The 288,358-nt window shown below is 35.1% G+C and overlaps 1 protein-coding gene, 1 non-coding gene and 2 pseudogenes across 2 annotated transcripts; 2 read left to right on the forward strand and 2 right to left on the reverse strand.

The window, feature by feature from the left end:
- The first annotated feature begins 307 nt into the window (after window positions 1–307).
- On the forward strand, window positions 308–439 carry LOC122897368 (annotated as a pseudogene).
- Window positions 440–2,223: 1,784 nt separating this feature from the next.
- LOC122898041 lies at window positions 2,224–2,330 on the forward strand. The gene has a single exon (XR_006382785.1). It is a non-coding gene; the product is annotated as a U6 spliceosomal RNA (small nuclear RNA).
- A 32,411-nt stretch (window positions 2,331–34,741) lies between these two features.
- Window positions 34,742–35,377, reverse strand: LOC122889094 (BH3-interacting domain death agonist-like; the record flags this gene model as incomplete). The annotated part of the gene is made up of 1 exon (XM_044224018.1): window positions 34,742–35,377. A coding segment is annotated over one exon (534 nt), but the record flags the coding sequence as incomplete, so codon positions are not given.
- Window positions 35,378–43,685: 8,308 nt separating this feature from the next.
- Window positions 43,686–224,522, reverse strand: LOC122889172 (annotated as a pseudogene).
- Window positions 224,523–288,358: the final 63,836 nt, after the last annotated feature.

Consider the following 288,358-nt stretch of genomic DNA (forward strand, 5'->3'; position numbering starts at 1 on the left):
AGAAGGAATAAGGGAAAAAAGGAAGAACTTCATCTTTTCTAATATGGTACGAGTTTGTAGTTTTTTTTTTTTTTTTGGTAAAGGACAAAATTCACATTATTGTCAAACTAATGATAGTCAACCATTGTATACCACACATTGATGCTGAAGAAAATTGATGCTCAGAGACTAATTTTTTTTCAAGTTCATGTAGTTTGTTATTTGTAGGTGCAGAATGAAAATCTTATGTCTTCTATAGATCCTAAGAATCTCAAGCAAATGTATGATTATAGATGCTAGGAAAAAGATATCTAGATATGGAAAAACTAGCTTTGCGCAGTGGCAGTATCGTAGCCAATGAGGTTTATCCGAGGCGCGATTATTGCTAATAGATATGGAAAAACTTGTTCTTCTCTTAGCTGCTTTGACATTTGAGTCTGCAGTTAGTGTCTAAATGGGCTCTACTTTAACCCTTTCATCCTTTCACTTGATGTTGGTTAAATATACTATGACTTGATTCAACCTGTTGTAAGTAGCCTTGATTTCTTCCTCCTTTATATTTTTTTTTTTTTACAGATTTCTTTATTTTTAGAGGAAAAGAGAGAGTGCATGTGGGGGAAGGGACAAAGGGAGAGAATCTCTAGCAGAGTCCCAGCTGAGCATGGATCCTGACATGGAACTCTATCCTAGGACCTTGAGATCTTGACCTGAGCCAAAACCAAAAGTTGGATGCCCAACCGACTGGGCTACTGAGGCACCCCTTTATCTTTAATTAGCGTTTTTTTTTTTTCCCCAATGCATATAATGCAGTGCTTCTCAAACTTTATTGAGCATATAAATTACCTGAGGTTTTAGTAAAATGGAGATTCAAATTTAGGTCTGGGAAGTGACTTGAAATTTTGTGATTTTGCTAAATTCTTAAGTGATGTTGATGTTATTCATCTGAACATCATTCTTAACCAAGTAGCAAGGCTTTGAAAAGCAAAATGATAAAGTTATTACTTTACTTTAAAGCCTGACTGGTCCTTCATTACTTGCAGATATTTGAGATTTGGAATAGTCCACCTTGAGGGAAGCTGCCTCCAAATAGTTTATTGGTTATTGAAAGTCTGTAATAAAAGAGCTTTATGTGTATATAGCACAAACTGAGAACAAAATCAGCCATTGGACTTTTATGATTCCCTTTACTCAGTGACAGTTAGGTTTTTGGCATACATCTAAAATTATGAAGTCAAGAAAAAGAACATGTTCCAAACATCATTTCTGGTGTTCTGGATTGTTTTACGTGAATAAACCCTAGGATTATGCCTTTGAATAATTATGCAGCTACAGCTGGGATTTAGTCAGTTAATAAGCATTCATTAAGCTCATCTACATGGGATGCATTGCCCTTATTGCTGCATAAGCAAAAAGAAACGAACAGTGGTGTCACTATCTCTGGCATGCCAAAATACAAAATACTCTGCTAATTTGACAAGGACCTGGGAATTTTATATTTATCTCCATATTTGGTAGCAAAATAATATCATTTAAATATTTTCTTTATTATAATGGTAATATGTGACTGAGGTAATGGTGGTGGTATGATTATAAATCTTACAACATGTCCTTCCCACACCTCCAAAAAAAAGAAAGAAAGAAAAATAAAACTATAAATACCCATGCTGTTTGGAGAAATACAAGAGGACATCCTTAATTCAACTTTCCTGTAAGTGAAAAAATAAATGGCACATTCCACTTAGGTGTTGGTTGTGCTCCATCACATGTATTTATGGAGATCAAGAAGAATTTGAGAAAGAGATCAACATTTTCAGAGTACTCAAATGTAATTGTGAACAAAGAATTTCATAAACAGCAAAATTGTTTCTATCAAGATTACATGAAATGATTCAATATGCAAGAGCTCAAAAAATATGCAAGAGCTCAAAGAGTTATGTGCCCATGATCCCTCTCTGAGGAATTGATTAGAAGATGAATTTCATCCAACCAAGAGACAATAGGGGCAGTTACAACAAAAGGAGTGACAGTAGACATTTTATATACTTAATTCTAGGTTGAAGACTAAAAGGAATGTATGGATGAGGGTGGAATAAAATACGTTATGTGATGAATGTCATTTGTGTCTGATAGTATCCTGCAACAAAGAAGTGAAATAGGGGAAAGAAAATAGGGGAAGAGAAAATTAACATATGTTTATTGATATTGGTACTAGCATTAGATATACCATTCAAACATACAATTATAGTGCTTACTTCAGCAGCACATGTGCTAAAATTGAAATGATAGAGGAAAGATTAGCATGGTCCATGTAAAGGGATGACATGCAAATCCATGAAGTGTTCCATATTAAAAAAAGTATACCATTATAAGTCAACAAAAAAGTTAGTAAAACATTAAATAAGAAAATAGAGACCTATTTTCATTCAAAGGTAACCAATAGAACAAAAGTTCAAACTCACCTAAGCATCAAAACAAATTTAGTGAATAAAATAGCAAAGAAACCTGTTATATAATTAATTATCAAATGTAATGAAGTGCATATAATAGCTATATCAGACTAATGTAATAACTGAGACCAATATGTCACACCAATAAATATGGATAGATCTAATTCATTTATTAAAAACATTTTTAATTTGCTTCACAAAGCAAGAAATGACTATATAGCTTATAACATCCACACTTAAATTTTTTTTTCCGAAAAAGTAAAAATGAAAAAATGCACAAATGTGTATCAAGCAAATGGTAACCATAATAAACCAAGAGTAGTTACGTTGATACCGAAGTGGATACAAAGTTAAAATTATTAAATGTGAAAATAAGGACATGATGTTTGGGTATAAGCCAATATTTATAATGGAAATATAAAAAGTATAAATAATAGTGAACCAATAATGCAGGGTTTTATAAAATAAAACTTAAAAAACAATGCAGGAAAACATAGAAACTCATTAATAACTGGAGTACCAAAAACCTTCTAGTTGAAATATACATGGAAAAATATACATGCAAAGATGGACATAAAATCAATTTAAAAAAATCTTTGGAAAAGAGTAAACCTAAAAGGGCCCCTTGTAATTAAAACAGCATGGTTTTGATGCATGAATTGACATGCTAACCAGGGAAATAGAGGTCCAGAATTACACTAGAAAATATGAAAGTTTAGTGTGAGATAAGGATAGCATCTCATATCTTTTGGGAAGCAAAGGCTTTATTAAATAACATTATTGGGATAATTGACTAGCCATTGACAAAGGATAAAATTAGATCCAAATCTCATACCATTATACAAGCATAAACATCAGAGTTCAATGCTCTAAATTTGAAAACATAAAACCATACAAGCCTTAGAAGAAAACGTAGGTGAAGCCCTCCTTAGTCTGTATGGAAATGCTTTCTAACTACAAGTAAAAATGTAGATACATAAAAGATTGACAAATTTTACTTAATAGAAATAAAATCCATGCCAAAAATGCCATTAAAGAGGTAAGAGAAAATAGATATTAAGAGGCTGAAAAAAATGAAGCTGCAAATTGGAAGGAAACATTTGCAGATAACATATTGAAAAATACTTTTTTTATCCAGATTATATAAGGAACTCTCAAATGTCAAAAGTAAGAAAACAAATGACCCAATTAAAAAGAATCAGGGGCTTGAGATACTTCATCAAATAGGATATACAGAAAGCAATTAGCATATGAAACAAGTTCAATAATACTCTGAGCTATTAGGGAAAAACAAATTAAAAACATAATGAGATCTATTCCACACCTATTAGAATGGTTAAAATAAAAAATGCTAGTAATACCCAGTGTGGGTGAGGGTGCAGAGCAAATGGGCCTTGCATAAATTGGTGGTGGGGATGAAAAATGGTACAGCTACTTTGGACGATGTTGTGGCAGTTTTGTATATAGCTAAACATACACTAATTGTATTTTTCAGAATTTCTGCTTACATGCATTTGGTCTAGAAAAATGAAAGCCTATGTTTACACAAACAACTTTGTACAAGTGTTTATAGCTGCTCTTTTCATAATCACCAAAACCTGCAAACAACACAGATGTTCTTCAGTGGGGGAATGGATCAATAAACCCTGGCACACCCATATAACAGGATACTAATCAGAAATAAAAATGAATAAACTTGATGTACATAAATAATTTTGATAAATTTTAAAGATAGTACACTGAATGATAGAAGCTAGCTTCAAATTGCTAAAAACTATATTTGCATTGATAGGACGTCCTCACAAAACCAAACTGCAGTTAAGGGAGAAGAGATCAGTGGTTGCTAGGGTTAGAGATAGGAGAGGTTGGGACCAAAGAGATAGCACAAAAAAAGAAAAAAATGTAACACCAGGGAGATTTGAGGCTGAATTGTATTATAGTAATGGTTATACAAATCTATACATATATTAAAATCAAAGAATTATACATGATCTCCCTGATATGAGGGAGTGGTGATGCAACATGGGGGCTTCAGTGGGTAGGAGAAGAATCCATGAAACAAGATGGGATAGGGAGGGAGACAAACCATAAGTGACTCTTAATCTCACGAAACAAACTGTGGGTTGCTGGGGGGAGGGGGGTTGGGAGAAGGGGGGTAGGGTTATGGACATTGGGGAGGGTATGTGCTTTGGGGTAAATTGGAAGGGGAGATGAACCATGAGAGACTATGGACTCTGAAAAACAGTCTGAGGGGTTTGAAGTGGCGAGGGGTGGGGTGGGAGGTTGGGGTACCAGGTGGTGGGTATTATAGAGGGCACAACTTGCATGGAGCACTGGGTGTGGTGAAAAAATAATGAATACTGTTTTTCTGAAAATAAATAAATTGGAAAAAAAAGAATTATACATGAAAAATCTTAATTAGTAAAATTAAATGTGTTAATATAGCAAATTAAATTAAAAATTAAAATGTGTATTAATACAAAAAAGTGGAAAAATACTTAAAAGTTTTGAAAAAAAATCTTCAGAAAGTAAAATGGAGTGAATTCCAAGGAATATATTGTTCAGTGAAAAAGGCAGTGTGTAAAAGAACATCTTCAATATAGCACTCTTTATAGAAAAAGAAAATTTTAAAACATTGACAATCATTTATTTGTGTGAGAAAAAGCACAAGAAGGATAAACCAGAAGCTAAGTAATTATTTCTTTCTGTGGGATGAACAATGGGATATACTGGAATGACGCTCTTTGTACAGTTTGGCCATTTGGAATAGTGTTACTATTTCATGTCCTCATAAGGTGCCTAACTGAAATCAACGATGGTAAAAGTTTTTAAATGGCATATATCATACTGAAAGTATAGAAGAATATAGTACATCTGAGAACTATTAAGGTATGTTCTCTGCTGCTTTAGTGAGCTCCTCTTTTCCCAGTAACTTATAGATGATTGCTTTCGTATCTGCAGAAGAGAAAACCTGTAATATTCTAAATAATGCCAGTAACAGCCCTTTTCTATACCAATCAAACAGCAATCTTAGAACTCTCCGCTCAGCCCTTTAAAGTTAATAAAGTACCCTGAAAATTTCTCTGCTCAGCCCTTTGAAGTTAATAAAGTACCCTGAAAATTGCTGGGCTAAGTGGTTGACTACCAAAGGAGAGAATACCAAATACTATAATTTATTTGTTTTAGTACAGATTTTATAGCCACATTCCTCACAATGTATCAGATATCATGCTTTGTAAGGAAAGGTATTATGCAACTTTTTGCTCTACACTGAAGCATTTACAAAAGAACATAAAAAAGAAATAAAATTTGATATGATATCTTTAAACTCAGAAAAAAAAACAATAATTAAAATACCTCTGGTATTTCTAGAGCACCTGGGTGGCTTAATCAGTTAAGTGTCTGACTCTTAGTTTCAGCTCAGGTCATGATCTCGGGGTCCTGGGACTGAGCCCAGCGTGGGGCTCCATTCTCACCGCTGATTCTCCTTGTCCCTGTTCTTCTGCCTCTCATTCTGTTCTCTCTCTTTCTGTCTCTCTTAAAGGAATAACTAAAATCTTTAGTTATTAAAGATTATTAATTAAAAAATATTTTAGTTAATTATTATTAAATATATTTAATATAATTATTAAATTATTATTAGTTAAAAAAAACTGGTATGTTTCAATGTGACTATTAACAATATTAATTGAATTATTTGTATAATTTTTCTATGTAGAGCTTATTTTTGTTTTTTATAATCAACTCTCTGGATAAACCTTATTCTCTAGTTCTTGCTCATTTTTATTCCTATTAAAAGATATCTAGTTAATAAAGCATAATACATTGTATCATCCAATGGAAATAAATGTTAAATTATGGAGATACTTTATTCAAACTTCCAAAGATTAGCCAAACAATTAATTATGTTAAATATAAAATTTATTCCTCCTCATGCCCCTTTCTAAGTGTAAGCATATCATTAAATTCTGAGGAATTTTCTCTGTCCTTACAGTTAAAGACCTGGAAGATATGCTATAAATAAATAAATAAATAAATAAATAACCAAAAAAGCCTCCTCAGCTATTGTTCTATTAAATTATAATTAAAAACGAGGTCCAAGGCTCTGAGATTTAAAAGCTTCTTAGAGAGAGGAAACAATAATTACAGAGTGAGGCAAATATAATTTTGGCATTTAATAAGAAGAATAAAAATAAAAATCAGAGCGATGTTTGACCCTTAGGACATGTTTAAGGGCTTTTAGTCATTAAAAAAACAAATGCTAGCAATGAAAAACAAACAAGGAAATGTTAACCGAGCATAAAAAAGTTAGGAAAATCTTCAACTGAAGAAATTTTAAATTGGATTTTTAAGACATCAAAGATTTGTGAGATTTTTTTTCATTCATCTTTCATACCTAATTTGGAAATGTATATCCAACATAGATTACATTAATCAGGGGACTTCTTTGTGTGAACATTAAGGTGTGTTGTCAGGTCATTAGCGTCTCAGGAGCTCTGGACCCAATAGGATCTTGGTCACAGCCTCACCTCCATATTAGAATGCCTTAAGTTGTTCCAGACTTCTTAAGCATTAGCTGTCATGCAAAATTAATTCTAACACTTTTTAACTCAAATTTCATGTATGTCTGCAACTTTGAATGACATTGTTATTTAAGGACACGTCTTTTCACCCCTACCATTTAACCTTGTGCTTTTTCTGGTTTTTGAGTTTCCTTCCATTCAGTCATAGTGCTGTAATTTATTCCCATTTTGAAATCTAATTGTTACATTTAATTTTTTTTAAAGATTTTTATTTATTTATTTGACAGAGAGAGATCTCAAGTAGGCAGAGAGGCAAGCAGAGAGAAAGAGGGGAGCAGGCTCCCAGCTGAGCAGAGAGCCTGATGCTGGGCTAGATCCCAGGACCCTGAGAACATGACCTGAGCCAAAGGCAGAGGATAAACCCACTGAGCCACCCAGGTGTCCTAATTGTAACATTTCTGAAGATATTTTTCTTTCTGATTTTTTTCATGCCTGCTTTTAATGCTTGCCCTTTTTTTGTGGCACAGTTAGTTGAAGTTCCTCTCCATTATATCTTTTCATTTATCTAAAAAGTATTTTGTAGTTTATTTTAAAAATGCATTGAATACTGTATTTGGTCTCTTCTGAACTCTCTTGAGTTTCAAAAGAGAATTAATCCATTTCAAGTAGAAGACACTAATTACTTTGTTTATCTAATGTGCAGATTCTATTTATATACACAAATGTAGGAGTCAATTACCATAATATTTTATTGAGTGCTATCCAGTTTATTAGAGTTATATGTTAGCTAATCCTTCTATATTATTTGGAGTTCTTCTATTCTGTATGCTCTTTTAGGGACTCTAAATACTTTCTTGAATTCAAGATACATTTTACACAAAAAGTTCCACTCAATAGCTGATTTAAAGAGATTCAGGTAAAATAAATGAATGGCTTAAATTATTTAAATTATAGGAATTTTTAAGATTGATCTCTGTAGTATGTGTTTCCTGCATGAGCTGCACAACGTCCAACACTGCCCACATTTACTTGTAAATTGTAGGTGATAATCACAGATTATCAGACTCATGTTTATGAGCACATAAAGGTTCTACAAATATCGGGGAGATTCAGTTTCATCATCTAGTTCCTGATTACTAAATAGAAAGTATTTAATACACTTTTGTTTAGAAAGTGATTAATATGTTTATTTTAGCTTCACGAAGTATCAAAACCAAAGAGATTTCTGCTTAATTTTTAAAGAAACCAGGATTTTCTCTCTAATTCATATAGCACATTGAAATTTTTTATATTCCTTCATGTATTCATTTATTCATTCAACAAACAGTAAATAGTCTTAAGTATTAAATCCTTTGTTAAACCCACCTTGATGTATTTCTGAACACTTTGCAAGAAAGATCCATGGTTTTGCATTTAGAGTATCAAACTTACACATTATTAACATAAAACAGCATAGTGCCCTTGAGCTTTAAGGGTTCTAAGCAGTGGGTAAAAATATCTTTAGTATGGTGAAGTTCTTCTGTTTGTTGTCAGTTCCACTGAGTACCACAGATTTGCAGGACCAAGTGTATCTACAGAATAAGGAGAGTTTGGTTAATTCTGTGGTGGATGGAAGGTTCCTGTGAGTTCTGAGTATCCTTAGGCTATCTGAGAAGATGCTTTGCCAACATTGTTTTCTGCTAGAATTCCTATTATATAGAATATGAGAGAGGCATATTAGTGTGACAAAACACATCTAGATATATTTATTTTATTAACAGTGGTTCATTTTGTCAAAATATCTGTTCAACAATTCATTCAATGGACACTGCCCTCATGAAGTAACAATTTAAGCATTTGTGCCAGACCAAAACTTACCTCACATGGAAGAGACATTTCCTATTTTCATCTATTTAGCATTCTTCTTCTTTCTGACTAAAAAAAATCCATGTGATTGGGTGGTCTGTATTTTTTCCTATCTTGTCCACATAAGAGATGCACCCACAATTCACTCCTGCTTAACCAGGATCATTACACATCTGCCTTGACTCAGGAATTGTTAACTCAGAGATGGAAACATAACCCAAAACTGGAAAATTAGTTTCCTCTCCAGGAATGTCATGACATTGTGAAGAAACATACACTTTTAACTCTTTTCTGCAGTCACTAGGTATTAGGAAAATGTGAACCAAGAACTGCAGTTAACAACCTTTGACGACATGTGGGAGAGACTACATGAAAAATCAAATTATCAGAGGAATAATAAACTAAGAGTCAAAGCAGGGTTCAGACCCATTGTTTATGACATTAAATCTAGCCATTTCTGAAGTTACAGAGTATATGTGGACTTCCTGTTGTGTCAACCAATAAATTCCCACATGAGATTAAACTAGTTTAGGTTAAACAAAATGGTTCACATATTTATCTAAGGTAATATTTTCTGATTACAACATTTACAACAACTTGTAAAAAAAATTCCAACAAGGAAGTATAACAGAAAAATATTGGGTCCTTAAAATAAGCAATGTTGTGTGTGTGTGTCTGTGTGTGTGAGTGGGCACATGCGGGCACAAGCATGTAAAAGACAGGGTGGGGCAGGGTGAGAGAGAGAGTTGGTATTCTGGAGCAATAAATTCACTCAGAATAGTTGAGGTTTTAAATTAAATAACAATTACAGAGTATTATTTATATAAAACATGTAACATTGTATATTACATACAGGATATTTTATATATATATGAGTATTGGAGATATATATATCAATAAAATGTAGCCATAATTAAAGTCAAGAATACCAAAGATTTAGTAAAAAAAAGAGCTAAGTGTCTTATTTTGGATATGAATTTTTTACTAATATAGATTTTTAGTGTTACTGTTGGATGTTGAAATTAAAATGCCTCCAAAATAACTGCTTTATTTTTTTGAAATGTACAGGGAAAATATGTTTTTCCTCAGGCAAGCTGTTTATTTTATATCAAAAAAAAATATAAAGGACTTCCATAAATGTTTACTTAAGAGGTCAGTAATTTAAACTTATAACATGATAGAAGGTAATGTGTTTACTAATCATAACACTGCAGGAATATTAATCAAATGTGAAGAAATAAAAAAATTTAGTGACAACCATATGGTATGTTGAGAACAAGTTTTCCAACTGTTGGTGGGAGGGGGACATTGCCTCTAAGAGAAACAACATAATTTAAAGTGAGAAGAATGTCCTACTACAGAAAGCAGTCTCTAATAACAAACAGCATCTAATGTAATTGCAGGAAAGAATTAAAAAATAATTAAAGAGGGGCGCCTGGGTGGCTCAGTGGATTAAAGCCTCTGCCTTCAGCTCAGGTCATGATCCCAGGGTCCTGGGATCGAGCCCCACATCCGGCTCTCTGCTCAGTGAGGAGCCTGCTTCCTCCTTTCTCCTCTCTCTCTGCCTGCCTCTCTGCCTACTTGTGATCTCTGTCTGTCAAATAAATAAATAAAATCTTTTAAAAAAATTAAAGATAAATGTACTCTGCACAGAGATATGAAGAATAATACATCATTTTAGTAAATGTCACTTAGAAAGCAGACATGGAAAACTACAAAACAGAATGAATAAGTGTTAGCAATTGAGAAAAAAAAATCACACAATATTCATACACATTTTGTAGAAACAGCACAAAATACTAGAAAGAAAACTAAGCCATCCAGATAAGGAATAACTGAAACTGCCATGTAACTATTTTTTTTAAATCTTTGAAGAATTAATAAAGGAAATCTAACAATTATATTTAATAGATAATTTTAAATGCAGGAAAATGCTGATCATTTTCAAGATTTAATGTTGAATAAAAATGCATTTGATATATATCACAGGACTGTGAAACTTCTGTCCTTTCCAGAGTACGATTTTATGTGGAGTGAATTATAATGAAGATAGTGTTATATTTCTAAGTATAAATATTGTATACTGTGTATCTCTATTTTGCCAGATTAATATTGCTAATTCTCTAAAAATACCTTGCAATATGACCTTTATATCATGTGATAATTACTATATGACTGTTGTGATAGAGAATCTACCTAATAGAATGATAAACAGAGAGAGGTATGCTCTGGTGTCTGGTAGAGACAAGGGATGGTGGTAAATATCATACAATGCAATGAACAGCCCCTTATTTTTTTTTTTTTAAGATTTTATTTATTTATTTGAGACAGAGAGAGTGAGAAAGAGAACACAGAAGCAGGGAAAGGGACAGAGAGAGAGGGAGAAGCAGGCTCCCCACTGAGCAGGGAGCCCAATGCAGGGCTTGATCCCAAGACCCTGAGATCGTGATCTGAGCTGAAGGCAGCTGCTTAACCAACTGAGCCACCCAGGCGCCCCAGTAAATAAAAAACTTAAAATAAAAAACTGTGTGGTCCAAAATGCCAAGGTTTAGAAATGTTACTATAGATGATGAAACAGACATTGAAAACTTATTTGCCTACGGTCATTAACAAGTAACAGCAAACTAATAGTTTATGGGAAAAGATTTGAATTGTGAATTTGAATTGTGAAAAAGTACTTTAAAATGTCGAAATTAATATTTATACTTCTTTTTCCTTTAACTCCTTTCATTTCTCTCTGAAATTGTAGTTCAATAAATAGTATTTTTAGTTATACCTAGAAAATTAATTCCTTCAATTTTCTTCTGAATTAGACTCCATAAATTATTTCTGTTTTGGTAATAGCAAATATTTGAAGACTCTTCTCTCCATGGCTTGATACAAGTAGTGTTTAAGCATAGCATGTGTTTTTAATTATGTTTCATGTGGCAGTACTGTCATCCCGATCTAAGAGTACATGATCTTTAGAAATACTTTAAATTAGGCCTACTATTACTTTTCTTACCTATTACTATTTTATTAATTTATATTTTGATATCTTCTGTACTAGGATTGCTTTTTTGATTTAATATCACAGTGTATTCACAGTGTATTTCACATAATTTGTGTTTGCAGATTTTTTTCTCCCACAGTAAACTAATAGTATATTAAGGACATGAGCCATCTGTCAAACCTTACATTTATTTCAAGTTTGTTAAATTCTGCAGAACTTACCTATATTTATTTTTCATTAGTAATTGTTACTCAGAATAAGTGCCAATATGTAGGTTCTGGATGAACCCCAATAGCTGGAGATTGATACTGAGTTCATGGGACTTGGCCCTGAACTGACTTTTGTCTGGAGGATTCAACACTGAGGGACAGACACAAATCGCTCTCCAGTGTAAAACAGTGTTAAATATTGGCTATACAATGAAAGGGCTCTGTCTACACTTGTCACATATTCCTACAAAATATTGGGACTTTATAAAGAAATGTTCAAATTGACATAATTTGAAATGGTGTGTTTAGTCAGATAGTAAGCCTGTGCTATAGTGGAGGAAAAATATTACCCTTTAAAGGAGATGGGGCAGGGGCGCCTGGGTGGCTCAGTGGGTTAAGCCGCTGCCTTCGGCTCAGGTCATGATCTCCGGGTCCTGGGATCGAGTCCCGCATCGGGCTCTCTGCTCGGCAGGGAGCCTGCTTCCCTCTCTCTCTCTGCCTGCCTCTCTGCCTACTTGTGATTTCTCTCTGTCAAATAAATAAATAAAATCTTTAAAAAAAAATAAAAATAAAAATAAAGGAGATGGGGCAGATGGCCTTCAGGGTACTGCCAGAAGGAACCACTCAATTGCATTAGGTAGAAGTGAATATGAATTGCAGTATATCAGGGAAAGGGATCTTAAACTGATAAAGTTCTGTTGCCTATGTTAAATTTCAAAAAATAGTCCTTATTTTTTGTTAGGATTGTATGAGTAATGGAAGTTTATTATATAATAAATTAAAATAATTACATTTGTTTATATATTCCTATCAAACATTTATTTACTTGCAAAAAATGGAGGGCAAACTGAATACATTAATTTAATCCTCATAATTCATGTATGATGATTATATCATAATTCATTACGATAGGAAGCTCTTTTGTTCACTCATTATTTCACAAAATACATTTCAATGGCTACATAATACTCACTGTAGTTCAGTTATATTAATGTACTATCATTATTTAAACTTAACTTCATTATTAGGTATTTACATTACTTCCAGTTATTTTCTCTTAAAGTTCTGTAAATATTTTTATTCAAAAGATTTTCTTCTCTTTTTTAAACTTACAGACGTTGGAATTCCTGGGTAAATATTTTTAAACTAATGTATAATTTCCCAGCATGAGAATTTAATAAGTATTTTCTGTTGATTTGCAAGTTTTTTTTTCATACATTTAGCTGTCATATTCATCTGACAATTATATTGAATATATATTTAATATATTCCTATTGGATATAAATTCAAAGTATGATATTTAATATATAATTGATATTCTCAGAAGCAATATTAAATAAAGAATTCTTCATCCACTGATCCAAATGAGACTTAAGTACAAAAGTCTAATAAATTCATACACCATTATCATGCTATTTAATTAATATAGTTTTTTAAAATCAGGTTTTTTGTTTGTTTGTTTTTAAAGATTTTTATTTATTTATTTGACAGACAGATCACAAGTAGGCAGAGAGGCAGGCAGAGAGAGAGGAGAAAGCAGGCTCCCCACCGAGCAGAGAGCCCTATGCGGGGCTTGACCCCAGGACCCTGGGATCATGACCCGAGTCGAAGGCAGAGGTTTTAACCCACTGAGCCACCCAGGTGCCCCTAAAATCAGGTTTTTATATCTTATAATACTTCTCCTTCCTTACTATCTTTATTTTTCAAAAATTTCTTCATAATTCTAACACAGTTTTGTGTCAAATGACAGATGGTTATCTTTATCATTTTCTTCTATAAATAGAAATTGTTTTTTTGTTGTTGTTGTTTTAATTTTTTTTTTTAAGATTTTATTTATTTATTTGACAGACAGAGATCACAAGTAGGCAGAGAAGTAGGCAGAGAGACAGGTGGAAGCAGGCTCCCTCCCGAGCAGAGCGCCCAATGCAGGGCTTGAGCCCACAACCCTGGGATCATGACCTGAGCTGAAGAAGGCAGAGGCTTTAACCCACTGAGCCTCCCAGGCGCCCCTAGAAATTGGGTTTTAATTGAGTTTGCCTTAATCTATAATCGAGGGAAATGTTTATTTTTACAGTGCTTTTCCCAGCTGGGAATATTTATTCAATGAATTATTCCTAATGTACCATGGTAAAGTTTTATATGATCCGTTACATAGGGTATGCATTTCTTACAATTATTTACCAGGTAACATTATTATGAATTTACTTTATGCTAGTCCTTGTTTTTAAATGTAACACATTTAATCATCAGTATAGCTCCTTGGTACGTATGTTATTACTATCTCATTTTACTGCTGTGAAAACAGAGACACTGAGAGAATTTTCAAATCATTTCAGGTCATGGAACTGTAGTGTGATGATATATATTTTTTAATAGAAGTGCTACCATATATGTCCCATATTATCTGTGATATCTATTTATAAATTTATTATATGTAAATGTATATATAAATATGTTCCAATGTTTTAGTTATTTGGAGTTTAATATGAGGAGATACATATACACATGCACACAGACACATTCACACAGAAACATGCTTTCAATTGATTGTTATGGGTATGTAAGAAAACTGTGTTGTTATCTTGTATACCACTGTTAACAGTTTAAATTGTGTCCTTAAAAATATATGTTATTCTAATGCCTAGAACCTGTGAATGGGACCTTATTTGGAAATAAGATCTTTGCAGATGTTTCACATAAGAGTTGCCTAAATATACTAATATCAAATGAAATTATTAGTGCTAATACAAGAATTGCATGGCTATATGGATTTCCTAGGGCTGTCACAGCAAATACCACAAACTTGGTGGCTTAAAATAAGGAAAGTGTGTTATATCAAGGTCCTGGAGGCTGAAAGTTCAAAGGGCTGGGTAGTCTGGGCCTCCGTTAAAACCTCTCAGGAAGGATCCTTTCTTGCCTTTAGCAGCTCTGATAGCCTCGGGGGTTCCTTGGCTTTTGGCCAACTCCAGTCTTCCTGTCTCTGTCTTCACAGGGCTGCCTTCCCTCTGTGCTGTGTTTCTATGTCTTCATGTGTCATTCTCTTCCCTGTGTCTGCTCTCTCTTCTTATAAGGGCACCAGTCATTGGATTAGGATCCCTAAGCTTCATCTTAACTTCATTACAGGTAAAATTTATTCTCTTTTAATATATGTGTCTGAGTATATTAACTAACACTTCAACTGCAACTTTTGATCATACAGTGATATACTTCCTCGGTCTTCACTATAATGAGACTCACTTAGGGTTGCACACGTTGCTTATTTGCTTTATTATTACTTTTAGAACTTGTTAAGAGAGTAGTGTCATATTACAGACCATACAAATTCTGATAATATTTTAAATTTGATCAGGGATATTTTAGTATCTATTGCAAAATGATAATAAGTTTTTCCTCTTTATATTAGATATGTTCATGTCTTTAATATCAACAGATTTTTATTGGCTATTATAATGCATAATTTTATTTACTAGATTTTATATATGCTTTCCACAACTTTATCCAATAATTGCCTTTTTTAAAAAATAGATTTTACTGTTCAGAATTATTTTAGCATTATAATAAATTGAGTAGATAATAGAGAGTTACCATATACCCTAAACTTATTTACTGTTAACATATTAGTATGGTGCCTTTGTTAAAATTAATGAGCTGATACTGATACCTAATTATTAAAGTCCATATTTCATTCAGATTTCCTTAGTTTTGACCTAACATCATTTTGTATTCTAAATTTCATCTAAGATACCAGATTGCATTTAGTTGTGTCTTTTTAAGCTCATCTTGGCTGTAACAATTTCTCAGTTTCCATATTTTTTATGACTGTGTCAATTTTGAGGAGTCGGTACTTTGTGGAATGCCCCTTCTTTGTGCTTTGTCTGTTTTTCTCATGAGACTGAGGTTACGAGTTTTTGGAAAAAAAGATCATAAAGTTCCATTCTTATTACATTATATCAAAGGTTCATGTTATCTGCATGACTTATTACTATTAATGAGAACTTTGATCATCTGATAGAAATAGTGTTTGTCAGATTTCTACACAATGAGTTTACTCCGTTTTCCTGCCTTTCCATCCCTTACACTTTGGAAGAAAGGCAAAATGTGCAGTATGGTCCACTCCGATGTAAAGTTCCACATGTTTTGAGAAATACCAAGTGTCATAAAGCCATCTTTAAAGTGTCAAAACAGAGTAGTTTCACCACACTAAATAATTATTTGTACTTTACCAGTTGAACTCACCCATCCTTCTTCTCCTTAGCCATTTATAATCACTGACCTTTGAATTAGTTTTATAATATAATTTTTCATATTGAAGAATGTCATGTAATTGAAATCATACAGTATGTAGGCTCTTTGGAAAAGCTTCTTTTGCTTAGCAATATACATTTAGGATTTATCCATATCTTATTTATTTTATTTTATTTTATTTATTTATTTGACAAAGAGAAATATCAAAGTAGGCAGTGGGTGGGGGAAGCAGGCTCCCTGCTGAGTAGGGAGCCTGATGCGGGGCTCGATACCAGGACCGTGAGATCATGACCCCAGCCGAAGGCAGAGGTTTAACCCACTGAGCCACCTAGGTGCACTATCCATATCTTCTTATGGATTGATAACATTTCATTTTATCATTGAATAATTTCCCTTCACCTGGTACATTCTGATTTCCACTAGCAAAGAAATAAGAGTTCCTGTTGCTCCACATCCTTACCAGCAATTTTATAGTCAAATTTGTGAATTTTAGCCATTCTAATAGGTGTGTAGTATTAATTTGCAATTCCCTAATCACATATGATATCACACACTTTTTCATATCTGTATTTGTCACTTGTTATATAACAATGCAGTTGTTATATACTGTAGTTAGATCTCTGCCACCTGCCCTACAAGATTTTTGCTGTGTCTTTGTTTTCTGCTTAGGAATATGATATGCCTACATTTCAGATTTTTTGCTATTTATCATTCTGTTGTTTTCTTAGCTTCATAAATCAGTGGTTTGGAGCCTGTCATTAATTGTGGAAAATTCTTAATCATTATTACTTCAAATATTTCTTCTGTTCCATTCTCTTTCTTCTTTTGATATCTCGATCACCATGTATGTTACATCTTCCGTCAAGTCCCACAGTTCTTAGATACTTTGCTCTGGTTTCTTTCTTTCTTTATTTCTTTTTTTTCTTTTGCATTTCAGTTTTTGAACTTTTCATGAACATATCTCCCACATCACTTATTTTTACCTCAGTCATGTCCAGTTTGCTGATAAGCCCATCAAAAGCATTCTTCATTTTTCTAAGTTTTTAAAAAAAATTTTTATTATTTTTATTATTAACATATAATGTATTATTTCCTTCAAGGGGACAGGTCTGTGATTCATCAGTCTTACGCAATACACAGCGCTCACCACAACACATACCTTCCCCAGTGTCCATCACCCAGCCACCCCATTCTGTTTATTTGTACCATTTCCATTTGATTTTTGTCTTAGAATTTTTAACTCTCTGTTAATTTTACCTGTCTAGTGTCTTGTCTCCTTTCCCACTACAGTCCCTAACATATTAGTTGTAATTATTTATAATTCCCTTTGTGGGGACATGTGGATGACTCAGTCCATTGAACATCTGATTCTTGGTTTTGGCCCAGGTCATAATCTCGGGGTTATAGATCAAACCCTACATCAAGCTCCACACTCAGCAGAAAGTCTGCTGGAGATTTTCTCTCTTCCTCTTCCTCTGCCCCTCTTCCTGTGTGCATATTTTCTCTCTCTCTATCCTAAATAAATAAATTAATCTTTAAAATTCTCTGTGTGGTACTTTCATACCATTATAATTCTAATGCTTGCTTTATTTCTTCAGACTGTAATTTTTCTTGCTTTATGATCTATCTTCTAATCTTTTCATTGACAGCCAAACATGATATGTCAGATAATAGACACTGAGGTAACTAAATCTTTAGTGGAAGAGTTTATGTTAATTTGCCTAGGAGTTAGGATAATGTTTAATGTTTTTGGTAGCTGTAAGGATCAGAAACTTCAAATAGTGTCCTTATTTTGGTTCCCCTGTTGTGTTTGGATTTCACTAAGAACTCCCCCTTAAATACTCTTTGTGACGTAGGGCCTTTTTAGCTGTGATCTGTTATTTTACTAGAAACATGTTGATGTGGTAATAAGGTGTACAGGAGGAGAAGCATATACTCCTAATGATAAAATTTCAGTCCCTTCATGTTCCTGTTTCTGGCATGACTTTAACAAGTCTTTCTTGGTTTCTTTTCCTTCTCTTAGGTGAGAGAGGAAGCCAGAGTGACTGAAGTTATAACAATGTTCTTCCTCTTAAGTATAAGGAAGTTGTGTTCTTTTCCCCTGGAGAGTCAGTCTTTTCTATGGAGAATACCTTGGTTGTATTTTAAAGTGGTGATTTTTTTCTTCCCCTTGCCAGAGCTATCAAGGGATTTTTCTCTGATCTTCAGTATGAGAACATCGTAGTGCTTCTAGAAGTGAAATCCATGTATGTATGGGGCCCTCCTTCAACTGGGCCCCCAGAAGTTTTTCACTCTCGCATTAGTTCACATTCAGCCACCAGCAGTTTGTCAAAATTAACATTTGAATGTTCCTTCTAGTATGGCTCCAGTGGCTTCTGCTCTGTGGAAGCTTATTTCATTTGTGATTATCTGAAACTTATCTCTCTAGATTTGGGGATGGAAGTTTCCCTGTGTGTTCATTTATCTGATTTATATAAGAAAGATGTTGGCAAGAGAAGTGGACAGGAGTGATGATCAAAGCTTTTACATACCAAACGTGAAAGTCACCTCCTCATAATTGCCTTTTAGGTATTTTGTTTTATACTCTTGACAGGTTTCTTTCTTTATTTGTTTTTCAGACAAATCTACATTTTAGTTTCATGAAAAGTTTTCCTCTCTTGTGTAATATGAAATTTATTTTAGTTTGGATTCTACCAGAGGCTGAGTCTGAGAAAGCATTTGTGTGCAAATAGTTTATTTGGGAGATGACTTCAGAAACCTTGGTGATGGAAAAGGATATTGAGATAGGAAATGGGGAAAAACAAAAACAAAAACAATAAAACATGCAGTCATGACTAGGTTAATAATCACAGTGGTCAATTGGGATTCAACCTCACCATGAGCAACTGTACGACATACTTCTGACTTTTCCCACCAAGAGACCAAGAGGTAGAATATTCATCCTCCAATTAGGATCCTTTATTGGCTTAGAATTGCTCCTAGGACCTTAAGACCTCTATTTTTTTTTTACCTCTTCCATCCATTAGTGAAAATATTTCAACAGCTATAGAACATCTATCTTCAGGCAGAAATGCAACATTATTATGTTTGTTTGAAATCAGGCAGATATTAAATCAGTGCTAGAATTCAGATATTTTCACTATCATTTCAAAATTGTTCCTTTATAACTTAGAGTATACTCTAAATGTGGAATTAAGAGGATCTGAGAATTAAAATGTTTAACTGTAAGTATTTTGTCACCTTACCTAGTTTCACCACACTGCTCTGTCATAGTCATATTCAACTTAAAAATAGTATTTTGAGTATTTACTAAAGAACTCAGGTAAATTCCAGGAATACTCAATTTATAATTTTTTTTCTTTTCTTACTTGAAGCTTCCATTATGCCACTCACTCTCCAACACCATGTTTTTGGCAGAAAATTCATAATCAAATTATGTCAAAGATTAAATATCAAAATATAATTAATATGAGATAGGCACTCATTTTCATCCCTTCATTTATTAAACAAATATTATTAATAAGCACTTACATATAAAACAGGTACTATTCTATAAAATGGGAAAAGAAAATTGAACAATAAAAAATAATAGCCATTATGAAGCTTATGTTCTGGGTTTGCTTCATTGCCCTTTTAGAATTCTGAAACTTCATCATAATTGTTTTAGATATCATTCTTAATTCATCATTCTGGACTTTGTGTGTGTGTGTGTGGACTTGGCTCTTTCTTCAACAAAGAGAGATTTCTGTGCATTTTTCTTAAACACATCTATTCTTATTTCAACTTTTTCATATATTTTCTCTTTTATAGCCTGTGGTTTAGGACAATGTTATACTACATCATCCTGTTTACTGTTTTAACTTTTCAAATCCAAGAAAACATCTGTAACTTTATACCCTGCTTTCCCTAAAAATGTAGTGAAGGTTGCACAACATTATAAATGTATTTAATACAGGGCACCTGGGTGCCTTAGTCATTTGAGCATGTGACTCAGTTTCAGCTCAGATCATGATCTCAGGGTCATGAGACTGAGCATTCCAGTGGGCTCTGGGCTCAACGTGAAAGTGGAATCTGCTTGGGATTCTCTCTCTCCCTCTTCTTCTGCCCTACCCCCTACCCCTCTTTCTCTCAAATAAATAAAATCTTTTTAAAAATGTATTTAATACCACTGAATTGAACTTATTAGAGTTTAAAATAATAAATTTTATCTTATGTATATTTTAATACAATAAAAAGTGAAAAAAAAAGTTGTCCTCATGCATACATCATTGTACATCTTGCATCATTGTACAAGAACTATATCTTGTATTTGCTGTGACTAGGTAGATAGAGGGATGAAAGTTGTATCTTTATTCTGTTATTCCATATTATGAGTGTTGTATGTCAATCAGTCATTATCTGTTGATAGATATTGAGACTGCTTCAGTATTTGCAAACAAGAAAAATTTTGTAACTTTTATTTCTGTGGTTTACATTCCTTAGAGTAGGTAAATGAGCTACTGTCTCATTCAAGTAATATAAGCCATTAAGTCACACTTGCATATTTTATACAGACTTGGAGCATGTGTATTACATCAAAATATTATAACTCTCAAGTGTTATCTAAGTTAAAAGTAAAATCAGTAAGGATGGGGTTAAGTCCGTAGAGTAGGCTATTATGTTTGAATTTGCAGAAGTAATTTATAGTACTTATAATCATGGCTATAAAATCTAGAATGAAGTGAGGCTTATGAAAATGAAGGACTAGCTAAGGTCTTTTTAAATGGAACAGGATGCCTTAGTAAGTGATGAGTTCCTTCTCCTTGGAAGTGTTCAATCAAAGTTTAACTGGACACCTGTCAAGAGTATTTTAGAAGGACTATTATATTATATTAGAGACTGAAATATCTGTCCTCCAAGATCTCATTCATTCCTAAGATTTTTTAAGTGTAACAGTTAATATAAAATTGGGAATACCTGTTAGTCATTAATTATTATAGATTTACATTTACATTAATTATTACAGATTTACACTTCTGTAGTTAGACAATGACTTTTTTTTAAACATATAACTGGTTTTTTAGAGAGAGAGAGAGAGTGACAGAGCATTAGTTGGGGGAGGGGTAGAGAGAGAGGGATAGAATCTTAACCAGGCTCCACACCCTGTGTTCAGTCCACTAGTGGGCTCGATCTCATGACCCTGAGATCATGACCTGAGCCGAAATCAAGAGTCAGATGTATAACCAACTGAATCCCCCAGGTGCCTCTAACATGATTACTGTATTGTAGTTATATAAATTTAGCAAGGCTTCATGTTCATAAAGTTTTCAAGACTTAATGCTGACTTTTACTAGGAAAAAACAAATTGCACAGAACTAACTCATAAATACGCAACCCACATATAGGCAAATATGACATTAAACTGAAATTATGGACTGTGACATGAGGCAGTTTCCCATACCACATCTTTGGCAGAAAGAATCAATAATCAAAGTATATTAAAGAATCAAATATCACAGTAAAACAAATATGTGAGTTTGGCACTTATTCTTTTATTCATTATTAAACAAACATAATAAGACCCTATATATAAAACAGGTAATCTTCTAATTAAATTCTGTGATTATAGTCTACCACTAATATTGGTGGGATTGTGGACAGAAATTTAACCTATCTAAACCTCAGATCCTTGTTGAGTGGAAGTAAAAATACCTACTTATTGAGTTCTTGAGAGAAGAAAAATAGATGTTTTGTGTAACCACTTAACTGAGTGCAATGATTATGTATTATAAGTAGCAGCTGATTTTTTTAATATAAATTTCATGTCCGGTGATGACTTCTGCACAGTAAAAAAAATCTCCTATTTCAAATACTGAAAGAACAAATTGAAATATGTAAGATACATATTCTGTATATGTACATATATTCTGGAAAGAGAATAAGATATTAAGTAAAAAAAAAATCCATGGAGAAAGCTAAGTAGACTATATAAATTTATAGCCTACCTTTTTATGGTGATATTTTAAAAAAATATATTTATTTATTTTGAGAGGAAGATCCCATTCAGAAGGGGCGGAAGGGGAAGGAGAGAGAATCCCACATCCCACACAGAGGGCTTGATCTCCTGCCCTGAGATCAGGATCTGAGCCCAAATCCAAAGTCGGGTGCTTAACCAACTGTGTTACCCAGGCGCCCCAAGGTGATAAAATTGATTTAAGAGTCTCCTTCAGACTTCCCAGTTCTTTTAACTATTATTTTTTTTAAGTAAGTCTCTCTTCCTTGTACCATGTTGTATGCAAAGTGGCCAACAAAAATAAAATTTGAAGGGACTAGTGACTTTACTGGCCCAGTATCATTACAATAAGAGATATTGAGGGAAACGTTCTTGAAAAAGGACAATATATCTAGTATTCTGTAGTTCTGGGCAATCATCATTTCTTCTAGTAGTACTGCTGCAGTACTTTGCCGTTTTCTTCACTCGCATCTATGAGATTTTCTACTCATATGTCTTTTGTTTACTTTTGCTTGTGCATATTTCACCACCCTCTCAAATCAAAGCTGCTTTCAGAGGCGGAATTAAAATATTTGAGCTTTTTTTTTTAAGTTTTCTGTTGGGAATAACACTTAATAGTAATCTGTTGGGAATGCCCAGTGGGTAATACTTTTTCCAGACAGAAAAGGATCAACTGTACTTTAATATTTGGGCACTGATTGATTCTGATAAAGACATGGGAAAGTGTTGGATAATACTGACAAGAATCTTAGAAACAATTTTAATAATAATTACCATTTGTTGACTCATTTTTAACTGCCAAAAACTACATTAAGAACCTTATATGTGTAATTCCATTAAAAACCTAAAAGTTCTAGGTTCTATGTACATTATATATGAGGCAAACAAATTAGGGTGTACAAATGGAAATTGCCTGGCCTTGTCTACAAAACTAGTAAGACTAATAACTGTGGTACAGATATATGTTTGTTTGACTAGAAAAGTCATGATTTTAAGAAAGTTTCAAGAGTAATTGAACTATGATGAAGTGAACATGGTAGGGGTTCTATGAGATACAGGGGAAATAAAAGAATATAAAAGTGCTGTTTGGATCACATACCAAAACTTTGTGCTGAACCAATTTTATTTTCTATCAAAATTGTATTCCAAGATTATTCTATAGGATTTATTTAGAATTCTAAATGAAAATTATCACTTGGCTTCCTACCTAGTCTGAGTTTGAATTCATTAACTCAATTATTTTTGTATGTATAATATTTACATATTGATGCTTTATTATATTAAGGTATAAACTAAGGAGCTTGATAATGAATACATTATTTTGATATTAGTACATACTGTTTTATATTTTCACAAATTATAAATTATTTTATATACAGTTTTCATTTATTGTAACCCTTTTTTATTAGTTTCACTCTAATTACCTTTATTTATACATAGGAATGGGGAATCTAGTTAGAATTAAAAAAGAACTGTCAAATAAATGTGCACATAAGTAGAAATTGATAATGATTTGAAGAAAGTAGGAAGAATGTTTATGACTATGTTTAATTTTTTAAATTTTTCTTTGATTAAAAGTTATGTAAAATTATAAAAAAAAGAGTTATATATTTCTTTTTGTATTCCAAACCCCACCTAACCTATATTAGAGTTCTATTGCTTTAATTCCACCAGCAACTGTGAAGTTTAGTAATTTATTCAATGTCTCTCAAAATTTTAGCTATATTTACCAAACAGGAATTCCTTCTCTTTCACTTTCATGTAAAAAGTCTTACTTGTGCTTTATTTTATGATAGCTCAGTAAACCACTGGCTTCCATTCCCACAGGTAACAAAATGAAATTTTCATAAAATCACGCTAATCATTCTAAAACCTTCGAAACATCATTTTATTAGCAGTTTTGATATCTGTGTCTAAATATGCAATATAACATTGACTCTTGGCCAGTTTTATTTCCTAATGTATACAAAGTGTTTAGGAGAGAATGTGAAAAAGAGTGTGTACTCAAGTAGTATTTGTTGAAGAAATGAATTTTCGTTTTATTTCCTTCTTTTATTCATTAATACACATTTTGAGTATTCATTTGTTAACCAGGTATTTTGTTAATCACAATGAATACAAAAGTGATTTAAACATATAAAATTTTGCAATAATATAGGTCCTTGCTTAGATAGCTTTACCCTGTTCTTTAGGATGGGATGGATGCATTATGGGCCTAAAGAGTTAAAAATGTTTAGTTTATAGTGACCAGCTTCACATTCCAATTGTTGAAATCACATGATATGCTTTTGAAGGAAGATAATTATTCCAAGTTACATGTTCCAAAAATAGAGTGCTCTTAAATCACAAAGTTATAAAACTGAGTTTAAAATTACTCAGTTTCTAAGTATTAAGATAGGTAAAGCTCATTAGATTTTTGATAGAATTTTATTCATCCACAATTTAAAAGTAAAAGTAACCCATCAGCCTGTAATGCTTCATGTACCAAAGGCTTGTAATTTATTGTGTTCCTGATCCCTCAAGGAAAGAAGAGGTTTTAATAGAAGCAATGTTAGGTTCAAGTCATTAATGTCATATATTATTTAGCTGCAACTATCATAATGGTATCCATGAACTTTCTTTGCTCATTATTTTTATGCTTGCTTTAACACAGAAAGAAGCCTGTACTCTTATCTGTCAGATACACAGAGCTATGCACTATTGGTCAGAGTGAATGCTTGACAAAGAGCTGTCAAGAACTCCTGAGACCCTTTTGCTGATTCATTGGGTGGCAGGTTCTAATAGAAGTTCTTCTCAAGAACAGACAGACTATCCCTGATTTCCAAGCAAAAAGAAAGATCAGTTATGTTGTAATACCTTCTGATCTCAAAATACTCAAGTGTGAATGCTGTGCCATTTACTTAGGACACTTTTCATTGTTCTATGCTGGTTCCAAACAGCTATGTTTAATAGAGATAAAAATAAATACAGCAGTCACTTCTATACTTCTTTTCCCCAGATGGTGAACACAATCATGAAACATGTGAAATTAAGAAAAAAAAGCATCTTCTTCCAAAAGGATGCAGTTATATCTCACTCAGCAATTTGCCACAGAATAAAGGTAAAAACAGTCATGTAAGGAATAAGCATTTTGAAATTGCCATTGAACTAGCAATATGATCATGGGTTAATAATGCCAAGCTCCCTGAAACTTTGTTTCACCTGTAAGCATAAGTGTTAAAATGATAAATAAGTTACATGAATACTAGAAAGATAAGACAAAAATAAATATGGATTGAGCATGGGAGAAACATTGTTAATTATTATTTTTATTAAAAATACATTATGGAACATCTGAGAAACAATGTGGAACAAGATCACCCATAATATCAGTATCTTAATCATGAAAGTCAGTGAAACAAACTTATTAACAGAATGATCCCTGAAGTCAGAACAACCTGGGTTTGATCCCAAATAGACTACAAGCTGTGTGATTTAAGGATAATATTTAATGTACAGGTTTGCTATGGAAAATAAAGGAGTAAATGTATATAATGTACTTTTGCTCACCACCTGCAATGTACTAAACTCAATAAAATAAATACAAGGTACTACTATTAAAATGTTTTTTCCTAGCAATATATGTAAAATTATCCAATCCCTTTTCTATATTTTATTTTTTATTTAAATTCCAGTTAGTTAATGTTCAGTGTAATATTAGTTTCAGCTGTACAATATAGTGATTCAACACTTGTCTACAACACAGTGCTCACCATGATGAGTGCACTTTTTTTTTTTTTTTTAAGATTTTATTCATCCATTTGATGGACAGAGATCACAAGTAGGCAGAGAGGAACACAGAGAGAGAGAGGAAGGGAAGCAGGCTCCCCGCCGAGCAGAGAGCCCGATGTGGGGCTTGATCCCAGGACCCTGGGATCATGACCCGAGCCAAAGGGAGAGGCTTTAACCCACTGAGCCACCCAGGCGCCCCATGAGTACACTTTTTGATCCCCATCACCTATTGATCCCATCCCCCCACACACCACCCCTCTAGTAACCATGTTTGTTCTCTATAGTTAAGAGTCTGTTTCTTAGTTTTTCCTTTCTCTTATTTCCATCCTTGCTCATTTGTTTTGTTTCTTCAATTCCACATATGAGTGGAATCATATGGTCTTTTCTATGTTTTAAAAATGTAAATCTACTAGTTATAAGTTTTTCATTTAAAAATTATTTTTCTTTCTTTTTTTTATTTTTAAAGATTTTTATTTATTTATTTAACAGAGAGAGATCACAAGCAGGCAGAGAGGCAGGCAGAGAGAGAGAGGAGGAAGCAGGCTCCCCGCTGAGCAGAGAGCCCGATGTGGGGCTCGATCCCAGGACCCTGGGATCATGACCTGAGCCGAAGGCAGAGGCTTTAACCCACTGAGCCACCCAGGCGCCCCCTTAAAAATTATTTTTCATTTTATCTATAAATTGTGCTGATTTTTATATTATTTGCTTCTCATTAAATCATTTATTCATCCTGTATGGGAAAAACAATTCCTGAGTATTATTTTTTGATATATTGCTAGAAGTTAGGAATAAATTAATAAACCAAATAGTGCCTCTGTACTCATGAGACTGACAGTGTGATAGAGAAGGCAGGCCTAGATACGAAATTCCTACAAACAACTATAATATTTCCAAGGGCCCTCAAGGAGAGTCACAGGGTGGTGTGAACCATTCTAATCATAATGTGATGTTTCCCCTGCAAAGTTATGGTGAACTGAGAGCTGACAGAAAAGTAGGTTAAAATTATCTAGGTTAAAAATGACAAAACAGAAGAGGAGCTAAGATAGTGACTTAGTATGAGGACCATAGGCTCATCTTCTGCCTTGAACACAGCTAGTTAACTGTCACATCATTCTGAATACCCAAGAAATCAGCCTGAGGACCAACAGAATGAACTGCACAACTGGAGGAAGAGAAGAGGCCACAAAGAGGAATGTAGGAGGTACAGGAACATGGTTTGGGGAAGAAGTAGATCACAGGCGCTTTGGAGGAGAGGGAGCTATGGTCCTAGAGAAAGGTGAGAGAAAGGAGCACACAGGGGGATGCACAAGGAGAACACTTACTGAAATCCATCAGCTGGGAAAATGAGAGGGGCTGATTTTGTGAGTCTCTGTAACCAACTAGGCTTAAAGACTAGTTTTATTTAATTAATTAATTAATTAATTAATTTTTAAAAAGATTTTATTTATTTAAGAGAGAGAGAGTTCACAATCAGAAGCAGGGAGAGGGCCATAAGGATAGGGAGAAGTGGGCTCTCCGCTGAGCAGGGACCCTGATGTGGGGCTCGATCCCAGGACCCTGAGATTATGACCTGTGCCAAAGGGAGATGCTTAACCAACTGAGCCACCCAGGCACCCCTAAAAACTAGTTTTAAAGGTCAGTGGCCTTAGCTGGGATAGAGGCCTAAGGTCCCTGCCCTATTCCTGAAGGAAAGGTAGATAAACAACCTAGGGGATGGAGACAGAGATCTGATGAATGCCTGGGGCACACAGGAGAAAGATAATTTGCTCTTCTTAGAGTGCAGTCTCTGAGAGGTAGTGTTCAAGAAGCCCCTCTCCTGGGATAAGGAAGCCCACCATTGGGTGCCATTTCCCCCACCTCTCAGCATAAACACAGAGCCACCTTCTGTAAGCAGTGCAGCACCAAGACTAGCTGTCTAATGTATTTATACCATGTCTCACACCCTAACAGTCTGCTGGTACTGCCTGTCTTGGTCAGGTTTGCCTCAGTCCCAGTGTGGTGGGCCCCTTCCCCAGTACATCAACAGAAACCCCTGTCCATACCATGACTCTTGGCCAGAGAGTTCTGCAGGGTTTCAGGCCTAGTGGAGATAACATCAGGTTCCATTTAGCAAGCACACATAGTAAAAGGTTGACACATTGTGGCCAAGGACCAAACACTGCCAACTGCAGACGAGCAGACTTCTGCAGACGACTGACCTGAGGAATATAACAACCAAAACACAATAGCAAGGCACACACAGAATATACCAGACACACTCCCTAAAGTACTAGACCCTGGACATTATATGACCTCTTCTGCATAATGCCATTACTCTAAACATAACAGGCTTTCTAATGTACAGAAGAAGACAGAGATAGGTGAAATGCCAGAACAGGGGAATTCATCCCAAATGAAAAAAAGATAAGGTCACAGCCAGATGTGAGTAATAGCTCTGATGGAGAATTTAAAGCAACAACCATAAGTTTACTTTCTGAGCTGGAGAAAAGAATGCAAGACTTCAGGAAAGCCATTACTTCAGAGATAAAAGAGTTAAAAAGCAGAAATGAAAAGTACAGTAAGTGAGATTCTAAACAGAATGCAGTGAACACAAGGATTAAAGAAGCAGATGAATGAACAAATGATATGGAAGATAAACTAATGGAAAATAATGAAGCTGATCAAAATAGAGAAAGAAAAATTATGGAACATGAGAATAAGCTAAGGGAACTCAGTGGCTCCATCAAATACATTTGTATTACAGGAGTCCCTGCAGAAGAAGGAGAGATAAAAGGTGGCAGAAAGTTTATGTGAGGAAATAATGGCTAGAAACTTCCCTAATTTGGGGAAGGAAACACTTCCAAATCTGGAAGGCACAGAAAACTCCAGTCAAAATCAACAAGAGCAGGCCAACACCAAGACATTTTGTAATTAATTGCAAAATATGGTGATAAAGAAAAATCCTACCAGCAACAAGGCAAAAAATATCCCTAATTTACAAAGAAAGACAGTAAGTCTAGTTACATATCTCTCATCAAAAACTTAGCAGGCCACAAAGAAGTGGCATGATATATTTAATGTGCTGAGTGAGAAAAATCTACAGCCAAAAATACTCTATCCAGCAAGCCTATCATTCAGAATAGAAGCAGAGATAAGGAGTTTCCCAGAAAAACTAAAATTAGGAAATTTGTGACCACTAAACCAGCCCTGCAATAAGTAGGTAAGAGGTCTCGTTGAGTGGGAAGGAAAGACCAGAAATGACAAAGACACGAAAGAATCTAAGAAAATCCACAGAAACAATGACAAACAAGTAAAATGTCAATAAATGCATATCTATCAATAATTACTCTGTAAGCAAGTGGACTAAAGACTCCAGTCAAAAGACATAGGTATCAGAATGGGTGAAAAACAAGAACCATCTATATGTTGCCTACAGGAGGTTCATTTTAGACCTAAAGAAACCTACAGATTAAAAGTGAGGGTACGGAGGATCACTTATCATGCAAATGGACATCAAAAGAATGCCAAAATAGCAATACAGGGTAGGTTTTAAACCATAGATATTAATAAGAGATGAAGAAAGGCACTTTATCATCCTAAAGGGGACAGTCCAACAAGAAGATATAATAATTTTAATTACTTTTGTACCCAACATAGGAGCACCCAACTATATAAAACAATGAATAAGAAATATAAAGGAACTCTTTAATAATAGTTCAGTAATTGCAGGGGACTTTAAAACTCCACTTAGATCAAGTGACAGATTATCTAAATGGAAAATCAACAAGGAAACAATGGCTTTGAAACGCACACTGGACCAAATGAACTTAACAGATATATTCAGAACATTCTATTCTATAAAGCAGCAGAATATATATTCTTTTCAAGGGCACATGGCACTTCTCCAGAATAGATGACATATTAGGTCACAATTCAGCCATCAACAAGTACAAAAAGATTGAGATCCTACCACGCGTATTTTCTGACCACAATTCTATGAAACTTGAAACCAAGCACAAGAAAAACTTTGGAAAGACCACAAATACATGCAGGTTAAGCAACATGCTACTAAACCATCAATGGGTCAACCAGGAAATAAAAGAAAAAATTTTAAAAAAAATACATGGAAACAAATGAAAATGAAAACATGATGATCAAAAACCTTTTGGATACAGCAAAAGTGGTCCTAAAGGGAAGTATATAGCAATACAGGCCTACATCAAGAAGCAAGAAACTTTTCAAATAAACAACCTAAACTTACACCTAAAGGAGCTAGAAAAAGACCAACAAGGTCTAAAGCCAACAGAATGAAGAAAATAATAAAAATTAGAGCAGAAATAAATGATATAGGAGCAACTACAACAACAACACACACACACACACACACACACACAAACCAGTAAAAAAAAATCAGTGAAATCAGGAGCTGGTTATTTGAAAAAATTAATTAAATTGATAAACCCTTAGCCAGACTTACCAAAAAGAAGAGAAAGGATCCAAATAAATAAAATCACAAATGAGAGAGGATAAATAACAACTAACAATACAGAAATGCAAACAATTAAAATATTATGAAAAACTATATGCCAACAAATTGGACAACCTGGAATGGAGAATTCATAGAAACATATAAACTACCAAAAGTGAAACAGGAAGAAATAGAAAACTTGAAAAGACTAATAACCAGCAAAGAAACTGCATCAGTAACTTAAAAAAAAATCCCAAGAAACAAAAGTCCAGGGCCAATTGGCCTCCTAGGTGAATTCTACCAAACATTTAAAGAAGAATTAATACCAGTTATTCTAGAGCTATTCCAAAAAGTAGAAATGAGAGGTAAACTTCCTCACTCTATGAAGCCAGCATTACCCTAAGAGCGATATCAGTCAAGGACTCCACTAAAAAGAACTATAGGCCAATGTCCTGGATGAAGATGGATGCAAAAATTCTCAACATAATACTAGAAAATCAAATCCAATAGTACATTAAAAGGATCATTCACCATGATCAAGTGGGATTTATTCCTGGGCTGCAAGGATGGCTCAATATTTGCAAATTAATCAACATTATGCACCACATTAATAAAAGAAAGGATAAGAACTATGATCCTCTCAATAGATGCAGAAAAAAGCATTTGACAAAGTAAACATCCATTCATGATAAAAATCCTCAAAAGAAACATACTTTATCATAATAAAAGCTGTATATGAAAAACACATAACTAATATCATCTTCATTGGGGAAAAACTGAGAACTTTTTCCCTCTGTGGTCAAGAACAAGATAAGAATGTCCACTCTCGCCACTTTTATTCAATACAGTACTGGAAGTCCTAGCCACAGCAATCAGACAGCAAAAAGAAATAAAAAGCATCCACATTAGCAAGGAAGGAGCAGAACTTTTACTCTTTGTAGATTACATCATATTCTATATAGAAAACCCAAAAGACTCCACCAAAAAATTGCTGAAACTGATACAAAAATTCAGTAAATATTCAGGATACAAAATCAATGTACAGAAATCTGTTGCAGTTTTATATACCAATAATTAAGCAGCAGAAAGAGGAGTCAAGGAAGCAGTCCCATTTACAATTGCACCAAAGTCCATAAGATACCTAGGAATAAACCTAACCAAAAAGGTGAAAAATCTGTACTCTGAAAACTATAACACACTGATAAAAGAAACTGAACAGGAGACAAAGAAATGGAAAAACATGCTCATATATTGGAAGAACAAATACTGTTAAAATGTCTATGTTATCCAAAGCGATCTACATATTTAATGCAGTCCATATCAAAATACCAACAACATTTTACACAGAGCTAGAACAAACAATCCAAAAATGTATATGGAATCATAAGACTCTGAGTAACCAAATCAATCTTGAAAAGCAAAGCTGGAGAAATCACAATTCTGGACTTCAAGGTATATTACAAAGCTGTAGTGATTGAGGCAATATGGTACTGGTACCAAAACAGACACATAAATGATTGGAACAGAATAGAAAACCCAGTAATGAACCCACAACTGTATGGTCACTTAATCTTTGACAAAACAGGGAAGAATATCCAATGGAAAAAAAAAAAGACAGTTTCTTCAACAAATGGTGTTGGGGATACTGGACAGCAACATGCAAAGAGTGAAACTCAACCACTTTCTTATACCATATACAAAAATAAATTCAAAATGGATTAAAGACCTAAATATGAGACAGGAAACCATCAAAATCATAGAGGAGAACACAGGAGGTAATCTCAGACACGGGCACTAGCAGTTTCTTACTAGATACGTACTTGAAGAGAAACAAAAGCAAAAATAAACTATTGGGGTTTCTTCTGAACAATGAAGGAAACAATCAAGAAAACTAAAAGGTAGGGGCACCTGGGTGGCTCAATTTGTTAGGCATCTGCCTTCTGCTCAGGCCATGATCCCAGGATCCTGGGATCAAGCCGTGTGTTGGGCTCCCTCATTGGCGGGGAGCTTGCTTCTCCCTTTACTCCCTGCTTGTGCTAGCTTGTGGTCTCTGTTACTATCTTTGCCTCTCTCTCAAATAGGCAAATATTTAAAACAAAAACAAAAACCACTAAAAGGCGACCTTTGGAATGGGAGAAAATGTCTGCAAATGTCATATCTGATAAAGGGTTAGTATCCAAAGTATATAAAGAAGTTATAAAACTCAATACCCTGAAAACAAATAATAAAGTTCAGAAATGGGCAGAAGACATGTCTAGACATTTTTCCAAAGAATACATACATATGGACAAAAGACACTTGTAAAGATTCTCAACATCTCATCATCAGGGAAATACAAATCAAAACCACAATGAAATATCACCTCACACCAGGAAGAATGGCTAAAATTAACAACACAGAAAACAACAAGTGTTGGAGAGGATTTAGAGAAAGGGGAACCCTCACACTCTGTTGGGAGTGCAAACTGTTTCAGTCACTCCTGAAAACAGTATGGAGGTTCCTCAAAAAGTTAAAAATAGAACTATTCTATGATCTAGAATATCTTTGATCTATGTGCTATCTATGATCTAGTGCTATCTTTCTGATAGCACTAGTAGGTATTCACCCAAAGGATGCAAAAATATAAATTTGAAAGAGATACTTGCATCCTGATGTCAATGGCAGCATTATCAAAAATAGCCAAATGATGAAAATAACCCAAATGTCCACTGATTGATGAATGGATAAAGAAAAGATGGTGTCTATATACAATGGAATATTGCATATCCATGAAAAAGGATGAAATTTTTGTAGCAACATGGATGGAGCTAGAGAGTATTATGCTAAGCAAAATAAGTCAGCCAGGGAAAGAAATACCATATGACTTTACTCATATGTAGAATTTTAGAAACAAAACAAAGGAACATGGGGGAAACCAGAGAGAAAACCCAAGAAATAGACTTTTAACTATCAAGAACAATCTTATGTTTACCAGAGGGGAATTTGTAAGGGGTTGAGTTAAATAAGTGCTGGGGATTAAGGATGACTTATGATGAGCAGAAGGTGTTGTTTGTATATAAGTGTTGAATTACTAAATCCTGTACCTGGAAAAAAAATTTAAAAAAGGTGAGTGAGAGACACAAACAAACTCAGCAAAAAGTCTCGTGTTAGAGAATATGATGATTATATTTGTTTCTTTGTTTAAATCCAAAGAATAAAGAGAATGGAGAAACAACTTCATCAAATTTTGGTTTGAAAAGGTCTTTTGGCTACAAATTCTGAATAACAGAATTGTAGGAGCTAAGATGTTAAAAGTCCAGTTTGGCAAGCTGTTGTAATAGTCCAAATAAGAAGTGATGTTTATATGAGTTTGTATGTAGTGGTCAACATGGGGGGAAAAGTATATAGATTTATATATATAGTATATAGGTTTGAGAAATATTTAGTAGATAACACTAACTAATGCAGTGGTGAATTGAAGATGGGAGAACTTAAGGGAGGAGACGAAAGAATGACACCAGATTTGGGTAAATTTATGGATGATGGTGCTATTTTCTCAGATAGGCAACACTCATAGTCAGTAGTTAGATCTGTTTACTTTCATCAGGTTGAGTTAGGAGATGTAATGAGACATACAAAAATTATCAAGTAGTATGGTTATTATAGTCCCGTACTGAAGAGTTCTGATTACTGCATTTTGTTCCATTGATCATAATGCTTTATTTTATTTGGAAGTACTTCATTGCTGGGCAGTTAAACTCCATTCAAGTTTTCATTAAAATAGCTAATGTTATGATGGACATTTTTGTGCCATTAGCTTTTTCCTTGTTTCAGGTTATTTTTAGTACAAATATACTAGAAATAGAAGTCCTGGGTCAGCTAGTATTAAAGCTTTTTTTACACTTAGTTAATATTGTCAACTGATTTTCCAAAATGCTGTTTTTATGCTGCCACTAATAAACTTAGATGTGCAAGTTTAATTTCACCTTTGTACTCATGACAAGTTCAATAAACCACACATCTACTCCATCATGAAGTCTCTGTTAAGGAAGAAAATAAACCTCTCCTTTTTTTTTTTTTTTTCTGTCTTACAATCTGTTCTTAAATTTAATTTTCAAGTGAAGAACAGTATAACTGAAATGAGATAAATGCACAATGTGTAGTGGATTTAGAAGATGGTATGAAACTCATTCAACAATGTGAAGTATTTCCATTCAAGTATGTTAATGTAAAGATGTCTAAATGGATCACAAGCTTAAAACATCTTTAAAATAGAAATAAATAGCTATTATCTCATGAGTATCTTCTCTAAGAAATTTGTTTAAGTGGCTATAGCTCCATCTCGGCTGGAGGCAGCTGCTTTGTTCTCATCATATCAAGTTTTAACCAGTCTTGCTTCAGCAGAGGTATCCACTCAGTCCATCTCATTTCTGAATAAGTTCCTCACGTAGGTGAACAGGTTCTGGTTAATAAAGTTCACTGTTGTGTGAAAGACTTCACGGAGCAAGGATGGTGTGTGATCGGCCACCTTTTTGGCCAAGAACATGGCCAATATCAGAATGGTCTTCTCATCTTCCATGTCTGTAGGGTAAGTCTGCATGACCCGCTCCAGCGCAGCAGTGAGGCACTGCCTTCTGTCTTCTTCCGACAGTCTCCTATTCACGAACTCTGTTGCCAGGTTATTCACCAGTCCTGGGTGGATGCTACGATCCATATTGTCCCCTGTTTTGGCAAGCTTCCTGGCAATATCCTGAATGATTTCCTCTTGACCCTGAGAAACTCTCTCCTCACTCACCAGGAAGTGGCTGCAGCGGTTGCCTTCTGTCTGCAGCCCATAGTCTTGCTCCTCCTGCAGGTGAGCTGGCATGGGTAGTTCCCGGCCCAGGACCTTCAGCTCTTGGTGGAAATTAGAGTCAGAGTAGCTTTGGAGGAAGACAAACACCACAAGTTAATATACCATATAATGCTAGCCTCCTGAGATTTTTAAGTGCTTCGTATTCCTTTTCTCAGATTGTGGGAGAGTAACAATATTTATGCTGTCAGAGTAAACTCTTCTGGCAGGTTGGCCTCATACTCTAGCTCCTACTAAGTAATGACATGAAAGCAAATGGACACAAAAATAATACTCTACTCAAAGTCTTAGGAACCATTTTACTTAATTATTAATTTTATTTGAAACAGTATTTCCCCTTTAAAAGTAATGCTTGATGAAATTAAACATTTAAATCATGGTAATTTATAAAGAATAATATGTATATAAAATATATGTGTACAAAATTTTATGCATCATATATGTGTGCATATAAAATTCTATGTATTAGAAGAGAAAATATGTGTCTGCATATATATATATTTTTTTTTCCTCCTGACGTATCATGTAGTCACACTCTCTTAAAGCAATAGTATTAACTAACTTTTTTTTTTTTTTACCCTTTTAATGTCTTTTATTTATTTTTGGCTATACAGTTTTATTAACACAAGAAAATCATACTATGTCTACTAATTGTTAGCCTGCTTTTTCATTTTAAATGATATTTAATACACAATATTTATGTATCATTTGTACATGAAAATTCCTTATTCTTTTTTTATTATGTTACATTAGTCACCATACAGTACCTCATTTGTTTTTGATGTAGTGTTCCATGATTCATTGTTTGTGTATAACACCTAGTGCTCCATGCAATACATGCCCTTCTTAATACCCATCACTGGGTTAACCCATCCCCCACTCTCCTCCCCTTTAAAACCCTCAGTTTGCTTCCTGGAGTCCCTAGTCTATCATGGTTCATTTCCCCCTCTGATTTTCCCACCTACATTTTTCCTTTCCTTCTCCTAATGTCCTCCATGCTATTCCTTATGTTCCACAAATAAGTGAAACCATATGATAATTGTCTTTCTCTGCTTGACTTATTTCACTCAGCATAATCTCCCCCAATTCCATCCATGTTGGTGCAAATGTTGGGTATTCATTCTTTCTGATGGCTGAGTAATATTCCATTTTATATATATGGACCACGTATTCTTTATCCATTTGTTTGTTGAAGGACATCTTGGCTCTTTCCACAGTTTGGCTATTGTGGACATTGCTGCTATGAAGATTGGAGTGCATGTGGCCCTTCTTTTCACTACAACTGTATCTCTGGGGTAAATACCCAGTAGTGCAATTGCTGGGTCATAGCATAGTTCTATTTTTAAATTTTGAGGAACCTCCACACTCTTTTCCAAAGTGGCTGTACCAACCTGCATTCCCACCAAGCGTGTAAGAGGGTTTCCCTTTTTCCACAACCTTTCCAACATTTGTTATTTCTTGCCTTAACAAGTTTTGCCATTCTAACTGGTGTAAGGTGGTATCTCAGTGTGGTTTTGATTTGAATTTCCCTGATGGCTAATGATGGTGAATATTTTTTCATATATCTGTTAGGCATTTGCATGTCTTCTTTGGAGAAGTGTCTGTTCATGTCTTTTGCCCATTTTTTGACTTGAGTATTTCTTTTTTGGGTGTTGAGTTTGAGAAGTTCTTTGTAGATCTTGGATACCAGCCCTTTATCTGTAGTGTCTTTTGCAAATATCTTCTCTCAGTCCATGGGTTGCCTCTTTGTTTAATTGACTGTTTCCTTTGCTTTGCTGAAGCTTTTTATCTTGATGAGGTCCCAAAAGTTCATTTTCACTTTTGTTTCCCTTGCCTTTAGAGATGTGTCTTGAAAGAAGTTGCTGTGGCCAATGTCGAAGAGATTACTGCCTATGTTATCCTCTAGCATTTTGATGGATTTCTGTGTCACACTGAGATCTTTCATCCATTTAGAATTTATCTTTGTGTATGGTAGAAAAGAATAGCCAAGTGTCATTCTTCTGTTTATAGCTGTCCAGTTTCCCCAGCACCATTTATTAAAGAGACTGTCTCTTTTCCACTGGATAGTTTTCCTTGTTTTGTTGAAGATAGTTGACCATAGAATTGAGGTTCTATATCTGGGCTATCTATTCTGTCCCATTGATCTGTTGTCTGTTTTGTGCCAGTACCATGCTGTCTTCGTGATCACAGCTTTGTAATATATCTTAAAAGCAGGCAACATGATACCCCCAGCTTTGCTTTTCTTTTTCAATATTTCCTTGGCAATTCAGGGTCTTTTCTGGTTCCATAAAAATTTTAAGATTGTTTGTTCCAACACTCTGAAAAATGCCATTGGTATTTTGATTGGGATGGAATTGAAAGTATAGGTTGCTCTGGGCAACATAGAGGTCTTAACAATGTGTATTCTTCCAGTCCATGAGCATGGAATGTTTTTCCATCTTTTTGTATCTTCTTAAGTTTCTTTCATAAGTGTTCTGTGGTTTCTAGAGTATAGATCCTTCACCTCTTTAATTAGGTTTATTCCAAGGTATCTTATGGTGTTTGGTGCTATTGTAAATGGAATCGATTCCCTAATTTTTCTTTCTATAGTTTCATTGTTAGTGTATAGGAAAGCAGCTGATATCTGTGCATTAATTTTCTATCCTGCCACATTACTGAAATGTTGTATGAGTGCTAGTAATTTGGAGGTGGAGTCTTTTGGGTTTTCCACATAAAGTATCATGTCATCTGTGAAGAGAGAGAGTTTTACTTTCTTCTTTGCCAATTTGAGTATCTTTTATTTCTTTTTATTTTCTAAGTGCTGTTGCTAGGACTTCCAGTACTATGTTGAACAGTAATGGTGAGAGTGGGCATTGTTGTCATGTTCCTGATCTTAAGGCAAAGGCTCTCAGCTTTTCCCCACTGAGAATGATATTTGCTATGGGCTTTTCATAGGTGGTTTTTATGAAATTGAGGAATGTTTCCCTCTATCCCTACACTCTGAAGAGTTTTAATCAGGAAAGGATGCTGTATTTTGTCAAATGCTTTTCTGCATCAATTGAGAGGACCATATGGCTCTTGTCTCTTCTCTTGTTAATGTGTTCTATCACACTGTTTGATTTGTGAATGTTGAACCACCCTTGAATCCCAGGGATAAATCCTACCTGATCATGATGAATATCCTTTTAATGTGCTGTTGTATACTATTAGCTAGGATCTTGTTGAGAATTTTGGCATCCATATTCAACAAAGATATTAGCCGGTAATTCTCCTTTTTGATGGGGTCTTTGCCTCATTTTGGGATCAAGGTAATACTGGCCTCGTAGAAAGAGTCTGGAAGTTTTCTTTCTTTTCTATTTTTTTTTAAAGATTTTATTTATTTATTTGAGAGACAGAGATCACAAGTAGGCAGAGAGGCAGGTAGAGAGAGAGGAAGGGAAGCAAGCTCCTTGCTGAGCCAACAGCCCAATATGGGGCTTGATCCAGGACCCCAGGATCACAACCTGAGCCAAAGGCAGAGGCTTTAACCCATTGAGCCACCCAGGCACCCCTCCATTTCTATTTTTTGAAACAGCTTCAGGAGAATAGGAATTATTTCTTCTTGGAATGTTTGGTACAATTCCCCAGAGAATTCATCAGGTCCTGGACTCTTGTTTTTTGGGAGGTTTTTGATCACTGCTTCAGTCTTGTTACTGGTTATTGGTCTATTCATGTTGTTGATTTCTTCCTGTTTCAGTCTTGGTAGTTTATAGGTTTCCAGGAATGCATCCATTTCTTCCAGGTTGCTTAATTTATTGGCATATACCTGTTGATAATAATTTCTGATAATTATTTCTATTTCCTTTTTGTTAGTCATGATCTCTCCCCTTTCAATCATAATTTTATTAATTCGGGTCTTTTCTCTTTTCTTTTGGATAAGTCTGATTAGTGGTTTAGTGATCTTATTAATTCTTTCAAAGAACCAGCTCCTAGTTTTGTTGCTCTGCTCTACTGTATTTCTGGATTCTAATTCATTATTCTCTGCTCTAATCTTTATTTCCCTTTTCTTGTGTGACTTAGGCTTTATTTTTTATTCTTTCTTCAGTTCTTTAAGTATATAGTTAATTTTTGTATTCTGGATTTTTCTGTTTTTTTGAGTGAGACTTGGATGGTTATGCTTTTCTTCCATAGGACCACCTTTTCAGTATCCCAGGGGTTTTGGACCAATGTGTTTCATTATCATTGGTTTCCATGAATTGTTTAAATTCTTCTCTAATTTCCTGGTTGGCCCAAACATTCTTAAGCAGGATGGTCTTTAGCTTCCAAGTGTTTGAATTTCTTCCAAATGTTTTCTTGTGGCTGAATTCTAGTTTCAAAGTATTGTGGTCTCAGATTATGCAGAGAATAATCTCAGTCTTTTGGTATCAGTTGAGACCTGATTTGTGGCCCAGTATGTCATCTATTCTGGAGAAAGTTCGATGTGCATTCAAGAAAAATGAGTTTTCTGTTGTTTTAGGGTGAAATGTTCTGTATTTATCTATGAGGTCAGTCTGGTCCAATGTGTCATTCAAAGCTCTTGTTTCTTTATTGGTTTTCTGTTTGGTGATATGTCTGTTGCTGAAAGTGAAGTGTTGAGGTCTTCTATTATTAATGTATTATTATCAATATGTTTCTTTATTTTGTTAACAGTTACCTTATGTAGTAGGTACTACATGGGAGTAGGGCTGCTCCCATATTGTGGGCATAGATATCTAAAATTGTTAGATCCTCTTATTCGATAGACCCTTTTAGCATGATATAGTGTCCTTCTGTATCTCTAACTACAGTCTTTAGCTTAAAATCTAATTTATCTGATATGAGAATTGCTACCCCAGCTTTCTTTTGAGGTATGTTGGCATGAAAGATGGTTCTCCATCCCTTCACTTTCAGTCTGGATGTATCTTTAGGTTCAAAATGAGTGAGTCTCTTGTAGAGAACATATATATGGGTCCTTTCTTTTTATCCAATCTGCAATACTGTATTTAGGCTGTTCGCGTTGAAAGTGATTATTGAAAGATCTCTCTTATTGTCATCATGTTGCCTGTGAAGTCCTTGTTTCTATAGATTATCTCTGGTAATTTGCTGTTCTGTATCACTCTTGGGGTCTTTCTCCTCTTATAGAAACCTCCCCCCTCCCTTAATATTTCTTTCAGGGCCAGCTTGGTGGTCACATATTCTTTCAGCTTCTGCTGATCTTGGAAGCTCCATGTCTTTCCCTCCATTTTGAATGACAGCCTTGCTGGATAATGTATCCTTGGCTGCATGTTCTTCTCATTTAGTACCTTGATATTGTCTTGCCAGCCCTTTCTGGCTTGTCAGATCTCTTTGGACAGGTCTGATATTATTCTGATGTTCTTCCCTTTGTAGATAAGAAATCTCTTCTCCCTTGCTACTTTCAAGACAGTTTCCTTGCATCTAAGATTTGCAAATTGTACTAATGTATTTCGTGGCATTGGTCTCTTCTCATTGATCTTAGGAGGGGTCCTCTCTGCCTCTTGGAAACAAATGCTTGTTTCCTTCCCCACATTAGGAAAGTTCTCAACTATAATTTGCTCAAATATATCTTCTAGATCTCTCTCTCTCTCTCTCTCTCTCTATTTCTCTCTCTCTCTCTCCATCCCCTCAGGGATCTCAATAATTCTGATATTGGAACATTTCATTGAGTCACTAATCTCTTTCAGTTTGATTCCTTGTTTTTTTTTTAAGATTTTATTTATTTATTTGACAAACAGAGATCACAAGTAGGCAGAGAGAGAGGAGTAAGCAGGCCCCTTGCTGAGTAGAGAGCCCGATGTGGGGCTCGACCCCAGAACCCTGGGATTATGACCTGAGCCAAAGGCAGAGGCTTTAACCCACTGAGCCACCCAGGCACCCCGGTTCCTTGGGTTTTAATTTGTTTTTCCCATGTTACCTCTGTTTCCTTTTTATCTATCTTCTTATCCTCTAGCTCATTAATTCATTCTTCTGCCTCTACCCTGGCAGTCAGAGTATCCAGTTTAGACTGAGGTTTATTCATAGCATTTTTTTTAAAGATTTTATTTATTTGTTTGTCAGAGACAGAGGGAGAGAGAGCGAGTGAGCACAGGCAGACAGAGAGGCAGGCAGAGGCAGAGGGAGAAGCACGCTCCCTGCCGAGCAAGGAGCCCGATGTGGGACTCGATCCCAGGACCCCGGGATCATGACCCGAGCCGAAGGCAGCTGCTTAACCAACTGAGCCACCCAGGCGTCCCTATTCATAGCATTTTTAAGTTTAGCCCTATTAGATCTCATTTCTGCCATTAGAGATTCTATATTGTTAATATTTTTCTGAAGCCTAGATATTGCCTTGATAATTGTTACTCTGAAGTCTATTTCTGACATCTTGGTTATATCTATATCCATTAGTTCTGTGGCAGAGGCCACAGTCTCTGGTTCTTTCCTTTGTTGGGGGTTCCTCCTCTTAATCATTCTGTTGAGGGATGGTTCAGGGAATGTACAGAGTCCAAATTATTGACCACAAGCAAGATGCACCTGTTTTATAGGGACCTTACAGTTGTCAGCCCCTTGTTCTTTCAGCCTGTCTTCTGGAGGAGGGGCCTGCCATGCTGTTACTCAGTCAACTTTGTTTGGGCGGAGTTGCCCTGCCCTGTGTGTAAGGGGGTTGGGCTCAGTGAGAACTGGTTTGGGAGGGGGTACTTTTGTTCACTCGTGGCTTTCCCTGGTGGCTTTCCACATCTCTTTCAAGAGTCAGAGCAGAAGTGACCATATCCAAACCTCTGTCTCAGGACAAAGAGATCACAGTCTACTCTCCACTAAGCTCTCCAGTCTACACTGTCTCCCATCTCTGTCATTGCTGCTTTTTTTTAAAAACCACAACATTCTGGTTGTGGTTTTTAAACAGCACTCCCAGCCCTCACTTCCAGGTTTGGGCACCTTGCTGCCTTTTGTGCTTCTAAAACCGCTAGCTGGCCCTGGTTCCCATGCATGCCCCTGCAGCTTCAGGTTTTAGGCTGGGAGGGTGCCCTAAAGTCCTTTCCCTGCTCCTACGGGTCTATCAGTCTGTGCCAGGTCCCCAGCACAGGACACTTTTACCCTCCTGTGTTATTTCACCTTCCCCGTACCAGGACTTATGGCGGCTCCCTCCCCCTTCTGTTTATCTTTTAATATCTGCCCATAGAATCATGGCTTCCTGCTTCATACCTCGAGACCATCCACTTGAGATACTATGTTTGTAGAGATCAAGGTACATCTTCTTACATCTCAGGCTGATTTTGAGGGTGTTCAGAGAGGTCGGGTAGATATCCAGCTCATTTCAGGGGACTGGTTGAAGTAGAGTCCCCTACTCTTCTGCCATCTTTTACCTCTCAAATTCCTATTCTTTTTAAATGAATGCTAAGTTTTCCCTTTGTTCCTACACTGTTGGTGGGAATGCAGGTTGGTGCAGTCACTCTGGAAAGCAGCATGGAGTTTCCTCAGAAAGTTGAAAATGGAGCTACCCTACGACCCAGCAGTTGCACTACTGGGTATTTACCCTAAAGATGTAATGATCCAAAGGGGCACATGCACCTGAATGTTTATAGCAGCAATGTCCACAGTAGCCAAACTATGGAAAGAACCTTGATGTCCATCAACAGATGAATGGATAAAGAAGATGTGATATATATATATATATATATATATATATATATATATATATATATACATACACACAATGGAATACTGTGCAGCCGTCAAAAGAAATGAAATTTCTTGCCATTTGTGATGATGTGCATGGAACTAGAGGGTATTATGCTGAGCGAAATAAGTCAATCAGAGAAAGACAATTATCATTATGATCTCCCTGATATTAAGAATTTGAGAGGCAGAGTTGAGGGATTGAGGAGTAGGGAAGGAAAAAAATGAAACAAGATGGGTTTAGGAAGGAGACAAACCATAAGAGACTTTTAATCTCACAAAACAAACTGAGGGTTGCTGGGGGAAGGAGGTAAGGAGAGGGTGGTTGGGTTATGGACCTTGGGGAGGGTACGTGCTATGGTGAGTGCTGTGAAGTGTGTAAGCCTGATGATTCACAGACCTGTACCCCTGAGACTAATATTACATTATATGTTAATAAAAAAAAAATTTCCCTTTGTTTAGATGTCCATAGTACTTTATGTCAGTTTCTGTCACTTGACATTTAGAGTGTTTTGTTTTGTTTTGTTTTGTTTTAATGATAGCTTGATCATCTTTTTTTTTTTTTTTAAGCAGGCATTTACATACCTCTTTAAATACATTTTAAGGTTAAGCTCACAAAAGTGAAATGGCTGAGTCAATTTGTCCACATTAAAATTTTGGTTATAGATTTATATGTAGCACTCTTATGAAGAAGTTCTATCAATTCTCATTTTATTCATTTACAGCTGATAATCAGTTTATTAAAAAGGTTGATTTAAGCATTTGCACTGGAGACTTCAATCTCGAGTCCTAGGTCAGTACTGATGGAAATAATCTGTTTAATAATCTTGGAAGGACTGTGAAAATCAGTGAGTTGTTTGTGGATCCTCTTTTGAGAATCATCACAAGTCTTAAAACTTTCACCACAAGTTTTTCTTGTAGTGATTCTGAGTCTTGGTAGGCATCTGAACTGTCCTTTCACTTTGAGTTTCTTTTCCTTTGTGCCTCTGATCAAGTAAGCACATACCTTCTCCACAGATTTTGTGTTGCATTTGTTTAGAGTAATAGAGTAATTCTTATTCAGTGAATCACAGCCTCTGGTACCACCGGTGTCTTCCCATGGTCTATCAAAGGAATGGCTATGGCACAGCTTCCTGACCAACTTGTTCCTCACCAAGAGCAGACAGTCATGAGTTAGGACTGGGAGCGAGGTATCCAGAGCTCCCCTGTGGCTAAGACTACATCTTCCTCAAAGAGTTAAATTCTCATTTTAAAGTTTGAGCATACATAGTGGTATGCTGATAAATGCTTAACAACTGGTTCTCTGGCTTAAAAACAAACTAACAGAAGAAACTGTCTTTCTTGATAGTGATTGACAAACTCCATGGTAAAAGTCCTCCAGCCAGTGTCAATATCAAACATGATGTTAGTGATGTCAGAGTTATGCAAAAATGAACAAAATCAGCTCTCACAGGTTGGGAAAGCTCTCTCTAGTATGCCACTGATTGTATTTCCTCATAGTCCCTTAACTGTGGGTGCTATCGAACATTTAAACATTTCTATATTTCATCATATTTTATAGATTAGGAGAGGCATATCTTTTTATTTTTATTTGCATTTATTTAATAATAAATGAATAGTTTTTGCAATAGTTGTTTTCCTGGTACCTGTGTGTTCATGTTCTACGCTTCATTTCCATAGGATTGTTCATCTCTCTATAACTGATTTGAACCTCTTCTTTCTATAGAAAGAAAAGCATTCTTTTTTTTAAGTTGTCAATATTTGTTTTATTTGTCATTTATCTTTTAACTTTTATTATGATTTTGTATTTGTGTGCTGCAGAGTTTTTAATTTTTATGAAATCAAATGTATTATGTTTTATCTTAGGATTCAGATTTGTGATAATTAGAAATGAATTAGAAAACATGGGTAAGTTAATGTATGTCTTTGGATGTCAAATTTCTTACCTGTAGGAGTTGATGGTTATATTTCTTTGTAGCTCAAATAGTATATAATCCTTTAAAACATTTTTACTTTGGTTTGTTTAACCTGGGTTATTTCTCTGAGAATCAAGTCTTAAAAAACTTCACTCAGCAAAATAATCCACTATTCACTAGCAGTTTACTTGAGGACAAACCTTCAGTTGTATTCTGTTCCTACTTCTTGCCGAATGTGTGGAAAATTTCCCAACCAAATGACTAGGTTCTTTCTTAAAATGAGAGCAGTCCCCATGTTGTGGTTCTAATGAGTGGGAGGTCTGTTTTAGTGGGAAATGAGTTCTTCCTCTTGGATATATTTTCTCATGTCCAGCAAGAATTTCTACTTATGAAATCTCACCACATAATCCTTCTGTGGTGTATTCTGTAACTTTTCCACTGTAACTTTCCTACATTTTTTTTCATAGAACAAAAGACAAGAAGATATAAACATAAGCAACTTTCAAATTGTGATTTCTTATCAGTTGTAGATGAGTCTTTTAAGTAATATAGATTTAAGACCTGTGTCTTCTCTTTATCTTCAAATTCATGCTCCATTTTTCTACCAGAATATCAGGATCAGAGGACCTTAGATGAAAGATACTGGACTAGATTACAACACATAAATAAGATACAGCTCTGTGTGTGTGTGTGTGTGTGTGTGTGTGTGTAATTTAGCTGCATTGTGTTTTCAGCCCAGAAACTGGTTGTATTTTAAAATACTGCTCATAATTTGAGGATTAAAATATATTTAGTATTTAAAACTATGGTCATTAGGATCCCAGACAAGTTCATAAATTTCTATTTAACAGATTAAGTATCTAAAGAAAAAAATATTAAAAGGAATGGTAGGGAACAGAATGTGGATCCTGGGAAATGAAGGAGCAGTGGTTGGAAGAGATTTTCCCTCTGCTCTCTTCTTTTGCTATTCTGATTATTGCTGCTCAAGGTTATCGAGGGCTGCAATTAGAGAAAATGTATGAAGAGATGTATTAACAGTGAGAAGAAATGGAGAAATATAAGTCTCGTCCTTTACATATTCATTTTACCTCAAAGCTCTGCATTGGTAACAGGCAGATGTAGTATTCCAAAATAGTTATGTATTTCTTTTTTTTTTTTCCTCCGGTCTCTTCTCTATTTCTCTGCTCATGTATTAGCTCATCAGATCCACATTTTGATGAACTGGCATTATAGCGAGGTAGGAAAGAAGAATCAGACTAGTGTAAATGTAATGGGTGTAGGGTCAGAAACTGCATCTGACAGGGAGGGGACCTATAGTAAATAGAATAAAGCTGAGAAATAAATGGAGATTCTGCAAAACAGAGGGGAGACAAAAGAAAAAGCTCTTTCTCTATAGTACATGAAAGCCAGGCTTTTTTTTTTTTTTTTAACCTTGTATTTTTACAATGGTTTCAGATTTATAGTAAAACTGAAAGGAAGGTACAGAGGTTTTCCATATGCCTCCTGCCCCTGCATGTGAATATTTTCCCTCATTATCAGCAATTCCTGTTAAAGCGGTACATTTATAACGAATGACAAACCAACAATGACCCATCATAATCACTTGAAGTCCAGATTTACCTTAGGGTTCTGTCCTGGGATTTTACATTCTATAGGTCCAGATGAATGTATAATGACATGTATCTGTCATTGTAGTATCATACAGAGTATTTTCACTGCCCTGAAAATCCTGTATGCTCCACCTATTCATCCTTCCCACTCCAATCTCTGGAAGCCATTGATCTTGTTACTGTTCACATAGTTTTGCTTTTCTAAGAATGACATATAGTTGGAATCATACAGTAGGTAGCCTTTTTAGGTTGGCTTTCTCACTTAGTTATGTACATCTAAGTTTCCTCCATGTCTTTGCATGGCTTTATAGTTCATTTCCTTTTAGTGCTAAATAAAATTTCACTTTCTAATGTACCACAGTTTATTTGTCCATTTGCCTATTGAAAGACATCTTGGTTGCTTCCAAGTTTTGGCAGTTATGAATAAAGATGCTGTGACTGTTGGCATGCAGGCTTTTTTGTGGACATGTTTCCAACTCCTTTGGGTAAATTCCAAGGAGTATAGTGCTGGATCATTTGGGAAAAACATGTTTAGTTTTATAAGAAACCATCAAACCTTCTAAGTGTCTGTACCTTTTTGCATTCCCAGCAACAATGAATGAAAGTTGTTCCACATACTTGTCAGCTTTTGGTGTTGTCAGTTTTCTGGATTTTGGCCATTCTAATAGCTCTGTAGCCAAAGACTTCAACATGTTCTAAAAATATGACTAACACTTCTAAATAACATTGATTAAGCAATAATAGTATTATTTATTAATTTATTTATTTTAGAGAGAGAGCACTTGTGCATGCATATGCAATGGAAGGGAATGGAGGGGCAGAGGAAGAAGGAGAGAGAATCTCAAGCAGATTCCTCACTGAGCAAGGAGCTGACAACAGGGCTGGATCTCATGACCCTGATATCATGATCTGAGCTGAAACAAAAGTCAGAAATCTGGGGCACCTGGGTGGCTCAGTGGGTTAAAGCCTCTGCCTTCGGCTCAGGTCAGGGTCTCAGCATCCTGGGACCGAGCCCCGCATTGGCTCTCTGCTCAGCAGGGAGCCTGCTTCCTCCTCTCTCTCTGCCTGCCTCTCTGACTGCTTGTGATTTCTCTGTCTCTGTCAAGTAAATAAATAAAATCTTTAAAAAAAAAAAAAAGTCAGACATCTAACCCACTGAGCTCTCCATGTTCCCCAGCAGCAGTAATAGCATTGATAAAACAAATGTGTACTTCTAATTTAACCCCCCGCCCTTTTTTTTTGGTCCTTAGTGGTAATATGTTACTGAATGGAGTAAAATTATAAAACTTAAAATATTAAAAGTTTAAACTGAAATTATATAGCTTCTTATAAAATTCAGGAATCTCCTTTAAAAAACTTCTTATAAGTCAATTATGTAGATGTTGATTGCCTAATTTTATCCATGAGAAACCTCCTCTGTAGGGGTCATTTGCTCAGTAGCAGCAAGGGAGCCAGTGAAGCAAGTGTTTGAGCTATGGCCTCTAGATAAATTATTTAGTTCCTACTAACAGGATCTTAGGCAAGACATTGGAGAAACTTCCTATTTCAGACTCCTTACCCCAAAAATGGACTAAATAGAGTATTTTAAGTATTGAACCAGCAAATGTATATTAAGTGATTAGGATATGCTGATACCTACCTAAATCTTGGTAGATTTTCATGATTATTAACTATATATAGGAAAATGACATTTATTGAACTAAAATGTTTCCACTTGAATGTTTCCTCTTAAGATTATCTAGTTTTGCTAATGAAGGACAGAAAGGAGACCTATGTAGTAGCTCATGATTATATCACTACCTTTCTCTTTTATTCCTTTTACAAATATAAAGTTTTTACCTTCAAGGTTCATTCCCAATCAGCTACATCCTTGATTTATATGCATATATTATCAAAGTAGAAGATGCTTCCGACCTGCTTCCCAGTACTGGAATATCTTGGGGGCCATTGGGTAAGTGTAATGAATACAGAGCACAGTGCAATAGATATGCCCAAAGTTAAACCCACAGTGCATAATCAAGTCTCTCCCAGTCCTTGCCTCCTTGTTCATTGTCTTTCCATCATTATAACAACTTCCTCTTAAAAAAAAAAAAGAGAGGGAACTTAGTAGTTCTATGTAATCTAAGAAAAATCATGAAGAATAAAATATTCATGCTTTTCAAGATAAGGCAATCTTATTTTCTTGATTTTTAGTTTCCTTACGTTGCTCATAGTTTTTCATATCATTATCTGCAATATGAGTTCATATCAGTTGATCAGACAGCACTTAAAATATCACCACTGGCTCAGGACTGCACCGTTAGTTAGTTAGTTAGTTAGTTCATACCAGTTGATCAGACAGCATTTAAAATATCACCACTGGCTCAGCACTGCAGTGTTAGTACAGGGGCAATGCTGGGAGGTAGAGATAGCTTTACAAACAGAAATAAACACCAATACATGAAATATATGGTGATTCAGATAGTTGTCAATCATAAATAGCAAATATGGAGAAGAAGAATAGCTCTAATGCTAACTGTACCAAGTATCTATAGGTGTCTTCACTGTGGTAAGATGAACCCAGAAGAGAGTGAGGCACTTGCAAGTGCCTTTATTCTCTTCTAGTAGGAGTAACAGCTTCTCTTTGTCACTGACCTAATTTGTGACTACATTTAGCAAGAATATAATCATGTATCTTCTGAATATCATTATGACCATTTTCTCATTGGCCACATCTTACTAACTGTATCTCTTAGCTTCCCTTAGAAATTCTTCAGGTAAACAGAGGAAATGTATAGAAAAATCCTGTAAGTGTATTCATTTGTCATTAGCTTACTAAATTTTACTTTAAAATTACAAATTAGAACCAAAAATTACAGCTTTCAGTTTTTAAAAATGAGTAGATTTCAAACACTGCCTAGTAAAATTTAAGACTGCTAACAGTGAACAACTGGTGTTTTTAGGTGATGGTTTATAAGAATCTGACATTATATATAATTGAAAGCTTTAACATGTTTTTTTAGGAATTATCAGAGCCACACATTTATTGGACTTTTTTACTATATGTGTTGTATTTTGTATTATATACATTGTATTTTATAGTATGTAGGCTGTTCTTTTTAAAAAAATTTTTAGTTGACTTTGTTTTGTAGGACAGGTTAGTGTTCACAGAAAAGAATGCAGGGATAGTACAGAGATTTCCCATCTACCCCCTCTTCGCACACATTCTCTTATCAATATCCCCTACCAGTGATGCATGTGTTACATCTGATACACCTATATTGACACATTATAGTCACCCCGGATCCATAGTTTACATTACAGTTCACTCTCAGTGTTGTATATTCTATGAGTTTGAAAAAAATATTATATGTATTTATAGCTATGGTATCATACAGAGTATTTCCGTTCCCTTAAAAATCGCCTATTTATCTGCTTATTTATCCTTTCCACCAATGAGCCCCTGGCAACCACTGATCTTTTTACTATATCTGTAGTTTTGTATTTTTCACAATGTCCTATTGTTGGAATAGGTAGTAGGTAGACACTCAGAACTTGTTTCTTTATGTAGGAATATTTAAGTTTCCTCTATGTTTTTTCTTAGCTGATAGCTCATTTCTTAGTGTTGAATACTATTTCATTGCTGAATGTGCCACAGTTTATTAATCCGCTCATCTACTAAAGAATATCTCGGTTCTTCCAAGTCTGGGCAATTATGAATAAAGATGCTTAAAACATTCGTTTTTAGGTTTTTGTGTAAACATTGGTTTTCAGCTGTTTTGGGTAAATAGGAAAGTGATTGTTGGGTTATATGATAAGAGTATGTTTTGTTTTGTGAGAAACCTGCCAAAGGTCTTCCAAAATGTACCATTTTGCTTTCCACCAACAATGAATGAATTTGTATTGTTCTACATCCTTGCCGGCATTTGTTATTGTCAGTGTTCTAGATTTGGGCTGTTTTGATAGATGTATAGTGGTAAGGATGTATTTTTAATTATTTATTTTTATTGTGGTAGAATGTACACAATATTACACTCACTATTTAACTATTTTAAGTGTACAGTGCATTCACATTCTTGTCTATCCATCACTACTATCTATCTCCAGAATTTCTCCATCATTCCAAACTGAAACTATGTATTCACCAAATAATAATTCTCTAATCCTCTCTTCCTAACCCCCGGCAGTGAGTCTTGAAGATATTATGCTAAATGAAATAACAGATGCAAAAGACAAATACTGTGTGATTCCATTTGTATGAGATATCTGAAAGAGTTAAATTTACATAGGCTGTTCTTATCCCCTTTTCACTGTAACGGAATTTAAGGGCTAAACTTGTATCATTACTTCTTTAAAGGAGACACCTTCATTCTATCCTTTGAATCCCTTCTTCTAGAAGTTGCTGTGCTTTGTGATGATGATGGCCCAAGCCTTTCTTTGGTTGCCTCAAAGATAGGCATAAAGAATCCATTCATTTTAAGTGCTTTACTGTTTTATCCCCCCTGTGGAAAAACTAATGGGATGTTCTAATAAACAACAGTAAAAGTATAAACATCACGAATAACAATGTCCAAATAATTAGACAGTGCTTCCACGTAAAAATCCTCAATTAATTAAGAGCAAGTCTGTATATAATTTCCTATTTTCTTCTTTAATTGAGGGTTTTGAATTTGAGTTCTGGGGCTGCCATAAAATTGTTCCCTCAGAGCTCTGACATCAAAGAGCATAACTGACTGAAGCCCAGGCTGTTGGGCTTCATCTGTCTCTATCTTTGATCTGAAACACTCTCCTCATGCTAATGACTAAACATACCATGGACACAGTAAGCCAGCTCATTTCTGGGAGGTACAGGACTCTTCTAATGGACAGTGTTGCCTTGAAGACTCCCCAATAGCCTTACAGAACGTGCTATACCTGTATTATAGTCTAAGACTCCCTCCCACAAATTTCTTTCCTTCCCTCTCTTTCACCAGGGTCAGTGTTACCTGCAGTGGGGATAGCTGTCCCAGCACCACCCCACTCCTTGCCCTTTTAATTCACTCTTGCTGGTATCTGCCCTAATAAATCTTTTTTGAGTGTTTTCTTTTTTTTTTTTCCATGTTGAAATCTGCTTCTCAGAAGACCTGAACTTACATAAGCCCTCATGAGACTTTCTCTCATTCCCTCACACACACAATGCTCATTTAGATAAAACAAATGTGTGGAAAGAGTAAAAATGAAAAAAAAAAGTTAATAAGATATTTCAGTGGAAATGAATAATATTTAACCTGAAATATTCTAGGAAATAGAGATACTGGTTATAAATTCATATTAATATTCTAGCGAATGCCTGTGTTTGTTGGAGATCATGTATATACTGGCAAGTTGTATTTTGAAAAGGTTTATTAACAGGTAGTTGATAATTTCATAGCAATCTTTATAAAACATGAAGGCACATTAAACAACTTGTCCTTGTCTTTGGGAAATGTGCACAAAGTTCGTAAATTTAAAAGGAAAACATTAAAAGTGTCCATAAAAATTGCAGCTTCCACCGTTCTATCTTTGTTCTGTCACTCCTGCTACCTTAACTAATCCACACTATTTTTCCAAATAAACTTTGGTTTCTTATCTGAGCCATGAACTGTGTGGAAAATGGAAGAGAAGCAAAAATTGACAAACCAGAGTAAAGTGATATCTTATCAGGAAGGTTTAAAATCACTCTACCTTCTGTTTCAATTACCAGTGACAAGCTAGGCATAAAACATGTCATAGGAAATGTCACTTGCTGGATTAATTTGTCTCACCTCTGTTGAAAAACAACAGTCCATATCGGGATTCTGATATTTGTTGCTTAGACAAAATGCAAATCACGTTGTCCTAGTCCAAGCATATTCATAATCCCCAAATAAAAATGTTAATGGGCAAGAAACTATGGCAATTTCCATGAAGTTAAAAAAAAAGGAGCAATTTTTGTAACGATCCAGTCACTTATTATTGTGTTAAATAAAGCACAGTATTATTCTAGAATAGAGGCTTCTAAAAAAGTATTGGAATTGCCCTCAGGTTATGGAAAATATGGCAATGATAGCTTAGAAAGTAGTTTCAAGCAAAAGAACTAAAATGAAGAAATGAGAAAGTCTAGAATTTGAGACATGTATCTAGAGAATCAAATAAATTTGGTTGGACTGGAGTGAAACTTCATAAAGAGTGTTTTTTGGAAATAATATTGAGAAAATACAGCTAAGTATGGCTCAAGGGAGATATTGAATGTCACAATAAAGAGTGTATTTCCTACTGTTTAGACCAATTTTTCCAAGGAGATAGAGACTGATGATGTCCAAAAACAGGGCAGTCTCATGTTTCTGAGAAGTCAAGAGGAAAAAAGACAGACATTGCACTCCCTGAATAATAGTGCCATTTATTATTTAACCATACCATACCAAGAATTGTTGTAAGTAATTTGCTTTCTTTCAGTGCATTTATTATCATATTAACTATATGAGTTAAATACTCTCATACATATTTTGCTTGTGAAGAACAACAGCTAAGTGGGATTAAGTAACATTTTTAGTCACTTGTTAAGTAGCAGGGTTTGGATTCAAAGACAGATCTGTAGGACCATGAAGACCATTTCTTAACCACTGCAGTGTTCCACAGAATTTGTGACTTTTCACATAATCTAAGTCAATTAAGGAGTTAAGAAGTAGGTAAATAGTAAAAAAATAAAGCAACTAGAAAAGAACCTCTTTTGAGAGGCTTTGGGGTTAATAAGGAAAAGCATGAAAGATTGAGAAAGTTTAATTTCATTGTTGTTTGCAGACTGGCGTATGTCTCTTAAGTCTGTCCAGCCTTGATATTTTTGCACATTTTGTCCATTTGGGTGTAATCCCTAACCCCTTGCCAATGTGCCTTCTTCACTCTTCTGTTTTTCTTTCTTTTTTTGTCAGTGCTAAGACTGTTCATTTCAAATAGCACTGAAACTTAATATGAGTCATTACCTTCCCCTTGACTCTTTTACGTTATTTTAGTTAACACTTAATAATATCTTTGTACCTTAAGCAGGCCATGCTTATCTTTTACAAGAAATGGAGGAATGGGATTTTATACTTTCATTATTCTACAATTTCAGGTAATGCAATTTGGGGCAAGATGCATTGTTTTTCTTCCTTTAAAATGGTATCTCAGTGAAATAGGAATGGGGTTTTTTTGGTACACGTTGCTATTGACTAAAAGCCCAAGATCTAATGTAAAATGCAGATTTTCAAAACTAAGAAGCAATAAAACTGAAAGAAAACATCTTCTGAAGCAGACGTATGAAAAGGAGGCAGTACTTGAGGAACGCACTGAGGCTAAAAAACATGGGCACTAAAATCGGTAATCTGTCATGGTTTCCTATTAGCAGTAAGTACTTACCTCAAGCCAGATATTACAGGCATAAAGTAGGTAAATTGACATCATTGCCTTGATGTAGTTGGGGGTTGCCTAGCTCATCTAGTTCTCCTAAAGCCCAGCAAAGAGAACCTCCAACAACCAGAAAAGGGAGATTCCTCTTCAGGAAGGACTGAGGCATTAACTGCTTTCATCTCTGCCCCTGTTCTCTGCCAAAGAATCTGGAACATAAAACAATGAAACATGTTTTGGAAAATGATTGGATTTTTTCAATAGAAAAGAGATTCAATAATTAAGGAAATATGATTTTTAAAAAATATATATTGTTTAGCACATGAAAATTGTTTTTACTGAACAGTCCAGTGTCATTGCTCCTGATAGGAGATTCTTTTCCAAGTGATGATGGAGACACCTCACTGTTGTCGGTGTCTTTGCCACCTTCACTATGTGATAAGAGAGAGCTGCCTGCTGTCTGTGACTTTGCCACCTTTAATACTTGGCTTCCAAGGTTGTCATGCTCCTCAGCATGAAGCTGCAAAAAGGAAAAGCGTGGGTAAAGATGTATGAAAGATTTTTGTGGGTATGGTCTAGAAGAGGTGTTTTTTTACTCTTCCAGTCTTTTGGCTAACTGCCACAAATAAGTGCAAAGGCTGCTTAAATGTGGCCAAAATAAAGGGAAGGGATTTGGTGATCAGCTGCCAGTATTTACCACAAAGGGGAGAAAAAAAACAAAAAACAAACAACAACAACAACAACAAAACCCACAAGACAATATTTTAAGGCTGTCAGCAATATTTTCTAATCTTTTTTTTTTTTATTAGCAAAAACGGTTTTTTAAATTAATAAAAAAAATTGAGCATTTTCCTTCTGGAAAAAGAAAACCCAATCACAAACTGTTATGGAGTAATTCAAGACAAACTGTTCTGCACAATAGCTTGAAATTTTATCTTTATTGTAGATTATTTGTGTTTCTTTGGTTTATTAGGATTTTGATTGGAGGTGGGCAAGAGCAGGAGAGTAGAAAATAATATTTCCCTCCATCATCGCAGCAATCTAGAGAAGATGAAGGCAGAAGTCGGGTTTGAAACATCACCATTGAGGGAGATAAACTGGTCCTTGCCATCTGACAGCAGGAGAATGGACAATAAGGCAAGAGAGAGCCAGAAAGACTCACCCTGTAAAGTCTTATCCTTTGTGGTATCCAGGAGAATTTATGGCCCCTGTCTGGTGCTAACGTTTTCTTTTCTGAGCTGTAATTTCTTCCTGCTATCTCCAAGCTTTCACTGAAGTTTGGTTAGAGTTACAGCTTGGACTAAGCGGAGTTTTGTAGAATTAAGGGAGAAATCTGCTCCTGTGTTTGGAGTGAAGAATTATGGGCAGACTGATGACAAGCTAAAGGAGCAAGTAACTAGGTGATTTTAGGGCCTAGAGAACAAAGCAGAGCCGTTTTGCTGGTGGCTAGACACTAGAACCCAAGAAGAAACTCAGCTTTCTCTAGCCGCACAGCACAGACTTTCTTAAAAATATCTTCTTTATGAAAACAGGCTTATTCTTTGGTGGTGGGATAACTAGGGTATATGAGAGTTAATATGTCATGGAATGTAAAATGTGATTGCAGCACTGTAATCAGAATTAATTTTTCCTGCAGGAACAGACAACACACTTCACAGCTCTGATTCTATTGATTCAAAGTAACAATGCCTAATTCATATTTTTTTCCTGGTAATATAAGATACATGAGTTTTCTCTGGAAACTCTAAAGTACTATACAAGTATGAGGGATAAGCATTCATGCTGAAAATCACAAATATTCCTACATATTAATATTTGTTGTCTAATAAAAAGGTCAGTTTTCTTTTTTATATTTTTCTCTGCATTCACTTAGATGGTTTCTCTATTTCTGCATCATGGAAATCAATAATAATGTTTCCATATTGAATGAAAGGACACATGGCCTGGAAATATTTTCTTTTTTTCTCAATTGGCTTAGATAAGAAAGAGTTTGCTTATCACTGCTATAGGGGAAAGAGTTCATCTCCACTAAATCGCCAGGCTAAATAGTGGAGATGTTAATCAGAATTGTACCCAGGCCGTTTTAAAGGTTAAAGTTTGCTCAAAGCCATGAAAATAATTTAAATTAAAAAATGGAACTTGCTCTTGCCATGTTGCTCTGTATACTTTGAAGACGAAAGCACAAAAACGTTCATTTAAAAACATTATTGAGTTATCGAAATGCAATGCAAAAATATGATATTTAGGTAGAAAAGGTCAGATTAAAAAACACAAGAGTCTCAAAAACTTGAAATGTCAAGATTCTGGGGAAAACTACAAAATAATTTTTAAGCTTACTATTTGATTCAGTGAAGTTATTTCTCGTGAAGTGAAAGGGAAATGCAGTGTAGCACAGTGATATGGCCCTTCATAAAAGGTATGAGTGATAATTTCTCTCTAGGGAATAATATTTACAGGCCTGGAAGTTGGAAGCCATGTTTAAAGGTATTACTTTTAAATAATAAATGTTACTGCTTTGGTAATAACGGATTTTCTCCCTAGTAATCTGGCATCTGTGGAATTTTAAATGCTAGGAGAACTATGAAAGTGTATGTAAATACACCTGTAACTTCTTAATATCTTTCTTTCTTCTTTTAAATCTTAAGTGAATTGTAGAAGGGATCATAAGTTCAGCAACATAAAAATGGAACAGAATAAGAGAAGTCCAAAAAAATAACTTTGCAAAAATCAAACATTCATCTCAGTTGTAGATAACTTTATTAGCAAATTAAGCCATTGATTCTTGCTGGAACTAATGGATAGACTTGATTTCTAAAACTTTATATTCTTCAGAAATTGTGAGGTTCTCTGTTCAGCTTTTGAATGATGCCTTGGCCCTTTTGCAATTTATAGTCTACTTCTATGCAGATTATAGGGTACCCAGGATTCAATACTTTGATTTATTTAGGGATTCTGGATAGCATCAAAATTCAGTGAAAAAGGAGACAGCAAATGAGAACAAAATTGTTACAAGAGGTTTTTTGGGCTCTTTTATTGGAAGGGGGTCCTTTCCCCCCTAAGATTTCCAGGAAGGGATAAAATTATTTGTGGGAAAGGAACATAGTTTGCACCAGGAGAGGGCTTTATCCCTTCTTACTTCCCTGGTATGATTTATAGAACATGAGACCAACCAAAAATACTGCCAGAAACTTTACAAAACTCCTTTCTTTGTGTTAAAATAAGGAAAAGCTTTAATATGCATTTGTCAGAAATTGGTATCTCAGGTTTAGTGCATAATCTGTATCATTTCCCAAAGAGTGACACAGATACTGTAGAGAAGCTGAAGAAACACTTGATGGCCTACAGGAAAATTGAGGAGAGAAAAATTAAATAGAAAGAAAACCCTATCTAAAGGAAGTAAAGTTGTTTTTGGTTTTGGTTTGGTTTGGTTTGGTTTTTTTCTGCTTCACAGTTTCTTCTAGAGCCATCAGTAGCCAAAGTTGCCTTAAACTAACAACTGATGTTTCTGGGCTTAGGAAATTTACTTTCTTTCCCTTTTACTTTTAGGAATACTAAGCAAACAAAAATCCAAAAATATTTGTTCAAGTGGAAGAATGATAGTACTGCAGACAGAGTTTGAGTATGAAATGCAATCGTCTTCTCTCCTTTTGAGAATATCACCATGTTTAAAATAGTGTGACTCTGGTGTTGTAGGGAGAGAAGTCTCATATTGGGCAACCTTTGGTTTAGAAATAGGGACTCAGTATGCTGGATTTTCCCTTCCTTCCAAGAAAGTAAAAAAAAATGTTTTCCTTTGCAGGAGTATTTTGTCACCACTTGAAACTGTCCCTTCCCATCTTGTTCACCAGCACCACCATCTCATTCTCCTGATAAATGCTCTTCTTGATTTTTAAAATCCTTATATTTCACTCCCCTCCTTTCAAAAGCTTTCCTTGGCTTTCCCTTCTGCAGCCTGGTTAGCAGGGCCTTCCTGAGTCTTCTCAGCTTTCCCAGTGGACTATGAACTACATAAACGTAACTATTATGTTTTTAAATTATGTATACTCCACACCAGAAATTGTGGCCAACATGCTAAATGTAGGAGCAAGATCGGATATATAAATAAAGGAATCAATGAATATGCTTTTGACTTTTTTCCCCTCACAGATTCCTTTTATTCTTCAAGACCTAGTTTTTTTTTTTTTTAAAGGTCAAGCAAAGCTTTATTTCATTTCGCACCAAGCATCGAGAATCAAACTGACCAGTCACAGCCATTTCTTGCAAAGAGGCGACCCCTCCCAGCCTCACAGATGTACTTTTATAGAGGTAGTTTAGCCAGGCTATACGCAGGTGGCCAATGAGATTGCAATACACAGAGAAAACTGCACCGTCATGCTAGGTCTGACACACACAGAAAAAAAACTGCTAGGTAACACACGGGTGGCCAATTAAATTTCAATTTACCCTAGAAGATATATGTGCGCCCCACTGATTGGATGTTCAAGACCTAGTTTTAATTTCCTTCATAGGCAATCTCCTCCTATGGCACTTTACACAGCTCTACCTTTGCTTGTTCTATCCCATAACGGTGTGAATTGACTGAATTCCCACTGAATTAGACTTCCTCATGCCCCACACCCAGCCCCAGGTGCCTAGTAGTAGCACATAGTTGGCGTTCCACATGTGCTTAAAAGAATGAGCATGGGTAGCACAAATGATAATTGTGCACCCAAAAGTTGTTTTTCAATTGATGCCTTATATACAATTTACTTAGAAATAAGAATTCACAACTAATGAGCTTAGGAGAGTGTTGTAGATGAGAAGAAGCTTTGCTTGGGGTGTGTTAAAATCTGGTGTGATGGTGCTTACCTAATTCTGTTTGTAATGCTCTAAATTTTGTGTTGTATCTTTTGAAATTATGGAATTAGGTGTACACCAAATTGGAATCATTACACATTTCTGGTGGAAAAAAAAAAAAAAAAAGCATCATCCTATGGTGATCCCTATAAGTCAAAGTCCAGTCAGGAAAACAGAAACCACAAGAAATAGTTCTAACAGAGGGAATATAAAACCCAGAATTAACCTCCATGGGAGAGTTGAGGGGCCAACAGGAGGTGTTGAGACAGCCTAGGAATTAGCAACAGAAGGAAGCCTCTATCATATTTAAACTGGGGGGAAGAAGGCAGGAGAGGTAGGTACTGAGTCCAGGAGTCAGGGTGGATCTGCACAGCCTAAACTTCAACTACAGGGTAAAGAGGGCCATTGGGGGACACACAGAGAGAGGGATTTCAACACTCTGACTTCCCTTCCTGTCCACCTCTTTCCTTCCTGCCAATGCCACCATTTGATCAGGTGACACAGAGCCTGATATAGACCAAAACCCTGTATCAATGGGCACAGCCAGGGAGAGTGAGGAGTGGATCCAAGTGAAAACAGGCCAAATTCAAGTGCATCCTCCTTATTTCTAGTGAAAAATGTAAAGCGTATATTATCAGTATTAAATCTCTCCTTTGGTAAGTTTTTTTTTTTTGGCATAACTTTTTCTACCATTTTACTTTTAATTTTTTTTATTCTTGTTTTAATATAGATTTTGCTAAACTATACATCACTGGAATTGTATATTTTATTCTTCCAAAATTTTTTTGTAACTAGGACATTTTTATTTTTTACAATATTTGAATGTATTTATATCATTACTTTTATGTACTTCCTGTATACTATGCATTTCTGTGCATTTGTTTTCTCTATTTCTGCCTTCTTTTACATTGAATAATTTTAACATGCTATAGTTTTCCTCAACTACATTGGTAGTTATATATTCTAGTCATTTATTGATTTTTATTTTATTTTTAAGAATTCTTTTTTTAGAATTACGTTTAATTTGTAAATGTACATTGCAATATTGGTTTCTGGAGTAGAATTCAGTGATTTATCAAGTACATATAACACACAGTGCTCATCACGAATATGATCTTTAATACCCATTCCCCATCTAGCCCATCCCCAACCCCCCTCTCTCCATCTACCATCAGTTTCTTCTCTATCATTTAGAGTCTCTTTATGGTTTGTTTCCCTCTCTTCTTTTTCTCTTTTCCCCCTTCCTTTATGTTCATCTGTTTTAAAAGTTCAGAATGTAAATGTTAATTTACTGTTTCAGCTTTGCCCCTTTTATAATGTTCAAAATCTAAAGTCATTTGTCCTTTAAGCCTCACCCCTAAAATACAAGGAACTTAATTTCAGTTGCAATCCCTTTTGATTTATATAGCTATTACAGATGTGAGTTTTACATTATATTTAATCCTATATGGTATTATTACTTTTGTTTAGTCAATATTTGTTTAGATGTGCCTACATATTCCCCAGTGCCTTTCTGCTCTTCATTGCTTTAGAAGTCTCCAACCAAGTTTCATTTTTTCTGAACATTCTATACAGTTTTTTATTCTTTTAATGAAATCTGTTGATGGCATGCCTGGATAGTTAAAAGTCTACATTTAATTCATATTTCTACACTTACTCATAAAAATGTTCTTTTCCTCAGGCACCTCCCCCCTCTCCCGCCCTGCTCACTCCCTACAATCATTTATAGTGGAGCAGAAACTAAAGTAATGATTACGGTCATATCTTGCAAAATACATCTCATAAATCATCTTTTTTTTTTTTCAACTTAGTGCTTTCTATTGATGATTGGTTTGTATTAGGCTTTATTTTCCCCCCATATGGGAGGTAAATAGGACCATTAAGAAAAAGGAATTTAGTAGCCCTTATAATTTCAAATCACCAGGGAGGAAAAAAGTGGTCCATCTCTATCATTATTTTGAGAGTACTCATTTGAGCCTTAGCTAGTGTGAAATCACAGAATAGAACATTTCACTTAAACACAGGATCTGCTGGGATTTTTACGTAACAACCCCCAGGACAGAATTGGAAGTCCACTTGAGTGAGCAGTTAAATACACTTAATCTTTCTAGGTAATTATAGTTGTTGCTATGACTGTGTCTGAAATAGGTTATAAGGGATAATTTGAGGATTCTGTGTATTATCATTTTATATACTTGTAATATAGTCTACCACTAACTGAATTATGCTTCACAGTTGTGCCTTTTATCTCTCCAGAGAACACATAACAACAAAGTCTGGAGAGGCAAGGCTACAAGATGATTTCAAGTATTAGAGCTCCTCTAATCTGGCAGATTTTACTTGGGAGATTGTGTCCATCTAATAAAAACAGTAAAAGAAAATGTACCCATTACCTTTTATTCTCCATCACCCATCACCTCCACTCCCCTTTAGTGTTTACAAAATGGAAGGGATAATTTGGTGAAAAGGATACTTTTCATCTTCAGGTAGTTTGGCTGGAGGAGCACAAAATCCATTCAAAGAAATTTTTTAAAAAATCAGATTACACTATGACATTGGGAGTTTAAAAACAAAGTGTTTATAAGGCAATATATTGGTTCTTAAAAGAGTGATAAAGATAATTTCTCTAAGTATAAATTGATATTTATTCACATACATTTTTAATGTTATTGAATTCATATAGATTTAGATACTATAAATACTGTAATATATTTAATTTACTTGTCAAAAGGTATTAAGATAAATAACATATAATAGTTACGTATTTTAAATTTCATACTTTTTATATGACAAATATATACTTTATTTATTTATGTATGTATTCTTATTTATTTATTTATTTTTATTGTATTATGCTAGTCACCATATGGTACATCATTAGTTTTTGATGTAGTGTTCCATAATTCATTGTTTGCATGTAACACCCAGTGCTCCATATAATCCATGCCCTCCTTAATACCCATCTAAATGTCAATACAAATTTTTATTTTTAATCTATATTTTGTGGTTTATTCAGTTCTTCAATAAATCATATGATCAAAAAGGTACATTTGGAAGAAAAGGATAAATTATGTACTACAAAGATGGCAACTGTAATCTTCCCTTTTCATGCTCTGACATGTGGCAGAAAGGGTTAGACATCTGATATATTTAATAAAGAAATGAATGTATTTTCATACCAATAATATGACACTTCTATCATCCTTTGACCTTCATTTTCCATCAATGTCAAAGTTAGCTTTAAGGGAATCTGGTAATAAAATGGCTTATAATTTACTGCTCCCTCAATTGTTTATGTGTATTTTTCTCTTTTGTAGTACCTTGATAGAGTTAGTGTGTCAGGGTCCATATCCAAGCAGTGACCTGAAATGCTCTTTAAAGATGTGACTGGGGATATCACGTTAGGTAGCAGTAAGAGTCTCACTAACTGTTGGGTCATATTTTTAGTTAGGTTGAAAATAGAGATCTGCCATGTGGAAGTACCCTAAATAGCCCTGTCAAGACTCATTTTGCTATGGTTTTAACTTTAGAGGCCACTTACCACTTAATACCTTCAAGTCATAGCTTCAAGTTCATTGGTATTATAACTGAAAAACTTTAAGTGATATCTTGCTATCTGATCTGTTGTACATCCCAACATTTCTTCAAACCCCTAAATAGCTTTATATTTTTCCCAAAATTATGTTTTCATATAGATTTTTAAATATCAATGCAAATATTGAGGCTAGGAAAACATAAAAATGTCAAAAATACATAATTTAGCTTTCTTTCTCAATTTATGTAACAATAGGAATAATAATTTTTCCTGTCCTTATTAGTTGCAAAATTGACTGATCATAAAACAGCAATTTTGAACCTTGTATATCCACTATATCAGATAAAGCTAAGTGCCTCACTCATAATTTTTACAGGGTGGATACATTTTTTTAATTCAGCAGGTATGCACTTTTGATGAAATGTGCAGAAAGCCTTGTATGAATTTTTAAAATGCTACTTTTCACTTAAAAATACTCCTTTTTACTTCTGTAGATTAATTTTTTTAGTAATTCTATTTCATTTATATATAAATATTTTCTTTAATACTGGTCATTTTACATTTGTGATAACTATTCATAATCACCCCCATTATCACTGTTCTCTCAAAAAAGTTAACTGAGTTTAGTGGAACAAGATTTTTCAGAATATTGGGGTTCTGCAAAATTTATGCCCTCTATATATTACTTCTATCATCATTCATAAATTGTGGTAGGTTCCAAACTAAACTCCCACCTTTCTGAAAATGTTACTGCTTTTGGCACATCCAAAAAAAATATTTCAAATTCATTAAAGGTTGTCCTTCAGGATACAATGTGATCTATTTGTCTCCCAGGCAAAATCTCCTTGTTTTTTCTACATAATGAATGTTCAGACATATGGTGGTCCTGTTCAGTGACAGCTATGTTAAATTTCAGCTTTTATCTGTCATTCACATATATATTTGTTGGGGTTTTGTGACCATATTTGTAAGTTTGTCAGAAAAGTGAGTGCAAATGAAGTTTACCTAAGATTATAGGAAAAAGGGATGCACAAGAATATTTTTATCTCAAATTTTGTTGCAGTAAGCTGTCATCAACATATGAGAAGCACATTTTTACATTTTCCTATCCCACTTTGTTTTCCTCCTTTAATATCTTTACCTCTGTCCAGATTTCCTTGTCAAGATGAAAAGAACATTTTGTAATATTTATAATGGGTGGCTAATTTGTCCAGTTTGAGATGACCAACAATCTTGAAGCAATTTCACAGAGAATAGGTGTTGTGGCAGTCAGAAATGACTTTAAGATCAGGATCACAAAAAGTGTCTCAGAGAATAGTTGTCCATTGGATAATATTAACCAATTTTCTAGAATACTCTTATGCTCTAAAAAGAAGTTAAACTTTTTAAAATAGGAATGAATATGTTAATTTTGTCTAAGTTATGTGGCAGCACAGATAAACTTCTCCCACATCTCAGTGGTTTACAACATCCAAAATTTATTTCTCCCTCAAGTAACATGCCCAGCATGTGTCATCTGTGGTCCTGCTCCCTGACTTCATGTCTTCACTTTGACACTTAGATGGGAGAAGAAGTTCTACCACCAGTCTTGTGGCAGAGGGAAAACATCATGTGAAGCACATGTCAGTTCTTTAAACTTGCACCCAGAAGGGGCACCTATCATTCCCTTTCATTTTTTCTCACTAAAGCAAACCACAGTCGTACCAACTGCCACAGAGAATATTCTTTTCTATATGGTTTTACAATTGTGAAATAATTTTATTTCAGTTATGTGATCAGAAATTTCTTAATAAAGCTTTACCATTTTCAGCAGAAAAACAATAATGTTAGTTCAAACCCAATGGTCTAGTAGAGAAATTTTAGATCATTTGACAATCAGACAATAAATATCTGATGAATGAATGAGTGCATAAATATCAAGCCAATTACATTTCTTCAGAATATCATGTAAAAAGGAAAAAATTCTGGTGGTTGTGCTCTGTGCTCCCTGCCTCCCTCCCTCCCTCCCTGTCTCCTTCCTTCCCTCCCTCTTGTTCTCACTCACACTCATGTCCTACTTTTTTTTCTCTTGTTCTCAATCTCACATTCATGTTCTACTTTTTTTTTAAGATTTTTTTTGTTTTATTTTTTTAATTTATTTTCAGCATAACAGTATTCATTATTTTTGCACCACACCCAGTGCTCCATGCAATCCATGCCCTCTCTAATACCCACCACCTGGTACCCCAACCTCCCACCCCCCACCCCACCCCTTCAAAACCCTCAGATTGTTTTTCAGAGTCCATAGTCTCTCATGGTTCACCTCCCCTTCCAATTTCCCCCAACTCCCTTCTCCTTTTATTTATTTATTTGACAGAAAGAGAGAGAGAGAGGGAGAGAGCGAGAGAGCGAGAGAGGAAACCCAAGCAGGGGAGAGAGAGAGAGGGAGAAGCAGGCTTCCTACCAAGTAAGGAAGCCTGATGTGGGGGCTTGATCCCAGGGCACTTGGATAATACCCTGAGGGGAAGGCAGATGCTTAACGACTGAGCCACCCAGGCAACCCACCCTCATGTCCTATTATGGACAATTCTAAATAGGCTTGGATTCATAATAAATACGGGAGTGTTAATGAATATACAAAAATCAGTATTCCCAATGAACCAAGAGTATAAATTATATACCTATTCTAACAAAGCCAAAGCCTTTGAGATTTATAATATGTTTCTAAGTTATATTGGTTTCTAGGTATTTAATGTTTTGGTGGCTTCTAGAAGTTAAATGAAATCTCTGATTACTCATATGTTTTTACTACCCTCTCATGCTCAGCAAATTTTCTTCCTGAGTTTACTTTCTGTGATCATAAATAACCAATGCTGTCTTCTTTCTTTATTTGACTACTGAAGGTATTCCATGGCAATCTTGATTTATAAAAATAAGTGTTATATTACAAATGAATGCATACACTAACAATAATTCATTAAAACTAAGTGTGTAGAAACAATTCCAGCATATTTCTTCCTGTTTATCCCAAGCTCTTTTTTTAAGGTTTGTGCTTCTCAGGTTTTAAACCCTTCTCCCTGTCCCCTTTTCTCTCTAGAAACTCCTTCTCTAATACCTTGCCAAAAATAGATGACTCTCATCTTTTAATAATTTAGTGTGCCCCAACAGTTTCTTCTAGTTATGTTTTCTTCTTTCAAATTGCTGTCATACATTGGGGAGGATATATGCTTTGGTGAGTGCTATGAAGTGTGTAAACCTGGCAATTCATAGACCTGTACCCCTGGGGATAAAAATATATTATATGTTTATAAAAAATAAAAAAATTTTAAAAATTGCTGTTATAGAATAATAATGAAATAATTCAGGGTCCTATATTAAAGACTGGAAGATTAATAATCTATCAAAAGTACGATATATGGATTATGGGGTAGAAAACTTGTACCAGTATGTGGACTTCAAGATTTTATCATGGACAGAAGCCTATAGGGTTAAGGCTCAGCAACAATGCCAGTGATTTGTTACAGAATATTTTATGGTTGAATGGTACAGTTGAAAATGATGAGACATTCATGGGTTTTAATCATAGGTAATCATTAATGAGTATTAAATATGTGGTATTCTGAAACATGAGTAATCCCAAATCATTTTGTTACCTAGGAATTTCTTTTTCTTTTCAGAAACTGAAAATACATCAGAATAATGACAATCTCACTTGCCATCTTAAATATCTAAATTCTATTATAAAATAGTATTTTTGAATAGGTTCTTTTTATTTAATATTATTTTGTTATATCAAGATGAGGAATTTAGGAATAACTAAACATTGAGCTATTAGTCTACTGCATTAAGGATAAATTGGCCATAAACTTCATTTATTTATATTCACATGATTAGTAGTATACAGAACTGGGGGGTTTAGAAGGCAGCTTTCATTGTCTTTATGGGACACAATAAAATCTATTCATGTTTCAAAGTTTGACCTGTAAGTCTGGGACACCAGTGCCTCACTCACCTATTCCAAGTCCTGAGCATAACACCAAAACAAAACAAAACAAAAATGAATAAAAACCCTACATAATCAAGATGAAAGGAGTTGATACATTTTGAAAAATTGAATTTAATGCAAAGACACCCATGATTGATAGAATATCAAAAGTTTAAATAAAGACAGGATCAATAGAGTAAGTCATAGGAAGGAGTTTTTAAACTGTATAAGGTGAGCTTTGGGCAGCCTGTAGACTAAATTTTATGAAAACATGTAAGTGTACATATGTGTGTATATATTTACATATTTGTCTTGCAAAATAGTTTGTAGGTCCATTCACATTTACAGGGTACCGCCTCCTCCGGAAAAGCTTAAAAACGACTTATCTTTGTGCTGTTATTTATAGGAGCATCAAATATGAAAGTGAGTCAGGGCAGAAAGTGTCAAAGCAGGAGTACAATTCTTGCTCAGGATCTAAAATTTACCAGCAATGCTACTAAATGTTGGGAAGGAAAGTGTAGATATGAAACATGAGCTCTAAAGCAAGGAAGTATGGATTTTCATCTTGAACTTACCACTAACTAGCTCTGTGACTTTGGGAAAGTTAGTTAATCTTTCTGTGCCTCCATTTCTTCCATTGTAAAATGAGTACAATTATAGTGCCTATCTCATAAGGTTTCTGTGCAGTTTAAGTAAGGGAATATCTGTAAAGCTCATGAAGTCCCTGACATACTATATGCATTATTTGAGTGTTATAGTTGCAGTTGCTGTCATTATTATTTAAGGAAGGAAGTACACTGTGCAATTTAATGGTTTTCAAAAAATTCTATGAAAAATTACTAAGCCCACTTCTTGAAGAACAAAATATTTTAAACCCTTATAATGACTTAGCAACATTACATGCAGTCAGAAGTAGTGCCAATGATTAACATTGTTTGATGTAGAGAACAGTAGTAAACTACATCCCTTTTTATATATTTTAATTTAGATTTCATTAATCAGTCTGGACTTTACCCTAATTATTTCAAATTAGAAGGCTGTGTTATTTAAGAAATTCATATATATATGAATATATATATATGTATATATATACACATTGTATCCATACACCATGAATTTCTTTAATCATATATATATGAATATATATATTCTAAAGCTGCCCAAAAGCTCACCTTATAGAATACATACACCATGAATATATATATTGTGGTAACTAACAAGGACAAAATATATAATTGAGAAAGTTCAAGTTCTTTCAGTAGTTCAGACACAAATATATAATTGTCTCCATTGTGAAACCACTGATCTAACAATTGCGGAGATATTGAGAACATTTTCTTTTCACACGGTTATGAGTGGAAAAGTTACCTAACAAGGAATGACTACTTGCTATTACTGAATAATTTTAGTATATTAACCAAAATGCATTAATGCTAACCTTTGAACTGTGAAATCACTGTCTATTCTTTGTGACCTGAAGTTATCCTGTTTTAAATCCATTAAATAAAATTATGTGACACTAAGCTTAATTAAATCAGGCCTACCCAGCAGCAGAAATCAGACATATAAACGGAATATTGATCTTCAAGAGGGCTGTTGCCTTACAACTATAATGGAATTAGCCACAGGTATATTTTGCAAGCAATGGTAGGATAATTATCAGTAATAAACCCAGGGCTTGTAGTTAATTAAATTCGTTACAGAAGAGTGTGTCACTAAAATGTTACCATGCACTTAAAACCTATTTTAAAAGAACAAATCATAATCTCCTTATTTGCCTATGTGTGACAAAATAAGTGGATAAAGACACTGGCAACTAATAAGAGCTTTATTTTAATGATTGCTGTCTTAGATTTCTTTTCCATCTCACTATAGCCATGCTGACTGATGACATCAGTAACTGATTATAAAGCATCAGTGATCTTTGCTGAAGACATTTTTGTTATTTCACATAATTTGTTTCCTAAGCCAAACCTAAAGGGCATATTACTTTTTCTTTTTCCTGATCCTTCATTTTCCAACATAAACATTTCCATTAGCTAAATATCATTTGTCTCAATCATAATTTATTTTTTTAGAATTAATATCTACTTGAAAGTGACAAGAATCTTAGAAAAACACATTAATTGCTTAATTTATTTACTCTGTAGAAAGTGCACATATGGTTGCTTACCTTTTAGTTTCTAAGGCTAAACCACAGTTGCTGCAGTTCATTAATATCTACTCTGCCAGTACTGATCACTTTTTACTAACTTTAAAAAAATTAAACACTGAAAAGCCTCTCTAGTATATAATAGCTCACTTTTAAAAGCTATTCCCCCATTAGCTCTGGACCACATGAATTGATGAGGATTTCCTTTGATTGTTTCTTCGGTTTAGCTTTGCATTCCCTGACCACTTTCCAAAGTAATACATCTGTGAATTTTTTAATAATTCGCAATGACTTGTTGCTTCACCTTTGTCCCTCAGCAGTTTCCACAGTAGGGATGTCTGTCTCTAATGCTTTCAATTTAGCAATTACAAATATGGTTAAACTATGTATAACGTATTTCTAAAATATGCAGTATCCATGATTGCTGTGTATAATTGTGCTTATTTTGTATTGGACAGTTAGTTCTGGAATTAATTAATTAATTCCAGAAGAGGCCCCTGGCTAGTTGTGTTTTGAATGGTAGTGAGATGTTCATGCACAGCAACCTCCAGTCACTTATTTTTTAATTTTTTTTTAGCTTTTATCTCTATAATTTGAAATAGTCATTCCTCATTCTTTATGGATTCTGTATTTGCAAATTCATCCACTCATATTTTACTGTGTGTATTTAAAGTGTACATCCTGATGATTTGATATCTGTATACACTCTGAAGTAATCACCACACTGAAGATAATTAACATTTCCATCACCTCACATAGTTAACTTCTTGTGTATGACTGTGTGGTGAGATCACTTAGGATTTACCCTCTAAAGATAGTTCAAGTATACTATACAATATTGTTATGTATAGGTCTATGGGACTTATTCTTGCCTAGCTAAAACTTTGTATCTCTTAACTAACATCTCCCCATAGGCTCTGGTAATCACCATTTTTCTCTTTTTAACATTATTTGCAACCTCAAAATCAAGACTTCCAGTTCTTGGTCATTTGTGGACCTGCAGAGTAACAAAGGCTTTGAGTCCTCAAATGCATATTCCCAGCTAAGGCTGAACAAGGTGACACTCTGCCCTCCTGTTTGAGCTCTCATACTTGAGTGTCATTTTCATGGTCTATTTAGTGCCGTGTGTTTTTTTGGTTTTGGCACTTTTGTTCTTTTTGCTAGTGACTTTTTTGTTTAAACTGCCCCCAAGTGTAGTGTGCTGAAGTACTGTCTAGTGTTCCTAAGCACAAGAATGTCATGATGTGCCTTAGAGAGAAAATATGTTGTGTTAGATTAGGTTGGCTCAGGCATGAGTTATAGTGCTAGTGAGTTCAGTGGTAATCAACATTGTGGTATATTGAAAAAAAAAAAGAGAGAGAGAAAGTTTTGCTAATCTGTATGTGAAGCTGCACTGGGAAGTAACGTCTTTAGTTACACATAACATCAATTGTGCGTGATGAAGGTATGAAAAAGATGGAAAAGTGGCTACATTTGTAGATTCATGAAATGATGACTGAATAGGAAATGTAATAGACAGCATTGTTGTGAAGCTAAAAGACAAGGAAATTCATGGCTGCATTACCCTGCATCAAGAAATTGTTAAACACTTCTAAGCTAGGTGTTTTTTTTTTTTTTTTGGTAAATACTTTATATAATTAATTATTTTAAAGGACTACACATGAAATAGGGTGTATTTAAACAGGAACAGACATAAAATAAGCTTATGTATTAATCACTTGTGAAATGTGAGTGGAAGGTCACAGGAGCGTAACCTGTATTTTCTCCAGAGGCGTTGGTTCACTACTTGCTTATTTAGAGCTCAGGGTGACTTTTATAGAATGTAACTATCAGGAACAATGACAATTGAGTGTAATTATAGATTCACAGGAAGTTGCAAAGATAATACAAAGAGGGACTTCACCCAGTTTCCCCCCAATCGTTACATTTTATATTTATAGAACTAGAATACAATATCAAAATCAAGAGGTTGGCATTGGTACAATGTATGTTTATAGTTCTGTGTCACTTTTTATCACATGTATAGAGAAGGATGTTGAAGTCTCCCACTTTAATTGGGGGTTTTTCTAATTCTCATTTAAATTTTATCATTTTTCACTAGGTGTTGTATGTACATGATGAATCACTAAATTCTACACCTGGAACTGATATTATACTGTATGTTAACTAACTGGAATTTCTTCTGCCTCTTTTATAAAATACACATTTAAGACTGTGATAGCTTCTTGGTGGATTAACCCTTTAATAGTTATTTAATAGTCCTCTTTCCATAGTATTTGTCTTTTATAGAAGTTTATTTTACCTGACATTAATGTAGCTACTCTTACTTCTTTTGATTTTTGTTTGCATATTAAGTCTTTTTCATCATTTTCTTTCAACCTATAATCATCATTATATTTCAACTGAGTTCCTAAAGACAGCAAATAGTTTAGCCATGCTGCTTTTTAACCACTCTGCCAACCACTGTCTTTTAATTTATATTTTTAGATTTTTTATACATAATGTAACTGTGGCTATAAGGCTTACATTTGCCTTTTTATTATTTATTTATTATTACTATTGCCTTATTTATTATTACCTTTTTAAAATTAAAGGTAATAATAACTGCTTTCTTTTTTTTGCATTAATGCAAGTTACTTCAATATTCTTTTTTAGACCTCCATTTTCATTTATTTGTAATGTTTTTGAGTATCTCTTTGTATACCTTTTAAAGTGATCACTCCAGGAATAACAATATATAAATAGAGAGAGAATATGTATATTCTATATATATATAAAACTTATCAAAGCCTGCTGATGTCAGCACTCTAGCAGATGAATTGCAGTGTTGTAACATTACCTTTCTTTACAACTATTTACCCTCCCCTCTTTTAATATAATTGTCTGAATTATTGTGTCTACATACATTGAAAAATAAGCAAGATAGGATTGTAATTTTTACTTTAATTTCAAACGTAATTTAGAAAACTGTAGAAAGGAAAGCCTTTTATTTTTCCTAATTTTTTTCTCTGTTCTGATGTTCATATTTTCTTTCTGTTACCATTTTATTTTTGTTTAGAGAACTTCGTTTAGCCATTATTCCAGGGTATATGTACTTGTGAGAAATTCTCTTAGTTTTCCCGCATCTTAGAAGATCTTGATTTCTTCTTCATTTGTGTTGGATATAGAATTCCACGTTCAGAGTTTGTTTCTTTCATCACTTGAAAAAATATTGTGTCACTTCTTAGGACATGTTCCTTCTGCTGAGAGATCTACCATGTTTTTTCCTATAAAGAATGTATCATTTCTCTCTGGCTATTTTCAAGATTACTTTTTCTTTGTCTTTAATTTTCATAAGTTTGACTGTGTCTTGGTATGAATTTTCTGGGGTGTAATTACTCTATTTGAGGTTTATTTAATCTTCCTAAATTTGATACTTTTTCTATGATTATTTCCACAAATGCTTTTCAACCATTTTCTCTTTTTCCTTATAAAAGGAAGAACTCCAGTGTCATGATTGCCAGACTCTTTGTTATAGTCCCACATGTCCTGGAGACTCTCCTAATTTTTTTTTTTCATTTCATTTTCTTGTCATTGTTCACATTGGGTAATATCCATTGTTCAATTTTTAAGTTCACTGATTTTTTTGTGTGTCCTCTCCATTCTGCTGTTGAACTCCTTCATTGGTTTTCCTATTGTTTTGCACACTTCTAAGTTTCTGTTTGGCTCTTTGTAGTTTTTTTCTTTGCTGAGCTGTTTCTTTGCTGAGAATTTCTATTTTTAAATTTTTTCCAAGTGTATTTCATTAATGTAGAAGCATTTTTATGATTCACACCTTAAAATGATTGTCATCTCTGCCATCTTGATGCTGGCATCTGTTGATTATCTTTTCTCATCCAGTTTGAGATCTCCTTGGTTCTAAGTATGATAAGATTTTTTTAATTGGAATTTGGATGTAAGACTCAGGATCTTATTTAAATTTTGTTTCAGCAAGCACTTACAAAGAGTACAGGAGGATATATCTATCAATCTGTCTACCTGTCTAGCTAGCTAGCTATGGTAAAACACTTCTTCATGTAGTGCTGAAGTATGAACATTTTAATATGTAATCAAATGTTCTTCTAGTACTTCTTTTTAAAAGACTGCATGTATTATAATAAAAACATAAATTCTCCCCCCCCAAAAAAAGACTGCATGTTATTATATCAAATAAGTGAACCAAAAATCATTTGTGCAAATACAACTGTTTAAGGGTTTGAGTATTTACATTTCTGGTTATAAAAGCAGTGTTTTGGTATACATCTTTGGTTCTGATTCTGAGATGGTATAATTCCACTCCACTCCATCTCTCCTATATTCTTTACACAAAATGTAGAGCATCTAGTTAAGTTTTAATTTCAGATAAACAACATTTTTTTTTAGTAAAAGTGTGCTCCTGACAGTATTTTGGACAAATTTATCATAGCAAAATAGTTGTTGTTTCTTTGAAATTAAAATTTAACTTGACACCCTTTATGTTTTTTTTTTTAAATTATAGCAGTGCTGACTATCAAAACCAGAATAAAATATATAAAGCAACTGTCTGAGTGCTCTGAAAAGTAAACGGCAGAAGATAAATTAGGAAAGGAAACCAGGACACAAAGTACAAACAAAAGAGCAGTGCATTTTCTATATGTTTTTTCTCCTGTGCATCTTCCATTCCAGACTCAAAAGAAGCCCCTGAAGATTTCCTCACAGAACTCCCTGGTATGATTATTCCAAATTATTATGAGCATCTTAAATTTAAATGACATCTAAATATGTTATTCTCTGCCTGATGACTGAAGACAGCTATTTAATCGAATTCCCTTTAATATTTCTAAGACTTCTGTTAGAAGCAACAGAAATAGCTTCATTTTCTACATCCTGCTTGAAATGCCTTTCAGCACTTCCAGATGTCTTCCTCATCCCCATTCTCATAGTTGTCACTCTGTCATTCCTTGCAGGTGAGAAAATGTCCCTAATGTTATAGGTACCAATGCTTGTAAAACAAACAAACAAACAAAATATCACAATTTCTTTCTTGGGTGTGATGTCATTATGTGATCCTTCGAGATTGCACTCCAGAGCCAAGCATTAATTTGTCTCCCTTTCCAAAACAAGGTAACATATACCTTAGGGGTTTTCATAAAAGACCTCCTGATTCTTAAGGAAACACTAACAGAGGACTCTGGATAACTCTCCAAAATGATACTTAAGAAAGTTCACAGAGGGATAACTGAATCATATACATCCACCCTGTGAGCAGTTATCCCTGCGAGAGGAGTGTTGAAGTTGATAAGGTGGGATGAAATATGTCTTTGACTGTGCTTATCAGTGGCATTACGTCAGCACTGAAAGTCGTTCATATCAACCTCAACTCACTGAGCAGAGTTGTTATGAATGATAGATTTTACCTTGTTTTCCTCTTTATGGGCCAAAACAGTCTGTGCAATAGCTAATACATTCTACTGTACCTAGGTTGAAGCATTAGGCCAAGTAGAAAGGTCAATACAGAAATTTAAGAAAACTATGATGGTTTCTGGGCTTTGTTTATCTGGTTGGCTCTAAGACTCTGAGAAGCATGATTGAGGTCAGTACTGAAGACTGGTATTAACCTGCTTCTTGGAGTCCTCTTGATAGTAGCCTTAATTAAATACTATATAAGGCCAATTAAATTAACCTCTGTAATTTGCATTATTAAGAGTGACCAACAGAGGGATGTATCACGAGAAAATTTGACAGAAGCTGAGATATAATTGAAATGAGGGATGGCTATTGTTGGAAACAATTGTCTGTGTCTTTTATGTTTTTATATTTTGTGAGCAGAGAGATTTTTTCAGAATATCTCTTTAAGAATGCTTATATAATGAACAAAGTGTACTTTGAAGCCTTTGAAGACAAATACAGTGTATTTATCCAGAACAGAGGACAGGTTTACTTATTTCAGGATGATAAACCAGTATCTCCATCCTGGGAGGTATGCTTGTGGTTATTATAAAAATGTGATTTCCCTATAGTTTTCCAGCAACAGCACAAACCCAGTGTGTGTGCAGTATCCATCTGGGCTCTTCATGTAATCTCTATGGGATTTGACAGGAAGGGGGAACAGATGTGAATATAAAGTTCATGCTGATTGTGTGTCATGAGGCAAAATCTTGGACACTTCATCATCCTCGACATTGTGAAGAGTTTAGAATGTATACTATAATCACTAAAGCAATCAATGGAAAAAAATAAACACTATTCATAGATACAGTTATAAACTCTATAGATAAAGTAAAATACTAAAAATATTTAAATAACAAAAATTAAAGCTGGAAGAGGAAACAGAAAAACAAAAAAAAAGAGAACAAATAGGAAACAAGTAATGAATGAGAGGGGAGATCTAAACCCAACATATTATAATTAAATGTAAATGTTCTACAAACCAGTTAAAAGATGGGGATTGTTTAGACAAATAAAGGAGAGCCAACTCTAAGCTAGATATAAAAACCCCACTTTAAATATAATGATATAAATAGGTTATATGGCAAAGGATAGAAGAATATGTACTATGCAACCATGGAGCAAAAGAAAGCAGTAGAGACATATTTATATCAAGCAATTTAGACTTCATAATAGTAGACTTTCCTGGGCATTGCACAATAATAAAAAGGTTATTCTACTAAGAAGATACAATAATTTTATTATGTATAAACCTAACAATAGACCTATAAAATATATGAAGTAAAAAACTAGTAAAGTTAAAAGAGAAAAGAGCAAACCACAATTGTAGCAAGAAACTTCAATACTGTGCTAAAAGCAATAGATAAAAAAGTAGACAGACCACCAGTAAGGATAGAGATTTGAGAAATATTATCAACTGATTTAAACTCATCAATATTTATATAACTATTATATCAAATAGAATACATAGTATTTTGAAATGCATGATATTTGTGAAACAAACCTTAGCAAATTGTGCTCCCTGACCATACTAAAATTAAGCTAGACATGAATGCCAGGAAAATATATGGAAAGTCTCACAATTAGTTGAAAGATCAACAAGACATATAAATAATACATTGATAAAAGGAAGGTCTTAAGGAAAATTAAAAATAGTTCAAAGAGAACAAAATAAAGATACACATACCAAAATGTGTAAGATGCATCTAAAAGGATCTTGAGGAAACATTTATGTTATATGCTTATATTAGAAAATAAGAAAGGTCTCATATCAGTATAATAAGCGCTACCTTCAGACACTAGGATGAGAAGAGAAAAACAAACCCAAATCAAACAAGAAAAAGAGAAATAATAAATAGCAAATATCAGTGAAATAGAAAATCACAAACAATGGAGAAAATCTATAAACCTCTAAACTGGTTCATTGAAAAGATTAATGAAATTGATAAACTCTAGTCAAGTTGAAAAAGAACAACAACAGACAAAAGACATTAATAATTACAGGAATGAAAGAAAGGTCTCTGTACAGATCCCACAGATATGAAAAGGGATATTACATAGAGGTGTATGAAGTAGTAGAATGCTATGGACAATTCCATGTGCATAAATTCAACAGTTTCAATGTAATGGACCATAAATTTCTTGAAAGCCTGTAACTATCAAAACTCACTCAAGAAGAACCAGGTAACCTGAATAGTGCCATATCTATAAAGAAATTTGTTTCATAATTAAACACCTTCTGAAAAAGAAAATCTGATGCCCAGATGGCAAATTCTAGCAAAATTTTTTTAAATCAATAGCAATTGCATATAATCACTTAAAGAATATAATGGGAAAGAAATTCTTCCCGAATCCTTTAGTGAGGTCAGCATACCCTGATACCAAAGTCATCCAAAGTCATTAAAGGAAAGAAAACTACTGACCAATATCCTTTACAAATATAGGAATTAAATCCTTAATAACATATTACAAATTGAATCCAGAAATACATGAAATCAATTGTACCAAATAGGGATTATCTAGAATATCAAGCCAGTTTCCAATTTGAAAAATCAATCAATGTGGTTCACAGTTTAATAGATTAATAACAATTTTTAAAAACATGACCGTATAAACTGGTGCTGAAATATTTAACAAAATTCAACATCTAAGATAAAACATTTGACAACCTAGCAAGAGAAAGAAATTTCTGAACCTGATGAAGGCCATTAGCAAGAACCTACAGGAAACATTCTATAGGGACAAACTAAACGCTTTTATCATGGGATCATAAGCAAGGCAAGGATTTATACGTTCATTATTTTTCAGTACAGTTCTTGAAGTCCTGGTCAGTGTAATAAGGGAAAAAAATTACAGTTTATAAAGGAATAAATAAAGCTTTCTATTTGCAGAGACAATTTTCTAATTTGAAATTTCAAGAAATCTATCAAAGACCTCCTAAAACTAATAAGTTTTGAGTCCCTAAAATTAATGAATGAGTTTAGCGAGGACAAGCTACCAAGTTCAATCGTAGTTCCTTTTTTTAAGGACTTTATTTATTTACTTGAAAGAGAAAGAGAGCACAAGAGAGCACAGAGAGCACGAGGCAAGGACAGGACAGAGGGGTGGTGGGTGGCCGGGGAGACAGGAAGGGAGAAGCAGGCTCTTCGCTGAGCAGAGAGCCTGATGATGTGGGACTAATCCCAGGACCCTGAGATTATGACCTGAGCCAAAGGCAGATGCTTAACCGACTGAGCCACCCAGGTGCCCCTAATCATATTTCTCTATGCTATTAATCAATGATTAGATGTACTTTAAAAAAATATTTTCGGGGTGCCTGGGTGGCTCAGTGGGTTAAAGCCTCTGCCTTCGGCTCAGGTCATGATCCCAGGGTCCTGGGATTGAGCCCCACATCTGGCTCTCTGCTCAGCAGGGAGCCTGCTTCCTCCTCCCTCTCTCATTGCCTGCCTCTCTGCCTACTTGTGATCTCTATCTGTCAAATAAAATAAATAAAATCTTTTAAAAAAATATTTTCAATTGCTCTCACAAAATGATGTTTGTAGATATAAATCTTACAAATATATGCAGGATTTGTATGCTGATAAGTAAAAATCCTGAAAAAAAAAATAAAGGAAGACTTAAATAATTGGGAAGGCATATATCATGGGTTAGAAATCTTAACATCCTTAAGATGTTAATTTTCCCTAAACTGATGTATACATTAAATGCAATTCCTGAAAAAAAAAATACCAGCAAGCTTTTTATAGATATTTTTTTCTTTCAATTTATTTATTTTCAGAAAAACAGTATTCATTATTTTTTCACCACACCCAGTGCTCCATGCAAGCCGTGCCCTCTCTAATACCCACCACCTGGTACCCCAACCTCCCACCCCCCCGCCACTTCAAACCCCTCAGATTGTTTTTCAGAGTCCATAGTCTCTCATGGTTCACCTCCCCTTCAATTCACCCAAATTCCCTACTCCTCCCTAACGCCCCTTGTCCTCCATGCTATTTGTTATGCTCCACAAATAAGTGAAACCATATGATAATTGACTTTCTCTGCTTGACTGATTTCACTCAGCATAATCTCTTCCAGTCCCGTCCATGTTGCTACAAAAGTTGGGTATTCATCCTTTCTGATGGAGGCATAATACTCCATAGTGTATATGGACATTTTAAAATTTTTATGAAAAGAGAAAAGACATAAAATAGCCAACTCAATTTTGGAAAAGAAAAAATTGTAGGACTCGTATTACCTGATCCTAAGACTTACAATAAACCTACTGTAGTAAAGAAAATGTGGTGTTGGCAGGACAGAAGTATATATGTAGAACAGATTCTAGAAATAGATCTAAAGGCAATCAATTAAAAAAAGATAGTTTTTCTAAGCAAATGGACACACTTAGGGATTTATATGTTTCTTTTTAGGTGAATCTTGACCTATACCTCACATCCTACTCAAAATGATCATATACTGTATTATAAAATGTCAAACTATAAAACTTTAGTGAGAAAAACATGAAAATATTTGTGTAATCTTGGGTTAGGTAAAGAGTTTTTAGAAGTGACACCAAATGCATAATCTATAAATGAATAAAATGATAATTAGGACTTTATCAAAATTAAAAATCTTTGCTATGACAAAGGCATCCTAAAGGACATCTCGAAACAAACAATAGACTAAGAGGAAATATTTGCAAGTCAGATACAAGAAAGGTAATTCTATCTAGAATATGTAAAGAATTCTTCAAACTCATCAGTAGGAAACAAGTCAATTTCAAAATGAGCAACACGTGTTTAAAGGTGAAGCAACAAAGCAGATACACGGGATGGCAAATAAGCACACAACAAAATGCTCATCATAAGTAGTCAGTGGGGAAATGAAAAATGGTAACTTCTATGAGATACCACAGCACACCTCAGAATGGCAACATGTACATGCACACACACACACATGAACACACAGAATTAACATTACAGACAAGAAAAAGAGCATCAGCAACATACATTTTAGTTTTATAGAAATGAAACAAAATTAACATTTAGGCAATTTCTTATAAAACTGGGCATATTGTTTCCATAATTTCAGCAATTCTAGTTTTTAAGCAATTTCTAGTTTTTTATCTTAAGAAGTAAACATTTATGTACACATAAAAACTTGTCTACAAATGTTTATACAGCTTTATTCATAATAACCAAAATTTGGAATCAGCCAGTATGTCCTTCGGTGGGATATATGGGCCCAGCACGCTTCCGCTGCGCACCTCTGCTCTTCGGTGGGATATATACTCTTACATATCCATCTGGTGAAATGCCACACATTAATAAGAGAACAAACTACAGGTAAACACTATGTAGATGAATTTCAAAAGTATGCTGAGTGAAAGAGTAAAGTCTCAGACAGTTATATAGTGTACTGGCCTATTGGTATTATATCCCGGAACAGGCAAAACTATAAGAAAATAGAACGGATTGATGGTTTCCAGAGGCTAGTGGTCGTAAGAAGGTTTGACTACAGAAGAATAGCACGGGGTTTTCTAGGGTAGAACCATTTCAAATCCTGTGAATATCTGTGGTGCTTACACAGATTTATAGATGAGCTAAAACTCAGACTGGCATCTAAGGAAAAAACTTAATTTTACTGTGTATTTATTTTTTTTAAAGAGTAGAGAAAAAATTTACATATCAGAAAAGTAAAAAATAATCATCTCTCAAATAAGTGGGTTATTTTTTACATGTGTCTGAATGAACCCCTGTAATGGATCCATTATATCAAAAGTTATTCCTCAACACTTGCCTTGTTCCTTCAAGTCTTCCTTTCTTCTTTCCTTCCTTTCTTTAATCCTTTCTTTATTATTTGTTTTCTTTCAGTTTCAACTAATACTAGTAACACGGTCTTTATACCGGTAACGTAGTAGTCCTGGGAAAGATTTAAAAAGAAGACAAATACTTACATGGGTTAAAGTGTTGTTGGAGAGGCAAGACAAACATTAACATCAATGTTAATAAAGTCAGTAAAATAACATAAGTAAATATAAATTTTAAGGCTAATACAGAAGTTTTTATTAAGTAAAAGAAAGATTGATAAAGTAAGAAAATGCAGTTGGAAGCCGTATATAAAATAATGAAACATTGCCTCCACTGTTCTTTTCCTTTATTAAAAAAAAACACGTGCTGCAATTAAACAAATATTTATTAAGTGCCTACTATGTGTCAGAAAATATTCAAAGCACTAGGTAGTAAATCCATCAGTTCTTGCTATTTGGGCCAATAGATTCTCATGAAAGAGAAGACAGAATTAATAACAAATACAAATAGCAAAACTAATTTTAAATTGTGATTTTTTTTAAAGAAAACAATCTAAAATAATATAATAAGGCGTTGTGGAGAAGGTATAAATAAAGTGTAGTATAAATCAGGTGATCAGGAAGGCCTATCAGTCAAGAAAGAGACCGCATATAGGAATAGGAAAGAACATTTCAGTCAGCGAGAATAGAAGGGCAGGGATTCAGTATGAAGAGTTCAAAATATTAGCTGATAAAAAATAGAATAAAAATATTAATGGGTCAGTTGCTTCAAGGAATTTACTTTAGGAAAAATAAACCAACAGTTTATTAGAAAGAGAAAATAACAAATATATTTAACGACATGAGTAAGCTTTGGCACTTTTTGTATTTCAAATTATAAAATCCTGCAAGAAAAAAAAGAAGTATTTGTTAGGATGTTGAGGGTATGTTTTGATAACTAGGCAACATTCCCTGCATTTTTTTATTCTATAATATTTATCCCTGGCTAAGGAAGAGTTGGCAAGTTGTCTAGGGCTTCTCTCTCTTCTTTGTCCCTTTTTAAGAAAACCTTAATCAGTTTTGATTTAATAGTAGTTGTAATAGTTTATTTTCTGATCTGCAGGATGTCTTTATTGTTCACCTTTCCCACTATTTAAAATTGTATATTTAAGATCTTAGGAAAAACAAATACCCATGGCTCAGCTTGCACAGATCTATAAAATTATTTTTTAATGACTTAGCACTGCTGAAATTGAATGACTGAGCATTTAAAAAGCTACACTGTGTGATATTTTCTTTAATAGAATTTCATTTTAGAACTAATGATCTGAGTTTTATCATTTATATTGATCCTAACAGGTGTCGGTAAGAAAATTAAGGCAAGACTATACACACTACACTGAGCCCAACCTGGTTCATTTTTCTGGCTTTCATTTTTTAAGCCTTTTCCATTTTTATGTTTCATCTGTCGTTTTTTCACTTAGACTTGGGAGACATCTGGAAAACAGCTTTGCAGACAGAGCAACTGGATTTTAATTTGCAGGAAAACAGGAGGAGAGGAGGGGAAGACAATAGCAGGGCTCTTGGCTAAGTCCTAGAACTTTTATCACAGTGTTACCAAGGCTGATATTCCTGATACACTGGAAAGTCTTTTTTAACTTTTTTCAGATACTCTTTTAGTGAATTGAACCATCTAGAAATAAATTCTATAAAGAAAGGAATAAATTATATACAGGAAATTACAAAGAATTGCATAGTCATAATCATATAATCATGGGTGTATTGTTCATTCTCCAAACCAGATTTTCAAATTATTACAAAAAATTAAGATTTCATGCAGGTTTAAATGTATTGATAAGCCAAGAAAAATATAAAGGTTAAGTTGATGAGAAAATGTTGCTTTGAATATCTTATTTTCTCATCTACCAAGTTTTACGTACTAAATGTGTAACTCTGGTCTTGTATAAAAGTATTCCATTTAGGTTACTTAAGAGAAAAATAAATAAAACATCCAATAAGCAATCCATTCCCTAAAACAAGATAATATATACCCTCCTAAATATCACTAGTTTTTTTTTTTTTTTTTAAGTTAGAAGCTTTATTAGCTCATAATCACAAATCAATGATAGTTATTATTTAGTATGGGGAAAATCCCAACATATTTTAGAATATGTTTTAATAATATAGTTTTAAGTAAAATTGTGTTGTATAATTTTTTTCAGTAGATAGTCTCTATTTCTTGCTTATTCCTTTTATTGTCATTTACTTAAAAATGTTTCATTTAGGGATGCCCGGGTGGCTTAGTCAGTCAAGCAACTGCCTTCGGCTCTGGTCATGATCCCAGAGTCCTGGGATCAAGTCCCACACTGGGTTCCCTGCTTAGTATGGAGTCTGCTTCTGCCTCTACCCCTCACCTCTGCTCGTGCTCTCTCTCTAGCTCTTTCTGTCTCTCTCTCTCAAATAAATAAAATCTTTTTAAAAAATATTTCATTTAAACAGCCTATTGAATAGTTTATCTAATAATTGCCTAAGATTAACCCAACCTACTACAGTGCTAACTTTTAAAAGTTGAATAATTTCTGGGCTCTTAAAATTTTTTAAGTATCCAATTCTAAATTCTGTTGCCTTCTAGGCAAACTAATAAACTATACCACAAAAGAAATGATATATTGTTAGTGAACAACCATTTGTTCAAAGACAAACCAGTGGAAAAAATACACATATTTACATGCAATGTATTGAAAAGGATAAAAAGTGAGAAAATGCAATGACTTCAAATTATCTTACTGACTTTTTGATAATTCCTCTGCCATATTAAATCTGTAAAAAATGATGAAAATTTCAAAAACTACAATAATCACAGGTATTTTAATGCTATAGTGCTCTACTTTGTAACAATCTGTTCATGCTTTGAAGCTGCTTTAACTTTTACTTTTCTTTATTAACTGCAAGGGTAGTTAATTTTGAAATATAATTTATTTCATATTGCTTATTAGAAATTATTCTTTAAAATAAGATTTTCCCCTTTGCAAACAAAGCAAGCAAAGGATTCCTACTTGGGAATGTAAATCTTGGAAGCCCAAATCTTGAGCAACTTTAGGACCCATGGATATAGTTAGCAAAATAGACAAGATTCATACTGTCATGGAGCATATGGTTTAGTGTTTGAGATTATGTTAAATGAGGCATAATTACAAATGTGTCATGACAAACTATGATAGAGGTTATGTAGGGAAAAATTGGGGGTGTGCTTTGAGGAAATTTAGTAGAGAAACATAATTTAGACTAGAAAGATGTTGCATAAGACCTTATTGAGAAAGTGACATTTATGTTTCAGTATGGACATTGAATAGAAATTAACCTTTATCAAAGCAGAAGCAAGAAGGCAGAGAGGGAGAACACTCCAAGCAGAGAATACATCCTCTGGAAGGGCCGTGAGTCATGCAAGTGTGTGAAGCATTGGAGGTCAAAATGCAGACCAGATGGCTGGAAAGATTTGGGTGAGAGAAAGAGTTGGACAAGATAAAGCCATAGAGGTGGGCAGGGGCCAGGAGCATATTTACAGATTACATTAAGGTTAGTGAGTTGACACTAACCTTATTGTCAGTTGAATCGTGGTTTGATGATGGTTTCTTTTTATTTGAGTAGCAGAGAGGGAAGTCCCAAGATTTAAACTAATACATCAAACTTGAATAGAAACTTAGAAGGATAGAAGTATCATTAATGAGAGGAAAAAAAAATCATCCCCATGTGGAGAAAAGCAAGAATTTATTTTTGAGTAGATCTGATCTTATCTTATTTTATTATAGATGTTTCTAAGAACAGGGCGTTTAGAGACAGGATAAACTGATTTGAAACTCAGATGACTCTGAATGAGACATATTACATTTACTGCTTATAAATATTTGAAGTCTTGGAAATGACTGAAAAGGCCTAGGGCAAGAGTATTGGGTAACTAGAACTGAGAATGGGAATCCGATATTTAGAGGTAGAGTTTAGATGAAAAAGTCTTCAAAGGAAATTGAAAAGAGCAGTTAGAGGGGAGGGAGAAACTTGTGATACAATGAACCTCAAGGAAATGAGTATTTCTTGCTTTTCTCTTTTTTCTCTTTTTTATTCAACAGCCATAGGAATTGTTTAATTTTACTTAGAAAGATGGCCATTCTCAATGCATCTCAGCCCAGACGCCTCTTTTCTAACTATTAGGAGTTGTACTCATTAGAGGACTCTAGAGGCCTGGCAGGAGGATCTGGGCCCCAAAGGCAGAGAGTGGGAGCATTGGCAAAAAGAGGGCCCTCTGCCCAATGGGGCAGGCTCCCCACCTCCTCGCCTGCTTCTCAGACCATTGCACCTACTTTCAACAACCACCAAGCAAATGCAGCCACTTAAACTAAGCAGTGAACAGAATACTAAGCCAGCATATGTTAGGAAACCTGAGGCAGGCACAGTTCCCCTTGATCTTCACTAGAGTGCAGTGTTTTTTGTCATTAGATCAAAAGCTGCACCAGAAAGGTCGGCAATTTCTTGCTCATATGCATGTACTTCATATCTCCCTTACCTCTACCATTGTTCCAATGTCATTTTATGAAACAAACTATCAAAACAGACTCTGAACTGGTCCCCATCTCCTTCCCATTCCTCTCCCTTCCATTCTCATGTAGAACCCAGAGTTTTCTATATAAAATATAAATCAGGATATGTAACTCCCCTACTAACAATCTGTCGATGGCTTCTGTTCACACTAGTTATCTCAGCCTATAAATCTTAGCATGACAGACCCCTGTCTTTCTCCCCAGCACATGTTCCATCTTTCTTCTTCTACAGCATCACACGGGTCCTCTGTCAGTCCTGCAACACACCAAGCTCTTCCCACCTGGGAGACGTTGAGCATAATATTTCCTGAAATAGATTTCCCACCACTCCCTGTCTGGTAGATTCTTATCTTTACTTCCTTGCAAAATGTTAGTTTCTAGTCATGATGAAAATTTTTTCACGTGTCTGCTAGCCATTTGTATGTCTTGATTGGAGAAGTGTCTGTTCATATCTTCTGCCCATTGTTTGATATGTTTGCCTGTTCCATGTGTGTTGAGTTTGAGGAGTTCATTATAGATCCTGGATATCAACCTTTTGTCTGTACTGTCATTTGCAAATATCTTCTTCCATTCTGTGGGTTGCCTCTTTGTTTTCTTGACGGTTTCCTTTGCTGTGCAGAAGCTTTTGATTTTGATGAAGTTCCAAAAGTTTATTTTTGCTTTTGTTTCCTTTGCCTTTGGAGACATATCTTGAAAGAAGTTGCTGTGGCTGATATCGAAGAGATTACTGCCTATGTTCTCCTCTAGGATTCTGATGGATTCCTTTCTCACATTGAGGTCTTTTATCCATTTTGAGTTTATCTTTGTGTACAGTGTAAGAGAATGGTCGAGTTTCATTCTTCTACTTATAGCTGTCCAGTTTTCCCAGCACCATTTATTGAAGAGACTGTCTTTTTTCCACTGTATATTTTTTCCTGTTTTGTCGAAAATTAATTGACCATAGAGTTGAGGGTCCATATCTGGGCTCTCTACTCTGTTCCACTGGTCTATGTGTCTGTTTTTATGCCAGTACCATGCTGTTTTGGTGATCACAGCTTTGTAATAAAGCTTGAAATCAGGCAACGTGATGCCCCCAGCTTTATTTTTGTTTTTCAACATTTCCTTAGCAATTTGGGGTCTCTTCTGATTCCATACAAATTTTTGGATTATTTGCTCCAGCTCTTTGAAGAATACTGGTGGAATTTTGATCGGAATGGCATTAAAAGTATAGATTGCTCTAGGCAGTATAGACATTTTAACAATGTTTGTTCTTCTGATCCAAGAGTATGGAATGGTCTTCCATCTCTTTGTGTCTTCTTCAATTTCTTTCATGAGTGTTCTGTAGTTCCTCAAGGAGATTCAAATTAAAACCACATTGAGATATCACCTTACACCAGTTAGAATGGCCAAAATTAACAAAACAGGAAACAACATATGTTGGAGAGGATGTGGAGAAAGGGGAACCCTCTTACACTGTTGGTGGGAATGCAAGTTGGTGCAGCCTCTTTGGAGAACAGTGTGGAGATTCCTCAAGAAATTAAAAATAGAACTTCCCTATGACCCTGCCATTGCACTCCTGGGTATTTACCCCAAAGATACAGATGTAGTGAAAAGAAGGGCCATCTGTACCCCAATGTTTATAGCAGCAATGGCCACGGTCGCCAAACTGGAAAGAACCAAGATGCCCTTCAACGGACGAATGGATAAGGAAGATGTGGTCCATATACACGATGGAGTATTATGCCTCCATCAGAAAGGATGAATACCCAACTTTTGTAGCAACATGGACAGGACTGGAAGAGATTATTCTGAGTGAAAAAAGTCAAGCAGAGAGAGTCAGTTATCATATAGTTTCACTTATTTGTGGAGCATAACAGATACCATGGAGGACAAGGGGTGTTAGAGAGGAGAAGGGTGTTGGGGTAAATTGGAAGAGGAGGTGAATCATGAGAGACTATGGACTCTGAAAAACAATCTGAGGGGTTTGAAGTGACAGGGAGTGCGAGGTTGGGGTACCAGGTGGTGGGTATTATAGAGGGCATGGCTTGCATGGAGCACTGGATGTGGTGAAAAAATAATGAATACTGTTTTTCTGAAAATAAATTAATTAATTAAAAAAAATGTTAGTTTCTGTGAAAGGTCTTTAGAGATGACCCATTGATTTCTAAAGCAGTATCTTATTTATTTCTTTCATGTAATGCTTTACCTGTTTATTGTCTGTCTCACTTACTAAAATGTAAGTTCTATAAGTATAAGGAGGCAGTCTTTTTCATAATCTATCCTCAGCAGATAGAATAATCATAGGAAGGAGTAGATGCTTAAAGTTATTTGTCCAATGAATGGATGAATAAATGAATGGATGAAATAAACAAAGGATTAAATATTTTATTTGATTCACAGGTACATATAACACACAATTATGAATTTAGCACACGTAATGATTAAAATAATGTCAGGAAATATGTTGCAATCTGTCATTAAACCTACAGAAAAATCATAGGTAGCTTTTTAAGAGTCATAGTGATGTATATCCTCCTATGCTAGGTAATAGTTTTTGCAAGCATAAAACACGTTTTGACTAATGAATACTTATTCTTCAAAAGCGATCAACATGTTTAGAATAGTTTGTCTTTTTATTATCTGTTTTGTTTCTTCCCTTGCTAATCAAGTCTACCAAAATGTTCAAGCAAGTTTCTGTTAATAAAAACAAAGGCAATTTGAGTTTTGAGTTATTTAATAAACATTTTTTAAATGTGCTACAGACAATTTGGATTTAATTCAAGTTCTAAGGTTAACTAGCAATGTAGCATTTCCCAGCTATGTAGAATTTTGTATAAAATGAGTGACTTTGCACATTGTAGGTAGTCAGTGATTTGTCTGGAATTATTTATATATATGCTTATACAAAGGTAGATTCAATATTTTTAAGAAAATAGTGGTTGCAACCCAGATGATTGAAGTTCCCTTACTTCATTTGTTAGGTATGGAACATTGGACAATTATTTAAATAGTATTCACCTAACAAGGTCATCATGATGATTAAATAAAATATCACATATAAATACCTAAACTGGGGGCAGAGGGCTTTGTACACATTGGTGGGTACGGTTACTGTTATCATCATTCAAAAGCAAATAAAGTGAATTTGGAGTGGAAATCTTCCAGAGCCAATTTCTAATGGCAAATGAATACTTTTTGTGCATACAGTGTTGAGTCGATGTTAATAAATGAGTTTAAAACAAAAATACAAAGAGAAATTAAAGCTGAGATTCTTAGAATTTTTAACATTTACATATTAAAAACCCTAGGAAGTAGGAAAACTGTGCAAAAGGAAAACATTTTTACATATTAAAAATTACGTAGATTGATGTGATAATAGCATTACTTCTAATAATTTCATTAAGGTTTTCACATCTGGAAAGTTTATTTTTATTCTCTGCTAACCACTGATTTAATAAAATACTCTTTTGATTAATGTATTCATGCCAATTAGATTTAAAATCTCTACATTTTCCTTAACTACTGCTTCATGAATAGATAGATTTATTTGGAGCAAAAATGTGTTTGGGGGTGCCTGGCTGGCTCAGTTAGTAGAGCATGGGACTCTTGATCTCATTGTTGTAGGTTCAAGCCCCACGTTGGGTATAGAGATTTCGTAAAAAAAAAAAAATCTTTTGATGAATAATGTTTTTCTGAAAATAAGTAAATTGAAAAAAAAATCTTTTTTTTTAAATGTGTTTGGCTACTGTCTTTCAAAAGTGCAGTTTTAACCCAAAATACTTGCAAAATAATCTATTTTTGTTTTTCTAAAATATATCATTTATGACTTTAAAAATATGTTTCTTATATTTCCAGGATACTATATAAAAATCACAAAGCTATTGTCTAAAAATTGTGTGCAGTCTTAAATTATATTAATAATTATGCAGACATATCTATATATATGAATATATGTATATATGTATGTATAATTATCATATCGGTAATTTAGTTAATTCTTCCTTATTATAAAAATGTTATAAAAATGAATACGTAGAAACATTTTCTTGAGCTTTGAAATACTCTCAGCACTTATACAGAACAAAATATCGTAGAACAGAAATCAACTAACTGTAATTTTAAAATGTTTGTATAATATATGGAGCATAGCTATCTGATGTGAAGGCCAAACACTACAATAGAAATGTCTTCATGTAGTCATTAAGGCCTATAAAATATGCATTTATAACTTTTTAAATATTTATTTTGAATAATATATGTCTTATAGAATTTTGTTGCCATTTTATAAAGCATAAAGTTGAAAGATAAAAGTAAGTCTTTATACAGCCACGTGCAGAAAAATGAAATTGGACCATTTCCTTACACCACACACAAAAATAGATTCAAAATGGATCTCAGTGTGAAAAAAGAATCCATCAAAATCCTTGAGGAGAACACAGGCAGCAACCTCTTCGACCTCAGCCATCGCCAAAGACAAGGGAAGCAAGGGCAAAAATGAACTTTTGGGATTTCATCAAAATCAAAAGCTTTTGCACAGCAAAGGAAACAGTGAACAAAACCAAAAGACAACTGACAGAATGGGAGAAGATATTTGCAAACGACATATCAGATAAAGGACTAGTGTCCAAAATCTATAAAGAACTTAACAAACTCAACACCCAAAGAACAAATAATCCAATCAAGAAATGGGCAGAGGACATGAACAGACGTTTCTGCAAAGAAGACATCCAGATGGCCAACAGACACATGAAAAAGTGCTCCATATCACTCGGCATCAGGGAAATACAAATCAAAACCACAATGAGATATCACCTCACACCAGTCAGAATGGCTAAAATCAACAAGTCAGGAAATGACAGATGCTGGCGAGGATGCGGAGAAAGGGGAACCCTCCTACACTGTTGGTGGGAATGCAAGCCGGTGCAACCACTCTGGAAAACAGCATGGAGGTTCCTCAAAATGTTGAAAATAGAACTGCCCTATGACCCAGCAATTGCACTACTGGGAATTTACCCTAAAGATACAAACGTAGTGATCCAAAGGGGCACGTGCACCCGAATGTTTATAGCAGCAATGTCCACAATAGCCAAACTATGGAAAGAACCTAGGTGTCCATCAACAGATGAATGGATCAAGAAGATGTGGTATATATACACAATGGAATACTATGCAGCCATCAAAAGAAAGAAATCTTGCCATTTGCGACAACATGGATGGAACTAGAGCGTATCATACTTAGCGAAATAAGTCAAGGAGAGAAAGACAACTATCATATGATCTCCCTGATATGAGGAAGTGGTGATGCAACATGGGGGCTTAAGTGGGTAGGAGAAGAATCCATGAAACAAGATGGGATAGGGAGGGAGACAAACCATAAGTGACTCTTAATCTCACGAAACAAACTGTGGGTTGCTGGGGGGAGGGGTGTTGGGAGAAGGGGGGTAGGGTTATGGACATTGGGGAGGGTATGTGCTTTTGGGTAAATTGGAAGGGGAGATGAACCATGAGAGACTATGGACTCTGAAAAACAATCTGAGGGGTTTGAAGTGGCGGGGGGGTGGGAGGTTGGGGTACCAGGTGGTCGGTATTATAGAGGGCACAGCTTGCATGGAGCACTGGGTGTGGTGAAAAAAATAATGAATACTGTTTTTCTGAAAATAAATAAATTGGAAAAAAAAAAGTAAGTCTTTATGGAGAATTCACTTGAAATTCTTGGACAAAAAAGTAACCTTGGGCCAGTTTTCAAAGAAAAATTTGATTCTGAAAAGAATCTTATTTTAATTATGTTAATTGTGCACAGGTATGTATAGTATGCAAGTTAATATTGTAAAAGAAAAATTGTGATTCTAGTTATTGGCATTGTTTTCTCAGGAGTTTTGAATGTATCTTTATGATGCAACAGTAATCAAAGTAGGAACACTTATTGGCCACTATAGGAAAGAAACAAAATCAATTGCTGTGAAATTCTAAGCACTTTCTATTAAAGAAATGGCCAGTTACGTCAAATGGAGGTCATATCACATAGAGCTACATTCAGCAATCTCTTTTGATAAAGTCACCCTATGATATAAGGTACTCTGAAGAACAGAGTGGCAAAGGAAGGTATTTGTTAGCAAATGTTTTGTTTTTGATGTTGATGTTGTTTACAAATGTTTTGAACAGACTAACAGTATGAGTGTGTGTTTGAATATATTTTTTTTTATGTATGTGAATATCCAGTGATCCAACTTCCCCTAGAGATGCTGCTGTAGAGATAGTTAGGTGTATTTTCACTCAGTATATTAAACAAAATTGATAAAGGTAACTTTCCATCTACTGATAAAGGTGAAATTATATTCTACCTTGTATGTTTTCATTCCCTAAAAACCTTGTTCGGAATTCTCATTTTTGTTGGAAATATCTGAAACGACTTGAGTTATATCACATACGAAGTGACTAACTTTTAAGTCCTTTGAATAAATTATAAAAATGGAAAATGGTTAATTGAATCCAGGTCAAAACTACAAAATCCATACTTTGTGATTCATTCACATAGTTTATTTGCATTTCAGCTAAGGCATAGGTTACTCTTTAAAAAGTGTACTTTTACCATTCTGTGGTTATTTTTGAAGGTTTCACTTTATAATACAAATATGTATTTATAAAATCAGATTTTGATGTAACCTGTTCTAATCAGTTTTAGTCATAGAATCATTACAAGTATCACATATCACATAATGTATACTCAATAAAAAAAATAGTAAACAGAAGTGGTTAACATGTATGTTCTGTTGGTAATCTCTTTATCTGCATTTCTTTATAAAATGAGTAATACAGCTTTCTTACCATAAACTATTCTTTTTTTGTCATAGTATTTATTACATTATGAGGTACTATATAATTGACTTAGTCATTATTTTTATTGCTTTTTATCCATCCCTTCTCCACCAGAAGAAAAATTCCATGAAGGCAGAGATTTGTGTATGCATTGTTCACCGGCATATCCTAAGTATCTAGAACAGAGCATAGAGTATAATAGTACACAATAAATATTGGTTAGATGAATACTTGAATGAAATAACATAAGTGGCTTTATTTTGACAAAGTTTTCAGATCTTCATGAAATAAATAATTTTTAGGAAATGCTGTATTTTAATATTTGATACAAACAGAAACAGATGAATATTATTGTAGAAAAAGTAAAGTGTCTTCTTTATCTTTCTTTAAAAATAGTAACAGAAGAATATGGTAACATATTTATTTCAAATTCTTCCAAAGCCTTTACTTAACTGACAGAAAATGCATAATCATCACAATAATGACAATAATAATAATCATAGCATCAACAATAGTAATAAAATATGAGCCCACATAGGTAAAGAAAACAGGAAAAAAATAGCAGGTAGGGATGACTCCATTTTGGAGATACCATTTGTGGATGAAGAAGAGAGGAGACTGAGTACTAAGTGTCAATAGCATGGACATCTCATGGAGCTCCCTAGCAGAAACTTCTGATTGAAGAAGTACCTTGGGAAGGGGATGAAAATAGAAAGATGACTGAACAAACTAGAATCTTCCATACATATTCTTGGTTTTATACTGCCAGATAACTCACCCTCTAATGTCTGATGACTGGAAGCTTTTGTCCTGGAAAACTACTCTTTTCCTAGAAGAGGTGGTCTCAGAACACTAGGCCAGGCCGAGTAACATACTAAAATCAGAGCAATTACGAGGAAAAATTTGTTGTACTAACTGGAGAGACCCTACTACTTACTCTTACCACTTGGTTCCTATAAGGATGGCCATAGTCTTGTACCCCTCAGAAAGAAATTAGAAGATTGTCCTATGAGTAAATTGAAACATTCAAGAGAAAAGATTTGTCCATAATATTTGTGAACTATCCCTCAAAGTGAATGGATCAACCTACAGTTAATACTTACAATTCCTTCAGGAGATAAAAAGTATGAAACAGGTATACATGCTGGATGAATAACATGGATAAAATTTTATTAGTATTACATTAAAATAATAAAATGTTGCAGAAGAATACATATATTTTCCTTGTATAAAACAGTAGTACATATTTGAAGAGGCTACATACTATATGATTCTCACGGTGTGACATTCAGGAAAAGGCAAACAGAAACAGTGTAAAGATCTAGATAATCATGTGTCAGTGTAGGTTTATTGACTGTAACAAATGTTCCACTGTGGCATGGATGTCCATAGTGGGGAGGTTGTGCATGTGGGGTTGGGATTTATAAAAACTTTGTGCTTTCTGAACAAGTTTATCGGGAGCCTAAAATTCATCAAAAAATAGTCAATTAAAAAAATACCTTGGAGGTAATTTTTTGTTATTTTCAAAACTTGTTAAAAACACATTGAAAATTATCTGTGTAATAAAAATAACTCAGTACCCCCAATTGTAACTTTACATCCTTACTTCCTTTGATGGATTCTCCCAAACCCCCAATATCTCAGCCTTCCTGCTCACTCTCCCACTCTCTCCCTCCATCCATCCTTTCCCCACTTTTTAATTTTCTTCTTCCGTCTCAACGTCTCACCTCTTAGTTCTCTTGCCTTTAGCTTCCTCATGTTGTAAATAGAGGCATTTTCAGAATACATGAAGTACTGAAGGCATATGTCACTGATTTCTAGGGGAATTAGGTAAGTAGAGCACAGTGTCTCAGTAGTCACCAAGCTAGGCCTCAAGCAGGATTGGATTTTAGCTCAGGAAACCATAGCAGAAAAAAAACAGGGATCTGGCTTTGTGATCACCAGTCTGGTGATGCACCTTCTTTCTGTCTCCATCTACTCCTACAACTGCTACAGCCTGCTTTTTCTCCCTTAAACTGGCTGCAGTAAGTCCTTTCGTATTTATTAGTCACTGAAAGTAAAGAGCTCCTGCACTAGCATACTTAAGGTGTAAAATCTCCACCAAATGGTGTGTTTTCTTGTTCTACTAACTAATTATTCAATTACTCTTCCTCTAATAACTCTGATTCTACCTAGATCTAATTTCCATGAAATTCGTGTAGACTAGTTTACTACTTCTTTTCAGCTATTTGGTAAATGACTTTGATATGTCCACCTGAGACATTTTCTAGCTTTAAACTATGACAGGAGACTGTGTAATATGCAGGGTACTTTGAGAATATGTGGTAATGGTGCCAAAGGCTATCTGTAGAATGTGCCATGAAATTCTTTATTTTTTTGGAATTCTATTCAAAAAATAGAAATAGAAAAAAAATTACTGTGATTTAAAATTGTGAGCTATCATATATACTTCCTTTTAAATTGTCCTTATCAGGCAGCTACAAATCATTTTGTATTAGCAAATGGGTTTTCAGTCAGTTCATTTTTGACATTTATATTTGTGTGTGTAGTGTGTATATTTGTATATATGTGTGTGTATAAAATAACACTAATGCCTAAATATTGAACTTGATTACTTAATTGCAAAACTCTGAAAAAGAGTGATGAATTCTTTATGTCATGTACTGCACCATAGTGCACACTTAGTACTCACAAATTAAAAAAATAATAGTAATAGAAAATTTATGTAATATAAATGGTCACAGAGGGGAGACTGGTAGCAGGATAATAGAGCCCAGTAATAATAATTGATGTAATCTAGTCTCTGGATGAACATGTAATTTTCCATCTCTTTTGCCCCCAGGAGCCTCTTAAAATTATTCAAGTGAAGTCTGACTCACAGAACTCCAAAGATGTGTAAATGCAAAGATTTGTAGTCTAAGTTTGATGTAAGTAATGGGTCAGTGCACATCTGGGAGAAAAGCATAAAAGAAATGAGGCCAAGGTGCTTTATTTTTCATTTAATGTCATTTATTTGCACATTTATTAAATCTGCATTGGGTGGCTATATTACCCTGAGGAATAAGAGTCTCCAGGCTCTCAGGGGAGCATCTGTCTAAGAGAGGGGAACGTCCTGAGGGTTTACTCTGGGGAGTGACAAGGAGATGAAAAAGCCCCCAAACTTACAAGGTTGTCCAGACCTTACTGTGTACATTTGTATGACATGCCTGGATAGGGAAATTCTTTCTGCTACTCAGTGCTCTTTTTTTCCAAGCTGAGTGAAATTTTAGATATCTATTCACACACACTATATATGTACATATTCAGGATACCATCTGAGTTCAAGTCAGGGAGCCAAATGCAAGAGAGTTAAATACCAGACTAAATACTTCTTGGCCAAACTGGAAAAACAAACAAAACAAAGAAAGTAGAAAAAAAGAAAGACCATTTTTATAATTGAGATTTTAAATAGATGTGGAAGAAATAGGAAGACAGGGATTGATTTTACTTAAGCAGGTTTGGGAGCTGCTAAGGGAAGCTGAGGAGAATTCACAGTTTTCCTAGGTAATTATAGGAACCTAAGAAGCAGAAGAGAGGAAGGGCATTCCTCTCTGAATAAAGGCTTATAAGTAAGTGTGTGTGCTGTGTAAACTGCAAATGAGTCGGGGGGATTAGAATACTGGATATATCCAGAGGAACAATTGCACTGAAGTCTGAAAAAATAGTTGCACGTAAAATTATGAACATCCCTAAATGCCAGGTTCAGGAGTTTATAATAAATGGAGTGTCCTTGATAAAATTTAAGTGGAAGATTATTACAGTCGTATGTGAATTTTGAAAATTTATTTCTGACAATATGTAAAAGACAAATGGGAAGCAGAAGAGACATAGATTAAAGTTGCATGAGCTCAGGAGGCCTGAGTATGCTCTGGAAGTGAAGATAGAGGTGAAAGGGTGGAGAAGACAGGACTTAAAAGGATTGGCTTGGACGATAAAGGAGAATAAAGAGCAGAGATGAGCTCGGTTTTCGAGCAACTGTGTGTCAAACCAGTCACTAAAATGGATAACACAGATTTGGAGATGGAGGGAGAAAAATAGGGAGTTTTTTTACTAGACGTTGTCAGATTGCAATGCTGTAATACTCAAAAAACCTCAGGTAATAGGGAACCTTGAAAAAATAAAGAATAGAAATCATATCATCAGGACCCATAGAGAAAAGGTAACTGATGATCAGGTCATAAGGAAGGTCAAGGGTGTACGTGATTCACTACACCATCATGGAGATTTCCCTTATCTGGGCTACTCCTTTCATTCCTCCTGTGGCTCCCATTCTCATTATCTTCTTATGTAACATCTGTGGTCATTCTACTTTGAGAATAAAGAACAAAGAATATACAATTTGGAAACTGTGGCCACCAACTGAAAAAATGAAGTCAAAGGAGATTCTAAGTCAAAAGGATTCTGAATTGAAAGTAGTTGTGTGTGTCTCTACTCATAGTCAGCTTAGGAGACTCAGCAACTTTGTGCAGAGCAAAGTCAGAACAATTGGAGCTAGAGATTTATTCATTTAACACATACATAAATATAGATATGCTCTGAAGTTGCTAAGAGAATTGCACAATGTACTATGTATATGGAAAATATATAAATGTCGTCCACGCTTACTTCAGTTCAATCTTGTATCTCAGGATGTGGTAAGTAGGATAAGGTAGGATAATGGCCCCCAAAGTTCTTTATAACCTGATTCCGGGAACCAATGAATATGTTATGGAGGGGATTAAAGTTGCAGATGGAATAAAGTTTGTTAATCAGACCTGGAGATGAGGCGATTATCCTAGGTTATCTGGGTAGGCCTAATAAAATCTCTGGGTCCTTGTAAATGAAAGTGGGAGGTAGGAGAGTCAGTTTGACACACTGTGAGAAAGACTCAAATAGTCATTGCTGGCTTTGAGGATGGAACCGGCCCGCAAGTCAAGGAATACAGGTAACTTCTAGGAGCTAAGAGAGGAGAAAAGGAAAAATCAAAACAAAACAAAAACAGAGCAAGAGCAAATTCTAGTCTAGTGTCTCACATAACCTCATCTGCACTGACATGGAGGAATCATTTAATAACTAAATTCTAGATAGAATTTTGAGGCAGATACTATGCAACTTTGTATCCCCTAGACCTACAGGAGTTTATAGTGCTCCAAAAATTGGGCAGTGGTGTATAAAATATATGTCTGCTGCTGGAAAGCTATTAAATGACACATGATTAGCCCTATTAAAGATTATCTAAAATGACTTCTAGTCAGTTTCATCTGCTGTATTTCATAAACCGGACAATCAAGCCTCTGACCTTGTGTGAAAGATAGACCTAAGAAATCACTTCTAATGCATAGAATATGGGAAAAAGTGATAGGGGGGCAGTTCTCTTGCAATACACTTTTGTTGTTGTTTAACGAAACACAAACCTGTAAACAGTTTCATGGGGCAAGTGAACCTGGCCAACAGCCAGTGAGAACCCGAATCCTAACAAAAAACAAGCAAGTGAGCTTGCACGTAGATCTTCTCTCACTCAAGCCTTGAGATGACTGCAGCCCCAACCAGCCCTTCGACTGCAGCCTCGTGAGAGATCCTGCACCAGAGAACCCAGCTCAGCTATGTCTGAATCCCCGATCCACAGAAAACTGTAAGGTCATATTTGTTGTTTTAAAAAGTAATATTTCCAGGTAATTTGTGATGCAGTAATTAATAATGCATTAACTAAAATATGTGAAGAGTAAATGCTGTAGCATATATAGAAATTCAGAACCAGAGTTTTGGTTTTGTAGATAGAACTGTAACCAAACTGTCATTGTCTAATATTTTATATTAAAAACCTCAATGTATTATTTGCTTTATTTTATTTCCAGTCTTTAAAGATTCTAAGTGTGATGTGAGCCCAGTAGGAAATGGCAGAAAAGGGAAGAGATGAAGGATGTATATGCCAATTATTTGACGAAATTGTGTGGGGCATGTCCCAAGAATTTTCTCCTTTAAACTGATAAACTCAGAACCAAACTGAATATATTTGGGTGTAGCTTTCTGAATAAGCAATTTAGAGATGATTTGTACTGGTCAGCGTGACCCAGACACTGAAATGTTTTGATCCCCGGCATTACTAAACTTCATCTTCTTAAGAGGAAAAAGTAATAGATCTGTAATAAAAATGATACTTTGCTTTCCCTATAAAAATGATACTTTGCTTTCCCTGAGTTCTTTGAAGCAAAAGTGCCAATGAATGACAGCCCCTCTTCAAATATAGGAACTTTGGGGGAGAGGTCCCACTGTAAGGAGTAAGGAATTAGCAGTGCAGGGTGGGAGATCTGGTCGGAAAGGGGGTCTCCAGAATAGTAGAAGTAGGACAAAGGTGTATTTTCCCATGGATCATATGTGGACCTGGGAGAAAGTCCAACTAGGTCATTTTGAAAAGATCCATTATACAAGATGGTTCTCTTCTCAGGTTAGTCAACTTCACAGCATAAGGAGTTAGAGGCACCATAAGATTCAGAAAGTACAAAATAAGAGTGAGCAAATTTCAGTGAAGCATTACCTGTCAAGGAAGAGGATTCTTCAACAACTGAAATGAAACTTTGCTTGGTGATTTTTATTATCTTTACTGACCAAAGCAACCCACTGAAATATCAATATTACCCAAAAAAAAAAAAAAAAGAACTAGTGTAACTCTTTTAAATCGGTACAAACAGCTTATTATAAAATTTGTTGGTATTCTTTAACAGTAACTTCGTGTTAAATCTTCACTTTTTAGTCAGTCCCAATTTTATTTTGTCAACTTTTTGATATCTTAACTCTTTTAACCAATGCAGATATGATTAAGGTCAAATAGTTGCTTTTTAATAGCATTATCTAAAGTTTACTGAACCTCAGGTTTATTTTATATGAGCTCTTAAATGAAGTGGAAAATTCAAAAAATGGATTATTTCCTATAAATAACTGTTTACAGGAATAGGCCATCTGCAGACCAAAAAATGTAAAGCTTCAGACTACAGAGGGTCAATATCTGACCTTTTCTACACTAACATGGCTTTGAAGAATCAATATTTTTCATTTTCTTTACCTAAAAGGAAAGCACTATGTTAGTACCCAGAGACATGTTGTCTGGATCTATTACTGTGGTTGTATTCCTAAAGTATACTTTCATATTAATAATTTAAAAAGCATTCTCAGTTTTTTCAGAAATACTTCTCTTTTAAGCAAGAAAAATAAAATCATGAAAATAATTACATTTTTGGATAAAATAAGAACTCTGCTGAAGATGTGGAATATGAAACATTTGTTTAATAATTGTAGCAAGGAAACCTATAGGAATATTGTACTCTGTTGTTACTGAATGATTGATGGATATGCTTAAAAATATACTATTAAATATTCAGGAACAATTCGACTTAACCCACAAAGTGTGAGGTCTTTGGGAAGAATCTTCTCCCAATTTTAGAGAAATTTATCTATCCTTCCCTCTCATTCTCTAATTAAGTGTCATTCTTATAGAGTCATCTTTACAAATTAAACAGAAACAGAATACTATGTGAATGTTATTCCTATTATTTGTCAATTCATTGGACAATCACATGACACAATGTGATGGTAAATTCAGAGTACAAAATAGGATAGACACTATAATCCCATTTGTTAAGTCTGTGTATATAAATTCACATGTGTGTACTTTGGATAGGTTGTGCACCAAACATTTACTCCTTGTATCTGGTTTGCAACATAGAATTTTATTTTATATTTTTTAATTTTGTTACATTGTAAACTTTCTATAAAGAGTTTCTGCACACACACACACATAGTTTTATTATAAAAGCCAAAACATTTTCAAAAATAGAGCTAGATAGCTTTCAAAAAGAGAGTTAAGCCAATTTAAATTATCAAAATCAAATAAATAATATTATAACCTGTATTTTTACCATATTTACCAAATATACAATATAGTACTGTGTTTTCTGGATTTGGCAGAAGTCACAGATATATTTTTATATATCATCTATATTCTGCCTACACCCCAGGTACTAATCAAACGATTAGTATACTATTGATCAAACGATCAATAGTATAGCAAACGCAAATTGATTAGGTTTATTTCAGATATATGAAACTAAGAAAACTAGGCAGATATTATTTAATAATAAATACTGCTAAGAAATATGTAATTATGTAGGTAACACAGATTCATTGTCTTCATTTACCACACCTAAGCCATGAAATGTCCCATAAAGCATAAGATTAATTCTTTGTAAGTAACATTTTTTAGTATTTTTTATACATCCTGAATTACACATTCTTTATGAGTACTTTGCTAATTTTTTGGCTTCTGGGAAGTACTGATCATTTTACTTATTAACCATTATTCTGTTTTGACTTAGGTAGCGTTATTAAGCCACATATTTAAATGCTGTAATTTATCAATTTTTAATCCATCCCCAAATGGTTTCAAAACAGTGAATTATCCTGGCAGAAACCAAGTGGCTTGCTTACATCTCACTTTTATGCTTGTTGACATTCACTCTGATGGGACTCTGAACTTCAGCAGCTCCTGTTCTTTCCCTGTCCCATTCTTGCAGTAGTGATGATGACAGATGGAGAAGAGGAGGAAAAAGGAGAAATGACAGAGGAAAAGGAAGTGGAAAAATAAGAAGGAGGTGGAGGAGAAGTGAAATAAGAAAAGGGGAAGAAGAAGGAGAAGGAAGAGGAAAAGAGAAAAAGAAACAACCATTTAATGCAGTATGCCTGGCATGATGGTAGGCTATGATTCAATCTACATAATAACCATGTGCAGATTGTGTTAATTTTTGCATTTTACAGGTGATAAAATCAACATTCACTGTGAAACTAAATAACTTGGTAAAGTTCATGTACATGTTAACTAAGCTTTAGTCAGAGCCTAGGTTTTTGGACTCCCAAATGCTTCCCAATTTATTGCCTTCAATTTTCCCTCCTCTTCCCTCCAACCCTCTTATTCTTACCTCCCTGTTTCCCACTTTCACTAATTGAGCTACCCAGTCACAGGGTCACAGCTCTATAAAATGACTGACTCTTTTCCATCTGTTCTGGATTTCCATCTCATGCAGATGCTAGAATTGTTCTGTTGTTTAGACCATAAAATATTTGTGCAGTTTTGTGCATACTTTAAACAAAATAAAAGTTTTAAAAAATTCACTTTCAAAATTTGTATTTACTACTTAAAAATTTTTCACATTTACAAATAAACCTGCCAATATTAAATAATTTAACCTCACTTGACTCTGCAAGAAAAAATGGTCAATCAAAGTAATTAAATGTGAAAATTATATTACTTTTCAGGTGGTCAAGTTTGGATGATACTTGATGAAATTAATCACCTATTCACTTAATTCTCTGAATTTCCTATTTTAATGTGTATTTTTTTAAATTTTAGATAATTACTAAAAAGTAATGTTCAAGATAAAATCAATACAGTATGAAGTTGTACAGGTAATGTAGCTGAAATATTTTCAGTTTGAATTATCTTACTAATATTTACTTGAAGAACTATATTAAGCATTTGAAGTATCTTTGATAAAATTTTTAATTATGTATTTTATATTTTAAATGTTTAAGAAAAAAACATGCATACACATAGCTTGAATTAATCTAATTAAATGTTTAAATTATTGCCTCTAAAAGATACTGATTTTTCACTGTATATATTAAAGTAGGTCATTTTCACACACCGGTCACACCCTTTTATGGTATTTAACCACACTAATCCAACAAGCTGTGACTAAGTAGTATGTCTTCAACTTGATTCTATTTCAAGCCATCAAGTTCCTTTGAAGGAAATAAACATCTAGACATTTATAATAACAATATCTTACTTAAATAGAGAATTCTACATTGAATTCTGGCCTGTGGTTATACCATATACATACACACACACACACACACACACACACACACACACATATATATGAATGAAAGGTATATGTCAGCGTATACCTTAGATTCATCTATCAAACTTTGGTATATCATATGTTATCTGACCTGTTTTTTATAAAATTTAAGTTTTCCCTGTAATTATTTATTAAATAAAACTAAAATTTATGTTAAAGTTCAATCAAGCCATTTTAGTTGTCAATAATAAAGAAAACTTGAAACATAACTTATTTTAGCATGATAGAATTTTTGTTTTAGTTTACAAAAAGTGTAGAAAATCATTGTTTGCTTTTCAAATATGCCATACCTTGTTTCTTAGACCTGATATTAATATTGAGTAAAATAAATGAAAACCTTGAACCAAATCTAGAATAACCAAACCTTGGTTATTCTAATAATTAGCTGACTTCATGAATTACTGCATAATTATTTAATCCTCATGAAATAATGCTTCGATTACTTTTTTATTAAGTCATTTGGCAGAACTGTGAAAATCAATGGGTTTAGAGTACATATCAATAATAAAAATGGGAGAGAATACTTCAGGGAAGAAAAAAATTCAGTGCATATTCGATCAAGGACTCAAACAGGTTTCACTTAAAAAAAAAAAAAAAAAAGATTTAGGGGCACCTGAGTGGCTCAGTCAGTTTAGCGGCGGTCTTTAGCTCAAGTCATGATGCTGGGGTCCTGGGATGGAGTCCTACATTGGGCTCCCTGCTCAGCAGGAAGTCTGATTCTTCCTCTCCCTTTCCCCCTCCCCCTTCTTGTGCAGGTGCTCTCTCTCTCTCTTTCTCTCCCTGTCTGTCTCAAATAAACAAATGAAATCTTTAAAAAAAAAAAAAAAGATTTATTTGAGAGAGGGAGCACGTACGAGTTGGGGGAGGGGCAGATAGAGAATCCTCAAGCAGATTCCATGCTGAGCACAGAGCTTTACTTGGGGCTCAATCTCACAACCCTGAGATCATGACCTGAGCTAAAATCATGAGTTGGACACTTCACTGACTGAGCCACCAAGGTGCCCCCAGGTTTCTTTTTTATAAAACATTAGTTGCAAAAATTACAAACTAGAACATTTCTTTAATTATGTAAATGTTCTTCTTTAGCGGGGTTCTCTGATACTTTCCTTTTTTTTTTGGTTTTTGTTTGGTTTTGGTTTTGGCTACAAAATAATCACCTTCACAAAGCTAACACATATGACATGAAATATATACCTATATGTTCATATATCTATATATATATATAAATGCTCAAACATGCTTATTATTTATTCAGATTTAGTAAAGCACAGTTTGAACTGGTAACAAATGCCGTTTTAGTTTAGTTTTGTTTTGAAGGTTTTATTTATTTGAAAGAGAGAGAGCGAGTGAGAGAGAACATGAACAGGGGAAGGGACAGAGGTAGAAGGACAAGCTGACTCTCCATCAAGCAGGGAGCCTGACTCTGGGTTTGATCCGTAGGACCCTTGATGCCTAGATCCTTTGATCTCAGGACCCTGGGATCCTGACCTGAGCTGAAGGAAACTGCTTAACCAACTGAGCCACCCAAGCATCCCTGCTTAGTTTCGGATGACATCACATCATTGACAAATTATTAAGAAAAGTCAAGGACTTCACAATTTAATATTCCCAGAAATAGAAAAATCTCTAGTACATCAATGAATACAAGTCTGAGATAAAGCAATAACCAAGTTATTTCGGTTGTTTGAAGTGGCAGCTAAAAACAGAGAGCCTTCTTCAGATACTACCAGACAAATAAAAGCTTCTGTAAAACCATTAAAGCTTCACTAGGGAAGAGCTGAGCAGTGGGAGTGTTAGAATCACAGCAGGAGATTTGACTCAGTCCAATTTATCCTGGTGCTTTAAAAATGGCATTGATCTTACGTAGCAGATGTGTTTCTTGGTTATTCTGGGCTTCTCCACTATCAAAAGCTTCCCACACTTAGATGAAAACTTTACCCTTTCACATGGGAAGCCCTATCGTGATTGACCTTATCTGTCTTTCCAGTGCCTTTACCTGTACCAGAGTTTTAGGCCTTCCTACTTCGGCTACTTCTACTCCTACTATGTGTTTTCATTTCTTGCTCAAGGCATTCCGAGTCTTCAGTGTTGTCTTTTTGTCATGCATTGAAGCTATCACGCCTATTTTCCCTGGTTCTTCTAGTTAGAGATTCCTTAAGCATGGACTTTTATAACCAGCATTTGGAAGTAAAGAATAATGCAGGACCAATAATGAGATGTGAGATTCATTGGTTCGCAGTTTGTTATTGGTAACGTTCATCTCAAAGAAAACTGCGAAGAGGATATGTAGGCTTGCTTGGGTTTTACTCCTTCTTCTACTATGAATAAATGTTCTCTAACCTCTAACCTCTAACCTCTGCTCTCCACTCCTCTTCATGCCTCTTTCTCTCTAGAGCAAGCTGGGAGATTCACAGTGTTCTCTAACTCTTTGACTCAAATGTCCCAAACCTGTAGGCACACCATGGGTGTTAGTTTAGCCTTTTACACGTACTTAGATTAGCATGTGTCTCACTATTTATCAATTACTTGTGTATATTTCTGCCTCTGCCACATTATTTTGAGCTCTTAAAGCACAGAACATTTTTCTCAGTGGCACAGGTGATTTTAATAACACTGTTAAATGAATAAATGCTCAAGTAAATAAATAAGAGTAGAAATTTGGTTTGAAGATGAAAATCTATAAAAGTGATTGTCATTACTTTTTGTATACCCACATGTATTTGTTATACAAACAGCACATTTTGTCGCTATAGAAGACTGATTTTAGTCAATAGTTATACTCACATGCTTTTATTATTAAGTCTCAAACAGATATTTTGAGTCTATATATTTAGCAGCAATCACATAGTCCTATTATACTTCTCATTATGTAATCATGAACTTCCCACCTAACACAACATTGCAGTAGAACCGGTTTAATCTTTTTTCAAAATAAAAAAAAATCAAAGAATCAATATTTATTATAGCATTTATGAAGTACAACTCCATGTCCAGTGAAAAGAAATACAACCTCATTTTAAACCAGTTCCAATTTACTAAGGTCCCAAAGCAGTTGATGGGTCTACACCTCTTTTCTTCCACATAGATACATGTGGCATGGTAGAAGGAAGTAGCTAGAGATCTATAAAGATCAAAATAACAAAGTATCTAACAAGATTGCTTTATTATTTGTATCAAATTACTAAGTTGGTCAAGTTATCTAACCTTTTAATGTCAGTGTCATCACATGTAAAATGGACATTAAGAAATGTCCATTTTATGAAGGGTATATCAGATATGATTACATATGTTAAGTCTAGGGTAAAGTAAAAGGGAAATATAAGTTATCTATTTTTATTTGAAATCCAAATTCTCACAACAGTTATTTAGCTATTACTCATAAATTATCTACTAATATTGTATTTTTTCAAGTTTTACTTTTAATGTGTACTGTGACAGATTTTTTTTTCAAGCTTCTTTTTTTTTTCCAATTTATTTATTTTCAGAAAAACAGTATTCATTATTTTTTCACCACACCCAGTGCTCCATGCAAACTGTGCCCTCTATAATACCCACCACCTGGTACCCCAACCTCCCACCCCCCCCCCCCGCCACTTCAAATCCCTCAGATTGTTTTTCAGAGTCCATAGTCTCTCATGGTTCATCTCCCCTTCCAATTTACCCAAAAGCACATACCCTCCCCAATGTCCATAACCCTACCCCCCTTCTCCCAACACCCCTCCCCCAGCAACCCACAGTTTGTTTCGTGAGATTAAGAGTCACTTATGGTTTGTCTCCCTCCCTATCCCATCTTGTTTCATGGATTCTTCTCCTACCCACTTAAGCCCCCATGTTGCATCACCACTTCCTCATATCAGGGAGATCATATGATAGTTGTCTTTCTCCGCTTGACTTATTTCGCTAAGCATGATACGCTCTAGTTCCATCCATGTTGTCGCAAATGGCAAGATTTCTTTCTTTTGATGGCTGCATAGTATTCCATTGTGTATATATACCACATCTTCTTGATCCATTCATCTGTTGATGGACATCTAGGTTCTTTCCATAGTTTGGCTATTGTGGACATTGCTGCTATAAACATTCGGGTGCACGTGCCCCTTTGGATCACTACGTTTGTATCTTTGGGGTAAATTCCCAGTAGTGCAATTGCTGGGTCATAGGGCAGTTCTATTTTCAACATTTTGAGGAACCTCCATGCTGTTTTCCAGAGTGGTTGCACCGGCTTGCATTCCCACCAACAGTGTAGGAGGGTTCCCCTTTCTCCGCATCCTCGCCAGCATATGTCATTTCCTGACTTGTTGATTTTAGCCATTCTGACTGGTGTGAGGTGATATCTCATTGTGGTTTTGATTTGTATTTCCCTGATGCCGAGTGATATGGAGCACTTTTTCATGTGTCTGTTGGCCATCTGGATGTCTTCTTTGCAGAAACGTCTGTTCATGTCCTCTGCCCATTTCTTGATTGGATTATTTGTTCTTTGGGTGTTGAGTTTGTTAAGTTCTTTATAGATTTTGGACACTAGTCCTTTATCTGATATGTCGTTTGCAAATATCTTCTCCCATTCTGTCAGTTGTCTTTTGGTTTTGTTCACTGTTTCCTTTGCTGTGCAAAAGCTTTTGATTTTGATGAAATCCCAAAAGTTCATTTTTGCCCTTGCTTCCCTTGTCTTTGGCGATGGCTGAGGTCGAAGAGGTTGCTGCCTGTGTTCTCCTCAAGGATTTTGATGGATTCTTTTTTCACACTGAGATCCATTTTGAATCTATTTTTGTGTGTGGTGTAAGGAAATGGTCCAATTTCATTTTAATTTTGATTTTAACTTAGTTAATTAGCATATAATGTATTATTGGTTTCAGGGGTACATATCTGTGATTCATTGGTCTTATATAACACCAGTGCTCATCACATCATATGCCCTCCTTAATGTCCATCATCCTGCTACCCTATCCCCCACTCCCCTCCCCTTCAGCAGCCCTCAGTTTGTTTCCTATAATTAAGAGTCTTTATGTTTTGTCTCCTTCTCTGGTTTCATCTTATTTTCCTGTTCTTCCCCTTTGATCCTCTGTTCTGTTTCTTAAATTATTGATGTGCATTGTGACACATTTATTGTTGCCCCCCCACCCTTAACCTCCTTTTCTTGTAGGGAGATTATACATCGCTATTTATTACCTTATGACAAGCAGTACCTTCTTTGTCACCCAACCCCAGCAGCTGGTTTAGACATGTGACTTGCCTTAGCCAATAAATATGAGCAAAAGTGACAGTGTGCCTTCTCCAGCAGAAGCTTTGAGAGCCATGATGTTCACTTGTTGCCCTCTTGCTCTTTCCCCTTGTCATAGGAAAAGTATATCCTATTGGAAGCTGTTCCTTCAGCCTAGACCTTAGAATAAAGAAAAAACAAGGAATAGCAATACAATCATCAGTAACCCTTACATTTAACATGAGCAGGAAATAAGCCCTTTTGCTCTAAATCATGGTGACACTATAATTTATCATTCAGACTAGGAATCGTTTGAGAATGAATGGTGTGCTATTAATGATTATACCAAGACTACAGACATGCATGGGCAGTCCCAGGCAAACAGGAAGAATGTGCATTTTAGTTACATGAACAGAATTTAATGAGTTAAAAATTCTACAAGACGTATTACAAAAAAGGCTAAATATTGCTCCCAATCTCCCCTACCATCCCACCCATTCCCAGTAAAGCCTTATCACCATTTTGGCGCTACCAATAGTGTCTGTTAATATTATGTTAATTTCGTAAATACTTTCTTTTTTTTTTTTTTCAATTTATTTATTTTCAGAAAAACAGTATTCATTATTTTTTCACCACATCCAGTGCTCCATGCAAGCCATGCCCTCTATAATACCCACCACCTGGTACCCCAACCTCCAACTCCCCCCGCAACTTCAAACCCCTCAGATTGTTTTTCAGAGTCCATAGTCTCTCATGGTTCACCTCCCCTTCCAATTTACCCAAATTCCCTTCTCCTCTCTAACGCCCCTTGTCCTCCATGCTATTTGTTATGCTCCACAAATAAGTGAAACCATATGATAATTGACTCTCTCTGCTTGACTTATTTCACTCAGCATAATCTTTTCCAGTCCCATCCATGTTGCTAAAAAAGTTGGGTATTCATCCTTTCTGATGGAGGCAAAATACTCCATAGTGTATATGGACCACATCTTCCTTATCCATTCATCCGTTGAAGGGCATCTTGGTTCTTTCCATAGTCTGGCGACCGTGGCCATTGCTGCTATAAACATTGGGGTACAGATGGCCCTTCTTTTCACGACATCTGTGTCTTTGGGGTAAATACCCAGGAGTGCAATTGCAGGGTCATAGGGAAGCTCTATTTTTAATTTCTTGAGGAATCTCCACACTGTTCTCCAAAGAGGCTGCACCAACTTGCTTTCCCACCAACAGTGTAAGAGGGTTCCCCTTTTTCCACATCCTCTCCAACACATGTTGTTTCCTGTTCTGTTAATTTTGTCCATTCTAACTGGTGTAAGGTGATATCTCAATGTGGTTTTAATTTTAATCTCCCTGAGGGCTAATGATGATGAACATTTTTTCATGTGTTTGATAGCCATTTGTATGTCTTGATTAGAGAAGTGTCAGTTCATATATTCTGCCCATTTTTAGATGTGTTTGCCTGTTTCTTGTGTGTTGAGTTTGAAGAGTTCATTATAGATCCTGGATATCAACCTTTTGTCTGTACTGTCATTTGCAAATATCTTCTCCCATTCCGTGGGTTGCCTCTTTGTTTTGTTGACTGTTTCCTTTGCTGTGCAGAAGCTTTTGATTTTGATGAAGTCCCAAAAGTTTATTTTCGCTTTTGTTTCCTTTGCCTTTGGAGACGTATCTTGAAAGAAGTTGCTGTGGCTGATATCGAAGAGATTACTGCCTATGTTCTCCTCTAGGATTCTGATGGATTCCTGTCTCACGTCGTAAATACTTTCTGCCTTACATATATCTATACAAATAATATATGCATATATATTAGTTGCTTTTCATTTCTTGTATCATTCTTTCTCTGGAGTTCTTTCTCATTTTTAACTTTCAGCAGATTTTTCTATAAAAATAGCACTAATTTAACTCCCAACTTTATTTTAGTTGCAAAATCCCCTCTCAAAATTCCAATAAATAAAGAATTTGTTGATTTAATTTTCTTGAAGACTTGAAAATTCTTGAACAACTCAAAAATTCTTAAAGAACTCCCAGAAGCTTCTGACTTTCTCTAGATCAAAGTACGCCCCCTATAAGTCTGGTATGCACTTGTCATTAATCATTTTTCCCTTCACCAACATCTCATGTACTCCTCAGTTTCTTTCCTGAAATGAAGTCATGTCTTATGTAGGTTTTTGTCTGTCTGGTTTATTCCCTTGTTTTAGTTGATGCATATCAAATAACTTCCAAGAAAAGATAATGGGAGATAATTTTTGATATTTTACATTTCTGCAAATATCTTCATTTTGTCTTTAATCATAATTGATGTTAAGCTAAGTGAATAATTTAGTTGGATATTTTATGTAAAAATGTTTTCAGAGTATTTTTGCATCATGTTTGCTTGCTGTATTGTACTGAGAACTTTAAAGCCATCATCATTCCTTACATTTTGTATGTGGACCATCTTTTTCCTCCTCTCAGAAGTTTGCAGAATCTTTATCCCCCAAAGTATAAAATTACACAGTGTCATGTGTCTGTGGATGTATTTTCACTCACTGTACTTGTCTGCTCTTGTCCCTTTTAAATATTTATTTGATTTTTTTTCTCTCATCCACTTTCTCTATTTTCTTTGGTTCAGTAAACCAAAGTATAAAGCTTGTTTTGAATGCTGGCTTGGAGAATGAGGCTTGGATCTGCAACCAAAATCTGTGATAATTAATTGTCACCCATGCCTAACACCAAAGGCCTCATGTAAGCTGCTATTCCCTAGCAGTCATGGGAGCCAGAACAGAGAGAGAATGTGTCCATTCACCTCTTTGTTGGAACAGTCTGTGCCATGGCCTATAGTTAGGTTTAGGCCACTTATGGAGAGAATATCAAACTCCAAACCCTAGTAAAATGTACGTCAGAGGATATTTGACTCTGTCCATCAAGATAAGCTATTACTCTATCTTTTGGCATGATTTTTTAATGAAGGAGGGATCAGTATTATTTAATACGATACTTTTCGGTTATGGGTAGAAATATGATGGTCTGCATTCTTACAAAGAAGGTTATTATAAAAGGCCATAGTATGCAACAGATTTGAAGTTTGAAAAACAACACCAAAACGAAGAAATGTTAAAATAAGGATAGAAGATTTAAAAAATCATGTTGTTGAGTAGGAATTAATAATTGAACCAGAAATCTAGAATAGAAATCAGGTTCCTGAGTTTAATAACTAAGTTAACTCCCAGGGAATGTTTTATAATATCATTCTCTGATTTTAATAAGTTATATAATTTTTGTCAGGGGAGATATAATGAGAAACATATTTCTTGGTAGTTTGGGAGAAGTTATCTTTTGGCTTTTACATAATGGGCATTGACCATCCTAGTATCGTTCTATGTCAGGTTGCAAAGGATATTAGATACATTGTGTGGTTTATCCCTAAATAGAGTCTTTATACTAGTTTTTTTGATGATGATTCTAACTGAGGTCTTGCTGTTGTGAAATGGTTCATTGACTAACTTAGTGATAGAGACCAGTTAAACCTTCACATGCTCACATGCACATCTTAAGAAAAGAGGTGTGTTCATTTTTATGAGATGGACAGTTAAATCAAAGGTAAAAATTTCCATCCCGTTCTTCTGTTCTTTCAGTCCTAGTCTCTGTTTAAGAATCTATAATGCCCTAGATGTTGTTCCTAATTTATTTAATGGGTATTTAGTTTGCCCTCAAATTGTGCCAAATGTTTTCCTAGGTGATGAAGATATAGCAGTGGAACAAAAAAAAAAAAAAATAGATCTAGACACCATGAGACTTATATGCTGTGGCTAGTAAGATAAACAGAACGGAAATAAATTGTGTTTGTGTATCTATATGGCAGAAAATTAAAGCAGCGCAAAGGCAATAATTCTTTAGAAGGAGTGAGTTGATATAGGGTTGCTATTTACATTATTTGGTCAGAGTTTCTTTTCACAAATTCAGTTGTAAAAGCTGTAGAAGATTATGATATGTGGATAAAATGATTTTTTTTAAAAAAAAGTAAGTGTAAAAACCCCCAAGTGGGGGCATTGCTTGTCATGCGCAAAGAGCAGCAAGAAGGGGGATGCCACTGAGGCTGAGGAGAAGATCAGAACAGTGGGAACGAGGTGAGGAGTAAAAAGGCTCAACCACTTGACTTCAGCTAAGCCTCTGTTGGGACTTTGACTTTTACTGCTCTTGATATGAGAAATAGAGTGAAGATACTTGAGAATAGCCATAAAATGATGTGCTTTAACAATTTTATGGCATCACTTGGAATAATGCATTGAGAAGAGTGTAGAAGAAGCAGGCACTGAGGCCTAACTGAGATCAATTAGGTAGATGCTGCAGTAATCCAAATGAAGAATGATGGTAGCTAAGATCAGGATGGCAGCTATAAAAGAGGAAGAAATGGACAAATGTTCTGTGTAAATATATATATATATATATATATATATTTATATATATAAATATATATATTTATAATATAAAATATATATATTTATTTATTTTAGAAAATTGATGTGGCGGTATATATTGATTGTTTGGATGTGAGGTGTGTGAGAGAGTCATGTTTATCTCCAAGTTTGTGACCTAGGCAACTTCAAGGATAGAATTGCTATCTACTGCTTTGGGAATTACTATGGAAAGTTGTGGTGGGGGAGGGAAGTCAAGATTCTAAATTAAGGCATCTAAGATGCCTTTTTAAATATCCAAGTGGAAATGTATGGGAAGCAGTGTGATGTATGTGTCTTGAATTCAGGAAAGATGTGAGTAGGGTATCACAAATCAACTTGATGAAGGATTTCAAAAGATAGCAACAGAAAGAATATGGATGCCCTGGAGTCTCGAGACTTTGCTGTCGCCATTGTAGTCGCACAGGTATGTTATTAGTAGTCCTGTGAAAGCACAGCAGATAACAAGGAAAAAAGCGGGGGGTAATTAATGACAAAGTAGTACTACTAGATCCAGTAGGGACATAGAAAGGTTGAAGGCAAAGATCTTGCCAGTTGGCAGGTAGGAGGGAACAAGTTGGTAAAGTGATCTTTCCAAAGACTTCCATTGTAGATGATTGGTATTTGGTGTAACAGTCATTTGACTCCGTTTATAATATCAAAAATGTAAAGTAACCCCAAATATTCCAAAGTATGTGATAGGCAAGATAATTACAGCATAACACAGGAACACTGAGTATAACTCAGTGGGTCTTGATGTCATCACAGAATAACTAGGCCTGATTAGGACCAGGTGTAAGAACCTCTAGGCAATTACTAGAAGTATTAAGGAAGAGTGATTAAATACAGTTGGGTGACTGATGTCCTCAGAGCAGTGGAGATTTGCCTAGTTAATATTACTACATGAAAAATCATGACCTGATAAGACATATGAGTTACCATTTAAATAGGAAATCATTGTTTTGTCATGATGGCATAAACCTGTGTATCATATATTGTTTGGGTCATGGAGTTAGCAGGAATATCTCCCCTAAAGACCAGTTTAAAATTAAATTGCTTCTTTTATCTATATAAGATTTTGGAATTGAGGAGATCATTGCTCTAACTTAAGTTCTTATACCTTGATCTTGAAATTACTCATTTGTGCATAATCAGAAGTACAGAGAAAACAAAAATAAGCAAAAAAAATTTAAAGAAGTAAAATTGGCTTTTGACATATGCATTGACTGACTTATGAATAGAGTTAAGTTTAACCAAATATTGTCTTCTTTTTTTGTGTGTGCACATAATATGCACTGCTCAAAAGCCTGGACTTTGTAAGAGTTATTTGACATTCATACATATACCTTATGGTCTTTCTTACCAGATTGCTGGTTTATTTGGTCCTGGATTTCCCATTAGTGATTCATTATATTATAACTAGAAATAGTATGGCTGGCCTATCCAAAGAGAAAAAGATTTATCATGACTAAAGGGAATGAAATCAAATGTAAGATGAAAGGCACAGTATTATCTGAAAATTATGCAGTTTCCAAAGATAAGGCTAAATTTTAATAGAGTATGTAGTCTAATTACAATTAAGCAGAAGGAAAACTCAGTTGGGAAATTCCATTATGTAGAAAGTTCTTGTTTTTAAATTCCTTGGTTATGGCCAATACCCTGCAGGAACACTAGTACACCAATATTGACTTGAAGTTCTCCTCTAACAGTGGTGTGCAGAGGACTGCACAGAACCTTCTACAAGCTTTCTCCTATTACAAAGGAATTTTCTTTAGAATGTTTTGTGGCCAGAGCAAGAGACAAAGTTTTGGCTCTTGAAGATCTCTGAAACATAGTAAATATACAAATGCTAATTGTATCTAATACTACCATCGCTGTGGTTGCTATTCTATAAGAATGGAAAGACAGAAGACATTTATTTGTTCAAAGGACTCATGAGAAAATTCAGATGGTTGACTTAATTTATGATGCAAGTGGTACACCAAGACATGATGTGAGAGATCTGCTTTCCGAGAACTCTGGAGAGCTTAATGGGAGAGTAAAACTTTTTCAGGATAAGTTTGCTCTATGTTCAGGCATATATTCAATCATTCACACATATTTAAAAGATATTTTTTATACATCACCTAAGCATCAAGCACTATGTGAAACAAAAGGATTTTTTAGAGAGACTGAGGTTAAAATATGTTAGGGTGTAATTACCCCAGAGGGCCTTGGACAGTGAACCAAGGAATGTTAGAAATCTTTGCAGAAACATATATAACTTAATTCGAGCAGAGAAGGATTCTTTATTTCCTTCATAAGACTTATGGGCTTTGTACAACATAAGCAACTGTCAAACTCCAACCAAACACCACCCCCATGACTGCCCCTCTACCCTTGATAATAAACAATGGCAGTAGGAGACTCTTCAGAAGCATGCAAATGTTTGTGCATTTCACAAGGAACCTAAATAAAATAGAAAATATAAGAAATTTTATTTTATTATTCTTCCAGGTCCTTTCCTTTGGAAGAACTTTTAGATCCCAACTTTTATTTTCCCTTATCCTATAAATTCCCTTTACCTTCATACTAAACTCAGTATCACCAAGTGCCCACTTTCGTGGTGCTTTCCTTTAGTCCACCCTTTCAGAATTTTCCTCATGCAGTGCTGTTTATTCCTCCTGGAAAAACATGCCTTTTTCCTCAGAATGACTGGTTTAAATAATAGATCATGTAACCAAATTAAATAATTTTAAATGCAGTAATTTACTAATCTGGATGATTGCTAAGTCAGCTGGAAACTCTAAAATGAATAAACTTAATATATATTTACAACACCAACCCCATAAACTGTTTGTATGAACTGGAGGTGGGGCTTAGGAAATTAGAGTGAAATAAGGTCTTCCCTAATGCAGTTTGGCCCATGAATTGATTTTAGTGAGCATCTGCTTTACCACTGATGCAGAAGCAAGAGTGTTGGAGTGAAGCAGAAGGGCCTATGCTAAAGTGTCTGGCTGGTTAAAGCTAATTATAGATAGCTCCTTTCCCCAAGTAAGTGAGGCAGAATTCTCCCTCATGCTTCTGTTACTTCTTCTGACTTCCTTCCTAGAATTACATCCTGTCTCTTCTCATTTTTTTCTGTACTTAAAATTATAGTTCAAATCTAACCCTTCCATGAAGGCTTTGAGAACTATATAGGCCATGGCATGTATATATGACTGGCTTCATTTCTATTTGAATACTTTTTTATCTCCTGGAGCCCTTAGAAGAATAAATATATGAGTTGGGGAAACAGAGAAGAGATCATTAAACTTCTATAAATAAAAAATAAGTAAGAATTATGGTGTGAAAGAGAACAGAGGAGGAAGAAGAAGAAGAAGAAAATTTGTGAACAGCAGAATGAAAGAGGGTCAGGTATCTTAGATGTTCACAGAAACATTGCAGAGAAGAAGAATGAAGAATATTTATTTAAGTTTATTGTTACATTCTCATGTTTCCCCTCCATCTTCTCAAATATCAGTAGAGTTGCCTACACACATACACAAATGCTTCTGAAGTCTCCTTTGAAGAAATCAACAAGAGTAGATACTGTGTTTTCCTTCTGAGGCTATAGACTCAAGAATAAAGTTATTATAGACATGCTGACTGACTGTTCTTCCGTAATAGGGTACTTATCAATTATTAAACCTTACTCTGCTACCAGTAGAGGCACTTGGCTCACTAATAAAATATAAACCTCTATAATCTGCTGATAGATCTTTCCGTGCAACACAAAAAATGCTGGAATACTTGTGAATGCATATGTATTTAGAGGTATGGGGAGGGGGTTACAAGAATGCATAGGACTATAGTGAGCTGTAGCACCACACATTCCATGATACAATAATTATACCACAGGTTTCTGGAGATTTCCCAAGCCCTGGATGAGGAGGGCTTGTTTGGAGCAAAACCCTGGACTTGAAGAAATGTTCATAATTTTGCTGCAGTTACAAGGAAGCAAGATTTTCTAGAAAAGGTATGCTACCTATGCTACCAAGAACTCAGGGACCCAAGGAATGTTTTTACTGATGACTAGAAATGTGCCAGTGCAAGGTCAGGAATGCTTATGGGGATGAACCCTGGATGTTTAGAAGGAGAAATGCCCATCCTTTAATTATGGTGATTGAGAATCTGAAATTTCCAGGTAAAGTGCAACTACATTATTTTATGGATTTCTTTTTTCAGATTTTAACATACCTAAATTTGGACAACATAATTATTGTCATCCAGGAGCAGGTATGCTGTAGATGTTATTGCCTGCCCCCCCCCCGCCATGTACCAAAAATTATGGAATGGTGTCAACTGCTTGGATTATAATCCCAGAGAATATAGTACAGCGTTCTTTTAGGTGATGCTGAATCAGTAATGCTGGTGATCGGAAGATAATATGTGAGAAAAAATAAGTACAGTGATGATCGCATGTCAAAATGTGAAGTTTTAGTTTTAGAATCATTTAATCAATTATATCTCTTACATTTTTAAAAGATTTTATTTATTTATTTGAGAAAGAGCACAAGCAGGGGGAGCAGCAGACAGAAAAGGAGAAGCAGACTCCCCACTGAGAGGAAGCTCAATGACATGGGGCTTGATCCTAGCACCCTGGGATCATGACCTAAGCCAATGGCAGACACTTAACCAACTGAATTACCCAGTTGCCCCATTACATTTTCTTTTTTATGCTTATAGAAGAGTAATATGTAAGAAAAGAGATGTTTCAGTGAGAATGAAATAAAAACTGTAAGTGATATAAAAATATTGGGTCTGTGTTAAATTGGCAGAGATTCGTACCACCTTTCTTTTAATGATACATATAGCAGTGGTGCACATATTATAGATGGTATCTTCGGTCCAACAGACTTCACAGTTATGAAAGTTTGGTCCTGGAGAGATTAAAATTAAAGGACTTGAAGCCCAAACAGAAGTTAAAGCTTTTCTGGAGGTCCTGAGGATGGAATGGGAAAAGATTAACGACCGCCAACTTCAAAGAAAGAAGGAACTCCTCCTTCAGAGCCTAAAGCTGTCAGGATAATAATCCAATTTTCTCACATCTGTGTGTAGAGCCAGGCCCAGATACGTTGACTGAGGATTCAGCCTGATTTTCCATCCGTTATGCTGAAGGTATTATGGCAGTAAAAGCTATTTATCCCCCAATTACCCAAGACCTACTGGAGACTCTCTCTGATGCATAGAAATTTTGCCTGACACAGTGAACCCAGTTGTAGAGAAGAGTGCACTAGGGTTGAGAATTTGTTAATTTTGGCCATTCTAACTGGTGTAAGGTGGTATCTCAATGTGGTTTTCATTTGAATCTCCCTGAGGGCTAATGATGATGAGCATTTTTTCATGTGTCTGATAGCCATTTGTATGTCTTGATTGGAGAAGTGTCTGTTCATATCTTCTGCCCATTTTTTAATATGATTGCCTGTTTCGTGTGGGTTGAGTTTGAGGAGTTCATTATAGATCCTGGATATCAACCTTTTGTCTGTACTGTCATTTGCAAATATCTTCTCCCATTCCATGGGTTGCCTCTTTGTTTTGTTGACTGTTTCCTTTGCTGTGCAGAAGCTTTTGATTTTGATGAAGTCCCAAAAGTTTATTTTCGCTTTTGTTTCCTTTGCCTTTGGAGACATATCTTGAAGAGTTAATATCCTGTGGGGAAGGATGAGTAACCTTATCCAGTCTCTGTACCTAAATATAATTCGCCATCAAGGTAGAGAAAATATAGGACTATGAGTCAGAGGTGATAGATGGAGAAAGGGACATCCTAGTGTAAACCACTTCTTACTTTTCATTTACCTCAGCATCTATCCAAGTTCAGGATACCTTAAGGGAGGCAGCCACCTAGAGAGGTCTTCATAGAATTGAAAGTAAACACCTAGGAGAAAGATATGACGTTGTACAGCATAATGTAATACATAGCATAGCACCACATATAAAACATAAAACACATAACTTGTAACATAACATGCATCCTCTCTGAAGGTTAGAAAACATTTAGCTCTTATTTATTTACATTGTCCCTGTGCCACATGGAAAAAATATCATCTTCATTGTTCACCACTATTTGATATACTGCATGAGCTATAGTTAGAAAACTGAGCACAGGGGTTCCTGTAAGTAACCTTCTTGGTAAATTAAGCATCTGCCTTTGGCTTAGGTCATGATCCCAGGGTCCCAGGACTGAGCCCCATATGTTGGGGCTCCCTGCTCAGAGGGGAGCCTGCTTCTTTCTCTGCTCCTCCCTCCTGCTCTGATCTCTTTCACTATTTCTCTCATTCCCTCTCAAAAAAATAAATAAAATCTTGAAAAAAAAAAGGAACTGAAGAGAATATCTTTCAAGAACACAGTGTTCCAATTTCATAATGAATGTATTTGTCATGACTACATCGTATTTGGGGAACAAATATATGGCTTTTGCACAAAATTTTACTGGAAGGAAAGGGAAGTTGATTGAAAAACTACTAAATTTTAATAATGACTATTATTCTTGATAATTATTATAAAGTATAATTACAATAATTATTTAAAATTTATTTAATTTACTAGAACTTTAGTTCCATTTCTGAAGGATTTTTTTTTCAAGAATATTGGGAATTTGGAAAATTCTCTAAAGTATATGTGAGACTCTGAGAAGACAAGTGGGAAGCAGATAGAAAGATAATCAATAGCTTTAAAGTAAAACAAACAGTAAAATAAAACAAAGCCTGGTGATGGAGAAAAGCAGAGAAGGAAAAGGGAATGAGGAATACTGTAGATAAGAGGAACATATATGGTGGTATCCAAAAACTTGTGAATAGTAGTCAGTGAACTTTATACAAATTTCAATATTGAAATGTATGCTTAATGTTCTTGTGGAAACACCCATAATTGATTTATTAAGTCTATAATGAAATAAGTTACATAAGCTGGTTTTTATTTTGTGTGTGTTTGCTTGTTATTTTGATGATGGTATATCAATCAAATAAAGTAGGGCCTGTTTGAAATCTAAAACAGTGTGGCCCAAAAGAGGAACAGAATATTGGGAATGGTTAGGTGATCCATAAAGCTATAGAAGCCAAAAGTGAACAGGAAGGAAGTAACTCCAACCTCTTTTTTTTTTTTTTTAAGATTTTATTTATTTATTTGACAGAGATCATAAGTAAGCAGAGAGACAGGCAGGGGATGGGATCAGGCTCCCTGCTGAGCAGAGAGCCTGATGCCAGGCTTGATGGAGGGCTCAATGCAGGACTCGATCCCAGGCTCGATCCTAGGACCCCGAGATCATGACCTGAGTTGAAGCAGAGGCTTAACCCACTGAGCCACCCAGGCACCCCAGTAACCCCAACCTCTTAACTAGACTCAAAACTGTGGAGATATTAGGAAGAAGGTATTCAGATCTCAAATGTGCTATGTAAAGGGCGCTTCACTTGATATTTAATCCTGGAAAAGTCATAATATTATCAAATATGACTTTTAGAAAACAGTAGATTATACATTGAGCATAAAATTTACTAGATTTCAGATGGTTTAAGGAGTTTTTAAAAATATTTTTAAGGCAATTGTATATTCTTAATCCTGCATTTCTTGGTTTTGTTTGAAACACTGCATATTTTTAGCATTTTATGGTAGAAATTTATACTCATCATTTTCACAAATTACAAGGTTCTGCTTCAAGTCTTTAATTTTTTTTTAATTCAGCCCATGTGCAGCAGAAGAATATGCAAAATACTTTATATTATTTACATTTTTTTTCAAAGGAGATACAAAATTCTGGTTCTTAGTTTTGGGCAAATACAAGAAGCTTCAAACTAGACACAAAGGGTTAATATTGATTTTCAAATATAAGTCTGCACTTTGTGTTATATTTCTTTGAGATGTGAATATCAAATTCCTGAGGGATTTAACTTTTTCTGCAATTCCATTTTTAATAAAAGGAATTCTGAAAAATTCTCTGAACACAATCCAGCACAATTGACATATAACCATATATCTAAACAATACAATAAATACAAATAAATGTCCATTTATTTAATAATGCTCCTTAACATTAGGGGACTAGTTTTAAATTTAGAAACAATAATTCTTTTCTTTAATTTTCCCTATTTCAAATTTAATTCCATTTATTATGGGGTTTAACATAATTTGGAAAATTTATTATCATAAAATTTACCCAGAACATTAACTGTTATCTTTTTGAAATCTTTGATCTTCTGATAAATTCACCATTTTACTGTTGAATAGAAGCATCATAAACTTCAAGTCTTGTTTTAAGATTTTTAAAACCTTAAAAATAGAGACTAGAGTTCTATCTCAGAAGCCTACCTACTTTTCAATAGCAAAAATTATGCTGTTTTACACATCCTTTTCATCAGTCATCTCAACTTTGACAGATAGACAAAACAAATGAAAACAAAATTTTATGAAATTATAATAAAATTATTCTAATGTGTCATCACAAAAAGGAATCATTGAAAGTCATTTAAAAGCAATTCAATATACCTACTGTTTTTCTAATGGAGGATATGCTTTAGTGTTGGTAACAATAAAACGTTTAAGTGATTCAAGCAATTTTCAAACATGTTTTTCTCTTCTGTTGTGCTTCATACAATTCCCTTTCCCCTTTTTGATACTTTTAAATTAAATTTCTTTTTTCACTTTCTTTCTTTTATCAGTACAGAATAAACCCATCTTTTCCAGGTGAAAGTGATCTCAAGACTGACAGTCCATTTCATACTAATTAGTATCACATTTCTAAAATTGATCTGCTTGAATTCTTCTTTTCTTCTAAGGCCAATGTTTAGAAACAGTTTCTGAATACATGGGAGTATGAGGAGGTGAAGCTTCCAGTAAAGTTCCTAGAGCTGGTCACAGAGATTCTTCCTCAGTTGTCCAGTTTAGGTCTGTAATGAAGTCAAGCCATTTAATTCTCTTTGTTTGCTTATCTAACAGAAGTAGAACAAAATCCTGTCTAAGACATATGTAATAATTAAACAGATAAAATTTTGCAGTTTATGAGAATATAATTATTTTAAGGTAATAAAAGATTCCACTCACCCAAATGTGCCTTTTGAAATATCTGTAGAATTAGGGAAAGAGAGAGCTGAATCCTTGGCTTCAGAGAGCTGGGCTTCAAGTTCTCACTTCATTTACAAGTTTGTGACATTTCTGGTATTCAGCATTGACTTATTCTGACTCTGAAAGATGACCACCCAGGCACATGAAAGTTGCAGATTTGGTGTGTGCTTGGAGCATAGTCTGGCCTGAAAGCTAGTATAGGAGGAACTTTCTTAGCTTTCTGGCCTGAATGGTCCTAGAGCTCTGTGATTCTGCCCAGGGGAAAAAGGATGGAAACTTCTGAGGCCCATAATCTCTTCAAGGACTTTGGCTTAGACCTCAGTCCACTATGATTCTTTAAACCCTTTCGCCTTAGAAATGTCCTAATCAACCTTTAGGCTAACTGGACAGAATAGACTGTCTTGGTGATTCCTCTTACCCTTCTATCCCTCCGGGATTTCAAAAACAAAATATATTGCTTTAGGTGTATCATATCGTGGGGTCAGTGACTAGCATGCATTTTGCTGCACAAAGTTGAGAATACTGAGATTAACCTATAGGACACATTCACCTAAATGAAAGTGCTTTAGATGTTTCACTCTTCTGAGAACAAGCCAGATAGGGAAAAAAAATAAAAAGTAATTTTCTAACCAGGCTTGCTCATATCTGGAATATCATAAGACTGTTTATGTAATGAGGAGAAAGAAAAGAAAAGAAACTAGAAAGCATTTTATTCAGTGAAAGATTAACAGACACTTGGGACCCAGACTGTATAATGTTAACAGAAACATGTAATCATAAAGAGAGATGATGCCAACAACTTCAATAAAATATTTGAAAATATTGGAAAATAACTCGAAGTAAGAAATTTAATAATTATGAGATGATAGAAATGTAAATAAATGTAAATACATCTGATCAAATTCTGCCTGGGTTCAGCTGCCCCAGCCTAGTAAAGAACATTTCCTTTCACCTCAATATTCTTCATGTTCTTAGAATTGCTTAGTGAAATTTCTCATGTTTTAATAATTAAGAGCTTAGAAAAGCCCAAATACCACCATGATTGATCATCAAACATTGCTAAGCACTCGTGGCTATAGTCAAATGGCTGGAACACTGGAACATTTACATAGTTCAGAGCACAAGACAGAGGAAACCCATTAATAGGGAAATTAGTTTGTGTTATAATATATATCCAAAATTCCTTATCTGCAACTCCAGTATCCAAAGAATTCTGACCACTAAAAGGTTTTTTTCATATAGTGACAAAATTAGACCTATCTCAATATATGAAGTCATTGTTTTTCATTTAAATTAAATATCCATATATTATATAAATATATTTTGAAGTGTTAACATGTCTGATTAGGGAGTGCCATCCCAGACCCCATTGGGTGTCACATAGTACAAGGTACATGCAAAATGTTACAATCCCAATTCTCAACTACATCTGGCCCCTGGGATTTGGATAAGGAATTGTAGACTTGATCATATCTCATAAGCAATTTATTTCTCTCTCTCTAGCTCTTCTTTTTTAAGTCATCTGATTCATATTGGGGAATTTAGTCCTTAATATGTGTTTATTTCAATTTTAAGTAATTTAATCAAATTAAATCATAAATGAAATATCTCAATGAATATTTATGTATATAGTAAATTTTTAATAACATCTTTTGGTTTCCTCCTGCCAATTGAAGAGAAGTTCCTCTAGGTTAGTTGTTCATATTTTGATTTTTTTTTTTCCTCTCCAAAATCATGTACCCAAATAAAAAAATTACACTGAAACGATTATCTAATTCTAAATAATTTTAAGCACAAGAGATATTTTTAAAACCTTTTCTATTAATCATTTTAAGTAAAATGAGAAAATCCTATAGCTTATTTAAATATCTTAGGAATGTGCTTTGTACACAATATAAAAGTATATAAGCATAAAGTTATGGTAACTTATTATTATGGTAGTGAGTTTATATAAAAGCAATAACCTTGCACTCCTTTGTTTAGAATTCAACAAAACAGCTTCTTATAAGAAATTTTAAAAGAAATCAGGTACACTTACAGGATGAGTAAGAATGCTGTCATTTCAAGGGAAATTTTCAAATCAGTTTACACCCAGAAAACTGAAGTACAGTTATGTGAACAATTCAAGCTTAGGGACTCTCTTTTAGGAAGAACATTACTTTATTGGTTTCCAGAAGTATGTAGCTTGATTGATTATATTATCTTTAGTAACAAGAAAACTGGCAGATTCCCACTATTTTGCCCTATTTGGTATGTTTGGCTAATCAATGAAGATGTAAAACCTGAGTTATCACTTCTCTTCAGATTGGCACCTCAGTCCCATGTTTATGGATTGCAAATTTGAATTCAGTGTCACAGTTAGAGTCAACATAACTAAAACAAGTGGAAAATAAAAATTGACTTAATTTTCTCAAAAATACCAGGTCAGAAAAATTGACACAGATGTGGCTGTGCTGTCGCATATTTTTAGTGTTCTCTTTATTGTCTCCTGTTCACTGAAACATCTGCTTCATTTTCCAAACTAGTAAAAAGTCTTCAAGTCCTAATAGACTCCACACTGAGTTTTATGGATCGTATTAGTTGAATTCTACTCTCCCTTTATTCATCTGAGGAACATGTTTTTCATAAATCAGTGTTTAACTAGACAATTTGGCAGGATGATTGTTGAAATTCTTGTTTATAAAACTTTCAAACTTTTATTTGAAGTGGTTCTTTTCTAAATTTATAACTACTTGTACAAGAAGACATCCATTTGTCAGAATAATAAAATATTTAAAACAGCGAACTCTTTAATAGTAAAGAATAATTTATAATTGTCAAAGTTAAATCAGTTGGCAAACATATGAGTGCTTATGTGTGTGTTTCATATCTTAAGGTGTGTGAAAACATGAGCATCTACATGAAAATATAAACTGTACATCAATTTGTGAATGCTAATTTTTGACAATGACTATAGATAGCTGATGTGGAATTGTGGAGTTTGAATTATCCACTTACACTAGACTGTAATAAGTTGATAACTCATGGGTTGGTATATTTTGGAAAGTACATAATCACCCCAATTTCCTCATATCGATGAAAAGGATGAAGAATGAACAACCATTAGATTATATCTCTCTGTATGTCTGTACGTGCATATACAGATAAATGTGTATAACTGTATGTATACACATACAGTTTATCTGTCTAACAAATAAAGTAATTATAACCAGAAAGAGTGTTCAAATTTATAATCAAAGTTTCATGAAATGTATAAAGACCTAATTCTGTCATTTAAATGTCACATCTTTGAATGTCAGTTTTTTTTTAAATGGAGACTTAGTGATAGCCAGTGAATATAAGGAAATTTTTGTGGATAAACAAAATAACCTCTACAAGTGTCTGCATAGGTCTCCTACAAAGGAAAAAGAAAATTAAATTCACTTCATCACTCCTTTCAGTGTGAGAAATAAATAGATTTATTTATTTATTTCCCATGAAATCTCCATTTTGAAGAAGTCAGAACATTTTGGTGGGGTTTACCCTCTCCCAGTTCCTGGGGTATCGATACCAGTCCCTTTACTGGGTCAGTGGTGGACATATCACTGCATTGGCTGATTAAGCATTCCTATAGCTGATATCCTATCAGGCACAGTGATTGTTTCTGAGATGACTTTGCGAACTATGTTGATGAATCAGAGAGATTCATCTGTATGACACTTCTGTATAGTGGCTGAGAATAATAAACAATGAACACGTTTGCTTTGGACAGTGTCATGTACGAATGTAAAGTATGAAAGTTCTAGAGTAAGGTCATCACAAAATGAAAACTAGAGCATAACCAAGAAAATCACAGTCCATCTGAAAAATTATGCAAAAACCATAAAAACTTTTAAAAATCATGTTAAATATAAGGCAAAGTAAATTTTCCCCCACGTTTTTAAAAGATGAGCTTTCTTGTGGAATTGAACTATTTGTACTATTCGAGTCAAAGGAGGGTCTGAGGGTTTTCTGTTTTTACAGATAATTGGATTAATTTTATACCAAACTCATATTACTTAATAATAATTTTAAACACAAATTTAATTGTTGCACATTTCTACTTAACAGGCAACAGTATTCCTTTAATCTATATCTTTATGCCTCAGCATCATGGGGAACATTTCATAGATCTCTTTTAAGAAGACAGACTCTGTAGCAAGCGCACCTGGGTGGGCGATGCTGCTGTGCCTTTTGTTTAATCTTGCTTTGCCCCAGCTTACTTGCTTGAAAACAGATAAAACTGGTACCTGCTATGGTCTGACTGTTTGTGTCCCCTCAGAATTCATATGTTAAAACCCTAAGCACCAAAGTTGGTGGTATTAGTGGGTAGAGCTTTTGAGAGGTGCTTAAAGCATGAGGGTGGAACTCTCATGAATGGGGAAAGTGCTTCCAGGAAAATAGGGTCCAGAGAGACCCCTAGCCCCTTCCACAAGTGAAGACTTAGCTAGAAGTCCTGACCATGCTGGCATCCTGAGTTTGGACTTCAGCCGGCAGAACTGTGAGCAATAAATGGCTTCGCTTTGTAAGCCATCCAGTCTGTGGTATGTTATAGCCAGCTGCACAGATGAGGACAGTATCCATCCCAGTATGACCATGTGATGGTTAAATAAATGACGTGATATATCTATCACCCTTAAAAGATCCTTGTCCCATAGGAATTATTCAATACATACTGTTAATATAATTACTAATGTTATTACAATTAATTTTGTTATTTATTATTACTTTATTAGTGGTCGTTATCTCCATAATGCGATATCAAGGGTGCCATTATAGTAGTCACTCTTTATCTCAACATACTAATTAGGATTTGAAAATCTTTGTCTCTCAAATTATTGGACACTTAAAATATTTGTTAAAATATATATTAATTTTTTTAATAATCAAATCATCTTAATTTATTTCTCCCAGCACGGATTTGTATAAATTTGACCTGACTTATTCAGCGATATTAAGTATTGGCATTACCAATTCTTGCAAAAAGAATACATGGCATTCACATTTATGCTATTAATAATGTAGAATTACATCACAAATGTATTAGTATGGAAGACTGGGATTTGAAAAAGCTACTGGATGGATGAATTTTTTCAGTTTTTTACTTTAAGTTTTCAGAGATGGTAATTAAGTTAGAAATAACTTTTTTTTCCCTGTCCAAACATTGCTGAATTTATTACCTCAGTGTTTTGAAAAAATGTTACAGTTCAGATATCAAAGAAAAGCTGTAAGATGTTCTCTGCTTTCGATCCTGGGTTACTAAGATTGGAATGTGGCAGTTGGGGACTAAGATAACCACAGTTAAATGTGTTTCAAACTAACTTGATATGTGACTTGCACAGTTCTTGTTTTAGAAAACCTACACTGGAATACAAGCTAACAAGAAAAATAAAAAACATGATAAAAAAAAAAAACTTCAGAATAAGCATATACGCTTGGTAAAATGTTAATAGGTATTTTCTACATCTATATATTTTTATAACAAATACGTAAATGTAATATTTATTTCTTTTTATATGTATATGAAAGAAAAAATGCAGAGAGAAAGATCCTAAGAGAAATAAGTTCTGAAAATCGAATGGCTTTATAAAGTCATAATTTATGTTCACAAAGTTTTGAAATAAACTTTATTATATTATTAATTTACTATATTTTAAAATACCATTTTAACAATAATGCTAGAGTTGGCTTATGAAAATTAAATAATCTGAACATTTTGGATATGGGTAGTCAGAGTTTTCAAAGTCATAGTGTTTTCTAGGTGACTTCTAGCTTTAATATTTGTAAAATATAGGTATATAAATGTATAAAAAATGAGTAGTTAAAATGTGGACTCAGGAACCATTTTCCCTGAATCTAAGTCCAAGTTTTGATATGGGACTTTTTAGTTGCATCACTTTAGTCATTTTGCTTAACCTCTGTAGCCTCATTTATCCAAATCTGTAAAATGAGGCTGATAGTGGCACTTGTGTCATATTTTTGGTTTTTCTGAGAATTAATTTGAATACATAAGTAACATAATTAAAAGTGCCTTGTTTATAGTAAGCATTCAGTTACTACTGTTGTTGAGGTATTATTGTTGTATAAAGCATATAGAGGTAAAAAAATAAGTTTCAAAGGGTTTATTTACCCTTGATATTTTAAGATAGATTGTCTTGTACAGGATGGTGGAGTGATGAAAAAAGGGCAGAGCAAGGAAGGTAGAAATAGACAAAAAGAAAAAAAAAGAAAGAAAATAAAACCCTCTGCCTAACTGGGTTGCACAGAAAATAGAAGACACTCAGTTAGATTGAAATTTCAGATAAACCAGGAATAATAATTTTAGTATAAGTATGCCCCATGCAATATTTGGGATGCACATGTACTAAAAATATATTTTTGTTCCTCTGAAATTTAAATTTACCTGGGCATCATGTATTTATTTATTAAATTGTTTGTGTTAAACCTGACAACCTGTGCCAACTAAGGAAAAATCATACAGCAAATTTAAGATAATCCAACTTATATCAAATATATTTATATATGTACATTGTGTGTGCAGATATGTTATAGTCTTAAAAAATCTATGTAATCATCTGTAGGGATTTGCATTATATATGATTAAGAAACAGTTTAGCATGATTATAGTATTATTCTATTATAGAAAAGTCAAACAAACATAAAACTATATTATGTGTATATATACTTACATATATTTCTTACAACAAAGTAGGTTTAAAGAAAGGGAAATATTTTCTGAGGTGCAAAATCCAGTCATAAAATGAATCTTAGAATTGAAGTTGCATTCATTTACAGAATGACATTGGGAAGAATTGTATTAAATTTGACATTCCCTATAGCTCGTAATTCAGATCCAGTAATAGAGTATTTAACAAGTGCTGTGTCTGAAACATACACCTAGATACAGGAATTTGATTATGTAAGCATAGTTGATTTAATGTGATGCCTACATTGATCTGAACCTCCTCTTTACATTTAAAGAAGCATGGACTGGGGTGCCTCGTGGCTCAGTCAGTTAAGCCTCTGCCTCTTGATTTCAGCTCAGGGTCCTGGGATGGAGCCCCTTGTCAGGCTCTTCACTCAGCAGGGAGTCTGCTTCTGATTCTTTGTCTCCCTCTCTCTCTGCCCACCCCCCCCCGACTCATATGCATACTCTCTCTTTCTAAAATAAATCTTTTTTTTTTTAAAGCATAGACAAATACAGTGATAGAATTTGAGATTCTTTTTAAACTTAAGAAATAGCAAAAGAAAACTAACTCACTTAAATGTTATCAGTAAACACTCAAGAATTCTACCTATTTACCATATATTCAAAGTGACCCAACGTTATAATCTGAAATCCTCTGGATCAGCTTTAAGTAAAGCATGGTGTGAACCACCTATAGTATTATATGAGAAACTCAGAAATTGTCCCGAGATTAGCAGTTCACTGAATTTTTAGTTTTGGAAACTACAAGCTTCCAGTTTTCTCAATGTAACCACCAATTTTTTTGTTTACTGAGTTCTGACTCTCTAATTCGTCGTAATTTCTGCTCTTTTCTGTTACTTTCCTTCACTATAATATAGAAAGTTAACACAAACCAGTGGAGATTTTTAAAAAATCTCATTTTAGTTATATAATATTTGACTGCTGCTGTTATAATTTTTGCTGGACCTAAGTTTATAACATTAAGATAATTATTTTAATTGCATAAGCAGCTTTGTTAGTTAGTGTCTTTTCTTACTATGAATATATGGAAAAGCTGTATCAGACAAAACAATTAAAATGGTTGATGTAATTGTTAAGAAATAGAAATTAGTCTTCTGAATTTTAGGCAAAAATTAGTTTATGTTTCAAGATTTTTTAAAAAGAGTCTTCTATATGAATATGCACAGGGACAAAAGAAAATGAAAATGAAGAGAGGGCTTTTTTTTTTTTTTTTGGTCACATCATGAAAGATACAAACTATCCCAGTTTTCATACACAAAGATGAAATTAGTGACCCATAATAAATAAAGCACAAGGTTTGAATTATTTTTCTAAAGTAGTCATTGGGGCGCCTGGGTGGCTCAGTGGGTTAAAGCCTCTGCCTTTCGGCTCAGGTCATGGTCCCAGGCTTCTGGGATAGAGCCCTGCATCGGGCTCTCTGCTCGGCAGGGAGCCTGCTTTCCCCCTCTCTTTCTGTCTGCCTCTCTGCCTACTTGTGATCTCTGTCTGTCAAATAAATAAATAAAATCTTTAAAAAAAATTAAAATTAAAAAATAAAGTAGTCCTCATTTTGCAGATGCAATCACACATTTTAATTTAGTCCCTATTGCAGTTAATGAAACACGGCGGTGGTGACTTACTAAGGTGAGAAGTCAATCTCTGGTCACTTAAATGGAACTGAGCTAACTATAAGATCTGTAACTATAACCTCATTAGTATCCTGCCCTGAAAAATTAAACAAATGCAGAAAATATGTGATTATCAGCATCATCCACATGTTAATGAAATAGTTAATATTTACTGAGTGTTTCCAAAGTTCTTTGAGATGGTGCACATCTATAAATCAATCAATCACACATACATACTACATACATACATACATACCATTTGCAAATCACAGCTACAATCACTTTGCCTATAAGATAGCCTCTAACTGCTTTACCTTAATGTTTCTTATTTAACATTATTTGGACCTATGTAGTGGGAAATTAGACTCCACTTACCTAATAAAAAAGATTTTGTTCTTAAAGGAGTCCATGGACTTTACCCCAGGTTTTCTATCTTTTCTAACTTGAATCTCTCAGTCCATGCACAGCTATCTTGGTTTTAATAACAGCCCCATTCAAGTTTCAGAATAAATGAAAAATAGAGTAAAAATAGAGAAAAAAAATTATTTAAGGGCAGCAAGATCTCAGTGAACCCAGGAAACAAAAGATAGTAGAACTTGCTGTTGAGGAAGAGCAAAGTTGGGAACACAAGTTGAATCCCTTTGCCCCTCGGACACAGGAATCCTTCTCTTTTACTTTTTTTTGGCACTTCTGCTTCCTTCAGTGACTGTCTTCTCTTTCCTCAGCTCAGCTTACACATTTAGATCACTGTGTTTTTTTTTTTTGTTTTTTTTTGTTTTTTTTTTTTTTAAAGCAGAGTGTGAAGTAACTGTTCTGTTCAAATTAAGTTTTAGCTGAGCTCACAGAAACCCTGGGGCTTTGCTTTCCCTAGTCCAGTAAGTACGATTAGGGTGATCATGTTGTCAGCTCTGTGGGCAGAAGTTCTTCCAGTGCAAAGCTGTGGACTGAGGTCAGTATCTTCTGATACAATACTTAAAAATGTTTTGTTCAAGCTAGGATATTTTGTGTCATTGAAGGATAGCTGCAGTTATTCTGCGTTATGTAGCCAAAAAATAATTGCTGTCTGCTCTTCAGATAGAATTCAGTCGTCCCCCACCCCCAGCCCCCAAATAGCAGATACGTATCTTGTAGAGTTTAATAGGCCTAACTGCAATAATAGTATCAAGTTGAAATTCAGGTAGTGTACTTCTAGGTAAAATGCAGTGAATGAATATTTTTGAATGTTTTCCTAGTGAATGCAAGTTTTATTGAGATCTATGGCATAGTTTAAACTCAGGTATGGCAACCATTTGATTAATTAACTGCACATTTCTATTAGCATTATCAGCATAAACCCAGCTCCAACATGCAGAATGTGGAAGTGTTGCTCTTCAAACTATGATTCTAAACTATCTATTGTTTTGGGTCTCTTTTAAGTAGAACAAGAATATTAGAAACATATTTTTGATTATTTTTAGGCTTATCACATAGCGGGAGTCAAATTATGAATATAAAGTATCATAAAACGGTATCTAGAATGCCATAGATAACTTACTTGGTGAGTACCCAGTGGATCAGTTAAGACTTTAAACTAATTAATTTTCAGTTGTCAGTCAACAATAGAAGAAAATGGGAAGTGTATTCATATTCAGAAGATGAGTGAAGATAAGCAAATAGCTATTCTTGCTAAACTAATCTGTATGTTCACAGAGGCACTTTTTACGGGGAGTTTTGTCAGCGTGAATTCTGTATAAAAAGTAACTAATCGTAGAGAACAATTTTAGAAAACATTGTTCAACAGAATAGGTTCCAAGAGATATTTATAAGCTGATAAATGATCTAAAACTAGTGAAAGTATTGATGCTATGAAGTCAAGTGTAAAGTTTGAGCAGGGATTTCTTGTGTATTCAGTCATTTTTCCTAAGTTAATAATTAAACAGAAAGCATTTTTCTTTCTGTGACATTAGTGAATGCATTTTACTCTTATTTTACCCCAAAGGTGTTAGAAGTGGAGTTATGAACAAAATGAAACAGCTAATGCTGGTTAACAATCACCAGATTTATGAAACTGTAATATATCATGAAATTGTTTCTGCCAATTCTGAGATGGAGTAGTGCTCTCTATTCTCAAATATCCAGGCAGCTGGAAGTTTGGCTACTCAGTTCCAAAGTGACAATCTCTTTCTTCAAAAATATTCAAAAGAGAATTTGAGATAAAGTAATTGAAGATTGTATACACATAATATTCATATCCAAATTTAGAAATTTCATATCCAAATTTCCAAATTTACTCTTCATCTTTTTTAAGGTGTATTATCCCAGTTTTTTTTTAATTGGTTTAACAATTGGCTCATTGCTTTTCCATTTAATTTCAATAAATAAACCTCAAATGATACCTTTAATATATGTGCAGAGAAAGAGAAAGAACAGCATTTGAAAAAACAAAAAAATATGTGTAAGTAAATTTCAACATTTTGGAAAACTCAAAGAAGGATATTTGGGAATTCTGTGTACTATCCTTGTAACTTTTCTGTGTTTCGGAACTTCTGTCAGGATAAAAAGTTAAAGATTAAAAAGTTTCTTTATTTAAAGAAGGTTAGCAACCTGCCCCAACATCCCACACATCACTGCTTCCACCACCACCACCACCAAAGCTTCAGCATGTGCTTAATCACTAAGATTTGTAGTTTTCCCCTTTTACAGAAAGCCTATGAGTTTTCCTTACTGCCCTGACAGCTCAGCTATACTATATCAGCATGTTTTCAGTACTTTAGGGAAAATTTCTTGTGGTTTTATGGCTAAAGCATTTTCAGCTTACCTGATTTCCTTTAATGCAAAAGTGGAGGGTGTCTCACATTTTTTAATGCATGTGTTAGCCCCCAGAATAACTCCATAGGTATTTACTATATTTACTTTAGTGATTTCCTTTTTCCTCTGTTGACTGTGTTACCTGTGGATAAGTTCTTATGTTTCAAATTTGGTTCCTATATCTCACGCACCCCCTCTTTAAATGTTTGTTGATTCTAACTTCTCTTTTTGTATTTTTAATTCGGGTCTACATTGAATAGTGCTGGCAACTGAAGAGTTATGTGGGTCACAGACATTAAACAATATTGTTCTCTGTTGTATCTCTAGCAAGTCACTATCTAGTATATATGAGGTACTATGTAAAGAATAAATAAAAATTAATAGAATCAATGCATGAAGTTAATGGAATTAATAAATGAAATATTAATATAAACTCTAATCAGCAATAATCATCCTTACACAAAAAGAAATAGAGGGTTTTTTTTTTATCTTGTTTAGTATATAAAGTTGGGAATATAAGATCATTAAGATAATGAAATTCACAGTAAGGAGTCAGTCATGATAAATTTGGAGTATCAAAGAATTGAAGAAAATCAATAGGCAAGGGTTTTTCAATGAAAACATTTAAATATAAGAACAAGAAGGCAGAGCAGTTCATGAAAATAAATAGGATAAATTGAAGTTGAGAATAGTCTTTCTTGAGAATTTTTTTGGTTGTCACCTTTAGCAGAACCAGATTAAAAGAGATATTTGTCTGACACTTACCTCAATCTGTGAATAAAGCAACGGTTCAGGTTTGTTTGTTTGTTTGTTTGTTTATCATTACATTTATTAGCTACCCCCAGCTACTACTCTGGATTCCATGGTACCTCTTTGTATCTCTACAGTAAACTTGTAGAGAACTTCTCTTACTCAGTTTGAGTTTGTTTCTCTTCCTTACAATCAGTAATGTCTCCATCAAGGTATAAATCTCTTTTTCTCGGAGAAAGGAAACTGCTTCATCAAGAAATGGCTTTGGAATTGAAGTTCACAGGATTTTGTGTGTGCACTTGTCCTCACCAATTAAGTAGATATCAAGATCTTCAGTGACAAGCAAAGGAAAAAAATACCAAACTATTACTCTTCCTGAAGATCCCGTCTTAAAAAAATTATATATGTAATATATTTATATATAATATATAACATATATTAGTTTCCTTATGAACTTTGTGTTCAAATGTTGCTTATTATATTTTATTACTCTCATTTTTTATTGCCCCACCACTGCATTATCAGCAACTCAAAGACCAGAGTATTTTTCAAATTTGAACCTATAATATGTAGCATAGTATATATAAGTGGATAGATGAATGAAATTATTTGGTGATGTGGAATTAAAATGAGTAACATTTATTAAACAAATATTAAATGTCCATTCTTTGTAATGGAAACTGCCAGGTGCTAGAGGTAGTGTTCTGATCAACACAGTCTTTTATTGGTAGTATTTTAATAAGGACACAGATTTTTTATATCTAATTGCATCAGTTATTAGTTATAATTACAAAAAGTTGCTGTGAGTGAGAAGCGAGCCATGTAAAACTAAACAGTTAAATGTTCTAGGTGATCATTGCTTCTTTGAAGAAGAAATATCTCAGAGATTTGTTACATAAGTAGAAATTAACTAGCCAATGCATGGAGAAGGAAACTTTTGGACATAAGGAATAGCATTTGCTGGAGTCCTGGGGCAGCAAGCATTCAGTAGGTCAAGAAAATGAAGAACAACTTGTGTGTTAGACCAGGTAAGAGAAGAGCACCAAAGGAAACATGTGGGTCAGTTAGATGAGAATTTTATGGAGCAGACTAAAAGAAATGGGCTAATTCTAAAAAGATTTACAAGATAAAACCAAATGGCTTCAGTGAATACATTGGAAGCAAGCAAAGGTAGATAGATGCAGGGAGATCCGTTCAGAAGTCAATGTAATAGTCCAGGCAAGAAAAATGATAATTTGATCTCAAGTTATGCCAAAGAGATGGAGGGAAGTGGATGCATTTGAGAAATATTTCGAGGTAAAATGAGCCTTACAGAAAATTGGTTTTTAGGGTCATAAAACAAGAAAAGAAGGGAAAGGAAAAGAAACTAGATCTACCCAGAGGAAAAACAGACCTCAAAAACACACTAGTGCTATTGCATTTACATGGTCAAACTAACAATAATTTCCTATTGATTTAAAAGATACATAATTGCCAATCTTATTACCCATCGTTGTAAAACTGACTCCTACATCTTTATTGGAATAAAAAAGAAGGTGGAAGGCAAAAATTCATTTGGGATTCTCTGTAAATTTTGAGTATCATTGTGCTGTGTTTTTTCAGACCCTTGGAATTGATAAAATCTTACTGTGACATTTATCATTTATGTTCCTGGTTCATCAGATACAAATAAACCCTGTTTCCTTGTCCTGTATATGTGGACTTGCAGTTCCCAGACTTCTTCCACTTAGTCAGAGCCATGCCGTTGAGGTCTAAGGTGGGTAGAAATGGTATGACTCTCATAAAACACCCTCAGGAAGCCTCTGCACTCTCTTTTCATGTATCTGTCAACCTGCTGAATGCAGAAGATACCTGGGAGGCACATCCGGGTGAGAGAACAACAGGGCTGAAGTAACTGGGGTCTCTAACTACTTTGAGTGGGATTTTTCAGTAGAGTCTCCAAACTCACATGGGATTGTAATAAACAAAATTCCATTAATTTGAACCAAGGAAATTTTGTGACTGTCTGTTATAGAAGCTAACACTATATACAATGCAGACTTTTTTGTTTTATTTATTTAACAAAACATATATATGTGTATGTACTAAGGTTTTCTCTTAAGTGCTTTGTAAATATTAAATCATTTGGTCCCTACAGTGCCCCATAAAATAAGTAAAGTTATTCTTCATGTTATACTAAAAGAGGAAACAAAGCATGTTTATACAGCTGGTAAAGAGCAGAGCCAGTATTCACCCCAGCCACTCTGGCTTCAGAGTTCCTGCTGTTGAATTCTGACCATACTACCTGAATTTAATTGAGTATTCTTTTAAAGAATGTTCATTTGTAGGAGCTACACTTTGGTTTTCCCACACCACTGAGTATTTTAGGAATTTTGTATCAAGACTAACTTTATGGGGAAAGCAGAAAGTACATTTGGCCTAAATTTCACATTCAAGAATCTCAGATGAACATGGTTACATTTAAGTCACTGTATTTTGTGTGTTTTATAGTTGAGCTAATTAGATGTAAAATACTATAATTTTTATAACTCTGCTTTTATACTTCACTTCCTTTCAAGTTACCAGGGGGTATTAATAATTGAAAGTGGCCCAGGCAGACTTTTAGTATCTAAGTGTCTAGTTTTGTACACTCATCAGTAATTAATTACGCCCCCCCCAAAAAAATTGTATATCCTGTGGAGCTCTAAATGAACTCAATGTGATGTCTCCTTGAATATCTAAAAGCTTATAGAACTTTAATAGTTACAGGCTTGTTCCATGGTACCACTAGGTGAGCCTCCAGTGAAGTTGTGGTAAGCAAAGGTGAGTGGAAAAGAGAGGCTGAATAAGCTAATTCCTTGTCCTTGAAATGAATTTTAAGAATGTTTCATGCTTATCTAATTTGGGGAGAAAATACAGGGTTTAATCTTTTCTATCTCATAAGATATTGTTAGACCACATCTCATGATTAATGAAAGAGATAGTTGACTATGGCATCTGTGCCATTCAATCTGTAACTTTAACTTGGCTCTACTGAGAAGAAAGGAAAGATCTATATATGGCTAATGCAATGTCAAAAATGTCTCTAAGGGTTTGGCTTATCCCTTCAGGGTTCACAGAGAGTCAGCACCGTGCTTAAACTTAAGTCCTTACACAAGCTGAGAACTTTGACTTGTGAAGGTTATTTGGGTTTCTTTCTCTATCATTCTGTCAGTCTTTTTTTTTTTTTTCCCATCCTTTCCCAACCTGAAACCATTTCTTCCTTTAACGAATAAGTGTATCCATGGGACTTAAGATTAGAGTGACTCAGTTTTTATGTTGTACTGTCATTTTATCCACCTACGTAAGTATCATGCGTATGTGGTTTTTGTCAGATGGCTAATACGGTCCTGGTGGCATAGTTTAATTGCATGTGCTTGTGTTTATTTTTGCTTGTCATAATTTATTAACTTTAATTATCCAAATTTTTCTTCTACATACAGAATTACTTCTAGTTCAATTTAAACTCCATTTTTGGTTTTATTGGTTTTCTAAAGAAATCTAATCAGTGTAAATAAAATTATCTTAAAAATATGGCTTGATGTGCTTTTGGGTAAATTAGAAGGGGAGGTGAACCATGAGAGACTATGCACTCTGAAAAACAACCTGAGGGGTTTGAAGTGGTGGGGGGGGTGGGAGGTTGGGGTGCCAGGTGGTGGGTATTATAGAGGGCACGGCTTGCATGGAGCACTGGGTGTGGTGAAAAAATAATGAATACTGTTTTTCTGAAAATAAATAAATTGGAAAAAAAAATATGGCTTGAGTGGTATAGGGGAGGAAACATATTTCCTCTACCCGTCTTAGGTCTCAGCTGGGTCTCTGTATCAAAAGTCAGGTTAACAAAAGAAAATCATACAAATTCTTTTAATGTAAATCTTAATGATGTGGAAATCTTCATTAGGAAGTGAAAGCTCAAAGAAGTGGCAAAACCTAAGCGCTTGTATATTAAGCTGAACGAAAAGAAGCAGTTGTGGAAAAGTAACTAAATTATATGGGGACACAAAAGAAAGATAAAAGTCATTTTCACAGTGTCTGGATTCACCAACTCATACGGTAAGAATGTTCCTTTTCTCTTGTGAAGAGAGCACATCTTCCACATGGGCGTTTCCACTCCTGCTTTCTGGAAGAAAAGAGGAGTTCCAGTGTTCTTACACCTGTTGCTTTGCAAGTGCCTTTAAATCAAAACAATCCTTATACCAAAGTGGCATATTTGGGGGTAATATATACTGCCACCCTTCAATGACATGATAAAAGAGACCAATATATGAGGTTAAATAGTCAGGATTTGAGTACCAGATTTTTTTCACTAATACTGGGATGAAATTGAAAAATCTCTTAAAATAGTCTGAGCCTCAGTTTCCCCATCTGTTAAACCAAGGTGAGAATTGCTAGTGAAAGCATCACGATAATGTAAATGAAGTAATAATTTATGTGAAAACATTTAAGAACACTAAAGTTCTAGACAATTTTTTTTAGTTTATTTATAAAATATTAAATAATGAAAAAGGTAATGCAGGCTGTCATGGTGAAATGAAAATCATTATTATAAAACATGTCTCAGTTTGACATTCTTATAATACTGCATATTAATATTCTTAAGTGCTTACTATTTCCTGAATGTATGTAAAATAAAGTAGAGATTTTCAGTGTCTTTTCTAAAATTTCACTCATTTGTTTATGCTAATCTAAACATTACAAGGATAAATGAAGGTCTAAGGAAATATATATGACACTGTTCAACTTTAAATATTAGAAATTTCAAATGAGAAAATTATTTCTTTGAATATTAGATTCATTATATGCAACATCCTCTTGAATATATAAATTCATCACTGAACAAGACAACTTTGTATTAGGTGTTAATATCTGACTCAAAAAACACCTATTTTTATAAGAAACTGACTTGTCATGATTCATTTCTTTATGACAAAAAATATTTGCTGAATTTCCTTGGTATTCATTGTATTTGTATTTTTTAAAGGTTTTATTTATTTATTTGACAGGGAGCACAAGCAGGGGGAGCAGCAAGCAGAGGGAGAGGGAGAAGCAGGCACCTGCCAAGCAGGGATCCTGATGTGGGGCTAGGGTCCAAGGATCATGACCTGAGAGGAAGGCAGATGCTTAACCAACTGAGCTACCCAGGCGCCCCTGTATTTGTATTTTCTGAAACAGTTTTAGCACCACATGCCATGCTGATTATGTAATGCCGATGGAACATATCTCAATTTAGCAGAAAACTCTGTAACAAAAATGTGGCCACAGTATTTTTCTTTTGGAAAAAAAAGCAAAAAAGCTTTTCAACAGATACACACTCTGATATTCATGTATGACCAAGATTTTTTTAAAGAGAAAATAACCTCTTAAAATGAAAAAGAGAAAAGAAACCATTATAGTATAAATTATTAAGATAGCTTAAAATTTTGAAATTTGCCAAAATGTAAAAAAAAGGGGGGCATAAGGAATGTGGGACTCTTCATTAGGAAGTGAAAGTTCAAAGAAGTGGCAAAACCTAAGTGCTTATATATTAAGCTGAACAAAAAGAAGCAGTTGTGGAAAAGTGGAAGACTTGTGGAAGACTTCTATGTCTTCCTAACCCACTGAGTAATCCAATAGCTATTTTTAAGATTTCTAGAATTCTATGATTTTCTTTTGACACATTTCCAATATTATTAGTGCTATATTTTTAAAATCATCCTTCATCATTTGTATTTATTCTGACTTTCACACTTTTGAGTGTGATTTACAATATTCTTTCCAAAAGAATGCTTTTATATTTCCCAGTGAAAAATGAATATAAAATTATAAACCTTATTCTCCCAAATTATAACTTTGATATAAAGTTGTTGAAATATATAATATATTCTTGTAGACAAAATTGATTCTGAAAATACACAGTAGCACTTCTAGGATTTATTAAAAACAACCATAGAATATTAATTTGAAGAGATTAAATTTTTAATGACCAAATACGTTTATTTGCTGTTTCTCCTACAAGTACATTTGGAATTTAGATTTATACACCCAAGTATTGTGGTTTTTGTTTTTGTTTTGTTTTTGTTTTTTTTATAGAATCGTGGGTCAGATTGACTTTTTGTGTCAGTTACATATAATAATAACTGTGGAGTCAAGTAATAATTGGGGAAATTTCACTAGCAGCTCATAAAATTATATCTGTGTCTTACTTGCAAGCATTGAGGGGTGACAGGTTAAGAAGGTTAAGATCTTTCTAGAGTGGCATCAGAGGTTGTTTAAATTGCAATTACAGTTTATAGTGCAGCTGTTAAAATCCACCAAACCAAATTTTCAAAATGACCTTTTCCATTCATCTAAGGAATTTTGCCAAATGTTTAATTTGTAGGCATCTCACTTGGGCCCTTTTCCAAATATACATCTTTGAATGAATTATCTCATCTCCAGCTTTCACGCATAAAATTGAATGTCTGTGTAGGTGACCTGTAATATCAGCAGAATTAACTCTTCTTCATATCAGTGATGCTATCAGAAGTGTAGCATTCATTTAAATAAGATAAAATAATTACTAACACTCGAAAAAGAAGACATCTTGAAGAATTTCTTTTTTAATGTCTATTAATGTTGCCTTACAAATATTATGAATTTAATTTCTGAAATCTATGTGTAAGATTGGAGAAAAATATTGAAATGTCAACATCAGTGCACTTACCTGACCTATGCAAATATCAAGTTACAGATGAAGATAATACATTAATGTGTCTTTACTAATTTTTACATAGTCATGTCTATATTAATTATATTTTCAACCTTTAGAAAGTAAACAGTATATACTTAATTTTCTCATTGAAGTATATAGTTAAAATGAGCCAAAAAGGAGAATACTATTTGAAACTGATGTATCTATGACTTGTCTTGCTATCAAGATGGAGTAGTTTTAAATTATAGCAAGCAAATTGGACAAGGGTAAACAATGTGATTAATTTAATTGGCCACTGACCTTTTATAGATCAGGAAGAGATGATGAATACCTTGAAGACCTCTCATGCATCTCCTAGGTAAAACAGTCTTGTCTGTGTTATACTAAATGTTCGTGATAACCAGGCCCTGTTTTCTCACTAGCTACACTGCCAGAATATTTGAGTGCTAAAACCTCAAGTATAGAATCTAAAAGTAAATAGAACTACTCCCAGGCAACAAATCCAAACTTTTACACATGATATGTAAATGAGCAAGTGTATTTTGTAGTGGTGAAGTCTTGTAAATGAAGTCTTAGAGGGTCTCAGTTTAAATCTAGGATCCATTACATAGGAATTATGAGACCTTAGAAAAATTACTTAACATTTCTAAGCTTAAGTTTCTTCATCTGAAAAGTGAAAATAATAACTGTGCCTGCCTATCAAAGTTTTGGGTCGAATAAAAGCAAATAGTAAAGAACAAATTCTTAGCACAGAGAGTAGTAATTTGTCAGCACTCTTTAAATTATAATTTTTGTTATAGTTAAATAAAATTAATATAATAGCCAACATTCTTATAAAGCACAACACACATGCAAATGTTTGACTCCCATAAGAAGTATATCATAAAAGTGGTCTAAATGGCATACTATATATTTAGGTTATTATAATTTTATTACCTGCAATGACAACTGTTTAAATAAAGTGGAAGTTGCTGTCCTTGGAAAAGAGTGAGAAACACATATGGGAGATACATAAAAGTAAACATGGGGTGAAAGGAAGTGAAGCATCATGATACAACTCTTTCTAAGCCTCAAGCACTATCCTTGAATTTTATGTGTGTTATCTTAGTTAATGGTCAAACCCAGAGTTAGATTACCAGAATGATTCCCTTTTACAAATGAAAAAAACAGGCAAGCCAATTATACCAATTGGTGAATTATACCAATTATACCAACTCTGGTGAATATTTAGCAAACGTAGGAGATGGCATTTAACCCCAGGTCTGTCTGCTCTGACCTGACTCATACTTTTTATAGCCATGTTACATAGCCTCTTATAAGCAGAATTTCAGACAAGTATTTAGATATATTGTGCAGAATATAAGAACATGCATTATGAGACTGAGAAGGGAACCTCATCTAAGCACCTGAGAAGAAGGTGGGAAAAATGATTTCATTGGATCATTATCTGAGACCATGAAGCCTGAGTGGTTGCAAGCTTGTTTGGGCTTTGCATGGCCTGAACTTAATTTGCATCCCAGCTCAAACATTTCTTCTTGTGTAACATTGTTCTGGGACTTTCACCTCTCTAAAACTTGGTTATCTTTTCTTTAAAACAGAAATAGTACCAAAGAAAATAATTTCTTTAAAACATCCAGCGCAAACTCTAATAAGTAGTGATGTGGGTATATCCTTGTTATTATTGTTACATTGGTTAAATAACAAGGATACTCCATGACCTGAAAGATTACGCACACATAGGTTAAACATGAAGAACAAAAGTTAGACCTTTGTGATCCTATGTGTAATTTACAGAGATAAATGAAACCTTGGATACAAAACTAGCAAACAAAAGGTCCTGTGTCCTCCAGTCCGATCAGCATTTCAATTCTAGCCTGCCGCTTATAAGCTTGGAGTTTGCCCAAGTTAATTAGTCTCTTTAAGCTTCAATTTCTGCATCTATAAATGATATTACTAATAGCAATGTGGAAGTATCTGTTTCTTCAGGGTTGATTTAGATTATAATTGATAACAAACTAGTCTAAATGCCCTTCACATGTCTAACTTTAATTCCTTTAGTTTGTGAAAACTGATTTCACTCTTTATTAGGTTATAAAAACCCCAGGTAGTATTAATTGCTAATTAAAAGTATGTTTCTTTGAAAACACCCAATATATGTTAGTTGCTTCAAAGGCTATAAGATGAGGAAATTGTACTTCTACTAATTTTTTACATGGAATCTTAAAAATATAATTTAGTTATGAAAGTTGTTTTTCATGGCAAATAGCTAATAATTTTATTATTACTTTTGGTCTATTTTTATAAATTCAAAGAAGATAAAATCTTGCTTATTGGACTTTTAAAAATCTCAGACTGTAATATCTTTTACAGAAGGAAAAATACAGAGTGCAACTTCAAATACCAGGATGATTTTAGGGCTGTGTATGGAGGAAAAATACCGAATTATTATACACTGATGCACTCTGGTAATAATCCTTTGAGTTCTAGTCAAGTCATTGTTTGGCACTGGAGTACTGAAGGTGATTTATTATAGATATCAATTTTATCTTCTGATACAGCCTTTATTGAAATTTTCTCTAGTATTTTTCCCCTTATGGAAATGTTCCTTCCTCTCAGGGAAGCTATGAAGAAATTGCTGACTGTTTGTCATGTAAAATACTTATATCATTCTATTGTCTATGAAAAAGTTCTGTATACAACCTAAAATTTAACCCTAAATTTTTACAGCATAGAGAAGCCTTGGAAATGAAATAGAAATGAAAATATAGTATTTTCAATTATACTGGAAAAAAATAATAAAGATCCAAGCCAAAAACACAAAGGTCTTTTATAGCCACCTACAAACAGAGGGGAAAAGAGAAAGAATGTATTCAGTCCCCAACTGAAGACAAGGATAAGGAAGTATTATGACTTTCAACTCTCATTTGCAGTGCTTCTACCTCAAACCATCATCACATATCATAAGTTCATGTTCTGCAACAGTAATGATGCAGTTTCACATATAATGATAGAGGAAAGTGAGCCATATGAAAAAGCAGCAGGAAATTGTTGTGCCAAAATCTAACTTCTTTTAGGAAAGGGATTTAATGGGAATCTCACTGTGCATAAAAACAAGTTATTTAGACATAGGTAAATTGACATTTCAGTCATTTCGACTCTTTGTAGCTTGGGCAGGGATATTATCTCACATGTGTACTGAATTCTTACAGCTTCTTGCCTAATTATATGTTAGGATATATGATTAAACTGAATCCATGTACTGGATCATACAGTGACCCAAAAGTATTTAAAATAGTTTCCACCTATTTTGGCAGCTTCAAATAGGTGAAAAAGAACAAAATTAAAAGGAACAACTGTCATCAAATATGTTAACCTGAAATATGAGAAAGTTAATATTCATAATGAACAAAGAACAAGTATTATATATGTATGACCTAACAAAATATACAATAAACATATAATTACATACACAGTAATAGTCAAAGAATTAAAACAAAGCTATCTTGGAATATAAATTTTATTTTTAAAATGTATTAAAATTATAGCACATAATGTTGAGAACGTGGTAAAGCTAGCACATTTAAACACAGGAGATAATGTAAATATTTGTGCCTATTTTGGAAAATATCCTGGCAATATATATGAAAGAAAATCATATGCATATTTGTGATATTGGAATTATTTTAGTATAATTTATCTGAGGGATAAAAAAAAGAACTAATACTTTTATAGACCCACATCTATATTACTGAAGTAACTGCCAAAAATAAACCTCTAAAAAGCTGACCAAAAAGTGAAACGATGACTCCAGTAATGTTATGGACATTTAAACTGGGAAAAAGCAGTTTAATAGAAGTATTGTGTTGGCCTTTCAAATGATATTCATTAAGACTATATAGAAAGTGGAGAATAATAATATTATAAAAAAAAACTTTCTATTTATAAAGTGACTTCACTCACTGCATCTGACCCTCAAGCAACCATACAAATGTCAAAGGGAACATAATATAGTAGATAAGAGCTTGGATCCTAAAAATAGAGAGGCAATGTTCTAACCCCAGTTTATAAACTGTGTAACTTTCAGCATATTCTTCATCCTCTCTCTGATTCTTGGCTTTTTACCTGTAGGAATGAGAGTAATAATTAAACCTGCTTCTATGGAGTTCTTTAGATTTAGATAAAGCATTAAGCTATAGGAAACTTACTGTTTCATTGTTTAGATAATAAACCAACCATCAGAAAAACATGTGTTGTCTACTATAAATTATTTAGTAAGTTTTGCATCAGAGTTTGATAACAGGAATCCAGAAAGTACATCTGTAAAAAATAGGGTATGCAGTTTTCATCAGCGCATGGTTTCTATTTTGCTAACTCAACAGAAGAATATAATCTCCTGGGGAAAAAAACAAAAACAAAAACCCTTGAGTCATATATGTTTTATTTCTTCCATCCCCTGTCAGTGTTCAAGGGATGTAATCTGAGTAAATAACCTTAAATGAATATATGCTCCTTAAGTGAGGCATTCCCTTGGCAACAGTTCTAACAAAATGACCAAGATAGTTTAAAGTGCCCCAGTGTGAATTTCCTCAACTTAACTTCACTTCTGCATAAACATTTTTGTATTCATTCACCCTCTTTCATTATTTCTTGTAAAGGTACGTCGCCACCATTTACCTGGTGTTTTATTTCAGTGCCTCAAAACTAAAAGAGTTCTCATTCCTTCAGTCATGTGATCCAATGACATGCCTTGTGATACAATAAAAATGGGTACAGGGGCGCCTGGGTGGCTCAGTGGGTTAAGCCGCTGCCTTCGGCTCAGGTCATGATCCCAGGGTCCTAGGATCGAGCCCCGCATCGGGCTCTCTGCTCAGCTGGGAGCCTGCTTCCTTCTCTCTCTCTCTGTCTGCCTCTCTGCCTGCTTGTGATCTCTCTCTACCAAATAAATGAATAAAATCTTAAAAAAAAAAATGGGTGATACAAAGTTTCAACTCCAGGAAATATAGATGCATGCAGAAAAAAAACCCTCAAATATAATAAATCAAGTGGTGGTTATTTTAGGGTTATGGGCTAATATGCCAATTTCTAATGTTATCATTATTATTTTTTTTAGTGCCATAAAATTTTAAGAGAAAAAAATAAAGAAGCATGGGAGAAGAAAAAATGCTGGTAAGGAACTCACAATAAATCACCCTCCTAACTGTGTCTATAACTGCCTAAGTAGTTTGTCATGCTATAAAACATATTTTTGGCATAATAAAAATCATAGGACTTGATATACAGTTTATTTTAATCCTATGCTTGTCTATGCCTAAAAGTTTTGTCTACTTTATTTTTTCTACATAATTTTCAAAATTTGTGGGCATTTTATGCATAAAAATTTATGGAATGTCTTAAATTTATTGTTTGTTTTTGTCACTATTGTGGAATTGCTATAATATAATATAGAAGTAATCATTGTAGTATAATTTCAATTGATTAACTTTTCCTTATCATCTGTGTGGAAGAAAGGTTATGTCTATTTCAGGTGGATCCCAATAATTTATTTCACAGCCATTAAAAAATGATATTGAACTGATACTGTAATGATCCTTTTAAATTGTTAAGGATAACAAAATTTGTGAATTGCCTCATCGTTATTTGGTTCATTGTATGTGGGAACATATCATTACCTATGGAAGAGTTTGCTTTGGACATACTGTCTTTTTCTAGAAAAAAAAAATATCATGGAGTAAAAGAAGTGCTATTTTTTTTATATAGAACCTAAGTAGTAGAAAAGAATAATTTTCAAGCTTGAAAGTTTATTTTAGTCACACTGTGGCCTAACGATGCTCAGTTTTTATACATGCATTGCAATTGTATTCCAGGATCTATGTGATACTAATTACACAATGTTTAGGCTTGTCCTTTGCACAGCTCCATCACAAAATAAAGGAGGAAAACAAAGAAATGTTCAACTCTACTTCAGTTTCATAACACAGGATATATACAGTCTTAGGTTCTTTGTCTAAGGTCAAAAGGAATAACTGCATTTATCAGTTGAATATTGTATTCTACCTAGAACATATTGTTAAATGGATTTTTTAGTCTTTTTTTTGTCCTACTAATTCTCACGAGTGTTTAATATCCTTTTCAGGGCATTAATTATCCATCAATATGATATTAATTTGTAAACATAATTTCATTTTGATAAATTTAGTTTCTCTTTGATGTATTCTATTCTAGAGCGTGGTGGCAGTAAATATCTTGTTTATATTTTATATATAATTGTGTCTTACCTGCCATTCCAGTGCCTCTTTTCAAAGAATCTCTTTTCACAGTGACTGTGACCTGAACAATGAGCCACAATACAACCTCAGAGGTTGGCCACACCAAACTGTGTTAAGACGCACAAGAGGTGGGTCACTCTGATAATCTCAACTAAAACTCTGAAAATAAGACTCAGGAACCAGTCACTAGGAGATAGATAGATAGATACTTAACATACATAAATACACACATATATACATAATACATACATGCATGTAGGTAGATGGGAATAGTATATATATACATGCATACATGCATGTATACATAGACATTTGGCAGATATGAATGATCCCATGATCTGCCATCTGCAAGTTGGAGACCTGAAGAGCCAGTGTTATAATTCAGTGCAAGCCTAAGATCTAAGATCTAAGAACCAGGGTAGCTAATGTTATAAATCCCTATCCAAAGGCCAAAGACGAATGTCCCAACTCAAATAAGCAAGAAAGGAACCAGTCCTCCTTTTTCGTCTGCTTTTTGTTCTCTCCAGGTCCTCAGCAGTTTAGGTGATGCTCACTTGCGTTGGAGAGAGCCATCTATTTATTGAGTCCTCTGAGTCAAATCCTAATTAATCTGGAAATGTCAAGGTACACCCAGAAATAATGTTTAATCTAAGCACTCTGTGGCCCAATCAAGCAGACACATAAAACGAACCATGATACAGAGAGAAACTATGGGCACAGAGAGGCAGAAAAGAGTACAAATACTTACTATGTCCCTATATTATTCTCTTACTATGTTTCATATAATTCATTTAATAAAATTACGTATCTGCCTAAATAAATGCATTTTAGGTCTTTATCTTCATGGATCCAAACAAGCAAATCACCATAGAATAGAGTTTTCTGAGGATACCTTCATGATGATCTACGTTAGTACACAACTTGACTAAGCACATCTAGAGAAATCTTATTGTTGGGCCTCAAGAGACCATTCCAATAGGAAGTGCTTTGTCATGATTCATTTGATTTTGGTGTATGTGTTCACACAGAGGGTAATAATTCACTAGTAGAGATCCTTTAAAAAAGATCCTACAAAGACTTTTTGCAAAGAGAAAGGATAGAGTAAACATTTAGATCACTGACTCTTCAATAAGCTTACCTAATTAATTTTAGGCCTAAGGAAAAAAAGGACATTTCCTGGGGTTCTCTGTGTGTGTGTGTGTGTGTGTGTGTGTGTGAGAGAGAGAGAGAGAGAGAGATGGAGAAAAGTCCAAATAAAAGAGAATCCAGTTTCTAATAAATTATATTCAAGGCCAGAAAGAACACTGCACTTAAGATCACATAATAGCCTATACTGGTCCAGTGAACCGGGAAAATGCACTTAACTTCATGAAGTCAGATGACAACATCTACTTCATGGGGCTGTTCTTGAATGTTAAATATAGTGATGTAAATTAAATTATTTTCAATTTATAGAGAATTAAGTTTGAGAAAGTATAATTTCTTCCATTGTATATTTTCTTGAGCAACTTCTTTTTTTTTTTCTAAGATTTTATTTATTTATTTGACAGACAGAAATCACAAGTAGGCAGAGAGACAGGCACAGAGAGAAGGGGAGACAGGCTCCCTGTCAGCAGAGAGCCCGATGCGGGGCTCGATCCCAGGGTCCTGGGATCATGACCTGAGCCGAAGGCAGAGGCTTTAACCCACTGAGCCACCCAGGCACCCCAGAGCAACTTCTTTTTCATGACCAGATATACATACCTGTATTTGTGTAATTACTAGTATGAACTCAGTTACCCACTTTACCCTGGTTTATAACATAACACTGCATAACACTCCATTTGCCTAATTCAGTTTATCTCTCCAAGAATGAAAGAGTGCAAACGTTCTGGTTGTTTTCTATCCAAGATGGCAAGGAGTTTATTTTTGCTACTTCGAGTTTACTGGGCTGGTAGTGGATAACTAAATTGATTCTGACCCTCACAAATACAGACTACTTGAATTTTATAATCTCTAAATTACTGAATAAGTAGCTGAAAATATTATTACTAATAATCTAGTTTAATCTCTATAATTGAAATTATTAACTAGAGAATATTATTTAGAAATTATTGCAAGATATATTTTAATAGATTTCAGTTCATTACTGAAAATAGGATGTTTGTAAATTTGTGAGTTTTCTTATATGAACGTATAGTCTTTAGACTTGGAGATTTTTTTTAAAGATTTTTTTTTAATTTATTTGAGAGACAGCACAAGCAAGGGTGGGAAGGAAGGGTAGAAGGAGAAGCAGACTCCCCACTGATCAGGGAGCCCAATCTGGGATTTGATCGCAGGACCCTGGGATCATGACCTGAAGCAGAGGCAGTTGCATAACCAACCGAGCCATCCAGGAACCCTAGACTTAGAAATTTTGGAGCACAAAGTGGTAATGCCACAGATGTGTATAAACATATACATATATGTAGACACACACTTTTAGATCCATAAAAATTTATGTAATCTATATACCATTGAAATAAATATAGTTTATTGATCAAGTACCATCATAATATGGAAATAATGACCAACTGAAATTAAATGTTACCTCATTAATGAAATAGCAAATGATATTAAACATCAAATACGCCACCAGGGGAAAAAAGTACATGGAGATAAATACAGGAAATATGAATAGTTTTTAACCATTTGAACATTTTAGACATTGTTTTCAGGATGTTAAAAGATTACTCTTTGATAAACTTGATTCTTTATAGCCACTGTAACATATGAAGCACATATGTTAAGAATAGTAGTGTAATAATTCTGAAGATCTTCAGGATTATCTGAATTGCCACTCTATGTATATATTTTAACTTAAAGAAAAAAATTGTTTTGAATAGAACTCATGCTGAAGTCTGTAAATAAAAGCTGTTGAACAGAAATAATAAAAGTTATGGATAGAAGTAGCAGAAATTGAAATAATTTTATAGAATAAGTTTTGAAGTAATATAATTTTACTTCTATGATCTATCAATAAACAATATAGTGTAGTGCATTAAATTATAGTGGTATAGTTCCTCTGTTACATTTTCAATTTATTTAAAAACAGACAAATGGCAGAAGGAAAATCATAAAACACCCTTTTCACCCCCCACAGGTTACAGCCATATATACTGTTCCATTGCTTTCAATTTATTCCTATCACAGAGTTGTTCTACAACATAGAAATTCCTCATCATAGCCTAGGTGAAACCTAACTTTGCTGAGACATTTCATAGTTCACCAGGGCTTTTTGTCCAGGCAGTGTTTTCTTTAAGACTTTTGAAATACTGCCAATTATTAAATCAGTTTTATAGCAAAGGCAGACTGAACATATAATACAAGTTTCTGAAAGTCCCATAAAAAATTAAAGTCAATTAGTAACCCCAGTGATTGTGCACTGACCTCTAAAATACAATAAACCTGTATTTGGCTTGCCCATAAAAAATAGAATAATACTTCCTAAAGACCCATGCCCAGTAGCAATAAGGATGAAGTACCTGTGGTAGTTAGGAGAAAAAACAAAAATAGGAATTAGGAAAAGATTCAGTTTTTCCAGCCTCCCTCTTATAAGAACCTGTATTTATGTGGCCCCACCTGGATAATCCAGGATAAGTTTACATCACAAGATCCCCAGTTGGATTACATTAATAAAATCATGTGAAGTAACAGATTCACAAGTTCTAGGGATTAGGACATGAGCATTTTGGAGGGGCCATTATTCAGCCCACCACACTATACGTGAAAAATATTTTAACTAAGATAATGACTTTTCCTTTACTTTCCAGCATACACTTCCTCTCCTCGATTTTAACCTTCAGATTTGATATTAATGGCTGTATAAGTCTGGGGTCTTTGGATGGGCTGTTGAATTTGTCATTTAATGAAGGAACTCTAAACAAAAACCCTTTGCTTCTATTTAAAGTTGTGTTATTTTTAGATCAGGAACATGCAATTTATTTACTACTAAAGGAAAACAATTTCAACTTTCAAACTCCATTTTCTTCAGATCTATATTATGCAAATACAAGCTGAGGCTTTCCTACACATCTGGCTTCTGCTGCCATTAGTAGTTTTCCCTTCCTCTCCCTTAACTGTTGTGTAGAAAACTCAACTCCCTCATCCAAGTCGTAAGAATACCACACAAGTATTTTAAAACTTGACTCATAATTTAGAAGTCCCATTACCCACGTCAAGGCCTAACATAGCCAAAGTCTCTCAAATTCTTTCATTTTTATTCTTTTCTCATGTGCCTTCCCACGCCCTCTCAGGACCAACATAAACCTCTCCCCTAGTCTTTTGCACCAGAGTTTTATGGCCATTTTTTCCATCAAACTAGCAAAAGTTATCAAAGTTGTGTTTTTTTTTTCATTCCAAACAATTAAGCATTTTAAATAAACTTTTCTCCATGACATTTCACATAATATGTTCAGTTTATTTAGTAATGAAAAAAGCAGATGAGAAAAACTATGAAACTATGAAATACTACCTGTTTCTTCAACTTGCAGGCTTTGAATGTAATACCAGCAGTAGTAAGTGCTAGCAGGGGTGTTAATGTTTGTGACCCAGGACATCTCAGAAAGAATTCAAAGTCCTGAATTATACTGAGTGATTGGAAGAAGGATCTTGAAATTGTTTCTTATTGGAGAGCCCCACATGTAGGAACTTATAGCTATGAAATATATTGGAATAAATGGATCATCCTTTAATATTTTCTACACTGTTAAATATTTCACAGTTTCAATCATGAAGATCCTTTAGAATTTTTCAGTAATGAGTTAAGAATCTTCTTTAGCCTAGATTCTGGCAATTTGCCAGAATTACTGATATAATCAATGAAATAAATACCGTTTTTCTAACTTTCAAAAAGTATATTATAGTCATTTTATATGATAAATATTAAATGCTTGTTATAAATGCCTCTGAGAATGAGAGTCTCTCTAAATACAAGAAATGTCTTTATTTTCTTCCTTTCAGTAAATTTCATTATCCAATATCTGAATTATGGGAAATCAGCAAAACTAATATGAAAGAGTTTGTTTCACTTCTCCAGAAATAAGTAATGAAACACTTCCATAATTTTGAAGTATATGAGTTATAGATTTACAGTGGCAGGTATGATGATTTTTATACAAAGACTGGGTCTCCCTTGGCTTCCATTATTATTTCCTTTATTATAACAGTATAAAACACTAAAACATTAACCGCCCCTTGTTCTCTGCAGCTGGGATAGCCAAAGACCAAGTTTTAAAAGGGAAAAGCATAAGCAGAAATTGCTTGGTGGGGCTCCCAGAAATCATGTTAAAGGTGAATAGAATCAGCAGGACTCCCCACCCCCCATTATTTACCCTTCCCACTTCTTTTTGCCTGGTTTAGAGATCTTTTCCCTGGAAAGTGGAGTGGCCAGGAATAGACCATAAAAATTAAAGTCACATGCCAAAGATAACAAAATAAGAAAAGGAAAACGCCTGGACTCTAAGAACTTAATCTGTTGTACTAAATCTGAATATTCTACATTTGTCTTCTTTTTGTGTGAGATAAATGAATCTACTACTGATTCAAGGGGATGCTTTAAATTTTATTTTCTTTTCATTAGAATGAAATCTTACTGGTTTTAATTTATTCTTTTGTGGCATTCTTCCCAAATTCCATAGGTGTGTGTACATATGCTCATATACATGCATGTTAACATCAATATATGTTAGTACTAGGAAAAAAAGTTATAAAAGTAAAAAAGGTTCTATGGTGAGTGCTGGGAAGTGTGTAAGCCTGATGATTCACAAACCTGTCCCCTGGGGCTAAGAATACATTATATGTTAATTTATAAAAAAATTAAAAGGGTTTTGCATTTCAGGATAATGTTCTTAAAAAGAAATTCAGAAGCAAAATTACGCATAAAGTCTTAAAAAGAGACATGTCCATTCAAATTAAAGTTACCTGTAATGCCAATGTCCCTGAATGTTTTCCTCATGCTCACTTCTGTGGGCTTTGAGCTACTTCAACTGAAATCCTAGTGCTAAAATGAAATTGGAAACACTGCCCTGAACAAAGGTCATAGTTTTATGAGCATGGCCTACATTGCCAACTTGAGTTCAGTCCCCACAGGACATACAGAGGTATGAATTGAGTTCCACAAAATTTAGTAAATGATTTTATTTTCATTTCATCTGCAGTTGTATATAGAACTAAACTTAGAGCCTCATAGTCATTTACATTTGTTCAGACCATTTAGTAAGAAGTGTCTAGAAAGTACACTTTATGATTCAGCTGTAGCAATTACTAAGGCAACTGGCTTTTGAATCTTTAGGTAGTGTTCTGCATTTGAACCCAAACAGCATTCTGAAATAAAGTGTCGTATATTACAAGGTATTTTAAGATCCTCAAGTATTACTATTCCTTGAAGAACTTCTTTATTTCTTATAAACTCAAAAAGAACACTTTACTCTACCATGTTAAATTTTACTCTTTGTTCCACTGTCACTCTTTCATTATGGGGGGTCCTTCTACTGGGGACCTGGGATCTGGCTCCGGAAGGAACTTTCTTAAACTTTACACTCTAACGGTCCTGTCTTGTGAAATTGTTTTCCACCTTCCGCAGAAATTCACACATTTCACCATGGCTGTATTTCACAGGGTCTGTGCTCTATTTTTTCAGTGATTCAGTAAAAACAGTTTTGGTGCCTTAGAAAATATTGAACTCTCCTATCCTCAAATTTCTCCTTCCAATTTGAAGTTTTACAAAAGAGGGTGCCTTTAGTAACTTTCTCTTTGATGTGACCTATTCTTCACAGCTGTTCTGATGTTAAGATGGGCTGTCAAGCTATGTCTCCTATTCATATCATTTGTGGCCACAGAGAAGTGCACATTAAAATAAATTAAAGTATGATAGCCATAGTGATTTGAAAACTTGCTCCTAACATGCTTTTTAAGGTTCAGACTTTGGCATTTTATAATAATATAGTGTTCTTTCAAATAAGTTGTCAATTTTTGCTGCTCTCCTGGTTTCATCTTATCTGCAAATTAAATTATTGACAGGTTCTGTGTAAAGTTCCTTGAAATATTTCATATTTTGAAATTGTTGGCAGTGATTATGCTGAGGCTACAGAAAGCAAATGCAAAGACGTTGGAATTCAGAGACCCTTATTTATCATTCAAGAAGTCAAGATCCATGTTTCCCTCTAATTTTTCACGGTTTGGAGGAAAATAACTGTGCATGTTTGTAGTTTTAAAATCGTCTAATGGTTCCAAATGTGCCTTTTTATTTTTTTAGTAATAATGCCTACCGGGTTATTTGCTTATGATGTTTGGATGATCACATTTTTGAGACTTTAAATGATAGTGTCAACAATGCTAAATTAAAGTTACATAAGCTACATGTAGGCTAACCTAAAAATAGTCATTCAGGCATATATATTTTTGAAATGTTTATGTTTAACACTGCTACATAGATACATGCACACATGTACCTATGTGTGTACATTTGTATATGTGTGTATGGAAATATACAACCACAGTCACACATACTAAATTTATTTTACTTGAAATTATATGCAAGTGGAGAAGTATAAGGTACTTTACAAGACAAAGAATGCTTCGTTTCTCACAGCAGCTTCTGATCCACAAGACAAGTCATCCATCTGTCCATCTCGCCCACCCATCTTGACTTCCAATGAAATTACACTGACTGCTTAAAATATATACTGGAGGTTTAAATCCTTGACTAATTTTAAATCACCATCTCACATACATTGGTGTAAAAAACATCATGCTATAAAGCACTAGAATATAGTGGCTTCGAAGGATTCTAGAAAGAAGCCAGCTGAGTTTGAAATGCCTGTTTGTTGTTTACTGACCAGCTATTCCAATTCACCTACCTCAGTATCCTCATATGTAGAAGAGAAAAAGAATATACTTTTCCTTTAAGTAATCTGGATTCTGTGCCCATTACTTCCATCTACAACTTGTTAGCCAGAGTTCAATCACATGGGCAAAGCTTACCACAAACATTGTCTAAGAAATGTGTTTTTCATTTGGAGTCATGTGTGCCTATCTAAAAATCAGAAGACACTGATATTAAGTGATTACCATCAATCTGTCCTCAATACTATATCAGAAAATGATCATTTTAAGCTATTAGATCTTGCCATTCCTCTATTCAGAACCTTGTAATAGTTCCCATTTCACCCAGAGAAAAAGTCAAAACTCATTAGAAGTCAAACTCTATCTGATATCAAGATGTATTTGAGGGGCGCCTGGGTGGCTCAGTGGGTTAAGCCTCTGCCTTCGGCTCAGGTCATGATCTCAGGGTCCTGGGATCGAGCCCCACATCTGGCTCTCTGCTCAGCAGTGAGCCTGCTTCCCCCTCTCTCTGCCTGCCTCTCTGCCTACTTGTGATCTCTCTCTCTCTCTCTGTCAAATAAATAAATAAAATCTTTAAAAAAAAAAAAGATGTATTTGAGCTGATAAAATTTTGAAAGCAGGTCTTTGGTGAAAGAAAGTATTTGTATACATATGTATATTAGGCTATTATAAAGTTTTCTTCTATAAGGGACATTTAAAACAATTTACAAATAATAATAAAATATGCAGTGTTCTTCATGAAGAATTCTATGCACTTACAACTTCAGATTGAATTGTTTCTTTCAAAGTCTCTCAATTAATAATTCTGTTACTAAGAGTATTATCTCAAAGTCATGAATGTATGTTTAATTACTATTCACATATAACATGTAACACAACAGAATAACTATTTAGAGGGTTAACAAACATGTAATTCTGATATTAATGCCTGTTGATTTTTTTTTTTTTTAATGTTCAGCGTAAGACAAAAGTGAAACAATGAAGAACTGTCCATGTTGGAAATTCTCTCATTAGTTTCTGGCAAGAGTGACTTCTTTGGTAACTTAGATGCTAGTTTTTAAATACTGGAAGAAAATGTCAGTTTTTCATGTTACTTGTGTTATTCACAATGTAACAACTGCAGACACAACATCATTTTAAATTTTATCTGTTACTATATTTTCCCTATCATTTTTTAAAAAACAATGGACAATAATCAATAAATCAGTCACTGACTTACAGCATTTGACAATTTTTGTGTTGTAGACACTAACAACTATGGCCAATTTCTTGACTCCAACATGACATCTCTGAAAGTTTGAGAAGAGATATGCAGTAACCCACCATTATAAGGTATTTCACCACACTGATAAAATAGATGTGAGTAACTCCAAGAGCATATGTAATAGTAAAATATAGCAAAGTAATTAGGAAATGATGAGTTTTAAATATTTTATTTTCTTGAGGTTGGTCATTCTTTATTTAAAGAAAATGGATAAAAATTCTCATTTTTAGAATCCCACACTGGAAAATATGCAAAATAAAGTTTATGTTTCTAAAAAGGGCCCCTCAAGAATGATATGATATCCATGTTTTAGTCATCTCCATAACATGTCCATGCCAATGGAGTTGCTTTTCAGTACCTAACATCTGTTAGATGTGATGAGTAGTTTGATGATCATTTTACACTTTCTGGCATCAAATAAATGTAATGTAGGGAATATAAGCAAACATGAGTGGCTGAACATATCAAATCCATTTCTCAAAACAAGATCATTTTTAAAGACCAAACTCACAGATGAACATATATTCATTTTTAAAGGATGCTCTTTCTCACATTAGCTCTATTGGCCTGTAAGTCTGTTAAGTCTGATTGAGACACTCTTCTTTTGTTTTTAGCCTTAAGCGGAGTCTCACATTTTTCACTCTTCTGCTTCATAAACTCCAGCAGACTGGATTATAAATACTGACCTGCTGGGATCTGCTGGCAATTACTGAAGTCTCTACCTACTTTTGGATTTCTGACTTTTTCTTTCCAAAGACTTCAAAACTACTCCTGTCCTTCACACCGCAGGCTGCAGATAAAGTATTCCAGCAGCCACTAACACTCATACTTTCTTTCCTCTGTCTTTTCCCCAATGTGCAGATCAAATACAGGGGTTATGCAAATGTCATGATTAATCATAAAACACAAGGACTCGATAGAAATATAGGTAACTCCATTGCAAGAAGATTCTGAACTTGGAAGAGACCCAGTCATTAATTTTGCAGGATATTCTTTTGGTGATAGAATTTGTTTTATTTTAACAGGAGTTGGAGAATGGAAGGGAACTAGACCTTAGCAAATCATTGAAATCAGAGCTAGCTAGTATTCTAAAAGTAATGAAGAGTTTTGACATTTATTCTTTCTCTGATTGAGACTGTTTATGAGAAGATGGGAAAGTAGTGAATACTCTCTACCTCAGTTGTTTCATTCATTAAAAAAAAAAGTTTGGAACTAGTTGTAGATAATTTCTTCTACTCTAATTTTACTAAAGTATATTTAGGTTAATATAAAAATAGGTACTGGTATGATTGGAAATAATAGGAAGTCTCTGGCCTTCCAGGAGAGTATAGTATCTCAGTCCAGTCTTAATTGTTAAATAAGTGAACCTAAAGCAAGGTTGTGCTATGGTGACATTTTTTCCAACCAGAGAAATCCCTTAGAAAATTTTGACCAAGCAAAATTTGCTTTTGTATTGTTTCTTGTGTTCTTTTCAATGGCTTCCTTGCCAGATGACATGATATTTTTGTTGCATTTCAAAATCTGCACTCGGCTAATAATTGGTCTTCCTAATGTTGTAGCCAGAAACTGACTTCTCTGAATAACTTACACATATGTAGCATATAATTATTAATAGTGTAAGTGTTATTAACCTTCTTGATGTAGAATGATCAGAAACATTAGGGAAATATTCATGCTTATATGACTTCTGAAGGTCAAAACTGGAAATGAACTCAGGGTTTTACAACAACTGCAGTTGGTGTTTCTATTTCTTCTATAGCGTGCTGTCTCCAGATTCAAAGTGCCTTTGATGGCTTTGATGCAAAGCAGGATGGATCCATGAACTGGATTACAGATGCAGGGTATATACAATACTAAGTGAGAAATAAGCTTCAGTGAGTTTTATCATAAAGGTTTAGGAAAATACAAGTGGTGATTACAACTGCTCTAAGAATTACTAAAAGAGAAGATAAAACAGACTGAAAGTATAGGATTTAAGTTTAGGAATACAAGCATCCATCCCATTTTATTTCATTTGGGGATTAAAATTAAAAAATTTTATAAAAACCTGTCTAGTTTATTTATATAACTTTTATAGTTCTGGGCAATTCTACAGAAACCCTTGTCCCTTGAGTCATATAATAAAAGTTAGAAGGAAATATAAAAATGACTATTGAAAATCCTAAATGTAAAAAAATGAATACATTTAGCTCCAATGTCAGTGTGTTCTAATAACCAGAGAGAAGACAATCGTTGTATTAGACTTTGTTACTTTCAACTCTTTCCACATCTGATAATTCAGGGGCAAAAATGTGTGTGTGTGTGTGTGTGTGTGTGTGTGTGTAGCTGCAGGTACGGATCATTCCATGCCACCATTTAAAATTAAATTAATCATAAATCTGAACAGAATAAAATTCCAGAATAAAACAAATTATATGTTTTAAGTTATTTTGCTACCCAATTTTATTATTTGATTGACTTGTTTTGTACATCAAACATTCATCAACTCTTTGGACTTAGGCTCTTAGGCTCTTTGGACTAGAGGAGGGAAACAGAAGAAATAGATAAGGTCATTGGGTCACGAGGCTATTAGTCTCGTGGGTATATAGATATTAGTGAAATAATCATACATTTAAATGTGAAATTATGAATGGGTGGCAAAATTATACACAAAATAGAAAGGTGGCTTGCATTTAAAGAAAAATCTATTTAGAAAGCTTATGCTGCTTGGTCACATATGTAACTGCCATGCATTCTTTTTTTTTTTTTTTTCTATTTTTTTTCCAATTTATTTATTTTCAGAAAAACAGTATTCATTATTTTTTTCACCACACCCAGTGCTCCATGCAAGCTGTGCCCTCTATAATACCCACCACCTGGCACCCCAACCTCCCACCCCCCCGCCACTTCAAACCCCTCAGATTGTTTTCCAGAGTCCATAGTCTCTCATGGTTCACCTCCCCTTCCAATTTACCCAAAAGCACATACCCTCCCCAATGTCCATAACCCTACACCCCTTCTCCCAACCCCTCTCCCCCCAGCAACCCACAGTTTGTTTCGTGAGATTAAGAGTCACTTATGGTTCTTGAAATTCTTAATCAAGTAGTATTATATAATTACACATCTTAAAAAAACAACATGTGGAAGAATAATGGAATGTTCTGCTTAATACAGACTATAAAAGACAGAGGAGATATGCACCAGGCTGTCTAATGACAACAAGTAAGCCATACCTTCCACCAGAACTATATACTATGATATATAAAAAGAATACTGAAACTTAGCTTGAAATTTTTTTGAGTGTTTTTGATTGTGGCTTAGATTTTCTTTTCACCTTGGCCTGAAAATAATGTAGCAAATGAAACCCAAAGACATGTACCAAACCATGACCCAAAACAAAGGTGTTATAATTATCTAGGAAAATAAATTGAGACATAGTGGTTAGGCTTTTTAATAACTATTTTAGTCAGATCTTGAAATATCTTTAATAGCTTCACTTAGGCATGGCCAGAAATGGTCTTTGGATTAATGATGTTCCTGATGTTCCTTGATGTTTCTTACTCCTTGAATTAATGACATGGAACAAAGTGCTGGAGTCAGCAACAGAAGTAAATATTGTACATCAATTCAAGAGGAAACTCAACAAGTTTTCCTATAAGAAAGGAATGAAAGGAAGTTATTGGAGCTATTTTGTGTTTTGTTGTGTTAATTATTTTTTCCGGAGGCTTAGAAAATAAGATAACCATATTTTAGCTTATATTTCAGCAATCAACCAACAGTTTATTTTATTCATCTGTATTATTCTGTATATTCTAATAGTTTCTGTTTTATCATTTGGGGATCTCATTTTTCTTACAACTATATGCACAATTACTAAATACTAGAAAAATAGTTTTCAGAGGGACATTTGTCATGAAAGTTGTATTAAATTAGGTAGTAGAGATTCAGTGGTGTCTTGTTTAATGAACTCTTTTGCTCTCTGTAGAATCACATTTGGTGAAGTCACACTTCATAAGGATATAGATTTCATAAAAGGCTATATTGAATATTTTAAGTAGAATAAATTATCTTTGGTGATATTTTTTCTGTAATAAATTTTAATTTGTAGGGGAAAAACATGAGTACCATGAAACAAATTTATTCTTAGAGCATTTTATTCACAATAGAAGTTTAAAAATATATTTTCATTTGTGCCATGACTTAAAAAAATGCTTCTATTCTCCTAACTTATCTAAATTTAAAAATAAATAGATGACCATAATTTCTTCAACATCAATAAGGATATTTTAGAAATAGCAGTAGTAGCTGTGAAAGGCACATATTATAATCAAGGATATAAAGTACACTTTGGTATAAAGTGGGATTAATCTAATTTAATCCCAAAATGTTTTTTACTATAATGTATATGCTGAGAAGAATATGAAATTGCAACTCTAGTTCCATTAGCATTGTTTAAGGGATATGTACTAGAATACTGCGCACACAGCAAAAACTGGCCACCTGGCCAGCAAATTGTTTCCGTTTTCATCCTAGGCAACAGACTACCTTTTCCAGTTCCCTCTGTAGGTGGAACCATGCTTGCCAATGAAATATGATGTATAGCACATTTAAAATTACCACTGGAAGGGTGCCTGGGTGGCACAGTCAGTTAAGTGTTCCACTCTTGGTTTCTGCTTAGGTCGTGATCTCAGGGTCATGAGAAGGAGCCCCATGTCAGGCTCTGTCTCTCTCCCTTTCTCTATTAAAAAAAAAGAGAGAGAGAGAGAGAGAGATAGGAAATGTTCATGTAATCCTCCAAACTTTCCCTCTCTTTATGTTTACAAGATAGAGAAGGTTCAGCAGAGGATTCCTGGGTTCTAGGGGAAGAGTCACTTGATAGAAGCAGCATAGATCCCTGGATCCATGGACCTGAATCACCATCCATCCCCGCCCTTTGAATTTGCATTTGCAGACAGGAAGTAAAGCCTTATTCTGATAAGCCACTGAGATTTTGTGATTGTTCCTACAGTTAAAGTTAGTGATGCTGAGAAATACAATGGGAAAAGTAAGTACATTCTGCTCTGGTCACACGTGATGGAAAGTTCATGGGATACATTCCTCTTCTATGTGTCAGTTGCTGCTAACTGCATGCCATGTGACTCTTCCTTATTTCCCCTTAGTAGTATATACTGCATGTTAAACGTTGTCTAGTGAATGGTGCAGAGTAAAATACTACATTACCAGCATTTCTTTTAGTTGGCAATGGCAGTGAATCTAAGTGTTTGCCAGTTGATTTTGAATAGAAAGTACATGGCCAACTTTTAGCCATTCTTAGAAACCTTTGCTAAAATGTCCAATTAAAGCTATACATTTTTCTCTAAGGATAGCTTCAGTTGTATCTCAGCGATTTGATTTGTAGTATTTTCATTATTATTCAGTTCAAAACATTTTCTAATAGCCACTCTGACTTTATTTTTGAGCCACAAGTTATTTTAAATTGTATTTCTTTATTTGTAAATGTATAGGAAATTTGTTTCTGGGTAATGGCAGTGAATTTAGAGGACATACTCTGTGTAAATTTAGTCTTAAATTTTGCTAAAATATACTAGCATATGGTCATTTCTGTATAAAGCCCATATGTGCTTTAAAAGAATGTTCATCTTGCTGTTTAGCTCAGAATTTTATACATGTAAATTAATGTATATTATAAAACACACAAATAAATATATATGGATATGTAATAATATATGCAAATTAAGTAATTTAGTCATTCTACTCTTCAAAATTTATACATTATTTTCAAATACATATCTACTTGTTCTGTTGGTAGCTAAAATCTTCCGTTACACTTCTGAGTCTATTTTTCCTTTCAGATCTGCCAATTTTGCTTTATATATGTGATAATATATTTTAAAATGTATATAAATTTTTTATTGTCTTATGTTTCTCTGGATTTAACTTTTAAGAGAAAGGTTATGCTTTCATATGTGATCTATTTTTGTTCACTTTTTGAATTCTATTTTGATAATCATGCAACTTCATCACCTGTCCTTTGGTGTTTCTGAGTATACTCTTTTCTATCCTCCCACATTTCTTATAATCTTGTGTTTTTCTCCCTACAAATAGTACATGCTTGATTTTAGTTTTTTTATACAGTCTAACAATCTTTTGTCTTTTTACTGGAGCCTTCACCCATTTATATTTAATATTATCAAATATTTGAATTAAAACTACCTTTTGATTGCTTATGTTATTTGATGTGTATGTGCATGTCTGTGTGTTTTAAATAAATTTGCAAAATTCTAGTTATAGACTATATTTTGTTCCACCAAAATTCTTAAATAGAATAAGGTCAGAGTTTTTATAAGAGGTGACCCCAGGGATGCATGAGTACAGTGAAAAAGCCACGTGAGGACACAGCGTGAAATGATAGTCTGCAAGCCAAGGAGACATCTCCTCAGGAGAACCAAATTTACTAGAACCTTGATCTTGGACTTCAGGTTTCCAGAAATGTGAGAAGTTTTTTGTTGCTTAATCCACGTGGTCTGTGGTATCTTGTTACGGCAGTCATAGCAGACACAGTTCCATCCGTTATCTCTTCAATTAATAGGCTTGCCACATTATCTCTCCTTTTCTTTTTCCCTTTTTTCAGGTCTTCCAATTAAGAGATTCAGTGGATTTTCTGACAGTATCCTTTGTGTCTATCTTATCATGTGTTCTATATTTTCTATTTTTTTATTGTCTTCAGTCCTCATTCAGCATATTTTTTACTGACATATTCTAATTTACTCTTCTTTTATTCAGCTGTGTCTCATCTTCTGTCATATACATATGTTTAGTTATAGGGTATTGTTTTTTACTTCTATAATTTTCACTTGATCATTTTTATCTTGACATTTTGAGGAGGTTGATTAAATTATTAATACATCTTTTATCTCCTTGAATCCAGTAAGTAGTAACATTGACATCTATGTCTGACTATACTGAGATCTGTAGTCTCTTTGCACCATTTCAATTATTATTTATGTTGTTTTTGTAAATTTTACCTTTTAGGGATGGCATGATTATCTATATAGAAAATCCCAAAGAATCAACAACAACAAAAAAACTCCTGGAAGTAAAAAGTAAGTATAGCAAAGTCACAGGAAAGATCAGTGTACAAACGTCCATTGGTTTTCTATAAATTAGCAATTATCAATTGGAATATGAAATTTAAAATTAATACCATTTATAATGACACTAAAGATGAAATACTTAGTTATAAATCTAACAAAAAATGTACAGAATTTATATGTGTAAGCTATAAAATTTTGATAAAAGAAATCCAAGAAGATCCAAATAGAGAGATATTCCATGTTGATGGAGAGAGGACTTAATATTGTTAAGATGTAAATTGTTTCTGAATTGATCTATAAATTACTACATTTCTAATCAAAATCCCAGTACAATATTTTCTAGATATTGACAATACTGTCAGTTTTTATAACCTAATACAAAGCTACAATAATTCTGACAGCATGGTATGGGGAAGCTGATAAGACACATAGATCAATGCAAGAGAAAAGAGAGTCGAGAAAAAGAAAAAAACATATACTAAACTAGTTTTTCATAAAGGAGCAAAATGAACTAATTGGAAAGGGGTAATTTTTTCAACAAATGGCACTGAAAAAAATCAGATGTCCATATGCAAACAAAACAAAGAAGAACTAGACACTTAGGTTTAATGTAGGATTTTTAGATATAACACCAAAACTATAATCCATGAAAGGAAAAAATTGATAAGTTGGACTTTATTAAAATAAAAATTTCTGCTCCATGAAAGACACTATTAAGAAAATCAATATATTAGCCAGAGACGGAAGAAAATAGTTACAAAACGCATATATAATAGAGGACTTCTATCCAGTATTTACAAGGAACTCTTCCAACTCAACAATAAAAAAATCCCAATTTAAAAATGAGCAAAAGATCTGAAAAAATGTAAAAGAAGAAATGTAGATGGCAAGTGAGTGTATGAAAAATGATGCTCAACATTATTTGTAAATAGAGACCTTCAAATTAAAACAAAAATGATATACTACTGTATATATTAGAGTGGTTAAAATCCCAAAACTTGGCAGTACCTGTTGCTGGTGAAGATATAAAATATTCCTAGTGGGAATAAAAATGGTACAGACACTTCAGAAGACAAAATAGCAGTTTCGTACAAAGTTAAAGAGTTTACCATATGCTCGAACAATCACACTCTTAGACATTTATCCAACTGATTTGAAAACATGTACACGCAGAAACCTGTTCATGAATGTTTTAGCAACTTTCTTTATAATCACCAAAAGCTGGAAGCAATCAAGATGTCCTTCAATAAGCAAATAGATTTTTTAGAATATCACACAACCATAAACTTATATTGTATTCTATGATAAAAAGGAATGAGCTATTGGGCCATGAAAATGATAGAAGCATTTTAAGTGCGTATTCCTAAGTGAAAGAAGCCAGTCTTAAAATGCTATGGAAATGCATTCTGGAAAATGAAAAGCTATAGTGACTATTAAAAAAAAAATCAATTGTTGCCTTTTAGGGGAGGAGGGTTGAGTAGATGAAGAATAGACAGATTTTTAGGGTGGTGAAACTGTTTGATATTGTAATATTGAGTAAAAGATCTTATGCATAGAACTTTCATCACAGAAATGAACCTCACTGTATGTGAATTATAAAAATATATATATTTAATAGTTGAGGTGCCCCAGGATAGAATGCGGAATGTGACAAAATAGTCTAACCATATTACCAATGTATGAAACAATTTCACTGAATGCATAGGGGAAAGGATTTTGACTTCCATAATTTTGGAAATGTAAAACTAAAGGGAAATAGAAACTGTGCCTAAGCACTATAATGTAGTTGATAAAGATATTTCCCATGAGGGTACAAGCTTAGAATCCTGATATCCCCATGTATGCATACGGAAAGTAAGTGAGTAAAGAATTATGGGAGTCAGGTTTCTCACTCTTAGAGTGGGAGGTCACAAATAAGCAAGGGATGGGTCAAGAGTGATCCATATGGCCATGTGGTAAATAACAAATTAGAAAATTAGAGCTGAGGACATCAGTATGAGCTCATGTTTAGCTTAATATAGATACATATAGGTACATATAGAACTATATAGGGAAATGTATTTTGAGGTACACACACACACACACACACATTAGTATACATATACATATTCCCTTGCTCTGCCAACTGAGAGGACCTAGAAGTAGCAATTAGCTACTCGTGATTAGCACACATAGTAACTTGATTTGATTTCTAATACCATTCTTCAATAAAAGGAACCTGAGCTTCTTGGGAGAAATGGCCAATTCTAAGACTAGGGCAAAATATATAAAGATGAGCTTTGAGCATTTTGTAGTGTCATAAAGGAAGCAATTCAAAAACAAAACAACACTACATTATTGGGAATATGTCAGAGGGACACAGGAGCCAATTGACAGAACTTCCCAGAGCCTAAACTGGAATAATTTGGGTAAAATTAAATAAATTAATATTGAATTATAGCCCAATATATGAAATACCTATGAAGATGCACCAATATACATTGGTCATTGGATAAATAATGAGGGGGAAGAGGGGTGCCTGGGGGGCTCAGTTGTTAGGCGTCTGCCTTCGGCTCCAGTCATGATCCTCAGGTCTGGGATCGAGCCCCACATTGGGCTCCCTGCTTGGCGGGAAGCCTGCTTCTCCCTCTCCCACTCCCCCTGCTTGTGTTCCCTCTCTCGCTGCATCTCTCTGTGTCAAATAAATAAATAAAATCTTAAAAAAAATAATGAGAGGGAAGAGAAAAATCTATGCAGAAGAATTTCAAAAAAGTATGCATCGCTACTTTGTCCTCAAGAAATAGGGCATAGCTCCCCACTCCTTTAGTAAAGCCTGCATGTCATAACTTTCTTCCCAAGAGCACAGTACGGAAACCGGGAAAAATTATCAACTTTTCAATGGAGAAATATAGGAAATGCTACCTCATCCCAGTGATCAAGATCAATGTCCCAGTAATGCCTTGTTGATAATATGCATCCTTGATATAATGAGAATAGCACTTCATATCTGTCATCTTTCTCCCCAAAACCCATAATTTCAGTCTAATCATGACAAAAACAGCAGAATAATCCTAAGTGAAGGGGCACTCTACACAGTAGCTGAGCAGCACTCCTCAAAACGGCCAATGTCACCAAAAACAAAAGTCTGAGAAACTGTCACAAGCCAGAGTAGCCTAAGAGACATGAAAACAAAATGTAATAAGGTATCTTAGATGGGATTCTATACAGAAAAAGGACAATGTGTAAAACTAAGAAAATCTGAATATATTGGAAACATTAGTTAATAATAGTATATCAGTTATGAATAACTCATTGTAGATAATATACCATATTAATATGTCATTAATAATAAGGTAAACTCGGCACGGGGTACTTAGAAAACTTTCATCCTTTATTTCCAATTTTTCTGTAAATCTAAAACTGTTCCAAAAAGTTCTTTTAAAAAGCTCACAATCTAGAAAGTCAAAATATTATTGTATGAATTGAACTTTTGACAGTGAAGTGACTTGTCCACAACTATATAGTTAGGAAGTGGCAGAAATTATATTTGAACTGAATGACACCAGTCTGGCTCTGAAATCTGATCTATGTAACCTCTAGAGCATTAATTTTCTATCATAACTGCATATCAGAACCATTTGGGGAATATTTCTTAAACACGCAGTAATTTCCTGGGCAGAAGCCAACTGAGTGAAAAATTCCAGGGATCATGCCTTGACTCAGGATAGTTAAAGCAAGCCACTCCCTACTCCAAAAATAAAACAAAACAAAACAGAGGATTCTGATGTGCATCCATAACGAAGAATTTGAGCCCTGAGGTTAGAGGGGGTAGCTGGAGCATGTATGAGTAGATAGAGGTTCAGATAAAGAGGATAGCATGTCTAAAAATGACAGCATGTCATTAAAAGAGGGAACATTATTTCAGGAAAGCAAAGGCATTTTAGGGTACTTGACCCTGAGTTGCATTTGAAACCATGATGAAGGGGCGCCTGGGTGGCTCAGAGGGTTAGGCCTCTGCCTTCAGCTCAGGTCATGATTCCAGGGTCCTGGGATCGAGCCCCGCATCGGGCTCCCTGCTCATCGGGGATCCTGCTTCTTCCTCTCTCTCTGTCGCCTGCCTTCCTTGCCTACTTGTGATCTCTGTCTGTCAAATAAATAAATAAAATCTTTAAAAAAACAAAAAAACTTTTGAAACCATGATGAAGGGGCACCTTGGTAACTCAGTTAAGCGTCTGCCTTCAGCTTAGGTCATGATCCCAGGGTCCTGGGATCGAGTTCTGAATCAGCCTCTTTGCTCAGTGGGGAGGCTGTTTCTTACCTCCCCCTGCTTGTGCTCTCATTTCCTCTCTCTCTTTAACAAATAAATAAAATCTTAAAAAAAAAAAATGAAACCATGATGAAAAATGAAGGTGGGAAAGTCAGCAAAAGTGAAATAGTACACTCAGGTGGATACATTAGTACAGATAGGCAAAAAGAAATAATGCCCTTGAAGATTTCTAACAAAGTAGTGGTGTAACCTGATTACAATTTTCAGAAAGTGGCTTAATGAGAGCTGTGAAGAAAATACAGGGGAATTTTTGGGATAGGACACCCAAATCCCAAGCAACTAAAGCAAAAAACCAACAATTGGGACTATATTAAACTAAAAAGCTTCTGTATGGCAAATGAAACCATCAAAAAAATGAAACAATAGGAAGATTCCCATGGGAATATTTGTAAACCATCTATCTGATCAAAGGTTAATATCCAAAGTATATAAGGAACTGCTACAATTTGATAGCAAAAAGAAACAAATAATCTGATTTAAAACTGACCAAATTGAATAGATATTTTCCCAAACAAGACATACAAATGTCCGACAGGTATATGAGAGGATGCTCAACTTCACTAATTATCAGAGGAATTCAAATAAAAACTACAATGAGCTGTTACCTCATACCTGTTAGAGTGGCATATAACAAAAAGTCAAGAGAATAAATGCTGGAGAGGATGTGGAGGAAAGGGAGTCCTTGTGCACTGTTGGTGAAAATATAAATTGGTGCATTCACTATGGAAAATAGTATGGAGTGCTCTTGAGAAATAAAAAACAGAACTACCATATTATTACCCAGCTCTGATACTTCTGGGTATATATCTGAAGGAAACAAAATCACTATCTCAGAAAGATACCGGCACCCCCATATTCCTGCAGCATTATTTATCATAGTCAAATCAGGAAAAAACTAAGTGCCTGTCAACAGATGAATGGCTAACATGTAGTGAGTGTATGTATATATTTAGACATATGTATGTATATATATATGAATATTACTCAGCCATGTAAAAAATAATCCTTCCTCTGTGATAAGGAGGATAGATCTTGAGGGCGTTATACTAAGTGAAATAAGTCAGGTAGAGGAAGATAAATACTGTATGGTCTCACATGTGGAATCTAAAAAAATTGAACTCAGAAACAGAGTAAACTGGTAGTTTGGAGGGTGGGTAAGAGAGTGAGGGAAATCAGTAAAGTTGGTCAAAGAGTAAAAACTTCCAATTATAAGATGAATAAGTTCTGAGGTTGTAATGTACAACCTGGTAAGCATATCCTGTATGATATAACTGAAAGTTGCTGAGAGAATAGATGTTAAAAGTCCTTACCACATACACACTCACAACAAAAGTACCCATGTGAGGTGATGGACTGATGGATGTGTTAACTACTCTTATTGTGGTAATCATTCTGCAGTATATATGTATATCAAGTCATCATGCTGTACATCTTAAACTTACACAATGTTATTTGTCATTTATATCTCAATCAAGCTGAAAAATAAAAGCTTTTAGTGGGTGAGAGTCTGGTTCACAGGTGTTCATAATAATCTTGTTAAGAGCATGAATAGGAAGATGCAGGTGTGAATTTGAGCAATGTGGAGAAGATTTAATATTATTTTATTCTTACACGAATATGAGGAATTTTTAAAAAGGCAACTTATTCTTTTTTTAATAATTTTTAAAAATTTTTTAATAAAAATATAATGTAGTATTAGCCCCAGGGGTACAGGTCTGTGAATCGCCAGGTTTACATACTTTACAGCACTCACCGTAGTACATATCCTCCCCAATGTCCATAACCCAACCACCCTCTCCTTGCCCCTCTCCCCCCTGGCAACCCTCAGTTTGTTTTGTGATATTAAAGAGTCTCTTACGGTTTGTTTCCCTCCCAATCCCATCTTGTTTCATTTATTCTTTTCCTACTCCGCTAACCCCCATGTTGCATCTCCACTTCCTCATATCAGAGAGATCATATGATAGTTGTCTTTCTCCGATTGACTTATTTCGCTAAGCATAATACCCTCTAGTTCCAGCCACGTCGTCACAAATGGCAAGATTTCATTTCTTTTGATGACTGCATAGTATTCCTGTGTGTGTGTGTGTGTGTGTGTGTGTGTGTATCACATCTTCTTTATCCCTTCATCTGTTGATGGACATCTAGGTTCTTTCCAAGTGTGGCTATTGTGGACATTGCTCCTATAAACATTCGGGTGCATGTGCCCCTTCGGATCACTACGTTTGTATCTTTAGGGTAAATACCCAGTAGTGCAATTGCTGGGTCATAAGGTAGCTCTATTTTCAACTTTTTGAGGAACCTCCATGCTGTTTTCCAGAGTGGCTGCACCAGCTTGCATTCCCACCAACAGTGTAAGAGGGTTCCCCTTTCTCCGCATCCTCACCAGCATCTGTCATTTCCTGACTTGTTAATTTTAGCCTTTCTGATGGTGTGAAGTGGTGTCTCATTGTGGTTTTGATTTGTATTTCCCTGATAAGGCAGTTTATTCTTGGATGATTCCCAAGGTTTAGACTGAGAATTCAGATCAGTCTTTACTGATAGAGGGAACAAGAAAGAGGTCCAAATGTGAAGGTAAAATTATGACTTTAGGTTTCGTATGCTTCTTTTCAAAGTCCTTAAAGATTTCTTTAAAGTGGATACCCATCAGATAAGTGGGCATTCCGTGTTTGTCAGGAAGTTTTCTGCTAAGAAATGTAGATGTGGGCATTAAACTACCTACGGTTCAGTTTCAGACAATATAATCCATCTTGCTTAATTTTATAGAGAGGGATTTATTATACAGTATATTAGATTGCATACCTAACTAATCGGTTGCCTAAAGAAGCAGACTTTGGGCTAAACTTCTAGCCACTTGTCAGTTTCCAGTAATCAGGAAAACTACTGAATCAGGAAGCCACCTTTATCAAAGCTGTATAACAAAACAACACTTCCTATGCCGGGGTTCAAGAGCTGCTGTTATGATTACGGACTACAAAACCATGTTAGTAAAATCACTACTTGTGGCAGCAAAACAGATGCTTACTGCCCAGCTTGTCACTCTGTTTGGCAAAGGGCTGACCTTCCAATATGTCCACACCCTAATCCGTGGCACCTGTGAACATGTTACCTAGCCTGACAAAAGGGTTTTGCAGATTGTGATTAAGATCGAGATTGGTGGATTGTCTTGGTTATGCAGGTGGGCTCAATTGCTGGAGAAGGTCATCAAGAGGACATGACCACTGTTTGACCTCAGGAATTCAACTTGAGAGAATTCTAGTCACCTGTTGCTGGCTCTAAGGATGGAGGAAGGTGGCAGTTTCAAGAAGCTATTTCTACAGAGAATGGTTTCTCCACTGGAAACTTCAGAGGACATAGCACTGCTGATACCTGGATTTTGCTCAATGAGGCCCATGCTGGAGTTCCAACTTACAGAATTCTAAGGTAAGAAAGAAAAAAAAAATGTGGGGTTTTGTGTGTTTTTGAAAAAGCTTTTGATTTTTTAAGAATTTAATTGTGATAAAATAAGCCTATCGTAAAACTTACCATCTAAACTAAGTGTACTGTGCATTAGTGTTAAGTTTATTCATGGTATGTTTTGCGACCAATCTCTAGAATTCCTTTCATCTTGCAAACTGAAACTTCATATTCGTTAAACAACAACTCCCCATTTTCTCTCTCCCACCATTCCTAACAATAGTTATGCTACTTCTGTGAATTTGACTCCTTGGATAACTCTTATAAGTGGAATCCTATATTACTTGTCTTTTTGTGACTAGCTTATTTCATTTAGCATATTGTGTTAAATGTTTACCCCTGTTATAGCATATGTCAGATGTTTTTTCTTTTTTAAGCTAATCATTGTATGCATATACTATAATTTGTTTATTTATTCATTAGTGAATACTTGGGTTGCTTCTACTTTTTTAGATTTTGTGAATAATGTTGCTCTGAAATGTGTGCGCAAATTAGCGTTGGTTTAAGCTCCTAAGTTTTTGAATTTGGTTTACTAGTACTTTACAGAAGATTTTTGCATCTGTGCTCCTCAAGGATATTGGCCTGTAGTTTTCTTATGGTATCATTGTCTGGTTTTGGTATCAGGGTAATGCTGGCTGTGTTTCCTTCCTTTTTTTTTTTTTTTTTTTTTTGCGGGGGGTTTGGGGAAGAGTTTGAGAAAGACTGGTATTAATTTGTCTTTGATTAGGAGAATTAGCCAGTGAAGCTGTCTGGTCCTGGATTTAGGTTTGTTGGGAGAATTTTGATTACTGTTTCAAATTCGTTTTTTTTTAGATTTTCTGGGTTTTTTTTTAATGATTCAGTTATAGTAACTTGTGTGTTTCTAGAAATATAGCCATTCTTTCTAGGTTTAAGCCAAGTCACAAAGGAATCTGAATAATGTAGCTTTAGCCTCTTGATATCTATAGTCAAGAAGGCTTATTAGTTCGGATGCTAACATGCCCCTCCGCAATAGGAATACAGCAGTTGTTGCTGTAAATGTGACAGGTAACACCATGGCTTGTGGCTTCCAAATACACAGGAATTTCGTTTGTTGCTCTTCATGGATCCAGGATTGAAAGCAGTATTGTAAGGAGGGTAGAGGACAAAGACTCAATTCATGTGACAAAGGACCATCGTCAAAATAAAAAAAAAGTGGGGGGTAGACTATGCTGTGCAAGTCAAAGCATGATTTTGAGGAAGGTTCAAATAGCTCAAAGTGTCACCTGGCCTAGAACTGCTCTGGTGAGAGTGGTTTCTGGAATTAATATAAACCAAAGAAATTACAGTGAGTTAAGGAGTGAATGCGGGGTAGAGATTTTTCTGTTTTTCATAGATAGTGACATAGATGGATAATTGGGTATTTCTTCCTTGTCAACATTTCTCTATATGTAGAAGAATTTCAAAACAGGATACACAGTCTGCACACACCTACATGGAAGTCCTAGGCAATCACTAGTACAAGAGCAGTAAAACCAAGCAGCACAGGGAGGAGAAATGTTCATCTCACTGTTTACAAAAGGGCGATGTCTGGTAGAAGAAGATAAGAAGTCAACCCTGCATGCTAGTCGGAGAATCTTGAGGTAATAATCAACTTGAAAAAGTTTACTTTGTTTCCCTCTAAGGAAAGTCTCAAAAGCCTCTCTGACCCCAGGTGTAGAAGAGATTTTTATGATTCTCTTCTAGGCAGTTTGCTGCAGGCATTTTGCAGAGCACAGAAGGAACTTGAATTCATCACTGCAGTATTGCTGCAGAGAATAGAATAAAGTATCTAAAGTGAAATAAATATAAGGGATGGCACTGTGTAGTCAAAGAAAGTCTGTCTGTTTTAAGAGTGATCTTTAAGCAGCATCAGACAATAGACTGACAAGTATTTCAGTAATTGGCCTTTCAGACTCCAGTGTACTCCTGGCTGGTACAAACAGGACTTAAATTTGTTAACCTTCATGGTTCCAAGAAAGCGCTACGGTAAGGTGAGCAGAGGACAAGGACCCAATTCACATGACTAAAGAGAATTGTTAGAATTTAAAAAACAATAAATGCTTCATGCGGATACATCTGTTTGATAAATCCTGTGTCCTCTGCATCTACGTATATAGCTGCAAGGGAAGAACAGTACATGACAAATACTCCCACAGCCCGTGGTAGATCATCTATTCAGGAAATGAAAAGAAGAGGACTAAAATCCTTTCTGTGCCACTTGATCCCAAATGCCTGGGGTTATAAACGTGTTGTATTAGAGAAGAGAGTTTCAACCTTTTGCCTGCATGGAGGAGGGGTGGAAAATTCTCTTCTCTTACCTCTGGCCTAGTAAGACTGACTCCCAAGGGATGAAGTGTTCCACCAAAAACAAACAAAACAAACAAAAAGCAACCCAGCTTCTAAATTTACTTCAATCCCACTGAACAGTGCAGCTGGCAGTATAAGTGCAAGCTGAGCCATCCTTACCCTTACAATTCTGGAAACAGGAAAAGCTGAGCAGGTCTCCTTCCTCACTTCCCCATCTCCAGACTACACCAGACTTAAGTGAGAAGAGAAAGTATCTTTTGAATGATTTCAAAATTCTGATGATGATACAGGACTGGAAATATTAACTATAGAACTGAAACGTGTTTTTAGCTAAAATAACCTGTGGATTTCTCGTGAGTGAGTAAAGGCACTTTGGGGCTAAGTAGGGATTTTATTCTGGAGTAGGATACAACCTCACAGAGTAGATTTCAATAAGGTGTAGGGAAAATGAGATTGGTTTTGTGATGACAATGTGTGAGTTCTTGTCTTGCAATATATTTTATGTACACTAAGCTTTTCTTTCTTTCTTTCTTTCTTTTTTTTTTTTAATTCTTACAGAAGCACGTGTGTGTGTGCAGAGGGGAAAAAAAAGTCCCTCATACTTTTCTTTTACTAACCTGTTGTTATATTCTCCATCTGGCAACTTTTCTGATAGACTTCTTACTGTGAACAGCTTCTTTGCCATTATTCTGATCTTCGCTAATTGAGGTAGGTTCCCCCATTGATACAGCTCTTTAGCCACAAATGCACATACTTGGAGCAGCTATTCTTGCTGGGTCTAAGCAGCCACTCTCTCTACAAATGGAGAGCCCCCCCCATAGGTTTTTACCCCCATACGCCAGTTTAGGAAAACTCAAGACAAGAACTGCGCATTGGGCCAATAAATGATGTATACTTCCCCAGTTGATGTGATTGTTTGCCTTTCTTTACTACAGAGCTAAAAGGAAGGGCTGCCCTGACAGTTTCTTCATTTTTTTTGTTGTTTGTTCTATTGGATTTTATTTTATCTTCTGATTTAGAAGAGAAATAAAAGGACTGCTGATTGTGGCATTGTAAGCCCTATGAAGAAGGCATTTGCTCCAATAGAAGAAATTTGTTTTTTAAGCATTTTGTAACTACAGTATTAAACTGTCAAGATTCCCTCCCTTAATAGTATATTTTGTTCCGTTCACCATTTACATCTGTATTGGGACTATACCTGAAAGATATTGCCAGGTAGGGCACACACACAAAAATGATGGTGTCACTTTGGAAACTGAAGTGTCTATTAAATTTGCAGTGGAATTTTTTATATGATGTTCAGGAAGCCGTAATTACTGTCTTAGTCTTACATTTGAAATATTGAATCGGTATTTAGGCAGCTTCAATGCACATTAATACAGTTTTAAAGTGTTAGGGAAGGTACTATCTACTATAAAATGCAAATGTGGAAATTTGACTTCAGTCTGTGCTGGGCAGTATTCACATATTCTCAAATCTGTGCGATGGAACTGGAAGGTTTACCCTTTGTTATACTGACAGGGGGTCTTGAATTCTCTAATCATATGGCAAGCTATCTCTGGAGAACTACTCTGTTACCTGCCACAGAATAAATATTTCGAATAAGTAAAATCATCTATTACCTCTTCTCAAGAGTTTCTTCTCTTGGATTGTTCCTGCTTTACTCTCTTTCTTGTCACCAAAGGAAGGGAGTCCACATTAAAAGAGAGAAAAGTGAGGGGACCATCTAGGGAGAGAATGGAAGGCTTGTTGACTTTCACTCCCATTTAAAACCCAATACTGCTAGCAAAAGTGAATTATATTGTTGTTGGCTTTTTTCTTAAGTGTACATTTCATTCAAACACATCCCGATGAGTTTTCCTTTCTAACTTCTAGAGATTAATCTGTCTGGTGGGCTAGCACTTGCCTTGTCTTACACAGTGGAGGTTATGTTCTAATGTTTATTCATAAGGTGAAAATTTAATTTTGGAGAAATCTCTAAAATCATCTCAAGTTTTGGAAGAAAGACCATATCTGAACACTTGAAGCACCAAAACCAGGTGCTGATCCCAGGAGAGACAGGAGGCTAGGAAGTAGGCAGACAATTTATTTAATTTGTTTTTCTCACTCTATCTCTTTAGTCGAAGTTTGTTCTTCCTCCCTACCCTTCCTTCGCTCTGTTGAATTTTATGTACATTTCTTCACTCTCCCACTAGACTTGAGTCTCCTCAGTGTCAAGGCCTGCATCTAAGCCGTTTTTTTTCTTCCAGATGCTTCACAAACAATAGCTATAGAATAAATGTTCATACTTTCTGGATGTCAGTACAATAGTTTTGGAGTAATCCACATTAAAATTTTACTGGAAATGATTTTAGCCTCAGAATCCTCATGAAAATTGAATCTTACCAGTAAATACATAAAATAATAGTGAAGAGTACCATGGCAAAGGTTAACGTAAGAGAGAGGGGAGTTAGGATTGGAGACCAGCGTGATTATTTCTGCTCTTCATTTGAAAGCCTTTAAAGGGCCCCTGGAGAACTCTTAAGCTGGCCAGGACTATAGTCTGAGAGTCACTGTTGAAGGGTACTAACTTACCTATTTAATAAGCGCGAATGCCTAGTGAGCATGCAGGGGAACAAGAGATTGTAGATGCATGTGAGGCATAAATAAGATGGAAGGAAAAGAGGTTTAAAAGTGGGACATAAAAACTTCAGACGGAATATTAGTGCATTTTGGTCCAAATTCTAAAACAAATATTCATGGCATATCCTCTATACATAATCCATTTAGAAATGGTGCATAACTTGAGAAATTGAAAGAATTTAAATGCATTATCAGTTGGCAAATGTTATTTTATGAATAAAATATAACATTTTCTATTATGTTGTGTTATAAAAACTAGAACAAAAAAATGAAACAATTGTGGGAAAAAATTATACCTACTATAGAAAATATTACTTAATATCTCTAAGCCTCAATATTCTTTGAGGAAACGGTAACTTTTCTACAATGTTCCTATAAGCATCATCAATAAAATGCAAAGTAGCTGATCTATCAGGTAGTACTGTTAAAAGATAAACTGAGGCATAGTAAAATTTTTTGTTTATTTGAGCAAAAACTGATTTGAATTGGACAACATCCAAACTAGCAGACAGAAAGGAGCTCTGAGGAGCTGTACAAAGTGATTTTCATAGACCAAAGAGAAGGGGGAAACAAGAAAGTTACACTAGGCGAAAAAGTAGGTTTCTTATTGCAAAGTTACTTTGGTTTAGGAAATGGCAAGGGTTGGTCAAGCCAGGTTACGCAGCTAGTGCTGATTGCGCAGTTTCTGACTGACTGGTTTAAAATTCCATACCTGGGAGAGCCAAAACTGTAATCAGGTAAATCTTGGTTTCATGACATGGAACTTAGTTTAGCATAATCAACTCTGTGTCAGGCGTGTTGTCCTTTTTTAATAGTATGTACTCTGTATGTAAATGTGTTTTGCGAATTTTTGGAAGAAAGGGAGGTTTTAAAATGTCTTAATGTTAGCAGCTAAAACTTACAAAATCAAGATTAATTTTGTAAATTGGAAATCAAGCTTCAGCTTCATACATAACTTAAGTTTCCAGGGAATATATGAAATGTGCTAAAATATGTTTATGCTATCCTATAATTCTGTATAGGGATAATTATATGTATACATATGTAAGTATATCTCCTGATATCCAGTCATTTATGTAGGTGTGCAGGTGATTCAATTTAATAATCTAGAAAACAGGTGAAATGCTGTGAAGCACACCCAAAAATAAAATCAGGACAATATGTGCACTAAGATACTGCTGTCCATATTTGTTTTCACAAATACTTATACCCTTTGTCTCCATTAGGCTTGAGAGGAACTATAAATTTTCCACATTGTTTCTCTTTCCCACAGGAGCCAGTCTTTGATCAGTGGTCAGCCCCTCCGTCTCCCTTGGCTTTCTTCTCAGAATGATCTTCCTTTAGCATATTTGTAGTTAACTTCTACATGCAGCTAGGAGGAAGTAAAAGTGCTTTCTCATGGGCTTATCTCTGCTTTTCAAAACAGAAGCAGTATTGTGCTACTGTGTAGGCTACATTGTTTCCAATTAGTCACTCAATTCCTAACTGCCCTAAAATGATACCCTATGACTCAGCAGCACTCCTTTTGTGGTGTATATTTGAACATTACCATAATAAAGGGAAAATGGTCGATTAAAAAGAAATAAAGTGAATGGTATAATAAACTGATAATATGCTAAACACCTAGTTTTAGCATATTGTTGTTTGCTTATCTTTTCCCACATTTTTTTTGCTTCATACTTTAAAGTAAATCTGGAAATATAATTTCTCCCACAAATACCTCATAGTATCTCTTAAAAAAAAAATTCTTAAATCACAATACACAATCACATCCTTAGTCTTTGTCCAGATATTCCTGATTGTCTATTAGACCTTTGTAAAACATTTAAATAATTATCATGTCAAAATTATAAAAGAAACCAAAATCAAGGAAGTCTTATTTCTTATCCCCATGCTTTTTTTCTTTTTCTTTCCTTACCTGGTGTGTGTGTGTGTGTGTGTGTGAGTGTGTTTTGTATATATATTTTTTAAGATTTTATTGATTTACTGGATAGACAGATCACAAGTAGGCAGACAGGCAGGCAGAGAGAGAGAGGAGGAAGCAGGCTCCCCGCTGAGCAGAGAGCCCAATAAGGGGCTTGATCACAGGACCCTGAGATCATGACCTGAGCCGAAGGCAGAGGCTCTAACCCACTGAGCCACCTAGGCGCCCCTCCTCACCTGTTCTTACTAGTTTGGGGTTTATTCTTTCTTCCTTAGAAGTATAAACATGTATGTATGTGCATATTCATTTTTTTTGTCTCTTTTACACACTGGTACTCAATAGAGGCCTCCCTTCCATATTCTTTTAAAGGATGTATCATACTCTATTGTGTGGCTATAATATAGGTCTCCATCTTTTGTTCCTGCGAATAATACAAAAATGAATATCCTTGTGCATAAGACGTTTCTTTCTTTTTCTTTTTCTTTTTTTGCTATTTTATGTTTCAGTACATTTCTAGAAGTTGGACTCTTACATAATTTATCCAGATGTTGGAACCACAATAGTAATTGTACTATTTTGCCTTTCCATCAACAATTGAGAGTTTCTATTTCACTCTGTAACAGCTTTATAAACATAGCATGCTATCAGACTTTTGAATGATCTGAGCTTGATAGATGAGACATGGCATATCAATGCAGTTTTAATTTATATTTGCATTATAAGTATGAGCTGGATTGAACATCTTTTCTACTCTGGGGGATACGTTGATTTCTTCTGTGAACTTTTTGTTTATACATTATGCCCATTTTTTTTTAAATTGGATTGTTAGTCTTCTCATTATTAGAAACATTTTGTGTGTTAGGACTATAAAATAGTTATAATATAAGTTGCATACATTTTTTTCTAAGTTTTCATTCTACTTTAATGAATGAATTTATTTGTTTATGTTGCTAAAGCTATCAAGCCTCTTCTTGGTGGTTTTGGAAACTTAGTTCTTAGAAAAGTTTTCTATATCCTTTGGCTAGAGACCAATATGTGGTGCTTGTATAGTTGCATATTTTAATCTTAGGTTTCAATTTTTTTTACATTTATACTATTTACAGTATTTTTCTATTTATCTGATAATTATACAATTTGTACTATTAGATGATAAGATTCAATATAGTTTTATATTTTCCATCTATGTGTATAGTAGTTTTAGCATGGTTTAGTAAAATGAACTTTTTCCCACCTTTATCACAAATTCCCTTATTCATTTCAGTCTGTTTTTTAAAAAATATTTTATTTATTTATTTGACAGAGATTACAAGTAGGCAGAGAGAGAGGGGGAAGCAGGCTCCCTGCTGAGCAGGGAACTTAATGCGGGGCAATCCCAGGACCCCAAGATCATAACTTGAGCTGAAGGCAGAGGCTTAACCCACTGAGCCACGCAGGCCCCCCTCAATCTGTTTTTTAACCTTAACATAATATTTGTCTATGTACCAATTTTTAATTTATAAACATACTTTTAAATTTATAACCTTGTAGTATATTTTAATATAACACCCTCCATCCCTCTTTCACTGATTATCTTCAGTGCTTCCAAAGCTATTATTAGATCTGTATTCTTCCAAATGGATTTTAAGATCAACTTGTCTAGCTTTCAGACAAAAAAAAATTACCATTTAATATAATAATGGGACCGTTGATATTCTGTGAAGTTTTAATCATTCTACCCAAGAATATTTTATTTCTTGAAAATAATTCCTTTTTTTCAACTACACTCTTGTTCCATTCAGGAGCCTTGCATTGATTTTGTTATTCTCTCTTCCTTCCTGTATTTCCTGTGATGTTTACATTTAGTTGATTTTTTTTTTTTTTTGGTATGCAGAATCTTCTATTATATCCTCTAACAGCCTATTTTCCACATAAATAAATATCCTGCATTTTAAAGATGCCAAGTTATCCATAATCACAAAAAATCCTATTTGATCACAAATTTTTGCAGTTACACATAAATATAACCCTCATATGTGATTGCATTTCTTTTTCTTCAACATTTATAATCTTACCCATACCCATATGACAATTGTTTGTTTCTACTTTTAATTTACTGGTATACCTATTATTGGATATGTTAGGGTAGAAGGTTTTAAAGTCCACAAAAAGTAGCTAAACAAATTTCTCATTGACATCTTTAATAAAGTACTAACGGGGGCGCCTCAGTGGCTCAGTGGGTTAAAGCCTCTGTCTTCCTCTCAGGTCATGATCCCAGGGTCCTGGGATCAAGCCCCACATCAGGGGCTCTGCTCGGCAGGGAGCCTGGTTCCTACTTTCTCTCTCTGCCTGCCTCTCTGCCTACTTATGATCTCTGTCAAATAAATAAATAAAATTTTCAAAAATAAAGAAAGAAAGTACTAACATTGGTGTAATATTTTAAACTAGATTACTGGCTTGAATTAAATTTTTTGAAAAGCTCCCCCCTTACTTTTTAACAAAGAAGGTAAAATATTCCATAGTTTAACAGTTTTCGCCAACTAGATAACAGCAGTATTTTATAATAATAGCTATACTGTCTAGACAGCTTGGACCACAAGGGTACCTGGATGGCTCAGTCCTTTGGTTAAACGCTGGCTTCAGCTAAGATCATGATCCCAGGGTTCTAGGATGGAGCCCCATGTTGGGCTCCCTGCTGCTGTTTGTGCCTCTCCTCCGCACTCCTGCTCTCTCTTGCTATCTCTGTCATTATCTTGTCTGTCTGTCTCTCTCAGTCTCAAATAAATAGATAAAATCTTCTAAAAAAGTAAATAATTTGGACCACAAATCAGGAAACAAGAACTAAAGAATTTAACAATAGATGTTTCATTGTGTCAATTGGTTCTCCAGGTTTGACAGTCATTATCAAAGAGACAGTAAATTTCTGGGTAAGGGCAAAAACTGTTCTTATTTTATCTTGTTATATTATTTTTCCTATCTCCCAATACATGTAGAAATTACCTTTGATATAGATAAGATCTCTGTAGATGCCATATTTTTAAAATTAGTCTTCACCTTTACTTTGTGCTCCCTTTTGCCCCATTCATTTAAAATTCTGCCTAAATTTATATAGGTAGCTTATTTGTCCTCACAGGTATTACCTGTAGATTCTTCCTGATGTCACATGGCCTCTGTATACAGACATCACTAGGCACTTCTGCTTAAAATGCCAGCAGCCACAAGTTCTCTATGGCTTCATTAGTGTACCTGTCCCTGGTCATGTTCACAGCTAAATTCCATGGCTAAAATTGAACTTTATGCTGTACTAGGGATCTAAAATAAGTGAGGTAAGCAGATACCCATGTTGTAGTTACAAATGAATTAAGTGCCTGAATTCTTCCAGAAAGTCATTCTCTGTTTAACAAGGAAAAAAATGTACACAGACAACATATATTTTTGAAATATAAAATACATGCAAAAAATACAACTGTAAACATATATTACTAAGAATATAAGTATAAATTAAGCCATATTAACATGAAATAAGTCTTTGCCTTTTGAGTATTCAAAGATTATCTTATGGATTTAAGACTTCAGAGTATAATTCTGAAATGAATGAAAAATGTCCAAATTTAGTACCTGATTTATAAATAAGATATGCTTTAATAACAAATGAAAACTAGACAGGAATAATTTTTTTTAAAGATTGTAATTTAGGGGTGCCTAGGTGGCTCTGTCGGTTAAGCATAGGACACTTGGTTTTGCCTCAGGTCATAATCTCAGGGTCCTGTGATTGAGCCCCAAGTTGGGCTCTGTGCTTGGCTCAGAGTCTGCATGCCCCTCTCCTTCCCCCTGCTCATGTTCTGGCTTGCTCTCTCTCTCATATAAACAAAATCTTAAAAAAAAATTATTTGAGAGAAAGAGAGAGTATGTGTGTGTGAGCTGGGGATGGGGAGAGGGAGAAGGAGAGAAAAGGAATCTCAAGCAAGCTCCATGCTGAGCACAGAGCCTGATGTGGGGCTCGATCCCGTGACCCTGAGACTATGACATGAGCCGAATCCAAGAGCCAGACTCCAACCAATAGAGCCACCCAGATACTCCTGACACACATAATTTAAAAGAGGAAGATGGAGCTTTGTATGGTATAGGAAATAGTACTATCTATCTACCCAGAGGCTCCTAGGCTCTCCTGATGGGTACCACTTTGGGAGCTGCACCTGACTATAAGGCATGGAGTTCATTAGACTGTAGTAAATCATCCCATCCATATCCTATAGGTAGAAAAGAGTCAAAAATTTAGCTGAAGGGTGCCTCTTGCCTCATTTATTCCACAAGAGCCACTGCTTGATAAATTAAGCTAATCCTCTACAGAAATGTTCCAATCACCTCTGTAATTACTTACTATATGGAAACACAATTGATGTGGCCTTAATTACTCTGCTATAAGATATGGAGTCTGCAACACATTGTTATCTACATAAAATAGAAAGGCACAGTGTATTCATGAAATCTAAGATTATATTTAGTGTGAAATGGTTTTGAAGGTCATAAGCAAAATTGCAAATTAAAAGTCGTTGATAAAACCTACTTTCATATTTGCCTTCCCATATAATGGCATAAATAGGTTAGCTAGAAAAGCCATATCTTCATGGTTAGAATTTGAAATCTGTTACATTTGACTATTCTGAAATTCCTAGTCACATGAAAATTTTAAAATTAGGTTATTATCGTTAGTATTTCTCCCTTAAAAAGTCTATGTGATTCAGTCTATCACAGAAAATAGAGAAGCTCTGAATTAAGGCCAGTAGATTAATAATTCTGACTTAGAGCAGAGGCAATTTTAGCCTGGCTAATTTTTCATATCTGCTCAATTAACCTCATAGTGCTTTAGAACAAAAGGCAGCATGATGAGTGTCATTTAAATTAAACAAATGCCATTCATCTGCCAAGGTGCTGAATTCGATCAGCCACTCCAAGCCAGGACCACAATATCAAATGGGGTGGACAAGCAGTGGGCCTCTGGGATTTAATTCTTCAGAATTTCAGAAATCCTGCATAGCATAATATGTGAAGTTTGCCATTTAATGAGCTCTTGGAGATCTGGAAAAGCAGTAGATTATCTACCCAGTAGCATTTGTAAAAATATCTAGTTTATATGCTATTGTGACCCCTGTCACTGGGGAGAAGCACCTTCTTCTGAGAGTGATGTCAAAGACTTCCAATTAAGCATAATACTCCTCATTTTACATTCAAGTCCTTTATTTTCAGAGATTGGAAAACCGATATCATTATACTGGCCTTCTGAATAACTTTCTACTTAGCAGGTATAGTCTCCAATGATGCTTTCCCAATAAGCATCTCAGTTCCAAACAGATAAAAATTTTGAAAAGAAATGAGCTGAATATCATTATAATTTTATAGAAAAGGGAATTACTACTGCTTAGCATTTATACTCCTTAAATGCATAAACAGGTGTTACACATTTTCAAATTGTTATCTATGCTTCTTTATATCTGATCTGTGTTTCAATCATTTAAAGTTCACCAAATCAAATTCAGGAGAAACGGTCATTCAATAATCACTTTGTAGAAACCCAGCTATATTTTGAATTTTAGCATGAAATATCCAAAGGTACTTTGGAGACTGAGCCATTATGTCTCTGTTCAATAATAGGTAGTTTTCTTCAAACAGCCTGTGTTAAATCTGTGAGACCAAGTAGCCAACCTATATGGTCCCAGACTGAGAATTGGATGTGCGTAGTGAACATGTCTAATGAACCAGTGGGGACAGTAGTGCAAGGGTCCACGTGGAAGCAGGACTTGGCAGCTGCTTAACTTGGTTTAAGCTAATGAGGCAAGTGTCAGAATGATTATATGTGTCTCAGATTGCTCCCAAATGGGTCCAACAGAATTGTGTTTCACCCAGTATTCTATAAACGAGATCCTTCTCTAAAAGTTTCTGTGACTATCAGACACCAAGACACATTATAAGTTGAAGGTATAAGTTATTCTGCTGTTGAGGAATACACTGTTAATCGTGGAATTTCAGCTTGTTCCAACGTCAGTGTTTGGAGCCCTGGTACGAGTAACATCAGGACCACCAGCCATGGTTTCCTAAGTGTGTGTGGGGAGGAGAATAGAAACTTCAGGAGACTCAGAACAGAACTGTCACTTGAAACAGAAGATAAAGGATCAAAATAGTGGATCCTCATTTTATCTAGTTCAGAGCATCATTTATAAGTGACAATGATAAGAGAGATGGGAGGTTTGTACAGGAAGCATATGTGACCTCCTTGTGGGTATTCACCTACATAAAAATGTAAAAGTCTCATGGTTCTGTAATTCTGTGTATCAATATTATTAATACTTTGTATTATACCAGTCTAATCTTGATTTTTTGTTTTTTTGGTGATCTTTATTTAGACACTTGTTGTATTCTGAGAATTATAGAATCAATAAATTGTCCTGGAGGAGTGGTGGCATAGCCAGGTTTATGAACTAGTCCTTTCCTTTGTGAACCAGAAATAGTATACAAATGCAAAGGGGTGAGTTGTGAGTTGAGCAAAAACTATAGACCTGTCAGCCTCTAGGTTGTTTGGAAGCCGGTAGAGAGACCAAGCATGAATTTCTTTCAGTGTGTAAAATTATTCTATGCAAGGCAGAGGTTTTATGTCAAACCGATGCTTGAAACAAGGAGTAAGATAGGACTTTAGGATTCAGGAAAGAAGGCTGAAGAAAATAACTGCAAACCTTTGCTCAGGGCTAGACTTCCTTGAGGGGACTGGCCATGAAAGTAAGGAAAAAAGTAGTTTCCTAACAAGAAACAGCTCACTTAGATCAGTGACATACCAGAGGAGAACTGATCTATCAATGGAGGGCTGGGTTTTGGAAATGGGGCCCAAAGAGAAAGGGCAAGAAATGATAAAGGTGGTCAAAACATATAAACTTCCAGCTATAAAATAAGTCCCAGGAATATAATGTATTGTATGGAGACTATACTTAATGGGATATTGTATACTAACTAACTCAATTCATGTGAAGGTATAAAGAATTTTGTAAAAGTTATCTGCAAAAAGGTAAATGTAAAGATCAGATTCAACATATTTTTCATTTACTACTTTTTTTTACCCCTATGTGATTTAAAGGACAAGTGCATCAAGCAAGAAGTACAGACCTGTGCTGATGGGCATACCATGTAGAGAGATGTAACTTGTGACAATAACAGTATAAAGAAGTGGTGGAGTAGTATAGGAGCACAGTTTTTGTATCCTTTATCGAAAGTAAATTCGTATTTATCTAATCTAGATTGTTAGGAATTAAGATGTTTACTGTGATGCCAAAGTCGCCCCCTAAGAAAAAATTAGCAAAACAAATGAGAAAGGAATCAAAATAGATACACTAGAAAATTTGTATCTAACAGAAATGGGGGTAGTGAGGAGGAACTGAGAAATAAGAACTAGAGCAAATGGCAGGAGTGACTCCCTGCTTATCAGTAACTACTTAAAAACAAATGGATAAAACTCTCGAATTTAAAGGCAACTCTGGGGGCACCTGGGTGGCTCAGTGGGTTAAGCCTCTGCCTTCGGCTCCAATCATGAACTCAGGGTCCTGGGCCCACATCAGGCTCTCTGCTCAGCAGGGAGCCTGCTTCCCCCTCTCTCTCAGCCCGCCTCTCTGCCTACGTCTGATCTCTCTCTCTGTCAAATAAATAAATAAAATCTTAAAAAAAAAAAACAAACAAACAAAGGCAACTCTGCTGTTAAGGGAATATATATGATGCAAAAACTAACAGAACTGAAGAGAGAAATAGTTTATCAACAGTTGGGGATTTCAACACCTCACTTTAAATGATGGATATAACAACACAGACAAAAAGGAAACAAGAAAGGCCTATGGAATATTCTCCAGAATAGAATACATTTTAGGACCTAGAAGTCTTAATAATTTTTTTCAATGAAGTCATTCAAAATATTTTTTATGAAATGAAACTAAACAGAAAGAAATGAAACTAAAAAGAAGGAAGTCTGGAAAATCCACAAAAATGTGAAAATTAAACAACATATTCTAAACCAAAGGGATATTATAAAAGCAGTAGTAAGAGGGAAATTTCTTGCTATAAATTCCAATATTAAAGAAATCTCAAATCAACAACCTAACATACCTTAAGGAGCTAGAAAAAAAGGAAACTAAAACAAACAGAAGAAAATAATAAATCTTTAACTGAAGATAAATCAATTAGCAAATAGAAAAAGAAAACCAATGTAACCAAAAGTTGGCCCTTTGAACATACCAATAGAATGACAAATCTTTACTGGAAAGGAGGGAGAAAAACCAAGAAAGACCAAGAAGACTAAGAAAGAATGTGAGGACTTCATAACTGACACAGAGATAAAGATTATAAGAGAACACCATGAGCCATTGTGTAACAATAAATTGGATAAGCTAGATAAAATGGACCAATTCTTAGAAACATTGAAACTATAAAACTTAAATAGAAAATCTGAAGGTAAGGCACTTGCATGGCTCAGTTGGCTAAGTGTCCGATTTTTCACCTCCAATTAGTTCTTGATCTCAACGTACTGAGTTCTTGCCCCATGTTGAGCCACAGTATGGCTGTAATGGTAGCTTCAAGACTTCCATGTCCCCTTCCCCCTGTGGGCTATTACAAACTTGTTAAAAAGTATTAGGTACCTCTCTAGGTATAGGTGGTGAAAGTTCTTCTAGCAACTGTACAATCTTTTGTTCTGTGAAGGTCCAGGTAATATTTTAGTCTTTTGGGATTATCAGGTCTCCATAGTAACAAAATTCAACTCCTCTGTTGAAGCAGAAGTACAGCAATGAACAAGGGGCTCTCTTTCAACAAGAGATGGAATAGATTTCACTTCTGAGACGCAGTTTGCCAACCTCTGTTAAAATAAGAGGAGAAAAGTGCAGGTACAGAACAGTTTATGTAAATATTGATGCCAGTGCATTAAAAATATGTGTATGCTGGCATGTGTATTGAATAACCGTGTAAAGATAGACATGAAGGTAACAGTGATTGCTTCTAGAGAAGAGAACCTAGTAGCTGGGGGAAAGAATGAAAAGAGGCTTACATTTCACTGATACCAATGTGTGTCCTTTGAATTTTATTTAATTTGAATGTCTTATCTATTCTGAAGAGCAAAATATTCTTAAATAAAATATAAATAGGTGTAATACAGGGAGGGTATCAAAAAACCAAGAGTAGATTTTAGAGAAACTGATAAATTTCTATCAGAAAGATTTGCTCTGGAATAGGTAATAAAAAGGGCTCCGTGTAATTTATAATGTTTTTATCCATTGAAATTATATTTAAAGATTTTATTAATTTGAGAGAGAGAGAGAGAGAGAGCATGAACAGGGGAAGGGCGGAGGAAGAAGGACAAGCAAATTCCACACTGAGTACAGAGTCCCCCGGGGCTCCATCCCACGACCCTGAGATCATGACCTGAGCCCAAATCAAGAGTTGGACTCTTAACTGACTGAGCCACCCAGGGACCTTTCAAATATTTTAAGTACATACACATTTCCATGTAATTAGTAGGGCTGCATTGATAATTTTTTTTTTAAAAGATTTTGTTTACCTGAGAGAGGATGAGAAAGCAAGTGGGGAGTAGAGGAAGAAGGAGAAGCTGGGCTCAATCCCAGGACCCATTACCCAGTGTGAAGGCAGATGCCCAACTGACTCAGCCACCCAGATGCCCTGTATTGATGAAGATTAAAAGGTTTATTAGCCATAAAAGTTCACAAGATCCTCACTATGGAATCATTTCTTGTATGCTATTATTTATCTATAGAATCAGTCTTACTATATATTTTAGGCACCTATGCAAATAACATAGTGAAGAATTTCAAATTCAATGTTAAATTATCCCATCTTAAAGTTTTTTTTTAAGGTAATAGGGTATATCACTTAGAACCATTAATATAATTCATCAGCAACTAATGTCAGAAATTGGAGAATATTTGCCATATTCTTTCCAGCCCAAATGAATGTCCATGAACCATTCAGTGCTGTTTTTAGCCATATATGGCATTATCTCTGCTTATAAGGAGTGGTAACAAACAGGCAGATTTATCATTTTTTAATTACTTTAGATTAGTTATATTCACACTTTATTTTATCCTCAAAAATACTTGAAGATGCTCACACATTTTAAAGCTGTACATTTTCAAGAAGAACAAACTGAGAGGTGGTTGCCCAAGTCATGCAGCAACTTATTGCCGTAACTTGTTGGAATTCTTTATTCCATTGAAGATAGCTGTAATTAGAAGCCTCTAGGCCTGGTACTTAGAGATAGATGGTGAATATAGATAGCAATGATGAAGATAAAGTCCTCTGCTTCATCGTTGGATCTCCCTCTCATTGTTTTAGGAGCTCCTGCTTAGGAAAAAAAAAAAAAAGTTGTGTACATTGAAGTTGTAAAAGCCTGCGGTTCCTCAGTGAGGTCAAAAAGGCCAGGGAGCTCTTAATTGTTCATCCCACTTGTTCCTAGGCATGCTGAGTCTTGACTCAGCTTAATCAATTATGGCCATTCTTCAGTGTTTCCCACCCCCCTTTAAGATATGATCTGCATTTTAAGAATAAGAATCACAAAGGTAATTCCGTCTATAGTGATAGCTTTAGAAGTCCTCCCCGTTGCTCATTAATCCAAAATCTTGTCTCCCACCCAGCTTCTTTTTAAATCAGTAACTGCAGTTAGAAATTAGAAAATTTTAACTGCAATGTTAGGTGGACCATAAGCTAATCTTAGCTTATCAATCTGTTTTATCTTTTTTTCTCCGCACTAGTGAAGTATTTTGGACAAAATGGCCCCACATAAATACTGATTGAATACTAAATCTTTTTGTTTTGAAATTGCAAAGCACACAAAACAAGAAATTTATCATTTTGTAAAGTCAAAGTTACCTTCAACAGAAAGTTATTTTAAGTAAATACCAGAGAATATCTATTAGCCTATTGTTAATTAACATGAAACATTGTTGAAATGATTTGTTGGAAGGCACTTAGCAATAGTGTTTATTTCCTTTGTAACAACATTTCATCAGACTGATAATATGTGTCTAAATTAAATAGAGTAGTATTTTTCAAGATCTGTTGTATGTCATTTTATTTATTTATTTATTTATTTATTTATTATAATTATGCTTTTTTTTTTAAGATCCCATTTATTTATTTGACAGACAGAGATCACAGAGAAGCAGGCAGAGAGAGAGGAGGAAGCAGGCCCCCTGCTGAGCAGAGAGCCCGACGTGGGGCTTGATCCCAGGACCCTGGGATCATGACTGGTGATCCCAGGACTCTGGGATCATGACTCGAGCCGAAGGCAGAGGCTATAACCCACTGAGCCACCAGGTGCCCCTATGTCATTTTATTTTACAGCACTGAAGTTGTATCGCAAAATACAATTCAATTTAACACTCTTTCTTATAGAAATGGCATTCTATATTAAGTCCCATGTTCTAGTATTAGAAATTTGTTTTTTTTTTTTTTTTTTAAGATTTTATTGGTTAGAGAGAGCATGCTCAAGTTGGGGGAGCAGCAAGCAGAGGGAGAGGAAGAGGCAGGCTCTGCACTGAGATTTGTAGCTCCATCCCAGAACCCTGAGATCTTGACCTGAGCCTAAGGCAGATAATTAACTGACTGAGACACCCAGGTGCCCCAGGTTTTAATATTTTTAGAAGTATGTCCCCCAGTTTTGCTCCAGAACTTCCAATGAATCACAGTTAATTAACAATGTCTTGAAAGCATTAGTTCAGGGGCACCTGAGTGGCTCAGTCGATTAAGCATCTGCCTTAGGCTCAGGTTGTGATCCCAGGGTTCTTGGATCAAGCCCCACATCGGGCTCCCTGCTCCGTGGAGAGTCCCCTTGTCACTCTCTCACGCACCCTGCTTGTGCTCTCTCTCTCTCCCTCCCTCCCTCCCTCTGCCAAATAAATAAATGAAAATCTTTAAAAACAAAAACAAAAACAAAAACAAAAAAATCATTAGTTCAAACAAAAGCTTTCAGATATGACACACGAGAGCTTTCCACTGACAAGCAATCCTTATAAAGACGTCCAAAGACTTTGGATGTCATCTATCTATGCATCTCTATTCTTTCGTAGACTGTCAGTTTGAGTGCAGGAACTAACATTTTCTTAATGGTGATAGTGTCTAACACAAAGAATTTTTTTAACTGATAGTGTTGAATTTAGTTTTTATATTAGAAAAATATGGATGGTTTTAGGTTTTTATATTGACTTTATGGAAGTTTAAAAATAAGTGTTTACTAAGGCGACAGTTGATATATTTTAAAATTTATTTCTAGAAAGAGGTAATCTACCCTTCATATGTATGTACATATGTATATATGTGTATGTGTGTATTTTATATCTATCTATATATATATCTTGCTCTTTAGTATATGTAAAACTAAAGGTCTATTTTCAAAGGCTACCATAATCCATGTACAATCTGCATGATTAACCAAAGTGTGGCAAAAACCTCTTTAGAACTCAAATATATACTTCATTTTGGTGTATGTGGGTATGGTATAGACACACATGTATAGTGATCACCATAATTCAAGAGCATTTCTTCCCAACTTGTGATGGAAAAATCTGAACCTTTTTTTTTAATATTTTGTTTATTTATTTGACAGAGAGAGGTAGATCACAAGTAGACAGAGAGATAGGCAAAGAGAGGGGGAAGCAGGCTCCCCGCTGAGCAGAAAGCCCGATTCCAGGACCCTGAGATCATGACCCAAGCCAAAGGCAGAGGCTTAATTCACTGAGCCACCCAGGCGCCCCAAATCTGAACCTTCTAAATGAAAGTGTGTGTATCTAGTTTTCCCAAATGATCTAGAAGTTCTTTTGTTTTGCAACTTATGTATAAGCCAATGCGTGATATTCTGGATACCACCATTTAAACAATTGTCTTTGCATTTTTCCTTTGAATAAGGTATACTCTATCCATGTTCTAATCATTTCATGAATTTAAACTTAAAATTCATTTCATGAATTCTGTTTACTTAACAGAAAAATTACGGACCTCTGGTAGGTTATTCACTCTTTTCATGAGCAGACTAAGAATGAAACTGCCAAAAAAAAAAAAAATCAGTTTTATAGACAATTGACTCTGTATGCTAATGGGAGACATTATCTTTGTAATTTATCTGTGCTAATGGAATGGTCTCACAAATAATATAAAATATTAGCCGTAGTAATGCCAACATCCTTCATGTTAGGAATTGTAAGGTATTTATGTTTACATTTGAATATGAGCTTATCTCATATTCAAACAAAAATAATGAGATTATGTAGTCAATTTCCAATTACTTCTCCTTATTAGCTGTATGCACTAACTAACCTCCATTATTTGGTATTCTTCAAACATGCATTTAACTCTTACCTTCTAATTCTGACCTTGCATTTCGTGTTTCTTAGAATACTAGGTTCTCTTCTTTACCACTTATCTTGGAAAAAATTTCAAGGATGAATTCCCTCCCAGAATTTTGCTCTAGCTAGATGTGAATCTAACCCCTCTCTGAACTCAGAAAGTACTTAGAGGCAGGACTGTCTATGAAAAAATACAACTACATATGTATTTGCCAAATAAGCTAAAATTGTACATGCTGCATATGCAATTTTAAATTTTGTAGAAGCCAAATTACAAAAGAATCAAAAGGCAAAAAACTTTTATATATTTTAATTTGACATATACAAAATATTTCAACATGTAATAATATTAATGATGGAATTTTTTGTATTAAAATTTCAAAATCCCATGGATGTATAGCATGTAACAGTTTTGAGTAGGTTTGGTTGAAGTGCCCCGTAGCCACATGTGGCTTGTTCCTACTATATTGGACAGCAGAGCCTTAGAACTGTTCATGAAAACCATATTTACTATGCAGAATTTTTCAGTGTACTTGAAAATTAACTTAATTGAGGTATAATTTACATACAGTTAAATACAACAGGTTCTGATTACACAGTTCAGCGCATTTTGACAAATTCATACACCCTTGTAACAATCACCTTGTATTAGTTTCTTCTTGCCGCTACAAAAAATTGCCACACTTGGTAGATTAACAGAAGATAAATTTATTAACTGCAACTTCTGGAGTTCAGAAACCTGAAATATGTCTTACAGTTACAAATCAAGATGTGAGCAGGGCTGGTTCCTTCTGGAGGTTCCAGGGAAGAATCCATTTTCTGAACTTTTCCAGCTTCTAGAGGCCATCGGCATTAACTTGTCATCTGTCTTCAGAGCACAGTGCTCCGTCCCCTCTTTGTATCATGGCCTCTACTTTCCTGTTTTTGATCCTGTTGCCGCCCTCTTCTGAGCACCCTTGTGATTTCAGGAGGCTCACTTGGATAATCCAGCATAATCTCAGTTTAAGGTTCTTAATCTAATCACATCTGCAATGTCATTTCTTCCTGTAAGGTAACGTAATCACAGATTCTGGGCAATCAGATGTGGACATCTTTGGACAGCCACTGTTGTACCACACACAGCATGGAGAACTTCACGGTGACCACAAACTGTTGCTTCTTGTGTGTTTACATAAATCCTCACCAACTCCTACCCCTATATCACTATTAAGATTTCTGTCAACTTAGTTTTTCCTCTCCTATTGTAAAGGCCTATTTAGCCAGAGCAATTTCACCTCGGTTGAACAGCCATTTTCTTGTTTATGCAGTAAAACAAACTGACCTGCCCTCCCCCCACCCCCAGAGGAACTTACTTAGAAACAAGTCTTGGAAACCAGTAAAATATGGCCAACCAGCCCCTGATAAAAGAGCCCATATACCAGGACATGTCAGGTCAGGGAGAGAAAACAGAGCCCAGATGCAAGGATGAGTCAGGCCAGATGGAGACAGCCAATCAGTAAAGCATACATACTATCTCCCTGACTACCAAAGAATGTGGGCCCCGCCTTTGGGTGCCAATTCTGACCAAAGTGATAGGCTAGTTCAAATAGCTACTATAGGATGAATTGTAATTCAGTTGGCCACCCGTGTGGGACCTAGCATGACTGTGCAGCTTTCTCTGTATGTTGCAATCCCACTGGCCACCTGTGTGTGGCCAGGGTCAACCACATGGCCTTTGCTCTAAAAAAGTTAGTCTGTGAGGCTGGGAGCGGTCACCTTCTCTGTATGAGGTGGGCCCTGGCCAGTCGGTTTTGTTCTCGATGCTTGGCACGAAATAAAGCTCTGCTTTACCTTTGCTTTGTATCGGTCTCGTCCTTTTGTCCACAGACCCTTCACTATAACCTCATAAATAGAATCCTGTGTAACTTTTTGTGTCTAGCTTCTTATACTCAGAATAACATTTTTGAAGTTTATTTGTAACATTGTGTATATTAGCAGTTTCTCAAACTTTATTATTTAGTAGGAATGAATTGTGTGAATATACCATTGTTTGGTTTGTCTATTCATGTGATGGACATCCAGATTGTTTCCAGTCTGTGGCTATTTCCCTTGGGTTAATATTTAGGATTAGGAATTTTAGGTAATAGATATATGTTTAGTTTTACAAAAAAAAAATGAAATGTTTTCCATCATGGGTTTTATCATTTTATACTCCTAACAGTAACATGTGAAGATTGTTTTGCCTTATCCTTGTCAACAATTGGTACTTTCAATCTTTAGTTGAGATATCAGGTGAGTTTGAATTGGAATATCATTATAGACTTAATTGGCATTTCCTAATAGCTAATGACCTTGAGCATCTTTTCAAGCAGTCATGGCCTATTGTAGATCTACTTTTGTTAAGTGTCAAAGCATTCATTATTTTTTAGTTGTATTGTTTTCTTATAGAGTGTATTTGAAAGATTTCTCAGATGTATGTATTGGGAATATTTGCTCCCAGTGTGCTCTCATTTTTTCACATTGTCTTTTGAAGACCAGATGTTTTTAAATTTGAAGGATAATTTATTATTTTTAAGATTTTGGTTCTTTATCTTACCCTAAAGTTATGAGTATTTTCTTATGTTTTATTATAATTTTAGTCTTTATGATTAAGTCTGTGATCATTGTCAAATCAACATTTTTGATGGGAGGAGGTAGGAATAAAGAATTACTTTTTTTCCCATATGTATATGCGATTAGGTCAGCACCATTTGATGAAAAGATTTTCATTTTCCCATTGAACGGTAGGGTAATTGGCAACTTTGTCAATTAACGTGTATATGTGGGCCTTTTCCTAAATTCACTGTTCTGTTCGTTTATAATTTGTTGACTCTTCTACCTCTTTATTTCCTGTTGACTTTTTAACTATAACTTTTTTATTTGAGTGGCTGCTCTGTGAATTACAGTATGCATCTTTAACTTACTACAGCCTGCTTAGAGTTAGTATCATAGCACTTAATACTTTACTCTGCACCCTCCAGAGGTGTAAGAACCTTGCAACACACATGATTTCGTATATAATACTCTGACTTTGGGGCTACTGGTCTCCTATGTTTTGCTCCTACATATATTATAAACCCTACCCAACAATACTTATTTTAAATAGTATTTTGTATTTTAAAAAAGGAAGAAAAAAAAGTTAGTCTTTTATATTTACATGTTTCGCATTTCTCATACTCTTTATTTCATGTTAAGATCTGTTTCCATTTGGTACCCTTTTCAGTTAACAACCTTCTTTTAGTATTTCTTGTGGTGAATTCTGCTAGCAATATATTCATTCTAATAAACTTTTGATTATATGAAAATGTCATCCACTCTCATTTTTGAAAGATATTTATGCTGACTACAGAGTTCTAAATTGACATTTTTATTTTCCTTTCAGTGTTTCATATAGGTCATTATTTTCTGACCTATAGTGACCTACTGAGAAAACCATCCTTATATACAACATACAGTAATAAGGAAGAAATTAATGTTTTCTAACTGCTCCAGGATTTTCTTTGTCTGTGCCATTCCTCATTTCCAGTGTAATGCCCAGGTGGAGTTCTCTTTGTATTTATTCCACTTTGGTATGACTGGGATTCTGAGATTCATAGTTTGATGTTTTCACAAATATGAGAAGTTGATTACCTTTATTATTTTCAATTATTTTCTGCACATCTTCACTTTCCTCTGTGACTCCAGTTACATGTGTGTTAGACTGATGGAGGTTTTCCCATAGTCTTTATTTTATTTTTTTTAAAGATTTTATTTATTTATTTGACAGACAGAGATCACAAGTAGGCAGAGAGGCAGGCAGAGAGAGAGGAGGAAGCAGACTCCCTGCGGAGCAGAGAGCCTGATGCGGGGCTCGATCCCACGACCCTGGGATCATGACCTGAGCTGAAGGCAGAGGCATTAACCCGCTGAGCCACCCAGGCGCCCCTCCCATAGTCTTTAAAACTTGATCATTTTTCATTCCAGTTTGTTTTGTCTCTTATTCAAATTGGACTTCTGAGAACATGTTTTCAGTTTATAGACTGTTTTTCTATTCTCTCCGATCTGTTATTAGTCCATTACAGTGACTTTTTTTTTTCACTTTAGGTATTTTACTTTTTAATTTGGAATTGCTTTTTTTTTTTTTTTTTTAAAGTCTCCAATTCTCTGTTGAGATTTCCTATCTGCTCATTCCTAAATATTCCTTTAGGCCAATGAATACATTAAAGTCTTCTGTTTCCAGTGAGGTTTGGATGTCTCTTCCTACTGATTGGACTTTTTTTTTCTTTATGGAATATATTTTCTTCTTTTTATGTCTTATACGCTGCTTTTTGTTGGTGTTAAAGGTGTCCTCTTTTAAAGAGGTATAAATATTTTTCTGGAAATTTTTACCTCAGTAGAGCGATAAATATGCATTCATCACTTCGCTGAAGACTACCTTTGTTCTAGTCACTAACTGACTATAAACTTTACAAAGCTTTGTCTTAGAGTAGCACGTACCCTGGAGCATAGTCATCATTTCTGTGCTGTGGCCTTTTTGGTGCTTTAGTCAAATGACAGAATATTAACAAGGTTTCTCTAGTTTGGTTGGAAGAGAACAATGAAATTTCCCAGCACTTTGTAACCTCTAGTATTTCTATTTCATTCTTCATCTTGAAGCAGCTTCTTTTTTCTTGGGCTCAAAGAGTCATCCTGAGCACATGTAAACCAGTGCTCAATAAGGAATCTAAGGGAAATCACCTATACAAATTCCCGGGCTTTCCTACTTGTCCCCCCTTCTCTGCCATACTCTGCCCACAAGTTCTAACTGCTTTGACAGCCCCAAACCTTAGTCCCTCCCTCTACAGCTCAGCAAGATTTTTCTTCAGTTCTGTCTCCCTGTGCCACAGTCAGGAAGCTATCACCAGATAGAGATCTAGAATGAACATAGAGGTCATCTCATGTGTTTCCCTTCACCCAGCAATTTTAGTTCTGTACTCCTTATCCAGTGCCTAGAAATGGTTACCTAATATATTTCATCCAGTTTTATAGTTGTGGGAGGGCAAAGCCCCTTCTAATTATTTTATCATAATGATAATTGGAAATCTCTCCATGAAGAAATGTGCAAATACTAATTTTTCCTTCTAAGTTTCCTTCTAAGACTAGGAATAGTATTTGGCAGGACTGTGCAAAGTGTAAAGTGGTACTATAAACTATACTTAGATGATACATTGAATATTTAATAAGAGAATAAATGAATGACTTGAGATTAATATGTAGGTAGAGCACCTAGATGGCTCAGCTGGTTAAGCATCTGCCTTCGGCTCAGGTCATGATCTCGGGGTCCTCGAATAGAGTCCCACATCAGACTCCCTGCTCAGTGGGGAGCCTGCTTCTCCCTCTTCCTCTCCCTCTGCCCATCCACAACCCCTAATCACGTGTGTACTCTCTCTCTCTCAAATAAATAAATAAAATCTTTTTAAAAGAAGATTAATATATAGGCTATTTTCTTTCTGTTCTACTCTTTGACTAATTTCTGATCTTTGTTCTGTTCCATGATATTTATCACATCTCAAGATAATGAAAAGTAGCTGTCAACATATTGACCATTAAGTTGTCTTGTTTCAAACTTCCCTTCACTGGAAAGCATACAAGTTAATTTTTAAAGATATTCTCTGCTTGTGGTGTGTAAGGAAAAATATTTTGTGCTGATGGATAGTTTTTAAAGCTTTTTGTTTTAAATAACCAAGGATTTGCCCCATATATTCTTTTTCTTTTTCCAATAGTACTATTTAAGTTTATTCTCTTCAAGTTGTAGCCTTATATGAAAATTTCATGTTACAAAGTTGAGATTCACTTTGAGAACTATATTTATAAAATACCATTTACATATTCATAGTGTTTCTAGAAAGTAGATTTTCTATTTTCTATATTCTGTTCAAATGTACCATATAAAACTAAGTTCGATTTATGCATCCTATTTTTGAAAATATAACCACATGGAGTACCTAGGCTCTCAAAAGTATTCATCTTGCTGCCTTTTTAGAAAGCAACTGTACTATAAATGATATATATCAAGATTTTACAGGTATTGTCCCTACTTGTTTGTGATTTCCTTTCTAAAAATTTTCCATCAGTCACATTTGTTTCATTTCTTAAAAGAGGTTTATTGTTGCAGCCTACAATCTAATGTGAAATTGCAAAATTCTGGCTCACTGCCCCTCAGAATAAATCACCACATTGTATCTTTTATTCAGGACACAACATGGCATCTGCACTGTTAAGGTCTATGGTTTTCCACAAACCAAATAAACAGAATAAGTCCCAGGCTTCTTTAAAAACTTATATCAAATCTGTCAATATTTCACAGAAAACTCGTAGGAGTTATTTAATTTAAGGGCATCTCTTGAAAAAAATATAAGGGAGAGACCCAAATTGAAGCTGAAACTTTAACTCTTTGGGGCAATTCAGTAGGAGAGCCATTTTATATTAAAGTAGTTACATTAGAAATAGCACTAAGCATTAACTCTGAAACTTGTTTTTACAAGTCAAACTACATTTTTTTTCAGAGTTCTTTGGTATTTGCAGGGCTTTTCTTTAAAAAAAAAGATACATTCAGTGGGGCTTTCAAATAAATGATTGGCTGTGTTATCTCTGTCAAAAGGAGAAAAAGGCTTTCTTCCTTAAAAGTTTCTCTCTTGAAATCCATAAAGGAGCCTGAAATGCCAACATTTGAGATGAATACCTTTGGGTCTTAAAAGAGTCAATCAATCTTTGTCTTTATGTATTTTAGAATTTTTAAAATTATTAACCAAATGTTTATTAAGCATCAGCCTTGTACCAGAGCATACTGAGTGATATGCCAAAAAGTAAGGCAGGGCTGTGGGAGAGAGGCATAGAGGTGCTATTTTATGTGAAATGGTGACAGAGGTCTCTATTGAAGTGATCTATAACCACAGGCCTGAATAATATTGTGGAATAAGCCACGTGAATAACTCAGGAAAGTGAATTCCAAACCACAGAAAATACAGAGACCTTGAGGTGGAAGTGTGTTTGAGAAATGATGAGCTACCGTAGGCCAGAATAGATTGAATAAGGAGATTAAAAAAATGAGACCAGAGAGCCTGCCAGAAGGACACAAGGACTTAACATGTTTTGGAAGAATTCCCAACTCCTATCCCCATTCTCCTCATTACTTAAATCTAATCGATTCCATCAAATCAGATGTCAGTTCTGAGACTGCATCTCGGAACCAGCATTTGACAGCAGTCCCCTTTTGCATATCCACTTGCACTGTTTTAATTTGCTTACTCTCTCACCTAGCTTTTAAAAATGCCTCCTAACTCCATGCTTCTCAAAAGTGCATGCCCGTAAGAAGAACTTAAACTCCAAATCTTGTGGCTTCACTGAGTCATACATTTAAAGGTAGGGCCCTGAGCAGCTGTTTCTTAAACACTTGACTTAGCTGAATCTTATGATCAGAGGTGTTTGGAAATTATTCTTAAAATGTTCTACCTGCTTCTTGTTTTCTGGAACTCATCTTTTTTCTACATTCCTGTCAGAGTTACCATCACCTCCCCACCCAAAAAATAAACAAACAACAAACAAACAAGCAAAAAAAAAAAAAAAAACCTCTCAGATCTTACAAATCTTACAAGATCTTACAAATGTCTGGTATTAACTTCTCAAAAGCAAGAATGTATTTCCTTAATCTTTGATTTGAAATTATAGCAAAATTCGTGAACCAGCTATGCTCTCATGAAATGTTTGCTAAATGAGTAAATGAGTTCAATAGGTTAAATAAGCAAAAATGGGGGATGCCAAAATTCATACACAATTTTCAAAAGTTCATAAGCATTTTAAATTAATAATGATTTGGACTTTTATATTTTAATTTTTAAAATTTAATGTTTTAAGAAAAATATATTGAATCTTTGTACTAGTTATATCCTGAATCAGTTTATTATACTGTTTTGAACTCTGTTATTCACTGACTTAAAAAAAAAAAAAAAGAAGACATTTGTTCTATATTGATTGGTTGCCCGTACTATTTTGAATCCAAGCATAGTTTTACAAATCCTTCACCATCTGTTTGGGAATAATTTTATATATTTGATTTATTTGGTTTAATGACAGATTGAGTAATGGAGGAGGGGAAGCTGAGGAGAAATGGAAGGAGATGCAAGGAAGCCTAGAATAAAGGGGAGTCTTCTACCCAGAGGAGAAGAAACAATTTAGAAGAGCATGGTCTGGTGTTTGAAAACATGATCAGGGCAGGGAATTATGTAGACCGTATGAATGAGTATGTATCGATACTACTAGAAACATTATTGTGGAGAGGGAAGAGCTAATCAGCAAATTAAGGACATAATTATTAATGTTGAGAAAGGTTAGTGTTTTACTTTTGTTTTCTTTCTTTGCATGCCTGATATAAACTGTTTCATACAAAAACCAAGAAAGAGATTTTGATGTGGGAGGCTAAAGATGAACTTGTGAGAAGGGAAACCTAAACTTACCTAAACCTAAACAAATTCAGGCTTTAGAAGAATGAGCGTGTGTGTGTGGGTGTGTGTGTGTTAATAGAGGTTAAGGAGGTGGGCCTCCATGGCTCAGTCAGTTGAACACCTGGCTCTTAATTTTGGCTCAGGTCATGATCTCAGGATCATGGGTTTGAGCCCTCTGTGGGTCTCCACACTCAATAGGGAGCCTGCTTAGATTCTCTCCCTCTCCTGTTTTCCCTCCCCCTGCTTACTTGGGCTCTCTCTCTCTACCTCTCTCTCTCAGATAAATAAATAAATCTTAAAAAAAGAAAAAAAAAAAAAGTAGGGGCCAGGGAAGAGAACCATTTTAGAACACAGAAGAGATTTGAGAAACAAGACTAAGAAACCTTTGCTTTCATTTTACAATTACTTTTGCTATGGCTGACTGATGAAACAGAATCTTTGTGGTTCCATTCCATTTCAATTACTCAAGCATTTGCCTATGAATAACCATACATGAATCTAATCAGTGTGCTTACCTATGGACCAGTCCATATCTTTTATTGGAACTATTTTATTCCCCTTAAATTTTAAAATCCTTTTATTGAGTCAGGATTTCAGGAATAACCACCAGAAATGAGCATCTGAAAGACACTGAGGTCTACAATGTAGTAACAATGGATTTGGAATCAATAAACTTTGGGAATGTACATTTATTAGTAGCAAGATACAGTATCTAATTTTAATACCTATTATAAAGCTACAAAACTAAAGAGAGTGTGAAATTGCTTTAAGAAGAGACATTAAGGGGCATCTGGGTGGCCCAGTGGATTAAGCCTCTGCCTTTCACTCAGGTCATGATCTCAGGGTCTGGGATCTAGCTCTGCATCAGGCTCTCTGCTCAGCAGGAAGCCTGCTTCCCCCTTTCTCTCTGCCTGCCTCTCAGCCTACTTGTGATCTCTTTCTGTCAAAAAAATAAACAAAATCTTAAAAAAAAAAAAGAGACAATAAGACCAAGGTAACAATAGAGTGCAGAAATAGACTGACACATAATCAGTAAATTGATTTTCAACAACGGTGTCAACATAAATTAAAGATCAACGAAAATTATTTTTCATTTCCTAAAGAACCAAATGAACCTTAACCCCTGCCTCACACCATATACTTTAATTTGCGGTGAATCGTAGATAGAAATGTGAAGAATACAACTGTAAAGTTTCTAAAAGAAACAAAAAGCATATCTTTACAACTTCAAGTTAGGAGAGATTTCTTAGAAGCAGCATAAAAGGAAAAGTGATTACTTTTTAAAATTTCTGTTCATAAAAAACATCATAGAAGAAAATGCAAATGCAAACTACAAATGGAAGAAAATAACCATTGTGCATGTATCTAACATTGTAAGAGTTCTACTAGCATATATAAGGATGTCTTACAAATCCTTAATAAAAAGCTCAACGATTTCCCAGAAGTGCCAATAGATATAAAAAACACTCCAAAAAAGATACACAAATGATCAATAAGCATATAAAAACTTTTCAGCACTATTAGTCATCAAGAAAATGAAAGTTAAAACCACAAGGTATAAATTTGTAAAATGATTATGTGATTTTTATCCTATGACTCAGAAGTTACACTCTTATTATTTATCTGGGAAATGGGGAAAAATTCACACAAGAAAGTTCATAGCAGCTTTATTAGTAAAGTCCAAGTACAGGAAACAACCCAAATGTCTAGTAATAGGAGAATAATCAACTGATTTGTAGTTTTGTTATATAATTTAATACTTTTTAGCAATAAAAAGGTATAAACTGATATAACAACGTGGAAGGTTATAAAAGCATTTTGTTGACAAAAGCTAGGAACAAAAAGTATATAATGTATGGTTTTATATTTATGAAGCTCTAGAAGAAACAGAGCTAATTGTATGCTGTAAGAAAAGAAAAACAGTGATGATTTAGGGAGTAGATATTGGTTGTGGGTTGTGGGGATTGACTGAAAAAGAGCAGGAAAACACTTTCTAGGGTTATGGAAATAGGCTATACCTTAAGTAGCAAATTGAGGCATAAACCTTTGAATTCCACATGGGTTTGCTGGAATGAAAATTAAGGGAGATTTGATCTCTTTTCTGTTAGTGTGATGCATTTCTAAATGCTTTGAGATTAAAGCCATATCTAATCTTGCTGTGAAAACTGTATCACTTCATAAGGGTTTGTAATAGAATATTACAGGTGAAAACAGTTATTTTTTTAACTGTGGGTACTTTTTGAATAAAAATAGGCATTTGAGAAAAATTATAATTATATATGAACATCTACATAGTTCATATATGGAGCTCTTTATATGCATTTATATATACATATAGATATTTTCATATATCTATATGTATATATAGAAAGAGAGAGAGAGATACACATGAAACTGTTGAATCAAGGAACCTCTTCAAGTCTGAGGTGTGATAATAATGTGGAAGTACAACCAAAAATGCATCAGGGATGTCAATTAATACAGTGAGCTAAGATTAATGACACTGAATTGAAAATATAAATATAATTTATTCACTGATGAAAACATGTGCAAACATACACTGAAGAGCTTTAGAGAGAGGGCAACTATTGATCTGAATAATTAAAGATTCTGTGATGTGTGGGGAAGTGGGCTACTCCTTTTATCTCAATGGAAGTGTTCCTTGCTTTTCTATTTACCCATATTGCTTCTTAAATGAATTTTTTCATATATATAATCTTTATTAAGCCCATTCTTCAGGCCTTTTTTTCCCCCCAAATCAAGAAATATATTGTCTGTCATTCAAACCCACATCTATCTGCTTTAAATAATCATTTAAAGTATTCTCTATTTGAAGTATTTTGCAGTAATGAACTATTGTGAAAGGATAGTTTAAAAACCAACCTCTCTTTAAGGTCATCCATTGAGGTTGATTTTTACACTCACCAAATTAAACCACTTCCTCCCAGCTTCCAATTAACAAGCAATATATAATGCTTTGTAGCAATTACCTTTTCACATGAAAGAAAAAATATCCCTTTAGTGAAGAAAGTAAATATAATAGCAGTTAATCTTGTGGATTAATTTTTGTCTTCACCTTAAATGGTTTCTTCACAGCAGTTCAAGGTTTATCAACAAAAGGAATAAAGTTTTGTTCCCAATCTGCATCAAATCCTAAATCACAAGAGGTAATAGCATTAAAGGTATAAAACTCCATATAAAGAAAGATGGAGTAGAATCTTTCCTAATGCTTTAAAGCCAAAATTAAGCATGGTCAATCCTCTAGGAAAGTCTCCTTTCTAAATTAAAATTGGAACCCAATCCAAACTTTGGCATGCCAATTGAGGTTTATCAACAAAATGTATACAAGCAATATTTAGATGGTTTAAGTTATTTTAATTCCCTAGCTATAAATAATCTCACCTTCTTATAAAATTTCATACTACTATTTTTGGCTGGTTCTCTACATTTTTTTAGGTTCTGCATTGCCTGGTTGCTGTTATGTTACTGATTTCAGACCCCCTTCTTGTTTACAGCTCATTAATGTGAGGGCCCATTTCTGTTTGAATTATCTTTGTTCTTCAGTCCTCTCACATAGCAATCACTTAATAAATGTTTAATAAACCTTGAAAACAAGATAGGCAACAAAAGTCTAACTTATTACATTCCCAGATGCATAGGAATGGCTGCCTGAAAATCGTGAACAGAACTTAGAATTGAGAGAGGAATTGCCTAATGGCTTATGTTCTGTGGAGATTAGCTAGTTTTAGTTTTATGAAGATTAGCTAGTGGACTTCTGGCATTTGATAGATATGCAGACACATGAACATACGTAGTACTTGGTGGAGTCTGTGTAAATGAATATTTATAAGGAAGGCCTTGAAGATTTATTCCGCTTCTTCATAGATCTGACTGGATTTCACTACTTTATGCATTTGTTGGGATTGTCTGAATATTACTCAATTACTCAGATGTTTTGTTTTTATCTGTCTTGGGTCCTCCAAACCTTAACTTAGATTAAAACCATAAAAAAGTCTATTTTTAAAGCTGTGCAAAGAAAACACTACATCAAAACTGTTAGTATATACCTCAAACAGAAAACATGCATATCTTCATTTGCCTTTCACCTCATTTATGTCAGCCTATATCTTACCAGCAAAAATTGCTTTCCAGCTCTAGACAATCTAATTTGACTGTGATGCTGTCTGACACTTGAGTATTACAGTGTTGCTTTGGTTAAAGTAAAAGATTTGCAAAACCAGTCCAAAAACTTTATTATCAGGGCAGAGCATCAATGAATTTCTTGAACATTCATCACAAACAGAATGTGTGCGAGCAGGAGGAGAATGAATCATCCTAGATTACCTATCTAGTACTTGAGAGGCCTACCACAAAACAGCAACAGCAGAGATTAACTTGCTGGAGTTCCCAGGAAATTTACAGGGGCTGTTCTGTGAAGAAATAGAAACCCCATTTGCAAGATCCTTACCTGTGAAAGGTATCTTAAATCACAGGAAGCCCAGACATAAAAATTCTGTGAGGGTGCCCCATAGGTCAAGGCAATCTTGATAATCTTTCCAACCATCTCCCTTTTCATTGGATGTTTTTAATCTTGGAAAATGTATGTGCGTTCAAATGCAGAATAGTTTGATGTAGGAAAGAAATTTAAAACTGATGTTACCCATGAGAGTTTTTCATTGTCCTGGAAGGGTACCCAGATAGGGGTCCTAAATCGCATGTTTTTGCCAAGAGAAGTGAGCCATGATCAGAGATAAATGTGTATCCTCTTTCCAGTCACCAATTTTCTGTAGTCACTACTACCAAAATGGTATTTCTAGACATTTAAATCTATCAGTCGTGGCCTATAGTTTTATACAGTAGAACTCTCAACAGGCTATAGTATCAGCCTTTGTCTTTGCTTAGTGACTTCCCTCGTGACCATACTGCATTGACCATGGAAGAACCCAAAACAGCTAGTTACCCATCAGAAGAAGATTTTGGAATTTCTGTCTCCATATAAGCAGAATAGCCACCAAAAATATAGCCTTCCTCCTCTACCCATGCCCAAAGAAAGGGCTTTGCATCTAACATCCTCATTTGAGAGTTTCAATTCTACTGAGGTACTTGGACCCTGACAAATACTGGATCTAATCTTAAAATCCACATTTATTAAAATTAAAAAGCCATTCCCCTCATAAGAGTGGTACATTTGTTACAATTGATGAACCTGCAATGACACATCATAATCACCCAAAGTCTGATGCTGGTCTTAGGGTTCACTCTTGGTTGTATTTATTCTAAGTTCAGACAAATATATAAAGACATGTATCGACCTTCCATAAAAATGTTCTATACTCCTCAGTTTATTTCTCTCTCCAAACTCTACCCAAGACTGATCTTTTTATTGTTATCAGAATTCTGCCTTTTGCAGGATGTTATATAGTTGGAATCATATACTATGGAGACTTTTCAGATTGGCATCTTTCATTTAATATGCATTTAAGGTTGCTACATATTTTTTCATGGCTGGATACCTCATTCCTTTTTAGCACTGTATCGCGTTCCATTCTTTGCTGTAACATAGTCTAGTTACTACCTACGAAGGCCATCTTTGTTACTTTCAATCTTCGGCAAGTATGAATAAAGCTGTTATAAATGTCTACATGCAAATTTTTGTGTGCCTATAACTTAACTCCTTTGGGTGACTAGGAAGGAACACAATTACTGACCAGTGATAAGAACATGTTTAGTTTTGTGAAAAATTGCCAAACTGTCTTCCAAAGTGGAAATATCATGTTTCATTCCCACCACCAGTGAGTGAAGGTTACTCTTGCTTTGTATCCTCACTAGTGTTTGGTGGTGTCAGTGTTCCAGACTATGGTCATTCTCCTAGGTTTGTAGCAGTATCTCGCTTTAATTATCATTTCCCTAATGACATACGATTTGGAACATCTTTTCATATGCTTATTTGCTATTTGTATGTCTTCTTTGGTGAGGTGTCATTTAAAGTATATAAAGTCTTTGGCCTATTATTTAATCAGGTTGTTTCTTGAGGTTTAAGTTCTTTGTACATTTTGTATAATAATTCTTTATCATATATGACTGTTCCAAATACTTTTTTACAATTGGTAGCTTGTCTATTCTATTCTCTTCTATTCTATTCTATATTTATCTATTTATTTATTTATTTGACAGTGTCTCTTATAGAGTGGAAAATTTTAATTATAATGAAGTTCAGCATATCAGTTCTATCTTTCATGGATTATGTCTTTGGTGTCATAGCTAAAAAGTCATTACCAAACCCAGGGTCAACTAGGCTCCCCCTATGTTATTTTCTAGAAGTTTTATAGATTTACATTTTATATCTTGAGTTAATTTTTGTTTTGGATATTGTCTGTGTCTAGATGCATTTTTTTCCTTGTGGATGATCAGTTATTTCAGCACCATTTGTTGAAATGATTATTCCATTGTGTTGTCTTTTCTTAGACATAGTCAACTATTACTTGACTATTACTGGGTTCTCTGTTCTATTTTATTGATCTGTTTGTCTATTCTTTAACCAATTCAACAATCCCAGATTACTATAGCATTATATTAAGTCTTGAAGTCAGGTATGTTCGCTCCTACTACATTGTTCCTTTTCTTCAGTATTGTGGTGGCTATTCTTGTTTTTTGCCTCTCCATATAAACTTTAGAATCACTTTGTTGATACCATAAAATAAATTTCTGGAATTTTGATTGGGATTGGATTGAATCTGTAGATAGTGTTAGGAAGAACTGATATATTGACAATATTGTGTCTTCCTAGTTCTGAATATGAAGGATCTCTACATTTCTTTAATTCTTCATTAATTTCTTTTATCAGAGACTTATAGCTTTTCTTATGTAGAACCTCTGTGTATTTGCTATATTTAGGAGGTGCTAATGTAAGTTGTTATCTAAAATTTCAAATCCACTTGTTCATTGCTGGTTTATAGGGGGAAAATTGCCTTTTGCATTCTGACATGTATCTCAAAACCATGCTACAATTGCTTATTCCAGGAGGTTTTTGTTTTGTTTTTTTTTTGTCAATTATTTTAGGCATACCCTGAATAGAGTCAATAGTGTCATCTGTGAACAAAGAGTTTTGTTTATCTCCCCTGACCACAAACTTTTCTTGTCTTGTTGTATTAACTAGCATTTCCAGTGCTATGTTGAATTATAAGACAGGATGTCCTTGCCTTGTTCCTGACCTTAGCAGGAAAGTTTCTATCTTCATAAAGTAGGACATTAGCTGTAGATTTTTGTAGATAGTCTTCATCAAATTGAAAAGTTCCCTCTATTTATAATTTACAGAGAGTGTTTGTCATGAATGGATATTGAATTTTGTCAAATGATTTTATGGTACTAGTGATATGATCATGTGATTTCTTCTTTAGCCTGTTGATATGATAATGTTTAATGATTTTATTTTGTGGTATAATTAACATATAGTGTTAATATTAGTTTCAGGTATACAATATAGTGATTTAGAAGTTATATATGTTACTCAGTGCTTATCATGAAAAGTGTACTCTGAATCCCCTTCACATATTTCACCCATCCCCGCACTCACTTCCCCTCTGGTAACCATAAGATTGTTCTTTATAGTTGAGTCTGTTTCTTGGTTTGTCTTTTTTTTTTCTTTTTTCACTTGTTTTGTTTCTTAAATTCCACATATGAGTAGAATCATACGATATTTTTCTTCTCTGCCTGACTTATTTCACTTCTCATTAGCTCCATCCATGTTGTTGAAAATTGCAAGATTTCATGCTTTATGGCTGAATATCACTCTGTTGTATGTATGTATCTGTGTATACACCACCCCCACCTTTTCCTTATCCATTCATCAGTTGATGGACACATGGGCTAATTCCATATCTTGGCTATTGTAAATAATGCTGCTTTAAACATTGATGCATGTATCCCTTTGAATTAGTGCTTTTACATGTTTTAGGGAAACACCCAGTAGTGTGATTGCTGGATTGTAGAGTAGTTCTTTCTTTAACTTTGAGGAAACTTTGTTTTCCTGAGGGGCTATACCAGTCTGCATTCCTACCAACAGTGCATGAGGGTTCCTTTTTCTCTGTATCCTCATCAAAACTTGTTGTTTGTTGTCTTTTTAATTCTGACAGGTGTGAGGTGACATCTCATTGTGGTTTTGATGTGCAGTTCTCTGATGATTACAATATTGAGACTCCTTTCATCTTCTGAATGTCGTCTTTGTATAAATGTCTGCTCATGTCTTCTGTCCATTTTTAAATTAGATTATTTGTTTTGGGGTGTTGAGTTGTATAAATTCTTGATATATTTTGGATGTTGACTCATTATCAGATATGTCATTTGCAAATATCTTACCTCGTTCACTCTGTTGCCTGTTCATTTTGTGGTTGGTTTCCTTTGCTTTGCAAAATTTTTTTTTTTTTCCTGTATAGCCCCAGTAGTTCTTTTTTGCATTTCTTTCCCCTTACCTCTGGAGATACGTTCATAAATGTGTTGCTAAGGATGATGTCCAAGAGATCACTGCGTGTGTTTTCTTTTAGGAGTTTTATGGTTTCAGGTATCATCACATTTAGGTCCTTAATCCAGTATAAAAAGGTGGTCCAGTTTCATGAAGCCTTTGCATTACCTATTTAGTTTCCACAATATCCTCAATTGAAAAATACTGTTATTTTCTTTGTTGTATATTCTTGCCTTCTTTGTCATAGATTAATTGACCAGATAAGCATGGGTTTATTTCTGTATTCTCTATCCTGTTCCATGGATCTGTGTGTCTAGTTTTGTGCCATACTGTTTGGATACTGTCCCTTTACTTTTAATTAATATGTGCCTTTATATTTAAAGTGAATTTCTTATAGACAACGTATAGTAGGGTCCTTTTTGATCCATTCTGACTATCTGACTTTTAATTTGTGCATGTAGATCATTACAGTAGTTATAGATATAGTTGGATTACTGTCTGCCATATTTGTCACTGTTTTCTATTTGTTTCCCATGTTCTTTGTACCTGATTTTCTAGTCCTTTTTTTTTTTTTTTTTGGTCTTTTTTGAATTTAATGCAGCATTTTTCGATTCCATTTTCTCTTTCTTGGTGTATCAATTATAGTTTGTTGTTGTCATTGTCACTGCTGTTCCTCTGGAATTTGCTATGTTCATTTACAACTAATTCAAGTATGCTTTCAAATAACACTATACTACTTCATGGGTAGTGTAAGTATGTTATAAAAACAGAACAATCCTAATTACTTTTCCTGTCCTTTGTATCATGGCTGCAATTCATTTAACTTATAATCAGAATGCAAGAACATAAAGACACACATAATCATATAATAATTGAATACATCATTATTATTTTGAAACTTTAATTATTGGATCACATAAGAATAAGAAAGTAGGTTTTTATTTTACTTTCATTTATTCATTCTTCAGTGTTCTTTCTTTATACACTTTTAAGTTTTTAACATATTATTTTTGTATCTCTATAGAACTTCTTTCAACATTTCTTGCAAGGCAGGCCTATTGGTAACAAATCCCTTCAATATTTATGTGTCTGAGAAAGTCTTCATGTCTTCTTCATTTCTGAAGAATAATTTCACAAGGTATAGAAATTTTAGGTTGGTGTTTTTTTCCCTCAATGTTAAATATTTCACTCCACTTGCTTTTTGCTTGCATATTTTCTTGGATGCAGTTGTAATTATTTTTGTTCCTCTATAGGAAGGAATTTTTATCTTTGATTTTATGTAGTTTTAAAATAATATGCGCAAGTGTATTTTGGGGGGCACTTAGTCTTAATGTTTTCTGAGCTTCCTGGGTCTGTGGTTGGTATCTGACATTAATTTGGGAAATTCTCAGTCAGTATTATTTCAAATATTTATTTTTCTTCTCCTTCTGGTATTCCTGTTACATCTGTGTTATGTTTTACAGTTGTCTCACAATATGTAGATACTCTGTTTTTTCCTTTCCTTTTCAGTTTTCAAGGATTCTATTGACCAATCCTCCCAGGTTCTTTCCTCTGTTCTGTCCAGTGTACTAATTAGCCCTTCAAAGGCATTCATTTCTATTGTAGTGTTTTTGATCTTTGGAATTTCTTTTTGATTTTCTTAGGATTTCCAGCTCTCCATTTACATTGCCAATCTGTTCTTGCATGATGTCAGCTTTATCCTTTAGAGCCCTTAGCATATTAGTCATAGTCATTTCAGATTTCCATTTTGATAAATCAATATCCCTGCCATATCTGGTTCAAATTCTTGCTCTTTTCTTTTTTTTTTCCTTCTTTTTTGGTATGCCTTTTCTCATTAGCTAGACAGGGTATACTGGGTAAAAGGAATTACTATAAACCAGGCTTTGGTGGTGAGGTGTGGGGCAAAGGCAGAAGCATTCTATGGTCCTGGGGTTAAGTTTCAGTTTTTTAGTGAGACTCTACCTCTAGACTGTGAACTTCACAAATGTTTCTCAGTCATCACTTAAATAGGGTAGGATGTATAGAGTGGGCTTCAGTTGGGCATTTCCCTTCTCCTGTTTAGTTTTACTCTGGTAAAACTCGAGTAGTTTAGGTAAGGGCAGACCTTATTAAGAAGAACAGTATGCTTTAGTATTTTTCAAAATGGTTGCTTTTCTTCTTTACTGCTGGAAGCGTAAGTAAATTTCTCTAATTCACTGTGAGAAATAGGTCATGTTCCTACACAAAAGTGAGGATGTCTCCCTATGACTAAATCCCCTTGGGGTTTTTACTCTTAGAGTTGGCTACACTGAGTCTCCAGGGACTGGTCAGTTACAGTTTAGATTTTCTTACCCTGACTGGTTTCCAGGTAGGCTTCTGCTCATGTATTTCTGTTCTGGTAATTTGTGATTACCTGTATTTGTTTGTCTTGTGTCTCCAGTTTTGAGGGTAGTAATGTTCTCTGTGACCTCACTTTTCTTAAAGCTCTAAGAAGAGTTGTTGATTTTTTTTTTTCAGTTTAATTTTTTACTTGTTGTTAGAAAGGAATAGCAACTTTGAAGCTTCTTACATGCCAGAGGGGAAACCAGAAGTCTTGCTGATAATCTTTTCAATATGAAGACAATTGCAGTGATAAACTTGCTTTAAAAGGAATTACTTGAAATTCTTTTATGTGTCTGTACTTATGGTAGAAGAAAGCCTAAGAACTCTGATGATGAATTTGATTTTTAAAAGGTTATTTCTCTGAATTTGAATACTGGGTTTTAAAAGATAATGAATTTGTAGGTACATGAGAATATTTTGAAAAGTTAGAAAACACCACTGATAATATGCTTTACTCTCAATCCAAAAATTAATATATAAAATCTTGATTGAAATATTTTGCTTACTACTAATTACCTTTCAAACAGTACATAATAATTTGTATTCAAAGTTAGTTTAATACCAACAAACAGCCAAATACTTATAATTTGGGTCAGGTAATTTTAATTTTAAGAAGTCTGGTCTAATAGGACTTTTTTTTTTTTTTTTAAGATTTTATTTATTTATTTGACAGACAGAGATCACAAGTAGGCAGAGAGAGAGGAGGAAGCAGGCTCCCTGCGGAGCATAGAGCCCGATGTGGGCCTCGATCCCAGGACCCCGGGATCATGACCTCAGCCAACGGCAGAGGCTTTAACCCACTGAGCCACCCAGGTGCTCCAGGACTTTTGAAAGTAATAAAAGAAATCTATAAATTGATACCAACTTCTTTTAGTTTTTCTGTGTGTCCTTCAAAAAGGAAAAATGTTCTACATAGTACCTGTACTATCTTTTTCTGTTAAACTAAATTACATATTTATTTTATATACTTCTTTCTAATGTGTTTATACTGTATTTCTTCCTTTCTCATTTATTTTTCTGAGTGGCTTTAGGTTTTACCTAGCTTTTAATAACACTAGGATTTGGAATAAAGTTCTCTAATCAGTATTTCCTAAAAGGATTATTGGTGTATTCCCAGACTTTTTAATTCTTACATTTTTTTAAAGTTATCTCTATTTTAATCTTTTGCTATTTTTAGCTATTCAGTGCATAAAAGCATTCTTGTTCCTTTTATCATGCTAATGTAACGTGTAGCATGCACAGGAAAAAGAATCAGCCTTGTTATAGCCTTCTATTCAGGTACTCTGAACTAAAATAGCCAGGTAGAAGCCACCCAATTCATATGTTTATGAATAACCATATCTAGAGAGTTCTTTTTGCATTTGTAGCTTTATTAAACATGCTCCCTAATTAACATCAAATGACTAAAAGCACACAGTAAAATAGTTTCCGAAACCTTTGGCACCATAATACACCATGATTTGCAATATTAGTAGGTGTTAGGTCCCCTAGTAATGGGTCCGTGATTAAAGGAGCGAGACTCAATTTCTTTCATGAGTACTTTATAGTTTTCTGAGTATAGATTCTTAGCCTCTTTGGTTAGGTTTATTCCTAGGTATCTTATGGTTTGGGGTGCAATTGTAAATGGGATTGACTCCTTAATTTCTCTTTCTTCTGTCTTGTTGTTGGTGTAGAGAAATGCAACTGATTTCTGTGCATTGATCTTATATCCTGACACTTTACTGAATTCCTGTACAAGTTCTAGCAGTTTTGGAGTGGAGTCTTTTGGATTTTCCACATAGAGTATCATATCATCTGCGAAGAGTGATAATTTGACTTCTTCTTTGCCGATTTGGATGCATTTAATTTCCTTTTGTTGTCTGATTGCTGAGGCTAGGACTTCTAGTACTATGTTGAATAGCAGTGGTGATAATGGACATCCCTGTCGTGTTCCTGACCTTAGTGGAAAAGCTTTCAGTTTTTCTCCATTGAGAATGATATTTGCAGTGGGTTTTTCATAGATGGATTGGAAGAATAAATATTGTGAAAATGTCTATGCTACCTAAAGCAATCTACACATTTAATGCAATTCCTATCAAAGTACCATCCATTTTTTTCAAAGAAATGGAACAAATAATTTTAAAATTTATATGGAACCAGAAAAGACCTCGAATAGCCAAAGGGATATTGAAAAACAAAGCCAAAGTTGGTGGCATCACAATTCCGGACTTCAAGCTTTATTACAAAGCTGTCATCATCAAGACAGCATGGTACTGGCACAAAAACAGACACATAGACCAATGGAACAGAATAGAGAGCCCAGAAATAGACCCTCAACTCTATGGTCAACTAATCTTCGACAAAGCAGGAAAGAATGTCCAATGGAAAAAAGACAGCCTCTTCAATAAATGGTGTTGGGAAAATTGGACAGCCACGTGCAGAAAAATGAAATTGGACCATTTCCTTACACCACACACAAAAATAGATTCAAAATGGATGAAGGACCTCAATGTGAGAAAGGAATCCATCAAAATCCTTGAGGAGAACACAGGCAGCAACCTCTTCGACTTCAGCCGCAGCAACATCTTCCTAGGAACATCGCCAAAGGCAAGGGAAGCAAAGGCAAAAATGAACTTTTGGGATTTCATCAAAATCAAAAGCTTTTGCACAGCAAAGGAAACAGTTAACAAAACCAAAAGACAACTGACAGAATGGGAGAAGATATTTGCAAACGACATATCAGATAAAGGACTAGTGACCAAAATCTATAAAGAACTTAACAAACTCAACACCCAAAGAACAAATAATCCAATTAAGAAATGGGCAGAGGACATGAACAGACGTTTCTGCAAAGAAGACATCCAGATGGCCAACAGACACATGAAAAAGTGCTCCATATCACTCGGCATCAGGGAAATACAAATCAAAACCACAATGAGATATCACCTCACACCAGTCAGAATGGCTAAAATCAACAAGTCAGGAAATGACAGATGCTGGCGAGGATGCGGAGAAAGGGGAACCCTCTTACACTGTTGGTGGGAATGCAAGCCGGTGCAACCACTCTGGAAAACAGCATGGAGGTTCCTCAAAATGTTGAAAATAGAACTGCCCTATGACCCAGCAATTGCACTACTGGGAATTTACCCTAAAGATACAAACGTAGTGATCCAAAGGGGCACGTGCACCCGAATGTTTATAGCAGCAATGTCCGCAATAGCCAAACTATGGAAAGAACCTAGATGTCCATCAACAGATGAATGGATCAAGAAGATGTGGTATATATACACAATGGAATACTATGCAGCCATCAAAAGAAACGAAATCTTGCCATTTGCGACAACATGGATGGAACTAGAGCGTATCATGCTTAGCGAAATAAGTCAAGCGGAGAAAGACAACTATCATATGATCTCCCTGATATGAGGAAGTGGTGATGCAACATGAGGGCTTAAGTGGGTAGGAGAAGAATCCATGAAACAAGATGGGATAGGGAGGGAGACAAACCATAAGTGACTCTTAATCTCACGAAACAAACTGTGGGTTGCTGGGGGGGGAGGGGGGCTGGGAGAAGGGGGGTAGGGTTATGGACATTGGGGAGGGTATGTGCTTTTGGGTAAATTGGAAGGGGAGATGAACCATGAGAGACTATGGACTCTGAAAAACAATCTGAGGGGTTTGAAGTGGCGGGGGGGTGGGAGGTTGGGGTACCAGGTGGTGGGTATTATAGAGGGCACATCTTGCATGGAGCACTGGGTGTGGTGAAAAAATAATGAATACTGTTTTTCTGAAAATAAATAAATTGGAAAACGAAAAAAACAAAAAAAAAACAAAAACAAACAAACAAACAAAAAAAATAAAATAAAATAAAATAAAGGAGCGAGACTGATACAAAGTGAAGGTCAAGCAAAGCTTTATTTCTCCCCAAGCATCGAGAATCAAATCAACCGTCAAACCGACCCATCAAGGCCGCCTCTTACAGAGAGGGCGACCTCTCTCTGCCTTACAGACTAGCTTTTAAGGGCAAAGGCCATGTGGTTGGGCCTGGCCACGCACAGGTGGCCAATGAGATTGTAACACACAGAGAAAGCTGCACAGTCATGCTAGGTCATACATAAGTGACCAGTTGAATCAACTGAATTACAATTTACCCTATAGTAGATATCTGAACTAGCGTATCACCTTGGTCAGAATTGGCAACCAAAAGGTGCCCAAAGGGCAGGGCCCATACTCCTTGGTAGCTAGGGAGAGAGTATGTGCCCCCACTGATTGGATACCTCCACCTGGCCTGACCCACCTTTGTATTTGGGCTTTGTTACCTGGGACTGGTTTCCAGGACTTGTTTTTAAGGAAGTTGTAGGGGTGGGGGGCAGGGTCAGTTTAGGTTTTACTACATAAACAACAAAATCACTGTTTAACCGGATGGAGCTGCTCTGGCTAAATAGGCCTTTACAGTAGGTAGTTTCTTGTTCCATTGAATTTATGATTAAGGTAAATGAGATGAAGGAGGGATAGGTAGATTATTTTTCCAGGGACTGGGGATCAGTAAACCTGTCCTCCTTAGAACCCACATATTCTGGATATTTGCTTCTTTGCTTTAAACATTTATCACTTAGCTTTTAGGCTTAATGCAGTTTCTCAAAGTTTTGTGTTTGAAAATGGAATACTTAATTACACTGGGAATGTTGCTTTCTTGAAAAAAAAATGTTGCAAATACTGGATACTTTCTTCACCAGTTATTTCTAGAATGGTTGAGGAGTGCTAGTCCTTTTTGTATACTTAAAACTAAGCTCTCTGGGCCTCTTGACCTCTTTCCCTAAAGCATTCTTTTGGACACATTTTGGGTTTTGGTGCCAAGTGGGAGTATGTAAACCCCTTTTGACTTACTTACAGGACTAGCTATTGTAGTTAATAGAAAGGCACTTAGTACCTCAAATGATTAACCATTTTCTCAAAAGAAATAGGTGATAAGCATTAATGTTTAATTGCCCCTTTCCCATAGTGTAAAGGGTGGATTTAAACAGTTTTATTTAAATAAACTCACAGCTTCTGTCTTTTAATATCTGCCAAATGGTTCTATCATTAGTTCACGTCAAATTTTATCACTTGCTCTGTAAATCTTTCTAAATCTGAATGTATCTAGAGCAGTGGTATTTTAGTCATTCTGGATCAGTGGTTCTCAAACTTGAGAATTAATTTTCTATCAAACTCTATGATAATGTAAATGATGCTCTATTTGGAGGCTCATTTACAAAACTACACCTTGAAAAAGAGGCAAGGGATTTCTCTTTTTTGTAGAGAAATGTCTCCACCAACATGTAATTAATGGTCCTGCCTTTATTTACTTGTTAAACTTATTATTCACAACCTACAAATGATCATAGGCTCATACATTGAAAAATCTTAGGCTAAATAAATAAGAAAATACGTAAATAAGAAAACGTGAAATATAAGAGAGGCTAGAATATTTAAGTAGCCAGTTATAAAGCTGAGAGTAAAATTCAGGTTTCTAAACTCTCAGTTCATTGGCTTTATCTCCCATAAAATTTTCTTCACTTTATGTAGTTAATAGTATATAATATCAGTAATATATGAAATGCCAATTTTAAATTGATAACTTGGTTTTCCAGAGTCACAGAATGCAGTTTAATATTGGGTGTTTTAGTCTATGAGGTTTATCATAACTCTTAGGCTTTCTTTGAATGATAAAATTAGGGAGATTTACAAAAATATCTTTATATAGGTTTACACTGGAAATGGCATGGTTAAAATAAAAAACCATTGAACAGGGAGTCAGGAAACTGTTGCCAATTGGTTGTAATTCTTGAACAATTAAATCCCTTATCCTAGGCAGTTTTGCTTTTAGACCCTGCCCCGAGCCACTAGTATCAGAGGATATTAAATGCTTCAGAGAAGACCAGAAAACACTTCGGATCTCTTACCCTGTGTCTTTAACCAAGGCAGTAATACTCAAATGAGGTGAAGACATGCAAGTGGTACCATAGCCAAGGTGGGAGATAGACAGAGGCTGCTTCAAAGTATGGGGAGAATTGCAGTGGGAGAGGAGTACAGAGAAAAGACAAATTAACTTGTCAAGTTCCTCCTTTCAGAGACTGTGAATGCGGTAGCCTTTTCCATAAAGAAGTGTCATTTTCTGTCAGTGCAAAGTGTCCATTTTTCTTGCCTCTTTTATGGTTCTATCCAGAGATAACACAAATTAATACATATTCCCAATGGTAGCAATGATAGTTAAGGAATGTTTGGTATTATTAAATAATTTATGTGCTTTGTATATATTTAGGCCTAGATGCACATGTATAAAGAAACTTTAAAAACATGGTACTTAAAAGAAGCTAAAATATTAAACACAAGCTTATGACAATGGAATTGACTTTGGCCCCAAATCTTGAAGCATATTTTGTGTGTGGGTGTGCTGTTTATAGCATGTAGTTTACATTTGCCTGTAGGGGTCATGGCCTCAGTGTACTTACATTGATGACATTTTTTGTAACAAATCATAGTGTCAATGTAGTATCATATATCTACCCCAAAATAAAATATCTGGGTGAATGAAACATAGGTCAAACATGACCTTACAGGCACTCTTAGACTCAAATTATGAGTGTCAGCTAAATGTGTTAAAGCAATTTGATTAACTTTATCAAGATGCATAAGAAAAGCTACTGAAATGACAATTTTTAAGAGTAAATTGTGGTTGTTTTTTTTTTTTTTTAACTAAATTAGGCTCATTTTATTCCACACATAGTTTTGTCAATAGCAAGTTCTGTTCCCTGGCCTCTGTTCTTGAGGGTGGACTAGAAAGAATTCAGAGTCACACTCTTAAGCTAGCAATGGTTTGATAGTAGTTTAAGTGAAAGGATGCTCTGGAGATGGGAGAGTGGGTAGGCCTGGAGGTGGCACCTGCAGCAGGGGGTCAGGGTTGTCTTTCCATGTTTCAGTAGGTTATGGGACATAGCGGGGGAGATTCTCAAGTAGGGTTGCAGCCAGTCTAACGGACTCCTCCTACCAGATGGAAGAGGGAGTTTTGGGTGGTATATGGTCCTTGTGGAAACTGTCATGGCAGTCTTCCTCTGCCAAGGGTGTTAAAACCACACTGAGAATGTATTTTAATGAAACTATAGTTTAATGTAGGGTAGGGGTCAGAGGGGAAAACATATATGTATCCCCTGGAGTCTCTCCCTGCTGTTTTAATGTGTTTTCCACCTTTTTATCAGTCAGAAAACACTTGTTCTCTGCTCCTATCTAACTGCCTGCTCCATCTTTCACGTATAAACTTCTACTTGATTCTAATATTAGTGAAAACTTAGGGGCACTGGGTGGCTCAGTGTTAAGCCTCTACCTTCAGCCCCGGTCATGACCTCAGGGTCCTGGGCTCGAGCCCTGCATCGGGCTCTGCCCTGCATCGGGCTCTGCCCTGCATCGGGCTCTGCCCTGCATCGGGCTCTCTGCTTAGCAGGGAGCCTGCTTCCCCCTCTCTCTCTGCCTGCTGCTCTGCCTACTTGTGATCTCTCTCCCTCTGTCAAATAAATAAATAAAGCTTTAAAAAAAATTAAAAAGTGGTTTGACAATTGTACTTAAAATAATTGTTTAAATAATTATAACATATTTACAGAAAATTGAGATTTTCTAGATGAATACATGACAAAGTTGATCTTCTAATATAATGAAAATAGAGCTTCTAATATAATGAAAATAGAGCAAGGAAACAAACATTTTTGTGGCTATGGAAGCGTATACAAGAGATGCTGAAATTAATTGCAGCATACACCATTATTTTTGCCATTATGTTATAAAGAAAAAAAAAAACAATCTGTTGTTACTTTCTCCCAGAAATGTGCTGTAATCATTAAATTCAACTGTTTGGAATATTTTACCAAGGTTAGGCATATTAAAAACATAGTTTTTTTAAAAAAATATTGTTTTGATACTTATAGATTGTCAAGGAAGGAGGAAATAATTAATAACTCTTAAGATTTAGATACATACACTGGCCACTACTTATATTCTTGCCCTACAGATGCTAAAGATAAACCTGACCTTACATCTCAATTTCTTCAATAAGAGTTGTGAGTTAGATCTCTAACTGTTGATTTGTTTTGTTTTTTATGTAATCTCTACACCCATTGTGGGGCTTGAACTCACAAACCCAAACCAGGAGTCACGTGCTCCACTGAGCCAGCCGAGCACCCCCATATATAAGTTTTTGTTTTTACAAAGAGAAGAGAGTTACCACTGACCTTTCCTGGAGAGGCCTACTGAGTGACTGGCCTTCAAGCCTCCCATGGGCTTAGCAGAGTTTTGATTAGCTCAACTGCATAGTAATGTAATGATGATTAAGCCTCTTAGTCCTGCATGTCTCTGGTTCCACAAAACAAGCTTCTGGTACAACTGTCACCTTCACAGACAACCACAGAATTAATCAAAACAATGTGATTGCAGGTCACACTTTTTCTTCCTAGAAAGAGCATGGTACATACCCTGATTTTCTGTCTTGGTGTTGAATCTTTATCTGCGTTGGAATTATCTCAGATTATTTCTTAAAATCTGTTAAGTATTCTTAAATCATTTGTCTTTGAGTTATTTCAGGTTCAATAAACAAACACAGCTTCAGATTTCAACCTCATTTTATGCCTGTTGATAATGAATTGTATAGAACAGACTACGATTTCATTTAAGTCTTTTACTTCAAATGGTAATGACAAACACAAACTTCTGTAGCTCAGGGATGAGTGGAAGGCGATTTAAATGGGTTGTTTTCTACCAAAGACTGAGTCTCCTCCAGCTTCCAAGTCTGGAAACAAGCAAATAATCAGCGAAATTTCCCTCTTTGTTCAAAGTTACTGGTTTCCCCTGGGTTGTATTTGCATAGTTGTATCAAGTGAATTTCAGAGATAAGCCATTTTCTTTGAGAATGTCAGTAGAGAGTTGAGTAACTTTTCATGGTGAGATAGCTTCAGGTCTCTTGACAAAAATGGAAGCTTATGATTTGCTGCCAAGTACAGAATCCTGAATTAATGACACTCACTGACTGGATCCAGTAGTTGCAGATGTTTCCGTTTTCATTACCTCTATTTTTAAAGCATTAAGAGGCTACAAGCATTTTTTTTTAAGATTATTGCACTGTTCCTGATTGAAATTATTTGCCTTAGCTCTTATAAAGATTCTATGGAGATAGAGGAAGGCGCTTGCTGTCCATGCCTTATTGCTCAATTATGAGGTACAGAAAAGATTCCTTTATGGGCATCACAATAACAAAATGGGTTCTTACCTAAAAAATCAAGAAATGAGCCCTTCTAGGGTTGGTAAAATTCATGCATAAGAGAGAAATCACACACTTGTTTTTTTCTTAGGGAATCTGAACTTTTCATTAATCAGTTTTGAAAATGAGAAAATCTGTATTGGTACTAGAACACTGACAGATGTATCACTTAGTAAAATAAAGCTTAAATTAAGAATTATGTTCACTGAAGAATCCTATTAAGAAAGAAAAGATATCTAAAAAGATGAATTCACATCTTACTTTATTTAATTACAATAAACGATATCACAAGTACAGCCAGACACTCCATATAAGAGCAATAATCTTCTAAAATCTGAAATTCTGCTTTGCAAACTACCTAGGAGAAAAGTTCTGGAGTGGAATATAGTCATCTTTCAATGAGTTCTTTCCATGAACTCATATAAAGTCTTATTTATTACCTTATTATTGCCTGTTTGGCCTGAAGCAACCTCTAAGAGAACAATTTCAGCTGATTTTTTTTTCTATCATACGCCAAGAGATAAAGTCTCTTTTTTAGTAATGCAAATTACCAGAGTCCTGCAAGGTTTTTGGCCTGAACAAAATTAGGCTTAGCCTGAAGTGAATTACAAGCTAGAAAACCTCCTGTTAAAACTGACATCATGACTCAGGAATCTTTATTTCAAGTTATCAGTTTCTTTGCTGACATATCCTTCAATATTTTAATGTTAAGTTCAGCTAGCTGTACTGATAATCAACATTTTTTTCCTATACCCATTGTCAGGATCTTATTTATTTTTCGTTTGTTTTTGACTGTCCCCTCCAATAAGATATAAACTTAATGTGCTATTCATACCAAAATCGTGGCACTTAGCATGATGCCTGGCAGCAATATATTGAATAAAGGACTAAATGATCAAGTTTGTTAACTATTAAGCCACAGTATTTTCTTTTCTTGTGAACGCTTTCATTTTACTAAGATTTACATCTATGTTTTGCTTTGAGAAACTGAGACTGTATTTTATTTTTGATGCTATTCCTGGATCTTACATGTTTGTTAGAGTATTTATTTACAATTAGGTTGTTTGGGCATTTTGTGAGGGAAAGTTTGCCCAGGGACAGCATGACAGTGAGGCTACGTGAGAAGCCTATGTTTTTCCTACTTACCGAGATAGTACCTCCTTTTATGTTGGTGAAAGCATGTGAACTACTAGAAATGTTCATATTTCTACAAGTTTGGAAGGACAGGAACCTGTGAGTTTTCCATTTACAGAATGAAGTTTTTATGTTCCACACAGATGAAGCATAAATGACATGAATCAATGATGACAGTACATCCCCAACCACTGGGAGAATCTTTCACATGAGAAGAAATTTGCTCTGACTTTGGTGATACACCTACATACGTGGTTAGCTTATGCATTCCACTTGGTAACCTCAACTTTATCCTTGGATCAGGATAAAGCGTTCAAGAGCTTTGGATATGGATTGTGCCATTTGGGTCTTTCATCTAATTGCTTTTATGAAGTTGAGTTCTGGTTTTATGCTACCAGCTGACACTGAAGGGCATGGAAAATACGAAATACTATAAACTCGTAGTTATTTTTATTGTGGAGATGCTGTTAAGAACATGCTGCAGTGGATCATACAGTGCCTTCTTTTAAGAAGACTCTGAGGTGAATCTTTTCTCAGCTATTTTAGAAAATGCTCATTCTTCATAGTTTGCTTTTTTCTCTTTGGGTTGAGAATCTGGCAGCTGACCGCCTTTTCCTCTTTTCAATTAGGATATTGGGAATCATTCAGTTGTCTGCCTTTCTTTCTCTACTTGGCATTCAGGGAGCTCAGAATCAAATTTGGTCCTTTGTGCTAATTGTATGCAGTAGAGATGATGTGCATTCTAGGTTTGCTAGCTTGGCCCAGGCTTTGTTACCATCCTACCTTCTTCTTGACTCCCTCGACTATTAATCTCATTGTTTTGTTTTGTTTTTTTCCCACCATCTTTATTTTCCGAAGCTATCTCAAATCCTTTGCTGCCAGAGAGATCTGTATGAATCTACGCATGACATTCTTTCTTGACAATATTCAACGTTTTTATTTATGAGACAAAGTCCAGGTTATCTATATAGCCTATAAGACTTTATAGGCTATAGGCTAAGACTTATAGGCTAACTTTATAGCCTATAAGACCTTCCACAGACTGGTCATCTGAGTCTATCTCATCCTCTCCTTTCATTCCAGGACCCTCTGTTATAGGACAGTTCATTTCTCCAGCAAACCATGCTGTTCTGTGCCTTTGTGCCTTAATTCCTATCTCTGTGCTATCTTAGATACTATTACCATTTCTTTTCATCTTCTTTTCTCCCATTCCCCTACCAAGTAGCATGGACACATCCCTTTTGTTCTACTACATGCTTTATAAGTCTCTCTTAAAGTTAAAGCAGATACTTTGATATATTTTTTTTTTACCAAGTCTATCTCTGTCACTAGACAACATAAACTCTTCAAAGGCAGAAGTTTGTGTTTTAAAATGAAGAAAGTTTGCATATTTCCTGGTATATTATGCATATTTGATATGTTTGTCATATAAGTAATAGATAGATGAAGTAATATATAAATGTATTACTGAATACTATGGAGTACATTGTAAGCTCTACAGTTCTAAAATGGGGCCAGATAGTGGGTGCATGATTGCCCGTCCTGTGCTCATTCTTTCAATCTCTGGACCTATACTATATGAAAAAAAAGTAATGATCATTAAAATAATGGAATACTGGGGCATATAGTGAGAGAATAAATTTATCTACAAAGTTTTCCAAGTTAAATTGTGAAATAAAGTACACTGTATTTGTGAATGTATCTATGTAAAAGTATTCAATTTTTATAAATATGCCAAAATTTTTGTAAAAGTAGATAGAATCCACCTGTTGCTAAGGTTGTTTTGGTTTCCTGGGAGCTCACTACTATCATACTTATTTTTTCTTTAATTTGCAATAATAATTAGGAATGATAGCCTAACTCATACATTACTGAATAAAACTATAGGTCATGAAATCCAAATTAAAAACATTGGGTCAAGTCATTGATTCAGTAGAAAGAAATGGTAAATGTGAAATAAACCTGTAGGCAGGTTTCATTTTGTAGGCAGGTGATTTTGATTCAGTGATTGTGATTTTCCAAAGCTTTGTAGGACTTCCTTTTTCAGATACAGGTAGCTGAACCATGAATAGGAATTTTTCATTAAGTTTTTTTTTTTAAAGATGTTACTTATTTATTTGACAGAGAAAGAGAGATTACAAGTAGGCAGAGAGGCAGGCAGAGAGAGAGGAGGAAGTAGGATCCCTACTGAACAGAGAGCCAGAGACAAGGCTCAATCCCAGGACCCTGAGATCATGATCTGAGCTGAATGCAGAGGCTTATTCCACTGAGCCAGCCAGGCGCCCTCATTAAGTTTTTATTCTAAAAGCATTTCTGAAAGACTTTGGAATGAAACTTAGTATTACTATATACTAAAAAACAATGAACTTCTATTATTTGACTACTTATAAATGTGATTTTTTTTTTAAGATTTATTTTGTTTGTTTTAGGGAGTATGAGTGCTTGCATATATAGGGAGGAGCAGAGGGAGAATGAGGGGGAGAAGGAAAGAGGCAGACTCCACACTGAGTGTGGAACCCAATGCAGGGCTAGATCCCAGGACCCCGAACAATCTAGCCAATGTCAGGAGTCATGCATCTAACCAACTGAGCCACCCAGTCACCCCAGATGTGATTTTTTAAAAACATTAAATGTATATAAGCTTTAAGATTCCTTCAGTATAACTAACACTTAGATTACCTTTAAGCTCTTTAATCATGGGTTATGAGATTATATAATCTTACATATTGTTACATATTGAAGGGATCTTAGGACTCACCTTAATTTAATCTCTTTCATTAATACTGATTTAACTAAGGCCCAGATAATTTAAACAACTGGGCAAAGCTTTTATAGGATTTATGGTATTGAGGAAAGAAAAAGTAAATTCCTAGCCATGGATAAATGCTTTACTTTTGTTCAGATGTAGTATATTAATAAAACTGTAATACTAATATAAATTAAAGATATATTGAATGTGTAATTAAGACCATCGAGATAAGAGTGCTGTTCTCACTGATACAGAATCTCCATTTTACAGACTTGGCAATTCACATTAATTCATGAAAGGTGACTGGCTTAGTTTTGTCAGGTTTAAAGTTGTTTAGTCTTTCTTCTTAGTTGTCCTTTGAAAATTGTGAGTCCTAGGAAATGTGATAGAAAATGTCAGTAATTATTAAGAATACACACATTGAAACATTACTTTGGGTAATAGATTAAGTAATTAGAAGCATCATTAAGTTAATAGACTAGGGGATCAAGTCCTATATAAGGAACTTGAAACTGGAAAGCTATTATATAGACTAGTTCTCCAGTAATAGTGATGATCTTATATATCCAAGTGTATTTTTCTCTTGTTCTTTAGACCTGCTAGGGCTATTACAGTTATGTTACAGAATGTAACAAACGTGAAAATCATAAGGTTTTAAATTTTGTGTTAAACAATACCATTTTAGGGATGCCCGGGTAGCTCTGTCAGTTAAGCATCTGCTTCAGCTCAATGAGCCCAGGGTTCTGGGATCAAGTCCCACATTGGGCTCCTTGCTCAGCAGGGACACTGCTTCTCCCTCTGCCTGCTGCTCCCCCTGCTTGTACACCCTCTCTCTCTGACAAATAGATAAAATCTTAAAAAAAAAAATTTAGAAAGAAGCAAAATTTGTAGATGACAATATCTTACATGTACAAAATCCTAAAGATTTGACAAAATAGTAATAAATTCAGTAAAGTTGTAGGATATAAAATCACCCCAAAATCAGTTGCATTTCTATACACTAAAAATGAACAATCTCAACAGAAAATTAGGAAAACTAATCTATATTAGCATGAAAAATAAGGTACTGAGGAATAAATGTAACCAAGGATATGAAAGACTTGTACACCGAAAACTAAAGCATTGCTGAATGAAACTAAAGAAGATACCAGTGAATAGAAATGCAACCCATGTACATAGATTGGAATATTTACTATTGTTAAGATGTCGGTATTACCCAAAGTGATCTACAGATTTAAATTCATTTCTATTAAACTCTTAATGGCATTTTTTGTAGAAATATAAAAATTAATCTTAAAATACATATGGAATCTCAAGAGACCTGAATAGCCAAAACAATTGTAAACAAACAAACAAACAAAAAACACGGTTGAAAGACTCACACTTCTTATTTCAAAACATACACAAAATAGTAGTAATCAAGACAGTATAAAGGCAGGCAAATAGACTATTGGAATATAATAGCCCAGAAATAAACCCACAAATATATGGTCAAATGATCTTCAGTAAGGATGCCATATCACTCAATAGGAAAAGGACAGTCTTTTTCAAAAAATGGTGCTGGGACCTGGATCTCCACATACAAAAGACTGAATGAAGTTGGACCCTTATCAAACACAAAAATTACCTCAAATTAAAAACTTAATGTAAATACTAGAAGTATAAAACTCCTAGAAACAATTACAGAGAAAAAACTTTATGACATAAGAATTGGCAACAATTTCTTGGAAATGACACCAAAACCACGGGCAACAACAGCAAAAATAGACAAATGGGACTATATAAGACTTAAAACTGTGCTTCAAAAACACAATAGAGTAAAAGGACAACCTGTAGTTATGGAATCAGACAAAATATTTGCAAATATTTGCAAATCATACATCTGAAAAGGAGTTATTATCCAGAATATATAAAGAACTTATAATGATGGTGACTAACATAACATAATACAATAAAAAAGAACTTCTATAACTCAACAAGAAAACTAAATAACTTGAGGAAAAAATGACCAAAGGATTTGAATTGACATTTTTCCCAAGATGATATATAAATGGCTCACAAGCATGTGAAAAAGATATCCAATATCACTAATGATTAGAGAAATGCATATCAAAACCACGATGCAGTCCCTCATACCTGTTAGGATGGCTACTATCAACAAAACAACAAACAAAAAATAGTAAGTGTTGACAAGGACATGGAGAAATTGAAGACTTGAGTACTATTAGTGAGGTTATAAAATGGTATAGTGTGGAGTTTTTTAAAAAAAAAAGTTGAATGCAAATTACCATGTGATCCAGTAATCCTACTTCTGTGTATATATGCAAAGACATTTTTGAAAGCTGAGTCCTGATGAGATATCTGCATTCTTATGTTTATAGAATACTGTTTACAACCTCTGAGAGGTGGAAACAACCCAAGTGTCCATTGATAAGTGAGTAAAAAAGTGGCACATACACACAGTAAATGTTATTCAGCTTTAAAAAGAGAAATTTTGTCACATGACACAAAGTGGATATATCTTGAGATGACATGCTCAGTGAAATAAGCCAGTCACAAAAAACATACATGGTTCCACTTACATGAACTTTCTTTTTAAAGTAATGAAATTCATAGAAATAGAAAGTGCTTCTGCAATGGTTACTAGAGGTTAGAGGAAGGTGGGGAAAAGAGGAATTATTTACTGGATACAGAGTTTGATATATAAGATAAATTCTGGAGCTTTGTATCACAACAATGTAAGTACACTTAACATTCCTGAATTATTATACCTAAAAATGGTTAAGATGGTAAATTTCATATTATGTGCTTTTACCATAAATTTTATAATTAAATTCTCTACATGTTTACCCTTTGATTCAAAAATCATTAAGTTACCTTGAAATATCCAATAATTAAAATGAAAGTAAAATTTTGCTCTCTGTATAGAGACATAATAATGTAAAAATATATGGTGCAAAACTCAACATCCAAAGGAAGCTCAGATAGGAAAGAAATAGCTGCATAGTAAATTTTGCATTTCATCTATGGGGTTTCCAGAATTCTTATACTATGTTTAGTTGCTCAGAAAAATCCCTGAACCAGTTCTTAGATTTAACACTTCACATATAAAATAAGGATGACTAATAATCTGGACATAAGATAAAACTATATATAAAACCATATGAAAGCATCAAGAAGTAGTTTAATTTTACACACATACACACAATTTTAGAATATATCAGCACAAGTACAGAAAATAAAAATGTAAATGAAAAAGACCATATTTGTTGAAAACTAGACAGTATCAAATTTCTGAAGTATAAAATCTTTTGAGTTCTTATTTGAATTTCTGTATAGTTTATATATACAGTATTATGTTAGTTTTAGGTATACAGTATAACATACACCTGTAAATGTACATCTATACATTGCTCACTGGTCATCATTTTAAGTGTACTCTTAATCTTTATCACCTATTTGACAAATCCTCCCATGTATGAGTGAAATCATATTGTATTTTTTTTTTCTCTGACTGACTTACCTCACTTAGCGTAGTAATTTCTAACTTCATCGATGTCATTGGCAATGGGAAGTTTCATTCTTTTCTATGGCTGAATAATATTCCATTGCCTACACATACCACATCTTCTTTTATCCATTCATCTATCAATGGATACTTGAGCTGCTACCATAATTTGGCTATTGTAAATAATGCTGCAGTAAACATAGGGGTATATATATCCTTTCAGCTGAGAGTTTATTGGATTCCTTGGGTAAATACTGAGTAGTGTGATGACTGAATGGTAGAGTAGTTCTATTTCTAATTTTCTGAGGAAACTTCAGACTGTTTTTTACAGTGGATGCCCCAGTTTGCATTCCCACCACCAGTGCACAAGGGCTCCTTTTTCTCCACATCCTCACCAGCACTTGTTGCTTCTTGTATTATTATTATTTTTAATTTTAACCATTCTGAGAGGTGTGCAGTGATGTTGTAGTTATGATTTACCTTTCACTGTGATGAGTGATGTTGAGCATGTTTTCATGTGTCCATTCACCATCTGCTAGGCTTCTCTGGAGAAATGTCTGTTCATGTCTTCTGCCCATTTTTTAATTGGATTGTTTTTTGAGTGCTGAGTTGTATATATATATTTTGGAGTTCTATATATATTTTGGAGACTATCCCTTTATCAGATATGTCATTTGCAAATATTTTCTCCCATTTTGTAGGTTGTTTTTTAGGTTTCTGATTGTTTCTTTTGCTGTGCAGAAGCTTTTTATCTTTGTGAAATCCCTGTAGTTCATTTTTGGTTTTGTATCCCTTGCCTCCAGAGACATGTCTAATAAGTTGCTATGGCCCATATCAAATAGATTGCTGCCTATGCTCTCTTCTGGGAATTTTATGGTTTCCTGCTTCACATTTAGATCTTTAATCCATTTTCAGTTTATTTTTGTGTATGGTGAAGGAAGGTGGTCCAGTTTCATTCTTTTGCTTGTAACTATCCTATTTTCCCAACATCATTTTTTGAAAACTATCTGTTTCCTGTTGCATGTTCTTGCCTCTTTTGTGGAAGATTAATTGACCATACATAATCATGTATTTGATTCCAGGGTCTCTGTTTTGTTCTCTCAATCTCTGTGTTTATATTTGTGCTAATACCATACTGTTTTGGTTACTACAGCTTTGTAGTAGAACTTGAAATCTGGAATTGTGATACCTCCACCTTTTATTTTCTTTTTCAAGGTTGTTTAGGCTATTTGGGGTCTTTTGTGGTTCCTCACAAATTTTAGGATTGTTTGTTGTAATTAGGTGAAAATGCTGTTGATATTTTGATAGGGATTTTAGTAAATCTGTAGATTGCTTCAGTTTGTATGGACATTTAAACAGTATTTTTCTAATCCATGAGTGTGCTCTTTAATGTTCTTCATCAGTGTTTTTTTAGTTTTCAGAGTACAGGTCTTGCATTTCTTTGGTTAGGTTTATTCTTAGTTATCCTATTATTTTTGGTGTAATTATAAATGGGATTGCTTTCTTAATTTCTCTTTCTGTTCCTTCATTATTCGTATATAGAAATGCAATGGATGGATTGCACTGATTTTGTATCCTGCAACATTACTGGATTCATTTATTAGTTCTAGTCATTTCTTGGTGGTGCCTACAAGGTTTTCTGTATATTGTATTATGTCACCTGCAAGTTGTGACAGTTTTATTTCTTCCTTAACAATTTGTATGTCTTCTTTACCTTTTCCTTGTCTGATTGCTATGGCTAGGAATGCTAGTACTATGCTGAATAAAAGTGGTGAGAGTGGACATCCTTGTCTTCTTCCTAATCTTAATGGAAAACTCTGTTTTTCACTGTTGAGTATGATGTTATCTATGGGTATTCATATATGGTCTTTATTATGTTGAAGTATGCTATCTCCAAACCTGCTTCATTGAGGGTTTTTATCATGAATAGATGTACTTTCTCAAGTGCCATTTCTGTATCTATTGAAATGATCACATGGCTTTTGTTTTTCACTTTTTGATGTGACGTATCACAGTGATTGATTCACAAATACTGAACCATACTTACCTCCCAGGAATACATCCCACTCGATCATTGTGAATGATATATTTTAATCATTGTTGGATTCAGTTGCTAATACTTTATTAAGGATTGTCACATCTGTGTTCATCAGAGAGATTGACCTGTAGTGTTCCTTTGTTCTCTCTCCTGCTTATTTTTTTTATTTTTTATTTTTTAGTGTCTGTATCTGGTTTTGGTATCAGAGTAATTGAGGGCTTGTAGAATGAATTTAGAAGTTTTTCTGCCTCTTCTATTTTTTGGAATAGTTTGGGAAGCATAAATTTTAACTCCTCTTTATATGTTTGGTAGAATTAAACTGTGAAACCGTCTGATCCTTGACTTCTGTTCATTGTGAGTTTTTTTTATTACTGGCAATGTTTCATTGCTGGTTATTGGCCAGTCCTAATTTTTTTATTCCTGATTGCATTTGGGGAGGTAATGTTTCTAGGAATGTATCCATTTCTTCTAGGTTGTCCAATATGTTGACATAAAAGTTTTCATAATACTGTTATAATCCTTTGAATTTCTATGTTGTCAGTTGTTATTTCTCTCATTTCTGATTTTTGTTTTGTGTCTTCTTTTTGTTGTTTGCTCTGGATAAGTGTTTATCAATTTTGTTGAACTTTTCAAAGAATCAGCTACTGGTTTCATTTATCTGTTCTATTTCTTTCTTTCTTCTTCTTTTTTAAAATTTCATTTCTTTTTTTTTTTTAAGATTTTATTTATTTGCCAGAGAGAGAGCACAAGCAAGAGGAGAGGCAGGCAGAAGGAAAAGAAGGCTCCCCACTGAGCATGGAAACCAATGTAGGTCTCAATCCCAGGATCCTGGGATCATGCCCTGAGCTGAAGACAAACACCTAACAGACTGAGCCATCCAGCCATCCCTAGTTCATTTATTTTTGCTGGTTCTGGATTTTGTTTGTTCTTTTTCTAGCTTTGTTAGGTGTACAGTTAGGTTGTTTGAGATTTTTCTTGTTTTTTCGAGGTACACCTATATTGCTATAATCTTCCCTCTTAAAATGGCTTTTGAGACACGCCAAAGGTTTTGGACCATTTTGTTTTCATTTTCACTTTTCTATACATTTTTTTTTTTATTTCTTCGCTGACCCATTCATTGTTTAGTACCATATTATTTAATCTCCATGTATTTGTGTTCCTCCCAGATTTTTTTCTGGTGGATGGTTTCTAGTTTCATAGTTTTGTGGTCAGAAAAGATGTATGGAATAACTTCAGTATTTTAAATTTGTTGAGACTTGTTTTGTGGCTTAATATGTGGTCTGCTCTGGAGAGTGTTTTCTGTGCCCTTGAAAAGAAGATGTATTCTGTTGTTTTAGGATGGAATTTTCTGAATGTATCTTTTAAGTTCATCTGGTCCAGTGTGTCATTCAAAACCCCTGTATCCTTGTTGATTTTCTGTTTGAATGGTCTGTCCATTACTGTGAGTGGGGTGTTAAAGTACTCTACTATTGATGATTTCCTTTATGTTTGTTATTAACTGTTTCATCTATTTGGGTACTCACATGTTGGGTGCATAAATATATACAATTGCTTTATATTCTTTGGGTTATCTCCAAATGATTATACAGTCTGTTTTATTTTTGTTTTTGTTTTGTTTTGTTTTGTCTGTTGTTGCAGGCTTTAAGATCTATTTTGTCTGATATGGGTAGTTCCACCCTGGCTTTCTTTTTTCATGTTGTTTTTCCATCCCTTCAATTTCAACCTGCATGTGTCTTTAGGCCCGAAACGAATTTCTTTCTTTCTTTTTTTTCTTTTCTTTTCTTTTTTTTTACTTTATTTATTTATTTGAGAGAGAGAGAGCACACAGAGGGAGAGGGAAAGGGAGAAGCAGACTCCCCACTGAGCTGAGAGCCAGATGTGGGGCTTGATCCCAGGACCCTGAGATCATGACCTGAGCTGAAGACACACTTAACAGACTGAGCCACCTAGGTGCCCCATGAAATGAATTTCTTGTAGGCAGCATATAAATGGGCCTTATTTTTTACGCTTTCTTTCACCCTCTGCATTTTGGTTGGAGCACTTAGTCCATTTACATTCAAAGAATTATTGATGGATATTTATTTATTGACATTTTGTTACTCGTTTTATGGTTGTTTTTGTAAGTTCTTCTCTGTTTCTTCCTTCTCTTGTTCTTTACTCTCATAAGTTGACTTTCTTTAGTGATATACTTGGATTCCTTTTCCTTTATTTTTTCCATATCTATTACTGTTTTTTGATTTGTCATTATCATTTGGTTTGTATACAACTTTTTTTTCTGTATGTAGCAATCTATATTAAGTTAATGGTCACTTAAGGTTGAACCCATTCTCTACCCCTCTCCTCCCCACATTTTAGGTGTATTGTGTCATACTCCACATCCTTTTATTTTGTTAGTCCCTTGTCTGATATTTACAGATATACTTACTTGTACTGCTTTTGTGTTTCCTACTTTCCTTACTCTTACTCATGGTCTTTATTTTCACTTATATTCTCCTCATTAATAGTTACTTTGTGTAGGTCTGGTTTAGTAGTCATGAACTCCCTTACCTTTTCTTTGACTAGAAAACTCTACCTTTCCTTCTATTCTGAATGATAGCTTTCTGAATAAAGTATTGTTGGGTACGGATTTTTTTTTTTCCTTTCATCACTTTGAATATATCATGCCACTCCCTTCTCGCTTATAAAGCTTCTGAAAAATCAGTTTATAGCCTAATGGGGTTTCCCTTGTATGTAACTGCTTTCTTTTCTCTTGCTACTTTTAAAATTCTCTTTATCACTACTTTTTACCATCTTAATTATTATGTGTCTTGGTGTGGACCTCCTTGATTTCATTTTATTGGGGCATCTTTGTGACTCCTGGATCTGGATTGTTATTTCTTTCCTGCAATTCAAAAAGTTTTCAGCTATTACCACTTCAAATAACTTTTCTTTCCTCCCCCTTTTTTCTTCTCCTACTGAGATCCATATAATGCAAGTGTTATTATACTTGATGCTGTTCCTGAGTTCTCTAACTCTGTTCTCAATTTGTGTGTGTGTGTGTGTGTGTGTGTGTGTCTACATATACATATATACATATATTTTTTTTTCTTTTCTTTCATGTGCCCAACTTGATTGCTTTCTGTTACTCTGTCCTCCAGGTTGCTGATTCATTCTTCTGCTTTTTCTAGTCTATTATATATTTCATATTGTGTACTTTTATTTCATTTATTTTGTTCTTCATCTCTAATTGGTTCTTTTTTATATCCTTGATTAAGTGTCTCACTGATGTCATCCACTCTCTTCCCAAGTCCACTGACCGTCTTTATGGTCATTACTTTAAATTTTCTATGAGGCATATTACTTATCTCTATTTCACTTAGGTCTCTTGATGTTATTTTTTTCCTGTTCGTTCATTTTTATATTTTTTTCTGTCTCCTTATTTTGTCTAACTTTGTGTTTGTGTATGTTAGGAAAGACAGCTACATCTCTTGCACTTGCAAGTAATGGCCTTATGAAAAAGAAGGCCTATAGTTCCCTGCTGTGAAGTGTTCCCTGATCATCTGAACCTGGAGCTCAGTAGTGTCTCCTGTGTGTGGTGTATGTGCCTTGACGTTATGGCTAAGCCACTTTTTCCTTCAATCCAGTTTCCTCAGTGACTCTCTTTGCTTGTTGTTGCCAGTGTTGGTCCCTGTGGTGTTGGTAGTACAGTCTAAGGATGCCTTGGGTTTGAGTTGAGTTAGACCAGGTGTTTGCCAGAGATGGAGTAGCACCAAACAGCAGGATACTTTCCCTGTGCTGTCCTCTGAGAAGCTTTCATTGGTTGGTAGGGTCTGTAAGCAGACCAGCTGTTTGCCTCCAACCCACTGCTGGGTCATTGTCTGACTGTTGTATGCAGTTATCTTTCCATTTCTTTGGTGTAGGAACCACTTTGGAATAGTAATGGCCACTATAGGGGCTGCTTGCCCACTGCCATCCCTGTTGTACCATCTTATCTGTGCTTTAATCACGAGCATATTGGAGAGTGCTGATCTGCTGAAACACAGTGGAAATGGAGTGTCTGTAGGGTGAGTGCAGTTATGGTAGGCAAGATTTGCACACTGAGATTCCTCAGGAGAAGGGAACTGAGGTGGGCTGTCCAGGGGAATGTGTTAGTGGAAGCACACAGTGGGACCGAGTGGGCTGCAGTTCTAGCAAGTTAGGTAGTAACTTTGCAGGTGGCCCTGTGTTTATGCTGGTGGATGGGAGAGGGAAATGGCACCTGCCAGTTCCTTTATTTCTGGAGTTCCCCAGAAATTTCTGTTCCTCAGAGACAGGCTCTGAGATTATTAAATAATTCTACCTCTTGCATGTCTCAGGTACCTTACTCAGCTGCTGCTTCTGTGCTCTATTTCTGAGGGCTCTTCTGTGCTGTCTCTTTAAGGGAAGGGTCTCAGTTTCCTCTTGGCCCCTTGGTTCTCCCAGATCACAGCCTGAAATTCCAAGTTTTAAGTCCTGCTGGTTGTAAGAGCTCACAAAATGTGGCACCTTTTCAAAGCCAAATATTATGGAGATTCATCGTCCCCATATAGGCTTCCCTGTGTGGGAATCAGTTTCTCTCCCCTCTCCATACCTGTCTGTTTCTCCTGTTAATAATACCATGAGTCCCTTGAGTTCCTGACCAAGTGTCCACCTTTACTACCCTCTTTGATATTTTTGATATTGCCTTTTCTCTACATTTAGTTTTGGAGTTTATCCTGCTAGTCTTTGGATCATTTTCTGGGTTATTTACACTTGTGTGAGTGTTACCTATTTGTATCCATGGGATGAGGTGAGCCACCTTCCCTAGAAGTCTCCAAAGAATAAAATCTTTATAAACTTCTATTTCAAATGTGAAATTTTGTGTTTTTTTTCTGCTTCCCCAGAGACATATAGAAATCCATTATTAAATACAGTTGGTCAATTTTTGAATAATTCTTAACATTAATTTTCTTCCTGAGAAGGAATCCAGGAATTCTGAAAACAATATAGATCATGTAAGACCTATCTTTCTACTGTTCTTGGCAAGAGTCAAAGCTCCTTTGGAGACATATCTTGAAAGAAAGAAGTTATGTCTCGGAGGCATAATACTATGGAGTATTATGCCTCCATCAGAAAGGATGAATACCCAACTTTTGTAGCAACATGGACGGGACTGAAGGAGATTATGCTGAGTGAAATAAGTCAAGCAGAGAGAGTCAATTATCATATGGTTTCACTTATTTGTGGAGCATAACAAATAGCATGGTGGACATGGGGAGTTAGGAGAAGGGAGTTGGGGGAAATTGGAAGAGGAGGTGAGCCTCATAGTCTCTCATGAGAGACTATGGACTCTGAAAAAAAATCTGAGGGGTTTTAAGTGGTGAGGGGGTGGGAGGTTGGGGGAACCAGGTGGTGGGTATTAGAGAGGGCACAGATTGCATGGAGCACTGGGTGTGGTACAAAAACGAATACTGTTATGCTGGAAATAAACAAAAAAATAAATTAAAAAAAAAGAGTCAAAGCTCCTTTAACAGCACTTAGAACCTCCTACTCACCCATACTTCCAGCAATTTAAAAAAAACAGTAATTACATTTGCAAATAGACTTAATGCAAAATATGTGCCATAAATATGTTTTAATAAAAGTGAAATTCCTGATGCTCCATCATGGAGGTCATTGCTCCTGAGAAAATCATTCGTATTTTACAGTGTGAGTCCTTTGCTAGATGACTTGATTGATAGCTAATACTTGTCAATAAATTGAATTGTGTCACATTAATCCCATTTTCATGTTGTTGTCCATTTATTTTCTGTTTAAAAAAAAGTGAACTTTTAAACTAAGAGGATGTCCACACCACATTTTTGCTAATCTTTGATTTCTTTTAAAGTGTATCCTCAGGATTTGGCTACTTAAAAAGCAGTGTAGAGAAAGGAAGTGGTACTGTAAGAAGGTATACTTGGACACCTGAATAAAGGTTGCAAAAGAGCTCCCACTTCTTAGAGCTTTTTCTTTCCCATATTCTCAGAATGCAAACTGGAGGAATGCAAACTTTGTTTCTTGGTTAATCAGTCATTCCCTCAAGAAATATTTAAAGCAATCCTTTACCTCCATTACAAAGTCATTAGAGAGGACTTAAAATTCCCAAGCCTTCAGATAATAAGCCACAGGCCACTTAAAGGTACTACAGAGAGTAGAAGTTTGGCATTAGAATATTTAGTCACAGATGGTAAATGGAATTTCAACTGTCTGTTGCATCACAGATACAGAGATTAAATCTCTCTCTCACATTTGTCTCCACATCTTTTAAACTAGTTTTTGTTCTACAAAGTTTATTTTGTTCTGCAGCATTTTAAGTTCAAGCTTCTGAAGAGATTGATACTTTCTCATTTTCTGGGAAGGAAAAGTGATAGATTGCCTTTGTAAATGAAGACTCATGCTGTTATTGTCTACAGTTCGTAGTAGTCATGTTAGATTAAACAGCATTCTATTGTGGGCTCCTTATTAATTATGATGCTTCCTGCTGCCATGCTGATTCTTTTTTTTCTGATGGCTTCACTGTGGAGAAGCACAGCTTCTTTCAAAGAAGCCCATCACAATGCAAGCAGCTCATTAACTTCAGCCTTCCTCCCAGTTTCCTGTGACAAGCTGAAGAACCTTCCCTAACTAACTTTAGAGAGAGATAATAAAGTTTTATTTCCCTTTCACAGCATTTCAAGGGCAGTTTATCATGTTCTTTTCTTCCGGACAGAATTTTGAACAGAAGCAGAGGGACTCAGAACTTTATTTTTTAAAGTCTTCATATCACAAAATTGGAAGTTCCTATAAATGACACATCCTTAGATTTAGTGGTTACCTCATCATATTAAAAAAAAAAAAAGTGGGCAAATCGTGTGCATTTGCTTCAGAGAATAATGAACTGAAATGGAAATCCTGTGACTCTCTTTGCAGATTCAAGTTCTATGGCTACTTTTCTGTTGTTTTGTTTTTTGTTTGCTAGCAAACAGGAGAGTACTTGCCTACTATGGAACCCCTCAAATGTGAATACTCCTTAGGTCTCTTAAATTCTAAAATTCCACCATTGTGTATTCTGTCCTTTTGTGTGTTTCTCCACACATTTTCTACCACTCTAAATTCTTTGGAAAGGATACATACCTATATGTATCCTTGATACATTGATTGAATGTATCAATGTGATTGAATCTATCAAGGTGATTGAATCTTTGATTCAGTCTGAATCGGCTATGTTAGGCTATAATAGCATATAACACCCCAAAATCTGAGTAGCCGAATACCATAAAAATTTGTTTCTCTCATGCTACAAGTGCAATGTGGGTTGGCATTATATTTGCTCAAGGATGAAGGTTCATGGAAATTCCATTTCCTTATGTGTCTCCATGATTGCTGGAGCAGGAAAAGGGAATACATTGAATTAAAACCTAGGTTTCATGAAACCTCAGAAAGGTGGTATATGCAGTCAGCCAAAGTGAGTCCCATGACCATGCTTAACTTCAAGATGGTAAGAAAGTACAGTCCTATCAGAAAGAGAAGGAATAAATATTCATTAACAGCCCTGGTGATCAACAATACTCTTGTAAATTAGTTTCTTATACCACATCCTAGCTGACAGCTACTTGAGTTAAAGAATAGGAATTTGTTGGGGCGCCTGGGTGGCTCAGTGGGTTGAGCCGTTGCCTTCGGCTCAGGTCATGATCTCAGGGTCCTGGGATCGAGTCCCGCATCGGGCTCTCTGCTCAGCAGGGAGCCTGCTTCCTCCTCTCTCTCTGCCTGCCTCTCTGCCTACTTGTGACCTCTCTCTGTCAAATAAACAAATAAAATCTTAAAAAAAAAAAAAAAGAATAGGAATTTGTTTGTGAGGGGTAAAAGAAAAATAGTCTTTTAGAATATAAAAGACAAATTTAACAGACAAAGAGAAAATGTGAGGCTAGGTACCCACCCATGCAAGTGACAGGAGGGCTTATGCAGAATCAATATCCCAGCTCACCAGCCTTTGGTTTCTTCACTAAAAATAGTAATCCTTAACTTAGGTAAATATTTTTCTTAATAATAAAATAAAATACAATAAAATTTTCGGAATAATAAAATTACAGTAAAATGAACGCAATCAATTAGTACATAATAAATGATATTTACATGGCTTTTTAAACCATAACTCTCTTGAGTGGAAACATTAAATTGTTGATGATAAAATGTTTGAGAACATTTATGTTTGGGAACATCTTATACTGACCTACAGTATAAGACTTATAGTTCACTGGGAACAAGGGCTGTGCCTTACATCTCCCTGTGTCCCCAGTTGTGAAGTTACAGCTGACTGTATTATAGAGCATAAAAGAAGAGTGTGGGAACTAAAGGCCTAAGTCTGAGTCCTTGCCTGACCACTTACTTGCTGAGTAATGATGAGCAAGTAGCTATTGCTTTTGCCTACTTAACATTCATTTCTCCTTTTGTTGACAGTGTCCTAATTCCCCCCCCCACACACCTCTTGGATGACTATAAACATTTATTCAGTCCCTGTGGTTCCATTCGGGTTCCATCTCCTTTCTGGGATAATACATTTCTCAACATAGCCTATCCCTGTGGTCACTGTGATTGTTTCAGAAAGGGATTCATGTTCAACATTTTCCATTGGAGATTTTTTTTTTTAACCCTTAGGAAAGAAAAACTATTTATCTGATGGCTGCTGAATGGATATGATAAAAATCTAAAGTGGTCAGCAGCCATATAACCCAAAAAAGGAAAACCGTGACTGAGAAAAGAAACAATGTGGAAAAACTTTAAATGGAATTGGGGTGGTGGGGAGAGAGACTGTGAATAACAGACTAAAATAATTGTTTGAGTCCAATGTGATTTGACTTTGACCTTTCAATTGTAAGACACACTTCATGTCTTTTTCATTAAACTGTTTGGAGTTGTGGTCTTTAAAACACTAAGCACTGAGCATCCTGACAAACCTTGTTTCTATGAAACAAGTTGAGTATGTTTCTGTGTGTATAAAATGAAGCATTGCTGTAATATGTTGATTTCCCTGAAATAACTATAAATCCTTAAAATTTATATATGCAGTATGTTTGTGGAAGATTATAAATCCAGTTTGTAGAAATGTTGGGTTTTAGTGGTCTGTAGTGCATGTTAACAGAAATAAACATTTAAGTTGGATATTCTTGTTGAGAGCCCAGGAAATACACATGGAAGGGAGATGGAGATTTGGGAGTCATCAACACAGAAATGATAATCAAAGCCAAGGTGATAAATAAAACTGCCGCATCAGAATGTATGTATACTAGAAGGAGAAGGGAATACAGTATAATTTAAGTTTGGTAGAGCATACAGTAGTGAGGCCTGGGGCAGAGATATGTTTTTTTTCCTGAGATTGGCAAGGGAATGCATTGGCCAGTTTATGTAAGGCTTGGACCTGAAGCAAGTTGCTAAGGAATTTACCACTTATCACTTAGGCCAATAAATGGAAGTCAAAGAAAGGTTTCAAGCAAGAGACAGAATAGTACTTCTACTTCTACTAAGACCACTCTTGTGGAAGAAGAGAGGATAGATTATAAATTGAAGTGAATGATGTCAGAGATACTAATCAATTATTCTAATTATTTAAGCAAAAGATAATGAGGACTTAAATTAAGGTGATAGTGGTAAGAATTAAGATGAGACTATGGTTGGACGGAGATTCAGGAGAAAGAATCTTACACGATTAAAGGTATTCAAACGCTGAGGGAGAGAAATAATTTCAGTATACAGATTTTTACTAGAGTAATTCAAAGAATAGTGACAATTCAATGAAGAGAGGCAATACAAAATGAAGAACAAAGTTGGAGCAGATTTTAGTTTTGCATAGGATGCTATTAAGATATAAAGTCAAGAGAAGAATTTGGAATTGATTTGCCTACAAATTGATATTAAAACCTGTGATGTAAGTTTTTATTTTTGTTATAAATCTGAGAGGTGATATAATAGGATGAAAGGATGGACTCTCAGGCTGAAGCCCTGGAGAGAACAGGGATCTGCAAAGACTTAAGAATGAAAGAACCTAACAGTAGAAGGAGAGACAGAAGACTTTGGGTGCCCCCCAACAAGAACAGAATATTAAGCCTGAGACAGTGGCTGCTAGACCCCCATATGTTCTGAAAAAGATAAAAACTGGGGAAAAACTTGAGGAACAAAGTAAGATAGTTCACTAGTAAGATAGTTCGACTCTGAGGAAGACCTGAATTATCATTTTCAAGTACAATTTATTCATTGTTTACACAAAATTCTTTAGTTTTAATTATTTCTGCCTAGCAATAAGAAAGAACTGCCTATTTCCTTTTGAAACCTCCCTTCTATTCCTACCCTCTGGGGATTAAATGTCCCATTCTCTGGGGTCTTATAATAGCCATCTGTGCACACCTTCTTCACACTTGCAACTCTCCATTTTAATTTCTGATTATATTATTTTACTTCCTTAAAACTGAAAGGTCCTTAAGGATAGGATTTCTTTTCTTTATTTATACCAGTAACCAGGGCTCAGAAGAAAGTTTATTGAATGTGTCTCCCTAATACCTACCATTCCCTTTTCTAAGCGTGGTTTCTCTTAACATACCAATTAGAAGGCTTAATTTTCCTGTTTCTCCTATATGACTGCCCTCTAAAGTTTGCCATGTCCTAAGTTGGCCCCATCACTAATAGAGCCACTAGTCTTCATGTAGTCGACCACTGAATATGTCAACACCCCTTCTTCCATTGAACCTTGAAGGAAATCGGATGGAACATAGCCAAACCATTTTATTACATCAGCTTTCAAAAATCCAGTGATTGGACTGCAATGCAAATGTAAAAGTCAAGACTAATATGTAGACAACAACTACAGTTTAGTAAGAACTAGGTGGAAACTCTAGTTAACTTAAACTTTCTCTAGTACCACATATGGTAGAATTTTTAAGACGAGGGCTTTTATAAGAAGAATGGACTTTGCAAATTCTCTGTTAGGTCTGCATACCTCAACTGATGCATCCATCTTTTTAAATCTCTCTGGTAAAACACACTCACTTCTTTTAGGAAAATACCCACCTAATTCATAGGAAAACCTCATGGGTCTTTCCTGAACCCTCATTCCAGGTAGTATGGGCAATGAGAGCTCCCTCTACTCATAAATTCTCAGGAGATTTCATACTATAAGCAAGCATTAAGTAGGATCTTAGATTCTAGTCCAGCAAGAGTCATGTCACTTTCTTTATCTGGTAAATAATTCAATGGTCTTCAAAAATATTATCTTCCTCTGAGACATTGCAAACTAAATGCATTTTTAAAGAAATAACTTTTTGCAGAAGAATAAATTCAATGAAGAGAGACATGCCATTATGGAACAAGGCTTCTTGTCTGCTCTGCCTGGGACTTCAGTAACGTTTATTGACTATTCTATTTATTGGCTAATTCCTCATGAAAATTGATTCCAATTATTTTGATTCAGCTCTTAATTCAGATTTTGATTTGTATCTTGCTATGATATGGAGATCAGTTGCCAAATTTTCCCCTAAGATTGACTCACTGGATGAATGGATCTTGTTTATATTAGATATATCTTACCACATTAAATTCTTAAATAATACCTATATCTGCTGCTCTTTTTAATGGTTTCATATGATATTGGCACAACTATAACTCACTTAACTATAAGTACTCTGTCTTGAATAAAATTCAGCTTGGTTGCTCATAGATTTAATGGGAGGGGGACATTTATTATACATGCAAGTTTACTTGCCTGCTGGGATTAAGTTTTTAAAAAGATGAGGAAGTTGTATTTGTTTATATCCTGATTTACCATGAACTCTTTTTCCAGCCCTTAGGACACAAATGTTTAATGTTTTAGTCCAGTGTAAGAGATAATTTAAAAAATCGTTAGAACCAAAAAAATTTTTTTTTCCTTCAGTAACTTCTCCATGTTTATTACTACCATCATTGCACTGTTCTTAACTATAAGTAGAAACATGGGTTTTATCCTTTGCTGTTTTTTTTCCTTTCTACTTATGCCCATCATTATGTTCAGTTTATTTTACTTTCTCAATGTCTCTAGAATTGGTAGCCACCTTCATCATCAATGGTTCTACTTAAGTCCACTTCTTTACTAATCATACATGATTAGTATTACATCATTAGTATTACATCATTAGTATTACATATTACATCATTCTTAACTGACTTCCTTGTTTCTAATCCTACATTTCACGATTTTTTCAGAAAACAACCTGATGTTACTTTCATATAAATCCTTAAGTTGCTTCCTATTCTTGCCTTATGAAGTAAAATCCACAGACTTTCATTATCTGGTTCCTTTCAAACTCTCCATTGTCATTTGTAGCAATCCTTTACTTCCCAACTTTGACCTTCTTCTCCAGACATACTAAACTATTCACATTTGTAACCTTCATGTGTCTTTACAAATACCATTCCCCTGATTAACTCAGGTTCCTTCATCTTCCGTTCTTAGGTAACTACTTCTCCCTCTCCAAAACACTTAAGTGTCATTGAGAAGCTGTATTGCACCTCCAACTTTGGCCTTGCCCAACATAAGTGCATGGGCCTATATCTTCATTTTTTTCACCAATATTGTACTTGCTGCTTTACTGCTTTGCCTAAGCAGAGTACTAGTAAATTTCCATTCCATTGTAAATCCAGACATTAAAAGAGAACTGGGTATTCGAGAATGTTTATGCATTAATTCATGAGTTAAAGAAAGAGTAGGTACAGTTTACTTCTTATTTTTCAATTTTTCCATTTTAATTAAAGTTTAATTGACATACATAAAGTCTAATTTACATACAATATTTTATCACTTTAAGGTGTACAGTATAGTGATTTGACAATTCTATACATTATGCAATGCTTACCACAAGTTTAGATATCCTCTGTCACCATACAATGTTATTTACATTATTATTAACTATATTCTCTATGCTGTACTTCTCATCCCCATGACTTATTTTGTAACTAGAAATTTGTACCACTTAATCCCCTTCACCCATTTCACCATAGTCACCTCCCCTCTGGCAATCATCAGTTTGTTTTCTATACCTATGAATCTGCTTCTTCATTTGTTTCTTTTTTTTCTTTTTAAGATCCCACATATAGCTGAATCATGTGGTATTTTTCTTTTTCTGACTTATTTCACTTAGCCTAATACCCTCTAGGTCCATCCATGTCCCAAATGCCAATATTTCATTCTTTTTTTTTTTTTTATGGTTGAGTAAGATTACATTGTGTGTGTGTGTGTGTGTGTGTGTATGCACAAACCCCATATCTCCTTTATCCATTAATCTATTGATGGACAGTTGGGTTGCTTCCATATCTTGCTTATGGTAAATGCTACAGAAAACACAAAGGTTTGTATATTTTTTCAAATTAGTGTTTTCACTTTTCTTAAGGTACTTTTTAAACAATTTGTTGTTTTTAATTTATCCATGTCCCGAAAATGGAATACTTGTCTTAAGTGCTTTATTCTTTCTCACTAAAAGATTTCCTTGAACATCTTTTATTCAGGGAAAATAGAGCAGAAGAAAATACAGTAGATAAAATTTCCCTAATTTTATGATGTTTCCTAATATTTATGTATCTACCCCTCCTGGATTTTCCTTTCTTTATGCTACTGAAGTTGAAACCTTCTCTAAGATTTACATAAGTTGCTGGGTAGAAGGGACTATATTCTCTTAATTACTTCTAGCTCAAAATAACATCTCCCAACTACCTTAAATAGTTTATGTATTACTTTCAATCCTGACAGTTCTGTCTTTGCTTTATTCTTTGTCAATCAAGGTGTAAAACTTTATCTCAATTTTCTGAAAAAGTTCAGTCTCAGAGGGCATTTGTAAATAGAATAGACTTCCCTGAAGTTTTGTTTTTTGTTTTGTTTTGTTTTTGTTTCAGAATAGTAGGTATGGAAGAGCGTTCAGGAAAGTTTTTTAAAACCTATCCAGGATGGTAGTCAACATGTCTCTTGTGTAAGCTCCTTCAGTTATCCCTCCACATAAATACTCTGCAGTTCATTTCACTCTGTATTGTCATCCCATCAGTATGCCATTTCAGTACCTCATTTCGCATACATCAGTAATCATTATTATTCCTTGGGAATACCTCTGACTTTAGGTACTAAGACCCCTAAGCCAGAAAATTCCTAAATCACAGAGATAAAAATAAAAAATTTTGTGAGGATCCTGAGGTGTAATACTCGGAGAAGACATAGGTACATTCAGCTACATATTGCAAGATCACTTAGCCCCTACAGCTCTTTTTATTGATACCATTCTGGTTTGTTTCTTATTTTAATAACTATTCCAGAAATCGTAGGTACGTATCTCCTGATAGTTAAGCTGCCATTTCCGATATCCTAGACTCTGTCATGCCCACTGAAATAGAGATGCATATTTCAGTGGTACATTGTTTACCTAAATCCCTGACTGATAGAGAACAGATGCTATGGTGCTTTTCAAGGATGTTGGTGCACCTCTCACCTGTGTATTTTTCAGTGCATTGACAAAACAAATGTCCTTTTTACCTTCTCAAAATAAATGTCCTTTTTGCTCTTTCATTGTTTGGCTATTGGAGACATTGCTGCTGTAAACACTGGGGTGCATATGCCCCTTGAAATCACTATGTTTGTACCCTTTGGATAAATACCTAGTACTATAATTGCTGGGGTATAGGGTAGCTCTATTTTAGCTACAGTAACTCAGAAATGTGAGAGTGAGTTGCATTTTTACCTCCCTAAAATTTATACCCCTTTACCCACACTAAACATAGAAATTTTTAGAATCTCAGATTCATATTCTTTAAATTTCATGTAAAGTATCATTTAAAGTTAGAATTACTCCAAGGTGCTTGAGCCATATCTTTAAATCTAGACTTTCTGGGAATCTCATCCATTTAGATATGGTAGACTAAACGCAGCATTGTTTCTTTTTTCTTAGAGCATAATTTTTTTCCCCAAAAAATAACCAAGGGAAGGTAAATACAGAGCTTACATCAGGCTACTTATTTGGACAAAAATGCTTTTTAATGTTTGATGGAATACATTTAAGAACTAATATGAAACAGGTCTGTTGGGCTTATATTTTTGTGCACAAGTATATCTGGAAGATACTCTCTGCCCTCATGCCCCCCTTTACTTTGTTAAAAATTCAGTTTAGTTAACCTATATTATATATTTTTTAACCTATATTATATTACTAGTTTCAGCAGTAAAATTTAGTGATTCATCACTTGCCTATAACACCCACAGCTCTTTACTGCTTAGTGTCCTCCTTAATGCCCACCACACAGTTACCCCATCCCCCCACAGCTGTCTTCCAGTAACTCAGTTTGTTTCCTATAGTTAAGACTCCCTTATGGTTTACCTCCCTCTTTGTTTTTCTTACTCTGTTTTTCCTTCTCTTCCCCTATGTTCATCTGTTTTTATTCTTAAATACCATATATGAGTGAAATCATATAATATTTGTCTTTCTCTGACTAACATTTCACTTAGCGTAATACCCTCTAGTTCCATCCATGTCATTGCAAATGGCAGGATTTCATTCTTTTTGATTACTGGGTAATATTCCAGTGTGTGTGTGTGTGTGTGTGTGTGTGTACACAAATGTGTGTATACATACCACATTCATCCATTCATCTGTTGATGGCCATCTGGGCTTTTTCATTGTTTGGCTATTGGAGACATTGCTGCTGTAAACACTGGGGTTGCATATACCCCTTGAAATCACTATGTTTGTATCCTTTGGATAAATACCTAGTACTGTAATTGCTGGGGTATAGGGTAGCTCTATTTTTAGCTTTTTGAGGATGCTCCATACTGTTTTCCAGAGTGGCTGCACCATCCTACCAACAGTGTAAGAGGGTTCCCCTTTCTCTGTCATCCCCGCCAACATCTGTTGTTTACTGTCTTGTTAATTTTAGCCATTCTGACTGGTGTGAGGTGGTGTCATTGTGGTTTTGATTTGTATTTCCCTGAATCCCAGTGGTGCAGAGCATTTGTCATGTGAGTGTTAGACATTTGTAGGTCTCCTTTGGAGAAATGTCTGTTCATATCCTCTGCCCATTTCTTGACTGGATTTTTTTTGTTTTTTTAGGTGGCGAGTTTTATAAGCTCTTTATAGATTTTGGATACTAGTAATTTATCTGATATGTCATTTATAAATATCTTCTCCCATTCTTTAGGTTACCTTTTCATTCTGTTAGTAGTTTTTCTGTGCAAAAGCATTTTATTCTCATGAAGTCCCAGTAGTTCATTTTTGTTTTTGTTTTTGTTTCCTTTGCCTTTGAAGACATGTCTAGAAAAAATTGCTACAGCCAAGGTGAAAGAGGTTACTGCCTTGTTCTCCTCTAGGAATCTGATGGATTGCTATCTCACATATAGGTCTTTCATCCATTTTGAGTTTATTTTTGTGTATGGTGTAAAGAAAGTGGTCCAGATTCATTCTTCTGCATGTGGCTGTCCAATTTTCCCATGCCATTTGTTAAAGAAATTGGTCTTTTTTCCATTGGGTATTCTTTCCTGCCTTGTTGAATATTAGGACCATAGATTTGAGGGTCCATTTTTGGGTTCTCTCTTTGCGTCCATGGATCTATGTGTCGTTTTTGTGCCAGTACTATACTGTCTTGATGATTATAGCTTTGTAATAGAGCTTGAAGTCTGGAATTGTGATGCCACCAACTTTGGCTTTCTTTTCAACATTCCTTTAGTTATTTGGGGTCTTTTCTGGTTTCATATAAATGTTTTGATTATTTGTTCCATTTCTTTGAAAAAAATTGATGGTATTTTGATAGGGGATGCATTAAATATGTAGATTGCTTCAGGTAGCATAGACATTAAAATAAAATTTTTTTTCCCAATCAGTGAGCATGGAATGATGGAATGTTTTATCCTTTCTTTGTGTCTTCCTCAATTTCTATCATAACTTTTATATTGTTTTCAGAATACAGATCTTTTACCTCTTTGATTAGGTTTATTCCTAGTTATCTTATGCATTTTGGTGCACAATTATAAATGGGATCAATTCTTTGATTTCTCTTACTACTGCTTCGTTGTTAATGTACAGAAATACAACTGACTTCTGTGCATTTGTTTTATATCCTTTTATTTTGCTGAATAAAGCTCTAGCAGTTTTAGCAATATTTTGGTGGAGTCTCCTGGGTTTTCTCTAGAGTATCATGTCATCTCTATAGAGTGTAAGTTTGACTTCATCTTTGTCAATTTGAATACATTTTATTTCTTTTTTTTTTAAAGATTTTATTTATTTATCTGACAGAGATCACAAGTAGGCAGAAGCAGGTAGAGAGAAAGAAGGGAAGCAGAGTCCCTGCTGAGCAGAGAGCCCGATGTGGGGCTCGATCCCAGGATGCTGGGATCATGACCTGAGCTGAAGGCAGAGGCTTCAACCCACCGAGCCACCCAGGTGCCCCAAATACATTTTATTTCTTTTTGTTGTCTGATTGCTGAGGCGAGGACGTCTATTACTATGTTGAACAAATGTGGTGAGAGTGGAAACCCCTGGCATGTTCCTGACCTTAGGGGAGAAGTTTTCCATTTTTCCCCATTGAGGATGGTATTCGCTGTGGGTCTTTTGAATATGACTTTTATGAGTTATGTTCCCTCTATCCCTACATGGCAGAGAGTTTTTCTCAGGAGAGGATGCTGTATTTTGTCAAATGTGTTTTCTGCATCTATTGAGAGGATCATATGGTTCTTGTCCTTTCTTTTTATTACTGTGGTGTATCATGTTGATTGATCTGTGGATGTTGAATGACCCCTGCAGCCCAGGAATCAATCTCACTTGGTTGTGGTGAATAATGGTTTTAACAAACTGTTGGATCCTACTAGTTATTATCTTGGTAAGAATTTTTGCATCTATGTTCATCAGTGCTATTGGTCTCTATTGGCCTACCTGATCTCTTCCTTTTTAGTGAAGTCTTTGGTTTTGGGGTCAAGGTAATGCTGGCTTCATAGAGTGAATTTGGAAGTTTTCCCTCCATTACTATTTTTAGAATAGTCTCAGAAAAATAGTTATTAATTAATTCTTCTTTATGTGTTTGGTAGAATTCTGCTAGGAGGCCATCTGGCCCTGGACTCTTGCTTGTTGAGAGATTATTGATTACTGATTCAGTTTCTTTGCTGGTTATGGGTCTATTCAGGTTTTTGTTTATTCCTGTTTTAGTTTTCATAGTTTATATGTTTCTAGGAATTTATTAATTTCTTCCAGATTTCTAATTTGTTGGCATATAATTGCCCATAATATTCTCTTAAAATTGTTTGTATTTCTTCAGTGTTGGTTGTGATCTCTCCTCTTTTTTCCTGATTTTATTTATTTAGGTCCTTTTTCTTTTGTTTTTGAAAGTCTGGCCAGGGGTTTACTGATCTTAATTCTTTAAAAGAACCAGGTCCTAGTTTCATTGATTTGTTCTGCTATTCTTTTGGTTTTTATTACATTGATTTCTGCTCTGATCTTTATTATTTTTCTTCTCCTGCTGGGTTTAGGCCTTATTTGCTGTTCTTTCTCCAGCTCTTTCAGGTATGTGTTTAAGACTTTTCTTGTTTCTTGAGGAAGTCCTGTAGAAAAGAATATATTCTTCCCCCTTAGGACCACCTTTGCTGCATCTGGAAGGTTGTGAACTGTCATGTTTTCATTTTCATTTGCTTCCATGTATTTTTTAAACTATTTTTTATATTTCCTGGTTGACCCATTCATTCTTTAGTAGGATGTTCTTTAACCTCCATGTATTTGTGGTCCTTCCAAATTTCTTTTCCTGGTTAACTTCAAGTTTCATAGAATCGTACTCTGAAAATATGTGTTGTATGATCTCAGCCTTTTTGTACATTTGAAACCTGATATGTGACCCAGTATGTGATCTGTTTTGGAGAGTGTTCTGTGTGCACTTGAAAAGAATATGTATTCTGTTTTAGGATAAAATGCCCTGAATATATCTATTAAATTCATCTGGTCCAATGTGTCATTCAAAGCTCTACTTCTTCTACTTAGATGAACTGTCCATTACTATGAGTGGGGTGTTAAAGTCCCTTACTATTACTGTATTATTGTCAATAAGGTTCTTAAATTTTTTTTTAATATTTTATTTATTTATTTGACAGAGAGAGAGAGAGACAGTGAGAGAGGGAATACAAGCAGGGGAAGTGGGCAGAGGGAGAAGCAGGCTTCCCTCCGAGCTGGGAGCCTGATGCAGGGCTCAGTCCCAGGACCCTGGGATCATGACCTGAGCTAAAATGCTTAATGACTGCTTAATGACTGAGCCACCCAGGTGCCCCAAGGTTCTTTAATTTTTTAATTAATTGTTTTATATAATTGGCTGCCCCCACATTAGATGCATACATATTTACAATTACTGGATCTCCTTATTGAATTGACTCCTTTATTATGATGTAGTGTCCTTCTTCATCTGTTATTACTGTTTTTGGTTTAAAATCTAATTTGTCTGATATAAAGATGGCTACCTCAGCTTCCTTTTGATGCCCATTAGCATGATAAATATTTCTCCGCCCCCTCACTTTCAATCTGGAAGTGTCTTTGGGCCTAAAATGAGTCTCATGTAAGCAGCATATTGGTGGGTCTTGCATTTTTATTCATTCTGATACCTCTGTCTTTTGATTAGAATATTTAGTACATTTACATTCAGAGTTATCTTTGAAAGATATGCATTTAGTGCCATTATATATCACTGTAAAGTTGCTGTTCTTATAGATTGTCTCTGCTTTCTAGTCTTTGTTGCTTTTGGTTTCTCTTTTCTGCTCAAAGTGTTCCCTTTAGGATTTCTTGCAGGGCTGGTTTAGTGTTCACAAATTTATTTAGTTTCTGTTGGCCTGGACACTCTTTAGATCTCCTTCTATTCTGAATGAGAGCCTTACTAGATAAAGTATTCTTGGCTGCATATTTTTCCCATTTAGTACATTGAAGATATTATCTCTGTCTTTTCTGGCCTGCCAGATCTCTGTGGAAAGGTCTGCTGCCAGCCTTAGGTGTCTAACCTTGTCGATTAAGGATCTCTTTCCCTGAGCTGCACTCAGGATTTTCTCTTTTTCTTTGTAATTTGCAAGCTTCACTAAATATCAAGGTTTTGTCGATTTTTGAGGGGGTTCTCTGTTCTTCTTGCACTTAAATACCTGGTTACTTCCCCAGGTTAGGGATGTTCTCAGCTGTAATTTGTTCAAATGACCATCTGCCCATCTTGCCCATCTTGCCCACTCTTCTTCTCCTTCTGGACTTCTATAATATGGATATTATTTCACTTTATGGGTCACTGAGTTCCTTAAGACTGCCTTAGTGATGTAATAGTTTTCTTTGCCTCTTCTTTTCAGCTTCCTTATTTTCCATGATTTTATCTTTATTACTGATTGACTCTTCTTTTAGTTCATCCTTCTTTTCATGGCTTCCACTTGGGACTGCATCTTGGTGAGAACATTTTTAATTACGGCTTGACTAGATTTTAGTTCTTTTATCTCCACAGAAGAGATTCTCTAGTGTCTTCTGTGTTTTTTTTTTCTCAAGCCCAGCTAGCAACCTTAAAATTATTGTTTTAAATTCTAGTTCAGACATCTTACTTAACATATCGATTATCCCTGGCAGTGAATACTTCCTCCTCTTCTTTCTTTTGGATTGAATTTCTTCATCTAGTCATTTTATCCTGAAAAGAACAGAAAGAAAGAGAATACAACAAAAACAATAATAACATCGATAACAACAGAAAACAAAAACAACAACAAAACCTAGCTCCTGGATATGTTTTGGTGTGCTTGTTGAAAGAAACTAGACCCCAAAATAAGAAAGAAAAAAATAAAATAACTGAAAAAAAAATAAAAGACTGAAGAATGAAAATACAAATAATGCTATATACAACTTTTCCTAAGAGCTAAAGTTTGCAGCCCTCCATGATCAGTACACTTGAAGAGAGTGAGTTGTTTGTGCTGGTCTTCTGGGGGAGGGACCTGGTGGGCTGAGTCTTAGGTGGACTTACCCTATTGGAAATGTGCCTCCAGTGCGCACAGTGGCAAACCTCAGTGTAAATGTAAGCACTATTCTGCTCCCTGAATGCTTTTAGTGCTGATGAGTGGGATGAATGTGGTTGCACTCCACTCTCTGGCCCTGGAGCTGAAAATTCACGGCCCCCACTCTTCAGTAAGCCCTTATAAAAAAAGATGAATCACTTGTCTCCCCGGTTTCCATCAGAACTCTGTGTTCACTCAGCCTGAGATCAAGCGTTTTTATCTTAGGCATGCAACTCAGTTTCAAAACTCCAAATTTTAGGGAATCCCATGGTGCAGACCCATGTTGTTCCTTCCAGGGAAGGGGGAATGTCACCAGAATTCTGCCTTTTGCTGGATTTCTGCCAGGAAAGCGGTTGCACTGGTGTGCAGCGGTTCACAGTTTATGGCAATTCAGAGCAGAGAGTTGGCACCTAGAACACTGTTGTCAGCCGGCTTCCCTGCTCCTATGCCTGGGAAATCTGCCACATTCCAGCACCCCCATTCTTCTTGTGACCCCAGGGATCTTGATATCATGCTGTCACACGTTGGATTCTACCCCACTTCACCGCCTGAGCACCTTTAAGCCAGGCACATTTGCCACTGTAGCAGAATTCTAAAAGTTCCTGTTTTGCCCTCCACTTCTTATAATACTTTGCAGTAGTCTCCTTGAGCAGGCTCCCTCCCCTCAGCCCTATCCTCTGCATATCACACCAGATTCAAGTCTCTGCACCTCCTACCTTCCAAATGGTGTTCTCTTTTCTATTTATAGACTTGCAGCATTTTTTTTTTCCTCAGATCTCCAATTAATTTCTCAGGTGTTCAGAATGATTTGATAGCAGTCTAGTTGTATCCAAGGGACAAGACAAATTTATGGCCCCCCTGCCCCTCCACCATCTTAATTCTTCCTCTAGTGCATCATTTTTAGAGTTTCTATGTCTTCTCCAGCATTCTACTAATACGTTATAGTTTTGCATTTCTTTGAACACGAAAACTTTGGCTTCTTTTACCAGATAGTATCTGATTTTAGTTAACAATATGGAAGAAATGAAAGACAGTATAGGAAGAACATAAAGGAAAATGAAATTTGCTGACAAGCTAGTTATCTCAAGCACACCCATGGATCTTCAAGCAAGGCAAGCCCATCCTCAGTAGATGGAGGCATGAGAGAGAATGAGAGCCTGCTTCTGTTGTCAAGAGAACTCATTAGTTTTGAGATATCAGACTGTAGATGTTCATCTGATTTTTACTTTATCCAGTATGTTCATTCATTTTGTTTTTCAGAGCTTTGGTCATTCCAGATAACTACGTTAAATTCCACAGAAAAATATTGGAAGGGTATGAATTAAACTTGCGCCTGATTTCCAGCTACATCTCCCTCTGTAGAGACAAGGGATTATATCCCTAGAGTCGCAGGAGATACTTGGCCCTCTGTGTATATTTCTTAAGCCTGCTCTGTGTATTTAAAACCAGATCAAGCCATTTGCTTTGTGTACTTTCCAGTGCAGTCAGATTTGCTGGTCATCCTAGCACTTGCAGTCCTTATTCCTATTCCATTGATCTCTTGCAACAGCCACTTCATTCCCCCATGGTTAGTATTTAGTAGGCAATTTACTCCAGGTGATCACATAGGAGAATTTAAGAAACTCATTAGCCATCTTTTGCTGCAGACTTGTAGTAAGCCTTTTCTCTTGGAAAACAACTCAGCACTATGAGCTGCTGGAAAACATGTCTAGTTCCAAACACTGAATCAGTTGGATTTTAGTAAAGAAAGTAGGCATTACTGCATGCATTTTAAAGGGGGCATTACTGCATGCATTTTAAAGGGGAGACAGATTTGAGGTAGGACGTATGTATTTACAAAATTATTAGAAAGGCTGGAAAAATGACTTCTAGCCTTAGTGTCACACTCACTATTTACCACAGCCCTTTTTAAGACATCTAGGTCTTTTGAGTATTGGGTTTCTCTCCTCCTGAATTTGTACATTTTAACGTTTCCAGAGCAGTGACACAGCACTTCTGAAAGGTTGTTACTAAATTGATGGCATGTGAGATTTGTGGGAAGGTAGCATTTATTACATAGTCATCACTTAATTTCCATTCTGTCCTCAGCAAGATTCTCTTAAGTGGCATTCATTTTGGTTTCTCTAGTAGCCTCTGAGGATGGTTAACTTTTCCAACCCAGCCACAGTCCCTAATCCCCGTTGTCTTTGAATGCCCTCTTTCTTCAGGCATATACCTTTCAGCCTCTTGTTAGACTCTATTCCACATATATATGAATGTAGGAATGAAAGAGTAATTCTTTAAATATCCAACAATTATTGGAAGAGTTTTATTGTCGATGAAGCATCAAGCTAAATTTTAATGATGAAATGTCAGATGCCTTTGTTCATCTCTAAAGTCACACCCCATAAAAGATTTATTTCCTTTACTGTTTTTTTCTTTAGATTTTATTTAAATTCAAGTCAGTTAACATGGAGTGTATTAGTTTCAGCGATAGGATTTACTGATTCATCAGTTGCATGTAACACCCAGAGCTTGTTACCATAAGTGCCCTCCTTAATGCCCATCAACCAGTTACCTCATCCCCCCAAACACCTCCTTTCCAGCAATCCTCAGTTTCCTATAGTTAAGACTCTCTATTGTTACTTTATTTTTCCTTCCCTTCCTCTACGTTTATCTGTTTTGTTTCTAAATTACATATAAGTGAAATCATGTTGTATTTGTTTTTCTTGACTGACTTATTCCACTTAGCATAATAACCTCTAGTTCCATCCACATCATTGCAAATGGAAAGATCTCATTCTTTTTGATAGCTAATCCTCCATTGTATATATATATATATATATGTAACATCTTGTTTATCCATTCATCTGTCAGTGGACATCTAGGCTCTTTCCCTACTTTGGTTATTGTAGACATTGCTGCTCTAAACATTGGGAAGCATGTGCCCCTTTGAGTCACTTATATCTGTATCATTTGAATAAATACCTAGTAGTTTAATTGCTAGATCATAGGGTAGTTCTATTTTTAACTTTTCATGGAAGCTCCATACCGTTTTCCAGAGTGGCTGCACCAGTTTGCATTCCCACCAGCAGGGTAAAATGGTTCCCCTCTTTCTGCATCCTCACAAACATCTGTTGTTTCCTGAGTTGTTAATTTTAAGAGCTTATTAAACTCAACACCCCAAAAACAAAAAATCCAGTCATCAAGGAATGGGCAGAAGACATGAACACACATTTCTCCAAAGAAGACATACAGATAGCTAACAGACACATGAAACACGCTCAGCATCACTTGTCATCAGGGAAATACAAATCAAAGCCACAATGAGATACCACCTCACACTGGTCAGAATGAAAGGTTTATTTCTATACATACATTCATATAAGGCCTGTAAATCTCATTATATTATTGTGATGTGAATTTATGATCTAGATATTCAATTGTGTGGTGAATTTCTGATAGAAATATTATTGTTGCTCTTATTTTAATGGTTTTTTCCATGTAATAAAAAATTATGGCAATATAAAGTTTTTTTAAAGTGTTTTTGTTTTGTTTTGTTTTTTGTTTTCTGTTTTTTTATTTTTATTTATTTATTTGACAGAAAGAGATAGGGAGAGAGGGAACACAAGCAGGAAGAGCTGGAGAGGGAGAAGCAGGCTCCCTGCTGAGCAGGGAGCCCGACATGGGCCTTGATCCCAGAACCCCAGGATCATGACCTGAGCCGAAGGCAGACGCTTAACGACTGAGCCACCCAGGCGCCTCTTTTTAAAGTTTTAATAAGAGGAGTAGTCAGGGATATTACTGGGGCAAATACATATATAGAGGAAGGGTTATAATTAAACACTACTTTGATCATAAAGTTCTTTATTTGGAAGCCTTCAGTGGATCCCATTATTTTTGGTTATTTGGAAGGGATTTGAGTCTGTAAACAGAAGAGTCAAGCTCAGAGCCTGAAAGTGCTGCCTTAAGATGATCATAAAACTCCTCTTAAGCTTCACATTTCTCTCAATAAAAGAGGCAGTAGAAATACCCAACTCTGAGGATTGTTATAAAGATTAAAAGCAATAATGCAAGTCGTAGAGGCTGACACTGTGTCATCTAGTAGGCTCAAGAATGCAGAATACCTGTGTTCTTTTAACCTACATTTCTAATAGACAGCCTTAAATGTGGGGAAGAGGACAAATATTTCCTGCTGATAAGAGCAAGACATTTAATATCGGTGAGTTCCAAAAGTAGTGTATATTTGTTTGAATAATCTAATTTCTCTCTGATGTACTTTTTGTTTGTGCTTGCACAGCATGAATTAAAATTCCACAAACAATAAGAAGAGATAAAAGGACAGAGATGATATTGCCTTAGAATTCGCTTCTTGACATTGTTCACAGGGTGAAGCCCATAACCTTCGAAAGACTGACACGGGGACATCTCCTTTCGATGCAAATTTATATCATGAAAGAAGGATTGGTATAGCTTTCCTACTGTGCAACAAATTTGTTAAGTGGAACTGATTGAAAATATCATGGCATTTCCCACAGACATAGGGCATGTAAATCAGCCTGCAAATTGAATGGGATCACAAAGAATCATTTGAAAATGACTCTAAGATTAAAGGTTTCAGGACAGAGCATGAAGTGGTAGGTAGAAAGTAGGTGCCAGCTAGGACTCAAGTAAATGATACGTGGGTCCCAAGAAAGGATCTTTGCCCAGTAGGTCCTGTGCATTTGGTGTACAAGGGTCTACAGGGCCTGTGTATTCTGTTTAAGGTAACATATATTTCATTATTTCATATTCAGTGTTGAATTAGAAAATTGTGTAAAGAAATATTTGTGAAATATATTGAGCCAACACTCTGAAACCACTAATCATGTTCAGTGAATTTAATGTGAGGATGGAGAGAGATGGTAGGAATGAATTCCTAATTTCATCACCAAGTAAAATAAATGCTTAGCACCAGGTTTATCATTCCACTAAAGCCAGATTCATAAGATATTAGAGTCAGGGTGGCCCTCATGGCAAAGGAACATGATACTTGACTGCAGCTTTCAAGACCTCTGGGTTCATCTCCTGACTTGATTGAGAAGAGGAAAAAATCTGCCTCAAGGGAGGTTGCATCTCTGGTTTAATAAGGGATAAAGGGAAGAAGAGCCAGAGGTACTAGATTTTTTGGTAGGATAGTTGGTTACTATGTGTATATAATTCAAAACATCTTTTAATTCAGATGGATTGTGGAGGTCATTGATTTCAACCCTCTTTAAGTGCATGACTCCCTTCAACAAAATCACCAGTAAGTGGTAATTTAATCCTGCTTGACTAACTCTTCTAACAAAAACTCAGTAAAATTGTGAGGAAACCTGTTCAATAATTAGAGCTTTGTAACTATTCAGAATTACTTCTTTATATATAACTAGCTACTTCAGTATACATACCTTCACTCTGCCCTTTCTCTCTCTCTCCCAGACACACACACACTCACACTCTTGCCTTTTATCTATAGGCAAAAGATAGACTTTCAAAAGGTACAGTTATTATATTCCTTGTAATCCTTTTTTAACCAGACCAAACACCCTCTGAATTGTGAAATGACACTTTCTCCTAATGATGGAAGCAATGGCAACATAAAATACATCCAGTAATTGGCACTATGCTTGGCTTGCCACATATAATTCCTATAATCTCATTTTTACCAGATAAAGAAAATGAAGCATGTAGTGGAAACAACCTGCCCATTCACACCATTAAATTTTGGTGCCAAGATTTAATTCCAGGCATTCTGTATGCAGGGCCAGTGCTCTTAACTACTCACTTTTGCCAACAACAACAAAATTAACTATTTTAACACTTTTCATTTTCAAGAAACTAACTCAAACTTAAAAAAAAAAGAAAATATGGAAAGAGTCTATAATAAAGAAATGATTAGGAAGGTATAACTGGTATACATAATAATCAATTGAATTCTGTTGTTTATCAAAGAATCAGTATTTTATTAATGGATTCCTCAAAATTTAGTTGAACTTAAAAAAAAAACAATGAAATTTAGGGAACTGTCAATCTAGGTAAAGGGTAAGGAAGTGATTAAATTTCTACCTTTTCAAATATAATTAATAAACTGATTCAGAAGCTACTGAATTTAACTTCAGGAAGAAGGACATAGTCAACCATCAGAATATTCACTTTCTGTAGAAAACTACCAAAACTGAAAATTACCTGGATTTTACAAGTAAGACTAGCTTAATTAAGCTTTTGATTTTGAGGCTCTGCAGCTTTCTTGAGGGGGCTCCTTGTTAGAGCCACAGAGTGTGAAATTTCTCAACTCTGTATTCATTACCTACTAGGTAATGAGCCCAGTGTCCTATGCAACTGCCACTGTCAAGTATCAGTGTCTCATTAATAGATGTTCTTCTAGATCTTCTAGCCATGTTCAGGTACTCCAGAATTTATAAATCAAGATTTAATAATGGAATAAAACCTAGATAGCAGTGTAACAGCAATTTTAATCACCCATTAAATGTTACTTTTGTACTCTTTTAATGTACTTTTCACTTCTGAAAATCTTGTAAATAACTTTATAGTTACCTTCCTATAAAATGAATGGTCTCTAGCTTCATAACATACGTAAAATAGTTCATATTACTAACCACAAACCTATGTTGCACCCTAAAAATTAGTTTTAAATATGAAAATAGATTATATGCCCTATTTTTCCCCCAGGTGAATCATGTTACCTATTTACTTCTTTTTTGACACTCAATCAGTAATTATGTTAAATAACACTTTTTCTGGTGACTAAATTTCTCTCAAATTATAAAATGTCTTTGGAAGCTGCATTAATATTTTCATGGGATCACTTCAGTGATTAAGAGGAAGCTCCCACCTGATCATTTTACCATCTATAAAAAGGGTTCTTTAAAAAATTTTTCTTTATCCTCCTTATCCCTCTCTACCCTAATTCTGTTAGTAACATCAGCATTCTAAAGCATCATCCATGGGTTCCAAACATCAGAACCATCTTTGCTTCTTCTCTTTTGCTTAAAATTTCCCACCACAATATCTGTCCCTCTGTATGCTCACTAAGCCTTACTCAATTATGCTTTCATCATAGCTCTCACTAATGTCCTTCTTTACTATTTCCAGTGGGGCCAACCCACTCCAGTTCATTTCCAGACTATTCTAATACCGGTCTCATGTTCTTCCTGACCAATGAGCCAACTCCCTAGTCAAAAAAACTCCCAAGAAAAAACTCTCCTTGGCCTCTATAATTGACAGGCATGGTATTGATATAAAAACTTTATGTACTATTTAAAAAATGAAAACAAAAACCTTTAAACTCTGCAAAAATAATTCTTTTCATTGTATCTATGTTTTTCTGAATGCTAATTATTCATTTATTTCAGAGACAGGGAGAAGGAAAGGAAGCATAGATGGGGGGAGGAGCAGAGGGAGAGGGATCAGTAGACTCTGAACTGAGCACAGAGCTCAATGTGGGGCTTATTCTCACAACCCTGAAATCATGACCTGAGCCAAAAGCAAGAGTCAAATGCTTAACTGACTGAGTCACCCAGGCACCTCTCGTTTATTATTTAAATACTTAATGTATTTTCTTTTTTTTTTCTCTAATTTGTTTATAATCACTGAATTCTGTTTCCCTTCTATTTCCCTAAAACTGGTTTGCTGGATAAGTAAATTTCATGAAATCACCATAAGTTTATTTATTGTTCAATTTCTTCATCTTAAAACAAGAAGAGCAATAGTACCTATCTCGTAGTGTTACTGTAACAATTAAGCAAGTTGGGGCACCCGGGTGGCTCAGTGGGTTAAGCCTCTGCCTTCAGCTCAGGTCATGATCTCAGGATCCTGGGATCGAGCCCCGCATCACGCTCTCTGCTGAGCAGGGAGCCTGCCTCCCCTTCTCTCTCTGCCTGCCTCTCTGCCTACTTGTGATCTCTCTCTGTCGTATAAATAAATAAAATCTAATAAAAAAAGAATTAAGTGAGTTAATATATGTAAAACATTAAAATAGTACATGGCATATGATAAAGGCTTAATAAGTGTTAGCTCTAGCTGTTATTTTATTTGCTTTTCTTCTAACTTAATGTAAATTTGATCTATTCAGGAATCTTGTCCATTCCCTGTTAAGCCTATGGCACAACTGTTAAACACATGGATTTAAGGCACCAGATTACTGGTGATAGGATGTCTGTCAGCCAGAGCTAAGGATTCCAATTGCCTACATACATGTCTAACCCAAAACATAAATTTGATTACAGTCTTCAGTCAGCTGATTGAGCTAGAGACATAACTTATTCTAGAGCAGTGTCTGGATAGCATAAATGAAGTGAAAGAACTTACAGAATTGTCTGCATTAAAATGAGGGGAGGATTTTGGATCTGAGAATATTTTTTTTTCTTTTTGGCAAAACGTGCCAGTTACCTGTGGAAAGAGGGGAAGTAAAAGGATGATTGATATTTTTTTAAGAATTGCCTATCACTTCCAGACAAGATGAAGCAATACATACTGAGTTTACTGTCTGAAACAACTAACACTTTTTATGACACAGTAGTTTTTTAGATACTCAGCATTGGGCAACAAAGGGTACTGATCCCTGAGAAAGAATAAAATTGGCGAATCCTGGAAATGGTCCAGCAATTTCATGTCCAGCTTCATGCTTTGAAAAAATTTCCACGATGTGGCATAGGTAGAGGGAAATATAAGGAATTGGTGGGCTCCACAACTTGAGTCAGAGCTAAGACTCAGAAAGTTGAAGAGGTGTTCATTGGCAGGTCAGGGTACCAGAGAAAGAGCTGTGCTCTGGAGGTCTGCAGAGGGTCTCCATCTAGTGTTTCGCTTCATGCTAATCAGAGCATGTGTGAGGAAACTACCCAAAGCAGGAGGTAAACTACCCAATGGTTTGTAGGTAACAGTGCCAGGTACTCACACAGGCTTGCAAACTTTGATTCACAGGCCTTTGCATTGGGGAGAATGTACAGAAGCGTCTTGTCTCAGGAGTGGAGAACAATTAGCTCTAGGTTGGGCATTGTTCTTGCCTCATTTAATACATTTTTTAAAAGCAAATTCTGAAAAGATCAAACTGCCTCCAGTTAACTTTCCCAGAATATAGCTCCTCGACATTTATAGAAATACAAAATTACCTAGGACTCAACAAGGTGAAATTACAGTATCTCACACTAATCAAAAATTACCAGGTATGTAAAAAACAGGGGAATAAAACTAATAATGAGAAAAATTAGTCCAACTAAACTGGCCCAGAACTGACACAGATGTTAAAATTAACAGACAAGAACTTTAAAACAACTATAACTGCATTAGAAAAGTACAAATATTTAAATAAAGTCATAGAGGATATGGAAAAGAAGACCCAAGTAGAACTTCTAGAAATGGCAGTTATGATGTGGAGATAAAGAATAAATTGAAGGGATTTGCAGCAGATTAAACACTACAGAATAAAAATGCCAAGAACTTGAATATATAATGAGAAATAAGACAAATATGTCTGCTTGTTACTACCACTATACAACATCGTACTGGAAGTAAAGTAGGAAAAAGAAATTAAGATAATCCAGATTAAAAGGAAAGAAGTACAGCTGCCTTTATTTATAGACATGACAGTCTATGTAGAAAAGGTGATAAGAATCTATACTTAATCAGGTATACTGATTAATACCTATTTGGGATTATTCATTGCTGGTACACAGTGTTTTTATAATAATATCAAATACATGAAATAGTAAAATACATATTTGACTAAAAATATAAATAAATCACCTTTATACTGAAAACTAGAAAGCAAAACTGAGAGAAATTAAAGAATACATTAATAAATAGAAAGATAAACCATATTCATGGGTGAAGGACTCCATATTATTAAGGTGTCCATTCTCCCAAAAATGATCTGTAGATTGAACATCTTGACAATCTCCAGAAGACTCTGATGTAGGAATTGACAAACTGATTCTAAAATTCATATGGAATTGAAAATGATCTATAATAGTCCAAACAGCTTGAGGGGAAAAGTACCAGTATGAAAAACTAACACCAAGTGATCAGACAGATTATAAAACCACAATAATCTAGATGGGGTGACATTGGGGCAAAAAGAAACAAATTGATCATGATACTGTTATGCTTAAAATAAATAAATGAAAAAATAAATAAATAAATAAAATAAAAATGGACACATTTAGCATGCTTTAAAAAAAACAAACAAACAAATTGATCAATGGAACATAGTAGCCTAGAAGTTGACCCACACAAATATAGCAAACTAATTTTTGATGATGCAAAGACAATGTTGAAAAGACTGTTTTTTTTTCCAACAAATAATGGTGGAACAATTTTTATATTGTTTATTTATATGCAAAACATCCAAGAAAAGCAAAAAAAAAACCCTAATACCATACCTCTAACTGCATACAAAAATTAACTCAAAATGGATCACAGACCTGCAGGTAAAACCTAAAAAGTATAAAGCTTCCAGAAGAAAATATCAACAGAAAGCTTCCTGATCTTAAGCAAAGATTTCATAGAAAGGACATTAAATGGGCAGCCTATGAAAGAACAAACTGATACTTTTTTCTTAATCAAAATGTAGAACTTCTCTTTGAAAGATACTGTTAAGAAAATGAAAAGCCAAATCCTGGGGAAAAAATTTGCAAATTCTGTTATCTGGTAAAGGATCTGGTTTTACAATATATAAACTCTAAAAACACATTAAGGAAACAAATAACCCAACTAAAAATAAATGAAGGGACAAGGTTTGAAGAACCATGTTACCAAAGAAGATATACAGATGAAAAGCAAATGGAAAGATGCTCTATGTCTTTAGACCTAGGAAACCACAATTTGAACCACAATGAGATTGCACTACATAGACATTTGAATTCTTAATATTAAAAAGATCCAACATACCAAATGTTGGTGAGAGTACAGAAAAACTGGAACATTCAGGTACCGTATGTGAAAATGTAAAATAGTGCAACAGCTTTAGAAAATAGTTTGGCAGTTTGTTGAAAAGTTAAACACACACCTGCTGTGTGTTCCAGTCATTCTGCTTAAGTATTTACCCAGAAAATGAAAGCATACACCCATACAAAGAGGTGTATATAAATGTTCCCAAGATAGATTTATTGTAATAACTAAAGGCTGGCAGCAACACAGATGTCCATGAACCAGTGAATAAATGAACAAATTGTAGTTCATCTCTACAGTGGAATGTTACTTACAACAAAGTAATGAAATGTTGACATACACAACAACATGGATAAATCTTAAAATGATTGTGCTGAAGGAAAGAAACAAGACAGAAACACTGTACCTACAGTGTACTAATGCTTACATAAATTTCTATAAATGCACAGTTATCTGTAGTGATGCCAACAAATCAATGGTTATCTGGGGATGGGAGTGTAGAGGGTAGGGAGAAAGAGGATGGGGGATTAAAAAGGAAATTTTCTGGGAATTTGGGGATGATAGATATGTTTAGAATCTTGATGGTGATGATGATTTCACAGGAATATACATGTCACATTTTATCATTATACACTATGAATGTATGTAATTTATTATTTGTCAGTTACACCTCAATAAATGTGTAAAAATGTAGAACAGCAAAGAAAAAATCATGAAAATCAAATGCTGTCATAATACAATAAATGATGGCTACAGATATTGAAATATATTGTATGTTGACCTGTGAATCAACCTTATTTTTAGAGGAAAGGACTTAGGAATTATAGAAAAAAAGAGATACCAAAACATTTTTCATTTAAAATTTTTAAAAGAGGATTGATACCCCCAAATAACTCCAGCCTGAATTATTACTTTCCAATTAAAGGTGAAAAATACATTGTAAATGCTATATACATCACTATGTTATACATGTTCTCAATTTCAACACCCTTTATTATAGTCTTATTCAGTAGATAAAAATGGTATCATCTGAGAGAGTTGAAAAAGACTTCTACTACCCAAAAGTATTATTGAAAGTATTTTCATTTGAATTGGAAATGCATTTTTTTGTGCCTCTATGTGTCAGCTTATCAAGCATAGTGTACTGTTATGTTTTAGTCCATTCTTGGTGCAGAGGGTCTGAGTTTTGTGGCAGGTTGGGCAGTGTTGAAAGGTATTATGGAGAATTTGGTGTTTGGGCAAAGAAAAGTAATTGAAGCAACTCATAATGCTGGGCTGGGCAGCTACAAAGTACAAAAAACGTAGAGGACAACTAGGATAGTTGACGTGGGAAGCAAGGCAAGCAGGTAGACAAAAGGGGAAACTATGCAAAAGGTCCTGGTGTAATTTTGAAGTCACACCTTTTGCCCTGGCTCATTCTGACAAGAGCTAATATACTTCATATTTGCAGAAAAGGGTCCTGGAAGTGAAATATATAAGCAATGAAACTGTGCTTATATAATCCATCTAAAGATAGAGTATACTTTTGAGTGAAAAGCTGGGGAAACTTTAATCTATAAATATCCTAATCTATTTTTATCAGCAATCTATGACCTAGTGTTTAGATTTATGCTGTAATATCTGTCATAACTCCTTGTAAATGTATTGAGTCTCAAAAGAGAAGATTATAAAATAATATTTGAACCTCATGTAGGAATGGCAATTCTGCTCAACTTATTCACCTCAATAGTGTTAAGTCATTAGTATAGAGACCTACCTTAAGTTTATGTTTCAGTAAAATGTGTTATTGGTCAATTCTTAGCAGAGGTTAAGCAGAATAAATGCTGAGAAGTAGGAAACTGAAATTCTGTTTAAATAGAGAAATGAGGGTCAGTCTCAAGTAGGAAGTTTACATTGCTCATGCTGTTGTAATATGGTCACAAATATACTCCTCATGACAGGAGCACAGTGCACATTTTCTTATAAGTCACATTTGTGGGCCCATCAAGGTCCTGTGGGTCTTGTTTTATGAAATATACTCTCATTAACCTCTTCAACCTCCCTCATGCTCCCTCAAGGGTTTCCACAGTGGATTACTATAGAAGTACCCTTACCCTAAAAAGTTATTTTTTGGGGTGGGGGAATTTTAAGATGACCTCAAACCTGGCTTTCTTTCAGACCATCTGCTCGGCCCAATAGAAAAAAAAAAAATCACTTAGGATGAGTGCAGGCTGCTCCACTTTGGCAATTTTCTCTTTCCTTTCCTTTAAGGTCTACTCCAGGTAGTCTCAGACTTTCAAAAATTTCCAGGAGGGGAAAAAAAAAGGTGTTCCAATGCCAATGTGCGTTTGCGTGTCATCACTGTGGAGAGCACGAAGCACCCAGCCAGTCTCTTGTGGCCGTGGATGGCACTGGCGGTCCCACTCATTGGGTCTTTTGGAGCCTTCCTCTCTCTGGTGCCTCCTTTCTGAACGTGTGTTCTCCTGAAACACAATGCTTGCTACCATGTCTACAAAACAGTGCCCCTAAAAATCCCCTACTTGGGGGAACTACCTTCTTGGCATCTTTTCTTATAGACTGGTTTGCATAATAACCAGTCACCCCTTATATGGGGATAAGGATAAGAGGTTTGGTGGGATCTTCATAAACCTCAGAAAGAGTAAGTGGTAATCCCTTGGGGCCGTCTTTAGAATAATGTTCTAGGATAATATATTCTATTTTCCTTATCTCTTTAAGGAAATCATGAAAACAGAAAAAAAAATCCTTTTAACATCCTGTTCCAAATGCTCTTCACTATTTGAATTTTTTTCTCTGTTTTCATTTTTCTTCATAATCATGAGACAGTGTTTAAAAATATATTGTTTTACTTATTTACAATATTCATTTAAAAAACAGGCAATTTTTTCACATAGCCTTGTTTTTCAGAGTGAGATAAAAATAACAGAATTATAAAACTAACAGATTGTGACTTGGTCACGACAAATTGTTCGTGCAAGTCAACAGAAGGAACAATAGAAAACACTATATACAATGAGAGCAAATGATATGATTTTAGCCTCTATGTATGAGTAGTAGCTGACCTTGACAGAATGAATGTGATGCTGGATACTGGAAACCACTACATGTGTACTGGAATGCTGTAATAGATTGAAAATGTAGCTGCATTATTTTATAGCTTCCCTCATTCAGAGATGATGTCTGTATTCCCACCCTGTAAATCTGGGCTTGCTTTGTGACTTCCTTTGACCTACTACATGTGGCAGAAGTGACACTGTGAGTTTCAGAACCAGGCTTTCAGAGATTTTTGTGGCTTTTATTTTGTCTTCTTGGAACACTACCCTGACATGTATATGTAAGGAAGACCGTCTATCCTCCTGGAAGCTGACTGGTCACATGGAGTAGACACGAGGTGTGCCAGCCAGCAGGCAGTGTTAACTGCCAGACACGTTCATGTGCATGAATCCAGGAGAAGACAAAAGACAAACTTCCAGCCAACCCAAGGAATCAAGAGAAATAATAAAATATAGTTGTTCAAAGTAAAAACAACTAATATAGTTGTTCAAAGTGGCTTGTTGTTCACAGCAATAGATAACCTAAAAAAAAAAAAAAAGAAACAAACAAACAAACAAATCCCAGATTACACTACTCTCTTAATGTAAGTTTACAAATGTACATTTCACTATGTGGTAGGAAACACATTGTCGGGACGCCTGGGTGGCTCAGTTGGTTAAGCAGCTGCCTTCGGCTCAGGTCATGATCCCAGCATCCTGGGATCGAGTCCCACATCGGGCTCCTTGCTCGGCAGGGAGGGCCTGCTTCTCCCTCTGCCTCTGCCTGCCATTCTGTCTGCCTGTGCTCGCTCTCTTTCCCTCTCTCTCTCTGACAAATAAATAAAATCTTAAAAAGAAAGAAAGAAAGAAAGAAAACACATTGTCCTGCATAAGAGTGACAGGGGAGTGAGTGTTCTTGATAAGTCATAATTTCTATGGGCTACATTTTGCATCTTTTTGTAATTCTGTATACAGTGCATACACTAGCCTCTTTCTGATCCTTTCACCACCAGCAATGACTGAATTGATCTCCCAGAGAAGGGAAAAGAAAGGACAACCAGCATTAGTGTTTCTCTGGCCAGGTATTCTCCAAGAGTCTGAATCTTCACAGACCTGTTGGTCACAGATCTTGATGAGGGTCCTGGGTGTGGGAAGGATGAGGAATATGTATTTTTGTACATAAGCTAAGAACATACAACTGTACACCGGAAGATGGACCTCAGAACACTGCCTCAAGACAATAGGGAATCAGAACCAGCCCTTATGGATTTAAATTTGATGGTGGTTCAGGAGAGCACATTTTGGGTTCTTCAGGCAGACATCATAATCATTGACCCTGGTGCTATAACAAGATCGAGGACACTTTTCTGCAACTCACAATTTTGAGGTGACACTCCTTAGAGGACAGAATGAGTGGCTCTACTAATATCTGTTCATGATCTATCCAGTCCATTGTGATCATCCTTTCACACGCTTGCCGATGCTCTTCCTATCTGTGGGGTTAACTGTCTAGTGAGGAGACAGATATTGAAAACAAACTGCAGTTTGTGCAATTGTTATACTAGAGTGGGCCAGAATGCTCTGTGAGCACAGAGAATGGATTAATAAACCCTGAGACATTAGAGCTTCCAGAAAATATGGTTTGTAGGATTAGTCTTAAAGAGTGATTATGACCTTGGTAAGTGGAGAAAGGGAATGCGTGACATCCATCTGCCAGCCTATCAGTCCATGATTGTGGGAGAGATTAATCAAGTTCGGTGTATTTGATACAAAATAAAGTCAGATGTGTGGATTCTATTACAAATTAAATATGTGCTCAAATAGCATATTTTTCTGATCCTAAATCCTATTAAAATGTCTTGGCCTAAGACTCAGTAAATCCTGTGGCCTTTGATAACATCAAAAACTATTAAAATGCTAAATCTGAACATTTAATGTATAATATGGTATTTAATATATCTTTATGCTTTTTGCTGAACAAGACCAAGTATCTGTTTTTGTATCATGAAGGATCGCTCATGGTAGCTAGGCAGACTCTAGGTATAAACTGTAAATAGATTAAGTGATACATATTTCTTACATGTATCTCCAAATAACAAAACCATTATCAATTTTGCTAATTGCCCTTACATACTTGCCCAGATGATTTAACTTGGGAAGAAGGGAAAACACACACACACACACACACGCACACACACACACACACACACACACACACTTTGAATGTTGCCAAAGTTTATATCCACAGAAATTGTTTAGTTATGGGAACTCATTCAGTATTTATAACTGAAAATATTTCTGGATATATCCTATTGACTTACACTTTAAATGTACTGAACTTCACCAAAAGAGATTGTCAGATTTTAATTAAAATTTTCCATTATAAAATGCTCTGAAAATTCCCAGACTTTCTTCTCTTTACTAGGAATCAATGAGTTGGAAATTACATGAGCAAGACTGCTACAAGTATTCAGATTCTCAGCCTTATATTGTCATGCTCCATTAACAACTTCAGAGAGCTCACCGAATTTTCTAAAATTAAGTTTTCAGAACATTTTTTATATTAGTCAACCTGTCCCTCAAGCAGATCATTCAAATTATTCATGCAAGTAAAAAACTGATCCTTGTTAGAGACTGTAGTACATAAACTTTTGGCATACTTTGAACTGAAACTGTTTTTCTGTTCAAGAAATGATTGTTTCTCTTCTTCCAATTATAGGTCTTAGATGCTGGGTTGTGTTTCCCTTTTCACCCACTTGCATTTTTTTTTCTTTTTTCCTTTTTCTAGATTTCATCCTTCTCTCTCTTAATACACACACATGCATGCACACAATTAGTTCCAAAATTTTAAAATATCTTTGTTTTAGTCTTTTATCTCCTAAAGCCTATGTATTATATTTTTAATATAGTTATTTAATAGAATGTATACACACTTATAAAATCATATTGTAAGACACAAATTTGACCTGGAATTCAATATCCTAGTTTGTTTCAATATTAGAAAACATCTTCTGTAAAATATCAGTAGCACCATACCAATTTTATATATAATTTAACAGTATTCTTATTGAAAATATTCTAAAATGAAAAAATGAACTACTCAGAGGGACTGAGAACTGGAAGCTATATTAATCCTAATTTGTATATTATGTATATAATATTTATATAGCCACATATAGCCACATGTCTACTACATATATAATATATAACCTATTAAGTACATATTTATGACCGTATATAACATAGAGTCATATGTGTTATGTATGTAATAACTCTATATGCCCACATTTAATTACATAATTATGGGAGGAAATGAAATACAGGAAAGTGTCTGAAAATGCAGACTATGCTAAAAATTATTAGCAGTACATAGTTGGTTAGTCTGGCTATATTTCAAGGCTCTTCTTGGTAGGTTGCAATTCAAGTAGCTGTAGTCCTGTTTTCCGACTCTGCCTCCCCAAATGACCGTGTCTGATTTTGCATTTAAAACATAAGAAAAGAAAAAGAGAAAACAAAAAAAGAAGAGAACAACAAAAAGCTGATGGAAAACTGTGACATACTAAGTTCTGTGTATAAAGTGAGATGGCTACAACCTATTTAGAATTCTGTCATATTAAACACCTCCAATCTCTGTTGCATCTTGAATCTCTCACCTCTAACCCTTCACGTCAAACCAGGCCTGTCATTTCTTCTCTCTCTTACTTTTCTTTTCCGTTTGAGAAGTAATCTTTCTTCTCCCAGTACAGCCCAAAGCCTAGTTTTACTTACTATGAATATTCAGCTTATGAAGGTTCTAAATCACGATTAGGTTATTTTACATGCACAGCTTTATCGCCAGTGACCCAAATGGTACTGTTGCTGGGAACAGGTTAGAAAGAGAATTCAAAACAAGAAATCTTGTTTTTGTTAAAATTGAAGCTATTTTTTAATGCTTTCCTTTTTCCAAAGTCTTAATTATTTTCTATGTCTTATTGAATTTCTGAGTTTATTGGGCATATAAGATCTCATATTCTAGAAGACCAGTTTTATCTTCTAGAAGACAAAAAATGCTGAGATTGGATATTTCCCAATCTAAGACCATTTAATTGCAGTTAGGTAAGGTTGAAGGAAAGCAACACTTTTCATCCTCTGAACACATTTATTTACTTTTTGGAACTGACCACGAGGTTCCTAAATTTCAGATCAAAAGAAATCTCTCCCTAGGTTCTCTGTAGGCAGTTTTTTTAGAGAAGAAACACTTTTTGGTTTAGGATAGGAATATTTACTATTACAGTGTCATGGGGTAGATCAAGTATTCTGTTATTTATGGGCATGAAGTAGAAAATTCTTGGTGAAGAAAAGAAGAGGAGAGGCTCAGATGTCTTTCTCCCCTATAAATTATAGAGATAAATTCGCCATATAACAAGTGATTGCCGTGTTATTCCTCCAATTGAAATAACTAATATTTTCCAAAGAACATACACAACAGGGAAACCAGAGAGTTGTACACTTAACTATGTGGCCTGAAAACTCTATTGCCAACTTTAACCCAGGAGAGAGTATTAAAATTACTGTCACTTGCAGATTACCTTAATGACCGTACCCCTTATTGTTATGAGCAGCCTAAATACAAAATGAGTCTAAAATCTTTTAGTAATGGAAGCTCTAGTGCCCCAAACAAAAAGCACTCAGCAGACCATCACTGTCTAAACACAGGCTTTCAGCACAACTCTGTGAAGCATTGAGAATAATTGCATCTGATTCCCATTTATTATGCTTAAAATCATAGCTCACTACACATTGCACTCATTACAGCCACGTGCTGTAGTTTAAATAATAGGTAAGGAGTATGGCAAGGGACTTACTTTTCACATATCATAATCATTACACACTTCTTGTGGATACTCGATCTGCTAATTAACCATCAAAATTTCAGATCATTGCCTGCTGTCTGGATTATTTTGATACCTACCCTTGGCATATTCCTGTCAGGAAGAAAACAAAACATCAACAAACCACAAAGGAAACACTTTTTCAGGTGTTTAGAGTTGCCATTTAGTACTGCCTTAGAGCTGAAGAGAAAAGAAATTATGGTGGAGTGTGGCAGTATTTACTGAAGAAAAATTGGAAGGGGAAAGAGACTGAGAAAAAGGAAAAAGAGGGAGGGGAAGGAAGGAGAAAAGACAAGAGGAAGGAAGGAAACTATAAAAATAGTATGAAAAAAGCCTATTACAATACTGTATCATAAATATTGACAAGATACATCTTCTACTATTTAAAAAAATATTCTTTTGTTATTCAAAGACATTTCTCTCAATTTCTTAATTGATCAGCCATTATCCATTAGGGCAAAACTTAATTTTAATAATTTTTAAATCTATTCTTCTGACACAAGTCAGTGTAGTACCTGGTTTGCTGCCTGTAGAAGACAGGCAGGATTTCACACCAGGGTTTTCAACCAGCTGTTAAGTTACACTGAAGTTCTGACCAAGGGAAAGAAAGCCTATAGGGAATTCATCAGTAGACATGGAAGTTGTCTAATAAATGCAGAAAATCACGCAATTACTCTACACTCACAACAAGCAGGGTAAAAGACAGAAAAAACTTTTAAGTCTATGCTTTTGTATTTTTTTAATTTTGAAGATATAAATTGACTTCAGTATCCTTTTTATTCCTTCTTCACCCTCCCTTAGTATTACAGAATAAATGCCACTTGGCTCTCCTTGCCTTTCTATGATTGTACATACTTAAATTTATTAGAAATTTAGGAAGAATGTGTTACCAGAAATAATTCAACTTTAAAACTTTTTAAAAATTACATGATGAAAGGGGTTGCCCTGTTGAAGGATTTCAAAATTTAATCAAGATAAGGGGTGCATTTTAGGTAGTCACATGTTCTTCCTGTGATTCCTGAATTGCTATCATAAGGAAAACAACTTTCTAGTGGAAGGTCACATACTAATCAGATGTAATTATTTATAACTGTGGGATTATTCTCCATATCAGGAATTGTTCCTCAAGCAGCAGAAAAGTCATTGCTAACCCAGCATCCACATAGACTTGCTAATGTTGCATAGAGATGGGCAGGAAAGCCACACAAACAATAAGGCAGGTGTTTGTTAGAACAGGGATATGCCAAAATGCACAAAGGAAAAAGGATGGGAGAGAGGGAGACATCTTTCCTCCTTAACTACTTTGTAGGATATACCTCCCTAAATTGTATTGCGTATACCTTCTTCACTTGTGCCCCAAATGACAGAAACAATAGCTTATTGGTACAATAAATGTTTGGGAAGGAAAAATGACAAAGGAATAGTATTTGCCCCATCTGTTTGAGGGATGTCTGTATCAAAAATTCAGAAACCAATATAATCTGTACATTGTTCTGTTTTTATCAGTGAATCCAGAGCATATGTTGCTGCATTTTCTCTTTACTGACAAAACCTATTTATAAAAGAGCTATTAAACACCAGAATGCTCTTAGAGTAGATAGCCTGATTATGTCCATTATGTTTTCTACCCACCTGGGAACTTCAGGAATCATTCTTAGCTCTGCAAGATTTGTAAGTGATAAACTACCCTGTGCTATAAGGTCTATAAAATACCACAGATTATCACCATCATTATCTAAATATTTAAGTCTATGAGACAAATGTGAAAACTTCTGAGGAAAAAAAAATGAAATAGGCGGACTTTTTATTGTGAACCTGAAACTACAAAAGTCTATTCTAATGTTTTAAACTTGATGAGTTAAATCTCACAATCTCAATAAAATAAGTAGATACTATATAAGGAACTGGATAAAATGTCAATGCCCTTTATATTAGAGAATAAGTAAATTGATAAATATAACTGTCACTTTTTAAAGGAATTTGTCAATTATATTGATAAGATTATAGTGTTGTTTAAGGCACCTTAGTCCACACCACATAAAATAGTTATTTTTCTGAAATACTTAAAATATTTTTTTCTGACATTCAAAAATAGCCTACAAAGAGGGATTATGAGAATTTATCATTTTAGAATTATTCCACAGGAAAAAAACTTTTCCCCAGGTATTGAAGTCTAATTCAATTAATTATAAGTTAACAAAACTGAATCACTAGAGACAATTGAGTTTGACATGCATTTTATTCTTCTGTTAGTTGCCAGTTTTTATTACATTTGAGTGCAACTCACTATAAGAATTCCATTAAAATGGCATTTTAAGTTAGAAAAATAACTTAACTTAAAAAAACTCAACTTCTGAGTTTTATTATTTACTTCTTTTTTTTTTAAAGATTTTATTTATTTATTTGAGTTATTATTTACTTCTTAAGGGAACCTTCTTTCATGTATATCCAGGCCAAAACTTTGCTAAGAGGTGATTTTTTTTATTAGCTTAGATTTAAATAAAGAACTTATTGAAGAGTTTAAAGTCAAATCTCATTAGACATTAAAACTATTCACCATGACTTTTTCTTGTCCTAACATATTATTTTTGTGATTCTTGGTTATTTAAACATAGGTTCCCTATGTACTTTTGAAACAGCCACCAGGGTTGTAAATAATGGTCAAAGGCAGAACATACTAAATGTAAGAGAATCCAATTTCATATTTTTGTCCCAGATGGTTGTACCAAGAGCATATTTAGATTAAGGCAATTTCTTTTTCTACTCTGATGCACACAACCTTTTAAAATGCCTGCAACAGAGATATGGGCTTCACTGGGAATTGCAAATGACCTTTTTAAGGCTTTAAACTATTGCTTATATGTCTTAAGCCATTGCAGAGTTTCACAATAGGGAAACTTCGTTCTTTCCAATGTTCTCTGCGTTTACATTCATGTATTACTTTGCATTCCTAACAGTCAACACCACACATGTGCACATGTTCATTACCATTCAAGGATATAGACATGACACACATGGAAACAAACTACAATGTATTCTTTAGAGTGACTTGGGTGCCAACAGAATCTACTGACTCTGAGATCTCCCTTTTAAGTTCTCTTCTGAACATCATCGCCAGTTAGTAATAGCAACTGAGAGACCTAGAGCCGAGTAACATCTGCCTGGTTGGAAGTGACAGACAAGCTCATATGCTTTGATTAGGATTCAGGAATGAATGTGTTTTATCCGAGGCAGAACAGGGGAATATAAAATTTGAATAGCTAAAAGGAAAGAACAAAAAATGGAAGGCGTTTTTCAAAGTGACTTAGGAATGCTTATAGATATATTTAATATATGTGAATGCTCTGTAATAGTATCTTAACATCACAGCATCAAGAGGTAGACTTTAGATCTGCCCATTATAACTAAGATGAAATAAGAATTCCATCAATTAAAAATATTTTAAGAGCTAATTTCTATATATTGATCTAAGAATATAGCATCCTACAAGTGTGATGCTAAATCGAAAAAAAAGGAAGTGCACAAGTCTTGTTAAGTCAAATACTTTGTGGCAAGTCATTTCATTTCAATTACATTTGCCGGTTATGGAGAATTTTATTTCGAAATGAGTAATCTGACCATTTTAATACATGGTGGTAAAGGAGCTGGCGGAGTACAAAAATCTGTGGTGCTGAAATTGGGAAACTATTTTTATAATAGAAAACACTGTGCTCACCACTGATCTAAGCATTTCAAAAATATTACCTCCTTTATTGCAAAAACCCTATGAGAGAACTACCCTTATTATCATTGGCCTTATGCAAATGAGGAAACAGATACAAATGTTATATAACTACTCTTTGTGGGTAATGAATGGCAGCATAGAACTTGATCCAGGCAGCCTATGCTGGACCCATTCTCTTTGCCTCTATATTCAGTTTATCCTGAAGAGTGTCACACTGAAACTTGGGGGAGTGGGACATGGGGAAGAAAGGCATAGGGGAGGAGGCATGCAGATAAGACCAGAGAAGGCAGAGGAGGGTCAACTTCTCTTTGGAAAGGAGATAAGAAATATTCAATGAAATACAGATATTGTATGGAAGGGGTTCTGACTTGGGTTAATGAAAGCATGCTGTCCATCACCTCATTCTCTGAAAAATAAAAGAGAATAAAGAGGATATGGGGCCCCCGATTCTACTTAGGTACTGTCAGGAAAGATTTGAAACAGCCGTTGCAGAGAATATGTTTGGGAGAAAACAAGATATAAATAAAAGAACAGCTGAGAGGTAGGTAGTGGGGACTTAGTTTTGGGCTCATTAGCATTGCAGAATAGTGAGAGTACAGTCAGGATGTACATGTGGCTGAAGGTCTGGGGGTGACCCGTCATTGAAAAGGAGACATTGGTTAATTTAAGAATGTTCTAAGAAATTGGGAAATAAATGGTTTTAGTAGTAAACAACAGATTTTGTGAACACATAATGGGAGGTATAAAATTAAATCTAGGTATCTGAGTCTTTTTGAAAGAAAGGTGGGCCATTTTAGTCAAAGTGTTTGCAAGTCAGAGCATACATTTACCATCAATGTGAATGATACACACCAAAAACTGTAACAGATAATAAGAAAGAAAATGGATACCAACTGCTGCCCACATTCTCCACTGAGAGAGACTGTTGAGGCAGAAGGGCACTGGGAAGCTAGGGGAAGCAGTGATGCACATGCAGAGAAAGGCGACCGTCATAGGCACACTCAAAAATTCCATCGTAGAACCTTGTACTTGAGAAGTACAAGTACAAGTACTCTGTGAATCCTTTGAGTAAGAAAACCGTGTTCTGGAATTGGTGATCAGGGACCAGGTTCATTTGCCTTTTCTTTGGGAAAGTCACAAGCTAAAAGAGAAAATAGACTTCCTTAGGGAAGGTTCTGTAGGAAAGGGCTATTTTGATAGAGATTGTGAATTGCAGACAAACATCATGAAATAGCCAATTAGGGAGACTATTTCTGGGAAAGAAACTCTGTGCTCCTAGGGTAGGAGTGGAGAGAATTTGCTCATTTACAGTAAGAACCTCCTTGGTTTTCAAAAAAGTAAAGAGATGGAGAGATTCATAGGAAAGAAATGACAGTACAGGGAAAAGAACAAAGGCTAGGAATTATGCCAAAGGGCAAGTTTAGCCAATAATGAACAAATACAACTAGAAGTTGGGACTTAGGTGTAGGACAGAGAAGGTAAACATAGCCAAGCCAAAATGTGTTCATGAGAAAAAGTGCAAGGGTGAGTGGTTTCCATTTAACACAAATACTTGGGTGCTAGAGTTTTGGAGAAGCAGAGACAGTGAATGATGGGTCCATAATCAAAGGAGCAAGACTGATACAAAGTGAAGGTCAAGCAAAGCTTTATATTGCGCCAAGCATCGAGAATCAAACCCACCGGTCAGGGCCGCCTCTTACAGAGAGGGCGACCCCTCCCTGCCTTGCCGACTAACTTTTAAAGGGCAAAGGCCATGTGGTTGAGCCTGGCCACACGCAGGTGGCCAGTGAGATTGCAACACACAGAGAAAGCTGCCCAGTCATGCTAGGTCACACACAAGTGGCCAATTGAATCACAGTTTACCCTGTAGTAGATATTTGAACTAGCCTATCAAGTTGGTCAGAATTGGCACCCAAAAGGCACCCAAAAGGTGGGGCCCACACTCCTTGGTAGCTAGGGAGACAGTATCATGATCGCTGATTGGATGTCTCCACCTGGCCTGACCCGCCCTTGTATTTGGGCTCTGTTACCTGGGACTGGTCTACCATATTTTACTAGTTTCCTGGACTTGCTTTTAAGTAAGTTCCCCTGGGTGGGGAGAGAGGGGAGAGGGGGCAGGGTCAGTTTAAGTTTTATTGCATAAACAACAAAATTACTGTTTAACCGGATGGAATCGCTCTGGCTTAATAGGCCCTTACAGTGAAGAGTAGCAGTTTGGAAGACTAGGTTACAATAGCCCTGGGACATAGCTTATCTCAAGTATGTGAGTAGGGAGAGGAAGATTGGCTCACTATATTTGGTAACAGTCTAGTGAGCTGTAGAACTTGACATTCCTGTATTTCCAAAGCTCCAAAGAGAGGCATCAGCCAGAATTAATTATAGAATTCTTTGAAATTGTAATCCTTCACATTCATTAGTGTTTTAAATATTTTAGGTCTCAGGGACCTTCTGATGTTTAGGCTCTAAAAATTTTATTTCCCCCCAAAATAATCAGTGGCACTGTATCTTATCACATGTGGTACCAGTAAATTTGACTCTCTGATAAGACTCTATGATAAGACATTTACTACACTAATCTTTTGTTACTTTGTTACTTTTGTTTCATTTCACCTCATACAGTATGTAATCCTATATAGAAATAGTTTCATGCAACTGTAAAAGAAATTTTATTTTGAGCAACATTATTTCCACATTTTATTTGCCTCTGTAAAACATCAAAGGAGGAATTTTTCATCATTGGTTCAATTTTTCCATGTGGTCTGTTTCTATGTTTGCCCCCAAGGCTCTTTAAAGATTTTTTTTTTCTGTCTCAGCTAATCTTTTGAAATTCTGTGATTTCTGTCACCTAACCCATGTCTTCATGACAGCAAACAAATGTTTCCACAAGAATAATTGGTTCCTGGAGGAATGGGAGGCAGCATCTGATGTCCAAAAAGAATCATTATAGTAGTTCTTTGCATTTGGAAACACTGAAGGGAATGTTTCTGAACCAAATATTTTTACAACATTTCAATAGTCAAAAATACTATATAACCTTACCACAAAGTTAAAAAAATAAAAATACATTGTGTGCAGTATTGTGAGCTCCATGGGAATGCCCACACCTGACTTTCCTTTCAACATGTTCTCTAGAACTTCTGTGGAGACTCCTATCCTTCTCTCTCTCACTCCACCTCTTTCTTCATGATCCCTGTACTAAACTCTGTCTCAGAGACTGAGGTAACATTTTACATTTGGTTGGTAAGAACAAATACCATGAATTCTCCATTATTTTGACAGAATTGAAATTGCTCTGGTGATTCATTAATCAACTTTTCAAATATGGAGTAGGATAGTGAATATACTAATTGAAAGTCAAGAAATAGAGCTTAATTGTTTAATGTCAAAAGCTCAGGGACAGATTTCAGGTAATTGCTAGGAAGCCTATTCACATGTGTTTTAAAATATAAGCACTTGATCTGGGTTAAACTAAAGACACTTTTTAATTATTTAGAAAAGGCTTCTCAGGCACACACTTCAATTTGAATTAAATATGTAACTTAAATAAAACGATGTGCTTGATTGTGAATAAAATTTTAATTGAAGGCTACCATAAAACTATAGAAGTGAAAACAAATTACATGTATGCAAAAAAGAAATCGTCCTGTTAAAAACAGACATTAAAAAGAAATTCTCAGAAGGAAGCAGTGCCTATTACCTGTCTTGAGTACATAACTTGTTTTTATTTTTTTATTATTTTTTAATTTATTTATTGGACAGAGAGAGATATCACAAGTAGGCAAAGAGGCAGTCAGAGAGAGAGGGGGAAGCAGGCTCCCTGCTGAGCAGAGAGCCCGATGTGGGGCTCGATCCCAGGGCTCTGGGATCATGACCTGAGCTGAAGGCAGAGGCTTTAACCACTGAGCCACTCAGGTGCCCCATAACTTGTTTTTAATAAACACTTTATGGTATGGTCCTTGCCTGGTTTGAATTTCAGACCAATATCACTGATGAATATGGATGCTAAGATTCTCAACAAGATCCTAGCCAACAGGATCCAACAACACATTAAAAAGATTATCCACCATGATCAGGTGGGATTCATCCCTGGGCTACAAGGATGGTTCAACATTCGTAAATCAATCAATGTGATACAACAAATTAATATGAGAAGAGAGAAGAACCACATGGTCCTCTCAATTGATGCAGAAAAAGCATTTGACAAAATCCAACATCCGTTCCTCATTAAAACGCTTCAAAGTATAGGGATAGAGGGAACATTCCTGAACCTCATCAAATCTATCTATGAAAGACCCACAGCAAATATCATCCTCAATGGGAAAAAGCTTGCAGCCTTCCCGTTGAGATCAGGAACAAGACAAGGATGCCCACTTTCACCACTCTTATTCAACATAGTATTAGAAGTCCTAGCAACAGCAATCAGACAACAGAGAGAAATAAAAGGTATCCAAATTGGTAATGAAGAAGTCAAACTCTCTCTCTTCGCAGATGACATGATTCTTTATATGGAAAACCCAAAAGACTCCACCCCCAAACTACTAGAACTCATACAGCAATTCAGCAGCGTGGCAGGATACAAAGTCAATGTGCAGAAATCAGTGGCTTTCTTATACACTAACAATGAAAATACAGAAAGGGAAATTAGAGAATCGATTCCATTTACTATAGCACCAAGAACCATAAGATACCTGGGAATAAACCTAACTAAAGAGGTAAAGGATCTATACTTGAGGAACTATAGAGCACTCATGAAAGAAATTGAAGAAGACACAAAAAGATGGAAGACCATTCCATGCTCTTGTATCGGAAGAATAAACATTGTTAAAATGTCCTAGATGTCCATCAACAGATGAATGGATCAAGAAGATGTGGTATATATACACAATGGAATACTATGCAGCCATCAAAAGAAACGAAATCTTGCCATTTGCGACAACATGGATGGAACTAGAGCGTATCATGCTTAGCGAAATAAGTCAAGCGGAGAAAGACAACTATCATATGATCTCCCTAATATGAGGGAGTGGTGATGCAACATGGGGGCTTAAGTGGGTAGGAGAAGAATCCATGAAACAAGATGGGATAGGGAGGGAGACAAACCATAAGTGACTCTTAATCTCACGAAACAAACTGTGGGTTGCTGGGGGGAGGGGGGTTGGTAGAAGGGGGGTAGGGTTATGGACATTGGGGAGGGTATGTGCTTTGGGGTAAATTGGAAGGGGAGATGAACCATGAGAGACTATGGACTCTGAAAAACAATCTGAGGGGTTTGAAGTGGTGGGGGGGTGGGAGGTTGGGGTACCAGGTGGTGGGTATTATAGAGGGCACAGCTTGCATGGAGCACTGGGTGTGGTGAAAAAATAATGAATACTGTTTTTCTGAAAATAAATAAATTGAAAAAAAAATGTCTATACTGCCTAGAGCAATCTATACTTTTAATGCCATTCCGATCAAAATTCCACCGGCATTCTTCAAAGAGCTGGAGCAAATAATCCTAAAATTTGTATGGAATCAGAAGAGACCCCGAATCGCTAAGGAAATGTTGAAAAACAAAAATAAAGCTGGCGGCATCACCTTACCTGATTTCAAGCTTTATTACAAAGCTGTGATCACCAAGACAGCATGGTACTGGCATAAAAACAGACACATAGACCAGTGGAACAGAGTAGAGAGCCCTGATATGGACCCTCAACTCTATGGTCAATTAATCTTCGACAAAACAGGAAAAAATATACAGTGGAAAAAAGAGAGTCTCTTCAATAAATGGTGCTGGGAAAACTGGACAGCTATATGTAGAAGAATGAAACTCGACCATTCTCTTACACCGTACACAAAGATCAACTCAAAATGGATAAAAGACCTCAACGTGAGACAGGAATCTATCAGAATCTTAGAGGAGAACATAGGCAGTAATCTCTTCGATATCAGCCACAGCAACTTCTTTCAAGATACGTCTCCAAAGGCAAAGGAAACAAAAGCGAAAATAAACTTCTGGGACTTCATCAAAATCAAAAGCTTCTGCAGAGCAAAGGAAACAGTCAAAAAAACAAAGAGGCAACCCACGGAATGGGAGAAGATATTTGCAAATGACAGTACAGACAAAAGGTTGATATCCAGGATCTATAATGAACTCCTCAAACTCAACCCACACGAAACAGACAAACACATCAAAAAATGGGCAGAAGATATGAAAAGACACTTCTCCAATCAAGACATACAAATGGCTATCAGACACATGAAAAAATGCTCATCATCATTAGCCCTCAGGGAGATTCAAATTAAAACCACATTGAGATATATCACCTTACACCAGTTAGAATGGCCAAAATCAACAAAACAGGAAACAACATGTGTTGGAGAGGATGTGGAGAAAGGGGAACCCTCTTTCCCTGTTGGTGGGAATGCAAGTTGGTGCAGCCTCTTTGGAGAACAGTGTGGAGATTCCTCAAGAAATTAAAAATAGAACTTCCCTTTGACCCTGCAATTGCACTCCTGGGTATTTACCCCAAAGATACAGATGTCGTGAAAAGAAGGGCCATCTGTACCCCAATGTTTATAGCAGCAATGGCCACGGTCGCCAAACTATGGAAAGAACCAAGATGCCCTTCAACGGATGAATGGATAAGGAAGATGTGGTCCATATACACGATGGAGTATTATGCCTCCATCAGAAAGGATGAATACCCAACTTTTGTAGCAACATGGATGGGACTGGAAGAGATTATGCTGAGTGAAATCAGTCAAGCAGAGAGAGTCAATTATCATATGGTTTCACTCATTTGTGGAGCATAACCAATAGCATGGAGGACAAGGGGCGTTAGAGAGTAGTAGCGAATTTGGGTAAATTGGAAGGGGAGGTGAACCATGAGAGACTATGGACTCTGAAAAACAGTCTGAGGGGTTTGAAGTGGCGGGGGGGTGGGAGGTTGGGGTACCAGGTGGTGGGTATTATAGAGGGCACAGCTTGCATGGAGCACTGGGTGTGGTGAAAAAATAATGAATACTGTTTTTCTGAAAATAAATAAATTGGGAGAAAAAAATAAAAAAAATAAAAAAAATAAACACTTTAGAGCAGCTGTTGTTACGCTGGTAGCTCATTTGAAAATAATAATGTCTCTAAGCTTTCAAACGGAGCAGAGGAATTTTAAAATGTAGTCTCAACATAAAGAGACCCTAATTTTTATTAAAACACATTAAAATGGCCTACATATATCAAGGGGATTTTACCTATTTTCATTTGTTTTCCTCAGTCATAAGTCTAGGGAACAAAAGTCCTGGAAAACTTGGAGGTGAAGTAAGTAGTTTTAAAATACAGAATTCTAAATGGCTTCTGTAGTTTCTTCTATTGAGAATAACTTCAACCTTCCTTATGTCCTTCCCCCAAGATGCGTTGCCAACACTTCAATTTCAACACATGCTGCAATTAATTGTCAACACAGCTCCTCATCCAAACACGGCTCTCTGCTCTCGTTTCTTGACCATACTTCTGCTGATTGTACCATCTCTCAGTATTCAAAACTCAAAACCTGGCAGTGTGTGTATGTGTGTGTGTGTGTGTGTGTGTGTTGCTTTTAAAAGACTATTGTTTAAAGCAACTTTTGGTTCATAGCAATATTTACCAGAAGATACAGAGATTTTTCATCTATGTTCTACCCCCACACATGCGTAGCCTCCCCCATTTGCTGCATCCTCCACCGGGGTGGTACCTTTGTTACAATCTATGAACCTCTGACACATCAATTTTATCCAAGGTCTACAGTTTATATTAAGTTCACTCTTGGTGCTATAAATAATATGGGCTTGAACAAATGTGTAAATGACCTGTATCCACCACTACAGTATTATCTGGAGTAGTTCCGTTGCCCTAAAATCCCTACATTCCACTTACATGTTGCAGAAAAGGAGTCAGACCTGCAAGAGACCAAGTGACACTCGGAGAAGTAGGAGAACTGGGATTTATTTTATGCCACCAGACCCAGATGAGCTCGTGCTTGAAATTCTGGGCCCCAGGCCACAGGGTTATAAGGTTTTTCTAGGGGACTGCTCGCAGTCAGCTTCCAAGGGCTATGCTGACTGCTGGTAGGTGGGTTTAAACTGGGGGGAGCCTGGTTTAGGCGGGAACAGTAGTGCCGGGAGACTATGGCGGGAAGCCTGTTCACAGAAGCAGAAGTGGCTCGTTATCTCTTGCTCCCAGTAGGGCTTCTGGTTATCTCTAGCTTATTGTTAGTAACTTTTCCATATTCTGGGGCGTCCTGGCCTGGGCTAGCTTTGGGTAATTTTCCTCTTTAATATATCCTCCATGCCCCCAACCCTTGGCAATCACTGATCTTTTTAACGGTCTCCACAGTTTTTCCTTTCCCAGAATGTCACGCAGTCAGAATTTTACAATCTGTAGCCTATTCAAATTGGCTCCGTTCACTTAGTAATGTGCATTTAAGTTCTCTCCATTTCCTTTTATGGCTTAGTAGCTCATTCTTCTTTTTAGTGCTCAGTAATACTCTACTGTCTAGATGTGTGCCAGTTTTTCCATTCACCTACCAAAGGGCGTCTTGATTGCTCCCCGAGTTTTCATAGCCCTTAATGAAGCTGCTATAAACATACATCTGCAGGCTTCTGTAGAGACATAAGTTTTCATCTTTCTTTAGTCACATATGAAGAAGCCCAATTGCTAGATCATAGGCATCGTTTCTCTAAATTTAGTTTGCTGTTAAATGTTGGGTGAAAAAATAAGATATAGATGATTCTTTCAGTGTGTATGTAAATGTACATTAGAAATATTAAATATTGGGGTGCCTGGGTGGCTCAGTCAGTTAAGCATCTGCCTTTGACTCAGGTCATGGTCCCAGGGTCCTGGGATCAAGTCCTACATACGGCTCCCTGGTCAGTGGGGAGCCTGCTTTTCCCTTCTCCCTCTGCCTGCTGTTCCTCCTGCTTATACTATCTCTCTGTGTGTCAAATAAATAAATAAAGTCTTAAAATTTTTTAAAAAAAGAAATATTAAATATTAAAAACATAGATATCAACATGATTTATATATACCAAACTCAGGATAATTGCAATGAAGAGGGTGATGAATAATACAACTTTTAGTTTTATGTTTGTTTATTTTAAGATTAAAGATGAAGCCAAATTTTTAGTTCTGTGTGATGGAAAGATAGGTATTTAATATATTTTACATCTTTACACTTTTTAAAATCCTTTCCCCCAAACTAAAAAGATTATATACTTAAGACAATAGCGTCAAAGACTAAAGGACAGGAAAGTGAATAGATGAATGGGAAAATATAATTAACCCAGGACACGATTAGTACAGAATGTATAAAACAGAAGACTTTGTATACTTCAAACCATACAGTTGTCAACTTCTTTCTCTGTTTGACTTTAGCTTGTTCTCACCATTACCGTTTCTCCTACCTTGTTTTCTAACCTCATTATCTTTGTTGTCTTTGTTGTCCAGACAATGTGTCCAGTGGCATAAAGTTTTCCAGTGGATCACCTCATTATAAACTTTCTTCAGTGCAAGTTTTATATGATGCTAGATCATATTCTTTTATATCTTTTATGAACCCTGATAATAAGAGAAATGAACGTCTTAACTTTAAATGATATTCAGAGTCTGTTGTGATCTGGTACATGTCTTTTTTGATAAAAATATTACCATTGCTACCCAGATCTATCCTGTTTTTTTTTTTTTTCTTTTCCTCCCTTCTTATCTACTGTCTTCAAGGATAAAAGCCTTGCTCTGTGTTTCTATACTATGCTAATCCATTGACCTTTTACATTTTTAAGGTTCTATTCAAATGTTATCTCATCTTTAGAATCTTTCTCAGTTTTAAATAGAAGTGCTATTTCTACCTTCTGCTTTTTTATAAAAATTAGTCTAATTTTTTGCTTATTGGTTTCTGCTTCATAACATAATTAACATACATAACTTAGCTTTTTTCTAGCATTTGAGATCTTTGAGGATGGTGTTGTGTGTGTGTTTGTGTGTGTACTTAATTTATCATCTAAAATGCGTAGTACAGTATGTGTACGCACTAAATAATCAAAAATAAACATTAGTTAAATGTAAGAAATGTTTCAGATTCAGCCAAATAGTCATGCTTCTCATAATGCCATTTCTCATAATCCAAGCAGCGCAGTGAGTTCTGGTCACCAGCAAAATCCACTTGCAGCCTTTTGCATAATGGAACTTTGTACCTTTTTTGCTCATCAGTGTCAGTAAAACCCTTTCTTACCAATCACTAAAAAAATGTATCAATAGAGAGATTGAAGAAAGCAAATTGGCACCTGTCAACCCTTTTCCCTCAAAAGGCACTTGGACCACCATCCTGTCCCTAAAGACCACTGGAGTCTTCATCCCCTGAGTTGTGAGATAGTGCAACTTTTCCTACGACAAACAAACAAACAAACATCCTATCTAGTCACATGTGATTTTAGAAACTAGACATATTGTTTTCCAGTACGTAAGCTGATCCTTTCATTTCATCCAGTTTCCTCTGTAGTACAAAAATATTCAAGATAGCCATTTGAAATTAGACTTTAGAGTATGAACAGAAAACAGAATAAGCCTGCCTGTTAGCTATCTATTGTCTTTTTCACATGTATTTATAAGCTGGTTTTTGGTTTGTTTGTTTGTATGTTTGTTGTTTTTTTAAGAGTAATGTAACCAGAAGGGCTCAGGTTTTACTCTCTGAGAAATAAAGCAACATGTAACTAAATTAATTCCCTTCTTTTTCAGAATAGTGTTAGTAATGTGTCCACGTCGCACAGTTTTGACTTTTATAAGGGCCTATTTTGTGTATCACCAAGTTTTATCTCAACACCATGAATTAGGTAGGGCAGTAATGATATAAACAAACTAGAAAGATCACAAAAACAGAGTTTAACTGATTTATCTATATTCTTTTTTTTTTAAGATTTTATTTATTTATTTGACAGAGAAAGATCACAAATGGCAGAGAGGCAGGCAGAGAGAGAGAGAGAGAAGCAGGCTCCCCGCTGAGCAAAGAGCTGGATGCAGGGCTCGATCCCAGGACCTTGAGATCACAACCTGAGCTGAAGGCAGCGGCTTAACCCGCTGAGCCACCCAGGTGCCCCATGACTTATCTATATTCATTAGTTGTAGCAAGATTTAGAGAAAATACGACCTCACCTACAAATGATAGTCCTAACTTTCAGTCACTATTTTACTCTGTTTTCTTTTTGGTATGTCATCTTGTCACTAGACTGTAAACCCATTAGGAATAAAGATCATTATCTTCCCCAAAACACTATGTACATGGGATGATTTATTGATTTATTATATTAAGTGTAATACATATTATATTAAGCATATATATTTCTCCCATGTTATCTCTATTTGACTACGGAAAGTAAATGCTGCTTTAGTAGTTAATAGAAATCTAGTATCCATCTTCCTGACATTCTATCAAAAATATCACAGGAATTTAAAAGAAAGGCTTTATAATTAATTGTTTTTTGCAAATAAAAAATATTAAAATTACATAGAAATCTATATGTTATAAACTGAAAATCATTTTTCCACTAAGGTATAGTTTTGGTATAGACAGGATAGTTATGTTTTATATACATAAATATATACCTTAATTTTGAATCACAATCTTCATATCACTTTGCAGCCTCCCTTTTTACTTTTTCACTTAATAATTTATTCTTTTCACATATTTTTAATTATAGCAATATACTAACAGCATTTCAGGGAACTTTCAGGTAGACTGTGGTTTCAGATTTGTAATTTTCTGACCAATATTTAAGCATTCATTACACTTGATTTAATAGATGAGTTTTCTGTTTCCTAGAAGGATGGCACAGTGTTTTAGGCAAGAACTGGAAGTTTGGGATATGCAACACAAAATAAATTTGTTAATATTTTTTAAATAATTAAGGTGATCAAGTAATAACTTTTAAAAATTATGAAATAAGAGATTTGAAAACATAAATTTAATTAGAAATTAGAAATTTAGAATGTTTTTAAAACAACTCACAGAAAAATTAGTAAACTGTAAAAACTGAAGAATTACCCAGCATACACTCCGAAAACCAGTGTCAAAAAATAGGGTTATGAACCTTTTAAGAGTGAGATCTAATAAATGAGGGGAAAGTATTTTAGAATAAATGGCTCAGTATTTTCTGTTGAGAGACATGTGTACACATGGAATGCAAAAAAAAATAAATAAATAAAATAAATGCACATCTAAGTATATCATTTTAAAAATAAGTACCAAAGATAAAATATGTTAAGACACTAGAGGCAAAAGAGAAATTACCTAGTAAGATTTGACTATTTATTTCACAGTAACAAAAACAGAATCAAGACAGCAACTGAATAATTTTTTTTTCAAAATGCTAAGAGAAAATTTTCATTGAAAAAGTATTTTCAAAAACCTCAAAAATTTTGACTGATACAAAGGCAGTTTTAGTCATACCAGAATTTGGGAAAGTTTAGTAGTAATAAATCTCAATAAACAATCTTGAAAACATGTTTTTCAAAGAGTAAGAAAATAATATAAATGCAAGTTTTGAATACAAGAAAAATTTGGTAAGTAAAGAAAGTGGTCATCACTTGAGTAAATTTAAACTTGTATTGGCTACAAAATATAGCAAAAGAATGACTAATAATTAAAATCGAAAGGGGAGAAAAGGTAGAACTATGATATTTGATTAAAATACCATGTGAGCCAGAATAAGAAGAATGATCAGAGACCACTTTCAGTAGTCCTTGAATAATTTTAAAAAGATAGGTTAATAAAGTTTATTCTGTATTAAATCTTGGATGGAATTAAAATACCAAAGATAACGATTAAAAGAATAGAAACATAATGTGTACCTAACAAATGAATGTGGGAGTAAAGAAAATATTAGTTAATTAAAATATAAGAAAATATTTTGGTCAGTCATACCTCAAAAAGTAGTTTTTAAAAAAAAATTATTTTCAAAATGAGGAAAGAAAGCACAAAATTATTATTAAAAATCACACTTGAGGTTATATCAGTTATAGAATAGGTGGCATCAAAATAACCTTCCCACAGAAAGCAATTATACCAGGTGAATGTTGGAAGAAGGATAGATAATAGCAATTTATATGTATATGAAACAAATGTATTACACTTGTACATATAAATATGCTTGTAGACACATGTTAGATATATCTTAACGTGTCATGTACCTGTATACTTTGTAAGCATGAGACATCATGCATATATAAGTATATAGAAATGTTTAAAATTATTAGGAAACAACTATAACAACCAGACTTGAGTGTATAAGAACAGAGAGAACAGCACATTGATGTGAGTCTTGATTTCTCCTTGAGTTTTCCCCTTTGGAACATCTGACTGTTTGAGCTAAGGTCATAAAACCCAGAAGAAAGGATCACAGTGGTATCACCAGTCGAAGGCAACTAAAAATTAGATATCAGAGTTATCAAGCACCTAGTATTTGAGGAATTAAAAGCCCTGAGAGGAAAAAAAAAGAAGAAGAAGAAGTAAAAAATAAAAACCTCAAGAATTTATGTTGTTTCTCTTCAAGATATTGGTTAACTTCCAAACCAAATGGTAACTTTTTAAAAAGTAATAAAAGTTAAAAATCTCCAAATAGTTAATGGTCATAACAAATCGTAGTAAATAGTACAAATTCTTAAAGTTGGATGATAAAGCTCTATGTATAAAAATTCATGAGATGCAGCAAAAATGGTACTTCGGAAAAAACATTAGTTTAGGTGTTATTTAGGGAAAAAATAATAGAGTTTAGAGGAGAGATTGATGAAACTGAAAATAAAGAAAAATAGAATTAACAAACCAGAAAACTGGTTCTCTGCAAAGACAAATTATAGCAGCAATGAGAATGAACCTCACAGACCTACATCTAGCAGGAGCATAATTTACTCACAGTAACAGCTGCTGCCTTCTGAAATCCATTGTCTTGTCTGCACCAAGATCAGATGTTCAGTGGACTTCTCCCATTCGGTAACTAAGTATATCAGAGATCACAATGCAAGCCTCATCCTGGAAGACCTGGGGCTCCCCTCATGGCAGACTTAAGCTCAAAGACACCCCCCCACCCCAATGGCTTTGTCCACATCTTTTTTTCAGACCAGATATCAGTTTAAGGTACTTTGGCCCAGTTTTTCCTCTTTCTCTTCATTTCTTCGTTTCATGCTTCCACTGTAGTCTGACAGCTTTCTCAGATCTTCACATACCCTCGCTATTTTCTCTTACAAAGGCATTTCCTTTAATAAGATCCTGGCAAATTTAATTCCATCTTCATATCTGCTTCTAGTAGAAGCTGAGCTAATACACAAAAAATAGATATTCAAAAATTAATAATGAGAGAAAGGAAAAAAAGAAATATTGGTAGAAATTAAAATATAATGGTAGAGGGGTGCCTGAGTGACTCAGTTGGTTAAGCAGCTGCCTTCAGCTCAGGTCACAATCCTGGAGTCCCAGGATCGAGTCCCATCCCAGGATCGAGTCCCATTGTGCTCTTAGCTCCAAGGGGAGTCTCCTTCTCCCTCTGACCTTCTCGCCTCTCATGCTCTCTCTCACTGTCTCTCTCTCAAATAAATAAATAAAATCATATATATATATATATATATATATATATATATATAATGGTATATACAGCACATTTGTAGAAGAAAGGTAAATTGTGAACAGATTTGTATAAAAAAACTAAAATTCTGGAAAAAAATGACAGTGTCCTAAGAAAATATAATTTAGTAAAACTGGCTGAAGGGTGGCAGACCAAAATTAAGAAGTTAAATGATTTTTGTTGAAATTATAGACAAAATCCAAATAATTATACTGAGGGGCCTGTCAGACATTGAAGAACATGATAATCCCAGTGTTAAAAAAAAATACTCTGAAGATTTGAGGGTAGAGAGCCAGGGGGCATAAAATCTTCCAGGCATAATTAAAGATATCAATATTATCTTGATGATGATTCCACTGTAAATTTTCACCTAAAATCTATTTTGAGTTAATTTTTGTGAAGAGTATGAATTCTGTGTCTAGATTCATTTTTTGCTTGTGGAGATCCACTTGTTCCAGCACTGTTTGTTGAGAAGATTATTACCCACTCATGGTATTGCTTTTGTCCATCAGTTGACTCTACTTAAATGGGTCTATTTCCAGGTTCTTCATTCTGTTCCACTGATCTCTTTATCTGTCCTTAGCCAGGATCACAGTACATTGATTACTGTTGCTTTATAGTAATTCTTGAAGTCAGGTAGTGTCAGTTCTCAGTACTGTGTTTGCTATTCTGGGTCTTTAGCAAAACTATAAAAGCTCTAGAAGATAACATAGGAGAAAATCTGTATGGCAATGACTTTTTAGATATGTAACCAAAGGCATGAACCATGAAAGAAAGAATTGATATGTGTACTTAGTTAAAATTAAAAACTTCTACTCTGTGAAAGACACCATCAAGAGAAGGAGAAGAGAAGACACAAACTGGAAATAAATATTTGCAAAAGATACATATCCAATAAAGGACTATTAAAGTTCAGCAATAAAAAAAAAATCTGATTAAAAAATAGGTAAAAGACCTGAACAGCCATCTCACCAAAAAATGTTCAGATAACAGATAAACCTATGAAAAGATGTTCATCATCTGTCATCAAGTAAATGTAAATTAAAAGAACAAGATGCAAATACATACTCAAATGCTCAAAATCCAAAATGCTGATAATATCAAATGCTGGTGAGAATATAGAGCAACAGGAATTCCTATTCATTGCTAAAGAGAACTGCAGAACTCTTGTCCTATAACAACGTGCTGAGGCTGTGTGTTTCTATGATGACCTGAGCTCCCCATTAAATACCTGCCTAAAAAAGCTCAACATAACCAGGAGAATTTGCCACTCTTTCTAGCCAACATCTGAGCACAGATCCCTGATCTACCTTTCTTCAAGTGTTTCTAAAGGTGACTTAAAATTGCAAATATGTGTCTCTCAAAATTCAGAAGAATCTTTAAGAACCTGAGACCCATTCCTTTGAAATGTAATCATTAGGAAGGATAGGCCCTCTTTCTCCCAGTCTTTGGGAGGATAGCATCCCAACTTTGATAAATGACAACTTAACACATGCAAATGGCCTTTTCTTTTTTTTTTTTTTTTTTTAATTTATTTGAGAGAGATCACAAGTAGGCAGAGAGGCAGGCAGAGAGAGAGAGAGGAGGAAGCAGGCTCCATGCCAAGCAGAGAGCCTGATGCGGGATCTCGATCCCAGGACCCTGAGCTGAAGGCAGAGGCTTTAACCCACTGAGCCACCCAGGTGCCCCAGCAAATGGCCTATTCTTATCTAGACTTTATAATTTTTGTCTGACTCTGCTGAACTCCTGCTCACCAAACCCACACCATTTTCCCTTTAAAATTCCCAGTCATGGGATGCCTGGGTGGCTCTGGCAGATAAGCATCTGACTCTTGGTTCTGGCGAAGGTCATGATCTCAGGGTCATGAGATAGAGCCCCACCTTGGTCTCATAGTCAGTGTGGAGTCTGCTTGAGATTCCTTCTCTCTCTCTCTCTGCCCCTCCTGCTCATGCTCTGTTTCCCTCTCCCTCTCATAGATAAATTGTTAAAAACAAAGCAAAACAAACAAACAAACAAATGCACAAATGGGAATGAGGCTCAGCGCTTTACCCCACTGTTGGAGCTTACTGAATAAAATCTGTCTTGGGGCACCTGGGTGGCTCAGTGGGTTAAAGCCTCTGCCTTCGGCTCAGGTCATGATCCCAGAGTCCTGGGATCTAGTCCCACATCAGGCTCTCTGCTCCACAGGGAGCCTGCTTCCCCTTCTCTCTCTGCCTGCCTCTCTGCCCACTTGTGATCTCTGTCTGTCAAATAAATAAAAAAAAATCTTTTAAAATCTGTCTTCACCACTTTATCTAACATCTAGCTGTATTAATCTTTGATAATGGTGGAAATGCAAAATGGTACATCCACTCTGCAAGACAGCGTGTGGCAGTTTCTTACATCACCAGACTAACTTTTACCATGTGATCTAGCAATCTTGCTACTTGGTAATTTACCCAAGTAAGTTAAAAACTTAGGTCCACACAAAAACCAGCACATGGATGTGTATAGCAACTTTATTATTGCCAACACTTGGGAACAGCTAAGATGTCCTTCACAGAAAAGTGGATAAATAAACTGGTCCATGAAGATAATAGAATGTTTCTCAGCACAAAGGAGACACAAATTACCAAGCCATGAAAAGACATGGAGGAACCTTAAATTTACATTACTAAGTGAAAGAAGCCAGTCTGAAAAGCCTACATATTATATTATTTCAACAATAAGACATTTTAGAAAAGGCAAAAAACTACAAAGACAATAAAAAGATCAGTGGTTGCCAATGGTTAGAGGAGAAAGGGTTGAATAGAGGAGCACAGAGGATTTATATAGCAGTGAAACGGTTCTGTATGATGCTGTAACGGTGGATATAGGCCGTTATGCATTTGTCCAAACCCATAGAATATGCACAACACCATTTATCTGTATGAAGAGTCTCCAAGACTAGTTTTGTAGAATTGAAATTCATCTGGTTAGTTTTGCCATATTTCATCATATCCTGTTTTTAAATCTTTCTCAGAAGTGTTCTCGATGGGCAACAGTTAAACTAATGCAGGAAAATTTAATTTAAAAATGTCAAAATAAATAAAAATATAGTAAGCCATAGTATGTTTATGTACACCAAAATATAAAGGAAATGGAACAGGACTAAACATAGGATTGGACTATATTCCCTCCATGCAATTGAACTTAAGCATTTTTTTTTTAAGATTTTATTTATTCATTTGACAGACAGAGATCACAAGTAGGCAGAGAGGCAGGTGGAGAGAGAGGAAGGGAAGCAGGCTCCCTGCCAAGAAGAGAGCTCGACGAGGGGCTCTATCCCAGGACCCTGGGATCATGACCTGAGCTGAAGGCAGAGGCTTTAACTCACTGAGCCACCCAGGTGCCCCGAACTTAAGCATTTTTAAAAATAGTTCTGGTCATTGGTATTTTCCTAAAGAGTATGCTGCTTAAAGTCAAGGCAATATAATTTTCATTTTCATTTTTTTTTAAAGATTTATTTATTTATTTATTTGACAGAGAGAAATCACAAGTAGATGGAGAGGCAGGCAGAGAGAGAGAAGGAAGCAGGCTCCCTGCTGAGCAGAGGGCCCGATGTGGGACTCGATCCCAGGACCCTGAGATCATGACCTGAGCCGAAGGCAGCGGCTTAACCCACTGAGCCTAATATGTGTCCCTTAGCACCTTATGTAAT

This window comes from Neovison vison, chromosome 1, assembly GCF_020171115.1.
Source record: "Neovison vison isolate M4711 chromosome 1, ASM_NN_V1, whole genome shotgun sequence".
NCBI classification, from domain to species: Eukaryota; Metazoa; Chordata; class Mammalia; order Carnivora; family Mustelidae; genus Neogale; species Neogale vison.